Below are 247,422 nucleotides of genomic sequence, written 5' to 3'. Positions count from 1 at the left end.
AGCTAAGATTGATTCACATCCAAAGGTGCACAGAAAATCTAGATACTCCACTGATCCTTTTAACTCAGAACATCCAAGGGAAAATGACAGATCTCATCTCAAGCCTTGTGCCAGTCACCTAGTTACCCCAATAATCAGTAATAAACACCAAATGAAAAATTAATAATGAAAATAAAATATCTGTAAAAGTATATGGTAATAATTAAACATTTCTGTATTTAATGGACACAAATCTTTTGTAAGTTATCTAAATTAGAAATCAGGGTTTCAAAGCAGTATATATTTCAGAATGCCAGATATTAAAGGTAAACTTCAGCTGAATAAATTTCCTTTAAAAAATGTTTTTACATAAAACAAAAAAAATTATTTTCTAGACTGAAATGTGGAGATCTATAAAATAAAAATTATTTCGAGATAGCTACTGCACATTGCTTAATAGCTACAGTTATGCTTTTCAGAGCAGTATTTAGGAAAGGTTCTTAAATAAGACGTTCAAGTGTAATAAGTCCAGAGACTCCTGGGAATGTAATTATCTGGTTTGTTTTGAATCAGACTGTCTGCAGTTAGTCTGGTGTTTTAATAAGGTCCACAAGGATTAGAATCAGTCAACATATGAATTATGAAACTTCTAGTCAACCTGAAGAACAGAAGAAGAGGAAAAAAAAAAAAAAGACTAAATCATGTGGGAAATTGGAGTATCCCTACAGGACTGTGGAATATAATTTACAACAATAGCAAGTGTAGGTCTGAAAACCAGGAAAGAAAGTTTTGCAACCAAAGATTTTTAGAAAATACCATATATGTCTTTTCAACATGTGAACTTTCCCAAAAGAAATAGGAAGATATTAATCTACTGTAGCAAAGTGGAAAAAAGTGTTACTGCCATGTTTTAACAAACACTAAAGGTAATTTAAAAATGAGATCTTTAAGCATAGCTATCATAGAAAGAAAATGGGGGGTGAAATAACTATTTTTCTTGACAACTAAGACATTTTCTATATATATTTAGTGATAATGTTTCTCCATCATTTATAATTGAGTTTATTAACTTTTTGTTATCTAACATTATAAACTATGATTTCTAGACAATTTTTTAGTCAAACTCTAAAAATGCTTTTATAAAGGAAAAAAAAAATCAATGGACAGAAGTCCTCAGTCCCAAAATAAAGAGGCTCAAAATACAGAATGATAAGAAAGAAAACAAGTTAGAAAAAAAAAAAAAACTTACTTTGATGGAGGACACAGATTCAAATCTAAGACAATAGAGCAGATTTCTCAAAAGAAATTAACCCCACAATTAATTTAGAGAGAGCTTACTGTTGGAATTAAGCTGTCTCACTGTATATCATGATAAAAAAAATCTACCTATAAACAGAAGGCCAAAAGATGATCTTATGAAGTCTAGATAAAGCAACACTGCTCTATAGTTTTAACATTTTTCCAGCATGTAGTTCAGAGAAAGAGTTCCTGACTAGCTGTCACAATTATCAAGTAAATGAATAATTTTGATAAACTTTTAAAAATACCGCCTACCTTTCCTACATATCAGTCTTCCAGTATCAGTTTCCCTTAAGATGAAAATGTGATGACCAACTCATGAACAATCTGGCAGCTAAATCTGAGATTGTGATTTACGAAACCTGTTTTCTGTTACAACTAATTACGTGTGAGTTTAGGTCCTGCGTGACTCTTCCAGAGGCTGCATCATTTCTGTTAAGACTCCAGACTCTCCTAGAAGGAGACCAGGCCTTGACAAAGGTGGCCACAGCCTGGCTTGCACTCAGCAAGAATGCAAACGGAAGTGTCTGTTTCAATGCCAGGGTCATAATCTCCACTGTATTCAGAGCCCAATTCCCATTAAAACTGACCAAAGTTATTTCTAGTACCATATTTATTTATATAAGATTTACAAAATGTCTAAAAACATGGGAGCCAGGATAATCACTCTAAAAGATAGTCTAAACTTCCACAATACAAACTATATGAACTCTTAGGCATTGTTCAATTAACTGAGCAGAAGGGTTCTTGAAGGAGAGCTAATTCTCTTAAGTGTAAACAGCCTTTGTGTATCTTAGTCTTAGGTTTAAAGTTTAAAGAATTTTTTTAAACAGGGGTTGGCAGGGGATATTGTATTATTTTATCACTTAGAATGTAAAATAATTTGCAACTCCCAAAATGTCTATCAGATTATCTTAAAAAGTCTTTAACTGAATGGAAAAATAATTTGTGTATACTCAACTTTAGTAGTAAAAATGTGAACTTTGGAGAACATGAAATACGAAGAGAAATCAAGTTCATTATCTAAACAAAGGATATTCAAATGTTTATTTTACTATAAGTGTAATAAATAAAAAATTGAATATTTACTAGATTAAATAACAATTTAAGGGAGAATGTTTCATAGTTTACCCCAAATTAAACAATGCATCAAGTACATTTTTAGATTTATTTTATTATCTTTAATGAACTATATTTAACATTTTACAAATCTTCAGATTGTTAAGTTTTCAGCAGTAAATATAGTAGTAATGGCAATAAATACACTGAAATGTGAGATTCCTCTGACAAAAGAATACAAAAGATAGAAACACTTGGAAACAAGAGGGCAAAATGTCAACTCTAGGTCTAAGATGGAAATTAATTGTCAAAACTGTCCAATTCTTTACAATGCTAGTACATGGAGAAATCAGTAACTCGAGCCTTCCCTATAAATGAATATGTAACTTTGAGCTTCACCTTCCTGGGAAGTTTTGAGGGACATTATTTGACCCACAGATCTCTAAAACTCTACACTATGTACTGATACCAGAAGATTCAAACACACAGAAAGTGATCTAAAAGTGACTGCCAAAGCAAAGAAGTGCTTTTTGATTCCTCAACATTTGTGACCTTCGTGGTATACTGTGTATTTATTATAAAAGGGTGTAACCCCTATACAACTGCATAAATGTCATAAAAATGGATTTTATAAATTCAGGATAATATGTATTCAAAAATACATATAGCTGTGCTTTAGTAAATGAATTTATCAGTTAATTAAGGGATAACTTTGCTTTTAAGATATATCCAAAGTATATACAAAGGATCCACAAATGCTAACAATTTGTGACCAAAATCCTCAAGATTTTCATTTGCAGAAAAACTGTTGGTTTTCAATTTAAAAATTTTAAGAAACTTGTGAATATTGTAGGTTTATTATCACTTGGGTTAAGAAAAAGTAGATGGCTTCAGCTTTTTAACAGGAAATTTGTGAACCACTCACAAATGAGAAGTTACACATTTTTGATCATTAGAAAAGATAAGTTGCCTATAATTCCCAATTGAGAACAGAATGTGCAGTGTATAAAAAAATAAGATTTTATTCTGAAACCAAAAAAGTATTTCTAGAAAAGCCCTTGGGGATACATCTTCTCATTTCCTTTACACAAGAATGAGTAAGTGGCATACCTGAATGGTATCCTCTTATATCAGTGTGTGTACTCGATTACCAAGATGAGAGATTAAACATTTTTAAGGGTGGGGAAATATACACTTAAAATATTGAAGTGCAACATATTACTATATAGTTTCTAACTTCATTCCAACATAAACAGTGTATCAATATAAACTGGATTCAAAAAAGAAACACAAAGAGATGTTACTGGCATGCAAAATTCATTGTTCCAACGTGAAACACTAGATCTATATATTTAATAAAAACTGCACATCTGTTTAATTTGGCTAACAAAGAAAATGCACATTTAAGAAAGATGTTCCATATCCTTCTAATAAAGCAAGTCTATATCAAAGGCACTTCAGCAGAGCACTAACTCCTTAACCTTTTCCGAATCATTTTCATTTATGCCACTTTTCTTGCATCTTTCTGTATAAGACTAGTAAGAAGCCACCTCTAATTTTGGATCTTATCACCCCCTCCCCCAAAAAAGTAAATCTAGGTATTACCCAAAACATGTATCTCTTCCCTGGATTGCTGTAAAATATAGCAAACTTTTGCCTAGGTCTTTAAGTTCTTTGGGTTAATACAGAAAGGTAGGAGTGTTATCTGACAGGTTACATACTTCAGAAATGATTACAGGAAAAACTGGCTGAAGTCTACTCTATCTTGGGGGGAAAAGCTGTTGTCTTTCATTGTATATCCATCTGTAATTTGACTGAAGCTAATGTGACAAATTTTAGTTCTTTCAACTTGTTTATGTACCTTGGGTCTCTATGTTGCTCCCATGTTAATTAGCAGGGCATGAGAACTAAAGCAATTTAGTTTCATTTTTTTCCCTCAAGGGAAAGGGGAAGCTGCTTCAGACATTTGCCTTTATGGAAGTTTTAAGAAAAATGGGATGAGTTGATTTTAATTAACAAAGAGCTTCATTTTTAGGACATATGAATGCTAATTCTGAGTTGAAGACACTTAAAATTAAAAACAGCTGTTGAATTGTGTTCCCACTGAATTCCTCGTGATGATGAAAAGAATGTATTCCAAAACTGGAAAAAAGATGTTCTTTATGTAACTTCCAGCATTTGAATGATTTAAGAAAAATTTTTTACTTTTGCCATGAAATTAAAACTGGCTTTCCCAAACATATTTTATGAATGTCAGTAGAAGAAAAAAACTGAATATATACCTAATATCCTGAAGATATTTTTGAGTCTCAGAGAAATGGCATTTTTTTTCTACTTGACGTTTCAAAAAAGTGAAATGTTTTTCCTTTAGCTCCACCTAGTTTAATTATTGGTGTTCATAAGAAATTGTCAATTCATTGATTTTTTTAATAACATTTAATAGCATTTAAGTGACTGAAATCTTTTTCTGAATAGAAGAAATATCTTAAAACTGACTTTAGCCTAAATATATCAATGAGTCTTAAACTAAAGATGGCGGAGGGGATGTCTGTTTTTTGGTTTTTTAGATTGGTAAAAAGTTTTCCTTGACAGCTAAGCTCATTTAATTTCTTGGTGGTGTGGGAAGGGGTAAGAAATTTTTAAATAAAAATTCAGTATCTGAGTATTCATTTCTCAGATTTCTAACAAATTGACACCTTATTTATTCTGTGAAGTTACATCCGAAATAACCAAAGAGCTGGCATTTCCCTCTCTCACAACCAAGTAGCTTTTTGCCCATCTTATATGAGTATGGAATTTACTTTTGGGTTGATACAATACACATGCTGTTTATCGGGGGAAAAACATGTGGTTTGGCTTTTGAACTCTAGAATAACATCAGTCCAGGACATTTATCAAGTTACTTTCAAGTATAGGCAGTAGAAAACGTAATAGTAACATTTCACAAGAATATGATGCTTGAAGAGTACAGTGTCATTTCTAAACGTTTCACAGGGGTAGTCATCAGAGCAGAGGCAACAATTTTGAAAGCAACTTTAGGAGTACACTTTTCACTGTTATTCTGCAGGGAATCAGGGCTAAACTTGCTGACGGAGCAACATTTTCGGATAACTAACGTCTCGAAGCTATATTATATTTTGAACTCCAGGATCATTCAAAGTCATCACCCAAAAATAAATGAAAAGAATAGGCCAGAAAAAGCATTCCTTGGTGTCTTTCTCTCACTACTGCATTACCATTTTACTATTTACTCTGCTTGAGACATGTCCAGGGACCACGAGATTCCTCAGTCTCAACTTTTAAGAAGTTCATACGGCAATTTACAACGAGAAGCAAGGATAAACAGCACGAGACAGCAGAGACACAACCACTCTTGATGTTAATTTATGGGAATAAGTGGGCGTTCCTCTCGCTTCTTCCAAATATTAGTCTTGCTATCTTTTTTGGCTAGCGGTGGCCTGCCCCTTTTCTTAGTCGGGGATATATTGGCTTCAAAATCTTCAACAGTGCCTTTTCTTCCTGGGGACTCCTCCCCAGGGTGCTCCACGATAGCTCCACTCCCTGCATCTAGGATGTGCCTTAAAGCTGGGTCCTCGGGGGAGCAGACAGTGGTTCCACTCTCACTACTGCTCAGGTCTAAATCTTCTAAGTAAAGGATCTTAGGCTGATGCATGCTTTTGATGAAAGTTTTCTCCCTCTCCAGTTTTCTGCTTGAGTGGTGCTCATTCATGTCCACCCCCGAGTCCAGACTCGTATCATTGCTCTGGGTTCTCTTGCCCTTTTTCAGGTCTATGAAGGAGTGCCTCACCTGTGCAACTGGCTTTCCATCAAGAGACACGAACCAGGCTCTAGGGTGGGGGGAGGGCTTTCCTTTGGACAGCTCTAGCAGGGTCTGTTCTGAAATCCCTTGAAGCTCTGACGAGAAGGGAGTCATTACCACAGCTTCATTTAGTGTTCCAGGAACAGAAACAGATTCTAGTAAGCTGTTTGAATACCGGCTCCAATCTGAAGTCTGGGATGGCAAGCTCTGTTGACCTTCGAGTGGGATATTCTCTTCCCTGGCATCTGGGGGCTGTGCATGAGAATGCATTGGCATTTTGGGCAATGTCTGTGTGAAGTTCTCTCTGTTTACTGGTTCCATCAACTGGCCATAGACTAACTGTCCCTTTCTTGGCAAAGTAGCTGACTTAGCAGTATGTAGCTGCTCTGGGGTGGAGAAAAGGTCAGATGTCTGAAGGATGGCAATGGGCTGGCTGTAGATGTGCATTAGCTGTTCAGGAATGTGGGGATGCCCATACACCTCTTCCTTACCTGTGAGGTACCTCTTTTCCTCTTGAGCATCACTTAGAGACGAAGGTATATTGCTGTTAACATGTTTAGGCTGTTTGGCCCCTACACTGGACTCCAAAGACTGTGTTGGGTTTCTTGAGTAATTATTTTGATTGACTGACAGAAATGAAACATCTTCATTGTAGATTTTTAAATTGTCCCGAGTTTTTACCACGGGCACTCTGTCTTCTGCTTCTACCTTTGATGGTTCCTTTCTCTGAGGGCTGTACGAGGAGTTTTTGGCATTGAATATCTGTGACTTGTCCTCAGCTTTTAATGCAACTTTGACTGAACTGATGTGATTTATGTGTGTTGTTGAAGTTGTCTGGTCTCTCTTGAGGACCTCAAGCTTAGTGACATTTCTTTCTCTTTTTTGTGGAGTACCACATTTGTCCCTAGAGTAGAGGGGAAGGCAAGAAATGCTTAAAAGTTAGGACCTAGAAGGCTTCATTAAAATAAATTCATAATATGTTTATGATCTAAAAGGCTTCATTTTAAAAAAAACATTTTGTAATATGCTTATTGTGTCTGTTATGCTATTGTCAGAATGTCCATTTTTATTTTAATCTACATATTTTAAAGACCAAACCACTGATTTCTAGAAATAAATTCCGTAATACAGAGCACACACAGACATGATAACTATAATCCGATAGTTTCTGTGTTCACACACCTTAGTATTGTTCTTACCTGCAGTAACAAAGAAGGACAGCAAAAAATCCAATGACAATGACTATCGTTCCTCCTAATATGGCTGTAAGAAACACTGTGTGGTAGGCAGTTATGTCCTTTGAGTCTCCATTTATACCTGAACCTAAATATAAACGAAGAGAAAACACTACTTGAGATCAAATATCCTGCGCGAGGCAAATGAAATACGTGTATACATAGTTGTATTTGCTCCCCTCCCAAGGCAGGCTTCCCTGTGGGTGGGGAATACCTTCGCTACCCACTTCAGGCTTAATCAGCTGACTCACTCTGCCCAGTGAAATGTGAGCACCTTCAATGAGGCTGCATGAATGCATGGCCTGTCCTTTTGCTACAGCCCCCGACCATGTGAGCAGTAAATCCTAAAGTTTTGCTCTTCCTTCAGCTCAGGTTCTGAACAAAGGAAAAAATGCTGAACTGAACCAAGCCAAGCCCAACATTTCTGAAATGAAAGCAACAGGTAAGTGTTTGCTGTTGTTAGCCAGAGACAACAGGTTTGTTTGTTACGGCGGCAATCTGAGCATTACAGACATCGGTACCAAGATGCTGAAATGCCGCTGTAACAAAAACCTAAAACATGTGACACTGGCTTCCAAGCCAAGCACTGAGGAAGCTGCTGCAGGAGGTAGTAAAAATGTGGTAGCAAAATATTTGGTGGAACAAACTGGGAGAAAACATTTCTAATGAGAGTTTTGTGTAAAGAGGTTTTGAGATAGAATGTTGGTAGTGAGTACTGATTGTTGGCTGCATCCTATTAAAAAAGAAACCTTAAAGATAAATTCAAACAAGAATTTGCCAAAGTAAACAGGGATGAAAGGACCAGAGAGAATCCAGAAACTGGGGAACCTGAATTAAAAGTTGCAATTCCTTCCAGCTGGGCTCTAGGATATGACAATGCCGTGTTCTCAGTAAGCTAAGCCCAGCAGAGGCACAGGGACCCATTCTTCTTCCTTACGAGAGCACGTAAGTCCAATGCTGCTGTAATCAGCTTAACTGCAGGGAAGAGCAGACTAAGCACCGGCACCGGGAATGACTGGTGTAGCCTATGAAAATAAATGCAACTAATCTTGAGATAATGTTTCAACATCACTAAGACTTCATTTTGCTCAAAAATGTATGTAACAAGTCAGTATCAGCTAGATTCTAATATGTATTCAGGGTGATAAAGTGGGGAGAGTGATGAGACAGCCGACTTCCTGGTCATCTCCACCATGAGGAAATGTCCAGCATAAGGCTCTCAGCTTCACCAGGGACACTAGAAAAACTAAGGATCATGAGGTCTTCAGACCCTTTACTTTTATCAAGTTACATGATGCAAAGTTAAAGTACCAGTCATATTAAAGGGTTTGGAGAAGCGGTGTTCTGGTTATGCACCCATTCAGACTTTGGAGCTAGAGTGCCTGAACTGGAATCCTGGCCTCACCCTTTATTTCTGTGTGGTTTGGGGCAGGCTTCATTTACATGTGTCTCAGTCCAGATCTGTCATCACTTACCTGTGTGGGCGGTTATGAGGATTAAATGGGTTAATACTTATAAAATATTTAGAACAGTGATAAGCACATAAGCGCTCAGTTAAGTGTTAGCTAAATTATACCGCTGTTGTGTTAAATGAAACTTCATATAAGAACAGGCAGTTCCAGGATCGACCACTCTTTCCTCTGTGGTAACTGATAAAGGGTTTATCATATCAAATAGGCAACCAAGTACAGCACTGCACAAAGTGAAATTTCTTCAAACAAAAAAGAAAAGTAGCAATTCCATCTGCAGATTCTTATTCAGGATCCAGAGCTGCCACAAAGTAAAGTTTGATTATAACTGGGAGAAATTCAACTTCTGCTTCTAAGAACATATGAATATATATACTTCCACAACAGAGTAATGCTAATGACTTACTCCACAGAATTACAACAGAACTCACTTTTGGAAATATAAGGCTGACACTGTTGCATTTGCCCCAAGTCTTAATGTGTGTATGACAATAGCAAAAAAGCACAGATCTGCACATGGGTGCGCACACATATGCCCAAAAGGAGTTAGAGGTAGAAAATTACAATCTCAATCAAATATACTTGAAAATGCATATTTAAAAACATTAATAATATCTTTTTAATAAACTCCATACTCAGCCACCCACCTACCTACAGCAATTTGTGAACTAATTAATTTCTTGCACTTAGATTTCTAGAATTCCTTGAAAAAATAGTAAGATGTATTTTTAAAACATACTTAGTATATTATTAACCACATTATAACTTAAGCAGCTCCAGCATACCAGACACTAACTAGCCCATCATAGGACCAATTTTGATTTCACAGTTAACACTCACATCCTAAAATGTGTAGGAACATTAGTGAGCCTCATAGCCAACTCTTGCAATTTAGAAAAAAACTAACACTCAGATGGGTAAGTACTATTTCAAGTTCACCCATTAATTACTGGCAAAGCCAGAACTACAATCAGGTCATCCCTATGTCTAGTGTAATGTTCCTATGACTGTGATATGCTCACAGAATGGATTTAAAAAAAAAAAAGCATCACTGGAAGGTACCTAATTCAAATGGGAATACCACACACACTTCCATTTTAGTACTCTGATTCACATAAAATGGTTCCCAACATACAAGCTAAAACAAAACTTCCACCGATTTTAAAATTATTTCACCTTTTATAATTCACAGTCAGCTTGTATAAATTGGTTGCTTCAGGCATATTTTTTGTGGCAAGTGCTCCTTCTCTAGAAAACTCAAGTGCTCCTTAGGTTACTTTTATTAGAAATGAATAACTAAGATTTAGTTGAGCTAAAGTATTAAATATTAGTGCTTTTTCATCAATATTTCATTAGAGTTGCAAATCTAGAATGGAATAAGGTCAGACAGCTGGCAAGACTGCATGATACTTTGCACCATGAAAAACAGAAATAACCACCCTCTGGTTTCTGAATAAATAATCTCGTAAACACTTGAGTTCAAACAAAAACAGATCATAATGGTTAATGGCTTAAATTTCTCCTGTTGGAATACTGGCTACAGAGAAATGTATGCAAAGTGTCATCACATCCTGGATCAGGGTGTGCCCTGGAACTACTGCTGAACAGCATGAAATAGCCAGCTTGCAGCTGCCTTTCAGCTGGAAGCCAACATACTAGATGAACCAAAAGAATTATCACTGACACCTGATTAAAGATGGAGTGACATACACATTCGGCTTTCACACTCTCCAAAAACTTCACTAAAATGCTGCTGTAAGTTTTGTTTTTATAAATAAACAAACCTATAGGTTAAAGGAGAATGAGATAAGAGACAAGAGCAACGAAATGATGAAGGCTGGAAAGTTGATGTAGCAAAGCTGGCAGCTGGGAAAGCCAAGAGGAAACTCAATACCAGCAAATGCCCAAAATGCCTAGAAAGTGATAGCAGGCCTGCAGTGCAACCAGTCTACACTACAGCAGGTTAGAATATTCCTTTTTTTATGAAGCTTTAATGGATGAAATATGCAATGTTTGAAAATTTTGAGAGATTTACACAACTGGAGATGAATGTAGGATTTCTAAGTACAAATTACATAGATAAACTGATACCATGTTAGTCAAGGAGATGTGAAAATACTCCTTTCTCCTAGGATATGAATGGTCATTCCCAGTGGACAGCTCTTGGTTCCTGTTCACCTTCTATGTGTCAGGCCAGTCTTCATTCGGGCTGTCACTGGTCTTATCCTGAAAACAGTCTGGGGACACTATTATTCAACAGGCCTTCCTCCTCCCCACCACACCTCCATGAGGAGTATCCTCATGACCCACGTTTAGGCCCAATGCTTTATCCCTAGAAAGATGAGGAACAGCATGAGGAAGAGACTGCAAAGGGTTGGAATCAGCTGTCAGGAAGCAGCAGTATTCCAGAGCCAGTCAAGTAGGCTTGCTCACTGGGCCCTCTCGGATGCCTGCCTTTTAGAACCTGGTTCTTCAGCCTTCCTTGGGATCCTGCAAACTCTCTGTATCCTAATACATTTTTTTTAATTATCTAAAATCTGTTTCTGATGCTTGCAACCAAAAGCTCTGACTGATCTGGGTAGAATTTCTTCCTAAAAAGTAAACTAAGAAAATCCTTGATAAGAACAAACTTCTTCACAGATTCATCAGATATTACAGCTATAAATGACCTTAGAGTTAGTGGAACTTAATCTTTCTTTATACACATGAAAAAAATAAAGCTGAGATCAAGAGACTAGAAGCTTTTCCCAGTCATACAGTAGGTAAGTGGCAATGCTTAGAATAAAATGGGAATCTTCTACTATCAATTCCAGTGTAAGTATTTGGATTTCTTTAAATTTACTTTTTGACTCATTTTTATAATACCTCTGGTTCCTGGAAGTGGAGCTGCTATCCAGTAGCCCAAATGTGGTGCGTCATAAGTCCAAATTAAATGATTATTATATTCCTTGACCATTCCCCGGCCATGATTTACCCAAGTACCTAAAAAGGAAGGCAAGTTAAAAATACTAATCAGTTTATCTGTAATGCTGATAGTTTGCTGACAGTCACATGTGGAATACTTTGCAGGACTTTTTAAAAGATTATGAAACCTGTGGCAATATATTATCATGGGATAATATATATATATATATTATAACATAGTATATATTATAATATATAAAAATAGAATAATTTGAACGGTTTGTTATGACTAAAGGAAATAAAATTATTATAAATAAACTAAGGATGGAGACATATTTAGGGAAATCATGACTCTCCAAATAATTAAATTACACACACTGAGATATGTCTTAAGGATGTGAGTAATGAAAACCAAGTTTATCAACAGGTGGTTATTTGCTACCTGTTCTGGGATTCTGATTAAACACGTAGAGTGTATATTTTAGGGCCTTATTAATTTTTAAATTAAATACTGCTTTTTTCTAATACTGCTGGCATACTTCTAGAATTAAATTTCTTAAACTTTTAAAAATGTTATCTTATTCAACAAAATGTCATCCATAGAAAAAAGAATTCAGTAAAACCAAAGTTTAATGAAGTTCAGCAGAACAAAGCTATTTGAGTTTTGTGTGTATTGTTTCAGTGTGATGATAAAGCTCCAACCCATAAAATAGTGTTTTTGATAAGGTAGACAAACTGGAAATGATGCAAATGAATCAACCTATTGCTCTTTAAATAGTCACATTAAAATTAAGCATTGCATGTGTGATAAATCAATTCAAAAACCCGGTCACTAGAAGGTACATTAGAGACAAAGGCCTTTGTCAGGAGGAGCAATTGGAAAGGAGGGCTCTAAATAAAGCAGATACTGTTTTTTAAAGTGTTTTAAAACAATTCTCTCATTCAACAAATTATGAGATTGAGGCCCAAATAAATTGATTAGTTCAAAATCACACTGTTGGTAAATGGACCAGAATCCAAGTCATAGAGCTCTTGATCTAATAATTTATGATAGTATATTACTGTGATACTGCTTTATAATAAGAAATATATGTATTTGATCTTAATCCCCAATATTGGCACAGAGCTCCCAATGCCTTGGAATTTAATTTTCTACTTGATAACATCCATAAAGCTAGAACGAGTGTCTTGTTGTTCACAACAAGCTGTTTTCAACCCCAGCTGAGTTTATGTTAATGAGATGAATTTTGGAAAGTCCTCACAGATAGGAGGCTGGTTGCCAGGTGAACCAACCATGTGACTAGAGGGTTGGGCCTTTCAGCCCCACCTCCATACATACTTCCAGAGAAGGGAGGGGCTGGAGATTGAGTTCAATCACCAATGTCCAATGATCTAATCAATCCTGCCTACAAAATGAAGCCACCATAAAGATCCCTGAACTACAGCGTTCAGAGAGCAGAGCTGGTGAACACGTGGAGATGCAGGGAGGATGATGCACCCAGAGGAGACAGAACAGAAACTCTGTCCCCTTCCCCCATACCTTGCCCTAGGCATCTCTCCCATCTGGCTAGTACCAAGTTGTATCCTCTTGTAATTTACTGATAATCTAGTAAGTAAACTGTTTTCCTGTGAGCTGTTCTGGCAAATGATCAAACTCAGGAACCACCAACTTATAGGCAGGCAGTCACAAGCACAGATGACAATCTGGACTTGCAGCTGGCCTCTTGAGTTGGAGGATACAGTCTTGTGGGACTGAGCCCTTAACCTGAGGGGTCTGACACTACAGGTAGAGAGTGTCTGAATCGAATGGAATTTTAGGACACCCAGCTGGTGTTGGAGAACTGCCTGGTGCGGAAAAACACCCCCACATTTGGTGACCAGAAGCGAAGTTTTGAGTGTGGTAGAGTTGAGAGAAGAGTTTGTCCCTTATAACTACCACTGTTAGTTATATAGTTTCCAGTCTTTCTTTAAAACATAGATACATTATTACTTACCTTCCATAGTGAACATGTGTGTATTTGTGCCTCACTACTTACCCTTCCAGTTGCAGTGAAATCTCACTCCAAATCTCCTGAGGATCAACTGCTCTCTAGCCTCAGTCCATGTGACTAGTTTGGGGCTCGAGTCCCAGCTCTAACACATCACTTAAGCCTAAATAAATCTGCATTCTATATGCAGGCCACAAAGATTGGTTCTGAGATGGGCATGCAAACCCTGCTCTACAACTGCAGTGAATCCAAGAGCTTGTGTAATAACAGCTACTAGGAAAAACATCTCTCTTGAAAGATGGACTTTAACTTGGGTAGGTGTAAATTTAGGCACCTACAGTCTCCTTGCCATTCAGAAGGGACATCGTATCCCAGAAAAGTATTAACACGGAAAGAGATGAGGGAGAAACCACGTCTTGTGAAACTGTCTAGGCTGTGTATCATGACTCACTTAAGACTGATCATATCCTTTGTTTGTTTGTTTTTTAGTAAAGACTCCCAGCTTATTTACATGGAGATACAAGAACAAAACCAAGAGAAGCAGAAGAGAAAAGAGTGCTTCCAGCTGCCATTTAGGAGGCTAAACTCAGGGAACAAAATCGGTACATTTTTTTTTGGAAAATAATCATTCTGCATCTCTATATAAAACAAAGTTATTTTCATGAAATCAGTGTACATTTTTCAATTGCTTTAACCAAGCTTTTAGATATAAATTCATATTGCCTATCAAAACAAAAACCCACAAAAGGAGAAATAATTTAAAAAATAAGAAATGTTTTCTGCTCAAAATGTTAGGGCATATAAAAAATGAGAATGTGATAAATAATGCCGTTTTTAACTGTAGTATTGAAATCATCTTCCTCACAGTTATAATAATCAAAGTGGGGCAAATTATGGTCATTGACAAGGTACTTAATATTATAACATTACTGATTTAGTGCTCTACTAAAGATAAAATATTTATTTTTGAATGTTTTATGTTTTAAAGAATGCATATTAAATTTTAATATTTTGTGTAACAAAATAGAAATTTTATTATTTGCTAATTATACCATGAGAAAGCCAAAAAAATTTTAATAAAAATATAGAAACATTAAGATAAAACATACAAATGCCCAAATCAAAACATTCAGAATATAGAATATCTTCACCCAGCTCACATACCTGTGTTCATATCAAACGTCCAGGCAGGAACGTGATCCCCTGCACTTACATCATTTGTATGTAGAAGGGGGAGAGAAACTTGAATGGAGCCGTCCACCTTTAATTCTTTTCCTCCAGAATATATTTTCACACATATTGCAGCAAGAGGAGTCAGTTCAGTGCTTTCAAAACCTAACAAAAGACAGTTCATTAAAATATACATGAAACACAGACTGTACTTATATGTTAACAACACATTAATAAGGGCCTAACATATCCAGTTCTATTTCACCCAGGGATATCCATTTAATATCAACTAGATACTGGCTTCTAATTAAGGATTTTTAAACTATAAAATAGATCATAAATGAATGCTATACTTATGTAATGTTGACAAATCAATATGAGCCTTAAGATCTAATTCTCTTTCATCTGATTTAAGGTCACTGGAATCTAATTCAATGTTTTTAAAAACGTGCAAGACCAACAGGAAGGCCGTCTCTCCGAGGAGGAGCCACAGCTGAACGATAAGGTAGCATCCACGCAGAGACCTCAGGGAGGAGCCTTCCAGGCAGAGGCATCAAGCGCACAGCCCCCAGTCAGAAGTGGTCTTGGCATGTGTCAGAAAGAGAGAAGACTGGAGGGCAGAGGGAGACGGAAACGGCATAGGGGCTGGGAGGCCATGGAAATGAGCTGTCATCATCACTACCACCGCACCTGGTAGATGTCTTCAGCCATCAGTCAGGGCAACCACTGGCTTATTGAAAATTTAAATATAATTGCATTAACTTCTGTAAACTTCGTGAAACGCTACAACCCTATCCATAAGATGAGCAGAGTGATGCCATACATACTCTGGAGACGAGTTACACTGGTAAGTAACGCAACTTAAATACAAATAAAGTGCTATGTGATCTGTAAGGAATTATGATCTCTTCAACTATAAAGCCAGCTGGCTTTCTAAAGTGACTGCTCTTAACTCCACCCCCCAGTTTTATGTAGTCAGTAGCTTCACATAACTGAATGCAGCCAAAACTGATGAGATCGCTACACCACCGTTTGGGATAAGGCGTTATAACTCAAAAATGAAGGAAAAAAGAATGGTACAAGGGGAAAAAGAGACTGAAAGACAATGAGGAGGAGGAAACTAACAAAAAATTTTCACTCACAGAACTCTAGAACTGTGCAATCCAGTACAGTAGCCACTGGCAGCATGTGGCAATTTAAATTGAAAGGAAATTAGCAATTTAGTTCCTCAGTGTACTGGTTCTATTTCAAGAACTCAGTCACCACAAGTGGCTAGCAGCTACCATGTTAGGCAGAGCAGAACATTCCCATTTGACAGCAACGCTCTAGAACTTTTAAAATGTTAGCAGCATTCTCCGGATAATTGAAACATTTAATGAATAATCTCAAAAACAGGTGGTAGAGGAATGCCAGAGGGCAGAGCACATTACAAGTCCTTCTCTGACTCTAGTGAGTCTTGTCCATAAACACCCTCCAGTGCCACGTGTGCTTCACCTGTGGTGGTGTATGCTGGTAGCATTCTTCTGATGCTTTGATTTTGAGCATTCTGTAACTTACGCCTGGAAAACTTTGGCAGGTGGCTTAGGTTGGCTTCCTCAAGAAGCAGACCCTGAAATAATCTGGGAGGAAGCACCCACCACTGAGGGAATGGAGGAGTAACTTGGAAGAAGGAAGGAAGCCAAGACGTGTTAATGGACAGGTATGTACACTTTATGGACTCTGTCATTGGTTGAGAGCTTGCCCCTCGTGAGGGCTAAATCTGCTTCCTGGACCAGGGAGTGCCCGTGGGCAGAGTCACAGATGTGTGCAGTAGGAAACAAAGGCTTGGAACAGAAGAGTGAGGGTCACCTGGCTGGGGCATCAGCAGCATCAGCTAGAGCAGGTTAAAAGAAATAGAAAACTTGCATGCTTATTACTCTGATTTCTGACTGTTCCCCCAAATGATATGGATCAAAAATTTGACTCAGGTAAAACCATAAAAATTACAGATTGTCTGAAGTCATCTAAAACAGTGGAGTTCGTTAGGTGCAACAGTGGAACAAGTGTGGATGTGCAGAGGGAAGACAGTTTTTATAAGGGTTATTTACAGGTGAATTGTTAAAATGAAGAATTCCATCATCTCCTTAACTTAGGTCATGACAGCCTTATGTAAATATATTAGTGCTGTTGAATCTGAAAATATCTCTTTTCAAATATATTTTGTATTTTCTCTCTAAAATTATAACATTGAAAAGAAAAACTTCCAATTGCTTATCTGAATCTATAAACATTTTTGTAACAAGTATTGATACTTCTGATCAATCTGATAAGAATGAATAGGTCAAATTACAAAAGTATATATAAACTTCTTAATCAAATTTCCATTTTTTAATTTTTTTATTTTGCAAAATTATACAATAATCATTACTATTTTCTATAACTTGTTTGCCTCCTTTGGATGAACATATCCTATAAATTTTCCATTAATTTGAAATAATGTATGCAGAAGATTCTTGAGTGATCTTTTATTGGACAATAATAGACTTGCCTATAAACATTCTAATAACCAGATTTAAGTTTCAAAAGTAACATGTCTCCTCCAAAGCTTAAATGGATATCAAATATCTAAATAGTATTTGATGAGATTTATGTACTTTTTAAAAAAATAGATTACATAAAAATTAGAAAGTACCTGACTTATTGAGAGTAATTCCAGTTGTATACAGAAAATTGTCCACTTTCAAAAATTGTTGTAGAACCGTAAGATAGCCTGTAACGTTGCTAATGTGATGGTTGTCGGGTAGTTTAATTAAGGCTTTTGAAAACTGAACACTTGGTTGAGATTTGGCATCTGAAAAAGGAAGCCTCATTAACAGACAAAACAAACTCATATTAAGCACAGTATCATCGGTCAGGACATTTTACTCTAAGGGAAGCAATTACTTCTAAAACATTACTAACTCATATAATTATTTTATATTCAGGTCTGAATAAATTAAAAATCTCCCTTTCTTTAGATCACCCAAGGCATCTTTAGCCTAGAGACTACATGATTCTACTGCCCAGCATTCCTTCACCTTCGAGTTTCACTCTAGGGAACCACACATTGACCCATGGCGTTCATGGGGGGGTTCCATTTCTTAAACAGGAATAGTGTGCTTGCCAGAATGGGCTGAAACCAATAAAAAGCATCTCATTATCCTCTTGGCCACACTGATTTGCTGAATGACGGGGCTTGTGACAGCCACAGTTAATGAGATGCTCTTCCCCACTGGATTTTACGTAAGCAGGTCTATGTCAGAGTTGCAAAAGCCACCTTGTGACCAAAAATGAGACTCGTGTGAAAATTGAGATAATATTTAAGGAGCAGAGAGTTAAGAAATGGAGAGAGAAAAACTAGTTCTCAGTTATTTCAACTGAAGCCCTGATCATGTCTAAAGTCTAAAACCATTCCTATGCTTATCAGTTATTCACGCAGTAAATAAATAAGTGCCTCCTTTGGGCTTAAGCTAGCTTAGGACTGGGTTTTCAGCAACTTGTTGCAGAAAGCGTCTCTGACGAGAAGCCATATACTCAAGTGGGTAGGTTTCTCTATCAGAAATTAAACACACATTAAAAGTCTTTCAAATGCCAAGCACTCAATTTATAAATATTATCTCATGTTAATAACTTTGAATTGACTACCTTCTAGAATAATTTATGGAGAACTCAGTGATATTTATTTTTTCTATAATCTACATATCTTTAACAATCCAAGGTTCAACTCTTAAATCACTGAAACTAAAAATTACCAGAAACAATCAGTTAAATTCTTAGGATGAAAAAGTATCAGTTTTTAAAGAGTTACCTGACCAACTACATTTTGAGAATTATATTACATTATTTATCATCTATGTATGAAGCTAGAATACCTGGAAAATAAATAGTTAGGGGATATAAAGAAAAACAAAACATCCATAAAATATTATTCTTGTTAAATTACCTTGAGGGAACAATTCAATACCTTTTGATCCCTTACAGGTACTATCAACTTACTCTTTTAAACTGTGTGGCTTAATTATGATGAAAATCCAACTGTCTTCACAACTGAAAACATGTACCCTAAAGGGAACAACTAGCTGAGCTTCTCTAAGGTTTTATACATTCCTGAAGTCTCTAATTTCTCCTGCTCCTTTTACTACAAACATATCTACACATTTTCACTATATTTTCACTGTTCAGATAAAGTCCTGGAAGGAAAAATATAAATGTTTAATGGAAATTAAGAAGTGAGGATGTGTACTAAGGAAAGCTTTAACATCAGAAACATCCAACTTTTCCCCACTGGCCTCATCCATGGGTCAACTCTTAGGGAAGTGAGGCAGTAAAAGGAGGGACCTGAGAATTCAGGAGACCTCAGTGTTCTCACGGAGAGGCGCCAAGGCACGGCAGTAGCACCGAGACAGATGAGAGCTCACCACTGCTCGGTACGCTGGCAAAGGAGTGACCCATGAACACACTCACGCTGACCCATTTATGTAACCTAGCAGAAATTACGATTTGTAATGGGGTTCGAAGAGCCCGGTAAAGAGCAGGAGTGCCCAAATGAAACCAAAACAAATAAATACAAACACTGCAGAGGGACTAGGGAGAACCTGATTTCACTAAGGCCCCAGCAGCGTAAAATGTGGTCTCTCTCTGTGCACATATAGTTCCTGTTTACTTTTCACCCCTCACACACAGCTCCACATCCATCCGTCCTGCCATGTACCAGCAAAGTCAGTTCAAGCAGAAGAGTCTACTGCCTCCCTCAGTAAACTACTCCAAGACTAACTGAGCCCTTGTTTAATTTTTTTCAAATGATAGTATTAGATTCTTTTTCCCCAAACATTAGGAATAAATCAGATAGCGTCTGAAAATTAAGAGAATTTCAAAAACAATTCTTTTTACCCTGACTCTCACGTTGATCGGACCCCACTTTGAAGTTGTCTGCCTTTACCAGTCATCCCTATTATACTTTAGTTCTAAACATTAATTCCCCAAAAGAAAAACAAAAGGAAGATCACTGTCATTTATAAAGGTTTGACATAATGTTCAGTAAGAGTCACAACATGCTGGGCTTTCCCCTAAGGACTAGATAAGGGAGGTAAGGATGGAACTCTCATCTTTATGGTTGGTTAAGCAGAGCAGGGGACAGAGCTTGACTCTGACGCCAAATAAGGTGTCTTCCCCTGGGATGTGCAAGTGGGGCAGATCGCTTCTGCAGAGCGGATACTTCATCCCCCCCGTCTCAAGCCTTCCCCACACAGGCAGCAGATAAGTGTCAGAGGCAGGAATGAAGGTGACCTGCAAACTAGAAAGCCCCAAAAGGCTGCGTCCCTTCCCCAGTTTCACCAACCACTAAAGTCCAGCAAGAGGTGGGATTTGGAAAGAAGTTCAAAAGCTCTTTCCAGTATTTGAGGTCAAATGTTCTATTGAGGGTGGCTAAAATAGTAAAGAAGAGAATGATTTCCATTACACACACACTCTCACACACACACACACATTTGATAGTGAAATGAGAATCAGTTCAGATCAATTTATCTTCAATACTAATCGTCCCTGATCAATTTAGATTTTTCCCACTTTATCATCAACACTGATTCATTAGTGAAGTATAGTTATACAATATAGTCACTTTTAAGTGTTTACTTGCTAGCTAAGTAAGAAGTGGTGTACTTACCAGCTAATTTTCCAGTAATTAAAACAGTGTCTTCAAATAGCCATATATTTGCTTGGCTTTGCGGGAACAGTGAAAGTGTAACTGATGAATATACTGTGAAAGACAACACAATTACAATATTTTATTAAACATGGAGGGAAAACCGGAACAAGTATAGTTCTGTTCCAGCAGGTCCTAAAAATGAGGGGAAAAACAAACTGTGTAATGGGAAAAGCAATTCAGAACAAAGAAGGAAGTATGCATGTAAAACATGATGGAGGGGAGAAAAGAACATAACTGAGAAGATTGGGCATCACTATTGTATTTTACTGACCTTTTATTTCATATGGTAGTTTGTACCAAGGTGACTAATCAACCCCAGATATACAGGGTCAAGTTAAATGCTTGAACAACCCCCTGCTATTTTCTCTATATAACTGTTACTTGTTTCCTTCTTACAATTTTTAAAACCTTTTTTTCTTGGCCCCCTGATGCAAGGTTCTCTGAGATCAAGAGTACATCCCCTCTTCTTTAACTTCCTACACACGGTGCAGTGCTCTTCCTCACACAGTGTGGTTCGCCCAACAGACTGAGTTGGCAGAGGAGGAAACAGCTTAACACACAAAATGACCCACAGGCCGCCGTTAGTCACAGCCAGGATAGGGCTGAACCGGCCTGAGGGAGTGAGCCCCTGAAATGCGTAAGCACAGACCGCCTCGCAGATAACTCAGTTCTTTCAAGATCAGGAGCAGGAAGCAGGGACAAAAGGCCATCATTTTATAAGCAAGAACAAATCAAATAAGCTTACCAATCCTGCAAAAGAAAAGTGTGTTTTGACGGGTTACCTAAAGCACGAGTTCTCATTCATCTCTCACCTCCATGCGATGTATTTAAATATTAACAGAAAGGACAGAAGATCCCTAAATAACTTAGGAAAGGATAAAAACACACGTGCATGGGAGTACTTCTAATATTCTGCTATACTTCAAAGAGCCAAAAAGGAAATGTGGAAAAGGCAGGGTAAAACCTAAAAAGCATATAGTGACGTATGGATAGATGTAAAACAAAATACATTTTCTTAAGTAGGAAAAAACACTACCAAATGTAAGCGTAATTTTAATTGAGAATACATGAACATTTAGACTGATTACTGGATTTATTAGATTGAAGAGGGCGTGGTAGGGCAGAAGCTAGGTCCTTTAGAGGATTATAATCAGGGCATTATCCCATATTTGGTCACTTTCTTAGTCATAGGTGGGTTACAAGGGGCAACCCAGACAGCTTTTCAAGGTTATTAAACCTGAGGTGAATCGAATCTCACTAAAACTTACATTCAGATTTCCTTTTACTTAAAAAAAGGTTTCTGATTATAAAAGGGACGTATATCTACTCTGGGAAAGGTGAGAAATACAGAAAAGGAAAGAAGAAAATAATGGTCATCCCAACATATCACAGAGACAACCATATTAGTATTTCAGTGTAGCTCTTCCTGGAGTTGTCCTTTGATTTTTTAAAAACTAGGGAGTATGATTGTGTACACAGAATAGTTTCACCCTGCTTTTTCACTTAAGATAACATTGTAAGCATTTTTGTACCAAAGTAGAAACTTTTCATAACACTTTCAAGGTCACATATTTCATTTCTTAAAGTATCAAGATTCACTTAACCACTATGCTGCATAATAGTGTATATTTAGATTGTTTCCATTTTCATTATTACAAAATATTTAAATCAACATCCTTGTGCGCAAATATCTGTCTACTTTATCTCTATGTTTGTTTTTAGGACAGATTCCTAGCAAAGATTCTGAAGATTTTTAAGCCCTTGACACTCATATTTCAAAGCTGTTGTCCAAATAGTATTGCTGACTTCTGGTTCTAACAACACTGTTTGAGAACACCCATCCTGCCTCACTTGTCAGTACTGAGTATGTCCACTTTTTGAAAGCTTTTCTAAGGTGAAAAATCTAAGAAACATGGTTTGTTGCTTCTTTTTGTTTGTTTGGTGTACTTAGATTATTTGGAAGGTAAAACAGTTTATATTTATAAATCATTTGTATTTCCTGTTTTGAAAGTTGCTAAGTCATAATTTTGTCCATTTACTTTACTTAGGCAGGGCGTTGGTATTTTTTTATTGTTCTGTATGAATTTTGCATATTAAGAATATCATTCATCATTTCCTATATTTTTCCTAACTTTATTATGCTGAAATCTACCTTTTATGACATCTTTCATTGCTTTTAAGTTTAAACAGACCATCCTAATTTACAGAATCAGATAGTTTATATTTAATGATTCAATTTTCCACATTTGAACGCTCTGAAGCAATATATTTTAGAATATGTGTCCAAATTAATTAACTCTAAATAGTTAACCAAAATATCCCAACACTACTTACTGAATATTCAGCTTTTTCTCAATTATTTATAACGGCATCTTACCAATAGATTATATCTTTATACATACTAGTATCTGATTTGTACCACAGTTCAAATCATAGTTAGATATCACAATTTTAATTTTGTAGCTATACAGTATTTTAGTCATCTGGAATGGCAAATTACCTCTAGTAAATCTTTTAAAACAGGATTCCCAGGTATTTTTACACATTTATTCTTTAAGGATTATTTTGCCAAGTTTTTTTGTTATGCAGTAAATCTGGGAAGAATGAAAGTCTTTTCAATATTCAGGCTAATAAAAAATAGGATATTTTTCCAGTTATCTGGTGTTTTAGCTGATTTGGGGGGATTTTTGTTTTTTTTTTTTTTTAGGTCTATCCAGTAACACTTGGTACTTTTATTTTCCCTCCACACAGTTACTTCACTTTTTCGTTGTTAGGCTTCCCTACGTATTTTGTTTGTTCTTGCTGTTCTGAGAGGGACTTTTTTTTTTCATTATTTCTCCTAACTAGTTATGACTTCTGGTGTCTAAGAACTTCTACGACAATGTAAAATACAGACATCTGTGTTTAGTCTCTTACTTTACTAGGATCACCTCTAATGTTTTATGCTTAAGTGTGATTTTAAGATACTTGACAATATCTTTGTGGTCCTAGTCTTTAAAAAGTTTGTTCTTGGTTAGGGTGAACTTATGAAATGCACTTCAGACAACTATTGATATTATCATAGAGTAGTAGTTCTTATTTGTTCTACTACTATGACATATAAAATTATTAAATTTTCACACACATTTGACATCCCTGTAGTCCTGCAAAGAAAAATCCTACTTGGTCTTGACAGCATGCTATATTTAAGTACTGGTGAAATTCTTTTTTTTTTTTTTACTATTCTGATCAGGATTTTTGCACTTAAGAGTTATAGGCAAGATTGGTCTGTAGGGGTGCGTGTATATATGAGACGGTATGCATACATGAGGGCATTTCATTTTGTATCACCTCTGTTAGGTGTCAGAATGAAGGCGTTACTGGTTTGGTGAAATGATCTGGGGTACTTTTTCTTACAGCCTTCGCAGTTATCTTTACCTGGAACATTTTACCCATGGTTATTATTCTGCCTCATCTAAAATCAATATAATCATTTATATTCTCAAAATCATTCATTTTACTGATTTAAAATTACTGCCAAATTTGATAGATATTTTTATGATTTTTAAAGCTTTTATGTATTTCTTTTCTTTCCCTCATTTTTTAGATTAGCTAGATAAGTGTGTAATTTGCTGAATGAACTAGCATTTTGTTCACTATTTTTTCCCAATCTAATCTTTATTATTTCCTGTTTCCCATTTTAGTTGGTTCCTTCTTTCATTATTTTTCTCACTTTTGTTGGATGAATAGTTATGCTTAATTTGTCTTTTAGGAAAATTAAAGCATTTGAGATCATGAATGTACCTCAAACCCATCCCTACACAGATTTTCTAGTCATTGTTTTATTAAAATTTTGTTCACATGAACCTTACTCAATTATCTAATTCATTTTTCATTTTCTTATTCTAAATTTAAACAGTAGTTCAAGATTCAAATGTTTCCAATATGAAATTAAAATATCTAAATCCTAACAAGAACCACCACAATAAAAAATTTAAAATTTTAAAAAGACTGATTATCTAATGATTTATCCTTCCAATCAGTCAGGCTTGTATTCTGGCACCTTGTATGTCCCATTCTTTCCAATATCCAATTAGTCGGTATACTAAGTCCTACCAATTTTTTTCCAGCTTTATTGAGATGTAAGTGACACCTCACATCATCTAAGTGTAAAGTGTACAATGTGATGATCTGATGTATGTGTATACTATGAAATGATCACCCCAGCAATTCCTCACTCTTCCCCACGTATGCCCGTGGTACTCACCTCTCCTTTCCATTTCCTCTCTTCCATCAGGCTATGGCTACAGTCCACCAGCACACCCCCAGCTTCATAGCCAGGCTCCCTGAATTCATTTTAGCCCTGTGGTTAGCCTATTTAACACTATCAAGTAAATCCAGCTTCTAAACAACTTCCACTCATGTGCTCAAGAACCTAAGAGAACAGCTTTATTATAATCCAAACTGTTTGTCTCATCTTTTGAGAATGTCCTTTCGTCACCTGGCCCTTACTTTACGTAGCCCATCCCGCTTCCCACTAAGCCCGTGGGCGTGGCACGCCCTTCAGCACCACACAAGCCTTGTAGCAGAGCACAGCCCTTGCTCAGGATTCCTTCGAGCCCCTGTAGAAGGAAAACGGCCTTCATGTTTTCTTCAGACTCACACTCCTTTCTAACCTCCTTATACTAACTTCACACAGATAGTCTCCATTTCAGTCCACCAGAACAAGATACTCCCAAAGCAGAGATAAAAGCCATTGGCATTTGGCAAAGGCAAAACACTGTCTAAGGGCTTACTTGGCATTCTTCCGGTGTTCCAAGGCAGAGAGGTCAACACGTAGCCATCTTTGTAAGCAATAATGGTTAGGCTGAGTCCTAGTTTATAGGGCACTCTTATCAACACTGCTCCATTGTTTTTCGTCACAGTGGAATTTGTCTTCGTGTAGTTGACAAACACTTCTACAACTGCTTGACTCAGGTACTGACGACTGATGATGTCATTCACCTGGACTTTCAGCATAAATACAGACACTGGAAGAGAAAAAAGCCAGAAACGGCAGCACATTAGATCCTAGAAAGCGTATGTCTCTATACTTTAAGGTGTGATTTAAGACATCGGAACAACAGTACGACTTTTGAAAAACTTAGGAAATACATACACGTGGATGTATAGAAAAAGGTGTATAAAAACATTCCAAATTCATTACTCTTTCTAAAACTGAATAAATTTAAATTTATTATTAAGAAGGCACAGAACTATCACTCCATTTTCTCTGCCAATTACAAAGAAAAGAAGTGAGAACACTGAATAAATGGAAAGACAGTTTCTCACTTTAGGAAAATGATTTTTACTTTGTGTCACTAATTTCTAATGTCATCAAGTTATATGGATTTAATACTAATTCAAAATACAGTCAAAGGTCTTAGAATAAAATGCCATTGCACTAAACCCATTAGTGTGTGGCTAGCTCCTTTATTTTGTTCTGCAGTCTGGAAAGCAGGGGATGTGTTTCAGTGCCAAATTTCAAAATATCAAAACAAAATCTCAGATGGACCTAGAAAATATTATGCTTAGTGAAATAAGTCAGATAGAGAAAGATGAATACTGCATTATATCACTTATATGTGGAATCTAAAAATAACACAAGTGAATGTATATGAACAACAGACTCACAGATACAGAAAACAAACAAGGTTACCAAAGGTGAGGGGACAAATTAGCGGTATAGGATTAACAGATACAAACTACTATATATAAAATAGATAAGTAACAAGGGTATATTGTACAGCACAGGGAATTATAACCATTATCTTGTAATAACTTATAATGGAGTATAATCTGCAAAAATACTGAGTTACTATGCTGTACACCTGAAACTAATATGGTAAATCAACTAGAATTTTAAAAAACTTTCTCTAAAATATAAAAAGCATTATCCATTAAATGTATAACAAAACATACTAAGATAATAAATTGAAGAAAATATGAATTAAAGCTTGTTTCTTCTTAAACCTCTAGCCTTGCAGATCTTGACAATGTGTTCATGAATTTACCCATGGTAATGTCTGGCTACAAAAGAACTTTACCACCATGGAAATGCCTTTGCAAAGCCTGTATCACAACACCTTTGCCAAAGATGCCTTCTCCTCCACTACAAATGGACTCACCAGCCATTCCCTAAATGTATGATTTTGGGTAAGTTACCTACCTCAGTCCATTTGCTCATCTGTAAAATCAGAAGAATAGTAGCTACTCTGAGCTAATAAAATAATGCAAATAATGTACTCAGTACAGTGGTTGTCAAATCAAATGTCAGTATTATTTACAACAAAAATTATTATTCCATAACTGGAAACCACATCACAAATAGGAGTACATCAATAAGAAACATCTCTTAAGGATAGATTATGCTGCTATGCATTTGTATAAACCCACTTTTTTCGATAAAATTTTTAACAAGGACATCACACCAGGTAAAAAAATCCTAGTCAACATTGACTGTGTTGCAATATTGCTGTAAAATTGTTGTCATATCTTACCTATTCTTTCTTAAAATAAGCTAGACTTTCAGTTGCTTTGGGACCATAACAAAGACATTTAAAACCATTGTAATAACTGCCCAGTCCTAGGGAAGGTACCATCCAGCAAGTTAGAAAATAGCTCTGATCCTGTTAAGAATCTAACAATGAGGTTAAATGTTATCCAAACAGTTCTTTATATAGTCAGACACAAACATGTTTTTGTATATTTCCTCATATACGATAAAATTAAAGCTCTAATAAGAACTCAAATGTATTGAGGGTTAATGGGCCAGGCACTGTGTTAATTTTTAAGTGCGTCATTCCACTTAACTCTTCAAAAAAAAACCCTCATTAGAAAGGTACAATTGTCTTCATTTTACATGTTGGTAACTGCGGGTTAGCGAGGTTTATAAGTCAGCCTTGGAGGAAACAGGACACAAACTTGGGACACTCTCCTCAAAGCTTGTGCTCTTACACTATTGCTTTACAATTGCCTGATTATACTCTTAAAAGCTTACTCTTAAAATGAGAATAATTAACTGTGGGGAAGAAAGGAAGCATTAAATCCTGTAGAGTCATACCATAAAATGAGGTTCCATTAGTCTGCCTGAAAACTGTCAATTTCCCGGGCAACAGTTTTATTATATATTCAAATGTGAATATGGAAAACATTACAGGGCAAAACATAGATCCTGATGTTCATGCGCACCTCCACTTTCTCAGCATTGTTAACGATAGAAAAAGCCTCGTCACAGGTTAAATTATTTGAGAGTAGTCATCACTGTCACTACTGCTGATAGGAAGATTCAGGAGCGTCAGGTACTGAAAGGTCAACTAAGCCCTGGGCCTCAACTCCAAGTGTTCCTCGAACTATTTAACTTTTCCCTAACGTAAGTTCATCCCATTACTATGTTTTCACACTAAAATAAAATCACGTTTCTAACAATTTTACATCAAAATGTGAAAAAGGGCTATGAGTAAGCCCATTTTCCTGGTTCCAAGTTTTATGTGTATTATCACAAAAATCTCAGTATACCTTTGCAAAATATGTAATATCAAGTCCATTTTACTGATGAAGAAACGAGAATGCAGACACTCGGGCCATTAGGCAAAATTCCTCAAGTCTCAGTTATTAAGAAGCTGTGACAGGCTTCAAGACTCCCCCCACCATGAAGGACTCCAAAGCCATTTTATACCATATTACAGTGAGTCTTGGGGTCACACTACTTAAGTCAACTCAAGGAATGTATGATTGCAATCATCATGGAGAACTTACATTCTTATATAACATCAATTATAAAGAAAAATGTATCCATACACACACACTGATGCCCCACAGCATGGCTTTAAACTCAAATGGGAAACAACTCTTGGGTAAAAGAAAAAAAAAACAGGTTGTAATAGATACAGCATGACGGTCTCCTAAACCAAATGTCTTTGGATAGGTCCACCTAGTACAAAAAAACTATGTGTAGAGGACAAGTACCTGCTGCTCAATTCAAAATACTTCTTTCAGCCACTTGCCTCTAATCCCCTAGACAAAATTTTTGAGCCACTGGCATAAAGCATCTAACTATGCGGGCCACACAGTCTGCCAGGCCCTTGAAATGCGAATACAGACACCCAGAGGCCAACAGACGCTGGAGCAGAATCATTATGAGAGGCTATGAGCTCCTACCCTCCGTGCTTCCCTGTGCTTCCTTGGTCCTTCTGCTTCGGGAAGCTGGGTCTGTAAGCTCCTCCTGCCAACCTGCGAGCTGTATCAAAATCCCTCCCCAGATTCTGCAGCCAGAATTGGGTTCTGCTGCTTGCTTCCAAAGGAAGTACCTTAAATGACATAAGATACAACTGTAAATATAGGCTATTTTATTTAATAAGATACCCTATTTTTTAATAAGAGAAAGCAAAGAAAGGAAACATAGTGTACCCAAAATATGACAAACCATGTAAGAGGAAGACTGCACACAACTGAAAGATAAGGGAATTAAGATTCCTTATTAAAATTTGGTAATGGGTCTTATTCAAACCGAATGTATATACAGTGGCTCCTTTAACATTTTCAGGAATGGGACTCAATAGGGAATTTTTATTAATTCATTTGCTCCAAAGATTAATTTCAGAAATTTTCAGAGCCTTTGGATTTAGAGAGAAATTCCAATGTGTAGCAATCGCTTAAGCTAAATTCATTTTTAAAAACTCTGCCTATTCCATCTGTCTCATCCTTGTAAATGTACAGTTGCCAAAATAAGACACCCTAACACCTCCTGGCATTCTGAAGCTGGATTTAATTCACAAAATGTTTTCTAATCCAGAATGGGTGATTTTATTTTTTCACATGTAATATAATGTTAATATAATAAATTTGATAAGAAAATGAATATCAAATTCAGAAAAAACAAATTGGAAAGACCAAATCTTGGCTATCAAAATCACAGCCTCCCTCTCTGAGGAGATCCCCTATATCTGCACCTTAGATTACCTAATAGACGTAAGGCATCAAATAGGCCTGACCAGCACCGTTCTCTCTAGCTCAAATGGGAAAAAAACTAGTATTTGTAATAGTAATTTGTAATACACACACATACACACACACCCTGCTCCCTCAGGCCCAGAGCTAGAAACTTGACACATGTTGTCCAATTTCATCCTAATACAAACCTGCAAGACTTCCCCTCATTTTAAGTCAAGGAAATTGAGGCTAAAATTGAGCAGCTACTAGAGTACAGGCAGGATTAACAGGTTTATCTCACTCCAAGCTCCATGCCTTTTACTCCATACTCTCACTCACTGGAAAGCCTTAGGACTTTAGTTTTCATCATATTCACTAGCTTACTTATTTCCTCTCAAGCAGTCCAGACAAGAAAGTGCCATTTGCTGACCCTCTGAGCCATTCGTCCACATCCCTCAGTCTGGTTTTTCTGGCCCAGCACAAGCAGCCGCAGAAACAGCATTAAAATAAAAATTCTTAAAAAAACACAAAATCGTGGCTGAGAGCCTGATTACAGCAATTAAAAAAGCACGAACAACTCTTTTTCCTCTAAAAGTTATAAAGAACTACTTGCCATGACTTACACAGGATGCTTCTGACTTCTGTGATGTCAACTGTTTGCTCAAACAGCACTGGCAGCCAGAACTAATATATATATCCGTAACAACCGCCCTCACTAGCTCTCTTCTGCACAAAAATACTTTGGCATTTAGACTGGGCAGACTGCATGATTAAATATATCATTTTCAACCAGAGGTGCTTTTGTCTCCATAATCTACCTACTCTCCTCCATTGTATTTTTCAGCTTTCCATGCACATATTATTTTCTCTGTCACTTAATTATAATCATTATGCCCTGCTCACATAATCTTCTTTTCAGTATGTCACCATTGGTCTAAAAATGGTTCAGTATCAAATGGTTTCAACTGTACCCTTAGAAAACATATAATCTAAATGTTGAGAGAAACAAGTAAAAATAAAATACACATCCATGAGCAAAGTCCTGAGGTTGCTGGCAAAGATTTGACTATTTCACACATGGTTAAAAGCATTAAGCAGTGAGAATTACTGAAATTCAAAAGACTACTAAATAGGTATAAAGAAATGTTCTTGAAAAAGCATATTAGAATCAACACTATGTTATAGTTTTGCTGTAGGATATAGTTAGGTAACTCAAAGCCCAGAAAGTGTAAAAAAAAAAAAGAAAAGAAAAATACTGCTAGCTATTTATTTGGTGACATCTAGAGCTTGAAGTGGGGTGAGCTGGTAATTACAACCTCACTTCTTTTCAAGAGAATCTGACATCATCTTATTATATTGTTACTATTATGTAGGTTACAACTGTTCCCACAAACTATTTTCAGATTTCTCCAGAACAAAAACTAGCCTACTTCTTTTCAATTATGTTTCAAGCATCTATAATAACTTCATTTAATACACAACTTTTTCCTCTCTAGGAATATAATGCTAAAAATATACCAGGTATATAAAGTTTATAAACAGATCACAGATAAAATTTTTGAAGTAAAATATTTTAACAATGAAATAAATTTGTAAAACTTTATTGAGTTTTACAAACTTTAACTTTATTGTGAAATGTTTACCTACATTAATTCATTCGACAAATGTTTATTGACTGCCTACTTTTGGCCATATCTGCTCTAGGCAGGCACTGGGGCTGCAAACATGAATAAGACACATTCTTACCCTGAAGATTCTGAGGGAGCAACATGGGAAAAAATGGTACTACAGAATCATACCATAAAGGAGGTTTTTAAAAGGCAATATCGAAATAGACAAGAGAAGAACTTTCCATAGTACTTAATACACTTAATTTCTATGAAATTAATTTAGAATCGATAGGTGTAATGATTCCTGTAAGTATCAGCCTCAAAGACACCTGCACTCCCACGTTCACTGCAGCACTGTTCATAAGAGCCAAGACGTGGAAACAACCTAAATGTCCATCAGCAGATGAATGGATAAAGAAAACTGGCATAAACATACAATGGAAACTTATTCAGCCTGAAAAAGGAAGGTGATTATGCCATTTGCCACCCAACGACATGGATGGAGCCGGAGGACATTATGCTAAGTGAAATAAGCCAAACCCAGAAATAAAATAATGTCTGATCTCACTTATATGTGGAATCGAAAATAGTCAAACTCATAGAAGAAGAGATTAGAATGTTAACTGTCAGAGGCTGAGAGGTGGGGGAAATGGGGAGGTAATGGCCAAAAGTTGTGAAGTTTCAGTTATGCCAGATAAATAAGTTCTAGAGATCTATTTTACAGCAGAGTGCCCATTGCTAACAATACTATACTATATACTTAACATTTCCTAAGGGGGTTGATCTTATGTTAAAGCGTTCTTATCGCAAAATAAAAATAATAGTAATAGGGCAGGAGGAGACTTTGGGAGGTGATGAGTATGTCTCTGGCCTTGATGGTGGTGATGGTTTCAAAGGTGTATACTTATCCCCAAATTCATTAAGTTATGTACATTAAATATCTACAGCCTTTACATGTCAACCATACCTCAATAAAGTGGTTTTAAAAAATAAGCATCAAAAAACATCGAACTACTATCTACTTTGGAATCAGCTCTCCTTATTTTTTGAGCAGGAAAAATGTCGACACTATGAGTTCAGATCTCTAAAGGGCCTGCCCATTCATTCTCTTCTGTTTTCCATGATCTGAATTTTTGGTTCATTCCAGGGGTGACTTTATGGTGAGACCCCAAAAGATGCTATGACCCAAATCAAACTTTACTGAGGGCATTCAGAGGTCTAGTTTGTTCTCCACCTACCATTTTCATACAAAATATTCAGTCACAGAAATCTTAGTACGGAGCTAGCTATAAAGATATCTTAGGATGTAAACAGAAAACATTTGGTTCCAAATTTAATTGCCAAGGTATTAAAAACCTTTAGTAGAGACATAATCATGGTTTCACTAAAGAGAGTATCAATTATTTCCCAACTCTTTAGCCTAGTGTTCAAAATCTGACATCTGGCTACCACCTCCCACCCAGCCGTATTTCCCACTAACCACTCTTTTACCAGAGATCAGCAAACTACAGCCTACAGGCCAACTCTGACCTGTGGCCTGTTTTTTAAATAAAGTTTTATTGGAACAGTGCCAGAGTATTCATTTATGTCTTGCCTATGGCTGCTTTTGCCACAACAGCAGAGGCCATGTGGTCTGCAAAGGCAAATTATTTACTCTCTGGCACTTTACAGAAAAAGTTTGCTCATCTCTGCTCTATACTGTTACATAAATGGATCACTGCTCACTGTCGAGACCAGTCCACTTCCCTGCCACATTATTCATTTCTTTCTTCTATCTGAAAAGCCCTCTTTAAATCTCTACCCATCAAAAATCCTAATCGATCCTTCAAAGTTTAGGTCAAATGCCCCTCTTTAGATAAATCTGCCCTTGGTTGGATGGAATCTTCTCTTCTGTACTGACTAGTCTGATGGTGCATGATATGTTGTGGCATCTGTTTCACTTTCTGTGTATTTGCTTCTCCATGAGAATAACCTTCTTGACAGCCAATATTGTTTCAAACTCAGCCCTGTGTTTTGCCAGAGTTTAGTTAAGGGGTTTCGCATGTAGATGATGGACGAATGGAACAAGGGTGAGGAGGACGGGAGGCAAGGTAAGAAGAGTAGGAGAAAGAAGAAATGAAGGAAGAGGGGAAGAAAAAAGAGGATAGAGGAGATCAGAAGTGGCCAACCCCCGGGGAATTACAGCCAGCTTTCCAGCCCCAGTATTTGGTAAAATTTTGAGCTTAATCCCATAGTTGCCAGTGAGAAGTCTTTTACAGTATGGCAATAGCCACAAAAATAAATAAATATTAAGATTCTTTTTCCTTTTGGAAATTAATACAACTTTTCCTTATTTTTCATAAGAATATTTAACTTGGAAATTTTGACTAGAGAGCACAGAAGCAAAACTTGCTAAATAAATATAATACAACTTTATTACAGCAAAGATTAGATTTAATTTACTTTCACTATTACAAAACAAAACTAACCAAGCAATTTTACAGTTCTTTCCCCCAGGGTACCAGCACAATTTCCCTATTTAATTAGAAGGAGGGCTGAAAGTTTAGAAAAGAATGAGGACAACAAAGGAGCTTATGAAAGAAAGGACCATATTATTCCACATCCTGTAAAGCAGAATGGAAAAGGCTTCCGCAGTTTAATCTTTACAGCATTTCAAATATGGACACACAGCCTCCTTCTTTTAAAGGGACAAAAGGGTGCTGAATCAAAGAAAAAGTTCAATAAATTAGAAAAGCCTCCTTTTCATTGCTTAAGCAAGAGATCTGATCCAAAATTCTTATTGGCTTTGGAGTTTAAAAGGAAAACAACAAACAAAAAAACAACCTGTGCCTGTTTGAAGTATTGCACTAATATTCATCACAGAGAAAATGTCAAATCTGAGAAGAAATTATAGACAGAATAAGGACATGATCTCCAAAGGTGAAAAATGTTATGGAGCAAGTGAAATACACATTTTCTCCACCAGGACCAGAGGCTTAAATCAGTGCGGTTCACCAAAACTAATTAAAAGGATACCATAAAAAAAAAAAAAGAGTCCTTATAACTTAAGAACAAGCACACTGCAGACGACTCAGTAGGGAACAAACGAGAAAGTGAGCCATTAGTACTTGGATTCAGTCCTTTTTGCCGACCCAAAGGGCCCTCTTCCTCAGGGGAAATAATCAATCTGATAAATAAATCAACTCCTAAAACATGCTGTCCAAACTTCCTACATAGGCATTTCTCATCCTAAGCTTTATCTTTTCTTCTTCTTTTTCCATCCTACCTCAGAATCACATTTATTCAGTCACAAATTCACCCACCATGCATTAATTAAGTACACTATAAATGAAGGCACCAAGTGTAGAGCGACAAGAAGCTACAGCCCAGTGGCCTCAGAGATGAAAAGGATGGGAGAAAAATACGAGGTTTTTTTTTTCCTGAGAAAACTCAGCACAAAAATTTAAAGACTGAGAAAAGAACAATGAGGTTAAAAAGAATATGTGAAGGCCCCGCCAAAAGCAGGAATGAGTGAGCTGAGAAAACGTGAGAAGCGGATCTTCCTCTTGGAGGAAAGATGGGAACTGAGCAGCCCGCCCAGCGAGCACGTGCTGACCGACCTCGGCTCCTTCCCTCAGGGAGGTAGGTCCTTGTCTGATGCTGCGCCCCACTTTGTCTCTGGGCTTCATCCCCCGCCCCCACTCCATCCTCACCCCGCCTGATCCACATTGGCCCCTTGCACTTCCCTGAACCAGGCTAGTGCCTCCTCCTGGGTCTCTGCACAGGCTGTTCTTTCTGCCTAGAATTCTCTTCCTCTAGATATCCAAATGGCTTAACCTTCTCAAAGTCTTGTCAAAATTACCCTTCTCATGACTCCTACCCTCCCAGTCCTTCTTAGGTCCCACGACCACTTTCAAGTCCAGTGATTCACCAGAAGAACCCACACCACTCAGTGCAGGTCATACTGTAGGACTTACTACAGCAAAGGGTAAGACTAAAAACAACAGGAAGAATAAACGCATCTGCCAAGCCCAGAGAAGTCAGACATGGGCTTCCAGGTCCATCTCTTTCTCGATTTACGTAAGACACAATTCCTCTCTAGCTGCGAGCTGCAGGGACACATGCAAAGGTGTCACAGGGGTGCTGGTCCCGCAGACACATCCTTGTTATGTAACCAGCCTTGGTAGCTGAAACGCAGGACCCCAGCTTGGATACCAGGTGTATACCATAAACTTACTAGCTAATCCTGAGAAGCCTTGACAAGCTGGGACAGGACAGCCCATTGCTCTGGGCATATAAAACATCATCGTTCATTAGTAACATACAGAACATTCCAAGAGCCTAGTCCCAGGAACTGGCCAAGGAACAATCCTGGTTCCAGGCTCCCCTGGAGACATCAAGGATTGAGCAACCACTCTCCCCACATCCTAAGCTATTTTTTCCATACTACCTTCTTTAAGTACTGTATAATTTACTCATTATATTCATTTTCTGTTTCCCCTACTAGAATGTTAGCTCTATGAGATCATGAGATTTTTCATTTGATTTACTGCTGTATCCTCAAATACCAATCTTTATTTTTGAATGAATGATTTAATTAATGAATGAATTCCTTATTCTGAAATCATAAAGTGAGACTTTGGGCTCAGAACCACTTAATAATTGCAAGGGAGGATGCAAATGTGTGAGATGAGGTAGACAAGACTTAGAGTGGGGGGGTGGGACCAGGAGATAACATGTAAGCAACCATTTCTGTGCACAGAACTTTTGTAAGTTATATACTTTAAGCAAAGTACAAATTCTTTGATTCTTTACCAGTTCTTCCTTCAATAACTTTCTTTAACAGATAGGTTCATTCTTGTGATGTTGAGAAGGAATTTCAAAAGCAAGATTAGGGCCACCATTGTGGCTTTTCCTTAGAAAAGCAATTATATGAAGATTAAGTTCTACTAATTACCCAATTCTAAATAATTGGAAAAAACCCTCTAGCATATCACCAAGGAACCAAAATTGAAGTTGACAGTAAAAATGGAAACAAAATGGGTGAAAACAAAAGACTGCTATAAGGGGAAAGGCCCCACTTGGGGAAATAATTAAAGAATTTTTTAATTTAAAGTTGTTATAACATCTATTTCACATAGACTTAGGTTTCTTAATAAATTGCTACTTAAAAGGAATAATCCATTAGGAATCTGTGCATAGGAAGTATTTTTCCCCTAGGTATTTCAGATATATTAACAATGATATATGAGACAAGAAGACCTTCAGAGAACCAACAATCGCTGAATGTTCCCTCTCATGGATGTTATCAGTGGAAATCAGGTTAGATGAGTGCGCTAGGGTATAACAACCCCTTGGGGATGAATTAAGTATGAATTACTTGAATTGGACACAACACTCCAGCCTCTTTGGCAATTTAGTGATTCAATGTCCTTAAGTATTCCTAACTTAGTACAATTGATGAATGAAGTCTAGAAAGGACTATGTCATCCAGGCCAAAGGGAGAATCAAGCTATTGCTATTTATATAATTAATATCCTAAAAAGAGTTTGAATTACCAAACTAAAATGTCCCCCACAAATAAACCCCCAAAATATTCCCCACCAAGTTTCTAAAAAGGATGTAATATCCCCAAAGAGCAAGTAATTATAAAGTGTGATTACTATTTTGAGCTGCCAACTCTAAACCAGAGGACCTGGAGCTGGAAAGAACTCATTGCTGGAGCCCATGTTAGCACATTTCTCTACAATGGGCTTTAAATTTGGGTCAACTGTTCATACCAACTGGGATGGCCAGCAGCCTCCACCTCCTGCCAAGGGAACAGTCCAGCAGTGTCCGAAGACTGTCATCTCCAAGCCCCATGCAACAGGACAGCTGATTCCTCTCTGTCCTGCAGCAGGGAAGTTCTCTTTACCATTGTCTGTGAGATGCAGTCAAATCTCAAAAACATCTTAGAATCAAAGAATACAGGACTGTAAAGTACTTATTATTACAGTGCCTTGAATCCAGTTAAGTGCTTTTTTTTAAGTACCTATTTTTAGTGGTTCCACATATTAATGCTGCAAAGAAATTCTATGATTTCTCTGTTAGCATATATGCATAGGCTTAGCAATTGAATATCTAACACTAACAACATAATCAACAAAAGGTTAGTCAACAAATCCTCTGCCGTGACTAAAACAGAAAAACATCAAAAGCCCAAGATTTGGGGCCACAGTTCCTTAACTGTGCTCGAAGTCACCAAAGGTGACACTACAAACTCACAGGGGTCCCAGAAGATAGTTTAAATTTTCATGGAAACACAATGATACTAACTTCTGTTGGACACCACACTAGCTTGAGAGAGTCCATAATCCAACATCCTCTAGTCAAATCAGTGACATGACATCTTCGTAAAGTTGAGTGTTCAGTGACTGTTCTGATTAAAAACAACAACAAAACCCTGCATAAAGATGAACATTGAACAGGAAATAAAGATGGCAGTGTTCAGGCTAACTCCAAGGTCTGAGAAGCTATACAGTGTTTAACAGACAATAACACATCCCATTAATTAGCAAATATGTATTAATTTCAAATGACTACTAAGTTGCTAAAAGATGCTGTCTGGCTAACAAAAAAAATTACTGAGACACTAAAAAGACTGAACCAAGAAAGTTTGGGAGTCTGGGTTTGAGCAGTCATTTTATGCTACACATTTTTATTAAGCACCTACTGTATGCAAGATTTGTACTTTACTAGTCACTGTGAGTGATACAAAGAAATGAGTTGCCTTCAAATGTGTACACGAAAGAGTCAAATGGTAAAACAGTGATAGTACCAAGAAAAGTACACATAAGATGTTTGAGAGTTAAGAGAACTGTGTGATTAACAGTGTCAATCAAGCAAGAGCTGAATCACACGTGAACGAGTGTACGTCTTTCTAAAAACTGCCTGTTCACATTGTTGTCCTAAGAACATTCCAGGAAACAACTGTTCTTTGAGAAAAACCACACTTAGTATTGTAAACACACGTTGTCTGCTTAATTATTTTCTGAATGTGTGACTGATCGCTTAAACAAATGCATGAAATATTAAATGAAAATCTTACAGAGCCTCAAGATTATCAGTTTGTCTGTGTTACTGTTGCTACCTTTTCCAGTATGAGCAACGCTCGTGGCCTAGGACAGCAGTTCTCAACCTTGTGTAGACATCAGTAATACCTGGGAAACTTCTACAATATTCCTAGGCCCCACCCCAGTCCAATTAAGTCAATCGTTGCAGATGGGATCCAGGGAATCAAAGCTTTAAAAGGTCCCAGATGATTCTAACGTACAGCCAAGGTTGAGAAACACTGACCTGAAAAGATAAGTATATCCCAAGGGGGTAGGGACTTGACTTAAAGCTATCCTCTTCGATTCACTTGTTCTGTTTCTTTTAATATAAAAGAATTTAAACTACTTATCTCTGAAATGGGCATGCACGTTTAATCCACGGCTTGCCTGTGGTCCCTCTTGCACACCCCTAGAGGCACAAGCACCCCCAGAGAATCAGATACGGGATACTGACCTGAAAGAAAGCTGACCTTGGTGGCTATGTCGACTAATGCTTACTTCATCACTGACACCTGCCATTTGCTAATCATTTACTTCTGTGTCCTTCTCACATTCAAAATACCTCCTTAGCTCAGAGTTTAGTTTCACTCATTTTTTAAATGTTCTATACAGATAATTTGGAAAACACATTGAAAAATAGATAAAAATTTTTTAAAAAATTTCCTAATCCAATTCCTCAGAAATAACTTGGATTCCACCCAGTACTTTTAAAAGCATAATATAAAAAATTGATTTACAAAATTAAAAGCATACTGTGTATGTGCGTATAATTGTGTATATGTTTATATAAGCATGAAGTAAGGAGTGAAAGAAACTCACCAAACTGTTAATATTGACTATCAACTGGGTCATAGGGTGATACCACTTGACTTGCTGCTACATATGATGTGACTTACTACAGTAAGTGCATTATAAGTAGGAAGGAAAACAGAAAATAAGTGATCAAAGAATGTTATATGCTGTTTTTTCGGTTAAAATTGTATTGTGGCAGGGAGGGTAACAGCTCAGTGGTAGGGTGCATGCTTAGCATGCGTTAGGTCCTGGGTTCAATCCCCAGTATCTCCAATGAAAAAATTAAAAATTAAAAAAAAAGATTTTTTTAAAGATTATATTCTGAACATGTATCCATGCTATTAAATATTTTTCAAATTACCATATTTCACTATTGAAGAACATTCTATGGGTTACTAGTCATTTAACTAGTCTCCCATTAATGTATGCTTAGTCGTTTCTAATTTTTCACATCTGCAAACAATGCTGTAATTAAAATCCATGTATGTATATCTCCATCTGAATTTTCAATTATTTCCTTAGAGGAAAAATAGTAGGCCAAAAGTATAAACTGTTTAAAGCTTCTTGATATGTATTATTAAAATGCTTTCCAGAATGTGATACCAATTTATAGTGTAAACATGAGAGTGTTCCATATTTTATTTTGCTGTAGTCAGTATATCAACATGACCGCTCCTGTCTCCCCAGAGAGTTACCATGAAAAATATTCAGTAAAGTTTTGAAATCATTTATTCTATTTTCCTTTTACTTTACCTTTCATTCTTCGCATTATTCGTTGTTTTTTTCTTCTTCTTCACACCCTCTTGGCTGAGAGAGCTTTCTTTTGAATAAAATTAAATACACAAACAATAGTCTGACAAAGAGCCAATACATACTACCTGTTTTGTTGTTCTGGGATGGCATTGGTGAATTTATAGACTTTCTTCACATTAAATAAGATGGAAAGGACTTAATAAAACATCCTCTTTCCCTTTTTCAGAGGGCTTTCTGCTTGTTCTCTCTACATGCAAAGTACGTTTAAATCAATGAAGAGAAAATGGAACTTATTTAGAATCTGCAGATACATGCTTCAGCATGGCTTTCAGAAAGGGTCTAAAACCTGTTGTCAGCCTTTCGCTTAAGCCGATGAGACCCACCCTGCCAGGAAGGTGGTTAGATTTAAACAGAATGAATCCCAGCATTTTATCCAGTGCTTCTCTGATAACTTAGTAAGCTGCAGCAATTTCCCTGTGATTAGACACCTGAAAGGAATACTGCCTGGTAAATAGACATTTAGGTGTTAGAGCAACATTGGGTGCCTGAAGCATCACCACAGCCCAAATACCACAGCTAATGCCATAGACAGAGAGGCAATATAGTGGCCTGGAAATGTCAAAGAAAACACATCATTCATTAATGTATTTTTTTCAGTGAAAAAAAAAACATAAAATTAAAAGATCTTAAAAGACAAAGCAGTACACATTTTGTATGAAAGAAAGGTCCATACGTAGCATCACAATGTTTTCCAAAATTCCGATTTAATTCACTTGAGTAAACATTTATTGAAGACTGGCCAGGCATCAGGTAAAGTATCAGGTCCAGTGCGAGCATGTATCGTACTTTCTTTATGTCAGAAACTATGCTATGTTAAATGTCTATGCTGTTATTGTATTTAATATTACCTAGTTTCAAGTCTGTAGTTCAAAATCTAGTGGGAAAGGCCTAGAAAATGATATGAACAAAGTGTTACAAGTATGCAGAAAAGGGAAGTCTGAATTCTCAGTGAGGGAACGTGAGATATTTTCAAATAGGAATTAACTGAGGCTAAACTCCAAAGAGTAGATAAATTTTAAAATACAGATTTGAGGCAAGGACCCATCAGGAAGAAGGGCTAGCATGAGAAAAGTCACCAAGGTTAGAAAAAAAAAAAAGAAAAGCAATGCAGTCAGGGAATGACAGTTGTACCAAGAAATAAAAAAAACCTGGGAACAATGGGGGATGATTGGATTCCATCCCACTGTCTACTTAATGGGAGGCTGAGCAGCGTGTGACAAGGCCTTTTAAGAGAGGTCTCAAAAGACCTCGCTGGGAGCAATTTGTAGAACGGACTTGGATAGTGAGAAACTGGAGGTATCTATTGAAACAGTTTAGGATCAAGAGTCAAAAGTAGAGCAGAGGCGGTGCAAATCAGGATCAGAAGCAAAAGCATTTAGCATCTGGCAACTGACAACACTGAGACTGAGGGAAAGTTAAAACGATGTGAGATTTTTGAGCTTCAGCAACTAGGCAGACAAAAATATTCCTTTTACTGAACAATTATTCATTGAATGCCTAATAACTGAGGATGAAGTTGACAGGCACTGATGGTCATCCAAACAGAACAAGATCGCAATACTGCCTAGTCTATGGACTGCAAAGTCTAGTGGGAAGACACCGACAAATCAAAGGTCCTTGTGGACTGACAGCCAAGAGCACTGCCATACGTCAAGTACCCTGGTACCCAGAGCAGGGATCTGGAGGGTCTGGAATGGATCCTGACAGAGGTGAAAGGTAAGCTGACACCAGAAAACTCTTCTACCTTAACAAGCAGAAGCTCTCCAGACAGCTATCCAGACAGTAGAGAATGCTAGGCAGAGTGAACCAACATGCCGAGGCCTAAACCAGTAGAGAACAGGGACAGGGACAGGAAAGCCTGAGTAGAGCCCACAGTGGAAGGGAGGAGCCTGAAGAGAAAGCCCTGGTGGCATCTGAACAGAAGCACCCATTGTGGTCGACCCATCTATGGTCCTTCTGGAAAGAAACGTAAATGAGCTACTTTGGCCCATCCTGCTGACTCTATCTCCATGGAAAAGATCTCCCCTCTTTATGGTAGAGCAGTGATTCGTTAATCTCTTTGAGAATCTAATGAATCTATGATCTCTCTTCACATCCACCCCACAAAAAAAGAAAATGCCTGTACCCTGTACCCACAAACACACAAAAACTTTGCATGTCATTTCACTGGGCTCAAAGATCCCCATAAACCAGGGTTTCTAAATATTGCTGAGGATATTAGTATATTCCCTGCATCACATTTTTTAAAAACAAGAATGATTATTTTAACTATCACTGCTAATTTCAAAAATGTGTTTTAATTTTATGGATAAACACGGGTCATTCCCCATTTTCTTGAACTAATCTCAAGCCTCACAAGCCCGTTTTAAGTATTACTCTTCTCAACTTAAAAACGAGGAAACAGGATTCAAAAAAAGAAAGTGCTCAAGGTCTCACTGCTGTAAAGTAGTGAAGACAGTGCATTGCTCAGTTAAAGACATTATTCTTTTCCAAGTAGAAAAACGGAAGCATCCAATGATGTGCTATCAGCCATTATGGAAGATTCTAGAACATCAGACAGACTTGTGTATAATTCCTCTTCCTATTTCAAGCAACGCCAAAATCGGCACAGAGGCAAGTTTATTACAGAACCAGACACATTGCTTTTTTCCGCCTTCAAATCTGAATACAAGGTTCTCAGCAGAAGCTATATAATAATCCAACTTCTGAAGCAGTCAACCCTGAGGACAAATTATACATGCAAGAATAAAAGTTCTCAGTCCTAAAACAGACTGCTCTGTAACCATGGCAATATGTAGCCACAAGAACAGGCTTTAAACATGCTTAATATAGACAGTTCTATAGCCTTTGAATGACAAAATTGGTTTGAAACTCATTAATCAATCATTGACAACTTGCCTCAGTGAACAACCCTCTGTAAGGCCACCAATCAGTGACCAACCTCCCAAGCACCAGCCATTCAGGAATGAGTCACTCCAACACCGGTGCCTCTGAGTACCACCTGTGCGGCAAAAGTCTCACCTGAGAAGCCAGCTTCTACTGCCAACGTCATCCCACCACCATCTCTGTAAGTCCGCCAATCCCTGCCTTCAACACTTCCCAAAAAACTATGTAGGGTCGGTGTCCGGCTCTGCTGAGAAAAACTGTGCTTGACCAGCACAGCGCTCCCTACCAAATGTGCAGTAAATTCAGCGTTTTGTTTCAGGTATCAAATGGTAGTCTCGTCTTTTGACACAAAGCATGCTGTTTCAGGCCTTTGGAGACACTGAAAGCAATATTTCCTACATTAAAAAATAATTTGCTATCACCCTTCACACCACATCCTTCACACCAATACTAGGTATGACATGAATCGTTTTCCTTATGAAATGCTTTTATTTTGAACACTTTAAAAGCAGTATTACTTCATAAAGAGAACAGAATACATATTTAAATAAAGACGCATCAAATACAAATAACTGTACATATTGAATAAAAACTATAAGTGCTTTTTAAATTCTCATATTTGGGGGCATGGGGTAATTTGGTTTATTTATTTAGTTTTAATGGAGGTCCTGGGGATTGAACCCAGGACCTCGTGCATGCTAAGCAGCACTCTACCACTGAGCTATACTCGCCCCCAGATTCTCATATTTCTTGAAGCTTATTGAGAACTGAAAAAAAAAAAAAGATAAAACCTGTCTATCAGTGGCTTAGTTATACAATGGAATATTATGTAGCAATTAATTGAATTAATAAGTTAATGTATCAACAATGAAAGTTCCTCAAACATGATGCTCAGTGAAAAAAATCAAACTGCTAAAGGATATGTATACTCTGCATGCACATTTATTACAGTTTTTTAAACAGATTAACATCAATTTCAAGATACTGATTAATTCTGGATAATGAGGGAAAGGGATGGGAGTGGGGCTTGATTCCATCTTTAATTTTTATTTCTTAAGAGAAATCTGAAGCAAATGCTAAGACAAAAAGCTAATATGTGATTAATTTCAGTAATGTGACTACACAGACATATAGACTATATTTCTGTTTAGAATCTTCCATAATTAAGATGAAAATTTAAAAAATGAAACCGAAGTGGGAAATTTTATCCCTACAATTAATATGGCAGTAAATATAAAAATACAAAGGAAAATCTTAAGCTTGTATTTCCTGCCTCCTACCAATTAGCCTTCTACTGAGAGAAGCAAAAAAAAAAAAAAAAGTCCATACTCCTTTCCAGCCACCCCCTTTCTTTTTTATAAAAAAACTGGTGATGAAAAAGCTGGTAATTAAGCAAGAAATCAGTCCCTTAATAATTGAAAGTTTGACTCCCCTTCCCTGATGTTCCCACAGCACTTTGAAACTCTAATGGGGCATTTATGGCCTCTCGCATTAAATTATATTTACATATGATTATGCCCTCTCCATCTATTAAATATTAAGTATCTTGAGAGCAAAAACCTTGCTCGTCAAAGTTCCTTCAAAAAGTCAGAGAAACTTTGCATAGTAAAGTTCACCTGTAGTTGCTGTGTTGAATTTGAGGAGTGTTCTACTATGTGCCCATCTCTCTATTTGGCTGAATAATCTTCCATCTTAGAATTTCAGTCTATCATATTTAATTTTTAATTGTTGGGCTTAACAGACTAAGCAACTACCACCTCTAAACAAAGTCTTTCTAATTCTTTTTCTCACGACAAAGCCTGAGAGACTAGCATAAGGCGCTTTAGCTTAAGAACTGAGCAGTGGAGGTCAAATCTTCTATTTAGCCAGCCATCAACTTAGACACAGCTGCTTATTAGCCTTTGCCACACCTGTCAATCAATGTACCTAACCAAGCAGGAAGCAAACATTTATCCAGCCATCCAACCATTCAGGAAACTATTACCGTGAATCCAAGGCAAGTCCAGGGTGCATACTGTCTCCCTGCCACTTGCCAGGCTCTGGAGGTACAGAGCAAGAAAGATCCGTCTGACAGGGCTGAATCCTTTGTTTCCAAGTACATTCAAAGTGGACTGAAAATAATTCCTACACTACTTGCTCGTGTTTATGTTTGTCCTGCTAGCTTTGTAAACCTTCACCTGGTTTACTACTTTCATCTGAACACAACCATATCATGACTAGGAATTTTTAGTAAACTCCTGATGAACCCTACCTGGTCTTTATGATTCATGGCTTTCTCCTGCTTCCTACTTATAGAAAGAAGAATGGCAAATAATTTCTGAAAACTATTCTTTTCATGTGTAATTTATAGTAATTCTAGTCCATTCTTTCATCCTATCTTTTAGTGAAAACTCCTTAAAATGTTGTTTTACTCGTGAGTATTGTGAACATTCGAAAATTTTAAACTGGTTAGTTGCAACTGCCTACCAATTTGAGAATTCAGTCAGCCCCAAATGTCACAGAACACAACCTCCTAGATCTAATCAATATGTTAATCAATCAGCTGCCTCCATTAGGATGTTAATGCCCTTCTCTGCTGTGGAGCAGTGACAGCAATTCCAGAGAGAAACAATTTACTACTCCTCTGAGGTATGTATTCAAAAATGAGTAAGATTTCATCCACTTTGCAGAAATCTTTTCTAAAGAGAACGTTCCAAGATACACCATCTTAATGGACAGAGCATACTCCCCTGCACAATGCCAAGGCTACCAAAAAGAGAAAGGAGGCAAACTGAAAAACACTCGTTTGTATCATGAAGAAGGAACACTGTCCTTTTCAATACGAAGTTTTCCAAAAGGACCACAGCCAGTATCCACTGGCTTATTTGTATGTTGAGAATATTCCAGCTCACATTAAGATTTTCCGGACAGAAGAATAATAAAAACTACTGTTAGAATTCAGCCTTTCTTAAGAGCCAATTTGTCTTCTCAGCAAAACAAAAGGGATCAATATAATAGTGAAAACACGAAGCACACAGATGAATATCTCACTCTGATTTCTGGCTTTCAAACGTATTTTTCTTGCTTGCTTGCAGTAATGTTCCAAAGACAACGTTGTTTCTAGGTTGTTTTAAAAGAAAAACAGTCATTTTAGTCCACAATATGCCTAAATGCTTTTTTTTTGCTTTAATACTTCTTACCACAGAAACACATATGCTCTTTAGAGTCAATTTACAGGAAACGCAATAAAGCAAAGTAGTCCAGCCTCACTTACTAGAAAGTGGTAAAACTGGCATATTATCTTTTCTGTCTACTATTCAGTCCTTACTAACATATCATAGAATTTAAATCAAGATAGAATATTCATACTTCTGAAATGTTTAGTTCACTAAAAGTCACGTCTAATAATAACAGTAATTGATAGGTGTTAGGTTCTAGGTATTTCACATCCCCCAACTCTACCAGTTAACAATGCTGTAAGGGAGCTCACCATCTTCCTGCTAAGAGGAAGTTTAATCAGCATGACCAAGAGCGCACATCAGAGGCAGAGCAGGTTTTGAACTCCAGTTGCCCAAACTCCAAAGCCCACAGTCTAGTCACCAAGCCATGCAGCCCTAGAATGATTCTGCTTCTGGTAAAGACATCAACCACAGAAGCCAGGGTGAGTGCACAGAGCACAGTCATCTGCCGTAACCAACCTCCATGAGCCCAGCCTCCCGTTCCCACCCATCCCACTGCCCTCTCCTCCCACTCTCTCCAGGGCAGCCACGCCAGCTCAGAAGCTCAAATTCACCGAGGCTTTTCCTCTCCAACGTGACAGACATGGACTAATATTCAGCTAGGAGCCCAGTTTTTTAAAGTGCCAAAAAGTGTTCAATGACTGCCCTCATTTATGATGCATTTTGAGACAAAGAACTTTTATTTGATAATTGTTGAGGACTGAGTAATTAAATGTACTTGTTTGCAATGTAGATTTAGGCATTTATTTCTGTACATTAGAGGCCTTAGGGCAGTATTTGGAGGAGGAAAAAAAGATTCCTGTTTGAATCCTAAGGACTTCTATATTAGTACTGTGAAGCAAGGGGGGGAACGTAAGTGAGAAAAGGCGGGGAACGGGGGTGAGAGGCATGAGGTTTCCATCATGGACTGAAAAGTGACAAAACTAAGTGCTAATAAGAGACAAGAAAAGATAAAAGGTAGAAGTAAAAGGAGACAAAAATATAGAAAAGGGAAAGAAAACAGCTCTGAAGAAGTGCTCCAGGTTTAAGAACTGCACACGATTCACTGACAGTTTCCAGTCATGAAGTATCATACAGTATTATTCAATTCATCACCTTCAAATTCATTTTACTACCATTAGCATTTGCCCAGAACTCATAAATCTAAGAACAAATTTTTTTGATTAACATGAATTTTAGAGCACCCATCACGTATCTAGCACCTGTGATAGGAATGAGGAGTATATAAATAAATAACAACAGATACTTGATTCCATAGCCATTTCTCCTAATATATGCTATCATATGATGCAGCAACATGCCACGCTTTTATTGAGCACTTACTGAGTGTTAGGTATTCTGGAAAGTAAAAATGACAGAATATATCTCTGCTCTGAAGGAATCCAGAAGCTCAAAGGAGAGACAAAATAAACACACCAGAAACAATTAGGGACTAGTTCAAAACACTATATTATCAAGTACTGAATCACCAAAGATCATTAAGTCTTGTAATAAAAAAAAATAATAGTAATTGTTGTGGGGGAGAGTACAGCTCAGGGGTAGAGTGTGTGGTGCTTGGTATGCATGAGGTCCTGAGTTCAATCCCCAGTACCTCCATGAAATTAAATAAATAAATCTAATTACCTCCCCGCCTCAAAAAATTTTTTTTAAAAAGAGAAAAATAATTGTGGCTTGAAAAAGCTTCATAAAAATGTAGGGCTAAGCTGGTTTCCCATGGATTCAGGGGTAAGAGAGGTAGGGCAGTGCCGATGGGGAGGGAAAATGTCAACAGATTTAAAATTTGCTTGGAGCCAGGACTCAGTGGAGGAAATAACATTAAGCTAGCTATGGCTTTTTGGTTTAAAATTACAGAAATCCAACCAGAATTTCTGAGGCAAAATGGAATTCATCAACTGATGGATACAAGGAAGGGCTGTACAAGCAGACCACGGCAATGGCTACTGTCCAGCTGGATTTGAGGATGACTGGAACCAGGAGCTCCATCTCCGTATGTGGCTTCATCCTTTTCATTCTCAGGCCGACTGGCTTTCTCCACACGTTGGGAAGCATAACAACTCTCAGGTTTTACATCCTACCGTTTCCACCACCAACTATGGATGGGTGCGGGTGACAGAAGCAGAGGGGAAGAGAGGTATCAGACAGACAGTTCCAAAAACGTCCACCATAAAAGTTACACATAAAAAGTGGACTAATGGGAACTGACCCTAGATTGGTGGCAAATGACCAAAAAACAAAGTAAATTGAAAACCTGGCATAACCTCCCATTTTGGACAGAAGTGTAGCTAAAATGCTACCTTTATACAAAATTTAGTCTTATCACAACCTGGTGGATGTGTAATGTAAATGTTATTTGTACAAATATAACCTTAAGAATTCCACATACCATCCCTAAGATTCATTTATTCGTTCATTCATCACTTGAAGCTCTATACCATTTCTTCACTGACTTTTACATGGTTCATTTAAAAGTTTTTAATAATTGTTTTACCATTTCAGAAAAAGTGTTTCTGAAGTGTTTGGTACTTGCCCACTGAACACTCCCCAGATCTTAAAAGAGGCATGCTAAAGCTTTGGGGGTGAAAAGCCAGAATGTATAAAATTAGTTTCCGTTGGTCCTGCAATATCGTAGTGGGGTTAGTGTACATGAAGATAGACAGTAATAGAGACAAGCTAATAAAGCAAAATTTTAATAACTGTTCCATCTTGGGGATATATGGATATCTGTTACACTACTTTGATTTTTCAGCATACAGTATTTCATAGGATTCACTATAAAAATTTGGAGGGACATAGAAGCCTGACAGATGACTTCAAATTTTAAATGACAATTTAATGAAAACTTAAGAAATGAAAGCAGTGTTTCGGGAAGATACATGCACTAAGGTTGTGGTCTGAGTTAGAGGTAGGAAAAAGTAGGAAGACCTAAGAGATTACTGTAAGAGTCCAGACAGATGGAGGGTAGGGGGAACGGGAGGGACTCAGAAAACGGCTGTGAAAATAAAACCAAAGGAATGGACACTAAAGATACTGAGATGACTACTTAAAAGAACCCAGTGAGTGAGAGGTGAGTGTGGGAGAGAGAAGGCACAATCCGTGATGATTCCTGGTTCTCCAGGTCAAAGGATTAGAAAAGAGATAGAAGCAGAGAAGGTCAAAAGCGGGGAGCAGATCTGTTAGGACAATGTCTTTCGTTGGATAATATATTACCTCTTCCATGTAAATACAGTTCCCGTGCCAAATGGTGGTGTATGTGGTATAACCTCCTTCTCAGTCTCCCAAAGCCCGGAAGACAACATTCTGCACAAGCACCCTGAGAGCCGGAAAGGCGCACGCACGCACTGGGGCTCGAGCCCGAGGGAGAACAGCACAGTCAGCCCATGTGCTCCCAGTGTTAGGCCACCTGTTTCAATGTCTCAGTTCCCCTAGCCTGGAAGATTTACAGAATTTCAGGGATTTTTTAAAAATGCAAAAACCGAATGACAGGGTGCTTTAAGTGGTAAGAGCCAACTTTAATTGTAGCCACAAAAAGACATCAATGTATATAGATTCAAGTCAACATGGTAACTTATCGCATGCTCCGCTCATCTCAGCTAAATGGCCTCTTGCTATGAGTACCTCTCCAAATTAACCTTAATGAAGAAAAAGTTCACGAATACAGAAAATTCCTATTAGTTCTCACAAACTTTCCGATTTAGCAGAAAACCAGGCAACAGCTATGTGCAATTACATTTTTTTTAAAGTCTCAAGTTAGATGGTCCAACCACAACCGTTAACAAAATATCTTTCAAATCACTCACTGCCTTGTGGTGGGATGTGGAAATGAAATTCAGGGTCACTGAAGGGGAAAGAAGAGAAGCCAAGTTGTTCTCACGACAGGCTCGGGGAACGGCCAACAGGCTGGCCTGGATGGAAGAGAGAGGTTACAGGGGACAGCCAGACACAGCTCTGTGCATTGTGTTCATGTCGAGGGCTGATATGGTAAGAAAGCAGCACAGGTTGGTGAAGTGGTGACACCCCACTGCTTTAATGGCAGGGGAAAGTATGTCCGCTAGATATCAGTGTAAAGGCAAGAAGCATCCATTGCTAGCTCACAGCAGATCTCAACTGATAGAAGTGGGGCTTATGTTTGAATTCGGAGTTCAATTCCTTTATGTAAGAAAGGAGGATGCACATCAGTCTGGGGTCAAGAAATGTGGGCACTGCGGAAGAAGCTACGTTTTTTCTAACAGTATGGAATGATGAGCTGTAAAAGTACAAAATAAAAAGGAAGTGGAGGAAATTTTTTAAATTCTAGAGAATACTAAAGATAAAAGGGAACAGAATTATTCTACCATTATCACAAAAGAAATGGGAAAAAACAGATCTAAATCAAAAATAATAAATTATTTCCTCCTGCTTTTCTCTATCACTTTGGAACTCACTCCAAGTGTACTTTCTTCCAGAAAACAGGCCATATTTCCTCCCAAACCTGTGTTCCCACAGTATCCTACATACTCCTCTAATATAGCACTTATTACACTCTATTATCACTTGTGGTTTCTTTACATCTCCACCAAGTGTTCTCTGCAATCAGTGAGTTTTGTTTAAAAAAGAAAAAAAAATGAAATCAGTTACTGAGGGGCTGTACTGATACAAGGAAGAATCTTATATGTTATCTCCAGCCCCACATATAAACCTGCATATGTTGTGTTAAATTCAAATAAATACCAGTTCTTCTTCCAGTGTGTTTTTTTCAAAGCAGGCATTGCTCCTGACCCAAAACCTATATACTTTGGCCATGTCATTCTGCAAGTCCTACGGCCTTTTCCCTGTTTAATATTCTTTTCATACACATACTCTCTAAAGAAGCTCACTCAAGCTTGGGGATAAAATAAGCTATTCAATGGCATAAATATTTATCTATAGGGAGTCATTCACTTATTCACTCAACAAATGTTTATACAGGACTACAGCTCCAACTAAAACAATTATTGCACCTGGCCTCATCTGGCTTCCAATCTAGAGGTGAAGACAAATATGGAAATTATGGGACAGGTGCCTTGCTGCAGATCAGTCACAGACCTTGAGCAATTAGGAGGTGCTTATGAGCGCACATATCAGAGGAACCCAGCTCTGAGTGGAAAGTTAAAGAAAACCTGTTTCAAAGGAGTGGCACATCAGCCAATATCTGAAGTTTGAATGAAATTAATCAGGGGAGTGTGGGAGTGTGTGCGTGTGTGCATGCGATCGATCAGGGAGTACCGCGAGCCTCACAGGAACAACCTGTGCAAAGGTCTTAAGGGACAAAACCTGTCAAACTCAAGGCACAGAGAACTGGAGTTTAGTGATGAAGTGGGAGAGAAGCTGGAGCCGTGATGGGGGTAAGAAATCATGCACAGCCTTACAGCTCCCTGGTCCTCAATGTCATGGAAGCTGGATCAGATCTGCACTTAAAAATAAAACCACCACTATTTGCAGAGTGTGGGGGGATGATCCCCAGAGGTGCTTTGGGGAGTATGGATGTTAGAGCACCATGAATGGACACAGGGAGGCCAGTTTACATGCTGACCTGAATTAGAGTGTTAACAGTAACCTGGGCTAGAGCAGGCGCAGCGAAGAGGAAAAGTTAAATGATGAGGAATTTAGGAGGCACATTTGATGGGTTTGGTGATGGAGCAGGGGAGGAAGGCAGAGGATGTGGCAAGGCAAGCACCTCAACTCTCCTACTGGCCAGTGGGGCACTTTAGTAACAGTGGAGTTTTTAATAACAATAAGGAAGGATGAATGGTGAAGCTGGTCGAAAGGTAAAAACTGCCAGTTTTATAATTCTAAGTTCTGGAAGGTAATATGCAGCATGCGGACTATAGTTTAAAAAAACAGGAAGAAGATTTTTTTCTCCTGGAAGGTGTGGTAGGAAATAAAGAGTCCAGACTTAGACATGATTACACTGAAATACCTGCGACAATCCACATAAAGATGTCAAAATAATTGGTGGATACAATCAGGAGTGCCCTCAGGGAAGTCTTAGCAAATAGCCAGTTTTTAAAGCAACTGGAGTGGATGAGGTCACCTTGTGAGAAGGGAGTGAGGAAACAGAGTATTAAATTAAACGGCAAAAACTTTTTTTCTACTTCTGTGTTTTAGAATAATATAAAATTATTTTAATTAGCTACATATTACCACATCAAATATTTCATGGCTGTAACAGCACCAGTGTAATTTTTCAATCTTATGTAATTACTGCATAGCAAATTATTCAAGTTATGGACTTGAGACTGTATCACTGATAAGGAATATTAATGGGGAAGAAAGGGGAGTAAATCGGGTCACTGTATTTTCACCTGCCTTTGTCAGACTATCTCTAAGCTGCTGGATCCAAAATGAGCCCCACATAGAGTCCCTGCAGAGAGTGCCAGTCTGTGAGCCAGTCCAACAACCAGAGCTGGATTTGTCAGGGGAGCTTTTCTGTCTTTTTTACCTCCATGTCTGCCCCCCCATGCTGCTCTTTGAAGCTGCAGGTTTCCAAGTCTCAACACATGCTACTGTTTATCTTTGGAACATCAGAATGTGTTGAAACACAAAATTTTCCATTTGGACTTTCAAGTGAAAGAAAACTATTGCAATCTAAAGCCATGCCTCAAAACAAAGAAATGCTTCACGCTGCTATTCACTCCTCGTAGCATCTAGCTTTTCCAGTGTAGTCAGGGATTAGTGAAACCTGGAGAGGCATGAATCAAAAACAGGAAGGAGAACATGAGTTTCAAAGGGTTGAGAGAGAAAACTAATTGTAAAAGCCTAGAACAGCACTGGTGATGCAAATGGCAAGTTTAATCACAGAGTTCATCACAGTAGGCTGAAATTACTATTTTGGCCCCAAAACTGTTTAAAAACCAAAGATTAATACTTGTTTCAGCAGGTGGGAAAAGGCTTAGGTCTTTTTAAAGACTTCTTTGGGAACTAATAGCAACCAGGGTGGGCCCTCTCTTATCGGCTAAAACTGATTGAAGTTTATAATCAGGCCTGAGGGACTAGATGACTCACAAAGTCATCAGAGCCCTTATTAAGATTATTAACTTAATCTTAGTGACCCTATCCTTCAGTGCCAGGGCCAAGAGCCAAGAATGCAGAGAGCTTCTGGGTTGACTGCCAAAGAATTCTGAACAGAGGGATTTTTTCAGGTATAAGATATCCACCACGTTATTGTACAATGAAACCTGGATAGAAGACAATTCCAAGTCATGTGGTTTATCATGAAGATAATTATTCTATGTTGGCAGCCATTCTACAAACAGAATGGAGAAGCCAAAGGTTGAAAGAACTGACCAAGGTACAAGCATCCTGAGCAATCAGTCCCTTTATGGGTGAAGGCCTTCTGGCAGGATGGTTCTCTGGCTGTCACGCTTATTAATTTTACCCATCACATGTGCACAACCACAGATGTCAAGAAAACACAAAAAGGTTATCTGAGTCTGAATGTTACCTTTGCTCTTACGTACTGAGTCCACTTACAAAGGCCTAATTAACCACGGCAGGTTGTCTTAACCTTCTGGAGGCCAAGGGTTCCTTTGAAAATCTTACAGGTGTTCTCAACACTAGGTAACTGCATTATTGTGGGACTGATTTCAGGGCACTCACAACCCCTCTACACCCTTCCATCGGCCCCTAGGACCTCTGCCAGTGAGTCTCTTACACTTACGACGGGAGGAGAAGGTTCACCACTTTTGAGGACTTTCTTCCCCCATGAACTTACCTGACCTCCCCTCAAACCTGTCACAGTGATTTGTATTACCTCTCTTCTTTTCTCATGAGCCTCCAAAGCCTTCACCTTCCACATCCTGACATCCTATCTTCACCAGGCCTTATTGACTCACAGGACTTCTTTCCCATTTGAAATACTATGGTACGGAAGCAATTTAAAAACGCACCTTCTTTTGACTCTTCTGACTCACAAATTTGAATCCGTTCATAGTGAAAGATTCAAAAAAAAAAAAAACTCACTTATCTTAGTCATATTTGCTATGAAGAAAATCATCAAATTATCCTTAAGTAACAGTTTTATCAGACTCTAACTGCCAGGTGGCACCATAATTTCATTTAAGACATGAATGTATTCCAGCTTACGTCAAATACATCAAGCACTGCCAGAGCAAAGCACTTAGCACAAGGTCATTTCTACCGCATCCCACTTCCAAGAGCCTATGACTCCAAGTCAGTTTAATCTGGGAAGTGAAATCTTTTTTCTAATTATTATATATTTTAATTGCTATTAGACATTGTTTCATTATAAACAGCATTAGAAGATTAGTTGTTTCGCACATTACTATACAGATGTTTCTCTTACATGTGGTTATGAATGACAGTTAAACTCTAATTACTATAAACATTGGAATTTGGGGAAGTATTAAATCATAGCCTCCCCCAGAATCTAATAGTACAATTATAAAATATACTTTGAGAAGTACTTATTTTATGAAGAAAAGTTAATTTGTTTTCAAATGCAAATATGTGGAATACACCAATTTAAATATAAATGACTAGATCATTTTTAACTTCAGATACACAAAATAAATTCATCATAATGCGTGCTTTATGACACACTGTTATTGATCCACACACTGTTCCCTTTACCTAGTGAAGCAAATCCTACTACCCTCACTACCCTTCGTGACATTCTTCCCCTCACTCAGAAAGCGTGGCCTCTGCCTTTCATTTTCAGAGTAAATGGATATTCTTTCCATAATCTTGTCTCAGTCACCCAGACGCTCCTAAACAAACCCTGCTCATGCAAACGTGAAAGCATCAGCAGCCTAATTTCTATCATTGCCAAAAACACAGTGAAGCAGGCAAGGGTGGAATGGGTCACAAAATCCAGGACTTCTGCAGCTTCTGTTCAACTCCTGGCTACAGTCAGCCCGTCAGGAGAAACAAGTCAGCCCTCTCCCCTATGCTGTTTCTGTCTGTGGCACATTCCTACCACACACAAAAAGCAGCGGAATGGATAGGTGTGAATAAAACCATGCGCACTGGCTTTATTTTATTCTAGAAAGGACAATGGATATGGAATTCTACAACACCCCAGAAATAGCCAGGGGCCTCACAACAGGAGCCTGGGTTGAGGCTGGACATTTCTACCAACTTCCAACTTCTCAGTTGGTCACCTAAAGCCCAACTAGCATTTAGGTCCACGGACAGGAACTGCTATGGGCTTAGCTGTGTGAGTGTTCTAAATTTCAGCAGAGCTAGCAAGTGAATTAAAATGATACGTTTATAAATGCTCCACCGAACAGGAACGAAACTGGCCTAAGTACAATAACTGATAATACCGGCAAATGTTTAATTTTAAATTAGTCCCTAAAGCTTTACGATGTAGAAACCTACTTGAGGAAAAAAAAACCACATTAAATAGAAATTGCAATCTCATTCGCGTAAAAGTTAATTTTAAATCTTCGTTTCTGTATAAGACATAGATGCTTAACGTGGAGAGCTTAACAGGCATTATCAGCTCAGGGTTGCAGAGACACATGAGACATTACTGAGGCATTTTACTGCCTTGGTTCACTAGGTCACTGAGGCAGAATTGACATGCTAGTAACGTGGAAAGGAATTACCATTTTTGTGATACCCTCTACCCCACATGAAATGGCACCCAGAAACCACTCACTCATTTCAGGCCCAAGTGAACTAGCCTTTCCAATCACAGACATCACCCACAAGTAATTAAGAACACTGCCTAGTCCCTACAACACAGATAATCATAAAAGAAAAAGAATTTAAAAGGCACAGACTCTGATATGTGTTGGACATACGGACTGTGCTTACACAAAAGGCCAATTAAAGAGACATCTCCAAAACTGAATCTTCAGACCAAACAGAAGGCGTTTTCTTAAGCTTATGCTGTATTTCACTACAATGCATAGCTTTCATAGTTTTAGAATTTTCCAGGTAAATACTCCAAAGCATACTTTTTACCAATAACAGATGGAAAATATTGCATCCATATCCTAGCGAAGGGAACTTGGACAGAAGGAAATTAAGACCCTAAGCCAAGTCAATGAGTGACAACACCACAGCAGCTAACCTAGTCAGACAGAATGCTGGAAGGGAATCAAATCCAATATTTATATACTTCGGGGGAAGTGTTTTGTTTCAGAAAAATATTTGGTCGTTTCTGTTCAGGCACATTAAGAATATTGAAAAACCACCACTAAAACAAACTGGTCTCAAATTCAACACAATGGCATGTGTTTTTCAACCTGTAATCAACACCAAGAAATAACTCCCTTTGGTTACTAAAATCCTGGAAAGAAATCATAATTACCCCATCTGGGAATATGGCCTTTAAAGCATGAGTACTTTAGATTAAAAAAAAAGTCAATTTCTAATCCCATTTTTCCTATTGATTTTCAAATTTCTTGAACAGAAAAAAAGTAATTAAATGCTTTCTTGGATAGGAGATTTCAATTAGGTTTGGTTAAATCAAGAAGCTTAAGTTTTTTCAATTAAATAAAAAGTATAAAGTTATGTTCTATATTGAATTTCATTATTTTTAATGAAATTTTATTAAGTATATCCCAGCTCTATAGAATATTAAAAAAATTTTTTTTTACTTTAAAAGTATACCACTGGGCCTAGTAATTCCACTACTGGACATTTACTCAAGAGATATGAAGACATGTCAACACAGAGATGTGTACAAGAATGTAGCAGCTTCATTTACAATAGCTAAAACTGGAAATGACCCCAAAATCCATCAACAGAAGTGATAAACCAAAGTGCAGTAGTTCATACAATGGAACACTGCTCAGCAGGAAAAGGGAATAAACCACTGAACATGCAACAATGTGGATGAAACCTACAGAAATTAGACTGAGTTAAAGAAGCTAAACACAAAAAAGTACATGCTGTATGATTCTATTTTATAAAGATCTAGAAAACACAAAATCAATCAATGATGAAAACAATCAGAACAGCACGCAGCTGCCTCTGGATCAGGAGCAGGGATTGCCTGGGAAGGGGGCAAGAGGGAACTTTCTAAGGTGATGTTAAGTGTTCTGTTATCTTGGTAGGGGTGATGGTTACACCCATTTGTCAGGAGAGTACAGTCTGCATGTGTACATTTTGATGTGTGTACATTTTTACCTCCCTGCTCCCCCCACCCAAAATCCCACATAATGGGAACGAGTGCAGGTGTGAGTGAATTTGATCATTGTTAAAGCTGGGTGATGGGTTTGGGCTTTTTAAATGCTATTCTGTTTACTTACTTATGTTTGACATTTTCCAAGATAAAAGGTTTAAAACTATGTACCAACGAAATGTACAATCAAAAATGCTTATACCATGAAAATGTACCTCTCAAGAAGCTTTCTCTGTATGCAGAAACATTTATAAAAATCCATGGAGATCCCCTGTGTCTGAGCTTCACACGGAGATTTTGAAACGGAGCTCATTATTTTCTCCAGCTCCACTGGTCCCCGCCCCCAACTCCCCCTACCTTGTCTCCCATCGAATGGGCCCTCAGAGTGAATATGATATGGTCATCTCAGCCCCTACAAGCCCCCAAATTCATTCTTCCCTGGTCCCTCAAATACTTATTTCTAACGAATCCTGGTGCAGATGGAGACATCAGAGCTGCTGCACACACTGGAGAAAACAACTGATATGAGGGATCTCAGCCTTAGTCTTTACTCTCACTACTCGCTGAAGATGGTGTTTCACAAGTTAACCAGAAAATGAAAATCTACTTTATTTTACAACTTGATTCTTTTAATCTCATCTTCAACATTTTTTCACCTCACTTTCCTATTTCTCAGCAATACAGAGGATACAAATCTTCAGAATAATAAAATCCAGAGACTAGTAACCAAAGTCAACGATCAGTTTCTCAACTATGGACTCATAAGGCCCAGTCACGTACCAGCCACTAAACACATTAGTTTTCTAAATTTTGCCTGAGAAAAGTCTTATAGGTTTTCACATAACACGTTCAAAGAATCAGAAGCACCATACAGATACAAAGAATGAACTCAAGCTGCTCAGAGTTATTTAAAGGTATGTTAATACCCACCTAGGTCATGAGAGGATTATAAGTGCACCTGGTAAAGAACATTCCTGACAGAACCTAAAAAGTGGACCAAGTATTGTGTTTATCAGTTCTCCACGGTCAGCGTAACAAACACTGAAATTTGCTAAAAGATCCAAAGCGTATATACTTTATAACCTCCACTTACAAGTATTTCTAACATTTCTTTATTTTTATATAAACACTGCTAAATTCCTATGAAGAATTTCACAAGATATTAAATAACACTCATAAAGTGAAAGTGACCTTTGATGCCAACATTTTTGTATATTCATTTACTCATTCCTTCATTCAGAAAACTTATGTGTACCTATCTATGAATACCATGTGCTCTTCTGGAGGCTGGAAATATATGTAATAATTTAAAGTACTAGTGAACAAAGCAAAGTTCATGCCCTCATAGAGCTAACACTCTAGTAATGGGAAGACGGACTCACCAGAAAGGCTGAGAATAATAAGTACCATGGAGGAGAATGTATTACTATTTAAATACAGCTGGAAAGGCTTCTTTGTTACAGGGACATTTGAATCAGAAGAATGTAAGGTTCCAGAATTCCAGGCAGAGAAAATGACAAATGCAAAGACCCCACACCAGAGCCCACTTGCCAACTGAAGACACAGACAGCCAGTGTGGCCCCAGCACCAAGTCAGGGTCGGAGCTGAGGGAGACAGGAGGGGGAGGGGCACAGAGGATCTAGGCCTTTGCAGGCCATTTTCAGGGTCAGGGCAACTAGTGTGAGAGAGATGGGAAGCCATTGGAGGACTATGAGCAGAAATGATCCTATTTAATGTTTTTTAAAAGACTGCTAGTGGGGAGGGTAATAGCTCAGTGGTAGAGCACATGTTTAGCATGCATGAGGTCCTGGGTTCAATCCCCAGCACCTCCACTGAAAAAAAAAATCACTAGCTATGTAAGGAGAACAGACAGGAAATGAACAAAGGGTAAAGCAGGAAGACCAGTTTAATCTAGAAATCACAATGTGCTCTCAGGAATATTTAACTTCATTTGTTATAGGTTGTGTTCCGTTATACAACCCGATACTCCTATAATTGAAAAAGCAATCAATTAAATTGCTCTCTTGTTTGCCACTGGCTTGGAGAGTTAAGAGTTTTTGAGGGAAAAGCAAGAATCATTTTATGTTACCTTTCAGGCTCTAGCTGGATCTACTGACTAGGGGTTCCTTTATCTTGATGTACTAGTAGGTCAATAGGACAAAAAGTGTTTGTTTCACAAAAAATAACCCTTTTAAAAAATATTCCCTCATAAATATCAGGAAACAAATATTTTCATTTGCATGCCAAGTAAAAAAGTTTTCATATTATGCGGTTATTCATAAACCTTATCACAACCCATCGATACTGTACTCAAAACCCATTTAACTAAATATCCCTGAAAGATGACCAATTGAAATAAAAAATATACTGCAATTGCTTCTCGGCCTTTTGGCTAAGATCAAGTGTAAAAAATATACTGCAAGCCATAAAATCTATCCCCACTCTAAGCCTTCTGTTTCATAATTTCTGAAACCCCTCTCATAATGAAGACAAGCTTTCTCCCACTCTCCCGTCTCTCATTTCCTTAAGTTTAGCAAACAGCATAACAGCTGCCTCGCCCAAACCCTGCTGTTAGCATTTTCAGTCATAAAAAGCCAGTAGGAAAACCACCACAACCGCACACCTTTCAAGACTTTCAGCCACACTCAGGTGTTATTAATTGTTTTAAGAGGGTGTCAAACACATGCTTTCCTGCACTTTGGTGATTTCATCCTAAACTCAGAGCACTCTGATAAATTAAATTATCCTGGCTGTGTCAGGAATCGCAGCTGCTGGGCCTGAAGATTGCTCTTTGATGATGAGGACGCCGTACAAAATAAGATACCGAGCCCACTCTTTCCCACTCTTTAAAATCTCGTTTTCAGCATCTTGTACAATGTTACTAGGCAGGATTTTAAAACAAAAACAAATGTTATAATTCACTTTGGTTTTGCAGAAACCTAAGCCCACTTGCCAAAACATTGATGGCTTTTTTCCCCCTTTCCAAAGAGCAGGCAGCTTCTACAGTAGGGAAGGGAACAGGGGTGGGGGGTGGGGAGAAGCTATTAAAACGGATAATCTAGCTTTTTGCTTACCGGTGGAGTTTTAATGGGGAGGAACAAGGCACGAACTGAGGGACTGTTACAGCCACATATATTAAACCGATTTCCTCACCCTCACCGAACAGTGTCAAGAATCCGCCTCATTACGTTCTACTAACAAGTAAAGAGATTTCCCTCTCTGGGGTAACAGGCTTTGCCGCACCAACATCCACTACAGACTTCATCCCATCCATCCTCCTCTCCTTTCCCTTTCCTTCAATTACAAATTTCTATTTCGTTTTAGTTTTTTTTCATCTTATACTGAAGGTACTCTTGCCAACTGCATTAAACTCTTCCCAGGATGAGAAGAGATAGATAAATAATAAAATAAATCAAGATTTCTTCCTCCAGGGCTAAATTTAAATATACAGGCGGGGCGAGATGATGAAAAGGGGTGTGTGGGTGTATATCGCAAGATTTTTCAGTCTCGAGGAGAGAAAAGGATAAAGAACAGAAGGCTAAAGGGATCTGAGAAGCGTGTGTGTGTGTGTGTGTGTGTGTGTGTGTGTGTGTGTGTGTGTGTACAATCATTCCCAGGGCAGAGGGGAAAATTCAGGAAGGGAGGGAGAAGAAAAAGATCAGTCGAGGCAGTCACTCATTCCGACCCCTCCCCACTCCACTGCAGTGCTCTGCGCTTCCCAGAAAGCTCATCACCTAAAAGGCAGATTCCCGAAACCAAAACAGCTCGAGTCCTGGGCAGGCTGTCTGGGGAGATGGGGGAGATAGGGGTGGGTAGAGGCAGGCGATGGGAAACCATCTGGCTAGGGAAGGGGCGAGGAGGCCAGCGAGGCCAGATGAGATCGCCGGCCGAGACGGAGAGGCAGGGCCGCGCTGCCGGGACCTACCTGGAACAGTGGTGACGGTGGAGGATGCCCCCGGCGCCCCTGGCCTCTCCTCCTCGGCCTCCTCCCGCTGCCGCTGCTGCTGCTGCTGCTGGATGAGGCTGAGGTCGGAGCGGCTGAGCTCGGCTCTGGCGGCCGCGGGGACCAGCCGCGCCTTCAGCAGCACCGCAGCCAGGCCGAGGAGCAGGGTGCAAGGGACGCGCCGGCTGAACCTCGCCATGGCCGAGAGCCAGAGGGCCGCGGCGGCATATTGCGGAGCTCCGGCCGGCGGCGAGCGCCAGGGCTGCGGGCTCCGGCAGCGCCCGCTCGCTCGCTCGCTCCCAGTCGCGCGGTCTGCCTCGCACACCCTCACCAGGAGGAGGAGGCCCGGGAGGCGGAGAGGACGCAGGGCGGGGAGGAGGGGGAAGTTAGCATCCTCGCGCACGTGATGCGCGGGGCGGGGCGGGGCGGGGCGGGGCGGGGCGGGGCGAGCCGGGCGCCGAGGGCTGCGGCTCGGCTGTCATTCGCCGCTGGGCTGCTCCGAGGGCGCGCGCTCGACGCGGTGCTGGGGCGCTGTGCAGGTGCTGGCCTCCGAGGCTAAACGAAGGAGAGGCTTTCTGGGTGCTGGTAGACCTTGGATCCTCCATCCCCTACCCGAGACACCGGGAAATTCTGCAGAAAGTGGAATAAAATTACCTCCACCTGACCCCAAAGTAGAAGAGAAGGTAGTATATAGATTACCCTCCTATAACACTTAACGCAACACCAACGGATCATTAACCATGTAGACTTTGGGACATCACGGCCCTCATTTGTTAGCAAGAAATTAGACGGAGGCGCTCCAGATTTTGATTAAACTTCCTCTTTCTGCCCAAATGGGAATTAATTTCTATATCAAAAAATATTCTTAGTTACATTTTGTCTCATTGTAATCTACACTTTTCATTCGTTCAAAAAAATTTTTTTCTAAATGCGTAGTAGGTGCTTACCACGTGCCAGTATTTAGTCGGGAGTTGGAAAAATCAAGATACAGTCCCTGCTTTCTAGGAGCTCACTACCTCATAGGGCAGAGGAACATATAAAAAAATTATAATCCAGGGTGGTGGTTGACACTAAAACGTGCAGAAAGTGCATTGAACTGGAAGAAATTAACTGTGGTATATGGAAGGAGGCTATGAAACACTACCAGAGGTGCGGTTTAAAGCGTTCCACATGTAGGTGGTCACAACCAGGTCATCTAAAAAGTGGAGCTGTGCGTGTGTGTGTGCACAAAACCCAAAGGTGTGTAATAGCACAGTGTGCTTAGAAAACTGTGAGCAATGACTTGACAGAGTCACGGTATTTTAGATTGAAAAGGAGAGTGGCGATCAGGTCATTAAAAAAATTACAGCAAACACTGCTATACTTACTTACTGTGTCCAGGCACCATTCAAGCACTCTATATACCTCAACTCCTGTAATAACCTTGGATGCTATATAAAGAAACTGAAATTTACACAGCAAGTGATTATGAAGTAGTGAAAGGAATTAATCAGGGAAGGGACTTGCTACCAGTCTGCATTTTAGAAGGATCACTTTGCTATCATTATGGAAGATGAAATACAGAGGGATAGGTTGAAGAAGAGGAAGCCACTTTAGAGGTGTTTGCAAAAGCCAATAAGGAGATACCAAAGACTCGTGAGACTAGAAAAGAGAGAAAAGGAGAGGGAGATTCAGTATGTAGCGCTAGAATGAACAGAGATGGTTGATTGATTGGGTGGGGAGGAGAGAGGAGAAAGATGAGCATGTCTAGTATGACACCCAAATTGCCAGGCTGAGATCTTGGGTGGCTGCTTATGACTTTATCGAGATTAGCTGCTACTACAAACTTCAGGATAGATGATAAGTCATGGCTTGTTCAGTTGTAGTCTCTTGGATTTGAAGTGCCTGTGGGGACATGTCACAGCCTAATGTAAATGTGATCTGACTGTGACATCACATCATTTACCATCACAGTTGATGCAGCTGCTTTGGCTGATTGGACAGTCCCTTTCTATAATCACTGCTCTTTTGAGGGTTCCTCCCAATATTTCCAACTTGCTGGAAAAGAACCAATTTCTCATTAGTGGAAAATCATTCTTTGGTCAAGGATATGAAACTAGTACCTATATAACCATGAAGTAAAATGATGATAATAATAATAATGGGTGTTTTACATACATTATCTCATATCCTCAGAGCAGTCCTCCAAATTAGCTCTCATCCTGTTTAGCAAATGGAAACACTGAGGATCAGAGAGGCACCTGTCTTGCCCAAGGCTACACTAATAAGTGAATTTACCTTTCTGCATTGTGTGAAACTTTTACCATGAGCTTGTATTCCTTGTTTAGTGATTTTTAAACAAAAATAAACTATGTTCCATCATGGCTTTGCCTCATCTGGGTGAGCAGGAGCTGTTGGGGAGAGGCTGAATGTGGAGGGTCTTCATTAGCTTCATCAAGCTGTTTTCATTACATTTTCTTCCAATTTACCTCTGCTCCTGGAGAGAAGAAAGGAGAAAATGGAAATGGCTCCAAAAATATGACTGGCAGATCAGAAGGAAAGGAGTGCTGCCAGGATTTCTGTCATCCTGCCTTATGGTGGCCACGTCATCTTTAATAAATTAAGAAGCTGACCTTCCAGAGGCAAAGCCACTGATGATTTCACAGCCCCCAGTAGAGTGTGGACGTCAAGTCTTTCAATACTAAGACCATTTAAAGAAATAAGCTTTGTCGATCAAGATGGTTTTTAAATGCTTCATTATTCATATAGCTTATGCTTAATTTCTGCACAATATACAAAAGCCGTATTATTTGATGCAATCAGGGCTGGTAGTTGGTGAATCAAGAGACAAAAAAAAATCAATATATTTTAAACTGCTTATTTTATCTTAAAATAAGTAAATATACATTCATTTACCACTTTTTTGATGTAGGGCCAAGAATTTTCTTTTAAGTATCTAACCACATCCTAGGGTTTGAAGTCATAAACCACAATTATAATGCACCCTATTATTTGCATTTTTTGGTTAAGTGGAAAGAGTTCTTAAAGACTCTTGACAGGCAACTTGAATGCCAGATCCTATTTTCAGTTTTTCCACAATTTTACAATTTTCTCACCCATTTAGTATTAAACTTAATTCTCATAGAAAAATACACTTTGTTCAAATTTATACTTCATCCATTCCTTATAACACATAGAACTGCTGAAAAACAAGTGTGTGGACAAACATAGCTGACTCTCGGCACAGACAAAAACCAGGCAGATGTTCAGGAAGGGGCATCCCGCTGACTGCGTGTATCTCACGTGTCGGCCAGTGTGTTTCTCACAGGAATGGAAGACACCAGTTGATCTAGGAAGATATTTTCAGATTTCTAATCCATGACACTATTCAGACTTAATACAATGTAATCATTAGTGTTGGAACTTCCTCATTTTTATAAATATACTACAAGCCATCAGAAAGCAGAGTATAATACCATACATATATAGCAATTCTCTTCTGCTTAAGATCTACTGGTACCTCCCCATTGCTCGTGGCATAAAGTCCAAAATCCCTAACAGATTTGCAAAGCCCTTCACAATATGTCCTCTGACTATGCAGGCTCCTCGTTTAACATTTGTTACATAGATCCAGAGATGGGGGTTGGGGAGGGGGAAGGGAAGAGAAGGGCAGGGCTTCTTTTATTCCTTGAACTAGACTTACTCGGGTTGCACAAATTGATTTCCTCTGCCGGGACCTCTGTTCCCTCTTCTCTTTAACTGATAAGCTCCCACAGAGCCTGAAGCTTAGCTTCGACATGACTTCCTCCAGGATCTACTTCCCAACACCCTGAGCTTGGATTAGGAGTCCCTGCCATGAACTGCCATGGCACCTCATATTCTCCCTTAGGACTCTGGCACTTAAAATGCATATTTTCTTGCCTGTACCCTCACTAGGGTAGGTCCCACAAGGGCCAGGGCCATCGTGTTCACAGCTGTATCTCAACTCCTACCTCACTGCCCAACAGTGATTAACTGGCTGATTAAATCCATGAATCAATTTTAAGAGGCAGAACTGTTAGTTAATGGAGAAGGGTCCAGAATCAGAATGCTCTGGTAGCCACCCCTCACAGCTATGTGATTTCCAGAAGATTCTAGGCCTCAGTTTTTCTTGACTGTATAGTGGAAAGAACAATAGAGCCTAAAGGAGTAACAAAATAAGATAATAGATAAAGAACTTAGAGCTTCTTGCTATCTGAACTGTTCAGTAAATGTCAGCTGTTACTTCTTTTGTTAATGTTATGTATGATTGTTCTGTTTCATCTGTATATTTTTTATAATGTAGATAAAATTTTATTTTATATGTAATCAGTTCTTTTTCTTGATAGTTAGGTTCTATAAAGTCACTGCAAACACTAAATTAGCAAATACTGAACCTTTGTTCCTAGAGGAATAGAGTTAGGTTCCTGGGGCCTCTAGTCGCAACATTTTCATCAACTGACTAACACATAGCATTTTTTCATGTGTATTTATATGTCATTACATCTTTAAAAACAAAGAAAGCCAAGTGATTATCTCAATAAACAAATGAAAAGCATCTGACAAAATCCAATACCTTTTCATGATAAAAATGCTCAACAAACTAGAATGGAGCTTCTACAAACTGATAAAGAGCATCCACAAAAACCCACGAATAACTTCATAATTAATAATGAAAGAGTAAATGCTTTTTCATCCAGGAACAAGACAAGCACATCTACTCTCACCACTTCTATTCAACATTAGAATTAGAAGTGCTGGAGTTTCTAGCAAAAGCAATCAGTCAATCAGGCAAGAAAAAGAAACAAAAGCTATTCAGATTGGAAAGAAAGAAGGAAAACTATCTCTATTTGGAGGTGAAATAATCTTGCATATAGAAAATCCTAAGAAAGCTACTCAAAAACTATTAGAATAAACAATTTCAAAAAGATTGCAAGATGCAAGATCAATATACCAAAAAATTTTGTATTTCCATACACTTGCAATGAACAATCCAAAAATAAAATTATGAGAAAGTGATTTCAATTTATAGTAACATCAAAAAGAATAAAATACATAGGAATCAACTTAAAGGAAGTGTAAAATTTATTCTCTGAAAACTATAAAACATTGTTCAAGCAATTAAAGAGGATCTAAATTAATGGAAAAACATCCCATGTTCGTGAATCAGAAAATTTAACATTGTTAAGATGGCAACAGTCCCTGAACTGATCTACAGAATCAATACAATACTCAACAGAAACCCAGCTGACATCATTGTAGAAACTGACAGGGTGATTCTAAATTTCATGTGGAATTGCTTGGGACCCTTAATAGCCAAAACAATGTCAAAAAATAAGAAGAAAGTAAAAAAAGAAAAGAAAGTAGGAAGAATCACATTTCCTGATTGCAAAACTTACCGCAATTCCATGGAGGCTGGCCTGTAAGTGGGTGGCCTGGAGCCCTACATGGATGAGAGCTTCATCTCCAGAGCCTTTGCCGTCACAGGGGAGACCTTGATGAGCACCAACATTATCCAAAACAGCCTCACTGGGATCCCAGCTGGCTTCTGCTTTGTAGAACAAACAGATTTGGCCACAGCTAAGTTTTCTTCCACAAGCCACACCTGAAAAACATTTTAAATTGAACCATATCACTTATGGGAAATAACCAGATAATAGCCCGAGTACCCCCTTTTTGTGGGGGGTTGAGGGGGCTGACCCAATTTGTGGATGATGGCATGCTGTAAAAATTGTTTGTCAACATCCATCTCTTCTGCTAAGGAGGCAAGGTGTTTTCAACCAGACAGGTGTGTCTAAGCGCTGTGGCTTTGTGAAATTCCTGGATGAACTGGAACAGAAGGGAATCCTGACGGAGTGCCAAGGAGTAGTGGAAATGGGGTCTAAACGGATGGGGCCAAGCATGGCAATCCCTAAAGTAAGCCGTGTGAAGTCAGTGGGATATAGTTGGAGGTGCAGTTATAGCTGCAGTATTACCAGAACCACTATGCCTGGGGGGCTATGACCAAAACACAGGCAGCCGCAGCTACAGGTACCCCAAGTAAGGCTATACTCAGAGGACCATGCACACATAGGAAGAAGTTGGAGATGATGCACACCACAAGCCAAGCTGGATGTGACTGAGGCCAGCAAGGAGTTCATGCAGCAGAGCGAGGAGCAGTATGATGCACTGACGGACTGTTGCTGGCTGCCTCTGTACAGTGTTTTCAGAGATCCTCACCATGAGGCGGCCAGGACAAGGGCAAGCCAGAATGGACTATGTGAGGTAGATGGCAGGCTCCCTTTAATTAATTAATTAATATATAATAAATATTAAAATATATATTAAGTACACATTTAAGGGGTAAGAATATTTACCTTTTTGGAAATACGATCTGTAAGATTTTAGTAATCAACTGTTTCCTTAAATTATGACTATTCCTCCAACACTTCTGCTTTTATTCAACAGTGAACCATTTAAATTGCGCTGGAAAATGAAAGGACTGTTAAAAAGGTTGAACGAAGTTAAAATTTGTATTTCTTTGAGTAAGAATCATTTACCCAGGTACGGTTATCCGTACTAGAGGCAAAGACAGTTTGGAATTTTTAATCAAAGTGGGTCAGGTGATTCAAACAGTTATTCAACTCTGGGTTTAAGGGTCCTTCTCAGGTGACAGGCATGTAAATCATTAAGCTTCTCTGGGGTCAGCATGCATGGATTACCTGCTGTGTGTCAAACAGTGAGTCGTTTTATCTATGGCAGTTCAGGTATTTCCCACAATCTTCCTGCCCCCTAACAAATTTGCTCCAAGTGTGGTGGCTGGGGGGCAAAGATTTCATTAGGCACACTCCAGCTGGGATGGCCCAGTATGTGGTGGGAAGTGATGGAGCCAGCTAAACCTAGATTAAAAGGCTCAGGATTTAGGAGTTTACTCCAAGACCAGGTCTAGATTTTCAAAAGCCTGGATTGCTTTAGGGACAAGACTGGTGAGGGGCTGCCAATGTGCCAAGTCCTCCGACCTCACTTTTGTGTGTCTTGACATTAAGTATCTAAATTCATTAAATAGATACGAATCTTTAAAAAAGAGAACACAAGAAACCAGGACTTTGTGGTTTGGGAAATTTTCAACATATCTAGATTGCAGAAGATGCTAAAATTAAGAGATTTATTTTCAAGAGAGTTTACTCTTGAGAGAACACAGAGACTAGACAAACTTTTGCTAATATCTCAAAATTTTTTCTTTGAAGAGATTGTATGTGACTCATAGATTCCCCTCAGATACCTCAACAGAAGACAAAAGTAGAGATGAGATTATTTGAGAAAGCTCTGTGGAGTAGCCTCTGGTCTAACAGAGTGAGTATCTTTGACATACACAAGAGATCCACAAAGTTATTAATTTTATATCAGCAGAAACACTGTGAGCTAGGTCTAAAGGGGTAGTGTACAAAATGAAGAAGCATATTGAACCCACATTTTGCCCGTAGAAACAAACTGATAATACTACTGATTTGCAAACATGTGCTATGTTTCATAGGGAAAAAAGAAAACCTCAGGAGAAATCACCAGCCACAGAGAATTATTCACAGACTTTGAAACCAAATGTAGTTTGCTCAGCTGGATTTTGTAATTGCTTGGGACTAGTGACTTCTTTTTCTTTGTATTTTTTCCCTTTTTTGAACTAGAATGTCTATAATTATTACCATACGCTTGTCTTGCCATGGTATGTTAGGAGCAGATAACTTATAATCTCAAAAAGAACTTTAACTGCACTGTTCAAAGTTGAGAACAATTATAAGCCACCAGAACTTTCTTGCCTCCTATGGTAAACTTACCATATACCCTCCCCAAGATCAAGAATCATTTCTGTTACTGAAGTGGAGAGTGTAAGTCTTCAAATTAACAACTACTACTACATTTACACATCACTTAGTGCTTTTTGTAACTTTGTAATAACAAATTAATATTCTGAATACAAGACTGTCTAAAAAGTAATCCCTAAAGATTTCATTTCAACACTCTAATATCTAAGAAATAGTATAGAAAGAAAATCTTTGAGATTTACTTTGAAACAAATTAGGTTATTTTAATAACATGAAGGTAAGTTACTGTGTAAAGTTCAAATTCAGAATCTAAGTACTCTTTTTATTAAAACAAGACCAATTTATACATTTGTTATGCTTCAGCAAATGAATCCAACAAGCAAAGTAAACCTGAGTATAAAAGGGGATCTAACTATATAACTCTCCAGGCAATTCAGAACAGTTTAGAAAGTGAGTCAAAATATTACCGTTGACCCTTGAACACACGGGTTAGGGGCTACGACCCTCTGGCGCAGTTGAAAACCCCAGTGTAATTTACAGTTGGCCCTCTGTATCTGTGGCTCCTCTGTGTCCAAAATTCCACATTTAGGGATTCAACCAAGCAAGGCTCAGGCAGTATAACAGTATTTACTGCTGAAAAAATCCACGTAGAGATGGACCCATGCAGTTCAAATCCTTTTGCTCAAGAGTCAACTGCAATTGGAAAAGCATTGGTGGTGCACCAACTGATACTCAGACGAATCTAGTTTATAAACTGTGACTAGCAACCCAGGCAGTGTTGCACAGCAGAAAGCTCACCGGATTAGGTGTTTGGATAGGTAAGCTTTAGTCCCAGTCCTGCCAGTTACTGCTTCGGACAAGTCATGAACCCTCTGGGCATAGCATGAAGAGGGTGAGGTCAACCCCTTCCAACTTGTGGTTTTTAGCAATTTGACCATGACCTGCATAGATGGTGTTATTTGCAATTATCCTGTTTGGAGTTTGCGGAGCTTCCAGAATTGGACTTAAGAATTTGGACTTTTAGAAAGGTATGTCACCTCTTTGAGGTCATCCTTTTAGTGCATTACGGCTGGCTCATATGATTAAAAAACAAAGCAAAACAACAGCATAGAAGGAAAATATAAAGTCCATGTACAAAAGTGGCACCATATGATCAAGTTTTTATTGAACAGACACAAGTTACACATTGGAAACTAAGCAGAACACTGAACCAGTTTTCACTAACTCAAATCAAGTTAGCAAATGACAAATTTTAGGACACACTCTTTTATGTCTAACCCAATGTGGGTGATCACAAGAGAGCTACACAAAGAAAATTACTTTCTATGTTACTTAGGTAGCGAATTAATTGACATACACAGTTACTTTAAGATACCATGAAGTGTTTCAAAACCAGCAGGGAACAGTTCACTTCCAACCTGAAATAAAGTGTGTAACGGACCTTTTAAGGGTAAATAACTTCATTTGTATACCCATAGCAAAATCACTCCTTCCTGCTAACAAAAACACTAACAAATCTCCCTTTAGATTAGGTTTACTAAATTAAGAATGACTTTGAAATTATCTAGGTTTGGTTATATTGTTATATTGCACTTGAGATGAATGACAACAAAAATCAAAGATTCAGTACCTCTCCCAAGAAGTTCATTATATACCAGAAATTACAAGGAAATACAAGCATATATGCATGCTACATGTCTATAGGTTCATCATTCAAACTAGCCTACCAACAAGTTAAAAGGGATACTCTCCAAAACACTATCAAGTCATTTCATTCATGATTTTGGAGATACTATGTTCAATTTCCAAATTTTACATTTTTTTCCTTATTAATCAAACATCACATATACAAGCTATCCAAGAACACAAACATGGTGACACTGAAATAGGCAACAGTCATATACAAGTATTCCAAGAATGACTTATTCTTCACCAAGCTCAGCACTACATTCTGCAACAAAGGAACGTTTACCAACTTACAGATTGTTTGCCTTATTAAAAAAATCAGCTGATCTATTACATGCTTTTGCCACATAAATCTCTCTCCTAGGATCATGATTCACTATCAAAAATCTTTCACAGCCTTCATTAAAGAAGTCAGTATAGTCTCTTTAACTAATACTGGAATTTTCTCTTTATATAGATATAAAGTATTAATGAGAATTTACTATGAATAAGTAGTTTTGTGACACAGGTAGAACTGTGGCACTAATATTTTGATTAATTGTTCTCCACCTCAGTATTAAGAACTTAATCAGAATTACAATAATCACTAATCACAAGAAAAAGGTAAAGGGAAGAAAAGGAAAGGGCAGCCTTCACACAAATATTTCCCAAAATAGCAATCTGAAACAAATGCTTATATAAGAAATCAACAACAGTATCAATATGTCTTATCAATATCAACTGTTTCAAATATTATCTAACCCCAACCATATGTGTTTTCTTAAACTGAATCAGATTATAAGAATTTTACACTCAAAATGGATTTCAATTATCAAAAAAAAATCACAAACACGGCAGTGACTATTTTTTGATGTTTTAACCAGAACATTCACATGCTACTTTAGGGTAACAAGAATCGCAACATTTTCCCAAATATTCTCATCAAAGACTAGGTTTTTAAATCATACTCCGATCATACTTTTGTGAGATATTAAATCTTCACTTTTTTAAAAAGAAAATACTATTGCTTGAAACTACATTTCATAAAAGCAATTTAAAACATTATGTTAATTTCCATGTAACATCCTCCAGTTGCCTCTACGCTAATGCTCTCCCAACTAAGCTGTCTAGGCTCCTCCTTCATTCTCTCATAAGAGATTATACCTTGAGATAAGAGGGTGTCGTAAGAGGAATGGATTGTGCAAAAGCAAATAGTAACATATTTGGAAGGAGTGACTTTCTGTCTAACAGATAATTTTCAGGAATGACTGCTATTAGGTGGGAAAACAGATAAGGTTAACATTGTTAAGAGACCATTAGGGACTATCTGGTGGCAGGCCCTAAGATAAAAATACTTTTTCCTTAAAAAACTTCAAATTTATTGGTAATAAAAATACTTATTGAATATGACTAAGACCTTTTAAGCTACTAATAAAATCTATATTACAATACCTATTAATTTTGAAAATCACTAAAGCTAAATATAGGGTCTTGTATATGTTCTAACTTGTATAACTCACCTACACGCGCCTCTATTTTATGAATATATTCTAGCTTAGCTGCTTGCATAAGGAGTTATAACACAAGACATTGCAAGATAAATTTCATTATTTTTAAAACATAGCAAAATATTCAATTATTTAAGGGAAATATTTATCATTGCCTAATGAAGACAATGATTAAAAAGCTATTAAACTCTCAATCTTTAATGCACAACATGATGTAATTGCACAAAAATAGGCATAATTAATCGTTATCCTCAGGCCTTGAGGAACTGTGAATAATTCACATAATCCTCTAAAAGATTCAACACCCCACAGGCTTATAAAACTACCACTTGCCACCTCTACAGCTTTTATTAGAAGATCCTAGAAAAGTAATTTATGTTAATAAACCTAAGAAAGTTTTAAAAGGTTTCCAATAACTTGAGTTGCTTATAAAACAACCTTTAAGAAGTGGTTTTGATCACTCAGACTGGTTTTTCATGTTACGCCTTGCTTAAACCGAGATAATGTCCACCTGAGTAGCATCACGCTATTGCTAGAAGTAAACCACTGAGCTGCTTTAAGAATGTCAATTGCACGCATTTCTCGTGGGGTTGGGAGGTTGAGTGCAGGTTCCTGTAAGTTGTAAAACTTCCTCTATGATCTTGACACATTCTCAGTAACAGTTTTGGAAATGTAAGGGAAAATACATATACAGGAGGAAAATAAATTAATCCCAACTAAAAACTCTTGCTCTAATTGAAGAACAAACTGTTAATAAGCAACTCTATCAAAGAACTACAAATGTAGCCTTTTAATTTAAATGCTTTTTTTTTTGGTATTATGTATAGCCAGACTAATGCAATGGAATAAACATACTTTGGAAATGATTTCTAACTCCATATGGCTTTAAGCATCACGATGTTTGGCAGAAATTAAACTATTACACAAAAGAGGCATTTTTTTGATAATAGAACTAATTTTTAGCATAAATTGACTTGAAGGATTTGAAAGAGAACTTAAACTCATACAAAATAAAATGCAGTAAAATGGATTGTGGATAAAAATATAAATAAAAATTTAATAGCAATTGTCCCCAGACTTCATATTAAAACAAACAAAAAAACTGTACCTTTGCTATTACAGGAAAGAGTTTAAATGGGATCGTACTTCTCTTTTTCTTAAAGTTCCACCACGTAGGGAATATTAAAATCCAACGTTATGCAGGTAAAAAGGTAGCTTGAAAACTCAATTGTAGTGTAATGTGTATTAATTAACATTAAGTATCTGTACAAAAGATGTGGATCCTAAGGTCCAAATTTAGATTGCTTTAAAACAACAAAAACAACAACAAACAAAATGCAACATACAAAATCAGAAACAGTAATTGTAGGAGGTACTATTTTATATAAAGTGGTAACTCAGGCACTACCTGTCCTATGTACACTGAAGAAGAGCTATCATTTGAAATGTTATTATTTAAATACCTAAAAACACAAGTCAGTGGGTGTGTATTAAATGTGTGTCTGAACTTAATCATAATGAGAAGGTCGACAAATATTGCTCTCACTTTGTGATTAATACCAATGGGCACCATCAGCAGTACAGTCTTGGAATTTCATTCCTCATGAAGGAAATTAAAATCTATAGTGAAGTGGTTACTTCTAGTGGGTCAGGATGAAGCATCACTTAAAAATCACAGTTAAGTTTCTGAGTTTCCTTCCCCATTTTCATGAGGCTGAAGCTGTTCCCTTTCTTGTTCTTCTTGAGGCGGCCGGACACGTTTAAAAAAGCCCATCTGTCAGTCGAAGAAAAACTAACGTTACTGCCACATCAATGAAGAATATTACAAGTATTCTGAGGGGCCGTATTACGACCAAGACATTTTAAACGGCACTAGCACAGTTTTCCTTTCTTCAAATGATATGGAATGCTCATCGTGCATCATCATTAAAGGTCTCTTTCTTCGTTCCCTCCCTTCTTTTCCAGTTTTCCTTCCTTTCCTCCCTCCCTTCTCCTTTTCTTCTGCTTCCCCTCCCTCCCTCTCCTCCTAAGTCCATCACTTACCCTGTACATGACAAATACCAAAACAGCCAGTAACAACAATCCTGCTAGAACTGCTAAAATGATCACCCACACAGGCACAGGCATGGGTGCTGGCTGAATGCCCCAGGTGACATTAGTGGTAACCTGTTGGGGGAAGAAGTTTTTGAGTTTTAAAAATAGTTCACTGAATCATCCGACAAATATCTGAATGTCTATTATATTTTATTTTAATGTTACATTATTTTCTTTTCTTGTATAGGATAATTTTTGATTATGTATTTCGTATCAGTAGCATACACACACACACAACTCTGAACAGCTTAACCTCTGGCTGCCTCTGAAATGATTTTCAAATAATCCACCCCAGTTTATGATGTGTTGGCTCCATTTTCATCCTCAAATTAAAGATCTCTAAAATGCCCTCACTTAGTGCAGTTAATTTCAGCCTTTCGAACTTTGTGGGGAGAAATTTCCCAAATTTTCCCCCATGAAATTTAGTATATGCTTAGAGTCTTAAATAGGATAAGATGTTAAAGTAAAAGGTCTACCTTTAATAATTCTGGGATGGGGGAGTAAAAGAGTATTATTAAATTAGGTAATAATCCACTCAAATAACTCAACTGTTTACATTATCAAAACAGTTAGACTGCCATTATTTAAAATAAAATTTAAAAATATCCATGGTATTGAAATGAGTGCATCTATTCCATTTCTCCAAATCAATGACTTACTAATGTGGAGTTGAAGAGGTCCTCAATTGGAAGGTTCTTATAAGGAAACTCTATGACATTGAACGAAGCAGATGACTTCAGAGAATATGAGTGATTCTGGTTTTCCTTCTGTGTAAAGTAACAATAAAATGATTTCCTAGATGTCAAGCCTTTTTTATTTCTTTGAAAAAATGGATAAGAATGCTGAATGCTGCATCTGTCCACTTACATTCATAAAGGTCTCGGTCCACAGCAGAGACTTTACATACAGGATCGCACTCTTTCCTCTGTCTAGTCGCCCCACCTGGCAGACAATCTTCAAGCATTCAGCAATTCCACAGCCCTGCCAAAAAAAATTACTTACTTAAAAGAAAAGGTCATTCTATCATCTCTTCAACATATGAAAATTAGACACTTGACTTGTTTTTTATGAAGGCTAAAGAGATGATCCAGATTCTCCTGCCTTATAGCAACAATGTGTAAAATGAGCAGGAGGGGAGGGTATAGCTCAGTGGTAGAGTGCATGCCTAGCATGCATGCGGTCCTGGGTTCAATCCTCAGTACCTCTGTTAAATAAATATACAAAATCTAATTACCTCCCCCAAATAAACCTAATAAAATAAACAGGCTAACAGCTGAGTCTGTACAAGGATCTTCTTGTTATGAGGGGGGTGGTTTTAATGTGATCTGATAAAAGGATAAGATCTATAATATTAAAATATTTATTTTTACAGCTAGAACTCAACATTCTTTAGGCAAACCCAGAGCATGGTGATTTTAAGACATGAAAATCAGATCACAACATGCCTGTGGAACAGAAAAAGAAACAGAGTGAATCTTTACTAGTTATTCCAAGTCAAACACTAGAAATCAGGTGGCATGTTAATAGTCTTTGCCACATTCAGTGTTTTTATCAATAACTTGGAGGCAAAGGTAACAAATATTCACCACCTTCTATGTGCCAGTCAAACTGCATTAGGCATGTCACATGCATATACCTCACAACAGTGCTATCTAGTCAGTGATACCTTCAGTTGACAATGAGAAATAGAAGCAAATGTCCTTGATCTGATAAAGAGCATCTATGAAAGGCCCACAGCTAACACCACATGTGCTGGTGAAAGAAGGGATGCTTTTCTCCTAAGATCAGGAACCAGATGACAATGCCAACTGATGACAGTTCTATTCAACACAGTTCTGAAGGTTCTAGCCAGTGCAATTAAGCAAGAAAAAAAAATTAAATAAAACGCATCTACAATACTGGACAGCACAGATCTAATGAGACTGTAGGTGGAGGGGACAAGAAATCTGAGATCTGAGCCCCAGAATACTCTACTGAGCTTAGAGTTCTAGAAACGGAGATTTCTAAGAAGCGGCCATTTCTGGTCCTTGGAGAACCAAAAGAGAGTAGTGTCCTAGTAGGGAAAGAGGGGTGTTTCACAAAGGAAGAACTGATTAATTCTGCCACAAAGTCACTGAGCAGTTGAACTGAATGTGAAATAAGAAGAACCATGGAATCTGGAGATGTGAAAGTAACTGGTGATGGCTAATGATCAAAAACTATGCCAGGTTCTCCGCTAGCTGATGGTTGGCATATCTGCTCAATTTTAAAAACTTAAATGATAAGCAACTTTACAACATTATAGTCATTAGACAGACTCAACAAAAGTGGATCATAAGGCTAATTATTCTTGTAATACATTTTTGTTGAAGCCTTCTGGGTTCTTCCTGCAGTATTGAACATAAGCCTCAAAGATTAGGGTGAGGCCAAGAAAGAGGTCAGTTAAAGGAGTGCAGTCAGAAAAATAAGCTGAACATAACACATTTTATTAGCAATCTACAAAGGTAGATCATTTGAAGAAAATGTGGCGTTAATTCGATTGGGAACAAGGAAAGCAAGAGGAGTGAATGGTATAAAAATATATGGAGTTCTTTCCAGCACAGCTGTTGTTATTTTTGAAATGTTCTTTGGCATCAGTTCTATAATCACATATTTTAAAAATATTTAAAGTGCCTGTTGTTGAAATGGCACTTACCAAAGTGTGAACATCTCCGTCACTTGGGGTGAGATCCCGCTTAGTGATGAGATGGTTCCGGTCACCCTGCCCACCAAATGTGTCATTCTTTTCCGTTGTTTGCAAATTTGAGATCTAAGATCACATTAATAAACTGGTGGTAAATAACAATGGAAAACATTTCGCATTGACATGTTGGCATAAACTGTCATAAGTGATTAAAATATAGTAACTGAAAATTTGGTTCCACAGAAAATTCATCACTTAGAATAAGGCAAAAAATAAGCACAGAAAATAAAGATTAGAGTCCTTAATATATGGGAAAAAGTTACCTCAGCCTGGCCATCATTTTCTCCCCTCGCATAGCTAGAGGGCAAACTGAAAAAATACATAGAAATAGCTTGAAATTTCATGCTGTACATCTGTGATGTGTGTCAATCATGAGTGTATGGTTTTGTTTTGTTTTCTTGACTTTCCTTAGACCAAACTGTGCAATGGCTTCTTTAAAAAAAAATTTTTTTTTACTGTAGTACAGTCAATTTACAATGTTGTGTCCATTTCTGGTGTACAGCATAATGTTTCAGTTATACATATACATACATATATTCATTTTCACATTCTTTTTCATTATAGGTTACTACAAGATATTGGATATAGTTCACTGTACTATATAGAAGGAACCCATTGTTTATCTGTTTTATGTACAGTGGTTTGTATCTACAAATCTCAAACTCCCAATTTATCCCTTCCCACCCCTTTTACCCACTGGTAACCATAAGTTTGTTTTTTATGTCTGTAAGTCTGTTTCTGTTTTGTAAATAAGTTCATTTGTGTCTTCTTTTTTTTTTTTTTAAGATTCCACATATGAGTGATAACATATGGTATTTTTCTTTAGCTTCTTACCTAAATATATGTGTTAGGATGGAGATGAGTATATCCAAAAGTATACAGATTCCATAAAAGACATTTTTCTAGGTCATGTAAGTCAAAAAAAGGTAAGAATAAAATGTTGTAGCTTGTCCCAAAAACCAAAGTTTCAACATCCAAACACCCCTGACACAATATTACATGTAGATAAACCACTATGCAATGAAACCAAAGTTAAATTGGGTCACTTAAGAGTATCTCCGAAGGCTCACTAAACACTACCTAAATAAATGGCTCACTAGGACTTCATGGAATTCATCCTTACTCATTACACAAAGAAACTTAATCCACAGTGTAATGGTTATAAATGAAAATATTTTTCAGAATGGGTTTATTATTAAAACAGTTGTTTTGTTTCATGCATTTCTCTTATAGATTTAGAAAGAAAACCAATAAAATATCATCAGAATAAGGAGCTGCTATCAAGCACGTTACCTTAATTCTCAAAGGGTTGATCTCCATATCTGAAGTGCAGTTCATTGGCCCATCGATGTCATATTGAAGGATGTACAACAAAGTGTTATTGTTATATTTGTAAGGCCACTGAAGATTTAGCATTGCCTTGCTGAATGAACTTGGACCGTTGTTTCTCAGCTAATGAGGAAAAGAAAATGTAAATACTTTGGGCAAAAATTATTTTATAATCCTTCCCCTACATTGACTCTCAGAATCATTAAGCAACAGGATTTGAATAACAGCAGAGTTTCTATAGCTACTCCAGTATTACAACACAATCATCATTACGCAGAAGAGACCAGACTCAGCACCTGCCTCTGCGCAGGGCAGTGTGTGTCAGCATGAGAACAAACACAGGACGAAAGCTCAAAAAAGTTACTGATAAGACGGCATAGAAAATTTTCTTCCTACAGAGACAAAATTTTGATGATCTGCTCAAGGCATTTTCAATTTTTAGTCAGGATTGAAAAATGTCCAAGTGAAAATATGCAATGATCTATTCCTTTTATTCAAGCAGAACTAATTGGTTTTAAACAACAATCTGTATAAACTTCTTTCTTTTACCACTTGAAGCTACCAGTCTAATAAGAGTGAACTTTAGGGAAAAAAAGTCAAAGAAATCTCTGGTACATATTTAAACTATGCAGAGTTTACATAATAATTAAATAGACTTTTTTTTAAGTGGCCTATCCATTCCTCTCTGTGTTGGCTTGCTACCATGTTATCAGTTACATCCAACAACTGCAGACCTCATAGATGTGCTGAACTACTGGGCCAACATCTTCTTCGGTCTCAGGGTTCTCCTTGTGCTCCCAGTTTGGAATCGGAAGAAAGATATGATCAGGACTTGAGACTCTAAACAATGACCAAAGAAAACCTACCATGAATATCAAAATGATACAGTCAGTTCATTTTTATCCCTGTATCCAAATGAATGAAATGGAAACTAATGAAAAAGAAAACCTACACATTTAAAAGAAAAAAAACACTATACATGTATGTGTACCTGCACATATACATGCAAACTATTGAATCTAATATAAGTGGACTAAGTCAATTTGCATAAAAGTTCAATAAACTTATTCTCTGCCTGCTGTTGTCACCATGTCTGATTTATTTCCAGAGGATTATCAAATAAACATGTGGGGCTTTGGAACACACCTAGGACCTTTTTCTTTCTATAGAAGCTACAGCTGCAGTGAAACTTCCACTGAACACAGATGTCTACTACCCAATAGAAGTGAGTGGCCTAAGAAGTAACCACTTTTTAAAGCAATTTAAATCTTGAGAATGAAATACTCAACTGGGTGACCATACTGACCCTCTTATCTCAACAGCAGCTAAAACAGCAAGGTCAACTCTGTGAGATACAACTGGGCTTACTTTGTCAAAGAGATTGGAGCTGAAAAAGAAAAAACACGTATTCAGGACTGAGTTGGGCATAGTCATCATCAGAATCATACATGGCGAACGCAGTGAAACTAAAAATGAACAAATTAAAAGCAATAAAGAAACGACAAACTGTATAAATCAAAATAATTATTTTTGCTAGCTTAATACAAAAAAGATGATTAAGTTTTATTTCTTAACTTTTAGTTTTGTTTTACAGACTCAAAAGTGAAAATAAAATTTTTCTTAAGATGTAAATATTGATTTAAAAATGCTGTAGTTAAGTACTAAAATTTTAGTCTCTTCTACCCTACAATCTTAAGGTATATTGCATAAAACATTTACAACAAATATTTATTATAAATGGAAAAAAGTTATTTTCATACCTTTGGATTTGTAAATCAAATTTCACAGAAGTATCCATCTCTGATTGCTGGTGCACGCTGAAACGAAGACCAGCTAAAAGCTGAAGGAGGAGAAAAAGATGGTAATGTTAGTTAAAACAACGTCTAACTAGTAAAATTTCAAATTCAATGTCCAAAGGAAAAAGAATGCTCTAAAATAAGGTTTTTGTGGGGAGGGTATAGCTCAATGGTAGAGTACATGGCTAGCATGCATGAGGTACTGGGTTCAATCCCCAGCACCTCCACTAAAAATAAATCTAAAAAATAAAAATAAATAAAACAGGGTTTTTTGAACTTACAATCAAACAGAAAGTACCTGAGCAAAGACAATTAAGTCTGATCATCTATCAAGTCTACTATTTAAGACCCTTGGACCAATCCATAATGGAACCTATTTAACAATGATTATTTATCACAACTATATCTCCTTAAAATAGTAACTATTCTTCACTACTATCTCCATATAATATTAACTAATTACCTTCTTATAGTAGCAACTCATATTAACTTTCCGAGAAATGCAGAAGGAAATGTTTGTTGATCCAATCAAAGTACAGCAGTTACGCACAAGGGGTGTGATGACAGGAAGTAACCCCTGAACTTGTGTTAATGGAGCAGGAAGGGAGAAGTGGATGGTGTACAAGAGTGAGAGAACTTGGCTAAAAAGGACAGAAGTAGGGCCAGAAGCAGAATTTCTCCACACCACTCACAACTCAGCCAACACCGAACATCCTAACTTCTACCGGCAGAAAGCTGTGATTTTAAAGAAAACAGCTGAGCTACAAAGTAAGAGAAAGCAGGCTTCCTGGGGATCATATAAATGACACATAAAAATGGCCTTTTTACAGGACTTCGATAAACTGCCTTCCACTTTACAAAGCCCGGGGCAGACCACATGGATTAACCTGGAAGCATCTATACTGAATACGGAGTGAGTGAGAAAGAGAGAGAACAAGGACAGGAAAAAGTGAAAAGTTTGTTCACTTGTTCATGAAACACTGTGTTATATATATGTGAAAAAGGCAACGCTGAGTACTTTGTTCAAGCCCTCTTCCCTAAAAGACCATACATCTAGAAATAATAATTACTTTTAGTGGAAGATACATTTAAAGGAAGATGGAATTTTTTTTGTAATCTATTTGACACATAACTGTGTAAATTTAAGATGTACAAAGTGTTGATCTGATACATTTATACCATGTTATACAATTACCCTTGCAGCAATAATTACACCTGTCTACACCTCTGTCGCATTACATAGCTGTCTTTTTTGTGGCTGGAATAATTAAGATCTAGTCTGTTAGCAAGTTTGATGATGATCATATAGTACTGTGGTCCATAATCACTAAGCTGCACATTAGGGCTCTAAGACTTATTTACTATTCATTGCAAGTTTATACCTTTAAACTTCTCTAATGGGAGAGATGTTGTTTAAGGGTAGATATGGAATACTTGGTCTCATATTATCACAGACCTTCAAATTACCAATATCCATGTACTATTAAATTAAATTCAATTGAAAAGGTAACATGAAATATACTGCCTTTTTTTCCCCCTTGATACTAGGAGTTCTACAACGTGTATTTTGTTTCCTTTTTGGAGGATTTGAGAAGCGACCCACTGAGTGCTTCTTCTCAAGCTCCTGGGCCCTCTTCTCTACCACCTGAAGGGGAGACTCCAACCACAGTGCTCTTTGATCCTACCAGGATGACCACAGAGGTTTCTAGTTAATGAGCTCATTCTGGCTCACCTAAGAATGGCAGTCTTGGTGTCTGTCAGAGTTGCTATGAGGATACATTAAAGCATTAGTTTGAAATATCAAAGTTACCATCTCAGTCCTTAGTTTAAACCATGTTTCATCCATTTATGAAACTGAAATCTATGTTGAAGAGCAGCTTATTAAGTAGCACAACCCATTACTTTAGTATCTTAATCAAATCTAAACAAAACTCTGATAATCATTCCATTCTAAAGCAAAACCAATTTAAAGACACTATTTTGAAGTATTTATTAAAAAATATTTACTATGGGCAAACTCACAGAAAAATATGCTATTCTCTATAAAAGACAAAAGAAAAAAAAAGAGATTCATTTAATTAAAATGTCTTACTTGAGTTCCAGCCTTCATTGGGTTTCCAAGGTCACATACCACCTGGCGGGTTTGGTTTTCTGTCTTAAATGCACAGGACAGTCTCGCTAAGGCCTTGGATAGACAAAGAAAAAGGATCGAAGGAAAATAAATTAATGACCAAAACAAAACTAAACCAAACCAGAAGCCATAATAAGACTTTAAAGTTCCTAGACAGTATCGCGCAGGTTGATGTTTATCCTTCTTGCTTTATAAAGCAAATACATCTAACTGAGGTATGGGGGGTACGGGAGAAAACAGAATTATGTACAGTTGCCACATATAAATGTAAAAGTGTTTCTGAAAGATTCCCTAGGGAATTTAGATATATAACCATATTACCTCTGACACATTATTTGATGGACAGGCTTAGACACTTTATCCAGCTGACCTTGTTTCAGGCACTTAGCTGGCAATTTTAAAATGTCCTATCAATGCATTATGCAAAGTATTAGGCTTGAAAGGAATTATGTAAGACAGGCACTCTATTGTCTTGCAATTTAGCCGTAGGTAGAACGGCTAAGCCTGTCCTACACTAAGTAGGGATGCAGCTCATTAATGTTAATGAGAACTATGAGTGCATTTCGATTTTTTAAAGAGGCAGCTTGCTTACTTCACTGTTGCGGACAACCCCAATGAAGTCAGCCTGCGGCGGGATGGAAACAATGAGCTCAGCTTCATAGGCACCTTCTCCTTGATTCTGGGCCTTAACAATCAAGGTCAGAGGGTTGTCGTCCCCAATATAGATCTTCTTTTGATCACTACAAGTTAATACAAATCTAGACAATGAAAAAAGACTGCACGACCATTCAAAGCACTGACATGTTCAAGATATTTTAAGACTACTTCACTGGCCCAACAGAAAACTGGAAATAGCACACTGGGTGCAAATCCAATGCTTTTCTCAGAAGCAAAAGAAAACACTGATGCCACTAGCATATCAATATCACTCATCTCAACTGCGGAAGTAATTTTATATCCCTTTGTACTTATTAATTCCATAAATTAATTTTTTCCCTAAAAGCTGAATTAATGCCTTGTCATGCTACTTACAGTATTTGCTATAATTTATATATCATATAAAATGGTAATCAGAGCCCTTTAGTTAAGAATGTCTTCAAGAGGCTATAATGTTACTTTGTGACAGGCACAACTCAATGCTGAATGGAAACAGATCTGTTAACCTAGGCAACTAGTGAAAACATTATGCATATTCTTTTAAAGCTAGTATTTATAGCTTTACTAAAAATCATACATTATCTTTCAACATAACTAATTGTCATTACTATTACTTCGAGTAGAAAAATGTGCTCTTCCATTTAAATCTCTCATTATACTGTCTATTATTTGGAGCAAAACTTACCTATCTACAGAAACTTCCAGTTTGGGTTTACAGACATTGTCTTCACCACAGTCAAGTAGAATATGAGCCTAGAAAAAATCATTTAATTTTTTTCTATGTGAATAAATACCAATAGAGGTCACATATGCAGTGTACGTCAATATATATATATATGGATGTAGATGGATATAATTCATACATACATATATAAATATTTATATATAGTCAACTTTTTTTACATACCTGAATGCGAAAGGGATCAAGGCTGATTATTTATAAATAGATCACTGTAGCCAGTTAAGAATGAAAAGGAAGAAAAAAAGATTCATAGGATATAATACAATTAGTTGGAACCTTTTAGTTCTATCTCAAATTAAGTTGTTATTAATTTGGAATGAAGTGCAGAAGAGAAAGTAATATTCAAGGACTGATGGGTCAGTTTGGATCAGCTGCTGCTAAGCTAAGTTGTATGATCTCGGGCAAAATACACTTCTTTCCAGCATTTCTCATTACAGACTATGCCTCTGCCAACATCATGGAAATATAGCTGCAGAAGGTAAAAGAATAAGGAGCTGTGGATATACAGCAGCAATTCAGACAGGCAAACCAAAGGGAACAGAAACTGGACAAAACGAGGCCAGCATTTGCATGGCCATTGGCAAGAGATAAAGAAAAAGGAACCAGAAGCATTAGTTTGCCGATTCGAGATGGGTACAGTAAGCAAAGACCTGATCTTTCTCCCTCTAGATATGACCCTGAGATGTGCCAGCTGGAGTACTCTGGAAAACCCAACAGAGAGAATAGTGGGAGGAGGCAGAAGAGGTTGGGTAGGATGTGAAGGAAGGAACATAAAAATAAAGAAAAGAGGAAAGAAAAAGAAGGTGAAGCCATTATTGTTTTGTCTACTGTTAACATCCAAAAGGCTTCGGGCCCAAAGGCAGATAAAAGGAGAGGAAAAGATTTAATGGAAAAAAATAGCGACAAGCTTTCTTTAAAAGAAAAAAAGAAAAGAAAGAAAAAGATGACTGCATGTTTCCAAGTCACAAGGGATGTACAGCTACCCCAAATAAAATCATAAGATAGAGATCTTAACTGTCAGCTTAATTGGGATGAAACCCAACAATACATGTAGACAAATTCACTGACCTAGAGGTAAGCAGTTGCTATGCACTTCAAGAAGGGAGAAAAAAGGCCAGGACCATTAGAAGAACTTTGAGGTAACTCTATCAGTCATACCAAACACAACCACTGCTAAATTAGTTCAGGAACAAAGAATGGATTTAATCATACGTGGTATGGTGTGTATTAAGAGTCCCAGTTAGAATGACGAATATCCGAAGTTTGGAATGAGAAGTATGATGAAATATGAATCAATGATGGTAAAGGGTATTTGACTACCTACCACTCTACATTGAAGGAAAAGGATTACAACTGCAGCGTTAAAATATGCTATCAGGAAAGACAGTTTCGGAAATGGAAAAGACAGAGCAATGTCTTCCTTTCACAGAGAACTAAATCTCTACAGTTACATACAATACCTCGCACAGAGTAAGAACTAATACATATTTGAATGAATAAATGCAAGGTGGGGGGAAAAACCACCCTTTCTGTAGGAAGCACTGATCTCTAACTTCAAAGGATTAGGATGCAGAAAGGGAAACTCAAGAGCTGCCCTGACGAATATAGTAGCCACGAGTGAGCTACATGTGGCTTTTGAGCACTTGAAATGTACCTCATGTGACTGGGGAACTGAGTTTCACATTTCACTTAATTTTAATTAATTGAGATATAAAAACTGATACTTAACTCCTGCTACTGAAAAACTTTTAGTAAGTTTAGAACAACTTGCTTATGTGAATCTACTATTTTAATTGTAAATTCTATGAATTCTAAACACAGAAAAAATATTTCTGATGAAGCTTTGGCATCTGAATTGAGATATGCTTAAGTTTATAATACACTCTGGATTTTGAAGACAGTAAAAAACTGGAAGTAAAGTATTTCACTGATAATGTGATTATTTGGAAATACGATCTTTAAAAAGGTAATTAAATTAAAATGACAGCTTTAGGGTTGGCCCTAATCCAATATGACTAGTGCTTTATGAGGAGATTAGGACATAAACACAGAGGGGAGACCATGTGAGGACACAGAGGGAAGATGACCATCTATAAGCCAATGGGAGAGGCCTAAGAAGAAAATAAAATTGTATTATTTAAGCCACTCATTCTGTGGTACTACATTATGGTAGTCCTAGCAAACTAATACAGACATATTATTAAAATTAGTTTCCAATGTTTATTTTTAATATTGTTGACCAGTAAATTTAAAATTACAAATGAGACTCACATTATATTTCTACTAGACAGCAGTACTTTATAAAGAGAGTACCATAAAAAAGTTTGTAGTACAACCAGTGAAATGAAGGACCATTTCACAGGGAAGTCAACTGTAAGAATGATGGGGTAGATAATTATCACAGAAATGAGAGTACATAATAAAGCCAAGAATACAGAAAGAAAGATGACTAAGAGAAGGTAATGTCATTGTTGAAACAAACATAGGATACAAAGGAAACAAAAAAAATTCAAATAATGATGACGTATTATATAAGTAAATAAACTGGCACTTCGTTATTTTCCTTGAATTATTTTACTGTTTAATGTATATGAACTGCAACCCTGTCTTTCTCTGCATATCACTAAGCTCTGAGTGGCTTTATATGTCTGCCTTGAAAATCCAGATTCCTTCCCCTTTGAATTCTCTGACTGAAAACCCAACTTTATAAAAGCAATCTCTCATGTTATCTAAAAATATGAATTGTAAGGCTTTAAAAAAGATAAAAGTATAAAAATTGATAATAAATGAATAAAGTAAGGTACCTGTCGACTGACGTTGGCAGGAGTGAACTGGTTAAGAATGGGTTGCAAGCCTGTTGCATCAGCAGCCGTTCTGTAATCCAACCGATACTCCATAAAAATGGTAATCGGAGTGAGCTTGTCTCTAAATTCAGATTCATCCTAAAAATGGAAGAGCTTTGAATTAACGATGACATCAACCTATGACATCAAACTATCTGCAGAAATCCATAAGTGCACAATACAAATCCATAAGTGCAGCCAGCCGTATCCATCCCTTGATCCATTTCTACCCAAACTCTTTGAAAAACTACGCTTACATAAGAATAGAGCACCCCAAAAAAGGTTATCATTATCCAGTAAGAACCCTTAATCATTTTTGTTTTACAATGTAATATTTGATTCACACAAAAATATATGAGGCATGTTAATAAAATGAGCACTCATACACATACCCAATATAAATAACTAGAACATAACCCACATCACTTAAGCCACTCACGTGCTTTCTCCTTTCATCCCTCTGTCTTCCTTCCAGAGGTAATCACTATCCTGGATTTTAAGTTCACCATTCCCTTGCTTGCTGTCAATAGTTTTACTCTAGTGTCTATGTCCCTAAACAGTATGTTCTTGAGTTTGCTTTTCCTGTTTATTTTTAAATGAGATCACGTATATTCTTGTGATTTACTTTCTACTCAGCGCTCTTTTTAAGATTCATCCATGCAGTTGCCTCGGGTAGCCGAGGTTAATTTTTACTGTTGAGTAATATTCATCATATAACAAACCCACAATTTATTTATCCATTCTTCTGTCAATGGTTATTTGGATTATTTTTGGGTTTTTGTTTGTTTTTACTATTATCAAAAAAAAAAGTTGTAATGTACTGCGCTACACGGTAGCAAGTAGATCTGTCAGCTCTGTAAGATAAACCATACTGTTTTCCAAAGTCTTTATAACAATTTACACTGCCACCAGCAATGCGTAAAAATTCTCATTAATTCACATCTTGAATGGGTACTGGCACACTTTATCTGAATGTAAAATGGTATTTCTTTATAGTTACAGCTTAAGGTATTTGCCTTGTTTCCTCAGATCATGAACAATTATTTAATTTAATCAAAAACTTTCCCTGCACTTAAGTAAGAGGGCAATGTTTTTAGTCTATTCATGTGTTAAGTTATACTTCTATACTTTTAATGTTGACCCACCCCAGGATAAATCCAAGTTGGTCTATTTCAAAATCTTTTTTTAATAAACTGCTAAGATGTAGTTTGCTTATATTTGGGTAGTAACTTTACATCTATGTCTTTGTGTAAGACGGGCACGCATTCTCCTTGCTTGTATTATCCTTGATCAGTCTGGGTATCAACTACACTAGCTACACAGACTAAGCTGGAAATATATTCTGTTTTTCTATTCATTCAAAGAGTTTAATATTCTGATGTCTCGTTCCTGACTGTTTGGTAGATATTGCCTGTAAAAACCATCTAGGTTTTATGATTCTTTGTGTAAAGATTTTTAACTGCCAGTTCAAAATTTGAAATGGTTTATATGGTTAAATGGATTGTTCAGGTTTTCTGTTTCCTCATATGACAGCTGTATTATGTTTTCCTAAAAATATCTTTATTTTATCTAAGTTTTCCTGTGTGTTAGCACAAAGTTGTTCATAATATTCTAATTCCTCTTTTATCTGTAGTCATGTCCCTTTTCAATGATTAATTCTGTAGAGGTTTTTTGTTTTTCCTTCAATTTTTTCTTAGTCAATCTTTCATTTAAATTAAATAGTATTTAGGGGAGGGTATATTATAGCTCAGTGGCAGAACACAACCTCAGCGTGCACAAGGTCTCGGGTTCAATACCCAGTACCTCTACTGGAAAAAAAAAGAAATTTACAAAAAAAGTTAAATTAAATAGCATTTAAGGTTATCCATCTACCTTTACATTAAGCTTCTGGGATATCCTACACATTTTGATATGCAATATTTTTATTATGAGTCACTTCTAAATAAATTTCTAATATGACCTCCTTCTTGATTCATAAGTTATTTAAAATCACAATTCCTAATTCTCAATTTATCTTTGTTACTGATTTCTAAAAATTGCACTATAAGCAAAGAGCGTATTTTCTATGATTCCAATTTTCAGAAATTTGTTCAGACCTCCTTTATGACCTAAATGTGGTCAACTTTCATATTCTTTTTTGGACACCAAATTCTGTATAGGTCTCCTAAATCGAGCTTGTCAATTATGTTGAGTCTTCTAAGTCTTTACTGATGTTCTCATCTTTAAAAAAACAAAATAACAAATCTTTTATTTCTTTAAACGTTTCATATACATTTATATTTTGTTGATAATTCAACTTCTCAAGCTTTTGCAGGACTAAGATTTGTTTGCCGTTTCTTCTAATGGCTTGCTTCCACATATGATTAAGCACTTTTTTCAGAACTGAATTCCTATCTGATTGGCCTTAACCTATGTGACCCACATTAGACTGTTCAGTGAAGCCTTGCATTTACTCTCGCTGGAGTCAGAGGGCATCTTTGTTCTGGGAACACTCTAGTCTCATGGAAGAGTCTGGTCCTAATGCAGGGGGTTCAGGTCAGACCCCTGGCTTGCAGCAGGCCTAGGCGAGTCCTAATCCCTGTGCTGGTGTCTGCAAGTACTGCTCACCCTCTGCCCGGGCTCCATCCCACCCAGCAACCCTGGCTCACACATTTGCTTACAACTCACAAGTCAGGTTTAGCCGCTGGTTTTTTTTGATTGATTGCTTATTTGAGGGAGAGGGTAGGGGGGACTGGGGTTTGGTTTTCTTTTTCCCCACTGTCTTGAGAGTCCAGCAATGTTTAAGAAATACAAATGTCATAATTTGTTCAGCAGCATTTTTGTGGCAAGGTCACATGGAATATCCAGCCTGACAAGAGAAGTCCATTACTCAAGTCTGACTCCTCAAAAAACCCCATTTCCTCAAATGTATTTTTCTATATTTTCCTTTTGATTTAACACCAAAAAAATTTTTTACAGAAAGTGAAAATCACTTAGATGAAAAGAAAAAACGGTAAGTAGAAAGAAAAGACAATGGAGCAAGAAGTACCCCTTACCCGCAGATATGCTATCAGCTCCTCACACTGCATCTGTCCCCCCCGTGAAATGGTCATGTTCTTGGAGTGACCCGGGGACCTGTTATGGAGAAACAGTGCTCGTCGAATTGCTCCTTTTTGCTTGAGTTTATCCAAAAGAAGCTCCACCTGGAAGTCTATATAAACCAAAGGATTTATAACCAACAGAATCTTTACAGACACCCATCTGTCCTAAATATCTAGAGTTTTCATGTAAACAGAGATACATATTTATTCCTTAAGACATAATTTGCTTCTAATTCATTAAAAAATGTCTAGACATTGTTAGTGAGACCACAAGATATTAATACTGAATAAATAGTTAATAATTAAATAATTAACCCAGCTCTCCCCCAAATTAATGTCATCTATTAATTCAGACAATATGTAACTATGGTAACAGAACAACTATCAGAGGGGAAATTTTTTCCTTTAATTTAAGCCGAGAAGAGGAAGTTCAGAAATGAAACACATGAATTAAGACTTCCACCACTAGTGCAGGCAGCAGGACTCGTGCTGATAGCGAGTAAGAAATGTCTACTAACAGGCACCCATTCCCCACACCATGCTGGTGACCATGATGAACGAACAGTCTGCATCACTTGCAACTCCTACTTCTAATGAAGCTGCAGATCAAACTGTCAGATAAATGTGTCCTTCACTAAGCAAGTGACCAAACATAGCTGACTGGATCACGAATCATCTTAAAATGAACGTGCAGCCAATAGCGTGAAGCACAATTGCTAGATTACAGCCTTCTAAGATTCAGTTCTTTAAACAGTTTCCTCAAAGGAGGTAAGAGTGCAGACCTTTAAAACCACAAATCTCCTTCCAAGTTTTCTCTAAATGTTGAACTTCGTGCCAAATTTGGGTGAAAACCCAGGGTTATTCTGCTTCCAGTTCTGCTCCACCCACCCTTTGAGAAAAAGCAAGCTCCTGCTTCAGGCCTCTGGGAACTGCCGTTTCCTCTTTGCAGAACCCTCCTCCAGACATCCCTTAGCTCCTTCACCTCCCAGCGAGGCCTTGCCTCGCCACCCTGTGGGAACGCTCATTCACGAACACCCCCCACCAGACTAAGTCCTCTATCCCCGCTTTGTTGTTACTCCTTAGCACCGAACACACCGACAGATCTCGACAACAGTCACTTAACCCTCCTAGCCTGCTCTCAGGACCACAGAGAACTTTTCCTGGAAGGGAAGAGTCAGGTTAGAGTTTGCGGCGTGGGTTCAATTTAGCGGTCAAACTTTTTCTCCTTCTATTTCTAAACCACCTCTACTCCCAAGACTGCTGAGGCTTCTCCACGACATAAAATACAAACTTCTCAGTAGGTCACTGACTTATAAACAATGATACTCATTTCCCTGAGAATTCATTTGTCTCACACTGGTAACTGCTTAACTTTCTGAAGGCCATATTTACCACTTAGTGGGCTATTTCGTTCACAATGTCAGTAAAGAAATGTGTTGTTTCTGAATTGGCTTAAGAGGGGCCAAAGAAATTACATTGCAATTTTAATGTCTTTAACCATAAACATTCAAATAAAAAAATAATAACAACTAATTGAGTAGCTATTCAAGTATCCTAAAACGTGTTTTAAGACTGTGTGTGCAGCATCATTAAAATAATATAATTTTTCCATAGAACACTTACTAAGTTTCGTGGGAAGTGCTCCTTTGCCATCTGCCTTTAAGCAGAACCTGACATTAAAACTGTAGAAAAACAAAACATATATGCAAGATCTATAATCCAGTATAGACATTTTTAAATATCACCCAAATCTCACTTTCTAATACAGTGTTTACATTGTAAAACCTTTTATCTCCCTTTATGTCTTAACATTAGTCTTAAAACATGAAACTATACAGAATAATCTAATTCATCCCGTAGTAATTTAGGCACGTTTCCTTTAATGGTACCTTAATGAGTAAAAAGAAAGAAAGAGAATTTCCTAACCTCTTCTCGATTTTACAGAATCTGTTGATAAATCTAAATGAGGGAAATGACAGTCCAGTTAAAATAACCATCTCATTTATTAAAAAGCCCCACAGAACTTTAATTAGCAAGCTCCTTGAAAACAGTGTATTTTTCAATTTATTAATAGTTCATGACATCATTTTAATAGATTGTGTCTAGCATCTTAAAAAACTAAATTAAATATGTAAAATTGACTTAAGTATCAAGCATAAGATTTCACGAAACTTTTGTTTTAATTACATACATGTATTTATTGGATTGTGATGCAAAATGTATTTCATACCATACACCATAATCAAAAACATGTGAAAGCTACTGCTCTATTTAGTGTATTTGAAGCCTTCATACTGTTACCATAATCATAAGCATATTATCAGCAACTTCACCAGGATACACTGGGTGAGTGAAAGGAAGAAAGGCAGTAAAGTTGAGAGTGAAAAATCTTAAACACAACTTCATTGCCAATCAATGAAAACGAAGACCAAATATAACTGAATTTTTAATGCAATCCAATGAAAGAAATAAAAATTTGATTATACCCATGTTTATTTAATACATATTTTATTGTAAATAAAATTCTGAAAAATAATTTTAATAATGATAATAAATAATTCAAAAACAAATTCAGGAAAAACACCTTTTAATTAGCTGTTGTGAAGTAAAATTTTCCCATCTTACAATCATCCCACCCTTCTTCTCTAAGTTCTCTCTGATTTTTCTGCGTGAGCAAGGAACACGGACAGTGTTCCCCAAAGTGGGGCGTGCATGGTGAGTTTCATAGTATGTGGGTGGGTCAAGACTTTTCATTACTAATTTTGCATTGATTTTGAGATGTATGAGAAACATACTGGTTTCTCCATTTTATATGTTTTAAGTAAATCATGAATCAATTCAAAGAAAAAAATCTTAAGAAAATTATAAATAAGGCAGAAAGAACATATAGCAAAATCGAGCAATACAGAAAAAAGTAACCCACAAACAATGGAGACTTGAAAAAGAATTCAGACATTAAACTTAAAAGAAATTGTATTTTTCTTCAGAAACAAGGAACAAATAGAAGACCAATATACTAAAGCAAAATAATTTTTTATACAGCTAGTCAAGATATTAAATCTGAAAAAGATCATAGTTTTTAAAAATTAAAATGTTCACAGGACTGCTTGGAATTAAATATGAGTTCTGAAATTTTATTAGCTTTTCTTTTTGAATATATTCACTGAGCATGCATATTTTAAAAGTTAGTTTCATACCAGTTTATAGTATATTTCTCGAGCCTTCTACATTATCTTCTTCAGAACAGTATTTCTATAATTCAATCTATGATATGAAAATAGAGTATATCCATAGAAACTGCTTTAGCAATATTTCAGCTCCCACATCTTCATTTTCAATTGTCTTTATAATGATTAGACCAACAATCAAAATAATAACTATTATTAAACAAATACCCTTACCAGGAAACTTTGAGATCTGTCCCAGGCAGTGGGCAGGTTTTATTGTCTTGATTTAAAATGCTAGGGTACACTTCAAGGCCAGCGTTTACAGTGATAACTGGTCTGGCCCTGGTTAAAAAAAAAGAAAGAAAAGAAAATGAAAATGAAAAAAGTTATTTAAAATGTTAGATTAATCTAAGCATTTTAGGTTCACATTCACTGTACATACAATGCAACGTTTGCCAAAGCAGTATTTATAATAGCAAAAAGAATAAAAACAACATAACACAGAAGGACCAAACATCCCAGTTTGCACAAGACTGTCCTGACTTTAACAGTGAAAGCCCCACGTCCTGGCAAATCCCTCAGTTCCAGGCAAAGCAGGACAACTGGCCACAACCATATCAGAATGCAGCCCATTGAAGCAGGATGGTTAAACAAGTCAGGGGATCGCTACCTAATGCAACACGACACAGTGGGGGAAATGAGTGCTGTACAGTCATCTGCGCTAATGTGGTATGACCTCTAAGATGGAGCCAAGATAGAATTTTAGTCTAAGAGGGAAAAAAACACCATGTACAAAGGATGCGATACACACACACATGACTTTTTAGTGAATAGAATTTTTCTGGACAGACATACTAATAAACTAGTAACGAGCGGGAGGGGAAGTATTTTTTTATTATATGCCCTTCCTTCCACGACACGGAACCAGTGTTAGTTTTCCTGCCATGTGTAAACACAGCCCACAGAAGTGTCAACATCCTAGACTACCCTAGATGCCAGATGATACCGTACGGCATGAGGAAGTGATGACAGACAGAGACTTACTGAGAATATGTACAACGCTGGGAAATACAGAAGTAGATTTATATCTACTGCTCTAATAAAAATATTCATTTTGGGAGCCATCACATACTGCCCTTGTGGTCACAAAACGCTGTGGCACAAACACCAAGCTAATTTCTTGTCTCTTAGAGGAAAACGTAAACTATCACTTTAAACTTGTATAATCTAAAACACAGGAAAACCTCTTTGAACACAATTTAAAGAAGAAAGAGGGAAAATTCTGAATGCTTTTCCAAAAAAAAAATCTATAGCTTTCTCTACGTTGGGATCTCTTAGTATCACTACTACTTGCCTGCAGCAAATCTTGAATCGAAAGAATGTATTTTATCGTTACTTCACAAAAATTAAACTGAAATTCAAACACTGGTACTTAACTATAAAACTTTCATATAATTCAGAATATTCCTCTATTACTGGATATGAAAGCATGCTTACCTGTATAATACAGCTCTATCCACACCAAAAGCTCCTACAATTAAATCTTAAAAGAGAGTAGAAAAAAATGTTAATAATAATAATAGTGTTATTTAAAATTTACATACCATCCTATAAAACTTTCAATGAATATAATAAAGATTTAGGCATATCCTCAAAACTATTTATTCTTCATAGTTATAAGTTATAAGACATAGTCTAAAAGGCATATCCTCAAAACTATTTATTCTTCATAGTTATAAGTTATAAGACAATGTCTAAAAGGCTAAAATGTATATGAAAACTCTAAATACACTTTCATCAAACTAATCATAAAACTTAATTTTTCATCTATCCTGGTAGACAAGAATCTTTTTAATGGATTCTTAGTAAAAATCAGCAACAATAAGGAAGTGTATGCTACCCAAACACACATACCCCAAAGGAAAAAGCTTTACAGATGCCTGTAGATTTCACAATTTCATTGTAAAATGTTCTTTTTTTTACTTTATTTATTTTGTTTCAAAAAAAAGCCAAACCAAAAAAGCACATTACATATACAGTTCACCCTTGAGCAACATGGGTTTGAACTGCACAGGTCTACTTGTAAGTGGACTTTTTTCACTGAATATGTACTATAGAACTATACAATCTGAGGTTGGCCAAATCCACGGAACCGTGGACACAGAGGCGCAACTGTAAAGCTAGTTATATGTGGCCTTTTGACTGCAGACAGTCGGCACCCCAGCGTTCACATTAAGGGTCAACTGTACTTAGGACATTTAGAATGTCAGCAGATGCACCCAAATCAACAAGGACAGAATGCATTTGTTTTTATATGTAGCTGGTATCACTGGTTGACAATTTGGTAAAAATGAAATCAGAACTCTATCCCCTAGTATACCCAAGCTAAATTTGACAAAGCCCTTTCTAAGCAGAAAAGTCCATGGGAAACCATAAAGACAGGCAGAATGGACTACATGAAAGTTAAGAATTTCTTTATGCTCAAAAAGAAAATGTGACAAAACAGAAATATATATGAGTTGAGGAGTTAATATCTTCAATATTCGAGATACATTTTTTTAAAAAAATAAATGAATGAATGAATGAAGGAAAAGAAAAACATTCCAATAGAAATGGAAAAAAGATATAAAAAGGAAATTCACAAAAGTAAACATAGATATGCAAGTAAACAAAATGCTTATTATCCTCACTAATAATTCAAAACAGTAAAATTAAAACAAAATAACATTTTCCACCTGTCATATAGTTTAAAGTTATTTTAAAAGAAATGAAGATGACATCCAGTGTGGGTACAAATGTGGGAAAATGAGTGATCATTTTGTGAGTGCTTAAAAAGTTGCAGAACCTTCTTTTGTAGGGAATGGGATTATAATTTGACAATGTGTAACAAGAGCCTTAAAAAAAAAGTACATATCTTTGACATAGCAATTCTGGAATTTTGTTCTAAAGAAATAATCAGAGGTATGCATCTGAATTATATACAAGGATACATATGCCATAAAATAAGGTTAAAGAAGATATGACACAGATATTTGATAGAATGGAAAACGTCAAGCTTCAGAAGAATCATATAACATGAGGAAATATTCCTGATGCTTTAAGTGAATAAAATATGCCATTAACAGTGCATAAAGTATAACTCTACGTTGTTTAAAAACGTGTGTGAATGCATTGAAAAAAAGAAAGCATATTGAAAGGTATGCTTTGCTGTATTTTCTAAAAGTTCTATAACAAATATATTGCATTTATAACAAAAATTCTTAAAATAACACTAACATAGATGAGAATCAACTTCATGTCCTATTTCTAAAAGCACTTCAACATACTTGTATATTGAGCTCATTAACTATTTCAACAACAAAGGTAATTAAATTTCTGCATTATGTTTTCTTTAAACAATATATTCATTACAATCCTAGAGCCATTAAAATATTCCAAAGTATAAAAGAGCCAGAAAAAGGCCTCACTTCCTGTACTGGCACAAACCAGCGGGCAACTTTGGGCAAATTACCTTTCTCATCCAGAAAATGGTATAATAATGAGCTGAGCTAGCTTATACTCCTCACCAGCCTTACTAGAAGAATTAAGTGACCATAGTATATTTTTTAAAAAGTCACAATGATTAGTGAAGTCCATAAAAATTCTAGATCAATAAAAACAAAAAAAGGTTTTAAAAACTGAGACTGAGCTTCTGTTTACAGCTTCTACAACATTTCCCCCTGACATTTCATTACCGATTTCAAGACAACAAAAGAAGAAACTAAAAGTAAGTGTTTTGTACGGGACACTTCCAGGAAAGAGCTGTCTGTGCTTTGTTTCCCCTTGAGTGATGAGAGCAGTGCCTTGAACAACAGCAGGGGCTTGAATAATACTTGAAATGTTGAATTGAAATGATTTAATAACATCAGTCAAGAGAACAGTAACTAATGCTACTTGCTCTTAGGATTGAAAAATCTAAGAAGCTCTCCATATTTCTAGGGAAGCACCTGGATATCCGTTCCTGTCTATGTCCGTGGCTCCTTTCATGGAATAGCCGAAGCTCGGTGGCATGCTCCGGGCAGCCCACTTTCCTTCAAGGATCTGAGACGGGACCGCATTCAAGCCTGTGGGTCTTCCATTGAAAATATAAACAATTCCTTTTTTATCTTCACCCCCATATGGAGCAGCAATTGCAATATCTGTGGGTGAGAGCGAGGAGATGGGGAGAAGTGAGAAGTTGGGGAGGGGGAGGAGGAGGAAGAACAGAGGAAGGAGGGTGAAAGGAGGGCCAGGATGGAGAGAAGGAAATCTTAGAACTTCTCATTTACGTGAAGATCTTAATATCACAGAAACCACGCATCATGATAAATATCGACTCAAAGTTCAGTAGGGTACCCTTAACTCAAAAGCAACAACCTAATTCAAGGAGATTCAAGCAAAACTGTGGAAAAGACACTAATTTGGAGCCCGATAACCTTGAACAAATGATAATCCTCTGGACCTCAACTGCCTCGTTAAAAATCAAGGGGAGGGGACATGTCAAAAGATTTATTTAAGGTTGTTTCTCACTCTCAAAATTCTAATTTAGTGGGATATGGTTTCCAGTTTTATGGGAGAAGTCAGTCTGGCTCAGAAACTTGAAAGCTCTGACTTCATCTCTATCTTGCTCAATTTACATTGAAATGAAGTAAACAAACAAGAGTTTGAAATTCTTAAAAACAAAAACAAAATACCAAATGGTCACTGTGACCTCTCCTAACTAAAATATATCACAAACACTATCAATGTTAATATCATGTCACCTTCCTTCTTAAAATCTTTCAATTATTTCCCAAAATATTTACGTGCGACCTGGTTTGCCCAATCATCACCCCACTACCCTACCCAAATTCCATACTTGCTCACTCTTTCTACCAATCTTGGCCTTTTTTTCTGTTTCTTAAACTCACTGAGCTAGTCCCCACCTCTGGATGCTGTTCCCTCTGCCTCAACAGCCCTTGCTCTAGAGCTTTTCAAGCTCTGCTCCTTCTGTTTGTCCAAATCACAGATCAAGCGTCTTCTTGTCGGAGAAGTCTTCCAGGCCATGCTATGAAGCAATGCACTCTCCCTCTTTGTCTAGGCACCCCCTCTCACATTATCTTGCCTTTTTTTTGTTTGTTTCAACCCACAGCCTTTATCACTATCTGAATTTCCCTTTTATGTGTTTTTCTCTATGGCTCCTCCACAAAACATGAATTTCATGAGAGCAAGGATGTGTCCATGTTGCTCATGACGGCCACTGTGTACCAGACATTCACAGTGCCTCAGTTTCCTTGTATCCCCAAACTGTTTTCAACCCCCTCCATGCCACAGCCCCTGAGACAGCAAAGACACCTTGGTCCCTCATCTTTTCTTTGAGACCAATATGCTCATAAATATCTCAAACATTGTGATGACTACATTCTAGTGTTTACTTGTTCACATTAAACTTGCCCCTACTGATGCTAAATTCCTATGGACAGGATCTAAGCTATGCTCTCGTTTTTAGCACTTACAACAGTGCTTCGCCTGCAGTAAGCACCATCCAGGAATCTGTTATCCTTAAATAAAAAAGCAGTATCTAAATTACATAAGAATCCTTCTTTATGCTTTAAGTTTCAAAAGATAAAATAACTTCTAAACTGACATGCGGATTAAGAAACTTTTATTAAAATATAATTTTTCAAGAGAAAGATGGCCCTACTGTTGAGAGATGGTTTTTAAAAATTATCTTTACTCTTTCTAAACCTTCCATTATTTATACATTCTAATCATCTTTTCTCTTGGCTGGTATCTGTCTAGTCTGGAAAGTCCTACTTTTTCATGCAATCAATTCCTTCCTTTGATCATTTTAGTTTCCCTTTTCTGTGTTTTATCCCCCTCTGCCTTTCTGGATAAGCACTGATGAAAACTGCATGTAACTGTGAAATGTAACTTTACTGTTTTGCTTTCAGTATCCCCCTTGATGATACCTAGGGTTTTCCTAGGGGGTGTAAGTGGAAAGGGAGGAATATAGGAGCAACGGCATAACAAAGGGTCAATGTCGTTAGGTCTGAACAAGGAAATGATCCAGGTTATAACTAATACTTTTTTACATATGTAAACTACAGATATATATAAACTATAAATATATATACATATATATAGCTACATAAATACAGCACAGATCATTTTCTCCTAAAGACATTATCATTCACAATCTACTACTTGGGACAATAAGACCCCAGGAGAAACTTTGGGAAAACAAAATCACCCTCTGTGGTTATCTATCTCTAAAAGTAAAATCTCTGTAAAATCACTGTAAAACTTCAATATTCTAAAAGTAAAATCTCTTTGTAAAATCGTTGTAAAACATCAATATTTTTTAGCTGTCATTACTTACAATTGTGTTCACGACAATACATTTTAATAAAAATACAGAAAGCAGGATGAGACTCTGTCTGAATCATGACACTAAAGAAACAATCTTCAAAAGGCTGGAATATCCTCAAGCCAAGGTGACAGCAAATATGTCCAGGCTCCCCCACAGAGCCTGGAGACAGGCTCAGCTACAGCAAAGAATTTGTTAACGTTATCCAAGGCAGAACCTCAGATTGGCCCTGTGTTTTCTGGGTAGCTTTTGTTTTCAGTGAGTAATGACTCGGTTTGTTCTATAATATTCTTTTCAAGTTCTATATCAAACTTCTCATTAGAGTTGCATTTGATTTATGTTAAGTTCTCTTGGTAGTAAAAATCTTTCACAGCATTTTAGGAAGCAAAATGTCCCCTTGAGTAGTTTTTTTACTAACAACACAAACTTCCAAGGTCAGAAATGACATTTTCAGTACATGACATAAAACCACCCACGAGGCAGGAGTGGAGGCTTGAGGCCATTTTCCTTTTATTTTTTTACCGCTTGGGAGATTTGAGAGTTATTTGTATTTTTGAAGTTTTCTTCTTAATTTATAACTTTATTTACATTTTAAGAGGCAAATCCCTATGTACTGTTGATTACACAAACAAACCAACAGTGCAACCCTCTGTTCTGTGATTTCTAGAAAAATTTTTAACAGTATTCTTTAAAAAAGAAAAAAAATCATAGTAATTTGTAATCTACATTTCATTCTATAGTAGAAATCAATTCTGGTTTTTAAAGATATTGATAGCTACTAATGAAATTATTAAATTTTTTATTTAATAATTTATATTAGTTTTATACTATTATAAAACAATGAGCATATCTTTTTACTTGTCCCCATGAAGGGAGATAAAGCCTCCCTCAGGATATTCTGGACAACCACAACAAGGTTGTGACTTTAAAAATATTAATGGCAAATTATACCTTTGAGGGAGGCACTAGGGTCAGCATTGCCTTGACAACATGCCTGGGAGCGTTTTTGACACTTGTACCCAAATGGACAGCAGAGGGCAGTGCTGCTAAGCAGGACAGAGACAGAAAATCACCAGCTCATACTGGGCTCCCTGGGAATACAGGCTCCTTTCAAAAATTAACCACTCTGACATTCTAATTGGAAGCTGCATGAATAATAACTCATGAGAATTAATTTTTGAAAATGTTGCTCTAATTTTTAAGGAAAAAGAGCAGCCTATCGTTTAACCTGTCACTCAAAATCCTTCTTTCTAGGAAGAAGGTTTGCACATGTAAACTTCTACAGGATTTCTCCCGGTGGACACAGAAAATCAGGGACCCACAGTTGCTAAACTCTGATCTTACCATTGAAGCCGTCCTGGTCCAGATCTCCCAAAGGAGCTATGGCACTGCCGAACCTTGCAAAAACCTCAAACCCATTCAGCTTGGTCGTCTGGAAGTCTCCCGAAGCTCTTTGCAGAGACACTGAGACCTGCCCCACCTCCTGGAGTTTGCCGTCAGAACCACGATCCATGAAGAGAGGTGCGCCAATAAACACATCTGCATAACTAGAAGAACAGAATCTTCTTCACCAAAAGCGAGATCAAATCCATGTGACTATTAACAATCACTCTTTCTTTTTGAAACTCAAATTTTCCTCTTTCTACATCTCTCCCAGTCACATCTGAAATGATCATTTCTAGTTCAAACCTTCCTTCAGTTCTTTTAAGAAACTATAAGTAATTCATAAAATTACTTTATTTCTTCATATGATAAAAGCTATTGAAAGAAATTATGAACAACATAAAGATTTTCTAGTATTTGTGATAAAGTTGTTTCAAAGTAGTTCCTTAAATAGAAAGACTAGCAGGAAGGGGACAGAGAAACAGAAAAAAAAAATGTTTAGTTTTAGTACAGCGTTCATAAACACAAGAGGAAAACTGTTTCTGGAAACATTTTTTCAAACTTACTCATCCCCATTAATGTCAGTGGCAGCGACAGAAAATCCAAAATATGCAGCCATCTGGATAATAAGATGAAAATGAAATGTTTACATTTCATCCAACTAGTTTAAACAATTAATATTTGTTACATATTTATCAAATAGAAAGGGCTAATTTTTTTTCCTCTGCATATAGTGCTTCAACGTAAACTTCTTCTTTTGTTTATTCTACCAAAACATTAACAATCAGGTAATGAAGCTTGGATACTTCCCTAGATTTATCAGCAAAACACAGCCCATGTATATCAATTCAATGTCTTCAACACATGCCATTTAAGGCCATATACAATCAGGGCTCCTTCTGAGCCCCACCTACTATCTTCCTTCCTCTCTACCACCCAAACATGCCAGACAGACATACTATCAGAAAGACACATGGTCACAACAGACATTTCCATTGAACCCAACAAGTTTTTAATGTCTAGGCAGTAAAGATAATAAATAACAATTATTAATAGGTCATAAATAGCTCTCCCTATGTGAAACGACTACAATTCTAAAGAAATTACTGTTTAGAAAGATAAAGAATGGAGTTCATTTTTGTTTCATGTCTCAATCAATTACATGCCAGTGGTTTTGCCTTTGAATTACACACAGTACAAATGCGTTTGGGTTTATCATGGGCTTGTTTTGCAGAGGGGAAGGAATGTCCTCTCCCCCACCACAGAAGACTGCTGGCCATCAAAGACAAAGCAGTCTGGCTGGAAGTAACTGCGTAAAAGCAAAGTTCTAAAGAGATCCCAACATACAAAACAAAACTAGGAAAGGTGACAGAGTAAAGATGAACTAAAGTGGGGGAGGGTATAGCTCAATGGAAGGGTATGTGCTTAGCATGCACAAGGACCTGGGTTCAATCCCCAGTATCTCCGCTAGAAATAAAGAAAGAAAGAAAATTAATCACCTCCCCTCCAAAAATAAACAAGCAAAAAAAGAAAAAGAAAAATTAAAAAAAAATAAGATGTACTAAGGTGAAGGATGAGTCAATAAATTAAAAAAAAAGTAAAATTAGCAAAGCTTCCAAAATTTGATTAGCTGAGCTATCAGGAGGGAATGATATGGGAGACTGCTACATTAATCTATTTCGGGTTGATACAGTGTAACTGAGAAAATTAAAGGCTTAGTCTGTGTTCAATCACAAGATCAGACCATATGTAATAAAGTGCACTGTATTTGGGGTACCACGTTTTGTCCTGGGCACTTTTACTGAAATGTTTTCCTTTGACTCTCACCACAACTCCATGAGGAAGCTATAGTATCCCTGTTTTTATATGCGAGCCACCCGACTGACAGGGGTAAAGAAGTTGTCCAATGCAATAAGACTGAGTATGGAGAGCCCAGGTCCATCCAAATGCAAACCCTGGGCTTCCCCCACAGCAAAGCTGAAGATGCACAGAGAAAGCATCATGGACTGTGTACGACATGATCCAGAGACACACGTGGGCATCTGACAAGAGAAGCTGTCAGAAGTGAAGAAGTCACAGCAGCACAAAGGGGTAGCCACCCCTGCCACAACCCTAACAGCCTGTCAACTGCAGGCCACCCCACACTGCGTGTCAACCCCGACTGCCACACGAATGGGAAGAGGTTCCTGGGAACCTCAAGTCAGTTCCCCATCCTATCAATCCTCTTGCAAAGCCCAAAGGTCTCAGCTGAACAAGAAGTCAGCTTGAATCCCAGATCTGCAAACCAGGAGATGTTTTTTCTCCATCCACTGATTAATTTTTCCTTTATCATCAGAGGCATACCTCAGAGATACTGCGGGTTCAGTTCCAGGCCTCCACAACAAATCGAACAGCCCAATAAAGCGAGTTACAGAAATTTTTTGGTTTCCCAGTACATATAAAAGTTACCTTTATACCATATTATAGTCTATTAAGTGTGCACTAGCATTGTATCTTTAAAAAAGTACATATCTTAATGTAAAAATACTTTATTGCTAAAAAATACTAACCATCATCTGACAACTCAAGGTTGCCACAAACCTTCAATTTGTAAAAAACGTAGAATCTGTGAAATGCAATAAAATGAAATGCAATAAAACAAGATATGCCTGTACTAACTTATCATTTAATTATTTGAGACATACAATACAGCATATTATAAAATGCCTGTAATTGTAGAGAATGTACAATTCTAGTACTTAAAAGTACTAATTTTTAACTGAAGAATATTTTATTTCGTGTAGTACAAATGAAGTTTACTTATTATATCTATAATAAACACATCTGTGCCATGCTGTGTTTTGCATCTAATAAAATTAAAACCCATAAGTCATTCTTCTAAAGAAAAGCTAATGTTATCAGCAAGGAAAAAAAATTTTTTTTTTATTTTGTATGTGTGCAATTTGATTTTATATTCCCTTAAAAAAAAATCCAAGCTATTATGGCAATTACAAGTCTTTACTTACACAAATCACTTTGGTTAAAACAAAGATGAAATATTTAAAGCCTATTTTATATCTATGTCAAATATTAAACCAAAAGTTGTTACATATTGAATATTAAACCATGAGAACATTACCAAGAAAAGTTTTAAAGACATTAGAAAGTGCCAGTGTTAAAAAAACACTGGGGGGAGAAAAAAAACACTTTATAAGCATACCTGTTCACCAGTAAAATTATGTAAAGAGGACATGTTTTTCCCGTCATAAATATACACCTGTGAAGGAAAAACAGCATATGAAATAGAGAAAAATATAAAATAACCCAGAGAATTTTTTAGAAAACACCTTTAAACTTTCCTACCATCCCCAAAGTCCTCGCTGCTCTCGGAACTCCTGAAACAAAGTCTGAAAAGAAAAAACTGAATTACTTATTTTTAAGACCAGTATTGGAAACTGCAGGAACGAGTGACTATGTGGGAAAGCTTTGTTTTGTTATTTCAATAGACAATAAGTAAGAGATTCTAAAAACTTGATAGTCTATGATAAGTGACCCTAGCATTTTTTAACCACAAAAACAAATCTTTACAAAATATAGATTGTTGAGGACCTAAAATAAATGCATGTGTGCCCTCAAGGAATCTGCAGTCTTGTTAAAGAGAACAGACAAGAGAAAAGGGCTTAAGAATGAAGACAAGCTGCATGTACAGTAAAGAAAGATAATACAGAGCAAAGTGAAAGAGGGTAGAGGCGGCAGTGGCACAGAGATGTGACCAAAGTCAGGTAAAGTCCAGGATCCCCAGAGTGAGCTCTCAGGAAAGATGGAAAGACAGACAAAGGATGGGTAATGGCCTTACAGACAGAGTCCAGAAGGCTACAAATTTTGTGCCTGAAGAACGAAGAAACTACTAAACTGTATCTCTCCAAGAGAACTCAAGCTGCTGAAAAGCAAGAAGGAAGGAGCTGAAGAAATAACCCTAAGTGTCGCGGGCTGGAAGGGAATAGACAGGAGGCCACTGCAGCCCCAGCCGCCTTGACTACTGGAGAAACTTTACTACAGACCAAGGTCAATTTCAAAAAAAAAAATCTTGAGTTGGTGAAATTTTCAATGCCACTTATTTCAAAAGCTTAGTCTAAGTTTTTTTAAAAAAAGGACTAAATATAGTTCAAGGGTATCATACCATCTACGCCATCACCGTTGAAATCTCCGACGGCCACTGAGTAACCTAAAGGGGAGCCAAAGGTAAAACCCCGTCAGGGCAGGACTGGTTATCTTCTGCATCCGTGCTGCCTGAGCTTTCCCAGAAAGTATCGTCAACTAGTTCCTTTAATTATATAATATTTTGTCCCCTAAGGATAATAGAGTCATATCTGTATGATAATGGAGTTAAATACCCAAATAGTATATGTCTCAGTCAGAAAAACAAGAATGTTTTATCGGCTTTACAAAGGAGTCAGTTAAAAACAGGGTAAACTTGCAATGCATCATAAAGGAGCAACAAATAACGATTTTTTCAATTAGCAAAATACCATTCCTGTCACGTATACTTGGTTTAATGAATAAGAGAAATTTAAAGAGAGAGAACTGAAGTTAGTAAACCCCAAAGACCAAAACCATAGTTTAAGACAGTGAATAAGAAAAAGTTCAAGAGTCAGACTGCCTGGGTTCAAATCTCAGAACAGCAAGTTATAAGTAAGGGACTTTAGGCAAATTATTGGCCTCTCTGGGCCTCACTTTATCTATAAAATGGGAGTAATAACAGTACACTTTCATAGACTTACTTGGAGGAGTAAATGAGTTAGTACAGATAAAGTACTCAGAACAATGCCCACAATGCCGGAAGCATACCTCAAAACTTTATTATTATTATCACTGTGTAAATAATCATGCTTTTAAATTTTTGTTAAAACACAACATAACCCAAGTACTCAACAACAATCTGAAATTGTATATTCCTCATATTTTAAGAAAATGTTCATCTATTTCACATAAAAGATTTTCCTATTTAAGGCACCTTATGCAAATACAGGACAAATCTACCACAACTCCAGAAAATGAATCTGTATTTTGATTTTACCTACCCAAATAACTGTCATCAAAAATAGCTTGTGCAGTCCGAGTTGCTAACTGGTTATTATACTTGATGCTGTAAACTTTAGGGTCATATTTAGATACAATTTCTGCTACTTGATCCGAAATGAGCTGACCTGGAAGAAATATATAAAATAAATGATAATTTGAAATGAGTTGACCTAAAAAGATATATAAAATAAATGATAATTTTCTAATGGGAATTTTATGATGCAGACAATAGCACCTGCATCAAAGAAAACAGATTAGGTACAGATTTTCTAATTACCAGCCTCAAATAACTCTTCTTCATAATGCTAAATCTGAAATTTGATTATTTTTTAAGTCACGATTATTTCTATTCAAGCTAGCACTCAAAATTAGTCTCTGCTAATAAACAAAAATTTATGAACATTGAATTTGTTTTAAGTCACTTAAAAAAAATCAATGTTAAATAAATGGAATCATAAAATCAAGGGTCGTTTCCCAACCCAATCTATTAGAACTTGAAAAATCTACTGAAACAGTTACTTTCACCTTTATAATCAGGAAAATTGGTTAAACAGGGTTTTTTTTAAACGAGTTATTTGGACACCTTTACAAAGCAGCCTGAACGCATGGGTTAATTTTTCTTCACAATCTTAAGTTATTAAGTACACAGGAAATTCAGACAACTACAGAAAAATCAAATGGCCTCCCTGCCCCTAAAAAGATAGGCTGATTTATCAAATGCCATCTCCATAACATACGGAAAATAATTTCTTCATTTCTGCTTTTTCAGAAGGAAAATCATAACAGCCAAAGGTTTCAATCTTGTTCGAATGTTTCTAGTCACACAAGTTGAGTCTGTTGGGCAGAAAAGACTTTGTCTGTGTCACTACTTTTTCCTCTGTGACTAAACAGGACCCAGTATGTAGGAGGGATTCATTAACTATTTCTTGAATCAAGGAACACAGGAAAATTTATCATTCCTTTGGAATAAAACATCATTACCATTTTCTCTATCCTTACAGAGGTAATTCTGAGACCTATGGAAAAATTCATCCTAACGTCTTACCTATTCAGGGCGAAATCTGCTGATTTTATTCTTATTGAACAAAATAGTCTCTGCCCAGTCACTGAGTTTTAAGGTATATATTATATACCATTTACAGCAGATCTCCAACAAACAGAATATTAAGTACCTATCCTAATTTATCATAAGTACGAATGCATACAGACATTGGGCAATACTCAAGGTATCAAAAGAAGTTGATTAAACATGTTAACAGCTGCTTCTCTTAAGGAGGCAAAGTTAATAAGGAATCCTGACTGAGAAACACAAAAATCTATCTTTGATTCCCACACACGCTTTTCAGACCCTTCCTTCCCTTCCACTGAATGACATAACCTAAAAGTCAAGAAGAAAAATAAATCCACATTTTGTATCTAACTAGAAAGTATTGATATCTATTCTCTCATATGCAGTCAGAGCTGCTGTTTTTGTTTTTATTGTAAAACTGTAAAACAAGTATAATTTTCCTAAGTCATCTCAGTTTTTCAGTGGATGTATAATTCATACAAATCCAGAATTGTCCATTTTAGTTAGTATGTCTGTCATGCTGATCCCCATCTTTGCCTGAGTTTTCTCTTTTCATTTTCTCCTTTGCCATCTCTTTCAACTTTTTACTTATTCCGATTTCTCATTCCTTCCCATTTTCCTTCCATCCTATTCTCCTTCAGTAAATCTCCTTCTTTAGTTTCCCTTTCTCTGAAGCAAAAGCATAGGTTTTCCTACAAAGAAGCAAGTAAAAAAAGCATAGTGCAGAATACAGAGGTAAAATTCAGAATCAGGAAGTACTTGCAAATCAATATAGTCATAGGTTTTCCAGTTCTTACAAATACTGACAATGCTTGAATATCAGAAGGCCAAAAAACAAGAGTTCTGACCTGGTAAACTGGACTTTTTAGCAGAAAATAAACATATAGATACACTGACTAAATAAATAATTGTGTGTATCTAATGATAAAGAAATATAAAGTAAGCAAGTAAACAGATACAGTTACCTACTTTCAATCTGTCAGCAAATAATGATCTGTTATTCATTTGTTCAAATGGTAATTTTATTAGGCCTCCAAGAATGACTAAAAAATGTAGTGTTTAATCTTTACATCAGTCATCAATGCCAGTTTAATATATTCTTTTGAAACCTAAAAAGATTCTCTTTTAAAACCCCAAACAGAAAGAAATCATTCTTGATGTCAGTGATTAACGAGAAAATAATGATTTAACTATTCTAATGAGCAAATTCAAATTACTTTTAAAACCATGAGCTTTTGAAAGGCCACAATTTATCTATTACAGATCAATTTCACACACTTCTTAATGCTTAATTACATCACTTCATTTAAAGTACAGAGATGGAGAAGTATATACCACAAATAATAAAAATTAATTATTTTAAATTACTTTATAATTTACTTTTTAAATATTCAGTTTATTTTCTACAAGGAATATATATATAATAGACATTATATATCATAATATGTTATTTTGTGTATATGATGTTATAGTCTTTTAAAAAAATATTGTATACAGATAATGATTATACATTTAAATTGTATTTTTTCATTTCTTTCTTTAAATAATTTGAAACATCTCATAGGCACATGGTAAGTTGGGTGAGTCTAAAGCACAGTTATTGGGTAATTTTAAGAAGATTAACCTACCTTGCCAATAAAAGCTACCGGGACCACCAAGAAGTACTCTGTCAGCCTAGATTAAATCAAACAACAAAAAGATACATTATTTTAAAACAAGTAGCTTTATAAACTGAAAGCAATGTAATAAACATAAAAGCTACATATACATATGTGTATATATATAACATATATATTAAAGTAAACAAAATCATAAATCTCAAACTCATCTAACTCAGTTTCATAATTTTCACTGTACCTTTTCTAAAACATGATACAATAAAAACCAAAAAGGAAGGTCATAATACACATATTTACTACATGAAAATGTCCAAACATATATACACAGATTCTATGGACCTTGGCTGCTTCACACACTTGGTATGAAGTACTACCAGCAAGTATTATTGGGTTACATTAAGGCAAAAAAAGTCACTCCTTAATTTTGTCTATTACATTTGTGACTACATAGGCAAATTTTCTTTCTAATAATCACTAAAAATGTTTCAGCTAAATGAACATTTTTAGTGTTTTGCAGATCTAAACATACGTGAGGTTAGAGGGTAAATTTTTAAGGGCATATTATATACACAAATTACACTCAATTAGCATTTCTTGTATTCATAACAAATTATAGGTATCTAATTCAAGGTAGTTAGTGTTTAAGCATAATATTTTAAAACTTTCTTCTTGCTGGAGGTAAGAAAAAAATTTTCTCAGTCCAAATGGGCATATAGCCTTTCAAGCTTTCAATAATCCCTTGCACTGGCTCTGTAAAAGACATTTCCTAGGGAGAGGGTATAGTGTGGTGGCAAAGCGCATGCCCACCATGCACAAGGTCATGGGTTCAACCCCTAGTACCACCATCAAAAAAAAAATATATATATATATAGATCTAATTACTCTCCCCAGTAGAATTTAAAAAATGAAAAGAAAAAGACATTTCTAAGTTGTCTGCTTTAAAATGACACCATTTTTCAGAAATGAGCTGAAGAGAGCAAACAGTTAATTTAGTGATGTCCATTCATGGCATGGGACTATTCCTGAGGTCACAGTTGTACAGGGATAGGTACGGAAAACAAGGACACTTTTTGTTTTAATACAAAACCTATTTAAAAATATATCATCCAAGTTTAAACCTAACATTTATAAATATTCTTTAACTCCCTTTGTTTCTGTTTCCTTACATTTCCTTACATTATGTGTAATTATGAATTTCAAATTGAGTGAATTAAAATCAGTTAATTAGTAAGGAGAGTTAACTATAATTAGCAGTTCTTAATCTAGAAAAAATTGTTAATAAAGATAAAACACAAAAAAATGTGAAAATACTTCATTAATTTTTCTGAATCACATGATTTTAGTTTCTGTTGTTTTAATAAATTTAAGATACTTCTGCTTGTATTTTCTAAGGAAGCTCTACTTTTAATTAAGCAATGTATTTTTCAGACTTCTCTAGGAGTAATTAATATTTCCAATTTGATATTTAAGTATTCCTAAATCCCACCAAAAGAAAAAAAAACACATACAAAAGAAAATTATATAAAGAAAAGTACTCAATAAAAATTTCCTTTGAAAACATAAATGAAATTCTGTAGAAAAATTGATAAAAAACTATCAACTCTGGAGAGCAAATTAGCTTAGTTAAAAGTATACAAAGCCCTGCATATGAGATTTCTTACAATAATTAGATTGTTTCAGCTTTACCTGGTGCCTGTAGGCATATAATATTTATAGCAAACATGAGTGTTTTTCAAATTTTAGGTAACTAAATCATAATTTTGTAATAAAGCTCTCATTGATAGCTTTTGTGAAAGTTCAATTTCAAAGATAGAAAGCTTTAATACTCTATAATTATCCAACTAGAAATGTTAATATTAAGTCATAATGGTTATGTATCTTATATTTTAGGAGATTTTCCAATGTCCTTCATCCCATTTTGATGTCTATTTCATATAAATAATGTCTCCTAGGGAGAGAATAGCATTAGGCAAAGGATATCAAAATGCATGGGTCATTTTTATTCACTGTTTTCGTAAAATAGGTAATAATTACAGAGAAGCTGAAGTATTAACCAGTTAATTTTTAATCATGGTTTAGATAATAAGGTAGATCTGAATCTCATTCAGTCTTAAATGAGAACTTACTTTAGTAAAATCAATGCTGAATCCTCCTTGACAAAATCCCTGTCCATCAGCATCAATATTTTCTAAAATAAAAAGATTGGAAATATACACAAACCCAAAAACAAACAAATAACACAAAACAAAACATGAGAAAAATCTGAAATCACTGTAACTGTAAGTTAACGTACTGGTTTCTGAGAGTGTTCATTCACTCAGGCACTTGATGTGTTATCACCACCTTCTACAAAAGTTAGTTTGCGTGTTTACCAGCACCCGTTAATCAGATACAGCAACAGAGAGCAATGAAGGTACTTGGATCAGCCACCAGGGAACAGAAAGACCACCTTAGGTGGTGGATTTCCAACCCACAATGAGATTATAGTTTATATCACAGCCCACACAACCCAGCATACGCACATTATATTTCATTCCATTCTTTTAAAAATTACTGGTTATGACCCACTACTTTGATCTCATAAAACAATTTTGAGTTGTCATCTTCAAGTTAAAAACTCCAATCTGAAATTTCTATTTCTTACAATTATTCCCTGACAGTTGCTAGGTCTCTGCTAAGTTATTACAAATACCAATAAAGAGGTAACTACATTCCTGTTACGTACATTTCCTACATGTACACTTCTAGTCAATGACGACGACAACAAATCTGTAAAAAATGTGGTTCAGAATCTGGGGAGATGGCCAGACCTTAATTTAAGGCTCTGCAAAGAGCAAAATATGAAAACTACCCTCACAACACATTTACAAGGGGGGTTTAATGAAAGTGAACTTTTTTAAATATGACATTTTAAAGTATTTTCCACATGATAACAGATTCAATCATTTTACTTATATTGTCACCTTTTTTTGTAGTTCTCACGAAAGAGAACAATTAGCTAATTATTAAATTGGCTAATTATTAGTAGCCAGTTGATTTAAATTAACTCTAATCATGGGTAACGCTGTACCTAGAATAGAGGTAAGGATGAACCTGAAGACTTGCCCTTGTTTTGTTTCGAGGACAATAAAGAACAACGAAAAACAGCTACTCTTCAATCATCAAGGAATCCTTGTAGTCAGTATTACAATATTTAAATAATTATGCTATAGTATTCCTGTATTTGCCACCCAAATCCAGGAACCAAAAATATCTATTTCCAGTCATAAGGACAACTTGCAAGAATTTTTGTCAAATACTCCCATCAAAAATTTTGAACCCCACAACTACACACTTAATGTCTAAATTGAGAATTTTTTAAGTGAAAATGGTCTCAAGAGTATAATGCTACCCTGATGTAAATTTTCCTAACCAAGAGAGAATGGGAAAATGTGGGGCTGGGGTTTCCAGTGACTAGTGAATCATACTAAGGAATTCTGCTCTGACCTCAAGTCAGCTGTTTATTTCCTTTATTCAAGTTGCATCTGAGGAACTATTTCGAGCTATTTATAAAGACATCCTTTTTTGATTACCATACAGTACAATTATCTACTTTATTTGGTTTCCCAGAACATCCAGCTAGAAAACAAGACTGCCCTTTAAAATTTTAAATAGGTACATATTGAAGTGTTTATGCCAATGTAAAGAATTTTATATTGACTATAATGTATTTCAGTAAAGGCTTTTGTTTTTATTTGTTTATTTATTTTATCTATTTTAATTTTATTTCTCCCACTTGCTAAGCCTGACAACATTATAAATAATAATATTATTTATTATGACAGTAAGAGAGCTAATGTTTATTAAGCCCTTACCATGAGCCCACTACTGTGCTCAAACATTTAGAATCTTTTAAAATCTATACAGCAATCTTATGAGAGATACTATTATTATTCACAGTTTACATAAAAGGAAACTAAGGCTCATGGCAATTAAGGAACTTGACCATGGTCAACCAGCTAGTACATAAAAGAGAGTGGATCTGAGCTGAGAAGTATCCACACCACTAGGCAGCACGCTCTCAAACCAGCCGTGTATTTATACTTCCCTGAGTAACCATTAAGGGGAAGGCCAGGCAACTAGAAATCATAACTGAGAAAAATCTATGTACAAATAATATTATCATCAGAAAGCAGACAGAAGGAACAAACGACTCAGTCTGAGCATGAAGCCGAAAGAGTATTTAAGTCATATGATTTGTGGTTCAGGCCCTTTTAGAACAGAAACACATTCAGTCTGTTGTGTAATGCCAGGAACAGTCGTAAGTATAGTTATGAAAAGCCAGAAGCAAACACAAATCAGTAATAAGGTAAGTGTTTACAGACAGCGAAGTTCCACAGGTCTACACAGGTCATGTTAAAAACAAAAGCAAATAAACAAACAAGTGAACAACAACAACAATAACAGCAAAAAACCTCACAAACTACCAGCACCCAAGCAAGCCAAGTTATTAAGAAGCTAGCAACACAGCCCTACACGACTGGCATCCTCGTGTAAAATCAGTCTTTGGGTTGCATAATTCACTGAACTACGACAAAGACACAAAATACAAAAATTGCAACTCTGAAGTCTCTTGTCCAAATCAGGGTTTTACCAATGATGAATCTCACCCACGACTACAGGCAGGCTGTCTCAGGGTGTGAGAACAGAACCCAGGCTCAGATTCCCACTCCTGAGTGTTCTTCCCAGGGCAGGCTGCCCCTTGTAATGTGGGCCTGCAGGTAGCTTAACATTTCAAAGGTTGGGCCGAAAAGTTCATACAGTGATCCAGGGATCCCCAAAGCCAGACTTATTAGGAAGAAAGACATTCCTTTCGATTTTTTTTTGAGATTGTTCTTCGTGCTCTTTCTAATATTTGAGGTTTATTACCTAGAACAGGGATCGACAAACTTATTCTGTAAAGGGCCAGGTAGAAAATGTTTCAGGCTTAGAGGCCATTTAGTCTCTGTGGCAAGGACTCAACATCCCTTAAGAGACAAAATGTAAACAAATGGGCATGGCTGTGTTGCAATAAAACTTTATGTACAAACCAGGCTCACAAGTCATAGTTTGCGGATCTGATTTGGATGTTAACTACTTAAGAAAATAAGGTTAAAGTCTGTTCCCAAAGTAAATAAGTGAAAGCACTATGTAGCAGCTACCCTGTGCAAACACTGCCTTAATCCTTTAAACACACATGAAGGAAAGAACTGGTTGTTACTGCAGAGACAAAATGACGAAAACTACTGGCCGAACATGGCAGTATACCCTCAAGAGATCATCATCAGCAGATGCTGGTTTTCTGGAGGGTCCTCGTACACATCAGGAATTATCCAAATCTGTACTTGTGAAAGCAGACTGTATTCTTGGTAGAAAAGCTGTGCTCAATACAGGGGGAATTGAAATGGAAAACATTTTCTCTTGTTAGTGATACAGGGAAAAGGCTCCTTTGGAATAAGACAGCCCTGGGTTTAAATCCTCATTAGATCACTCAGTACCATAAGATGTAGGGAAAAAAATGACTTCAACTGTCTGGATCTCAGTTCCCACATGTATTAGATGAGAATAAGGGTGATTTTACGGGTGTGTCCATCATATAAACAGTAAGTTACAAGCCTGGCACACAAGGGTTAGCTCATTCTGCAGAGCTACGAAATTATCCTCTCACAACTGGAACATTTTTGCAATACAGAAATTAAAAACACACATTTAGTCCTCACATTTTCCACATGCCACCAAAGACAACAGTACTATGACTAAAACACCAACATAAAGGTGATGATACAGATGGCGCCACGCACTGAGGATAAAGCCGCCCACCTCCTCTGTCGTGTACATAGTGTGCTTTCTGATCGACCCTAATAAACAATGTGGTTCGGGGTACATATCATTCTTTTCATGTTTGCCTCCTACTTACAACAAGTAGGGCCAAGGCAGTGGGCTAAAAAATCAATATTTAATGATACCATTTGCAATTTCTCAGAGGTTCAACTGCTTAGAATTTTGAGGACTAAATAGATCATTTGACCTGGTGTCACAGGTCACCTAACACACACAAAAAAGAATCCAGCAGTAAGAGTCTGACACGTGTACTTTTGTTATTAGTTCTCTCTACTACACTATCTGGAAACCAGCAGAACAGAAAAAGTAATGGCCTAAAAAGTGCTGTAGGCATAAACACTACATGGCATTTCAAGGGGCTATTTTTATGTTTCTGATATAAAGAGGATCTGGAGTGGTGGCCAATTCAACCATGGTGGAGAAGCAAAAGGAATGCCATCTCCAAGAAGGAAAAAGAAACAGAGTTTGGAAAAGAATAATCAAAATTATAAGTGCTCGAAATCATCTTTAGTCACAGCATCAATTTCATTTGAAATTTCAAATAATATTAGAGAACAGGCTGAGATCTTTCGGAGCATCAAGAAGAGTAGGTAACAGACTGACAAAGAAACCGATTCAAAGCCGGGAAATTCAGACTCAGACTCCTGAGCCCCATGTTTCACCTTCCTATAGAAAATCTGGCCCTTTAAGACAAAATTTTTTACTTTTAGCATCATTATTAATAGGAAGCTGTATTTCTCAAATTTTGGTAGCCATCAGAATTACCTTGTAGAGTTTGTTACAAATGTAGGTGGCCAGGCCTCACCTAGACCTGCTGAATCAGAATCACTGTGGGGCCTGCATCTCTGTTAGAGAAGCCCAAGGGAGCATCTTTTGACTAATAGTAACTAAAAATGCAGGTTTCCATCAAATATTAACTACTGCTGACCAAGGAAGATGAAAAATAGTTCTTAGGGAGACAAGCCTGTTGACTGCATATTCATAACTTCTTTACATGAATTAGACTATTTTCATGTTGCTGTCATCAAATATCACAGTATGTCTACAAATTCTCACACACATACACACACACATACACATTTTTAAGAACTGAGGCTTCCCAGCCCTCTTTCTAAAAAGCTGGGACAACTTCCTACACATACTTGATCTGCATGGAGCATACTCAACAGTCTTTGTTCCATCCTGAAGAAAGCATGTTCCAACAGGTTCTCTCTCCTGTTTCATTTCCGTCCTCCAGTGGTACAGGGGGGCACAGGCCTGAAATCAAAGGGGGTAGTCCGTGACATAAAAATTCTCTGAAAAAAAAATCAATGTTTCAGACAATCTATACTACCCAGATTACAAAATCCCTCTAAAAGCATTAATAAAAATCAATCAAACCTATCCTCTACCTTCAATTTCTTACCACAGTAGTGGATAAAAATTTTAAATGTACTCTTCTCACATTCTTCTGAAGGCCATATTTGTAGTCTAGGTATTTTTTTCCAAAATAGTTAGCAAGTCATTATTTCGTGTAGCACCTTTCTCGATGTTAGGTGCTAAGCTGAAGGTCACAGATCCTAATCAACATTTTAACTAAATAACACTCTCACGCATGCAGAATATACCTCTAAATTATAAAGAAAATAGCTTATTAAGTAAGAAGAGAGTAAAAAAAAATTGCAATGCTTATTTACTCATTTTGCTTTCAGAGTTACAGATTTCAATACCATGTATAAGTGGTTGAATGCATGTTTTAATAGCAAAGTGATCTACCAAAGTGTAATGATTTAATTTGCTGGGGAAAAAGTTGAATGAATTTTTCTATTATATCCTTTGAAGCAAAACATTATAATACAAGCACTGCAGACAACATTGGGTTATTTTACATTTACCCATAAAACTGAAAGTAAGGAATCACTGCTACTTCTCTGCATGTACTTGAAGTTTCAGGGTGGATTATTTGCAACTTCCGCTCAGTTTTGCTTCTTTGTCCCTCTTTCTGCCTCGAATGCCACCACTCCCAACCCCTCCCTTCACCTCCACTGGCTAAAATTTGACACATATTTTAAATTCTGCTGAAATTTCACTTCCTAAACAAATCCTTCCCTGATGCCCTACAATCAAAAGGAAAAAGGAAGACCATAATAAATACTATGCAGGTAATTAAAATAGGGAAGGGCTCTCTGAGGAAATGAAATTAGAGCTGAAATCAGAATGCCAAGGAGCCAGCCCACATGAAATGCAACAAGATGAGCATTAACACGGGCAGAGTTGCGGGCAAACATTAAGGTGCCACCTGAAATGACATGGCATGGAAGGAATAAAAAGACCAGTGTAGCTACACACGTTAAGGTAGAGAGACAGCAGCCAGTGACTGGATTATGGAGATGCTTATCAAAGCCACCAGGATCAGCATGTGAATTTTACTCTGAGGGTTATGAAAAGCTGCTTGACTGTTTTAATCAAGACGATGAAATGCTCTGGTTCACTCTGGTCCTTCTATAAAGAGCAGATTGTAGCTGGGGCAAGAGAGGAAGCAGAGAGATGACCCATTGCACTGCACTGCACTCACCTGGCCCAGGTGGGTAACGATGGGGGCTTGGGACACACAGAAAGTGCGGAGATGATGATTTATCAATGCCTGTGGGATATATTCTGGAAGCTGGAGGAAGAACTGACAGGGCCTGCTGATGGATGGGGTAGAGTCATGCCTCTAAGATGGGGAAGTTTTAGATGGAAACAGTTATTTTTGTGGCTTTTCCTTTATGATGAAGGAGAACAGTTCTATTTTGGTCCACATGAGTCTATCTGAGTAACATATGAGCTATCCAAATGGAAATGCCAAATAGGTAGTTGGGCAATATGACTTTAAAGATCACAGGAGAGTGAAGAGGTAGAGATACAGATTTGGGGATGATGACAGAAAGATAGTATTCACTGTCACAGGGCAGGATAGGAGCAGCTAGGTAAAAGATGTAGTTTAAGAAGGCAGGGGCCCAGAACAAAGGCCAGAGATGCCTAGCATTTAGAAACTGGGCAAAGTGGAGCTATTAAAGGAGACTGCAGAGGAGCAACCAGGGAGAGGCGGGAAACCAGAAAAGAACAGTGTCTCAGGAGCCAAGGAAAGAAAAGCATTTCAGAAAGAATGGGTGGAATGGTGCTGAGGGGGCAAGAAAAATATTCTTAACCTGAAAGTCACAGGTGGCCTTGGCCATGACCCGAGCCTGACTGGCGGGGCTGGGAAGAGGATGTGAAGTCAGGTAGTGGAGGTGGTTACTACAGAAAACACTTTCAACGCATCTTTGAAAAGGGGAGCAAAGGAAGGGGGCTGTGGCAAAGGGGAAGATGGGGCCAAGGCAGAGGTGCTTTATTTGTAAGGACAGGAGGCACTAGGGCCTTTGATTGACCAGAGGCACATTACTCCTAATCCTAGCTCGAGAGAAACAAACTGACGGGAACTAGCAAGTGGGGCAGAAAAAGTGGACAAGGTAGGAATGAAGGTGAACGTAGCCAAAGCCAAGCCTGTGAAGGGTGAGGGAGATGGTATCCTCAGAAGCGGTGGCCTTCGATCACAGCTATGCTGTCTGATGATACCCTCTGCCTGAGCACACTGACTGTTATTATCAGCTTTTAACCATGGAACGTCCTGTGTTTTCACATACATTGACTAAACCTAACCTAGGAATAAATATCCAAAACGCTTACCAAAATTTTATCCTGTTTTGACCTCACAGATGCTCCAAACCACTGATGGGACTTGAACTCCAATGGATCATCCTTGGCATAATCTCTATTGCCTGAAAAAAAAAAAAATGTGAAGGGTGAGAAACAAAATATACTTTCTTAGTATAACAGAGTTTATTTCAATCCAGTCAGATTTACAAATAGTGTGCCTTTGATTAATCAAATACTACCCTAGCTATTTATCTCACATACCTTATACACATTAAGGACTTCCAACTAATTAGAAAAATAAAATACAGGATGACTTAGAAGTGTCTTGGATTTGTTATTAACCCTATCCGTTATCATAATGCGGATATGAAAAATTAAGTGAAGTTTTCTAGTTGCTAAATTGTAAGATAATTAACTATTAAATGAGTATTTATGACTACCTTCTATACTCCCAAAAATTCTTTCTATGACCAGAGATATTTCTGAAAATGGAAGGCTATGAAACACATTTGCAGAACACCAGCAATAAAAGACTAAAGTAAAAGACTAAGACCTTGTCAATGACATTATAACTCAAGAGTCAGAATCCAGGGGACATGATTAGGCTGTAAGAAAAACAATCAGATTTGGCACACTACATGCAAACATTTATTTTTCAGCCGACATTACTGAGAAAACCATTCCTGATACACCAGGCACTCACGTAAAGCACTCTTGGTTTAAAAAGAAAAAGATAGAAATCTTTTCCATGAAAAAGCTCTTGATCTGGTTAATGAAATAATTACAAATATATGCATAAAGTATTTTGGGGAGGAGAGACTATTTTTGAAGTCTAGTCTGTTCCTCTTAAAGTCTATTTATAATTCCTTACAAACACATATTTCATATTATATTATTCATAAACACATATTTTTATTATTTTATATTTAATTATATTTTTATAAACACATATTTTAATAACTGTATTGGACTACTACATCAGATTAGTGTCACTTTAAGAATGCCAGCCAACATGTTAATATCACCAAAAGGTTTGGTTAAATCTGCTCCCTAGATTCACCCATCTAAGGTAGTGCTTATGGGTTACTCAATTATACTCTGAAGACTTAAGACCAATTAGAGAGTTATAATTAACGAACACTTCAATAATACCAGAGGTCTTACAGGCAAGGAGAAGGGGATAACACTTCATTGTACTCATCTTTGAACTTCTTCATTGTTTTGAAAAAAAATTTTTTTAATGTATCAATCTCCAAAGGCCTCTCTCTATCTGTACTCTAAATACCACTGTTCTTTGTCAGTGGTCACAAAGGCACCTTTTATTAGTAAAGGAGAAATAAACTAGCTACTACATGCCTGTTACTTTGTAAACCAAGGTTTCCCAACAGTGGTTGGCTTGCCCTTGAAGCCTATGTTCACGTGCTGTCCCCACTAGAAACAATACACATCAGTGACCTACAGGTCACCAAACAGTCCACATGATCCCTTAAATTTCCCACTCTCCCATAGTTCGGTTAGAGCCACGTAACTCCTTCCTGTCAATAAGCTAAGACCAGAAGTGGCAGGTATCTCTTCCAGTTCAAGTCAGTTAAGAGCAGATATAAGTTCACTAGTCATCAAGGAAATGCAAATCAAAACCACAGTAAGATATTATCTCACACCACTCAAGAAGGCTATTATCAGAAGATGTGGAGAAAAGGGAGCCTTTACACACTGTTGGCTAACAATGTAAATTGGTGCAGCAATTATGGAAAACAGTATGGAGGTTACTCAAGAAGCTAAAGGTAAGAACTATGGTATGATTCAGCAATCCCACTTCTAGGTATATATCTGAAGGAAATGATACCACTATCTTGGAGAGATATCTGTACTCCCATGTTCATTGCAGAATTATTCACAATAGTCAAGATACGGAAGGAACCTAATTGTCTATGGTTGAATGAATAAAAAAAGAAAAAAATGTGGTATATAAATAAAATGGAATATTATTTGGTCTTGGAAAAAAGAGAAAATCCTGCCACGTCCAACAACATGGATGGATCTAGAAGACATTATGCTAAGTTCAAATAAGCCAGACACAGAAAGACAAACACTTATCATACCACTTGTATGTGAAATATCAAATAGTCAACTCAAAGCAAACAAACACACACAATGGGTATGAATCCTCCATGTTTTCTCTCTCCCATCCAAGAGGTTGGAAGAAGAGATGGTGTGGGGTCCCTTGATGGAAGCAGCCTTCGTCCAAGTTTCTAAACCACCAAGAACAGCCAAATGACCCACATAAGATGATGACATGAGCAAGAAATTAGCCTTTTTTTAAGTGAGTGAGATTTGGGGATTTGTTTGTAAATATAATGTTACTACAGTATAGCCTAGCACAGTTTGAGAAATATATATTGTAAAAATAAAATGCTATATCCAAAAGGACCTAACCTATAACTTCAAAGAAGCTTAGCCCCTAGAATTGGATTCAATTGACAGTGTTTTCAAGGATTTTAGCCATAAAATGTATGGTTACAAGTTATTTAATAGGATTTTTAAAAAATTCCACTGCAAGCTGTGTTCTTTCACTGTGTTGCTGGCTTTCTATTCTACTCCTTTCTACAAAGGAAATGAAGACTTTTCCCCCTTACATTAATGAAGCTGGGAAAATACAGTATGACAGTGAAACAGCTGGTGCTTGGAGGTATTCATGTAAATTCTTTGTCCTCTGAGACCATAAGCATCATGATCAACTTAAGTAAAGTTAGCCCGAGGGAACTGAGTTTATGAGCTAATGTTTCTGAGGAAAAAGTACAACATTCTCACAACCCTTGCTTCCACTTTCATTTAAAACAGTCTTTTCAGCAAGACCCTAAAGATGTCCAAGCAGAAGCAAAACTTTTCTGAAGTACCACATTAGAGAGGTTCAAATTAAGGCTCCATATATTTCCTCATACTGTCTAAAACTTCAATTCAAAAAAAAGGGTGGGGGAGGATATAGCTCAGTAGTAGAATGTGTGCCTAGCACGCAGGAGGTCCTGGGTTCAATCCCCAGTACCTCCATTAACATAAATAAATAAACAAACAAACCTGATTACTTCCCCCACCAACCAAAATAAATAAATAAATAATAAAAAAGGTGCAGACCCAACATCTCTATATTCTTTCCAATACAAAATATTCCTGCCTACAAGACATCTGGTAGTTTCCTCAAAAATGTCAATATTATGAAAGACAAAAACAGTAAGATTCAAAATTAAAAGAGAACAATGAGACATAGCAACCCAATGCAAGATGTGATGCTTAATTGAATCTTCTATGTGAAGAAATGTTTTCAAGTTACAAAGGGCTTTATTAGATAACGGTACTGTAATAATGACACATTTCTACTGTGTGATGATAGTATTGTGCTTATGTAAGGGAAGGTCCTAGTTATGAGACATCCCCTGAAGTATGTAGGGGCAAAGTTTCATGTCTGCAACAATACTTGAATCTAGATGAAGGGAGTATTGTTCATTATATTACATTTTCAAATTTTCTGAAGTTTAAAAATTTTCAAAATAAAAGTACAGCAATCAGCAAGTACACATTTATGTGCTATAAGGCCAACAACAGGGTATCTTCTATTTCTCTTCATTCAAATTCTTTATTATTACTTACTTTGATTATAAAATATTTTTTAAATTTATATTTATAAAATATAAAATAAAGCAAATGAAAGCATAAAACTTAAAATAAAGCCATTTGTAAAGATGAATCTAAATACCAAAATCCCACCATAAAGAAATGACCTCCGCTATCATTTTGTTGTCTACCCTAAAGACTTGTTTCATGAATACATCATTTTATATGTAAAATAGATAATTTAAGACAATATTTAAAAGACATTCAAGTTATTATTACATATAAGTGTTATGTTCCTCTTTGCCCTGAAACAATATGTTAATAAAGGTAGACCTATGGCATCATTTTCACTGTTGTGTAGTACAACACTTATACGGCCATACAGCAATTTATTTAATCAGTCCCCTATATCTCCTTCAGTTTCAAGTTTAGGAATATTTCTAATTTGATTTAAGAGACCTACATGTTCCCTCAAAGTCACACCTACTTCCTCTTCCAACAGACACAGGAGCTCAGCATAAGCCATCTGAGCATGAGCTCACTGCTAAATTAAGATAATAACCTTCTAGAAAATAGAGTGTAATATAGAATACTATTCTAATGGATAAGTGTTTAATCAAAGCTCCAAGATACGTTTACTTTTATATGTAAGAGTTCCCTTACCCTGAGTCCCCAACTCCTTAAACAAGCCATACTTATTTCTACCCACAGGCATTTGAGCCCAAGGTTCTCTAACCTGGAAAACCTTCCCTTATTCCTTACATTCTTGATTCAAACCTTACTTGAAAATTCAGTGGCAATTGTCCGTGACCCTAACATATGATGAAGCAGTAGTCTGCCCCTGAAGGAAATATATGACCCAAGAGACAGTCGTGGGAACAAGTATTAATGGCAGAGCAATGGTAGAGGAACGTGTTAAGACCATTGGGAAGATGGTGACCAAATTCAGGGGAGGGAATACTTTCTGGGCCAAGAGAAAGTCCTGTGCAAAGAAATGAAAGAGTGGATATTCTTGAATTTTTTTTTAACAGAATTGTGAGTTGTTCACTGTGAGAAAGATCTGAAGGGGAGTGGTGGGTGGGAGCTTTCATGCCATGCTAAGTGGTGGGCTTCTCGGTGTTTTTAAGTCACCCTCTACACTAAGCAGTTTTTCTTTCATTATACTCCTGAAAGGGTGAAGAGAAGTTTCTCCTCTGTAAAATGTTACCTAATTCTCTTTCTACTACTCCGAAAAGTTGCCTTCACAGATTTTTTTCCTAAACAAATGGACTTTTCTCTAAATTTGTCTGTGGTGGCACAGGACGCTGTTACACACTGTCAAGTAGCATGTGCTTCTCAGCGCTACCATGTTCTATTTCCTTTTTTTTTCCCAAAGCATCAAAAATGTCCCCTACCATTATGATTATGGATATCTGCCTCTGTGGACATCAGGCTTAGTTAAGCTAAAAATGTCATGGAAAATAAGTAGAAATGTTACATATATTTTGGTTTATTTTTATCATCAAGTATTATGAAGCACAAAAATCCACAGTTCTTTTCATATGGCAAGTAATTTTCCCACAGTATTTAAGAAGAATGAAGGAGCACATCCTGGTGGAAAAACAACAGATAATGTGGCTCTTTTTGATTAAGTACATCTGAAAACCTGGAGCTTAACTAAAACTTAGCTATGCCTCCAAGACAACAGCCATGTCTTAAAGCATCATGTGATTAAATGTGCTTTCAATTATATCACCAAACAAAAGAAGTCAAATACGTTCGGCTTTAATGTGCTGGCACACACAGGCATCCAAAACCTAGTCAATAGTTTTCCAAAAAATAAGTATCATCCACTGATTTGAATGCCTTCAGCTTCAACAGAGCCACAACCTCAAATTACTATCTTTTTAAGAAGTTTGCTCAAGGGGAAGTTCTTCTTTACCAATCAGAACTTTTTTTTCCCCCAGAGATCAAGTCTTAAAATACCCAATTCAACCTCAGGCAGAAATTTCACTCAGAGGAAGTGTGAATAGAGGTGGGTTGGAGAAAGAAAAGGAAAGCCTGCTCTCCAAACCCACTGACAAGAAGTTCATTCATGACCTGGCTGAAACTGGCAGCTAATCCGGGGCACATGAGGGAAGTAAATATTTTGAGTCACAGCCCTGAGTCACCACTTCGAGAGATGCCGAAACTCCACAGGCTGCTTGGACCTTAGGAGGGAAATCAGATACAGACAACTGCAGAAATTCCAGGGCTGGAGGCAATGTTTCCCCAGGCAACAGTCAAGAAAGAACGATTCCTGTCCGTAACTCTGTAAGACACCTTGGAATATTAGCTCTGATCTCCCAAGTGAATTAAAAGGGAAAAGAGTATCTCACACCATGGCAAAAATGAGAAGAAACTGCCCCACATTATGCAAATTAACATAAGACTCTACACTATCACTTTCAAAACTTCATAGAAGAAAATGTTGCTAGAGAAACTTGAAGTTAATTAGCAAGTGGATCAGCAGAGACTTGAAAATTTATTGTCTATTTTTGTCGGCTTTTTAATTTGCCAGTTGCACTTTATCAGACTTCCATGAATGAAGACTTCAGAACAGAAGCCTACTGAACAACGCAAACTGTCATAGCTGTAGACCTTGCCCCCTGATTAGTAGCCAACTCATCTCATTTACTTCTCATTTCCTCCAAGCATCTGAAAAGACACCGTGAAACATTCAACTTGCTGGAGAATTACAGGGGATGCTTATTTTTAAGACAAAGTTACCTTATCACCCTAAAGCTACATTCTTTGTTTCTTCTTTTCATGCCTAAAGAGTATCCTTTGGAGCAACAAGATTACATTTTTTTTTTTCCCAAAAAGCCAAAGGCAAGAAGAATGCCAAAGCATTAGAAAAGCGAGACTGTAAACTTCTATTTGGAAGTTAACTGTGTATTTGTCATTCAGTTCCCATTTGTTACTTTATGAATAATGAAATGATGTAGGTCCTTAGATAGCTTATTTTTTGCCCCCAAAAGTAGATATTAAAACAATGTAATGTACAGCATGGTGACTACAGTTAATAATACTGCACTGCATATTTGAAAGTTGCTGAGAGTAGATCTCAAACGTTCTCATCACAAGAAAAAGAATTTTCTCACTATGCATGGTGACAGATGTTAATTAAGACTTACTGTGATGATCATTTTGAAAATATAAATTCTGAATTGTTATGTTATATACCTGAAACTAATGTCAATTATACCTCAATTAAAAAAAAAAGAGTGCCACTCTACATTCATCCTTTAACAAAATAGACAATTTGCAGGCTTCCTTAAGCAGTTTTTTCCCTCAAACATCACTTCTGCTCAGTCACACTCCCCATAACAAATCTGCCTGGAAGAAAAACCTCCCAATATGGCTTACTTATTTATGTGAAAATTAACAGGTCAAAGGAAGAAATCTCTCTGATCATTCATTTAAATAAATAAATCATGGGTATCTCCTATGTCTAAATGCAAGGAATACAGCAGTTAAATGAGACCGATAAGGTCCCTGCTTTCAAGGGAGAGAAATAATAAATAATTACATAAGATATTTTCAGAGAGTTACAAATGCTATAAAATGGATATGAGAAAAAATGATGAAGTAGTCAGACAGCTGCTGGTATCATGTATTTATAATCTAATGCTACTGTGAAATAATGTGTCTCACTGATCTGGAGCTGCAAATATTAAGATATCAACATCTTTGAAATCTGAAAGTATAATTAGCAGCATTTTTTAGCAGTACATAAATGGTACTTTTTAATACCAATGGGGGTGCAAGTGGGGAGTAGCTGACAATGAACATGAGGTTTCTTTTTAGGGGGTGATAGAAATGCTCTGGAATTAGATTATACTAATATCTGCAAAATTCTATGAATAGGTACCCTGAAAACAGGTAAATTTTATGATAAATTATATCTCAATGAAGCAGTTTTAAAAAACAAATGACAAACTTGTCAGGTAGAAAGGTAGCTGCCACACTGAACAGAAATATATGTATATAATACTTTTTCAAAATTAACAAAAAGTAAACAGATGCGTCAATAGGGAAACAGACCAAGAATATGAATAGACAATACAAACCAAAAACACAGAAAGAGCTAATAAACATATGAGAAAAGACTTAACCTAGCCAGAAATCAGAAATGCAAATCAAAACTATATAAATGTTTCACCTGTAAGACTAAGAAAGATTATATCAAGCTTGTTTCAGAGATAAGTTGTATCAATGTTTTCCTACTTGGCAAGTGTGTATCAGATGGTGTTAAAAACATACATCCCCCTTTGACTTCTAAATTTCATTTTTAGAAATTAATTCTAAATAAATAATTTAAAATATGAACAAAGACTTAATAAATATGATCAAAGCATTGTTATAATAGTTTAAAAGCAGCAAAATATTTATTTCTAACACAACAAGAGATAAATTGAGTAAATTAAGATTTTACATATTTATACACACAGACACACACACACACACACACACACACAGAGTATACACAAAGGCCCCAAGGAGCATACCCAAACATGTTATACACACACACCTAAATATATCCTATGGCCACTGATTTCCTGGGCAATGAGATTTGGGAGATTTTTATTTTCTTTTTGCCCCTCAGATCTTTCTCATATTTTTAATCAAAGAATATGCATTGTCTGTATGTTTTAAAAGGTGAAAAAAAAGTAGTGTGGATATGTACCCAATAATCTTCACATACAAAAGCTTAGTTAGGAGATTCCGCATCCCCTCCTAATTAACTTAATGTTTATATTTTCATCTCCCACACATAAAGGAGTTTTTTAATTCATGAAATTGAGGAACATTTAAATTGTCCAAGCTCTGCCTAGCAATTTTTATAAGGATTATTCTTCCTATACTCAGAAAGTATATTATACTTCCTAATAAAGTACTAGAGTAGAATACTGCAAAATATAATTTATTAAAAATATCAAAATTCCAGATATTACTAAAGATCACAGTGAAGATTAATGCCTTCTTTGACTTACTGAGAAAATAGTTTGTTAACTTGAGAAACTCTGAAAGACACTATGTAATGGTTAGCTATTACTACTACTGAAAGAATGATTTGCTTTATAAACTTGAAAGTGCCTTTAAATGTCTCTAGAAGCATAACGGCATTGACTTAAAAATGATGAGATAAAGGTCTTTAAATCTAAGTGTTTGGGGCCACAGATCACTGAAAAACTAATCATTTGTGAATATTAAGAAAAAAGCTCTAAAATCATAATCTATGAACAAGAGAAAGTGTTAGTACTTTACAGAAAGCTATCCAGAAACATCTTTTACATAAAATTAAATATAACTGTTTTCCAAGAGCAAACAAGAAGAGTCAGAAAAGGAGAGCCAGAGGGAAACATGAGGAAACTCGTTTCACTGGGGACTGGTACTTACTTATTTCTTGAGTTATTACCACCACGGGGAACACAGAAACAAAATCTCCCTCTCCTTCCCTGAGCAATTCTGATGCCCCTGAAGGAGCCAGCACAAAGAATACAGGCCCTTTGAAAACCCCCGCTGCTCTATCAATGCTGGTTTGTTTTCTCCTAGTGATGAGAAGGAAATGATCCTGAAAGCATCTAACATTTTAAAACAAAAACTCTTTACTGATGATTAAAAAAAAAAAAACACCAAAAAACCAAGTCCACGTTAAGTCTTAAAATAATGGGTATGAGTCAGGTCAAAGTGGGCCAGGAAGATGAGCTTTAAAGGAATATGCGAACTCAGTTTTGGTAAAACATTTAAAGTTTCAAATACCAACTCACGGCATGAGTGCTAGTCAACTAGTAATAAATTGGATTAACTGATTTCTAGGTTGCCTGCCAACTCTCCAGTTGTCTAATTCTCTACTGGGGGATGGCAGATTGCATCAGGAGAAAGAGTTTCATTTAAAAATACATACATATACATAATTCTTCAGTATAAACTTATTTTGTATTAACAAGGGAAGGGAGACTACTTTTTTGTGCTTTTTAACTCTCTAATTTGCAGGACTGCTGCAACTGGACAGATATCTAGACATAACCCTGAAAGACCGAAAATTCACCAAGAGGACAAAGGCAAACTTAGGAAGCTGTTTTTGAGTCAGCCTGATTGTTTTAACTGTGAGGAGGTGGAAACTCTATGGCACAGAGGCCAGAGAACAGCTAAACGTTTTCTATTCTCTATTAATTGTAAAGCATAGTAATATCCAGAAAACACTCCACAGTGCTTCTCTTGACTGGAAAGTTGGCATGGCCAGGGTTTGCCCACAGCCTACAGCCAAGCCCTTCCGGGAACAGGTGGTGCGTGTTCCAGCAAGCCGTGTGCACGGGTGGGATAGTAATCTGGCTTCTGACATTCCTCTAGGACAGGCATTGCTGGTAAGAGGTAACATTCATTCACTGAAATTAGAACATAAATGTAGGAGCTTCTCCCTTTTTTAAGGAACGTATTTAACAATCATGCAGGCAAGCCCGTATTTCTAAACAAAGCGACTTCGACGGTGCCAGGTGCTACGTGTTCTCCTCCATCAGTGCACATCATCAATCTATCTTTTCAGAAAAGACATACTATTGAGAAAACTTGGTGATAGTCAGTCTGTTATAATAACATCTGCTTCCTAAAAAAGGAAAGAACGTTGCAAGGAGAGGATTTTCCCAAATGACATCATAACAGAGGTTAAAATGCAAACCAAGATATAATCCACTGAAGAATACCACAATTGCCTTAATTTTTTTCCTTTTGCATAATCATTCACTTCCCCACAGCTGTACTATGAGCATGATATAAACCATTCTTTCATCACTTGTACCCTGCTTCCCTGTCTCTAAAGTACCCTCATGGACATTATCTCATTTAATACAAATGACAATGTTGAGAGGCAGGTATTACGCTTATTTGACAAACTGAGAAAACTGAGGCTGGCAAACTGAAGTCACTTGCCCCAGGTCACATCTACCAAGTGTCAGACAATGAATCTTAGCATAGACCTTCTAATTTGCACTCTCCATAACCACTGGGCCAAAGCGAAAAGAACAAAAGAGGGCACAAAGCCTACTTACACAAGCATGGCTGTGTCCGAAAGTAGCTTACAGTATAACAAATATCAAACAAAATATTTTAAAGGGCGCTGTGGTAACAGAAAAATACCCTCACCCCACCGCACCACCCAAAGACGTCCAAATCCTAATCCCTGGAACCTTACATTTAAACATGTGACCTCACATGGCAGTAAGGGACCTTGCAAGTGTGAGTAAATTAAGTTCCTTGAAATGGAAGATGACTCCAGAATTATCTCAGTAAGCCTGATATAATCACAGTCTTCTGGGAAGGCAGAAGAGTCAGGGTCAGAGCAATGTAGCCTGAGACAGACTCAACCAGCCATTGCTGGCTTTTAAGACAGAGGAAGGGGCTACAAGCCACGGAAGGTGGGTGGCCTCTAGAAGCTGGAAAAGGTATGAAAACAGACTCTTCCCCAAGCCTCCAAAAGGAGTACAGCACTGCAGACATCTCAATTTTGGCTCAATGAAAATCATTTTGGACATCTGACCTCCAGAACTGAAGATAGTAAATGTATGCTGTTTTTAAGACTCCAAGTTTATAGTAACTTGCTGTGATAGCAAAAAGAAACTAATCCAGGCATGAAAACAAAATTGAGATAACAGCCTACCCCCAGCTACACAAATATTCTCAGTATTGTTTTGCATACCAACATAATACAGTTTTGGAATATTTTTACTTCCTAAAATATGTAGAGCATTAATCCTTAAACTAAAGCATACATTAATCTTTGCCTAAGTTCTATTTTTTCACATTCAGATAAATTGTGTTTTCTACATAACAATCATCTTTTTTTTTAAGGGTAAAGGATTAAGAGGTACAGACTACTATTTGTATAATAAGCTACAAGGATATACTGTACAATACAGGGAACATTCCCAATATATTATAATAACTACAAATGGAGTAGAATGTTTAAAAATTGGAAATCACTATGTTTTACACCTGAAACATAATATTGTAAATTATACCTCAGTTTTAAAAAATCATCTCAGTCTAAAATAAACAAATCATACGCCCAAATGACCTTTTAATTTGCACTATTTCAACAGTTTCAAAGTTCATTGTTTTTCTGTCAGTTCAGAGAAAAAATCCATTTTCAGCCATTTTGCAAATAGGCCATTATGCAGTCTTGGTTAAAACCTACAAATTTTGTGAAGTCACTAGATGAATGGGTTTAAAAATCCAAGTGGGCAAGTACTATTTCAAAGTAAGATATAATGTTTCAATCACTGTACAAGCATGTAAAATAAAACAGTAGGTTTTCCTTTTTACATCCTAGTTGTGGCTTAGTTTACATAACACATCAAGAAAATCAGCAGGAAAAAGAACCATAAAGGAGACAAGCCACACAGAAAGACGCAACTAGAAACGTAATACAGTTTATGTTTAGAAGTTAACAAAACAAAACAAAGAAGACAAGCAAAAGTCAAAAGCTTGAAAGAAAATTAACAGAGAGCATATTTGGTGACTAGGTCTCACAAATCCAAGAAATAGGAAATTTCAGACTGAAGTTTCTTTTTGTTCCTTCAGGCTCAATAATGCATAAATATCATTCAAAAATCAAAATCATCAACCATCTTGGATTAAATTTTCTACTAGATTTAACTTTTCATCACATTTTCCCTTAATTGTTAAACAGGTATGCCTACAATATTTTGGAGATACCAAGATGATAATATTCACTATTTCATGTAATTTGTGAAAGTCTACCAAAAATAATAACTAGGAAAATTAACACAATGGGTACTGAAAGTGTTACTTTTTCTGTAATGTTCACATCAAATCTACTTAGCATGGCAAGGAACCAAGATCTACCCACAGAGCTCTAGATCCTTTTATTTTGAATACAATGCACTGTGTGTGTTAGGCTTAGTGGCAAATTTATTTGGCTGGACTGCTGGCTAACAGTATCTTTTTAAAATTCATTTAGATCCTTCCTCAGTTTACTTCCAGTTTCATTCTCATCATGTCCTCAATTTCTCACTGCTCTCACCTTACACATATAAATCTTACACTCATACATAGATACATATATGCAGGTCACACGGAATTCTTTGATCATCCTTCATAAACATCTTTTACTAATCTATGCACATACTGTTTTCTCTACCTGGAACCTCCCTTCCACATCTGAAGAATTACACCACATTTTTTGTATTTTAGGTAAGTATCACCAACCAATCTGGGAACCCTTCCTCAGAGTCCCCAGGCAGAGTCAGATACTTTCCAGGTATGCCTCTTTATTTTGGTATAAATCTACTTGTGCCTACTGCTCAGTTAAAGTGAAATAAGTTTAGACTGATCTTTCAAATATATTTTTGAACTATTCCTTCCTCTCTCAGTATCCAAAATCATGGCCTGGAGTAGGAAGAAAAGCAAACAGAAAAAAAAAAAAAAAGCACACTGAAAGCATTCATCTTTCCTCTTTAAGAGCCAAGAAACTAAGTGTTACTATGTTATCCTAATACCAAAATTCAGACTTTCTTCCTTAGCTACTACTAAGTGTCTTAATGCAAGTGACAAGCCACAGTAAGATGGCCAATAAATTATACAGTGTCTAATATCCAGGTGTATCTTTGCTAAACAGAAAGTGAAAGTGGTCCATGAATTATTGATCAGTGACAGATACACACTGGATTTATAAAGGATGTTTTCTTACTATTATCCTGTTTTCCAACCAAAAAAGAGAAAAAGGCATTTTCTTACTACTATTCTTTTTCTTATTTTGAAGATCCTTAAGTTTTATTTCTCTAAATAAGCTCATAATCTATCATTTCTTAGCTGTGCGAGATAAGACAGACTTTCCTGGACATTCACGGGCATGAGGCTTAGACTCAGCCAATCAGATAAAACCATAAAAGCTTTGACTCTCTAGCAAGCGGTGTAGAGAGCCAGGGATAGGTAAGAAATTATTCTCACGGTGTTGCCCCAGAGTCAGCAAGAGCAATTCCAAAAGCAGTAAAATGCTGCACTAAGGGTTCCTCTATTAGCTTCTCTTGCCTGTTTTTCAGAGAAACACTAGTTGAGTAACCAATATCCTGCCAATAAATTCCTACTCATCAAAATTTAGCCAAAGTCAATTTTTATTGCTTTGCACCAAGAACCCAACACCTGTATGCAATACACACACAAAGACACCCTACTATACGCCAGGCACTTCTCCACACACTCGCACACAAGGGTGAGCAGAAACAACTTTGGAGAGTTGACAGTCACGTCATGAAAACAAACATATCATAAGACAACCAGGGGAAAAAAAAGAAAAAAAATGAAATGTAAATTTCAGCTAAATGAAGAAAAAGAGCTGTGACTTAGTGCACTGACTGCCTGTATAGCAGAACCTGATCTAAAAGGAAGAGGAAGGGAAAGGGAAAGGACACTGATAACATGCTACTTAACACCAAGCATTTACAGTATCTCCAAAAAGCACCTTACTGTAAAAACATTTGTGATTCTGGAGCTAGTTTAGGCTTGCTCTTTTTACAGGAAGGGATAAAGTCACTATTCTGTTTTTTCTAAAGAGAAACAGCCCAAGAAATAGAAGAGCCTAATGTATGTACATCAGTTACAAACTTCAGATGTTGATATAACTACCAGGAGGGCTTCCCAGGGCTCCGCTACACGTTCAGACTCACACAACTACCCAAGGCCACACACAGCACCGGTCTATTTAGAGGGCGTAGGACAGACCCAGACATACCTCCCCGATGAGAGTCCTCACGTGAACTCCCTGCACGGCAGTACACACAGCTGTCCAGAGCTCTTCTCTTTGCCTCACCAGGTGACAGCCCAGATATGAAGAAACAGGATCTGCTGGGAACAGCAGCTACCCTGGCTTCAAAGCCTCATGCCCCATAGGAATGGCATTGCCTGTGATAATCCCATAGCCATAGCCTTCAGAGTTCCTACAAAGGACCTGCCAGTTATGAGAGTCACTGTACTCAGGGAACCCCAAAGCCTGGCCTCCCCATCAGGTACCTACACTCTATTTATAGTCTCTCCCAGTCTAAATGCAATTTACCAGCCAGGGGCCATTCTTAGCATAAGCAATTGATATCCAGTCACTTAGCCACTCAGGACCCAGAAAAATAGAACAAGAAAGTTCACAAATGGAGATGGTATGCAGAATAAGAAAGGCTTTAATAACCATTTTCCAAAAGCTGACCCTTGATCATTTTACTCAATTTTAATGTCCCTGTACATTCTATTCTGTTAGGCTGCATTGCACTGCAGGAACAAGCATCCCCAAAATCTATCAGTCAAAAAGAACAAAGGATTATGTTAAACACTGTGGGTCCGTAAGAGTCTAAGCTTCATGCCTTCATGCCTTCCTTACCCAGGAAGAGGAAGGCTCTACCACAAACTATCCCTACTCAGCACGGCACCTGGTTAAGAGGAGAGGCAGAATAATGCCCCAACTCCTAAACCCGTCCACCCACAAATGACACCCTTCAGCTCATGTTTCATTGGCTGACAAAAGTCATGTGGGCTTACCTAAATCCAAGGGTTTTCCCCAAAGTTTCAGAAACGTGATACTAATGAACAGTTGTAATTCTACCACATTCTATAAATCAGAGATAATTTAAATAATCTTATAAATTTTATTTCCCAAATACTAAAAACATGACGATGGAGCCCTTTTAAGCACTGAAGTCTCTTCTGGACTCAGAAACACAACAAAGCAGAGCAGATAAACTAATTTACACTCTTCATGGTCAACCCAGGAATGCGTTACAGCACGTGGAAAGGTAGGCAATTCTTCTAAAGTAACACTGGAAATATGACAGAGCCTGGATCCGAAGCCAACTCAGTGTGCCTCCAAGGCCTATTTCCTTTTCATGATGCCATGATGTATAGCAAATCTGGATGGAGCGAGTGCAGAAGGAGGGGTCAAAGGGCAAACTCCACAAGAGTATCAAGAAGGTTAGGAGGAAGAAGGGGCCAAGATAGTTTCAGACAGACAAAGAGTAGAGATTTTAAGTAAGGAAGGAGTGGTCAGCGGGGTGAACTGTAACAAAGGTTCGGTAACATGAGGGATCAAGTGTCCACTGACGTAGGCTGCCGCCAGCGATTTCAGTGGGGGCCATTGCCGGGTGGGGAAGGGTTAGACAGCTGCCCGGCTGCAGTGGCTGAGCCTGGGAAGTGATGAAGAGAGAGGCACAGTGTTCAACATCCTGCATGTGAAGAAAAGGAGAAAGGAAAATGACTAAAAGAAGACACGTGCCCAAGGGAAAGGTCTCTTGATTAGTTTTTCAGGTAGAAAAAATTTAAGCATGTTTGAAAGTTAAAATAAAAAAGGAAGTGTGCTGGAACATAGAGATAAATGAAAGACAGCACAGTCCCTGAGGAGGGAGAAGTAAGAACAATACAGAACCGCTTATACTAAAGGAGCCACTGCAGTGTGCCAGTCCATGCACTAAACACCACACGGATGTTAACACGTACATAAGTCAACTCATTCAGCTGAACGCATTCCTATGGAGCAGGGCTGATGGGGACACTGCACCAGGGAGAAAGGAGTCGCCTGACAGTGACCTGTGCAAGTTACACAGCTGTCAGTGACAGGGCTGGGCTCTGAGCCCAGGCAGTCTGCCTTCAGAAACCACACTTACCCACCCAGCTACTATCTCCCCGACGTAAGCCTGAGATGAGGGGAAGAAAGCAAGCTCCATCTCCCCTGAGATAATGGCAAAGATCAAAGACGTCAGCAGTGCAGAGATGTTATGTGTTTGGGCTAGGATGGGACAGAGGCGTGAGGAAAGTTCAGGAAAATGCTTTAGACTTTAGACATTTCTTCACTATAGAAAAAGGGCTTATGATTCATTCATTCATTCATTCATCTATTCAATTTATTGGGCACCAACTTGTACCAGGCACCAGGCATTGTTCTAGACCTTGGGGTTACAGCAGTGAACAAAACAGATCAAAATTATCCTCATGGGACATATATAATAATAGAAAGACAGAGACATTAACTGAAAATAAATAACTTCTAGAGCATTGTGATTACTACAGGAAAAATAAAGCAGAGAAGAAGATGGAAGCACAAAGTGGGAAAGGGGGAACCGGAATTTCAAATAAGATGGTCAGAGCATTACTGAGAAGATGACAGGTGAGGAATTCCCAAGGGAGTGCTAGCAGAGTACTCTACACACATTTGGGGAAACAATGTTCCAGGCAGAGGAAACAGCCCAGGAAAAGGTGAGGCGGGAATGTGCCTACTGTTTACAAGCCACTGCAGAAAGACCCAGTGAGGCTGCAAGAGCATGAAGGAGGGGAGAACAGAAGATGAAGGTGAAGACAGAAATAAGGGGCTGGCATACTCAGAGTTCTCTTGGCTGCTGTGAGACAGATGGGAAGATATTAGTGGAATCTGAGCGGGAGTGTTATGATCTGAGTATGTTAAAAGAATCACTCTGCCGTGGAGAACAAATTGTCAGGGGTACCCAGGGCAGAAGTGGGGAGAACAGTGCAGGGGTGTGCGGCCCTCTTCCACCTGCTCCCCAGGTCTCCTCTCCACTGCTTTCCACCCAGCTCTCCACCCAGGATGCTGACCACTGTGACCTCTCGGACTGGGACTGCTGCGCCGCTGGCTCCCAGCTGGGTTCTGACAGTGGGGAGCGTGCACAGAGATCAAAGGCAGGAAGGGGCAAGGCCAGGGTTTTACTCCCCTGCTCCCTCTCCCGGGCACCCGGGGCTGGCTACACTCTCTGACAAAAGCCATGCTCCTCTCAAGTGGGCCTTTCCTCCACCTGGAGGCAGGTAACTACCTCCTTCTCTTTCTCCCCTCAAACCTAAAAGCCAAATTCTCGAATACCACCGATCCCTGAGACCCTGCATAATCCTTTGTAAAAAGTCTTTTTACTAAAAGCTCCCCAAACTACCCCAATTTAAGTGTGCCACCTCTTTACCTTACTAGGACTCTAGGGCAACAGTCCAGATGAAAGACAACGGTGGCTTGAAGTAAGGTATTAGCAGCAGAATGACGGGAAGCAGTTAGATTGTGACTTGCTGAGATTTCATGTTAAGCATGACTCCAGATTTTGGTCTAAGCAACCAAAAAGATGGAGTGCCATCAACTGAGATTTATTTTTTTAAATCCACAAATCAATAGAAAGAAAGTATGTGCAAGTATATTAACAGTGGTTCAGAGGAAAAGGAATACTTTGGCTTACAAACAAATGCAAAGATGTTTAGTCTTACTGTTACTTAAAAGGATATAAATTGATATAATAATATAAAATAACATAATAACATGTATAAATTTTACACACAATATATAGAATAATGATATATAAAATTGACAAAGATTACAAATGTGGTGATAAACGGTATTGCCATGGGTGTCAAAAAACATATTTGGAGGGCTGTAAATCTCTGTGAAGAGTAATTTGCAATATCTATCAAAATAATATACATACTTGACATAAAAAAATCCTCTGCCAGGACTTTATACCACAGACATACTCACACATTTGTACAAATACGACTGTATAAGATTTTCACTATAGTAGTGTTTATGATTACAAAAGACTGGAAACAAGCTAAATATCCATCAACAGGGAATATGAGTTAGGTAATTTAGGCTACAAATACTATAGAATAGAACACTATCAGTGATTTGCAAAGAAGGAGGTAAATCTTTAAATGTCACTATGGAAAGATCTACAAGAGATTTATATTGGGGGCGGAGGGTTGGTCAGGTGCCTAGTAGTAATATTTAGTATATTCCTATTGGTGAATTGTTCTTTTTAAGGAGATATATACACATATATGTATGTATGTATATGTACACACACATACACATAGGAATAAGAAAATTCTAGAAGGCTCAAAGAAATTGTTTAGAGTGATTATCTCTAAGCAAGCTTATGTGAAAGAGTCCTATTTTTCATTGTATACTCTTTGGGACTGTTTAAAATTTTTTCTATCCAGTGCATACATTATTTTTTCAGTAAACAAAATAATACATAAAGCCAAATTTCAAAACAGGCCAGTAATAAATTATCTTGCACTGCACAAAAAAACTTGTGGTGTTGAATACAGAAATATGTCTGAACAGCTCAACCAATCAAAAGTGAATTTGTTTTATTTCAGTACTACTCATATTTTGTTAGAAGATAGAAGTGCCCTGACCCATAATTGAATCACAGATATTTCTCCAGTTGTGGTAAAACTGAGCCTATTTACATACTCTTGGGGTTTTCCAAATGCTAGTCACATATGGAAAAAACAGCAGGTTTTAATGTAGATGGTTTCAAACGGAAAAAAACAAACACCTGATCTTATTCCTATGAAGAGTTGGCCTAATGGCGCCTACTCATGTTGGCACTGATCACAAGATTAAATGGAACAGTCCACAGCATGATTTCTGTTCCACTGATACTATAATTCCCAGCAGAAATCTCTTCTAGACGTAGCAGGAAATAGCAATATGGGAGGGAAAAAGGACTAATTTCTTCAGGTTTATCTTAAAGTATTCTGTCAAAGCCAGCAATCAGAGTCATTAAAAGATTTTGTAAAACTATTGTACCAGAAAGATGACACACTATATCTTTGAGGATTTTCTAAGCTTTCATAAATGTAGACAAATACACCAATACAAATGAGTAAAGGATTATGTCTATTTTACTTCACAGATGTAAATATAAAACTTAAGTTATTTCTTATTTCTCATCTTCCTTATGCTATTTTTCTCTTTACTACCACAGTCCTGACTGACACTGGAATTTGTCCCTGTAGATAAAATTTTAATGTTATCAGAAGCATAACATATTATTTTCCCTATAAGTTAAGAAAAAACTTTTTTTTAAAGTCAACCAGATCTACTTGAATACAAAAGATTCCTCAATTGGTTTTGGTAGCACAACCCAAGGCTTCGATTCCTTCATGATTAGGGAGTTGATCTACAGTTATCAGTGAATCAGTTTTGCCGACAAAGAAATGATAAAAACCATCACTCTCTCTTCTCAGAAGAGGTGCCAAAACATTTTAATAGATTTCCCTCAGATTTCTGCAGACTGACACTATCAGTTTAAAGTTGAAAGCAGTGGAAACACAGTGTACTTTTAAGGCTTTTTATATGCTACAAAATTGTAGGAAAAAAATCATATAAAAAGTCATTTGTCTTTAGATAACTTTCTCTGGCAATCCGAAGTACTTGTATATGTTATTTTATTAAATTGTTACATTTAAGCTAAAGCAAGTGCTTTTAAAAATTAAACCATATTTTAAAATGTATCAAACAGGGGGAGATAAAGGTAGGGGGGAAGTATCAAGTAACAGAAGTTAAGAAAAGGGGCCGCTGCATCAGCATTTACCTGTTGCATCAAATTCAATTGGCTGGCACCCCCGCTGAGAAGACCAGTCACACTTGAGGACCTGCCCTCCTTCCACAATCCCGGGCTGGGTAGTGTTCGCTTTGGGCGCCCCCACCAGAAGAAACATTCTGTTAAAATGCAAGAGGGGAGATAAACCTTTAAGTGGCACAAAGCATAAACAATATCTGATGATTCAGGAAGAGCAATCGTTCTCTTGATTTGATCCACAAATATTTTTTAAACACCACTTGCTGAGAGAGCATAATCGGTCTTCGTTGTTCATTTGGTGCTCTTTTACATACATACATTATTCAATATAGTGTATTCATCCTAGTAACACATTATAAGGCAACTTCAGGGCTACATGTCATTTAATAATCTATGCTGTTCAAATTGCACACTTTGAATAGGTAGTTTATTATGTCAATTATAGCTCAATCAATTTGTTTAAAATGTATGCTGGCTAGAAACAGGGGCATTTTATTTTGTTTCTTTTATTTGTGATTTACTATATATTTTCTATATCCTGAATGCTGAAAGAAAAAAAACAATTATAATTATAATTCTAAAGTATGGTAGTTCTAAATATCATCATTTTTCCATTCGGAAAACTTATTTTAGAACTAGCGTACTCCCATTTTTTTAAAATAGCAATTAACAAATTTCTCTTTTCATTGGATTAATCTAATCTATTCCTAGTCAAAGAATGGAAACACTATTCAATTTCCTATCAGGGTAAAATTAGCAGAAGACAAAATAATCAAGAGCCAAATTTTTAAGTAAAAGAGATCTTTAGTAGTTTTCTATTTATCCAGAAAACATATGGATTGAAGGTCTCCTGTACATAAGGCACAGATCTGGGCACTAGATACACCAGGATGAATAAAACAACCTTGGTTCCTGCTCTCTGTGTGCCTTATTTCCCTCTGGGGGGACACTGAGAAAGTAGCCAAGAAAATTAGTCACTGTTACAAGTGCTATGAAAGAAACCAACAACTGGCTGAGGGAGATTATTTGGGAATAGGGAGGGGAGACCTGTAGATAAAGGAAAGGTATCTAGAAGGAATGGAGAGGGGAGACTTCCTTACGATAAAGGGATGTCTATTTAAAGAATGGGGAGAAGAAACTTCTTTCAGATAAAGTCGCAAAGGGACTTATCTCTAAGTAAACTGAGATGCACAGGATTAGAAGAAGGTGGCCAAGGAGTGTGTGTGTGTGTTGGGAGTTGCGGGATAAGAGAGTGGGATGGAGAGGTGGCTGGGAGCACCCCAGGCAGAGATACAAAGACCCAAGGCAGGAAAGAGTTTAGTCTCCAAGAGGTATAAGGAAAGAGACTCGGCTGAAGGAGAGCAAACTGGGAGCAGCCCAAGATAAAATTGGGGCTTGACAAGAGCTCAAATCACGCAGAGCTTTTAGTCCAGGTAAAACTTACGAATTTTATCATAAGGTCCATGTGAAGCTTTTGAATGCATTTTAAAGCAAGAGAATGACATAATCTACTGAAGAAAATGAAATCTGATGCCTTATAGGGAAAGGATTAAGGAGGGGAAGGGAGCAAAAATGGAAGAAGAAAGCATGAGACTTTTAGCAGCAGAAGGAGAAGGTGACAGTAGCCTAGACTGGGGCGGGGGTGGGGGGAGCATATGGAGAAAGAAATGGATGGGCAGATTTGGGAAATACCTGGAGTAGAATGAACAGGAATGGCTGGTGGCTTAACTATGGGAGAAAGGGAAGATGAAAGAATGTCACCTAGGTTTCTTTCTGGAGAAACAATTTTCTGTGCTAGAAGTGCCTAGAGAGTAGGGAAGCAGAAGGCAGACTAAGTATTTATAGGAAAACAGAATTCAGTTCTCAACATGTTAGCCTGAAATACCTGTCAGACACCTAATTGGCAGTCTGTGGCTCTGAGGAGAGTTCCGCCCTAAGATAACGTGTTGAGAATGTCAACTTGGAATGGATGGGTCCACACAGGGTGAAGCTTCCAGAGAAAAGAATCAAAGAGAGGAAGCAACGGCATTCAGGAGTCAGAGAAAGAGGAGAGGGTAAAAGAGACTGAGAAGAAACTGACTGAAATCCAGGAGAAGAAAACAGGATACAGATGGACACAGAAGACCCTCAATAATTGCTATGACTATTATTATTTCATTTCCTTGTCAAGCACTAAGCCACTTACATTCTTCTAGCAAAAGAAATACTCATAATTGCTTTTCACATTTTTGTGAAGTTACGAACCTACATCTTAAATATGAAATGTTTTCCTTTTATCTTTTATCGATCAATTTCAATTTCATTTCTTCTGGGTGGTTTCTGCCAAATCATGTTTAGACAGGTCGAGAGCCTGCTGCACGAATTGCTGGAACCCTCTTTTCAGACACTTATCTTAAAACTCCATACTCAAAAGAAAGACAGAACTCCCAACCAAACCACACCCGGTTTAATAAAGCTTTATGCAGTCATATTTGGCATCAGTGAAACACCAATGCTGGCTTTCTCCTCATAGCCAACTTAGTTTTCATTCAGCAAGAAAAAAAAATTAAGTTGTAACAGAGCCCTCAACCCCCACGAATAAGACAGCAGCTAAGTATTATCACCCTCTCCTTTCCTACAGCAGAGCTGGTTAACACCTAAACTATACACACACATACACACACGCATATATGCACATACACATGCACATATACATGAAATTTATCTTTTCGTCACGTCAAAAATCTGGTCACAAAAATCACAAAACTGCCCCTCCTCATTTGAATTAATATGATTTGAGTCCACAATTGGAGAGAAAAGAACACTTCAGACAAGCGCATGGAGGATCATTCCTGCAGCAGCCCTAATAAGCATAATACAAGCGCAGGTGTGCATGTGATGTTGTGTTGTGGATAACAGCCAGGTTCCAGGAGATTAGGACAGAAGAGCCGGCTCTTAGAATCTGCCTAGAAATCTACAAGCACACTCGTTTCCATTTTAGATTTTGTTTGTTTGGGGTTTTTTTTGGGAGGGGCGATAATTAGGATTATTTATTTTTTAATTTATCTTTAAAGGAGACACTGGGGATTGAACCCAGGACTTTATGCATGCTAAGCACGCAGTCTACAACTGAGCTATTACCTTTCCTCCCCAAACACATTTCTGGACTGTCATCATATACAGCACACTACAGAATCTTTTATAATTTTTTGTCAAAGCACTTCTTCCTACTTTATGATAAATTGCTTCCTCCAATGTAGAGGACTCACTCATCTTTGTGCTAGCACATAATAAGCACTCAAGAAAAGCTTTTCAAACTGAGTAGCAAATAAATTCAATAGCTGTAAGTCTCAATTGCCATGTATAAATAGCCATCGCCACATCACCAATCCCTGTAGAGTGCAAAAATCTCATCCTCTATTAAACATCCAATTATTTAAATTATCCTTAAAATAATTTCTTTCTGTAACGTATCTCTTTCTAACTGGATTTCAGATACTTGGCACTATAAGACAGAGAGGGCTGGGAAGTTATTAGGGGACATGGACTTCAGCAAAGACAGAAAAAAGGGCACCGTAGCAGAGTTCTGAATGGAAACTGCACTCACTCTATTAACAGCACAGAGCTCGGGTTCCCGTGGATGAGACCAGAAACAAGGCTGCTGCTTTTCATCAGACCATTTGTACATTATAGGCATGAAATGATGGTAATTTGATGTACTAATATGGGTGTTCATCAAGTTTTCCTAAGCATACCTTCATGTGCAGTCTTGCACATTGGTGAAATGCCACAGAAATGTCAGAATAATATAAAAGGAATGTGTGAGCATTGTCAATTTCTAAGTGCTAGGTTAATGGGAGGGAAAGGCTGAGGAACAAAATTCTTTGTGCAAAGTGTCAACATGATATTTAGGTTCCTTTTAAAGGAGCTACAGAAAGCTTTTAATAGAGAAAAAGAGACTGTAAGCCTACTTTAGATAAATGTTAAGTCCTAAGAGGGAGGTGTGTAGAGAAAAATTAAACATTTGTAGAGAATAAAGAATTTGGCGGTAAAAGATGCTATACGAGAAAATTAAGGAATATATAAGCAACACATATGACAGAAAACAAAAGTCTGTGACTGTGTTGGGAGGTGAATTTTAAGTCACGTGTCTTTCTGCCACAATAACAAAAAACAGCCTGGTAATGAAATGCTTTATAAAAAATTAAGTAATTATCACTTGAAGTTCGTCTAAGAATGTCTAACGAATGTCTGCAACAGCTTAATTAAAGTAACAGAAGTGACAGACCAGAAAAAAATGTTCATCTAAGTAGCACTAACAGGCAGTTGGGAACAAAAGACTGCGGTCACCTATAAATCAACTGAGAAAGTCACTTTAAATCTCTAAGCCTCAGTTTCCTTTTCTATTGAATGGAAATAACAATGCCCACTATAATTACTTCAAAAAGAAATTTTCTGAATGGGGATAGTATAGATAAAAGCAAAGTAAGAAAATGTGAAAACATCATAAAAAGACTAGATGATGACATGGGAACTAAAAACAACCAATAAAATACCCCCTAATAAAGTATAAAATATGAAAGTTAAAATTTGTTTTTAAAAGAGCTTTTCTTTCCTCAGTTTTCTCCAAGGACCACTAATTAACTCAAATGCAAGTTCTCAAGAGAGAGAGGGAAAAAAACAAGGGTGGGAAACAGTTGGCTTGCCACATTTCCTGACAATGGTGGAGAACTGGGGAAGATACAAGGGGTTAGCTGAGGCTGACAGAGATTTCCCCCATAAGCAGCAAAATCTGAAGCTGAACAACTTCGTTTCATATGCCTGCAACTCCTTCCTGACAGAATTCATCTTCCTCCAAACAGTGTGCCCAAGAACAATAGTTGGATGGCTTTCCTTGCCATTTTTTTTCAATGACTTGAGCCATTTTCAAGAAATGACTTCCAAATTAAGGTTTACATACATGAGCAGGCTACTAATATCATGCCAAGAAACTCTAAAAGATAAAGAGTAGAATGTGGAGGGGGAGGGCAAAGGGAGAGAGCGAGGTACAGTATGATGGAGAGAAGGAGAGGTAGAAGAGGAAGGGCTAGGGAAGGGAAGGCAGAGAAAAAAGAGGTAGGGTGGGAGAGGGAGAGGAAGGGAAAATGGATGTGAGAGAGAGAGAGAGAGAGAGAAAGAGAGAGAGAGAGGGGATTCCCGAAGCCAACCAGGAGGATGACCTTCCGATGCGCTTCCAATCCAAAGTGTACTTTCAGGGCAGTTGCTTCAGGGAATGTGACCTTGACTACCAAAGGGAGGCAATCAGCCAAACAATGACAAGTACATTTTTTAAACCCTCCAAATGAACTAAGTTATTTGGCTGCTTTCAGCACTGACTTCTCCAAGATAAAGCATGTTTAATATATCCTGGCCGACTCTGGCTGTCCAATGAGCCTTCACCAGAAGGAACTTCTGAAAAATTATCATATACGTACATAGAAAGAAATGCGTGTAAAATAGCGCTGAATATTACTGCAGAGCTGTAATTCCAGTCTCATTTACTTTTCATTTTAAAAAAAATGCTACAGAGTCAACATTTATATGATGTAAAACATAAAAGAGATGTATAAATTATAAATTCTATCCAACTTCCCTTCTCTAATATCCTATAAACCTTGGGCCTTAACCAGGAGTAATCAACAGGATATGCTTTCTAAATAACAAAGCTTCAATCTGTGCATGTATATTATTTATAAAAGAAAAGAACCAATGTAGCCAGAACCACATTAAGTTGATGAAAATGAGCTGATGTCATTTTGTAAAGGGTTTGAAGATGGTTACAAAGGTGAAGGGAGAAAGGGGACAGGAACATTTACAAGTAGATGCCGACTGAGACAGACTGAAAGGGGCCTTCATGATTCATGCAGGTAAGCAGTTAGGACTTTCTCCCTGGCCATGGGAGCACCGCTGAGAAAATTTCTGCAAAGTGTCAAAAAGACACTTCAGAAAGATAAGACTATTAGAAACATGTAAGATGTTTTGCAGGTCCAAGACCTAAATGATGGCACAGGGAAGATGACCTGAGTGCCACGGACCAAGCTTGCGACGACCGGTCGAAGTACAAGTGCAAAGCAGAGACAGGTGCAAGAAACATTAACAAGGAAGAACTTCTAGGAACCTGTGCCTGGTGACTAATCACAGACTAATATTAGGGGTGCGCAGTAGGAGAGACAAAGAAAAATAGAAAATGAGAAGGAGGAATATAAAATTGTTTCCAAGGCGACAGAGAAAATGATGGCACCATTAATAGAAACACAGGTACAACCGACATCACTTGATGAGAAACAGTTTATTTTGAGTCAAACTAAGGTAAGACGAGCTAGTCAAGGAGAAATGATCCACAAGCTGTGGAATATAAAGTCAGAGCTCTACCTTTACATCTAAGATGAAGCCAGGGCAGCAGTGTGGTTTTAAAAGCTCTCCAAGTGCTGCAAACAGGAAGTCAGGACTGAGAACCACGGAATGTTCTGTAGGACCTTCTGGGACCAAACCTTGTCTCTGGAGTCATAGGAACATGAAATAACTCTAAATAAGGCTTCATTCGTATTTAATAGGGGGGAAAATTCAGTGTTGTAATGTACTCTAGTATTGCTCATTATAGCAATATTTAAAAATAAATACATATGTAACTTATATTTTAAGAATAAATTAGAAAATTGCTCATTCTCTTCTTAAAAGTTTTAAATTTGGATATGAAAATTACATGCAACTTGAATTTCATATCCTCTGCCTTTTATTCCCATCTTTTGCCCTACCTCACACAACCCGACTCAAACAACTCAAGGCTGGAAACTCTTCTGGCCTCAGAAGTTGCCTCATCTGTAAGGAAGAGTTTATCTGCTTCCTTCCCTACTTCTTCAGGTGGTTTGTGCTGTAGAATAAAGTGAGATGTCACATGTAAAAGTGCTATGTAAATTATAAAAATAGGTTAACCAATGTAAGACATCATTATTATAACTAAACCTAGGGTATAATTTTTCATTTCTCCCATAATTCTCCACAATAAAAACACGCCTTTCCTTCTTGGCCTGTATATAAAATTTCAATTTTATGTAAGTTTGGCAATATAGTCACCATAAATCAATGCATATTAGGAAAAAAATATGGAGTGCTAATGTTTTATTTTTCATAATTTTCAGATCACTATTTTTGTGACTTTTCACCTCAAACCTAAGACTCATTTCTGGAGGGATTTTACTGAGGAGTCACCTTAATATTTTTGCTTAGGACTTTATTTTCCCTTCTTTTTAATAAACATTGATTCATTAGTTTTCATAACAATATAGAAGTAAGTCAACAACAACTTTCCATCACAAGAAAAATGAGAGGTAAAACAGTTCTCCAGCTTGCCCAAGCTATTTGGACACCTATAGAAACCCGAAGCAGCAGGAGGCGACCATATTACCCTTTTTTGCTCCCTCATTAATCCAGGTATTCTTCCTTTAGAAGAACAGAATCTCTAAGCAGCAAACACTTTTTTACTATGTGGACTTTTCTTCCCTTTAGAAGTGTATGATCACACCAAATAACAATAAATGCAGCTGCTAATATTATAAATGGCATCCCTCTACACATTGCATTTCAATGCTTATTAAATTTAAGAGAAACTTTTCACAAAACTTAGCATAATTTTGTATTAATCTTTGTTAAATCTGAAAAGCTCAGAAGTAGAAACCTTTGTTTACACATATTTTGGGGGTTTTCCCCAAATCTCCTAATTGATTTATGTTTTTTAAGTGAAGCTATAACTAGAGCTCACTAGTCTCTTGGTAACAAAGTCACTGGTGAACATTTCAAAACGTTACTTGAAACCAAATCAAGTTCTTACCACCAAAGGCTCACGTGGGAGGTCATGTAAACCTGTGAGGTCATAGTTTATTCAATGACTACAATAACTAGTCGCAGATTAGCCACTGAGCCTTGTAACCAAAAACAGGAAATATCTCATGCCAACAGTTCAAGATTACTGCATTTTCCATGGTAAAAACACTTAAAAATTATCATTCTGTCATGTGTCTTTACACTACTGAACTCAGAGGGTTGCCACAGAATTAAGAGCAACAGTTGCAAAACCTTCCATCATCTTATTATTCAGTGTTAACTCTTGCTACTTTAAATACTAACTCTTGACCAAAAAAACCAACATATATTTCAAAATTATTAGAATTTCTATAGAAATTAAATATAAAAGAGCACCTTTGGAGCAACAAAATCCTCTGCACAATAAAGGCATACACTTAAAAATATCTGGAAACAAAGAAAAAGTTTAAATAACAGAAAAGGCTGACAAAACAATTAAATCAAATGAGAAGACAGTAAATGTTGCCTGAAGTTAATGATTATTTTTATTTTGGAAAATCTGTGCTCAGGTCTCATAGAAAGCACTGAAGCTGGAAACAACAAACAAACTGAGTTCACTACTAGTTTCCTCTAACTGCCTTTCAACCTATTTATTGCTGCAAAGGTTGTCACCAAAATGAATGATATTTGGCAACATTCATAAAGAATAAATCCTGCTGAATGTTCTAACAGTCACGGGAAAATATTAAGATCAGTCTCAAATTAGGCATGTATGAATAGGAAAAATGGTCCTAAAAAGTACTGGCCATTAAAATTATCCTCCTTCTCCCTCCAAAAAAAAAAAAACAAAAACAAAAACAAAAAAAACTTCAAAATACAGAGAGAATTTGGAAACAAAACTATGTTGCTAAAATTTCTAAGAGCTTAGAAAGAACCTAAGAACAGTTCTTCCTTTTAAACGTCGGAAGATATCCAATGAACACTTACTTAATCGGTATTTCTAAAGCTAAAAAGGGGGTGGGGTGGTAAGAATGATGTCAGCATTCGGTAAGGTCAGAGACAACTTCTAATCCAATAATGACAATAACTCTGCTCCAAATCCTAAGCAACGCGAAACGTTGGCAATCTGAAACAACTGAATTCTTAAATACTACAGTATTCAAATAACCTGTAGTCAGTGAAAACTCAGCAAACACCCTTGTTCTTTCTGAACAATGACCTAAATAATGAATCACTATAAAAAGAACAGATGACACATTCAATTCATCTGTTCACCCTCAAATGTGCAGAGAACTGAGTCTCAGAGATTAGACACAATGAATTGACTACGAGGAATGGTCACTTTAGTCATCAGAATGTCTTGGAAAAGAAGTAAATGAGGAGAAATAGAATCAGACTGAGAGGTGTAAAGAATGGGGGAGGGCTTATTAAGGGAGAGCAAAAACCACGGGTGTTTTAAGTCTGTAAAGCAAAAAAAGAAAAGTACGGAGAAGGCTAACTGGTACCGGAGAAAAAGAAGTTCGGAGATGAAATTGACCAAGTCCCGGACGCTGGCAGAGGCGGCGCGGCGTCCCGCCGGACCAGCCTTTGTTGATTTGCCACTTTCCCCTAATTTTAAGCACAGGTCTGCTTCAAAGTGTTCCCTCTGAAGAAAGAAGAAGGGGGAACTGGGTGGTGGGTGGTGCGGGGGTTCATCTCCCCCAACTATTTCATCCACCCACAACCTAAATCGCCCAGTGGGGGGAGGGGGAGTAAGGGGGAACGGACAGATACACGCGGGGATCTCTTGCAGAGATGTCTCCCTGAGGAGAATCACGGGTGGGTGAGCGCGATGGGGGAGGGGGCCGACTCCCCTTCCAACTGCGGCCACTTACGAAGACGCGGTGGGCACGAAGAAATCAACCGCGAAGCCAAAGTAACTTCCCTCAGGGCCGGAGTACTCAGCAGGACTGTCCACGTCTAGGTTGAAGGCGTCGCAAAGAGGCAGCAGGAATTCAGAGAGAAGTAACAGTAGGCGGCCGGGGCGAAAGCTCAGCCGCCGCCGCGGCGGAGAAGCCATCGCCGAAGTGCGCGCGGGGCGCTGAGCCCGGAGCCTCGGCCACCCTTCCCGGAGCGCACGGTGCCCGCGGCCCGCCGCCTGCGTGCGACGAAACTTGCCGGCTGCTGGCTTCCCGACGAGTACCGGACAGCCCTGGGAGAGGCAGGAGGGCTGAGCTTCCGAGCGGCCGCCTGGGAAGTGGGGCGCAGGGCGCGCGGGGCGGGGACAGCAGCACGGGCGGCCCTTCGCCTCCCTCCCGCTGAGTCGCGCCTCGGGCTCGGGACTGCCAGGATGGGCGCCGCACCCCCGGCCCGAGAGCTGCCGCGGCCAGTGGGCGGAGACAGAGCTGGAGGAGGAGCCGCCCGGGAGGCTGTGCCATCTCACAGGAGGAAGTGGAGGAGGGGAGTCGGCCTCCGACTGGGGCGAGCCGAGCGCACTTCCGTGCGCGCTGTCGCCTCGTCTCTCGAGAACCGGGCTCCTGTGCCGGGGCCTCAGACCCTCAGAGCTCCAGCGGCAGTGCTCCTGGACCAGGGCCTCGGGCCCAGCACCGGGAGGATGGTCTGGAGTGGGTGAGGGGGGCGGTTGGAAGTGGTCAAGCATCCCAACCCGCCCGCGTCCACCCGAGCGCCAAGAGCAGCCGGATTGCGCCGGGAACTCCTGTGCGACTCATATTTAAAAATAAGGAAAGTTTTATCCGTTTCTTGTGTTTCTGCTACTTAAAAGCCTGGCAGGCTCTCACAAACGAAACTCTGTAATTAACGTTTTCCTCCCCGCTCTAACCCACACACAAACACTGAACTTAATTATAAACTCCCAGATTCCTAGCACAGCGTCTTCCAGGCGAGTTGTATTCAAACTGAACTTCAGCGGTCCACGAAAGGATGGGCTAAGAACTGGCGGTAATCGTTTTAAATAACGTCAGACTAGTCGAAACCTTATTCCTAGTTTGTTGCCTGAAGTCCTGTGATTTCGAATAACTAACTCGTGGCTTTACGACACTTGAGTAAAAATATTCTTTCAGAGTTAGAAGAAGGAATATGCACCTTGAGGCCCCTTGGGGCTTGCTTGCTGTGGTGTGTTCCACCCCGTCCAGGCCCCTGACAGCAGGACTGAGAAAGGAACCTTGACCTTTTCCTTTATATTCACATGTACTAGCACCTGGCCAGGCATATAGTAAGCAATCAATAAAATGGTGACTGGATAAATGAATGGAGATGAAAACTTTGCCCAGAGGAAGTGGTTTCCCCATATTGTTTATGACATGCGAAAGAATTTGGTGAACAGGACTGAGTATAAATGCATTGTGTGGATCCTAAAAACTTACTAGAACAGTAGTTTTGAACGTAACTATTCCAACATAACTATTAAAACTCAATTACAATGCATACTAATCTAATAGCTTTTAATCCTGTGAAGGGATGTGTATATAAATTGAAATGTCTAATCTGAATATATAGTACTTAATTGCATTATATATTTTGACTTTCAAATGTGATGAAAATATATGCAGCAAAACATTAGGCATGTTTTTACAAGCTATGGTCCAGCACTTGCCTAAAAGAAATTACTGTATGGGACATACAATTCTACACAAATACTGAAACATAAATACAAATGTACCTTTCTCCTCATCATGTTCTCTGGCACAGGAAGAGGCCATGGGTATGTACACATATACCCAAAGGGTCATTTGTGCTTTAAAAGACCTTAAAAGCCTGAGAACCAATTAATTCCCTTGGAAATCCATCCAGATAGGGAGGGCAGAAGAGTGCCCTCTTCTAGACTCTGGCTGGGCCCAGTCAGCCCTCTCACTCCTCAATTTCTGATCCAGGACAGAGCTCCCACAGACTCGAAGAGTGGAGGGAAGAAGCGAGAAAACCAGGAAAAGGAAGAAGGCAAGGCACTGACAACACTCATGGGCCCACTGAAATGTGAGTGAATGGGGACCAGAAGAAGTATTCAGATGGTGAAATGTTACCGTGTTGCTGCAAATGGCATTATTCGTTCTTTTTTATCAAGGAGGGGAAATGTTTCGCATCTTTATCTACAGGTAATATATTTATATTTTCATAACAGTAAGAAATCAATCATTTGTGGCATTTAGAACACTTTCTCCATATACCAGGAAAAGTTAGTTGCAAACGTAAGAAGTTTCAGATAAATGTTGGGGAAAATGTGGAAATATCTTCGTTCCCTTGTTCAAAGAACTAAGCAGAGATAACTAAACTTTTGAAGTTTCAAAATCAAAAATGCAACTCTTTTTCCTCAGAACTTTTTTTTTTAGTGGATTTAACTTAAATGGACTTTTGCTTAATAGGAATATTTACTTTCCAGGAAGCTTCTTTTGATTTTTCCCCCCGGGACTAAATATGTTGGTAAGCCAAATAAAATATGTACTGTCTTTTATCTCTAGCTTGATTGACAGATAACATTTTACCATCTGAATATTTCTTTTCTCTCCAACATGCATTTAGTGTACTCATCTCACTTATATAATCTGGTTTTAAAATTTTCATCTTTTCTCTTTAATACCATGGGACTTAAAGGTCAAATTGAAAAGACCATATTGATTACTTTTGCACAAAAATCCTAAGAATGTCCATGTATGAATGCCAAGATTAGAAATTAATAGTGACATCACCACATAACCTCAAGTATGAAGAGAAAGTTAGTGAGTGGATTAAGAAACTATACATAAAACATATTGTTTCTGTTAGACTCAAACTTACATTTTAACTATCCAGCCATATTTCCTCCTGGAGATGTGTATTTACTGAGCATCTTTTTTTTTTTCTATTCTATTGCCTTCAGAGTCCTTTTCAAACAATCTTCTAGGGTTTGAATAACACATGATGGAAGATACCCTAGAAAACTGAGATTCAAAGCACCAAAATTGAAATCACAACACAAAGTAATTTTCATACCTGTTAACAGAAGAACAGGCTCTCGTTCTGTGCCTGAAAAGAGTGGAGCACCTTGGGCAGGAAGCTTCGGTAAAGTAAGACCTGTGCCAGTCTCCTCCAGTCTTATAAATATGCCACACTCCTCACTTCCTCTGGGCCTCTGTTCCTAAGGTTCTTTTTTCCTCAACCTGGAATAGCATTCTTTCATCTGCTCTCCCATCCCAACTCCACCCAAACTTCAGTGTTCAGCTCAAGACTCATCTTCTCCAGGGAGCTTTCCATGGGAGCATAGTCTCCTTTTTCTTTAAAATGGCTTGTATTTTCAAGTCTAATCAACTCATAGCTTAGCATTTAATTATTCTGGTGTTAACTTCCTGGTGGTGTTAACAGTATTTGAATAGAAGTCTATTTAATATTAATTCTTGATGTTTTCAAGCATCTTCGATTTTTTCCAAGTGAAATTATCAGTTTCTTAAAACTAGCTGTTTTCTTAATTTATATCATCTTCCATAACATTGAATGCAGTGCTGAATTCATACATCAAAAAAATCACAAAGAACTTTGTTGATTAATTTTGTGTGTAAATTCTGTCGACTGAAAAAAATGCACAACCTGAAAGTTGAGAATTATGTCCTTTTTGGCAGACTTGCTGAGGACTTCAAGACCAGGAGACAGAATGTTCGGAGGGACTGCCCCAAAGAGGTAAGGGAAGAGCCAGGATATATAGGAGTTTTTGCAACAACAATCAGGTAGTGAAATATCAAAAGATTAATGAAAGAAAACTAGACATCTCCAGTTAATGAATTTCGTACTTTCCTAAGTATGAGAAGATACAAGAGTCTGGGCTCATTGAAACCATTCCTTTGATGTGCACCTTAGCTATCTAGTATCCTGTTCTTTTCCATCCTGAGTTTCCTCAGGGCTCACAGGGGTGGGTGGCTGTAGTGGCTGATGGCTGCAACATCCTTTGTTTACTGACATGGTAGGCAACATTTTTCATCCACAATTCCATGGGAGAAGAGACATGTTGGTCTTTCGCCCCCAGCTTTATTGAGGTATAGTTGACAAATAAAATTGCAATGACCATGTTAATCTTATCCATCATTAAATGCACAATGCTCAGCACAGTTCTTATTGAATAGCAAGAAACCAAGAAGTATTTGTTGAAGGATGAATGAATGTATGAATAAAGAAAGGAATTGTGATCTTAGACTGAACACATGAATGGAATAACATAATAAATATTCTTGCGTAAGTGAATAAATGGATATGTACTTTTCAATAAGTAGAAAAGCTCAAGAATTTTTTTATAATTAGCAAAGAAAAAGGATTAAACTACTAACTTTATCTAGAATGGTGTTTCTAAGCTTTTGTAGCTGTTTTTTATTCCTTGTTGCAATTTGGGATTAGGGTTTGGGGTTTATGAAGGAAATAAAAATTAATTATGAATAGCAAGAAACGTCCTGTGCACTCCTGGAATTCTCTGCATCTCATTGTGAAAAACCACTTTACTTTCACAATAGGCATTCTTTATTTCAAGGACACGCCTGGCAGGTTTCAGAATTTCCCTTCAAGTGATCAACATGTTATAAAAATATAAAAGGAAAATCATGTGTATTATTCCATTTAAACTAATTAAATATTAAAGAATCTTCTTAATTATAACTACTTAAAGGGATTTAATTTGTTTTAAAGCCTTAAAGTGTTGATGTGTACTCTGATGTGTGCTAGAGATAGATCGCATTTATCAGTACAGCATATATAATACAAAAAAAAATCCATGTTTGAAAGAGGGTAATATTGTCTAAGTGACTCTTCTATTGCTGGAAAGGTGAATTAGAAGCTTAGATATAGAAAGCAAAGTGTTTGTTTGCAGTATGTTCAGAATTAGAAAACATATTTTTTTAAATAATACATTAAAAACATAGAATTTTTTTAAATCAATTTTTTTGAAATGTCATGAGCCATAAAAGAAATCACGTGGTATAATTTAAAATGTTTTTGGCACTTGATAGATTATTGCTAATGCTTTCCGCCTACTAATCATTTAGTATAAATGTAGCCCTACTGATACCAGAGATTATAAACCAAAACCTCTAATCCTTTTTTTCCCTCAGAGTTATGATAAATGCAAATACTGATAATCAGAAGATCTTTAAAAAGTAAAGTCTACAAAATTACTCATATATTTATTTTTCCTTGAAAATGTGTCATTAATGATAAAACACAGCATTCATATAATACATATGTATGTATATAGGTCCTGAAATTCTTTTCCTTAGATACATGCTTTCATCTTACTATTGTTTAGTGATATGTCATCTAAATGACTGTTAAAATATTTTCATATTAAGTAAGAGTTATCTCATGTCCCAAAAAGACATAGCTAGATATATGTCTACAAAACACTATTTTGCAGGAGATATTTTAATATCAAAAACATAAGAAGGTAACATATGTATATATATGTATGATTGAAACATTATGCTGTACACCAGAAATGGATGCATTGTAACTGACTATACGTCAGTAAAAAAAAAAACAAGGTGACCCTATAACAGCATTATATATTAGTAAATATTGTTAAAGTGACATAACTTAGTACACACTATATTAGTATGCACTTTTCCATGCTCTATTATATAAAGAGCTATGAAAATCTGATTTTAGCACAAATAAAACAAATTTATTCACATGACTACTCCATTTTCTTTCCACTTACAGAAACACTTCACTTAACTAACCTTATTAAGGAATATGTTAACCATTAATGTACTCATCAAACATTTATTATTAAGTGCCGCCTATATACCCTACAATGCAACTGGAGCTTGAATTACCAAAGCAAATCAAACATGAACCCTGCCAGAAACCTACAGTTTAATTAGGCAAATACTTAAGTAAATAAAATTAGCTAACATTTATTAAGGGACATATTTCAGTACATGCCAAGTGCTCCATTAAAATGCTTTATATGGATTACATATCTTCAGAATAATACAATTACTGCACATGGGTAATTTTGTCCCATTTTACAGAAGAAAACACTAAGTGTGGCAATGTTAAACTAGGTTCTCTTTGAGAGTTGGAGTCCATTTCCCCACCTCTTGAGTGTGGGCTGGATCTTTTGAATTGCTTTCAAAATAAGTGACCATGCAACTTTGTTGATTAGGTCATAAAAGGCTTCCATAAAAGGCTTTCATAAAAGGCTCTCCCAGATGGAAAGCCAGATGCCTGGTGGTGGGAACTTACAAGCTGCCCTAGGGAGAAGCCCACATGGTGAGAACCTGAGGCCATGTAAGTGAGTCATCTTCAAAGTGGCTCCTTCTCCCCAGTCAGACCTTCAGATGCTAGCAGCCCCTGATAACATCTAACCTCAAAAGAGACTCTGAGCCAGAAACTATCCATCTAAGCTGCACTTTAATTACTAACCCACAGAAACTGTGAGATAATAAATTTTTGTTGCTTTGAGCCAATACATTTTGGGGATAATTTGTTATTCAGCAGCAGATAACTAATTCAATGAGTTTAGAGAAGTTATGTAATTTGTGAAGGTCACAGAGCTAGGATGTGTTAGCGATGTTTTTCACCAGTCACTTACGGCTAAAGTAACCATCTAATTTGTTGTCCAACTGGAAGACTTTACAGAGTAATAATGATGGTGACAATAATTATATTGGTACAACAGCTATGCACCGGAACTATCTAGGATGAACTGGGACATAGGATCACTCTAATTACAGCCTATGCTCTTTACTGCAACACAATTCTGTCTCCTATATAAATAAGGAGATACAGTGTGACCAATGCAACAATGAAAGTATAACACAGGGAAGGGATGATCCACCTGCTCTGACAGAGACTGCTAGCTACCTCCCCAATATTCATTATCCCCTTTGGTAATACTCCTCTATTGTGTGGTAGCAATCATGTGTCTAGCTGGAAAAGACAAAAACAAAAACAAAAAATCCTGCATTTCCCAGCTCCATTATAGATGACCAGAAGATGTCAGTAGAAGTTGTCAGGTGGAGCTACCTCATAGACAGGGGCTAGCTTAACTATCAGGAGTCCTTTTTCCTCTGCAATTTATTTACAGCTGATGCCTGGGATATGGATGTGATGGTTGGAGCTGCAGCAGTCTAACTGCAAATATGAGGAGTTATACTTGGTAATGAAGATGATGATCTAAGAATTACAGAGTAGAAAGTCTGGGTTTCTGATAACCATGGACCCATCATTCCATCTTCCTATCTTGGAAAGTAAACCTATTATGAGAGAGAAAAAATATGCCTCTATCTTTGTTTAAGTAGATATTACAACGATTTTCAGTCATACCTTGACTAACCTAATCCTAACCTTAATTCCTCAAAGAGCAAATTTAAATTTTGAGTACCAAACATTTGTATTCTTACCCTACTTTGATAGAAATTGTTCTACATATATTGATCACTCTTCCTACTTTTCTAAGTAGCTAAAACAGAAGCACTGAAATTTTCTGGATGATACAAGGTTATTATTATTTACAGAAAGTAGAGTCAGTTTACTTCTTAGTGCCTAATAGAGTTTTATATGCCCTATGGAAGCTTGTTCAGTTGTTGGTATTAATGAAACAAGCATGAATTAAGTTCTCGTGAGCAGTACTCTTTCAGATGGGCTGATGCCTTCACCTATTTTATTCACTTAAATGAGTCATTTGAGGGGTTTTCTAAACTCTCCACTCTTACTTCCTCCAAAAACTTGAAGACTAATTAAAGATTTCCACCTTTCAGTCCTTGTGGAAATGTGCCAGGGGATTTTCATGAAATGTTAGATGTTAGGATTTAACAGGAAATTATTACATTCAGAAAAGGAGTCAGATATAGAGCTTTTAATCACATAATTGCATTAGGTTTAACTCATAGAAATATAAAAGAATTAAATAAAAGGTTTGGTACATGTCCAGCAGTTTTGTAAGGCATAAAGGCATTTCTATAATTAGTTTCTTTTTCTTCTGAGTTTTGAAAAAATAAATTACTATTATGGAGATAATGCTACGCTTTAGGGATAAATGAGAGTCTAAAAAACTGAGTTAACTTTTTTATTCTAACTATTTCAGGTTAGTTATTCTATTTCACTTCAAAATATCTTTATCATTAACAAAAAATTTTGAACAGTTATTGTAATAAAATGCTCCCAACAAAGAATAAATGTTTTCATACATGCAAAATATCTAGGATAAATATATGGAAGAAAAATTCAAGGACAACCTAACAATTACATTGGACCCAAAACACAATAGTGAATGACATTCATTAAAAAGAATTTAAGCTAAGGCTGGGTGATCATTTGATAGAGACACAACAGAACCTTCTGCAATGATGGAAATATTCTGTGTCTATACTGTCCAAATACTTACATTAGCCACTTGTAACTACTGAACACTTGAAATGTGGCTAGTATGACTGAGAAGTTAAATTTCAAATTTTATTTCATTTAAATAGCCACATGTAGCTAGTGGCTCCCAAACTGGACAGTATAGTTAATAGATGGTATCCACAGAGGTGAAATAATTGAATTTGATGAATTCTAAAGTCCCTTCCAACTTTCTAGCACCATAGCAGGAAAAACGAGTGGTTAAATTTTATTTCTTATCCATTTTTCTTCTCCATCCTGCACCAAATTTTCTGTTTCTAATATCTGCAATTAACTAAGGCATTACTTTAGTCATCACAGAACTATAATGTGCCAAATGTCGTGAAAAAACAAAACAAAACAGAATCTGCTCTGGCATTAACATTTCTAATCTTCTTGATTTTCCTCTCACTGCCTTCAATAGCCCTTCCTTTCTGGGACACTTCTCTTATCGTCAAATATGATGGCCAGGGAGCAGGCTGTGGATGGAGCAAAGCCACAGGAATTGATGGGGTCATGCAGGAGCAACAAGGTTTCTGAATCAGAGTCAAGCTGATTTTAAAGTAAAGTGATATTTTACTTGCACGTGAGAGATGTGTATCTGGTGGACTATAAGTAATTCCTGCTATTGCCAGCATCCTTCCCAGTGTTTCCCAGGATTCTCAAAGGAGCTTCAGCCCACATGGAGGTCTCAGTCCCACTTGTACCTCCCTTCTGCATCTGATCTGTTCACTCAACCCTGCAGATACTATCTCAACCACACATGGAACATGGTCCCTTTTACATTGATTCCACAAAGCAGCCTAAATGCAAAGTAGTTACTTGTAGCAGAATTCTGTGGAAAGTTGGAGGGCAAGGGTGAAAGGGACTGTTTTGCAGGTGAATATTTAATAGTCCTGTTCTTTAAAACCCTCAGCATTGCTACTGTGGGAACTTCTCCCTGCCTGCGTCCTCTTCTCAGATTCCCAACCTCCCATCGTGGTGTTTGCACCCACCTCCACCAGGCCCTCTTCTTTCTCTTCTTCTTGTTCCAAACCCCCATTTCTTCACTCTGGGCCAAGGCCATGTCTAAATCTCTCTCATTTTTTAATTCTGAGCAATTCAGGCTTCTTTATTTTGTCCCATTTTTCAGATCATGTTTGGGACTTATATTGCCAGACTCAAAATTTCAAATAAAATACTAAGTATAAAAAAACTTCTTACCCTATAAAAGGATTCTGCTTCCAGATTTTGAAGTAAATTTTTCTCTTTTTCATATAACTACATATGCTTTATAACTATATATTACTATAAAGTAGTTTCAGAGAAGACTTGGCCATGGTCATGAAATTAATAAAAGGTGTTATGGGGGACTAGAAGGAAAAATCTTGAAGAATATTTATCTTCCCATTAAATTATAGCCATTAACAATATAGATTAAATAAGATTTTGTAAACATGTTTGAGAATTTCACAAGCACTCTCAGTATTGTCTTCAGTGGGAAATTTTCATGAGCACTAGAAAATGGCATGACAGACATTTCAGGAAGAAATCATACAAAAATGAAAGCTGTATGAATTTAAAAAGTGAAAATAGCTTGACATACAGTTATATAGATACATATGGAGAGAGAGAATAGACCACACTTATGCTGTTACCCACAGATACATTAATTAAGAATTCAGTCATACTGTGAGGATCTAATGTTACACAGAGGAAATGGAACTTTAAAGGAAAAAAGATAATTTTTTTTTGGAATTGAGTTAAAGAATCAAGTAGGTAACAATAATTATTTTCACAAAATTAGGTCATGGCACCTACAACACATTTCAGTGATGCTGCAAGATGGATTTATCTATGCTATCACTAAGTTAAAACCTTTACTGACTCAGTATTATGTGCAAGATATCATGGCATCGTGGCAGGTCCTACAGGGCTTTCAAAAATGAAGTGTTTGTCAGGACCCCTTCAACTGCAAGTGACAATAACCCAACTCACATGAACCAAAGCAAAAAGAAAATGGACTGGCTCGCAGAACCAGGAAGTTCAGGATTGGTTCTCGCTTCAAATGCAACACAGTTTCCAGGGAATACAGTCTTCCCCCAACACCCCACCCTCCCTCTTTTTGCCCTTTTCCTTTTCCAGCTCTGGCTTCTTTTTTTTTTTTTTTTTTCAATCTTATCTTCCCCTACTGCTCCAGACTCCCCAACTGACAAGACAAGAAGGTCACCTACCATCTTAGGCTATGTGTCAAAGTGCAGCAGTCCCATCCTAGCTGGAAAAGCTGCCTTCTCAAATCAGTATATCAGCTCCAGGCAATGATTCTTATTGGTTCTGTTTAGAACAACTGCTCACCCCTGAACGATCACTGTGTTTACAGGCATGAAATATTAGAATTGGCCATGCCTGGGTCAGGTGATCATTCCTGTGGCCAGGATATGCACAGCACTATAGTAGATAGGATGTTCTTAACCATTCAAGACAGAGAGAGGGTAGTTCTGCAAAGAAAGGGATGCAACCACACCTACAAATACAACATACGCCCACAGTAGATTGATAAGTAACACAGCTTGTCCTCAAGGAGTTTGTCCCATCTAAATCTCAGTACTTATATAGGGGGAAAGTATCCCCACGTGTACCCCCAATTTTTAATTCCAAAACTAATCAGTTATCTCAATTATACAACATCTAAATAATCCCCCCAGTCCTTCTTACTGTTATACAAATCTGGTTTTGTTAGTTTCAAACTATGTGTAAAAATTATTTGATCATTGGCATGGTATTTCTGTGGTGGCCAAAAGGCAATGCTGGCTTAAAACTTTTTCTTTGTGTGATAAATGATACATTTGTCTTTAGATATTGAGAAAACTATGTCAATTTAATAAGCCATTTCCTCAGTTAATCTTAGCTTTGTGGCTGTGATGGTTTGAAAATTGTTTCTTGGTCTCACCACACTTTAGTTGCTATATGTAGAGATATTTAGAGATAATTTATATTTAGCGATAATTTATTTTAGCCTTGACAAAAATACTTACTATTTTATAGGAACTTTATTGGCTAGAAAGCTTAATTTGTGTTATTTTCTACTCATGCTGTCTTGGTACATAGATAGAAATAAAAAACATGATATTTGTATCATATATTTTTCCTAAATGTGTCTCATACACAATAGAGTGAAATACAAGCTTTTGCTGGTTTAAGTCACTGAGATTTGTGAGTTAATTTGTTACTGAAATATATCCTAGCCAATCCTGACAAATACAGATGTGTTGAGTTGCAAGTTAAAACGATTTACAGACAATAAGATTCTTACTATAATTATGCAAACATTGTTTTCCCTTATTACAATATGCATAATTTATATTCTGGGCAAACACACACATATATGTGTGTGATTTCCTAAAGTGACAGTTAATTCCACCTTTTTTCCAAGAGAAAGGGAAAAAAAAATCGTAATTTGGTGAGTGTCAGAGAGTCTTCAAACCCATTAAAGCCAGGAAGGATCTTTTATGCCAGCTATCTGTATGTAGCTTTTTTTTTTTTTGTACTCTATTTCAGCAACATATGTTTTACAAACAGCTCCTGAAAGGGAGATTTCTGAGTAGAAGTTTTGTTACAAGACTGAAAATTAGGGTTTTCACCACAAGTTATTTCACTTTCACTGTGACAGAGAAAATGCAGGTAGAACTCACCGAAGGATGTGGGGAGAAGGCAGCTATTGACGGCTTCATGGGTTCCTATAACCTCCTGAGAGCAAAAGAGACGCACAAGAAGACCAAGTCTGACTTCATCTGCCACTGAGAAGCAGCGATCTCTGGAACTAAAATATCACTGGTCTGATGATCTTTCTCTTCAATTAAATAACACTGCCTTCATGCTTTAACTCCTTGGTTTTCAAATGTCTCCTGGCAGTGGAACACTCTCATCCAATGACACATTAGCAGAATTCACATATATAAGACAGTTAAGAGCAGAACCAGACGTTCTGAGTATTACCATCCAGCACAACAGAAAGCCAGGCCTTTAAACGGGCAAACCAGCCAAGTTCCATGACGCACCTATCGTGGGTGCACACAGAAGTAAAAGACTCGGCTGCTTCTCTCCAGCAGATTCACCTTCATGCTTCTAGAGCAGCTTCGGAATATTCACCTGCACTTGGTCTTGTTCCTCCTCAGATAAACCTCCCTGAGCATCTACTTGCCTTCCCTAGTCTGTCTCCTCTCTTCACGAAGCTCAAAGAAATCTGCACTCTCTCCTTCTGCCTCAGCTGCTTTTTAAAAATACCTTACTCTTACTTCAAGACTTCAGCCCATATCAATTTCATTCAAACTCTTCCACTAGATTTTTGTTTCCCAAGGAGGCCTCTGCTATTACTGCTTCCCCAATTCAACCCCCTCCTCAATCAATCCATATTAGGCAAATGAGGAGGCATAAAATATATATATTTTATATAGGCTTAAAATATATATATATATATAGGCTTAACTAGATATATATTTGCTCTTTTTACTCAGATATTAAAAAAAAAAAGGCTTCTGTCTGTACCCGGACATTGCCTGTGGTGCTGGGAGCGTGTACTGCACAAATGCAGGAGCAGCATTTGCAGGTGTGCTGCACAATGATGTGGCTGCCTGCCTCAGCTCTGCTCTGTGCTGAAGGCATCTCACTAGCATGTTTTCTCCAAGGGTGGTCTGAGGATCACCTCCACCTGGAGTCCTTGTGTGGAAAGTGTGATCAGGATCCCAGGCCAGGCCTGTTAAATCAGAATTTCTGGAATGGGGACATGAGATCTGCTTTTTTAACAACTTCTTTTGGGGAGTTTTCATTACCTGTTGCTAAGTAACCATCCTCTTCCCCACTCCCAAACATGGTAGCTCAAAATGATGATTTATTATTTCTTATGATTCTGCCTAGGTAGACAAGCAGGCAGTCAGTCTCTTCTGGGCTCACTCATGCAGCATCATTCTGGTGGAGGCACTGCTAGACTAGAAGGTCCAAAATGGCCTTACTCAGGCATTTGTGGGTGGGTGCTCACTGTTGGGGGAGGGGCTGCCTCGATTCTCCTTTTTGTGGCTTCTCATCTACCACTTGGCCCCTGAAACCAGGGGGGCTTCTCAAGGCGGTGTCCCAAGGACGCAAAGGTGGAAGCTGCAAACTCTCGTGAGGCCAAGGCTGTACTGGAACATCATTTCTGTCTGCCACATTTCATTGGTCAAAACAAGTTACAAGACCAAGCCAGGTTCAAACTATGGGAAATAGACTCTGTTTCTTGATAGAATGAGTTTCGAAGGATTTGTGGCTGTATTCCCCAACACACCTTAGTGTATTGCTAAGTATATACGAGGTACTTAATACTTTTAGCCTTCATCATCATGTCTGCAGAGATTAAGTGGTTAGGAAACTTCTAGAATATGGCATTTGTGGGTTTTGCTTTTAAATGGAAGTTTCTGCCTGCATTTGCTAGAAACAAGTTGGTTTGCTTTCAGGTCCTAGAACGAGGATTGTCAAAAAAAAAGAAAAAAAAGCAGTGGTATCTACATTTCCGTTTTCAACCCACTCAAAATCAAATCTGGAATTTTAAAAAATATCATTAATATAACAAGATTACATATTTTTTGTGACTATATTATTCAGATTTCTCTGGTGAAAAATTTTCCAAATGAAAAAAAGTCAGACTTGGCTAATGTAAATTTAGATTCCTCTTCTACCAAAGCTTAGCGATTTTGATAACAAGTGGTCTTATTTTAAGATGGTTGGGGGAGGAATATAGCTCAGTGGTAGAGTGCATGCTTAGCATGCATGAGTCAATCCCCAGTACCTTCATTAAAAATAATAAAAATAAAATAAAAATAAAAATAGCAAAATTGTAGGATAGAATGAAGAAGGATTGAAGACAACCTGAGAAGTTAGGTACAGAGTATAAAAATAAACAATCATTCCAGGAGGAAGGACAGATACCAGATTTGCCTATGGTTGCAAAGCCTGTTGTGAGTCAGGGACAGAGGGAGGGTGGCCATCCAATCGACATCCACATCTCTGCTCAAGAATATGCTACTTTATTAGCAAACAACATGCAGTATTGAGGAAATGTATCTAAAATGTATTCTTGGAAAGTGGCCTATGAGGGTCTCAAATAGCAGTAATTCTCAAGAAAATTACCAGTCTCTGAGTGTAATGGTGGAACAAACCGTGCAAATCTTTTAATCAACTAATGGAAAACATGCTATTATAAGCCCTTGAATTTGCCTGCTGCCTCAAGTTATAGTGTTTTATATATTGTACTGCACTGAACATTTGCTCTGGACATTTTTTTTTCTCTTGGTTTAGTCTGAAGGAAAAGTTTGCCGAGGTTTATGTCTTCCTGAATCAGCAAGTAAATTTCCCATTACTCTCCCAGTTGGGTGAGTCATCAGCCCGGCTTAAGGAAGTAACAGTCCTGGCCGTCTGGGTGGGATGAGAACATTACAGTGAATCAGTCTAGACAGCCACTTGGCCATTTATGGTATCATTTCCTCTTTATTACTGAAAGCCTAGAGAGCAAAGAGACACTCCTGGGAATATATGTAGGGTTACCAGATTTAGCAAATAAAAATACAGGATGCCCAGTTAAATTTGGATTTCAGATAAACAGTGAATACTTTTTTTAGTATATGTATATTCCATGCAATATTTGTGACACACTTTCACAAAAAAGAAAAAAAGAAATGAAAAAAAGAAACCAAAAAACCCCCATCACTTATCTGAAATTCACATTTAACCAAGCATCCTCTATTTTATCTGGCAACCCTACATACATGGATCTCACTTCATACCATTCACCTTTTATTAACTGCAGAATGTCAGAGATGAAAGTCTGTTTCCCGAGTTTTTGAGAAGAAAAGTTGAGCAATTGTTCTTTCATCTTTTATTAATCATGTCAATACTATCCAACATCAGAGAAAGAAAAAATCATCAAAGACCAGAATTCCTCCCAGCAGTGATTCTCAGACATTAATGTGTATATAAGCCATGTGGGAATTTTGGCAAAATTCAGATTCCACTTCAGCAGCCTGAGGTGGGGCCTGACACTCTGCATTTCTAACACACTCCTAGATGACAGCAATGCTACCGGGCCCTGGACCCGCTTTTCAGTGGCAAGGTTTTCAGTGTTTCTCAAACTTCGCTGCATATTAGAGTCACCTGGGGAGCTCTGAAAAAGCTGGATGCCCAAACTGCATCCCATCCAAGTTGAATCCAAATTGTGGGGCGTGGGGGGCAGGTGTCACTTTTTTAAAGCTCCTCAGTGTGCGGCCAGTGTTGAGAACTGCCGTCTTTGATGAGTCCACTTTGACGCTGGTTGATGTTTATTATCACCTAGCTGGGAGGCAAACCTTTTTAAAAACAAAATTAACACTGTGTTTTAGCACACATTAATTGTAATCTTGAGAGATGGACTCGTGAAGGATTGTCACCACAGTCTTTTCAGTGTGTCCATTTTCAATCGTGCTTTTCTAAGTCATGGAAGAAGGCAATCGATTTTTTATTATTTTAACTGTTAGATCACTAGTTTCCAAATTTGGACGTTTTCTCTCTGTAACACACATTTTTCCATGAGTCCAAAATAATTTATTTCTCTTAATGTTTCTAATGGAAACCAAACAGCCACCCCACCTCAGAGTCAGTCTGGCTTGGACAAGACTGGAATTTATAGTCTGTTACTGTTTGTGAGGCTTGGCTAGAGTCAAGGAATGTGACTTAGGGGAGGAAGTCAAGTCTTTAAGTTCTTGTTGTTTTTCACACAGAGATACATCAACAAAAATAAAAGCAGGCCTTCAAAGCTACTGATAAGAATACAGCATGTATACAACACATATTTACACAAAACAGACAGGTGCTGACATAAAATTAGCTGTGGGAAACTTCTATAAAAGCCTTGCTTCTTAAACAAACGCCTTCCTCTTTTTTCTTCTAATTGTGTCACTTAAGTGTCATCCATTTTTATGCTATCTTCCTTAAATCACAATCTTTTCTGCAATATTATTTAGTTGGAAAAAATGCTTATTAGGTTTCTTGTACCTTACTCGGGAGTGTTACCAACAGAACTTTTTCTGCCTTTTTAAAATTTATCCTGCTGGGTTTTTTTTTTTTTTTTTTTTGGTCCCTTCAATTCATCATGCATTCTCCTCTCTTGTTCATGCCTGGCCTACACCCTCCATCACTTCTCTGCTCAGTTCCCCGCCTTGTGCTCAAACGTTCCAGAATCTGTGACCAGATCTCAACTTGACCTGCCTCCCTCACCAACTCCAGCTCCAGTAGTCATCATGCCCTGGGAAACAACCTTAAGAAGCCCACACATGCCCCTGACCCTGGGTGGCCCCATCAGCAAGTTGAAAGGCTGCCAAGATGAAAAGTTGGCTCAGAAGAGGTAGAACAGACCAGTAGGGGTGGGTGGCAAATTGCTGGGCAAACATTTAACTGTGGGTTCTTGGTGTGCCCTTTCAGAGAAATTTGCCTGGGGGAAGGAAAAGTGGAAAGTGGCTCTTAGGCAGCAGAAGTCTCCCATGAAGAGGAGGAAGTTACCTGATCTGTCCTGCACAGCTACCTAAAAACGTTTTTGTTCTACGTAATGATAGTTTACTCTTCCTGCCATGAAAGGCTTATATACATTTCCTTTCAGAGCCCAGAGTGTAGCAGTGTGGTGTACAATATAACAAAATACAACTAAGTTAATTTTTATTAAGCACTCTGTTTATATGCATTAGACCTCTAAATCTTTATAACCACCCCAACAAGCACTCTTACTGTGATTTTTAAAGATGAAGAAACTGAAGCTTAGAGAACAACTTGATGAAGGTCACACAGATAGGTGGTAGTAAAGCCAGGATGTGAATCCAAACAGATCAAGTTAGAGGTGAAACCTTGCATATAGCTTAGCTACCATGTATTTGCATACATCCAGGGCCTCCACAAAGCAAGACTGCCTCTTATGTATAGCTCTTGCAGGGAACAAGAAGATCCTAAAGGACTTTAATTTTAAGTATTGATGGTAGTAAATGCATTCACTGTAGTAGTGTTCTCCAAACTGAATTAGTGGTTAAAGAGGTTATTTGAAGTGTTGTCTAAGTGAACCACAATAAGAACTTTATTCCCTTCTCAATTTTCTTCCAGTATTTCTGATTATAACAAAAGTTAAGTCTCAGATTGATGTAAATTTGTATTAATCTTCCTTTTTAACAAAGAAGGGCAGGCCTTGGGCTGAGGATCTTTAGAGAATTTAGTGACATTGCTTTATATTCATTTCTAAGGTTGCCTTCTACTTATGGCAAATGATTCTGTTTTTCTCGCTCTCCATTTATGGCAAGGATACATATCCTCTTAAAATAAAATTGAAATACCTTTTTTTAAAAGGACATAGTAGAGTTGATATGCAGATATGTCAAAAATCATGCTATTAGTACTTCAGTGGCTAAAGTTTAGAAAGCTTTAAACAAAACAACAGGAAAAAAAAACCCAAAAAGACTCTGCAGTCTTATTTCCATTAGCTGCATGAAAATGTCTGAATTAAGAGAGAAATTAAAAGTCTAGCCCTAAGGAAAACAGAATGTTAACGGCTTTTGAATTCTCCTAGGCTCTAGATTCTAGAGTTCTAGACTATGGAAAAATCAGTTATTCCTCATTCCCTGCTCTGAGGCTGTATTATATTGTAGAAAGAGCCCGTGATTCACTCTCAGAAGCTGCAGGTTGGATCCAAGCTCTGCCATTAACTAACTTTATGCAGGTCCTACTACCTTCCTTGAATTCAGTTCTCCATCAAGAAATAAAGGATCGAATTAAATTGTTTCCTCTAGCTTTTTAATCTAGCTTTCCACACTCAATGGATCTTCAGTGGTCTGCACATTTATTTGCCTTTCTTCCAAAGTGCTTTTCCAGGTGAAGCTTTGTGTAGGTCTGTACAACTCACTTACTTTTTTTTTTTTTTTGAGAGGATGTAAGCTATGTGAATGCTTTATTTTGTAAAGCTTGCTTTTGTTATCAAAAGTTACGGAACTTTAAAGGCTCATTTGGGAGTTGGGGGCGGGCACTATTGCAGGTCAGCTGCCTGTTACAACTTGATACTATTCTGGGAGAAAGTGAGGCTTTCACTTCCTTTACCCCATTCAAAGAAACTAGCCTGAATTCCAAGAATGCCCGTGGCCTTTACCAGACACTGCACTTTCCCCTGTATGTGACTATTTTTACATTGGGCGCAAAGTACAATTAATTACCACTGGTCACTGGAATAGAATGTAATTATGGCCTGAAAGGATGACCAAACTGCCTTGCCTTGTTGGATGACTAACTGCAGACCCGCTTCCAGAGCTGTTTATCTGCATGATCAGCTTAGCGCTGTCACCCAGCACTGCCTGGAGTAAACAGACGGCCTGTTGAAGTGAGTGCCCTTAAATCTCCCAGGTTCTCGTTGCCTGACAAAAACTAAAATCAAATCACACACTGAAAACACAAAAGGCAGAAGACAAGACCAGTCCTTGTTAATGTGTGAAATCACTTAAACCCCTAGTTGCATAATTCAGACTTTAATGAACACCTTTGCAAAGGTTCTAGCATATTCGGAGGAGATGAGACGCAGCCGCCCTATCATCAGGCATTAGTTAGAAAGATGGATACAGCACATTCATCTCATTACAGTTTACCACCTGGCATCAGTCACATAATTCTCACATGCTATTCTTCTTTGTGTTTGCAAACGTTTTAAGCACTTTACGAGACACAAGGCTGTAAAGGCTTTCATGAGACATAATGAAAGTGGTGAAGGAACAGTATGAGTGTAACTGCATTGAGATCCGGAGAATGCACAGATAAATATCTGCACAATCATGCTAATCTACTAAAAGGGCAAAGAAATAAATTTTCCATTAACAATAACCTTAAGGGGAGGATACAGCTCAAGAGGTAGAGTGCATGCTTAGCATACGCAAGATCCTGAGTTCAATCCCCAGTACTGCCTTTAAAAATAAATAAATAAACCTAATTAGTCCCTATTAACAATAACCTTTATAGGTTCTTATCCTGGAGACTATATTAATGGAAAACAATGACGTATTTGTTAAATGTCCAATACAAAAAGTCACAAGAAAAATTTGATACACAAATGGGACCTGATCAAACTTCTAAACATTTGCACTGCAAAGGAAACCTATGGACCGGAAGAAAATTTTTGCAAATGACTGACAAGGGCTTAATCTCCAGAATATACAAACATCTCATACAACTCAATAACAAAAGAACAAACAACTTAATGCAAAAATGGGCAAAAGACCTAAATAGACATTTCTCCAAAGAAGACATACAGACAGCCAATAGACCCATGAAAAGATGCTCAATATCACTAATTATCAGAGAAATGCAAATCAGAACTACAGTGAGTTATCACCTCACACAGGTCAGAATGGGCATCATTAAAAAGTCCAGAAGTGATAAATGCTGGAGAGGTTGTGGAGAAAAGGGAACCCTCCTACACTGTTGGTGGGAATATAGTTTGGTGCAGCCATTATGGAAAGGAGTATGGAGATTCCTTAAAAAACTAAAAATAGAGTTATCGTATGATCCAGCAATCCCACTCCTGAGCATATAACTGGAGAAAACTCTTAATTCAAAAAGATACATGCACCCCAATGTTCATAACAGCACCATTTACAATAGCAGGACATAGAAGCAACCTAAAGGTCAATCAACATATGATTGGATAAAGATGCGATGTGTACATATATATATATATAATATATATATATTTATATATATATATAATATATATAATGAAAAACTACTCAGCTATAAAAAGAATGAAACAATGCCACTTGTAGCATCATGGATGGACCTAGAGATTATCATACTAAGTGAAGTAAGTCAGTCAGAGAAAGACATGTATCACTTATATGTGGAATCTAAAAAAAAAAACAACACAAATGAACTTAGTTACAAAATAGAAACAGACTCACAGGCATAGAAAAAAAAACTTGTGGTTGCCAAAGGGGAAAGGGGGAGAGAGATAAATTAGGATTTTGGATTAGCAGATACAAACTACTATATGTAAAATAAACAATAAGTCCTACTGTATAGCACAGGGAACTATATTCAATACCTTGTAATAACCTGTAATGGAAAGAATCTGAAAAACTAATATATATATATATATATATCTGAATCACTTTGCTGTAACCTGAAACTAATACAACATTGCAAATCAAATATACTTCAATGAAAACAAAGAGAAAAGTTTGATATAAAAAAACTAGCTCCATGACCTGAGTATGGCACAAAGTAAGTGTCTCTGCAATCTGGTTATTGACAGTCCTTAGAGCAATAAGCCTGAGCACATGCTCAGTTGTCATTGTTGCTCAGTTTGGAGTAATCATCTACAAACTGCTTGTTTGTCAGGATCGTGGAATAGTTAGGGAGAAGAAGAGAGCTAACTGTAGTAGAACTTGAATAATGTAAGCTTCTGCTGGTTGAACGCTGGCACTGGTATTGTCAGGATTCACCCAGGATAGATCTCTGATACGACTGTGGACACTTCGTGAGATCAAGTTTGATGGGGCTACCACAATTCACTGCACTAACCCGGTGAGTCTCTCCCTACTAGATATGCGAGCAGCTTTTGTTGTCGTGGTTGACTCCTAGCAAACCAGAGAGTGACCTGGGGGACTGGGCTCTACCAGTATACCTCTCCCCTGTAAAGATAGAAAACTGAGAGTAAGGAAAGCTAATCCTAAAGGAAGGAGGGGAATTAGTGAAAAAGCTAGCAAGATGGGTGGTAAACTAGGACAGGTTTTCAGTTTCCAGGATAAAGGGTCAAATAATCAGAAACTAAATTTGGATATTGCAAATTCAGTCTAGTGAAGGCCAGGTATCCAAAGTCCAAAATGAAAGTAGGGTCATATTTTGAGGCAATGGGAAGAAGTCTTCAAAGTACAGAGTATAAATGATGGTCAAATAGGATACATAGTCCAAATATTCCAGAAATTTCATCTGGAAAAAAGGCAAAGAGTCTGGAAAGTAGTTTTGATCAACCAGAACAAGTGGAATATCGATCTCCAGCCACTAGGAAAACAGTAAAAAAAACTCTCCCAAAAAGGTCATGCCTGGAGTTAAAAGCCTGAGAGTCTGGAAAATTCAAGTACCTGAGACACTCAAGCAAAATTCATCCAAGTAAGTAAAACATACAACAGGAATTCTCGGGGAGACTACTTGATGTTATACCTGGAATGACCCAGGTTGGACACAGGAGTGGGCGGGGACTGGCACCCAGGCTATAGGAAATGTAGCAGACAGAGATCAAAGTCTAAAGGAAAATGAAAATCCAGGCAGACAGTGCAACTGAAGTGTCATTCAGAAGAAATGTGACAAATAAACAAAATTTAGTCATCAAGCAAAAGTCTGGAATCAAGAATGGCAGAGAGGAGGGTTCGAAATTGCACATAGGTGGCGGACCATGGAAAGATGCTCTGAGGGCTGTTGGAGTAGAATAGAGTTACTTTTCCTAGGTTCCCAAGTTCTTATCCCTTAGCAGGTGGAGAGGGTGTCTCCAAGGGCACTGAGTTTACTCAGACCCAGTTTAACTTTCTTCATGAATTAGGCTGGTGGGAGGAAACTAGAAACATGAAAACTGTGAGTCTCAGTAGGAAATGACAGAGATAGTAATCATACTTGAATGTGGAATACTTTTCTAAGTATAGAATGGATTAGATTAGAATGGCAAGTAAATGAAAGAAAAAGTTGTGAACACCTGAAAATTGGGCCCTGTACGATTAAATCATGCAGCATCTATGCAGTGAGCTATAATGCTGGCATTTGCAAGGATCACAAAGAGTTTTCAATAGCTTAAAAATGTTTTGGGGCAACGGTGCTTTCCCTCTCCTATTTACTTTCTTCCTTTCCAATCTGGGCCGGGAGCACAGCTCAGGCAAAGAAGGGCGCTGAAAAGGGTGATTCTGCCTGTCATCAAGGAGCCAGAGACCAAAGAATACACCACCAACACTCCCAAGTGCATCCGCAAAGTGGGCTTCAAGACACCTGGCCCTTGGGCACTCTTCAAGATCCAGAAATTTGCCTCGAAGGAGATGGCATCTCAGATGTGTGCTTTGACACCAGGCTCAGCAAAGCTGTCTGGGGCAAAGGGATAAGGAATGTCCTGTATTGCTTCCATGTGTGGTTATCCAGAAAACATACTGAGGATGAGGAGTCACCAAACAAACGTCGGATACCTATGTACCTGTCACTGCTGTCAAAAATCTATAGCCAATGTAGTTGAGAACTAACAGCTATTATAAAATAAAGTCATAAAAAGCTTTGCTTTGTTGAGTGCACAGATTCTTTACAGAATTACAGATTTTATCAGTTATAAATTGTATTCAGCTGCTGGTACTAGAGAACTGCAACACCAGCGCTTGAGCAAGAGAGTGTTTATTTCTCCCACAGAAAATAAGCGCAGAGCTGGCCAGGGAGTCCCACAGTCATCAGGCACCCCATCTCTTTCTATTTATCATCTTCAAAGTTGACTAAAAGAGTTGCCAATGCTCTGGCTCTCGGGTCCACATCCCAGGCAGGAAGCAGAAGGAGAGAACAAAAAAATGTGCATGCGAATGACATGTCCTCTTTTGAAGGGGTGTTCCTAGAAGTGTTGCTGTTTTAGAATTAAGTGGAGGCAAAAAGTAACAGAGGTGCAAAACAACAGTGGCTTAAATGCAATCAAAGTTTTTTTTGGGGGGGGGTGCTGGGAACTACACTGCCTAAGAGTCCATATGGCAACTCTGCTCCAGAACGCCCTCAAAATGAACTTTCTTTCTTGTTGGATATCTCTTAGTGACTTCCATTCCCAGATCACCTCATGGATCAAAATAGCTGCTCTAGCTCCAGCCACCGTGTGGCATTGTGATTCATAATAAGAAATATATATTTAGTCTTCATCCTGGTTTTTAGCACAGAGCTCCTGAAACCTTTGGAATTTCCTAAGTGATCAGAGAGATAAAGTTATCTTTTGTTATTTATAACAAGTACCTTTCAACCACATCAGAATTTATGTTAATGAGGTGACTTTTGGAAAGCACCTAAGGGTGGGGGTTGGTTTCCAGGGGACCCAACCCCGACTAGGTAGGTGCTGGGAGAGTGGCCTTTCCAGAGGAGGCAGGGAAAGCTCTGCGCCCCTTCCCACATACCTGCCCTGTGCCTCTCTTCCATCTGGCTGTTCCTGAGTTGTTTCTTTTTATGACAAACTGGTAATCTAGTAGTACACTGTTTTCCTGAGCTCTACGAGCCACTCTTGCAAATTAATTGAGCCCCAGGAGGGAGTTGTGGGAACCTCTGATTTATAGCTGTCTGTCAGAAGCACAGGTGACAACCTGGGCTTATGACTGGCATCAGAGCCAGTGTGGAAGTGGCTGTCTTGTGGGACTGAACCCTTCACCTGTGAGATGTGACACTGTCTCCAGCTGGATAGTGTCAGAATTGAGTTAAATTTTAGGACACCCCGCTAATGTCACAGAAATGCTTGGTATGTGGAAAACCTACACATCTGGCATTAGAAGCTTTGTGGAGTGCTCTAAGTAGAGCACTGGGAGTAGAGAGACACACAAAAAGAGTGAGATGAGTGTGTTTTTCCCTTTACGTACCGTATCTACAATCTAGCCAGTGAAAGAGAGAAAGAGATATGGAAGAGAGGCAAACAGCCCACACTTGCTGCCTTCAGGAAGTTTTCTGGAAGCTTCCATACAACCTTTCTGCTTATATCTCATTCGCCAGGACTTAATCATAGGGCCACACCTAGCTTCAAGGCAGGCTGAGAAATACCGTATTTCCAGCTAGGCACAATAATCAATCAAATAAAACCAAGATTCTAAGACTAAGGAAGGCGAGACCAGTGGCTATCGGTTAGGCGGCTGGCATCTGTACAGTGACTGAAAACGCAACTACGGGGCTTTAAAGCAGAATGTGCCCTGGGGGGCATGAGACAAAGACATAAAGACATACCTTTTGATTGGGACCAATGTTGGAGACACAGAGCTTGGGAAAGGGTATGGAAAGGCAGGCATTATGGGGGGGTGGGTTGTGGGAGAGGGTGGGTATTCAGTGCAGAGGACATAAGAGTGCTGAGAAGTTAGGAACAGAAGAGAAAATAGTGAGGGGGAGTGTCTCAAAGGAAACAAATGTGGGGACTAAGGACTGGAATGACTGTCTTCCAAATATATACCTTTTCTTTCTCTTTTGCTTTGCCCCCATCACTGGCCACTTCTCCATCCTAGGCTCTCACAGATGTGACCATTTGTCTCTCTTCTGAAACACTTATCTCAATTGTAAGCTAACACTTATTTGGGTAAGACTGATAATGTAAGCTCCACGAAGTCAGGCATTCTAACCTTTTTGGCCAACAATTGTACCCCCATGCCCGGCGTGGTAACCAGTATGTCATAAACAAGCAATAAACATTTGCTGAGTTAATGAAATAAATATGTGGAGGAAAAGATAGGAAAAGAATCCTGATAGTGCACAAAACAAGATAAGGTTTTTGGAAAGATGCCTTTCAAAGATAAAAGATACATGAATTAGTGAGGCACCACACTTTTCCAGAATAGTCATTGCTATGAACAATTACAAACTGGAAGACAAATAACTATACATTATTGCTCTGTTCTTTTCCACCCATGATAGCTCCACTTAAATGAATCATCTGGTCTCTGCCTGACCCGGGGCTCCTTCTCCCATACCTGCTCCCTGTCCTGTGATGTATATAAATTATCAGTCTCTGAATGGAGTTCAGAAAAGCACTGCCCAGATTCACAAGAGGATGTAATATTACTTCCTATCTTACAGTTACTGGTTGTGTGACCTTGGGAAGTTTATTTTACTGACCTAGGCCTCAGTTTCCTGATCTGTAAAGTGGGAATAATAAACCGACAGGTTGGGGGTTTTGAGAGGATTATGTGAGATAGTCTATGTAAAGCTTTTATCAGCAAGGCTCTCCTAACATGCATTCAATATATATTAATGATTATCACTTGTCCACAGAACAGAATGTTGGGAGATGATGCTCACATTTTCCATGGGGAGGCAAGACACTTCGTCAACGAAGGGTGCACAGGAGAACTGCTGAGAGGAAGTATTCCAGGGGTGGTGGCAGTGAGAGAGGAGAGTGGGGAGGCAGGGAGAGGGTTTTCCAAGCTCCCCAAGCCAGGAAGAGGCAGTACCATGAGGTGGGAAGTTGGGAGAGGGTGATAGAGTCTTACCCATACTGGCTCTTGGGGAACTTCCAAGGCCAAGTGGGTAGTAAAGAAAATCTGACTTGAAAATTTCCTCTCAGGGGGAGCAACAACCTTGGCTGCAGCCATGTGAGTCATGGGTTCTGGAGAAAAAACAGCACTGACTCAATGGATTGGAGACAGAGGGAGTTTCCTTAAGGACAAGCTCCTGAATCAGCCACTGTTTGCCTAAGATAAAATAAACTATACTTACCACTGTGTTAGGGAAAACCAAAACACACAAAACTCTCAAACACAAACTAAATAATAAAGGAATTTACTGGTTCACCTAACTGGAAAACCAGGGGTAGGAAGCTCTTGGCTTCTGCCTCTTTAATCTCCATATGAGGATCCATGTGTGACATGCTCATGCTTCATTCTAAGGCTCCTCATGGTGACAAGAGAGCTGCAGCAGCCCCTTCTCACAATATTTCTGGCTAGAGTCCAGCAGGATGGCTCTGACAGAAGCCCTGGAGTCTCATTACCTTGATTGAGCTGCCTGTGAATTAGTAACTTGGCTCAGGCCAAGTCTGGGCCACGTAACACCCTCCAGAACTGACAGTGGAATCAGCTGTACAGGAATTACAGGGACTAGAGGGAGGTGGGGGCAGGGGGGCGAGTGGGTAGGGGAAGCAGTCAATCTCCAAACATAAATTGTGGGCTGTTACCAGAAGTAGGTAAATGGATGTGGGTAGCCAGAAAAGAAAGTTTACTACGCTACCCATTATTTTATCTTGTCATGTGTTGTAGGCACTGTTGAAATGCTACCGTATTACACACAATGGGAACCCTAAGAAGCATCCTTGCTTTGGCTTTAGGTGCAAAACTCCCTTAGAGGCTTTAACCTCTAAGTCAGAAGTTAAGTTAAATCATCAGTAATTTTTCCACACTCCGGTTTAGAGAGTCTTAACAGTCCGGGGCTATCCTACTCATTGGGTACAATTTGGACTGTTTTTAGTGTCAATGCTGTTGTCCATTGTCAACAAGTTTGTCTCCCTATCACCCTGCCAGCTGCTAGAAGGGTCTAGCTGGGTGCCCCACATACTGTCAGTATTAATAAATGATTTATTCCCTGATTCATTCACGTAAGGGCTCCGTTTCCAGTCAGATCTGGCACAGTCAGAAGCATTTGAGCTTCCGCTGGCTTCGAAACAGGAATTACAATTCTTTTTGGCAAGTGTGAAATCACTGTAACTCGTGTTCTTTAGAAACACATTTGAACAACATCCTGCTGACTGGAAAGATGCATAGAATCCCTCAACAGAACAATTGCTCATCTAACACTTAAATTTTAAATAGAAACACAATTTCAAGTAATTAATTTTAATTGTTTACCAGCCTGTTTTTAGCAGATAGGCCCATACTATTATTCTTTGAGCACAGGCAGTTTTTCCAGAGCAAGATAGAGACTTTTTTTCCCTTTTCAGTTGGAACTAAGGTGTAAATTCATCAACTGAAAAGTTGAGAAGTATCCATTTAAATCTGCGGCACTGAACCCGACCGCTGATCCTGGGGCAGGGGTGTGTGCATGTATTTGAGACAGATGGACAGAGACGCAGTGGCTAAGGGAGACTGACTAACTGTCTGGGAAACATGGAGTTCAGGGTGATACGAGAAAGTGCCAAGAAGCAAAATCAGAGTCCAAACAAGGTATGATTCTAAGAGGAATAAGCAGAGAAGCTGAATTCTCTGAAGCTTGAATAGTCAAGAGGCAATAGGAAATCCTAATAATGATAATGAGTGTCTGCACAGCACTGACTGTGAGGCTGGGACAGTCTAAGTGCTTTACACAGGAACACATCTTCTCTAGTCGGTATGGAGGGTCCTTCCTTTCTCAATACAAACTGTTGAATACTAATGACACTGTTTTGTCAAAACAAAGCAAGTGGGATAAGGCAGGGAGGGCCACTGAGACATTTCCTGAGCACGTAAGTGTGACTCTTCCTAAGGAGTGTGCAAGGCCTTGGTTGGGGCTGTTTAAGGTTGTCAGGGCACATCAGATGTTCTGCCCAGATTTTGTCCATGTTCCGAAGATAATTTAAACATTGCTTTTCATTAAAGCAGCCATCAGAAGGCCACAAAACGACTCTGGCACTATATAAGTCAGCCAGTGTGTGGCTCTCTTCACCTGTCCTGCTTCTCCGCCCCGCCTCGCCCTACTCAGGCATCTCAGGGTATTCTGGGACCTCTCACGTGGACGCAGTCACATCTCTGCCTGCAGTGACACCAGGCAGAGCTGGCTGTCTGCTGTTAGGCTTGTGTGTGGGAGTCCTTCTGGAGTCTCACACTGGCGGCGTCCTCCGTCACTGGGTGCTGTACACACCTACTTCTTTTCGCAACACATTGCTCGGGAGTACTGCTAACTTGGCACGTCCCAAGAGACAGTTTAGTCTGTGAGGCCTGCATTTGATCAGCAAGGACTGTTTCATTCCCATGCTAATGCCTTCAAGCAACACAGCCTCTATCACGTTTTCTTAGCTAAGCAGAGTAGTAGTAAACTGAACTTCTTAAAGAAGAAAGTGAGGGAGTGAGGGAGAAGAGGCGGCATCTCTAGACGAGACTGTATCCCTTAGATGCACAGTTTACAAAGGAAAAACAAGGCATTAAACAAACAGAACAACTGGAAGATGCCCTTTGCTACCTGCAGAAGGGCGTCTGGATTCTGGGAAGCTATCTGGGCTTTATTAGCGATGCACATACAACAGTTTGATCATACAACAACAGACGTCCTTCATTGGCAGACTTCCCAACGAATGGTAGCCTATTTTTGACAAAGAGAAACTTCGAGTTATTGAAATTTCTGGGGGTAGGGAGGTAGGGTGTGAGCCGGGGAGGTTTAGGTGGCACAATCTAATATTGAAAAACGTCCTTAATATTTTTCAGCTTATAGTTGGGCCCTAGAGGTAGACTATCTCAATTCCAGCTTTACCGTCTACTAGCTGTGCGAGCTTGGATGAATTTTTAAACCTCTCTGTATGTCAGCTTCTCTGTCTGCAAAGGGGAGATGATGTTAGTACATACTTCAGAGAGTTACTGGGATGAAGACTGAGTTAATACAATGAAGAAGCTTAACAGTGCCTTAACTCATTGTCAGATTCAGCATATGTTGCCACCAGCCCTGTCATTATTTTTTACATGTAATTTCTTTTTTTAATTAAACATTTTTTAATTGAAGTATAGTTGATTTACACTGTTTCAGATATATAGCAAAGTGATTCAGACATAAATACATATATATATATACACATAAACTATATATCCTTCTTCAGATTCTTTTCCATCCCAGGTTATCACAAGAAGCCCCATCTCTGTTATTACATTCATGTATCTCTCTAAATTCCTCCATATTAAATTATTTTTCTTCTATTCCTTGCTCTATAAATCTGGTTAATCTGGTTGGGTGTCTGTTGAAGACAAACAGTCCTTTCAGATTTCCTCATTTCATCAAGGCCAGCCCTCTTGTTTCCATGGGGCAGGACTTCAGCTGGACAAATACCTCAGGTCCCTGCCTTGTCACTCACTTCTCTCCCCAGAGGGCTTGGGAGAAGGGCCTGGGCTGTGTGGTCAGTGGAGCCGTCATTGTGCTGACCAGGTACATTGTAGCCTGGCTCTCTACCAGCTGTCAGGCCTGGCCGTGTGGGGAAGACTTGAGTTTGTCCAGCTCCTCCGTGACCGGGTAGATGATAAGCCTACTATTTTAGAAGTTTGATATCAGCTATTTGGTCCTATTTCCTAATCTAGTGTTTATCAGTAATAAAGCTCATATTTCTCCACCGTAAGACTAGGATGTCTTTTTCCCAGTTGGTTTTGACCCAAATGGGGAATAATATTCTATTTATTGGATCCCCAGATTCTCAAAACCTATTATGTGTAAGGTTCCTGGAGCTTACTGCAGGGGATACATTATCGACTAAGATAATTTTTTTTCTCAGGAAGCTTGAAACCTAGTAAAAAGAATGATAACTTTTCAGAAATAACTATAACACAAAGTGAATACTTAAAATAAGAAAGGCAACTTTTATGGGAAATTCAGAGGAGGGAGAAATCACTTCTGAAGTATCAGGGAAAAAAACCCATGGAAGAGATAGTGTTTAATGTGGTTGTTGCTTTGCCAGATGGAATGGGGGAGGGAGGAGCATTTTAAACACACAGCAATGCCAGGAAGGCGGAAAAGGGTGAATATGTGTGTCAGGAGAGGGAGGGTGGTGAGGAGATGACTGTGGAGAAACAACAAAGAATTCGTCCTGGCTGAAATTTAGAGTATAAGTAAGGAGGTAGGGGAGGAGGCTGGACAGGCTTGGGCCATACAGTGGAAACACAGAGCAAGTTTTTGAACAAGGCACTCTCTTTAGAGTTGCCTTTAATGGAGATCAATCAGGCAATGATACACTGAATTCAGAGGCTGGGGAATGGGAGTAATGGGGTGGGAACCGAGATTCAGTTTCCTATTTGTGTGATTCTAAGCCTTGATTCATCAGAATAAAGCACATAAAAAAAGATTTGTTTCAGAGGGAGAAGACAATGAGCTCAGACTTAGTGAGTTTGGGATGCTACTGGCACATTCAAGTGAGTAACTCTAGTCACTTTTGACTTCATTCTATCCTTTGGTTGGTAGGAAAATAGACTCCACCTCCAATTCTGCAAAGAAGTTGTTGTCACTTGTAATGTACTACATCAGTTTTGCAATTTATTAGCTCTGTAATCTAGGGCTTTTACCTTAATCTTTCTCAACCTTAGTTTCCTAATATGTCAAAAAGGAAAACCTATGTCATAGACTTCTGACATTAGATAACATATGTACCTACCTGGCACAGGTCCTGGCCTGTGGTAGGTGCTGAGAAGTGATAGCTGTCACCATCATCATCACCCTTATGGAGTCAGGTCCAAATACTGGCTCTGTCACTTACTAGCTGTGTGATTATTTAATCTCTTTAAACCTTGGTTTGCTCATCTTTCAAATGGGGTAGTAAGGATAACTACAACTATGGCTGTTGTAAAGGCTTGTGAGATGATCTATGCAAACAATTTCTTAACAGGATAGTACTAGTAGCTCCCAAACAGAGCTGTTGTGATGATTTATTAAGTTCTTGAATGTATTCAGCATGACAAAGGGTATATACAGTCAAGACTCTAAATATTAGCTCTCATTGTTATAATTACTATTACTACTACCACAATTGCATTAATTAGATATTTGGTTGATAATTCTCCATGAATTGTGAGTTCTTTAAAGAATTTTCTCAATACCTATCTTACTTAGAAAATTAGACAGACAGATAGATATTTTAAAATATAAATTGAAGATATCTAGAGGGCAGTTCACTCTGGATATTAGGAACTTAGGGTTTGGGGGCTTAAGGAATGGATTTTGGAATAATATGCACAGAGGTAATAATAATTGAGAACCTTGAAGGAGTACAGGGAATAAGGAGGGCTGATGAAACTTCCCAGGTGTTTGCTTACTGCAGATGGGAGGAGGAAGAGAGGCCAGGGAAGGATGCTCAGAAGAGCTGAGTGATCCAGAAGTAGCATGATACTAGTCACCATCCCAAGGAAAGAGAAAACTGAGGGAAGGAGGTGGGGATGTTCAACATTGCTAAATGGTGCATAAAGGCTGGAGAAAAATTGTAGGCTTTGCCAATTATGGGGTAATTGGTGACCTCAAGAGAACAGTTTTAGAAAGAGAATCAAGGGTAGAATCCAGATTTTAAGGAACTGAGGGGAGTAGGAAAATTCAGTAGCCTGTTTTTCAAGATATTTTCCAGAAAAGAGAAGAAAGAACAGGTCAGTAACTGAGGCAGTAGTAAGGTCAAAAGAAGGATCTTTATAAGGAGAGAGAATCTTTGTAGAAGTTCAAACAGGGAGAGCAAATGAAAACACAATCAAGAGAGGTCCTTGGTGGAATAAGAACCTAGAGGAAACAGGGAAGAATGGAATAGGGGCTAGACTGAACTTTATAAAGGCAGAGACACTAGTCTTTCTTGGAGGCAAGAATAAAGCAAAAGAGTGGGCAGGTTAAAAGTATCAAGAGCTACTGAGATGGAGCAAATGGAATTGCATGAGGCCTCCATCAGATATCTTGGATTTTACCGGTAAACAAGAAACTGACTACTGTCTTCTGAGAGATTGCTAGGAGTGGGTGGGAACTGAAGCTTGGACAAGGAGAGCAGTATGGAAGGGCAGATGTTGAGAGTTGACTGTAGCTGAGTACAATAATTTCTGGGCAGGAATGAGAGCTTAGCTCTAATTAGACACAGTAAATTGCTGTAGACCCAGTCTACTGACTTTCCCTAGAAATGTGCAACATCCAGGGAGTAAGAGCAGAGAAAGTGTGTTTTGCATTATATTGTGCACCTAATAAGCACTCAGAGTATAGCTTTTATTAATATTAAGTATCAACTTTCAGTATTTTCATGAATTACATTTCAGTGTCTCTCCTTGGAGGGATGACAGGGCTTGAAGTAGAGGGGAAGACTGTGGATGGAGAGCTAAAGGCAGTGAAGAAGATACCAGGTTTTAGAGGTTAGTAGATTATTGGGTAAGGACTGTTAGAAAGCCCAACTAAAAATGCCTTCAACAATGTCGACTACCTCAAAACAAGAAATCTCCAGGTATAACTGCTCCAAAGTTGAGTACCAGTGGCTTAATGATAACCCCAAAGACCCACATTCTTTCTCTGCTTGTTGGCTTGTCCTCTTGGGCTATTTTTCATCAGGGCCCTAATATGCAGTTTCAGGTACCCTGAGGCACTGAGTCTGAGGAATCCTTAGTGGATCTCTCTACACTGTAGGGAAGCTAGCCCTTGCTGATTTCAGTTTGGGACTAAGACAACAAAGAAACACCATTTAGTGTTTTGTTACACAAATGATGCTGCGGTGAGCCCCCTTGTTTCTGCCTCATCATGCATATGTGAAGTATTTTCTAGGATGAAGAGGGGGATGTTGAGTTACTTCCACAGAAGACGCATTTTAAGTGTTGTAGAATCTTACAGATGCCATGACCGCTTTATACTCTCATTAGTAGTGTATAAAAACAAAGATTTCCATATTTCCTACCCAAAGTTTGATAAAGTTAAACTTTTAATTACTTGCTAATCTTGCAGATGAAAAATGTATCACCTTGCTCTTTCAATATGCATTTTCCTGTTCATAAATAACGTTGACCAGCTTTTCAAATGTTTGTGGATCATTAGCACTTAATTTTCTATGAATTTCCTGTTCATACCTTTTGGTTGCTTTCCGACCGGGTCATTCATATTTTCCTAACTTGTAGAAACTCTTTCTGTAGTCTGGATACTAGATAGCAATTCTTTGTTATTTATGTCTAGCTTTTGTCTTTTAACTCTGTTGAAGGTGTTTATTGTACGAAACAACTTTTAATTTGGACAAAACTTTTGTCCTGAAGTTCTCAGGCTGTTGCACTGGCAGTAACTATGTAGCTGTCTGATCTGCAGGGTCAACCTTGCCCAAAGTCAATTACAGGAAGACCTACCCAGTATCATTTACGGATATGGAGAGAAAGATACAACCACTCAAATATATTTATATATTATTCTTTTTTGCAATTATTATTTTTAAAATTGAAGTATATTCAGTTTACAATGAGTCAATTTCTCGTGTGCCACATAATGGTTCAGTCATACATCCACATATATATATTCATTTTCCTATTCTTGCTCAAATATATTTAAGTCCATGAGTCTGATGCCATGTCTGAAATTCCCCACATGAGTCATTTCTAAGGGACTTTCTGGAAACTTGGATTTTAACTGTGTGAAGGATGTTATTATCTTGCTGAGACAGGATATTAGCCTATTAACACATTCACAATAATTGTGCTCTCTAATTAATGTTTTTGCCCTTTATTTTTATCAATGGGAATAAGGCATACAGGGAAAGTAAAGAATGTTTGAAACCCAATGCATGGCTCATGTGCTTGAAGAATTTTTATGGAGGGTTTTGGGTAGCAGGAAGGTAACTTCAAGGCAACTTCTTCTTTGTCAGGAAGGAAGAAAGGAGAAAGACAAAAAAGGAATACTCTCAAAATAAACTTTGATTTTTTTCCTCTCCTTAGGCTAGAGTTCTTTTAATCTTCCAATATTTGGGCTACTTGCTAGGTTAATATCAAAATATGACAATTTTCCACTGAAAGTAGATGCTACTTCGATTATTCTCTGAATTAAAGCAAACTTAAATAAGCAGTTCTATAGTTATGATTCAGCAGAGCCCTTCAAACATTCCTCACAAAAGAGTCCTGTGATAGAGAAAATCATTTGAGATGGAAAATGAGGAATTAAAAAAAAAAGTGGCACAAAAGTCTTGTCTTTTGCCATGTGTTAAGTTGGGTGAATTTTTCTACCCTTGTAAGTGGATTTTAGTCTGTGAGAGAAAAATACTTAGAGAAAGAAGATGTTTATGAGTCACATTTACGCTCTTATAGTTTGAAACACATTTTTTATTTGTATATGAAGCTGTGGTCTGGAAGGTAGCTGGCTCAAGTCCTTGGCTAAACCCCTAAATGGTGAGGTTTCCTGCGTTGTCACTACCAAAGAAGTTGGACTAGATAATCCCAAAGGATCCCGCCCCCGCTCTTGTGCTCTACACTTTTTAATGAGCTTTTGCCTTGTTTGCCTTTGCCCAGTTATGCAGCCGTGAGATGACATAGTCCTGAGCCCTCTTCCTCCTCTGGCTACTTCTTTAAGTCACTGTCCAGCCATGAGCAGTGAGGGTTAGGAAGGAGAAAACTTTCAAAGTGTGAGAATGGGAGCAATATTCATTCATTGTTTAATAAATATTTACAGATGGCTTCCCATGTGTTAGACCAACCACAAGTAGACAGACTGACCAAATGATTATAAGCCTGATTACAGCTGAAGCTAAATTTCTTTATAACCAAGGACTGAAGATCTGACTGAGGAGTCAAAAAAAGCTTCTCTCAGTTCAAATCGACACCTGAGCTGAGATCTTAAGGAGGAAGAAGGGGTACAAAGCAGGAGTGGGTGGGTTGACTGTGGGTTGAGCATCCCAGACAGAACAACTCACATCCACAGGGGTCCTCCAGCAGGGGGAGCACAGTGTGTTCAGGAAAGTTGGAGGCAAGGGGATGCCTCCCCAGGGTAGTTAAGAGACAACACATAGGATCTGGAAATGGTTTGGAAAACTGGAGGTAGTTCTCCCTCAGATTCCTTGCTACCTCTTCCTCCCTCTTTCTCTCCTAGCAGAAAATGAGCACTTCAGCGAGGCATTGTTTTAAACACATGACACATATCAACTCAACTCTGACTCAACAATAACCCAATAGGAGTGTGGCAAAATATACGAACTCATGATCCTACCTGAAAATCTCTGCTTTGCCTTTTCTGCCTCTCATATATTGAGCTATCTTTAAGACAGCAGATAGTTTTTGTAAGGACAAGCCCAGGGTTATTTGGGGGAAAATAAAATGAGGGAAAAAGGATGGGGGTATTCAAATGTGGTTTGATCATGCTCAGTCTCAGATCATGGGACTTAGAAAACTACAGAAAGCTACAACCCATTCATGTGTTATTTATTTAAGTGAAGTGTATATTTATTGAATGCCTAGTGCATCAGGTACTACTGTGAACATTTATTTATTAGCTTGTTTAATCTTCACACCTAACCCTATTATGATGCCTATTTTACAAATGAGAAAACCAAGAGAAATCTCCAAGGGTGTACAGCTAAGAGTAGTGAAGGGAGGTGGGTGCTGATCCTGGGCAGTCTGTCTTCAGAGGCCACGCCCTTAAGCTATAGACATCACTTGTATGACTGCCTAATGTCTTGTGACCTTTTAAAACTATTTTCTTCTTCCTTCTCTGGTAGATTCCCTTATGATGCATTAGGAAAGGAAGAACCTCATGACAAACATGGTATAGTCACTGAATTAACAGAAAATAGAGAAACACTGGTGGAATTCTATATGGACAACAACTACTGAAGCTGCCTTTTCTTCAACAAATGAGAATATGGAAGTAATTCTGTGGCCAATGAACATGGATGACTTAAGCAAGTCGCCATGTAACTCTAGATTCCTGGAACTGGTAGTAAAAATCAGCTCTAAGCCTGCTTTTGAGCAGGGATTATAGTCAATCCTACACCACTAAAGCAATTACAGTAGGAGAAAAGAAGAGCATTTTCAACAAAGTTGCAGAATTTCTCTGACTCGCAATAAGTATTTGTCATTTTCTTGGCATATGCTTCTCCTTTCATCACTGAACTGTATGAGAGATCATATGCTTCAAGTTTGCCTCATTTTCTTTTAGGTTCAAATCAAATTCCACGGTGTTCTTTTGGATGAAGGGGTTTCCCTAAAGTTAACTGGAGTTTCCTGCACTTTTGCTGAGATCTAAAGAAGCAGGATTTCAGTTCCTCACTCATCACTCATCACTATAATTATTCCATTGTACATACCCTCAGCTTTCTTGCTACTTTCTTCCTCCATCTTACTCTTTTGGAAGTTAATAAAGCACTTCTGTTGTGTTTTCTATGTGCCCCCCTCCTCTACCTTCAGTGCCTAGAACTGTCCACCTATTCACTCAACAACATGAATATATGGCAGAGTTCATGGGCCCAGATGCAGGTAGGTTGGGAGACAAGGTGACAGAAGCATGTAAAAGATCTCTTCTAAATGCTTTTAGTGTCCCTGTAGAAGGGAAACAAGCTATACTCATTTTACAGAAGAATAACTTGAAACACAGAGTAAGCAGTTTGTTTAAGACCACAGAGCTGCCAAGTGGCAGACTCATGATTTAAATGTGAGCAGTCTGACTCCAGAGTCTATAGTCAGCCTTCACGCACTACTGCCAAACTCCTCTCTGGTTAAATTCAGCTCTGCTTTCCCCCGCCTGCACTTGGGAAGCTGAATAAAACTGAAGAAGAATGACCATGCTGTTTACTCTCCCTTCAAATTCATGCCTTGGCATAGCCCTGAAAGCTCACTCTTACTCTACTTTCCAAGCTTTCCCAGTCAGTACATTTACTGATTTCACATCTCTCATCAGACTCTTGTTGCCACTTCTCCAGTCTTCACTCTGCTGATGACTTGTTTCCCATTTTGTTGAGAAAATGGAAGTCATCAGAAGAGAACTTCCACATATTCCCCATCTTCTGACCTACTTGCATCTGGCCCCATGTCCTCTCCCTGACCTTTCACCATGGATGAATGCCTTGTCTAAATCCAGTAACTCCTTGTTGTGCACTGGATCCCGTCCCCTCACCTTCTGCAGGGTCTCTAGCTTTCAAATTTGTCCTTTCTTTTGTATCATCAATTTTCCTACCCCTATAGATCATTTCCCATCAGTATACCGATATTCTGTAATATTCCTATCTTAAAAACAAAAACAGGCTTCTGCTTTCTGATCTGGCATGTGAGGAGCGTGGCAATTGTCAGTCTGTCCTAACAGCAAGCAAAAAGCTGAACAAATGGGAAAAAAATCAATAACTTTTCTTAGATTCATCAGAGAATTAAAGATGTAGGCAAACTACTGTCTCCAAAATTGGAGAGACAGGCAAATATGGAAAATACACAAGTTACTGGAGCAGAAACCTTTATGAGAACCAGTGCTGAGGTAAGAAAACCTGAACTGTAATGGATGAATTTCTAGAGGCTCAGTGTGGACAAGTCTGAGAGCTAAAAACTCCAGGGGGACCCAGTCATCAGGAAGTCCCCACAATTTTGGAGTTTTACCTCCAGGAGCTTGACCTGGTTCTTACAGTGACTATCAGAGGAAAATTTGCTTGTGCTTCTGGTAGGGGGAGGAGAAAAGAAATCATTTTGAAATATGTAAGAGCATTTTTTTCTTAAGTTCTTTTCGCAAGAAAAACTATTTTATAGAGCCTAAACTATTGAGATTTTATCAGAAGGGAAATATCCTACTCTAGCCCACTCTAGCTTTCCACATGGGAGAAGGGAAATGCCCAAACCCAATCTCTTTTCGCCTTCCACATGGGGGAAAGGAAGTAGCCAACCCCAGCCTCCTCTACCGATTCTGTCCCACCCAGGGGGGAAACACTGAGACACACGTGTGAAGTTCACAGTTCAGAGGCATGGGCTCTCTAAGACTGAGATCCAATCATAGAACTCTTTCCCTCCTGCCACACCTTACCGCCATATTATTAAAGGCCTATTTACCACAGTGCCTTTTAACCAATATATTACGTCTGGCTATCCAGAAAAAAATAAAAAGTATACCAACAGGCAAAAATGCAGTTTGAATAGACACAAGGCATTAGAACTAGACTCAAACATTGCAGGGATGTTGGAATAATCAGACCAGGAATTTAAAACAACTATGATTAATATGCCAAAAGTTCTAAAAGATAAAGTAGATAGCACGCAAGAACAGATGGGCAATGTAAGTAGAGAGGCGGAAATTCTAAGAAAGAATAAAAAGAAAATACTAAATACAACCAATGAAATTTAGTTTAGTGCAATAGAGAACTAAAAATAGTACCCACCCCTACCTCGGAAATGCTGGTAAAGTAAGCAGGAACATCGCTACATTTGGCTTGTAGCAGGGGAAGTGCTGGTAATCATAAAGGAATCAGAGTCACAGTTAACTTCTGGAAACTCCAGCAGATGTGGAAAAGAAGATTTTATGAACAATGAAAGTGAGAGGACTTGCAGGTGCTGATGTCTGGATATTTTCTTTCTTCCTTTTTTATTTTTGTTGTTAGTTGTTTTATTTTGTTTTCCTCCAACTCTTTTTTTTAACCCTTTGTTCTTTCATGTACCCAGCAAGTATGTGGTGAAGTCACATACTCCTTCTGTTTGAAAAAAAAAAAAAAAACTAGTGATCAAAACACCTGTAATGGAAATGAAGAATGCCTTTGATGGGCTTTTTGGTAGACTGAACACAGCTCAGAAAAGAATCTCTGAGATTGAGGATATCTTAACAGAAATCTCCAAAACTGGAAAGGAAACAGAAAGAAAAAAAAAAAAAGGCTGAAAAAAAGAGACAAAAAAAATCCCAGAATAGAATATCCAACAACTATGTGACAACAGTAAAAAGGTGTAACATATACACAATGGGAGTACTAGGAGGAGAAGAAAGAGATAATTGAAAGAAGGGACATCACTACAGATTCCATGGACACTTAAAGGATAATTACACCCTTCACAAAAATTAACTCAAAATGGATCATATCAAAATGTAAAATGCACAATTGTAAAACCCCTAGAATATAACAATAGGAGAAAACCTAGATGACCTTTAATATAGCAAATACTTTTTAGATATAACACCAAAGGCATGATTCATAAAAGAAAGAGTTATAAGGTAGAGTTTACCAAAATTAAGAACTTCTGCTCTGCAAAAGACAATGTCAAGACTATGAGAAGACAAGCCAAGCCTCAGAGTGGGAGAAAGTATTTCCCAAAGACATATCTATAAAGGACGTCTTTCCAAAATATACAAAGAACTGTTAAAACTCAACAATAAGATCAACAAATACATTGAAAAATGACCCAAAAACCTGAACAGACACTCTATCAGAGAATAGATACAGATCGGAAATGAGCATATAAAAAGATGTTCGACATCATACATCATTAGGGAATTGCAAATTAAAATAACAATGAGATGCCAGTATACAACAACTAATTTTGGCCAAAATCCAAAACACAAACACCATCAAATGCTTGTGAGGATGTGAAGCAACAGAAACTGTCATTGCTCGTGGGAATGCAAAATGGTACAGGCACTTTGGAAGATAGCTTGGCAATTTCTTACAAAACGAAACATATCTCACTGAAAATCCAGCAATATTACTATTTGGCATTTACTCAAATGAGTTGAAAAGTTATGTCCACGCAAAAACTTACATATAAAGATGTTTATGGTAGCTTGATTCATAATTGCCAAGACATGGAAGAAACCAAGATGTCCTTCAGTAGGTAAATTGATAAATAAACTGTGGTATATTGACAACGGGATATTATTCAGTGCCAAAAAGAAACGAATTATCAAGCCATGGAAAGACATGGAGGACCCTTAAGTGAAGCCAATATGAAAAGGCTACATATTGTATGATTCTAACTACATGCCATTTTAGAATAGGCAAAACTACGGAGACCATACAAAGATTAGTTGTTGTGAGGGTGGGACTGGGGTGGGGATATGAATAGGCAGAAAGAACACTGAGGATTTTTAGAGAATTTGGTTCTGGAAAAGGCAAAACTATGGAAAAAGTAAAAGGATCGTTTGGGGAAGAGCGGCATGAATAGGTGCCTCTGAACACACAGGATTTTTAGGGCAGTGAAACTTACTAGGTAAGATATTGTAATGGTGGATACATACTATACATTTGCAAAACCCACAGAATGTACAACACCAAGAGTGAATCCTAATGTAAACTATGGACTTTGGGTGATAATGATGTATCAACAGAGGGTCACTGATTGTGATGAATGTGCCACTCTAGTGTGGGATTTGATAGCAGGGGAGGCTATATACATAAGTGCTCAGCAGGTATGTGGGAAATCTCTACCTTCTGCGCAACTGCTCAATTTTGCTGTGCAGTAAAACTGCTCTAAAAAATAAAGTCAATTTTAAAGCAAAACAAAACAAAAAACAAAAACAAAACAAAGAATCTCCCTGGACCTCACATTTCCTCCCAGCTGCCACCTCTCTGCTCCCTTTTAGAGAAAAACTCCTCAAAAGAGTTGCCTCTACTCACTAGCTATCTCTATTTCCCCTCTCCCCATCTCTCTTGGATCTATTCCCACCAAGCTTTTGCCCTATTTCACTAAATTGTGGTCAGTCCTCATCTTACTTGAAATATGAGCAGCTGTTGACACAGAGATCATTTCATCTTTTTCAATTGACTTACTTGCTTCCTGGGATGCCTACTTTTAATGTTTCCCTCCTTCCTTGTGGGCTGCCCTTTCTTAATCTCCTTTGCTGGGTTCCCCTCATGTCCCTAAATGCTAATCACTGGAGTATGCTGAGCTCAGTCTTTGGTTTTCTTTCCTGCACCTACACTCACTTTCTTGGTGATCTCACCCAGACTCATGGCTTTAAATACTATTGATAACCGAGGATGCCTAAAAACAAAACAAAATAAAAACAAACCAAAAAAACCAATTCATGGGGTTGTAGCAAGGATTCAATGAGTTAAGGCACACAGGCACTTAAAACTGTCTGGAACAGAGTAAGTTCATTACATAAGCAGCTATAAACATGCTGGCTGTCTACTAGGCATCGCAAACATCACTTGTTCAAAACCAAATTTCTAGTTTTTCTCCCTTAGTTTCCCACTCTTGCAGACTTTCCTAACATCCTTAACTTACCACTTTCTATCATATTCCCTATCTAGTTTATGAGAAAATCCTGGGGGTTCTCCCTTCAAAATATATTCAGAATCCAAATCTTCCCAATATCCTATCACTATTTCCTTGTCCAAGGTACAATTATTTCCCACCTGCTCTATTAAAAATGTACTGATCAGTCTCCCTGCTTTCTCTTATTTCCCTTTGGTCTAGTTCAATACAGCAATCAGTGATCCTTTTAAACTGTAAGTCAGACCCTGTCATTCCTTTATTCTAAATCCTCCAATGGCTGTGCATCTTATTCAGAGCAAAAGCCCATATCCCTGCAATGGCCTAGGGGACCCTAGGTTAACTGGGTGCTTGTGGCGTCTCTGATTTCATCCGTTACCACTCTTTGTGTGGTTCACTCTGCTTCAGCACACTAGCCTCCTTGCTGTTTCTCAAATACACCAAACTTACTCCTTTCTCCATTATTTTTCCATTGATTTTTCTCTGCCTGGAATGCCCTTCTGCCAGATAATCTGCTCAGTGGGTCCCCTCTTGCTTTCTCCAGTATCTCTCTCAAGGAATTTCCCTCTCTCCTGCATCATCAGGGCCACTAGGGAAGGAACTAACCTGTATATTATGTAAAAACTTCAAAACCGGGTTCTTGATGACATTCTTTGAGCATCTAGATCAAGCCCAGCCTAATGATAGCCCTAACCCTGGGCTGTTATATGAGGCAATTGTGCCTTTTAGAGTTCATTACATCTGGCAAACAACTTGGAAGATGTCGTACATAAAAAAAATTATCATTAGTATATTTTAATCATAATTTACTGTTGCTCATATTTTATTGTGGTAGAATTGTCAAATGGTTAGTATTAGCAGAGACACTTTTGTATAAATAAAGGATGGAGAAATGCCCTGCTTTATCTTTTCTTCTGGAGTCATTATTATGTTGTACAGCATGAAGAGAAGAGAGAAAAGAGAGGGAAAGTTGCTGACAGTTATAAACTAGCAGGCTTTGTGCTGAGTGCTTCACATGCATTTTCTTCTTCAAAACACAGCATCCCCAGGACAAATCTTTTCCTCTACATTTTACAGGAAGGTCAGAAGGTCAAGGTCATCTAGCAATTAAGGGGAAGAATCAGGATCTGTGACTAGGGCTATGTGACTCCAAAATCTATCCTCTTGCCATTTTCACCATGCTGGGTTTGGATTTTAAATCTTTCTCCAATAAATAAGTCCTGTTTATTGAGTTAGTGAGTGAAGCCAGAAACCAAGTGGAAAAAAGAACTCTTTCCAGTCTGCAAATGTCAAGGGTGATAATATGTATTTGTGTTCTTACTATTGAGCTTAAAATCTTGCAACTCAGGCTTCTGTAGAAATATGAAGAAGAAAATAAATTTTCCATCAGCACTTCTAAGGAATTAGAGAATGATAAAATGTTACCGCACATAAAGACAACATCCCACCTATTTCCTGTAACATGTTCTATGATGGAGAAGGATATGAATCAACTATAAATAGAATATATGAACTCATCTGTTTGTACCGGATGCAGTGAAATTTAGTATCTAGGGTAAGGGTTGGTTTAAGGGTGCCCCTAAACTTGCTTTTCAGTGAGCAAATTGTTTTGAATAGTATACGTCTAAGAAATTATGGTATTTATTTTCACAGTGGTTTAAATTATATCATACATTAGACACACTTAAAGAAAGGTAATTTGATATTTGTCCCAAGAGAGATTAAACTACAATAAAAAAAAAACCTAGCTAATCCCTTCACGTCAACATTATTTATTAAGTGCCTTTTGTGTTTTGAACTCTGCTGGATACTATGTACAAAAAGAGCATGGTGTACTCAAACTAGTCCATAGCCTCTAGAAATCCCTGAGGGACCCCTGTTCTTTTTTTTCTTTTGTGAGTTCCCAGGCAATACAAAAGCTATTCGGGATGAACTATATCTTGGGCACAAAGCAGTCATTTAAATGGTTGGCCAGCTCACCTCCTTCGCAGAACAAGAAGAACTGAAACAAGGGCAGGGTATTCTTTCTCAGTCCTTTGCATAACCTACATTTACTCCTTTAAATGTCTTCTAAATCAATCTGTCTCGTACATTATTTTTATTGCTATTCTTTGAATCTATACCAATATACGTTACATATTTCCAGCATCAAGATAGTGAGAAATGGATACAAAAATTTCCCAATACTTCTTGTGAATTCATAATGCTTAAAAAGTCAACATTTGAGGTTTTTATTGGGACAGCTGCCCTACCAAGGTTTATTGTTGATATTCTAGCTGTATTAATTTGATATCCACTTTTTCTTTTAAATTCCATGTTTAGTTCATTTGTTGCTAAAGATGTCTTCATCCCCATTAGCATTTTGTACTGTGCCAATTAAACCAACATTTTAATCTATATAACATTTGTTTATTTGCTTCTGCTCTCTCAACAATTTGCAATAGCAGCTAATCTCCATCTGGGGCCACCAGTGTGTTATCATGTTTTCCTTTCATATAATAAGGAAATTGTTCATGGTCTTATATCATACAGTTAGAAGATTCCAAGTAAAAGTTTATTCAAGTCCAAATCAGCCACACCTTTCAATACACATATACAGCAGTGTCTGTACAGGGATGGGAAAAACACTTGGCAAACAAGACTCCAATTCAGCTGGGGGAGGAGGAGGGATGACACACTGACTATGAATTTTTACTTTCGAGGCCAACAGGGCCCTTGTGCCTGCACTTCTGTACTCTTCAATCCACTGTGGGCTTCTGAGGGTCTAGATTCAAGAAACCCTTACTAGTGCTGGCACCCATGCCTTGCTTATATGGTTTCTGGAGATTGGGTGAGGCGTCTGATTGCTATTAATGTGCTCAGACATGAAGCAATTTTTAGGAACCCTAAGAAGCAAGGAGTCATGACTACTAGGTAATTTTATTCTTTACCCAGTTTGGGGATATACAACTTTTGTCAGTTTGCAGTCTGTGTATAAGTATGGGGGCCAAGGATGAAGGAGTGCAAGGAGAGAGAGACATTCCTTCTTTTTATATTCAAACATGGGACCAGAGCATATGTCTAGTAACGCTTTCCAATTTATGGAAAATATTAAGCTCTAATGTGTAATTTTGTTATTTTTCAGAAAGTAAAACCTAAGGCAATGGTTGAAAGACTTACACAATTGATAGAAATTTACTTGAAACTGTGGTAAACTCTGGAAATAAGATTTTTTCATTTTAATATTGGCCATATGAAATAATTCAAGAATATATTTTGTATATTAATACTGGACATGGATAACTTAATCTGTTGTTTCAAAATTTTCACTTATCAAGTTAATCAGACAGTATTATTTTATTCTTTTTTCTGGGTTATCTAATTCAATATGTGTAAGAATGTGATCAATTTAATTAAGTCAAATCTAATTTATGCTGTATAAATGGGTTAGTATCTAGTGAATTATAAACATTAAACTGAGACATTAATAATAACTATGCTTGAAAATTATTGTTGAGTGATTTATTCAGAATTGGAGGAAACCAGGGTGGATGGGATATGCAAATAAGGAGAAAAATCCACCTTTCGGAATTCAAAACCTGGCTCTCTTTGATGGCATAACATAGTAGAATTAACCTGGGTTTAATGAAATTGACTGCTTAGAAGATCATCATTTCTGGTAACATTCAGGTCTCAATAGGGAGCAAAGGCTTTTCAACCATTTTAAAAAGCAGGAGCTGACTGGCTCTCTGCTGTGTGGACTTTCTCTAACCATCTCAGGATAGTCTTCATTCCCCTGCACAAGCCACCTCAGTGCCTCAGGACTTCACATCTCACTTTCATGCCTAATCTAAAGGCCAGAAGTACTAGTTTACTTCAGACTTAAAAGCCTTAGAAGAATCCAAGAATTTGACCATTTTGTTAAGAATACCAAGACTGTAAGATCCCCTTACTTTGAGTAATTGTTATTTGATTGTAAAGCTTGCTTTAGGATTTTTAAGATCCTGAATCTAGATTAGGGTTTCCTTATGCCTAGAATGTTTTCAATCATGAAGTCAGAAATCTCCCATGACTCCTCTTTTCATGTTCTTATTATACTGAACTACGAGCCACACTTGCTTACATTTCTGTACCTCCACACTTCAAGACTTAACGTATTATTCTAAGAAGGTATCTGTGGGACACCTTCTTGATCCTCACTGGTGAGTTAGTCTCTCCTCTCAGGTACTTCCATAATGCACATGCATGTCTGTTACAATGTATGAAAATCATCTGTTTACTTTCCCATCTTCTCCATCAGACCGGGGCCTCATGGAAACAGGTGGGTTTTTCACTTTTGCTTTGTTTTCTACTTCTGGTTTCCCCCAAACCTAGTATAGTGTTTGCACATAGTAGCTGCACAAATGTTTGCTGAATAAATGACAAAGTTGAGATGCTTAACAAAGGAACAGAACTAGAAGGATGTAACTACATTTTTTCCTCTATGTTTGAACGAAAGTCATTGCTAAGAAGACACAGCACCCAAGTGATCAGTTTCTATACTGATCTCTTCTCCTATAATGATTTCAAGTGAATTATTCTGCAGCACCAAGTTGTCCATGTGAAGCAAATACAATAGCTTCGCATAGTAAATGCTATGTATAATGACAGCACATTATTAATGGAGTGTTTGGTCATTCTAATTAAAAATTAGTTATGAGGACTGTTGTGAGGAAAATGTCACATGGAGAAGGAATGAGTAGATTCAGGAATGGAACAAAAAGATTCATTAAATGGCTAAGCTTTTGCTTTACGAGTTCACTGCATCATCATTTGGGTCCCAGGTTAAGTATTCATTCTGAATGGCTCTGCTGTGCCTCGATCTGATTAATTCATCTTGCAGATCCATTGCCCGCAAGTGAGTAGCTGAACAGACTGATACTCTTCTAATTAAATCACATTAATGTCCATTTTCATATTGGTAATCACAATAGCCCCACAGTATGTTCGCTAAGGTTAAGAATAAAGAACTATTCATAAAATAATGCCCTTAAAACTGAGATTTGATTCTGCTTCTGACACTTATTGGCTTTTGACCTTGGGACATTTTCTTAACCTCTGGAACTCAATTACCTTTTATGTAACATGGGGAAACTAGCATTGAGCTCACACAGTTGTTATGAGGAATACAAGATGACCATGTATTTAGCATGATGCCTGGGATACAGTAAGTGCCCAATATACAAATTGCTACCACCATCATCACATTACTACTACTGCTTCTACGTGACTATTATTCCTCCTCAACTCTACTGGGTTTGAACCCCAAGTAAAGAAAATAAAATCTAAGTTTAAGAATTAATCAAACCCAATTAGGTTAGAAAAATTCCCTCAAAGTATTTCTATTTCAAGGATCTAGTAATTAATTCTAATAAATTCAATTTTTATAATTATAATGTATTCATAATAAAACACAAACCTAAATATTTATTTATATACATGCTATGTTAATGTTTTAGGAATTTAAGCATAGCCTCATGAAAAGGAGACTTTCTTTTTGCCACTTAAGATGTGATGCAAAATAATGTGAATATACTAAACATTACTGAACTGACACTTAAAAATGGTTAAGACTGTAATTTAATATTATGTGTTTTGGGGGGGGGTTGCCATACATAAAAAAAGAAAAAAATCTGAAAGTCAAAGGTCTCTGTAATTACATTCCCTTCCTATTACAAATAACTACAAACATACTACATAAACATCATACTACAAAGACAACTACTATTGACAGGTGTATAGCTTGTTTTTTTCAAGGTAATATACAGATGCACACATTGACAATCATACATACTTTTCAATAGAGTTCTCATACTTGACTTTTTTCTTTTTTAATACTCAATAGAATATCATGGTCATCTTCTCATGTCAGTACATGGAAAAATCTACTTCATTCTTTTAAACAACTGCATAGTATTTCATATATGAATGTACCATATTTGGCAAATGTAGCATAGGTCTCAGAGGCTTTATACCTCCAAAAGAATGAGCCCTTTAATGATAACACTTTAATAATTTACAAATACTCATTGCCTAAAAGCATAGCACTGGGGTGGTGGGGAAGACACTATAATGAATGACAGAGTTCCCGTCCTCAAGCAAACAACCCTCTATTACGGAAGCAAAGACACACACATAACTAAACGAGGTAGAAAGACATATATATTGATTGCCATGTGAATCTGTACCCCTAGTTTGGGGGGAATCAAAATTGGTTTCAGGGGAATGCATCTTCAAAATATTCAAGGATAGTAAGGATTTAGGAATGTGGAGATAGGGAGACTAGAGAAGAGAACAGTTCACAAAATAGGAAGAGGCAGATAAGACATACACAAAACTACAGTATTTAAAAATATAATACCTACCAGTTCTTCAGTGCCTGTGTACTAAGCACTTGGCAGCAAGTGCTAAATATCTATGTACTAAGCTACATTCTTTACATATAATACCGCTTTCAGCTTCATAACTAAGAAATAAACATTTAAATTCCCATTTTACTAATGAGGTACCTGAGGGTCAGAAAGTTAAGTATTAATATTGTAAGTTACTTGACCAAAGAAATGATAATGTTGCAACATGGATGGACCTTCAGGGTACTATGCTAAGTGGAGTAAGTCAGACAAGAGAAAGACAAATACTGTATGATTGTACTTATACATAGAATCTAAAAACAAAAACAAAACCCCCAAACTCATAGAAAAAGAGATTAGATTTGTGGTTAGCAGAGGTGAAAGGTGGAAAAACTGAATGATGGTGGTCAAAAGGTATAAAGTTCCAGTTATGAGAAACTAGAGGTCAACTACAGAAAGAAAATGAGAAAAAAACACATGGAGACTAAACAACTAAAATCCAGTGGATCAACAATGAAGTCAAAGATGCAATTAGAAAATACCTCGACACAAATGAAAATGAAAACACAACTTTCCAAAATCTTTGGGATGCAGGAAAAGCATATCTAAGAGGGAAGTTCACAGCAATATAGGCCTTCCTCAAGAAACAAGAAAAATTTCAAATAAACAACATAACCTACCACCTAAAAGAACTAGAAAAAGAAGAACAAACAAAGCCCAAAGTTAGCAGAAGGAAGGAAATAATAAAGATCAGACAGAAAATAAATAAAACAGATATAAAAAATAGAAAAGATCAATGAAACCAAAAGCTGGTTTTTTTAAAAAAGATAAACAAAATGGATAAACTTTTGGCCAGGCTCACCCAAGAAGAGAGAGGAACCAAATAAACAAAATAAGAAATGAAAGAGGAGAAATAACAACCAATAACACAGAGATACAAAAAAATCATAAAAGAATATTATGAACAGTTATATGCCAACAAACTCGACAATCTAGAAGAAATGGACAAATTTCTGGAAACATACAGTCTGCTGAGACTGAGTCAAGAAGAAACAGACAATTTGAACAGACTAATTACTAGAAGTGAAACTGAATCTGTATTAGAAAAGAAAAAAAACCCAAAACCTCCCAGCAAACAGAAGTCCAAGACTGGACAGCTTCACAGGGGAATTCTACCAAATATTAAGAACTAATACCTATTGTTCTCAAACTATTCCTAAAAATTGAAGAGAATACTCCCAAGCTGCTTCTACAGAGCTACCATTACTGATACCAAAACCAAAGACACTACAAAAAAAGAAAATCACAGGCAATATCTTTGATGAGTATAGATGCAAAATTCCTCAACAAAATATTAGCAAACCAAATCCAACAATACATAAAAAGGATTATACACCATGATCAAGTTGGATTCATTCCAGGGTCACAAGGATGCTTCAACATACGCAAATCAATCAATGGGATCACCACATTAACAAAGGAAAGATAAAAATCACTTGATCATTTCAATAGATACAAAAAAGCATTTGACAAAATTAAACATCCATTAATGATAAAAATTCTCATCAAAGTGGGTATAGAGGGAGCATATCTCAACATAATAAAGGTCATTTATGACAAACTCACAGCCAACATAATGGTGACAAGCTGAGAGCCTTCCCTCTAAATTCAGGAACAAAAAATTGATACTTACTCTCACTTTTTAAATTTAACATAGAATATTGAAAGTCCTAGCCATAGTAATCAGACAAGAAAAAAAAAAAAAGTATCCAAATTGGAAGGGAAGTAAAACTGTCACTATTTGCAGATGACGTAATTCTCTCTATAAAGAATCCTAAAGTTTCCACCCCAAAACTATTAGAATAAATGAATTCAGCAAGGTTGTGAGATAGAAGATTAATATACAGAAATCTGGTGCATTTTTGTACATTTTGAAATATCAGAAAGGAAATTTTTTTAAAATCTCATTTAAAATTGCATCTAAAAATAGTAATACAGGATAGTGGCAGTGTGAATAGAAAGGAGGATGCCTGTGAGAAAAATCTTGGTGTGGCAGCATAATCAACAGGTATTTTTTAATTCAAGTGGCTGGATAACAAAATCTCAATAATGGGTTAAAAAAGAAAGTAAAGAAAAAAGAAGAAAAAAGATTTTGGAGAGAAAACGATGACTTAACGTTTGGAATCTGATGTACTGGTGGGATATGTTGAGCTGTACATGCAGCTTATTGGAAAGGTGAGGCTGGAGATACAGTTGCACATATGGAAATGATAACTGAAATCACAAAAGTGAATGAGACTGCCAAGGAATAGAGAATAATCAAAGATGGCAAAGAGGCCTGGAGGACCTCAAGGAATACCTATTTAGAAAACTGTCATATTGTATATACTAAATGAGGTTAATAGATAGTTCTATAATCATATGATCATCTTCAGCCCAGTCAAAATTACCAACTGCCTACGTGGAATGCTGAGTTTGAAAGTAGCTGGTCAGGAAACCAAAAGGCAACTGCACAAATTGTTTCCTGCTTGTTATCATTTCATAACATTTTTATCAGTTTTTCTCTTGTGAATGTGAATTTCTGAGTGTCATGTTATAAAGATATTTTTAGCCCAGGACTAGAGGGATTGATGTAAGATAAACACAGCTGTTAAGTGATATGGGCTCTCAAATATCTACATTCTATCACTCACTGTCCTGTACACAAATATATGTATAAGAATAATAATGCTGTTTTCTACATAACTTGCCATAGATTGTCAAGCTGAGGGTCTTCCTACCATTATCAGTGATGACATGAAGACTAAAGATCAGAATTAATCTCTGCATTGTTAGTGCATTCAGAACTACATGGTATAATGACAAGCTACTTAGTGTTCACATGTGAAAGCCCATGCATAACTGTTTCATTTATAGAGAGATGCAAAATTTTATCCATGAAAGACCAAGTATACTTTAAAATTACTATGTGGAATTGATAAATGCACATAAAAAGACATTTGAGTTTAATTCCAAGGCTGCTTTGACGAATGGCAAAAAAAGCACATTTAAAAACTTTACATTTTGTATGGCAAATTCATATTCTTTTGTCCTTAAAACAAAGCCATATGAAAACATTTCAAATGCAAAACATTAACTGTCCAGGAAGTTGAAATTAAATAGCAGGAGTACTGGCATGCTTTTTAAGCTCATCTCTTTTTAAAAAAACTCTGATGTTTCAGTGAGTACCAATAACATACATAATTTACTTTAAGTCTGAAGACAGTGACCTTGTAATTATTTGATTGTCTTTTCCCTTATTTAACAAAATTCATTTTGGAGGAAAAATAGTTCTAAAATAGACCACATATTTCTCTATATAACTGAAAACAAAAGGTACAGCCTACTGGAGTTATATTAAATTTATGGAGGAGAATATAGAGCAGGATAATGAATCTTTTCAAGCAATTTCAATACATCCCAAACCCTAAACTACTGTCAAAAAGATATAGTGCAGCAACTCTGCTATGATTCTCTGGAAAGAAGGCAATGTGTTTTAAATACCTGCTTGGAAGAGAAACATGTATGTATCCAGTTAAAAATTCAGGTTCTTTGCCAATATTGTGAAATGAATTCTGGCAGTATGGGAATCTGCAATATACAGAGTTTATTACTCATCAATGCTACCATTTTTCCAGGTTGCCATTGGGCCTTTCAAATGTAAAACTGGTAATTTTTAATATGGTCACCATGGGAAGCTTATTTCTGATAGTAAAGCACATTCAGTAATAAGCTGTAGACAGTCAATAAATGACTGGCTAGAGTTTCTCTAACACTATGCTGTTTGACATTAATGGTTTCATCTGTTTCTTTTTTTGAAAATGGACTCCAATATTCATGTCATTAAAAAAATTCTGTGAACTGTTTTTGGCAGTATGTTTAGTAAATAGCCCATGCAGATGCTGAGCATCCCAGGATGATTATACAGCTAAATAATTATGTCAATGATATGTTCAGAGGTTGAGGCAAAATAAACTGTTATCTTGTGTGTTCCCTGAATTTCTAGAGCCTAATTTTTAAAGTTGACATCTTGAACAGGTTATTTATCACTTCAAATGTTTGCCCTTTTTTAAGGGTGCTGTTAACTTCAGTCTTCATCACCAAAATTGGGCATGTAAATGAACAAAGAAAACAAAAGTGGTCAAATGTGTCCATTATTTCTTGAGCTATAAGATCCAATTTAAAGTAACAGCTTTTAGTTTAAACATACGGAAATGAAAACAATACATAAAGATATATTTGTATCTTCTGTGAGATCATCCACTAAATATTTTAGCTTCTGTAAAATTCTAGTTTTTGTGGGTTTTACATAAAAAGCCTTGGGAAAGATAAAGCAGTAATTTGGGGGAATCCTCTGCTTGGGGAGGAAAGGATTATGACGGGCACGAAGAAACTTTTGGTGGAGACAAATATGTATACTGTATCTTGACTGTGTTTATGGATTCATAGGTATATACATTAATCAAACATCAAATTGTACACTTGAAATATATACAATTTATCATATTAATTATAATTTAATAAAGTTGTTTAAAAAGCTCAGTAAAGCTCTATGAAAATCCATTTAGCTTTATCAGAGAAACTAATTCAAATATTTCTATCAATTTACGTCTTTGAAATGTCTTACCTTACAGCTTTAAATATTAATTAGTTCACTAAATGAGCTCACATTTTGAAAAATAAAATATTTCACTTAAAACTGTGGCAAAACTCTCCACATGAAAGCTACTGAACAACAAACTGTTCTGTTGTCTAAAATATTGTTCTATTTCTGACAGGTCTCATTCTCAGTTCTGCAGGCAAGTATAATGACTTTTATTTATGTATGCATTTAAATCAGATATAAAAATAAAAGTACAGGAATAAACCTGTTAGCAGCTTAAGTTTGTTGTCAAAACCTCTGACATCCGATTGGCTCAATTTAACTTTTTCCTATGCTTTTTGTTTGCCTCTGGATAAGTTCTGACAGTCAATTTTGCATTTGGTCTTCTGATCTTCAGCTATCAAAAGGAAGAGAAGATCAAAAAGATGGACAGGCTTTTGAAAACTGTCAGCAGCATGCAGTTCTGTTGAGGAAGAATGAGCAGTGATTCCTCACATAACACATTTACTAAAACCTAAAAAAACTACTTATCTTTATTGACTTCAAATAAACTGGTAGAATTCTATGCAACATATAAAGCTTTTATTAAATTTGAATAGGTGCTATTTCTAACAAGAACTATGCAAAGGTAGAGAAAATACTTAGTGGAGTTTAAGATATTGGTTTTATTGTATTAATTATACCTCTTAACTTAAAAATGCTAACTAAATCTACTTAGGAAAACTTAAAATTCCAATGTTGCTGTTTCTAGTCCCAGAATGGCATTTTTGGGGGTTGGGGGGCAGGGGGGGTGGTGGTGGTGGTGGTGGTGGTGGTATTTATCACTGTCTCTATCTCCTTCTCATACTAACTAGTTTCTTTTTATGAAAATTTCCAGAAATGATCTAGAAACCATCTTTTGGAGATTTAAATACTCAGCAAACATTAAAATAAAAATACTGCTTTGGAAAAAAGGTAGATATTTTCCTGAACACAATAAAATAAAATACATAATGTACTTTGACAGCACTTTCACTTTTGCACAAAAAATTTCAGGGTGCTTGCTAAAAACTACGAAACATTTTGGTATGGCAATCTTACTACCCTGAATTTCATTTCTTTGAAGACTCAAACTCAGTTATTTTCAAACAGCAGAGTACTGTCTAGTATTCTCTCTTTCACAAATGTTCATCTTATTTCATCTTGTATTTTTTTTGAATAATTATGCGTACATAATCAAACTGTGTTTGGCGGATGGTGGGGGAACAAAGACATCTGAACAAGGTACACTTGGTTCTTTCAATTTTGAGAATTCGCTTTCTCACAGACTACACCCCAATAGAGATAGCTTGTTGAAATTAATTGCCAAATGTCTCTGGTGACATTCCCCAAACTTGAAAATGGAAGACAGGGAACTGTGCTTTCTTTGTAAAGTGTTAGTTTGCATTAATGCATGTAATTTAAAGCAAGTTTATTAAATGTAATTCAACACACTCATTCATATCAAGCAAGACTTTTTTCATAGCCATTTTTCAGAACCCTTCTTTGACTTCTTCCTTTCTTCTTTTTACAGGTACATTACACTCACATGTAAAGAGTGAAAAGTAAAATTTGTGTTTTTGCCCAGATGAAACCTCTTCATTTTGTACAAATGAATTATCAAGAGAATTGATCCTAAACCATTTCACTTGTCCTTGCATTCCTGTAGTTTTAAAAAGCATTTTTGTACAGTGGCATTCTATATATGGCTATAGAGGTCTATTAGCACGTTATGGGACTACTGTCCCTGTGAATGCCTTTCAAGCCTCCTAACATTGTCTTCTCACAGACAACTCACCTGTTGATACTTCTGTCACTTCTAATAATTCTCCTTTTTTAAAATTAGGGCTATCAACTTTCATTCTTCATACAGTTTTGATTTTTACAGATGTCAACAATCAGAAACCACCTGTATAATAAACCTACAAATTAAGTAATCTTTTCAGTTATTTCCAATGTTGAATGATAAATAATTTAAAGGAATTCTTTGCTACCAAAAATCTTCCTGGGAAGAACAGGAATGGGGTGGGTGTCAAGGGATGGACAGGGTCTCCTGTATATAAGCCATTCCATACATCTAATGGTTCATGTCAGATAGCCAAGAATTTACCCTTCCCACTGGAAGACTATTCTGGAGAAAAAAATTAAAAAGACCAATCAAATAATTTTTGCAATCAAATGCTCTACCCCTGAGCTATCCCCACTTGCTTAAATAATTTTTAAATGGCAATGATTAGCTCAAACTAGATAGATTTCTTTTTAGCCCTACTTTTTAACTGAAGATAAACAGGCTGAAGCTACTAGTGATTAATCCCTCCCTGACCCGCCTCCCCCCTTCACAGGGGTGAAAGATACGTCTGGAGCATAAAGGAAGTTCATCATTTACTTCTCCTTTTATGGTGGGTAATCAATGCAAGAGGTGTAGGAATAGCATATTAGAAGAAAATGGTCCATGGAGTTAACCACCAATGTGGTTATGGTCCATGGAGTTAACCACCAATGTGGTTAATCAGCTTGTATACAACTGAATGAGTGATAGCTGGTTTAGCTATGCATACCTCTGCAAATTAATGGGCTTCTCAATCACATGTTAATTTGAAAAGTTATCAAAAGGATTTAGTTATTAAAGTCTTCCATTATCTATTCAATACTTAGTAAAAATTCAAGGATGATTATTTTTACTAATGCAGTGGATTCCACTTCTTCTATGTTGCACTTTTCTAATTTTAAGTGAATTATATACAATAATGCACAATCATCAGGTGATCCATACAATTAGTATATTATTATACACTGTATTTCTAACTTGAGAAGTTTCAGTTACTAAGATATTTTCAATTATACATTCTTTGATACATTTTCATAATTGCTGTAAAGTTATAAACAAGATTACTCAAAACAACTATCAATTAAATATGGTAACATCATCACAAAATTCTTAAAATATGTACAGTAGTAAAAGTAGTTTCTGATGACCTCTGTCACTGAAATACACAAAAACGGTAAACTTAAATTCCCTAAGACTTAGATAAAAATACAGTTCAGAGGATTCATAGATAGAAATACAGCAGCACATGTAGATTGAAACTGATATATGCTCCTTTGAAAACACTGGTATACTCTCTTCTCAAGATTAACTGCCAAAGAAGTGATAAGGTATTCACTGTCTTTTGAATTACTGCATAAGGCTAACTAGACAGAGCTAAGGAAACTAAGTCCTAGTGCTTAAGTCTCTAAGGACCAGTTAATTTTAGATACATGTTTCAAAAACAGGTCAGCTGTCACAGAAATGTTATGTCTGAGGACCAACTACAAAATAACCACCTTTGCCTGAACAATGTCAATCACAGTATTTTCACAAAGAATATTTGTATTTAAAATATCAAAATATTCAATGAAATTTAAATACAAAATGACTGAAAAGGGCATTCCTTACCGGTAAGGTACTTGTTATTTCCTAGTTTTGTATTTCATAGCCTTACACAGCTGTGACTTTCCCCTTGCAAAGTGTATACTCAAATCAGGCAGAGACCAAGTCTTAAGCTAAGTCATATAGTTCATGCTATCTATAGTGCCTTACAGAAGTGTCTTATTTGTGAAAAGGCACAAAAATATCTGTTAATTGAATGAATAAAAGCTAATCACTGTCTCCCTTCTTTGCACATTAACAAAAAGCAATGAACAATGAAGGGTAAACATACAACATTAAAACAGAGAGAGGGAGTATTTAGAAATGCATTTTGTATTAATGTCAATTCAGGTTTATTTCTGAAGATGTCAGGAAATTTTGTGGATGTTGCTAAATTCTACTTCAGAGTTCAAATGCTGTGGTCTTCTACTAATTTCTACCTCTGTAGTTTTTCTTAATTAAGAAACAAGGTATTATCTTTACTCAGAAAACACTATTTTACCGATTACCAATTATTACCAATGGGATATGTACCTGAAAAAAGATAAAAACCCCAAACACAAGATTTTGGTTGTCTCCCTCTCATCTGGTATTCCTTGAGAAACATTCATTGCAGTATGTATATGAGTTCATACAGTGTGAAGCACCTGGAAGCATTAATATAATAGTACATGTATCAGAATCACAGACCTGAACGGTAATAAGTGAGAAGTAGTCTGTGATCCTGAAAGTTCTTTATACAAAGTTCACTAATAATATGAATAGAACAAGAATACTATTATTTACCTGTATCAACTTCTGCCACAAGCTCCCTCTGTCCACTTTGTGTGTTAAAACCTGAGGATGGATGCAATACTTTCTTAATGATCTGCTACACCTAAATGTCTGATCTGACAACTTCACTCTTATATTCTAAATCACTTAATGGTCAGAACTGACTAATTCAAGTATTAAAAATACATGATACAACAATTACACAATTTCATAGCAGTCCGTCCATGGTGGGCTTACAGTATTATGGAAATCATTTGTGCAAAAATAAATCAAAATTTATAATTTAACTATCTTGCATTAGAAAGATTTTGGCAAACATGGGATCATTATAGGCTGTAATCATATTGAGTATAGGATAAAAAGAGTATAGGCTGATATAATCTCCTGGATATTAAGAAAAAAATAAAAAGTTCTTACGTTTGGGAAAATGATCTCATACAAACTATAAGGAAATAAGTGCAAAGCCATAGTTTCCCTCCTGTGGAAGGCTTACATTATAAGTTTCTAAATTTCTAAACCACAAACCTTTAAAATTGAGGCTAAGTTACATAATCAAAATTAGATTACAGAGATCTATTATGTTAACAATGGGAATTATATAGAAGAGCAGTTTATAAGAAAAAACTGTTTTAAATTAGTTATATGTAAAATGGGTTTGAAAAACAAGAGCCAATTTCAGATTTATTGCACTAAGATAGGGTAACTGCACTGTAAACAACATAAGTACACCTTGGAGATACTGCAGGTTCAGTTCCAGATCAGACCACCATGATAAAGTTCATATTGCAATAAAGTGAGTCAAATTTTTTGGTTTCCCAGTACACATAAAAGTTATGTTTATACTTTACTGTAGTCTATTAAGTGTGAAATAGTATTACATCTAAAAAAATTCAACATTAAAAACCAGCAATAATTTAAAAATAAGGCTGTTGGGAAAATGGCACCTAACAGGCTTGCTCATTGCAAGGATGTCAGCCAGAGACCTTCAATTTGTTAAAAATGCAGTATCAGCACTTTATTGCTCTTTGTTAAGAAAGTCTATGGGTGCCATTTTTCCAAAAGCATTTGCTCACTTTGTGTCTCTGTGTGACATTTTGGTAATTCTTGCAATATTTCAAACTAATTATTATAGTATTTGTTTTAATGATCTGAGATCAGTGATCTTTGGTATTAATACAATGACTTCCTGAAAGCTGAGGTGATAGCATCTTTAAGCAATATTTTAAAATGAAGGTATGTACATTGTTTTTTAGACATAATGCTATTGCACACTTAACAGACATCAGTATAGTGCAAATAAAACTTTTAAATGCACCAGGAAACCAAAAAATTTGTGTGACTCGCTTTATTGTGATATTTCACTGTACTGCAGTGGTTTCAAACTGAACCCTCAACATCTCCAAGGTATGCCTGTATATGTTACTTTAGAAGCAAATTTAATCTTGCATTTTCTCAGATTAAAATGGTTTTTTTGCATTCTCTGAAGATTCTCAAGGGCAAGATAGAGGAAGGCTGTTCTAGATTTAAACGATTGTGGGTATCAAATATTATTTCCACAATGTTGCATTTTCCCTTTAACTCAACTAATTAAAGAAAACTTAATTTAAATTGAAAATGTTTCATTATTAAACACTGTAATAAGTAACATTTAAACATTTCTAATAAAAATAGAACAAATCTTTCATAGAAAGTATACTTCTACCATAGATGGGAAACTTGGCTCACGATATTCTACATTTTTAAAATGTCAATTATAGTACTAGTACTGAACAGCCAGGAACTCCAATTTCTTCTTCTTTTTCTTTTTTTTAAGTGGAGGTACTGGGGATTGAATCCAGGACCTCACACATACTAAGCACGTGTTCTACCGCTGAGCTGCATCTCCGCCCCTCCCAGGAACTCAACTTATCAACTCTGAGGTTATCATTTGACAAGATTTACAATCATGCTTTCCTAGGTTTTACAGTTCAGAAGCACTTTAACTTCTCTATGCAAAGAAATTAAGGTTCAGATTCAGTAAATCATACAATTTATCTGAGGCAGAAATTAGATTAGGGCCCAGGTCACCAGACATTTTAATGCTATTTATCTTAGTTGCCTTAAAATCCATTTATATTTGCAGATAACAAAACCAGCACTATATTAATATTAAATTAATATTTGAAAATATACATACATAAAAATGATAAAAAGGTATAACTAGTAATAAATATGCCATTGGCAAATTCTGTCCATTTAAAATATATTACCCTAATTTTTCAGGGGATCTCAATGTCAAAGACCCCAGCCAAGTTTTCTGATAGATTTGTTTACACTCAAGCAGAGTAATCGAACTTTAGCATGTACTATTATATAACACAATGGATCTCCATAACCAAATACTTTAGTATTTGGTTCAACTGTAGGTGATAACTTAATTAAGTTGATGATCTATCAATTTAAGAATTATACTTTCACATAACATGACCTATGGTCTCTTTTTGATGCTAAGTGTTGGTGTCACTAAACTCACAGCAGCATCCTACATAGTCCTGTGATCAGTATTAAGAGACTCCTTTAAAAAAAAATAATAAAAGAGAGACCCTTCAAGTGTCTGTGCCTTCTCTGATAGTTAAAAAAACTCTCAAGCCAGAAATGCTAAAAAAAACTTTCATAAAAAAACTTTAATTAAAAAAAAGGGCCGTACTTGGATTTTAATGTTATCACGGTCTTTATTTACAATTTTATTGGCAAAAAAGAAAAGGGAAAAGTTTAAAACAGTTTAACACAGGGCACTGCAGCTGATCTTGTCAGATAAATGAAGTTTCATTTTAAATGTCCACCTAATTGTCCAAAGATAAACAACACTGAATCTGCATATGCAGTTTCCTTTATGAAGCACAGGCTCATATCTTAGGCAGTCTTTTAAACATATAAATACAAAGGAAATAAAATCACTCATTAAAAACTGCATTAAATGAAGGGTAATTTAAATTTATGTTGTTCCTGTAATAACACATGCCCAATGAAAATCAAAAGCTGGAAAAGCAGTTACACTTCCTATTTGAGTGGACAGTTACAACAATCATTTTCTGCAATGACCATTATATTTTTAATTTATCATGAACTACTCTGAACTTACTATGAGATGTAGCCAAAGTCAGAAGACAAGATGGAAGGAGAATATTCCTTTTTTGGAGGAGAGTAAGTCCTCCACAATCAGCATGGGAAACAAACATCCTGTTGAAGAATTCTAGGTGGAAAAAAATTAATGTAGTCAATTTCAACTCATGCTGAGCCAGCTTAATTTTTTCATTGACTTGTTTGGTGTCATTCTTCTAAATCAAGTGTGTTTAATTCTTCTTCTAGTTCATCCAAATCTTCCCCAGTAAAAAGATTTTCATCAACAGGAACAGCATCGATGGCTCCATTTTCCTGTCCCTCCCCTTCGTTGTCCTCTTCCAAATCACTTCTTTCACCATTTTCAGCCCTACCTCCGGAAGCTTCACTTAATTTGTTTTCTAAAAATAAAAATTGAAATCAATAAAGTCTAGAAAAAGAAAACACTATTCCATTAGCAACTGACAGTCACAGACTGATTCTACATTTTTTTCCCATGAAAGCCTTCCCTAAGATTACTCCAACAAGAACTGATTTTTCTTTTTTCTAAGTTTACATATTATAAAATATGGCTTTCACTGTAGACCTGTGACTGCTTCATGGTTCATACATTTGAGGGCAAGATTTTTTTTGAGGGCAAGGTTTATCTTACACAACTTTATGTTCTCTACATGATCTAGCAATTCAATTTTTGAACAGTCAACATTCCACATAACATTTTGTTTGAATAAATGATTATGGAATCAAAAAATGTTGATGATATAAGCAGTTACTTAGCTTCTGGTTTTACAAATAATAGCCAAACCACGCTATTTGTAATGCTGTTAATGAGTGTGAATGCAGAAGCATTTCATCTTGTCATCAAATTGTGAAAAAAAGAAAAAAAAAAAGAAAAAATCCCAGGGCTACGCAGCCACTTTTCCTTACAGGTTATATGACTGAGAAAATAAGTATGTTGCCTTTCCTTGTTCAATGACACCAATATTGAACAAAGACAATTTTTAATAGCCTAATTTAAAGTTTAGTTATTTCAAACATCTCTGATGACAAATTCTTGGGGATTATAAGCTCTAAGATACTTGGGAGTTGTGCCTACTGTCATCAAAGCCCTACTTTTAAAAGGAGCAAACCAGCCTGCAGATTGGCATTAAGACAATAGTCTAACAACATTCTCAGGTTTCAGGAGAGCAGGCCAGTTTTTCATGTTATAACATGGATTCCTTTATTGTAAAAATAAGGTTTAGCTTTTTTTCTCTCCACTTTTGCCTTGATTAGTATTCTACCTTTTCCTCTCATACCAACTGTACCAAACTTTTACTGTCCTCTTCAAACTCCTCACTCAAGGCACAATTAGATACAAACTGTATTAGCAAACCTTATTTCCAAATACACCTAGCCAGTCTCCCCTCCATTCTCATTCTTAACTGAGCTCACACTTCCAGATCTTGCTTCTATACCTAATATGCTTTCATCTTCAAATTTTCCTTCTATCCCAGATCCTTTTTCTCTGGCTAACAGATGTATTTAGGTTTCCCATATCCTAGGAAGTCCTTCTCATGATCATGTCTCCCTCTCAGTTCTTAACAGCGAGGAGTCTATACTCATTTTTTTTTTCCTCCTCATTCCTCATTATCATTGCAGTCCCGAGGAAAACCGTAGCCTAGTCCTACAACTCCTTCCATAATCACAATGAAAGAATTATTTCAATTCTCATCTTACTTAATTTTTCTGAAACCTTTCTTAATTTTTCTCTGTCCTTCTCAGTGTTTTTCCCATGCCTTTTTTCTTTTGACTATTCTAAAACACTGATTTTTGCAGTCTGTTCTAGAATGTTCTTATTCTATGTATGGTGCCTAGGTGAGTTCATTTACTCTCAGCTACCAAGGCAGATGACTTTCAAATCTTTTCCTGCTGGGAATGTCTACACAGTATCCTACACAGAGCCACTTTTGACAACCAAAACATCTCATACTCATGAAGTCCTGAACTGAGCTCGTTAGCTACACCTGCAAACTTATTTTCGTCCCTTAAGTTTCAGTTAATGACTTAATATCGAACCAGCCACCCATTTCCACAGCCTCCACTATTCACTACTTCTGTATATGGCCAAACCACACACTTAGGTTATCACTCTGGTATTTGCAGGGGTCTAAGTTTGCCAACCTAACCTAACCTCCCTTTAGGCAGCTTCTTAGTTCTTAGAATTACACAAAAGTTAGCATACTTACCATCTTTCTCTGAAGTGTATGTGCTGAATCTTTCAAGACTGGCTACAGTAATACCTGTCTCATCTACATCTCTTGGGATATACAGGCTTAAATCTATGTCATTTACGCTCACTGAATCATCAACCTTTAAAAACACACAGAAAAGAAAGCTGTTACTAATAAGAATAGCTCTCATAAATTACTTGCTTTTTATGTTTGACATTTATCTTAATGAAATAAAATTATTACTAATGCCAAGTGAAAGCAATAACTATTGCCAAAATTCACTTTTTCTAAACTTCTTGAAAAAAGAACAGTAATGCCTATTTGAGGTTTCTTCCTCTGACATCACACTTACATACAGAGTATATTTTAATCTTTCAATTCAAAGACAGAAGTCAGAATTTTATGGTAACCATATGAGAAATGAAAAGCTATTGCTAATACTAACGCTGTCTACAACCAAATTGTTGTTGTCTCTTGCTCTGTACTTTTTAGTGTCTCTGTCTCATGATTTTTTCAGTATAAAATATTAAACAAAAAACTTTCCTTTTAGAGGGAGACTATAACATACTTTACAGCTAATATACATAAGCTTAACTATATATTAGGCACTGCCCTAAGTTCTATAAAGAACTATAAATAAATATAAACTTTTTTTTTAATATCCTGTGTTTTCTTTATTTTTTGTGTCTTATTTTTCCCATATAAAAGAAAGGGTTATAGAAGTGATTGCTGAAGTACACTAAAAGCCATTTATACACACATAGATAGCATCTAAGGAAATGATAATTATAAAAGTTTGGTACAAAAATATAGAAAAACATCTTTCCAACTCTTATTTTTTGTTGTTTAAATAGATTTTTTGAAAAGCACTAGGGAATGACTGTTTTTGTTTAATATAAACTTATTAACTCATTTAATTCTCACAAATGTCCTGCGATGTAGGGATTATCGGGATTATCTTTACGTCCCTATCACGAGTGACAGGTGGAGGCCTAGAGTGTAGGTAATTTCCAGGTTAGAGTCAGGATCTGAACCAAGGCCCCCAAAGCTGGGACTCTTAATTATGTTGCTCTATTGTCACCCTCAATCAACATGAGGAAATGAGGTTTCCTCTTACCTCATCACCACCTGTCCCCTGGGTGTAACGGGTATCATCTGCTTCTTCATCATCATCATCAACCAGTTCAGGACGAAATTCAAACACCTCACGACCACTGATCTATTCAGATACACACATATATCAACTCAGGACAAAACTCAAACATTTCTTGGTCATTGATTTTAGACATACACATGATTAAATAAGGATAAAACTTTGCCTGACGTAGAAACTACAAGATGAAAGAAAGAACAGAGAATCTTCTTTTCTGTTGGGTGAGTATGGAACATACCACTAATGCTTTCCCTGCTTTGAAGTCTGCTTTCCTTCTTTCTATATCTTGCTCAAGTTTATCAATCTTTTCTTGTCTTTTTCTTTTCTTCCATGCGAGAAAAGATTCTAGAGTGATTTTGGTAACATTTGGACCTAGGGCAGAACGCTGCAAAGATAAAAAAAGTTAATTTTTTTGTTCCAAAGTCATCGATGATAATATCTAATAGTTTTTAGTTCAATTAAGTCCTCCCCTATGACTGTTATGAAGACATTAACTTTAGAATAAACTGATTTATTTTCATTTTACATGGCAAGGAGCAAAGTAAGTGTCCAGAGTTACAAACATTTCTAAATATTGTAAAATATATTATTCTCAGCTAGATTTCTTTTCAAAATTGAAGGTAAGACTTATCATGAAAAATAGTTTTAACATAAGTCAATTGCTGAAAATAATGAATACAAAAAGCACCATGACAATAGCCAAGTTTCATTTGTGTTTCTCAAAAAGATGAGGAAAAAAACTAGACAAAAATCACCACCTGCTTCTGAGGGCCAATAATCAAGTAATACATATAAAGAAAAATAATATTTGCTGAACATCATATGCTAACACACCCATCTCCACAAATAACCAAACAGAGGGCGATGGAAAATTTACCAAAGAGTATTAGCTAGTATGTGGCAGAACTAGTATAAAAAATTAGTAATCCCAAATATATAAATCTGTATTTTTCTATTACAGTATATTGCCTTCTATGTGAGACACCAAACATGTCTTCTTAAGACCAAAGATACATAATCTCAACATTAGACATTTATACAATGTATTTAGATTACCCAAGACAAGGCAAAATGGATATAGTTTGAAGTATACAACCCCGAATCTAGTTATTTCCAATAATCGCAACACTTTTCATATCACTGCCAGGAGCTATATCTGCTAACTTAGTAACCATAACTGCTAGTTCAGAATAAAACTCTTGCTGAGTCAGGGATGAGCAGCTGAAGATTTTCTTCAATGCAACTCATTACCTTCTGTCAGCAGAGTCAGTGTTTTAAGTCCAGTGTTTTAAGACAAAACATATTGAAAAAATGTGGAGTTGTCTCCTTCCATACATGTTAATAACTAATAAATAATTAGTAATATGGTGGAAAAACAAAGACATCAAGGAAAATATCTAAAACTTCAAGTTCCACCACTCTGAATACTGACCAACGAATTGACATACCAGTTTATCAATCCTCCAGAAACAATTTATTTGATAAGCCACTGGCTAGTACTTAAAGAATTATTTCATAATCCTAAAATTAATATCATGATTGGCTAATGATTATCACTAGGTTTACATTTTAGACATATAAGAATCAAATAAAAAGTAAGGCAATTTTGAGAAAAGATCGTATTATTTTTTCCCTTTCATAACAACATGTTATTGCCCCCAAGTGGTAAATATTAGAATTTCACAATATACTGTTTAATAAGTGTTCTATTGTAGGAAAAAGATACTAGTTACCTCTCTTTCAATTAGATCTTCTAATGAAATTTCATCTTCTTTCTCTTCTTTCTTTTTATCTTTTTTCAATACAAATCCAGGAGGAAGCGCATGACGATACATGCAAATATCACCCCCTCCAGGGCACACCCAAAACCAGCCGTATTTGTTGTTCTCAATAGCTTCAAGGAAATGCTTGCACACCTACAGAGACAGTATCATTCACAAGCAGTGGCTCAGTGTGGTCTATTTCCAAGGTAAATGTTAGGTATTTGGAACACATATATTCTTAGTCACTTCTTTAGGCTAACCACTTACACACAGAGCACCTTTTGTGCAGTAATGTACACAAAATCTTAAAATACTTAACACAATGGTAAATTCCCTTTAGAGTGGATCTGTATAAAATGTCTATATTTGACATTGTTCTAAACTAAATTCTACAAATAGGATTTGCTGCCATTTACCTTTGTAAACGTACTCTGAAAGTCTGGTATTTAAATATGAAAAAATATAAATGGTTACAAAAAATAAAACCAGTAACTTTGTTTTGTTTGATCTTTCCTAAAAACGAATCATATGCAGTAAAGATTCAAACAGTATTTGAATTACATGAAATTTAGGCAAAATCTAAGAAGGGAGTAAGGTACAAAAGAAACACAAAGGATAATGAACCTCCAAAATATGAATGGGTGCAAGATGCAACTGTACTGAATGAAGCCTTAAGTAATACACTTTACAAATAAGAAGGAAAAATTAACTAACAAGCAATATTCTTTCCCTGAAAAAATACAACAGAGGTGTACCTAAAACTAGTGTTTAGAATTTTTTTAATACAGCAAGGTTTTTCACTGTAACTGTAGTAGAGATAAGGATGTGGACATGAATGCAGGATCTGGGAAATAATAAGGCACCAATTTTTAAAAGTTCATTTCCTGGAACACCAGAACTATTATCTACGAAATGCTCATTTTGCAATTCGTATGTAATAATATTTTCACCTTTGTGATTGAATGTATCCCTATCATTAAAACAAAGTTATGAATTAAGCAGGTTAAACAGTTCTCTCCATCCAGTTTGCACAAAAAAATAAAGAATTCTTATCTGAAAATGTGATTATGTTCATCTATTTTTGAGAAAGTAAAACCACCTCAGAAAATGGCATTTGAAGGACTTCAGTCACATGGTTTTCAAGAGACTTCTGAACAAGAATTTAGTATAACTTTCACTTGTAAAATCCAAAAACAAAGCTTGATACTCCTTATCTTTATGAAAAGACCCAATAACTTAAAGAATAACCCAGTAGACAATAGCAGCAAATACCTTGCCACATAATTCTCCCTATTGATAAATACCACAGCTACTCAATTCAAGAAAAGGACATACTATTTGAGTTTTTGGTTTTTTCTTTTCCGCCTCACCGTGCTTCTTGTTCACTACTTCTTCCAGTTTTTTCTCATCCCAATTATCCATAGTATCTAAATAAAAAGAAATATAAAGAAAATACTGTAATTTTATCTACTGTTCCCAAAACACATTGCATATGGCCTTACACAGGAGAGCAGTATTAAAAGACTCATAACCTAATACATTTCCTTTAAAACACCAAAGATAGGCATCAACAATGTTGTGAGATTATTCACCAAAATCTAAGTAGATTAGGCAAATAAGAAGGTAGTACTGGAAGACAGGGTAAGAGACAAATTCAAAATAAGCCACTGTTTTTTTAACATCTTCATTTACTTAGTTCAAGGGCATAATATGGTTAATTCAGATTTTATGAAGAACAACAATTATTCTTTAGGACAAACACATTCCTACTAAGACTATAACAGTCTTCAAGCTACTAAATTTCTTAGTAACAACAAAAGTAATATACATTTACTTTTAAGAAAATATCTTATTTAAAAATACCTTTTTCAAGTTCTTCATCTCTTGCATCAATGTAAACACTTCGCTTTTCACACTTTCTCTCCAGAGTCAAGTCATGAGAGAACTTACACTTATCTCCTTTAGTACACTGTCCTTGCTTGAAGAATGCACATACAACAGATTTGGGATCTGCACCTAAGTCAAATGGCATATAGTATTTGCATTATAATCTGCCAGATCATCGATATGGATTCTATCTGAGATACAATTACTTTCAGTTAACTAGTTATTTTTTACTCACTGCTGTGAGAGGAAAATACCACGTACAGATGAATAATAAGACATTTCTTTAAAGTTCTTTCTATAGCATTTTATATCTATTTTTGTTTCTTTCATTCTTACCAAAAAAGAGAGCAGGAGGTGGGAAACAAAGCAAGCACATAGGTTATTCTATAATCACTTATCTAGTTGGAGTCAATAAGGCAGGAGGCAAGAGAAATATAAATGGAGGTATACTGCTAAGAGTTTGGGATTTACAGTTTTTTACAACCACAGGTTTGCTTTGGCTACTACCAAAGACTGGATACTATAAATCAACTAGTAGACCGCCTAAATCCTTAATCTTGCCTTAAGTGGAAGGTTAATGGCTGGAATTACAGTTGTACAATGACACAGCTGTGCACGTATATAAAGGAACCATAAGAATGTCAACGATACAGATAATTTTGACAAAGGGAGCATCATTTTCAGGGCAGACACAATCAGCTTATAATCTGAAGAAACTAAGAGTTTTAAAACATGAGTTACATTTGATATAAATAACACTTCTGAAATTCAAAGTTTACCTTTACTTATTTTTTGAGCAGCAACTACAGGTTTGAACAGCTCATTTAGCTCTTGCAATTCTTTCTTCTTGTCATCTTTCTTCAATTTCTTTTCAGCTTCACTTTGTGCTACCTATAATATTCCCAGGTATAATATGTAAGTTTGATTTCATATAATAAAATTATTTTCATTACACAGTAATATATATATAATATCACTGACATAACAAAGACAATTGCATATTTTATGTATGCAGTTCTTACTTCTTAATATCAGTGTTACAACGGCCTTCAGTATATATTAAATGGTGTGGTTAAACTATTAAATGAAATTGCTAAATCTTGTAGCAATTGACTTTTCTAAAAAAAATTTATAACTTGTACCATGCCAAGTTAAAAGCATATTCAAAAGCTTACAGCAATAAGCATTAAGCATATGCTACATGCCCAGCATTTTTAGCAAACAGTTCTCACCTGGGATTTTCTTCTTGTGACAACAACCCACTCCCCAGAAACAAGTAGGTGCATTATGAAGATCAGAGATACAAACATCCTGAAATGCGCAGTCCCCAGAAACAAGTAGGTGCATTATGAAGATCAGAGATACAAACATCCTGAAATGTGCAGTCCCACACAATAAAGAATTGTACCAACCCAAACACCTATAAGTAATCTTGTAGAAAAATACTGGACTAGGTCAATGTGGGAGATTAAACAAAACAAACACGAAATATGACATTACTCCAGGCATACAATTTACATACCTAATATGATTAGAGGATTCATCCAAACATTTACATGTCAGGTCCTATGTTAGATGACAGGGAATACAAAGATGAAAAGACAAAGATGCTTATTTAAAGAAGCTCAGAATGTAGAGGGAAGACAGACATGTCAACAACTATAATACAATACATGGTGTCTGGGAACAAAGAATGCCTATATGCTTAAGAAAATTAGACAGATCTAATACTTTATGGATGAATTATTTTGATGGGCAAGAAATACAGAGAGCCAACCAATGCAAAGGTAGGGACCAGAAAGTACAAAGTATGAAAAACATCGATGAGAAATTTGGACTGTATCAGTAGGTGACAGGGTAAGACTCAAGAGTTTAAAATAAGCTAGTGACACAATTAGATTATATTTTATAAAGATCACAATGGCAACTTTGTGAAAGGTGGACTAGAAGGAGCCCAAGAATGAAGGTAAGGAAAATTATGAGGCTAATGCAATTGCTGTAAGCAAGAAAGCACAAGAGATTCAAACAGGAATCAGTAGCAGGGATGGAGAAATGGGGAAAGAGAGCTCTTAAGGAGGTAGAAATGTTAGGACTAAGTGACTGACCGGACATGAAGTTTAAGGGAGAGGGAGGAGTCTAGGATTATCATATATATCGTTAGTGCTGTTAAGTGAGACAGGGAATACAGGAGAAACAGGTTTCAGAGCAGGATATGGAGATGAGCTGTTTTAGACATACCGGATATGAGATGCTTTACAGGGCATCTAGGTGGAGCTATGTAGAAGGCAGCTGAACATAGATCTGGATTCCTGGAGAGAGGGTCTAACTCTGCGATAAAGATCTGAGAAATAGCTGCCTACAGATAACTAAACTTTAGGTGTGTGTGAGATTACACAAGGACAGCATAAAAAAGTATTAAGAGCAGAGGACAGTTCCTTGAAGAATACTAATATTAAGCCAACAGAACCCAAAAAGCCCATTAAAGGGACAAAGAAACTTCAAAGAAATAGGTACAAGTCCAAGTCAAAAAAGTATTAAAGGAAGAAGAAATTTTAGGAAGGGAAGGGCCAAATACAACAGGGTTAAAGACATTCTAAATCCTGATTTTGACCATGTGAATGGATGTATTTAAATAGAAAAATGGGAAAAAAAATTTTTAAAAGAAAAAATTATGTCATTTTATTTTAAAAATAAAGTACTCTTTGCTCATTAGCCACATTTCACACATTTGCGGGGGTCAAACCAAGAGTTCAATGGATGCTTGCAAACTATTTTTTAAAATACTGTTAAGTTAGAAATCAAACTAACGTGAAATAAAATATGGTTTGTACTCCTACTTGACAAACATATCTTGTGACCTAGAAGGAAAAGTTCAAATTTAAAATGCTCAGGTTTCATGGAGTTCCACTCTGGAGCACGGCAGTAAAGCAAGAATCAACCCCTGGCTCCTCCTCTTGTCATCTTGAGTTTCATCCCACCATGTGTGTGCAGGGAGGTGTAAGGTGTAGAAGAGGACATGGTGTGGATCCAGGCTCTGTCCACAACCCTAGCACAAATCCTTCCTTTGACTGACTACTTCAGGCATACTGGCAGTGTAGTATACCCTAAGACGGACCTGGAGTAACAGACCTTTGTAGGCCCTGAGCTGTTGTGGGGAGAGCTATGTCTGGAGGAGATATAAAGTACAGTCATCTTCTGCAGCATGGGGCCTAGGGTGGGGCATCTCTTGCCCAGCTCTAATAGCAAGACTGTTGCTCATTTCCAGTGTTAAGTATGGTGGTTAGGTACCTCATGTTCACAGATAAAGGGCCTAGTACTCAAGAAATATCAAAAATATGTTACTGAATGTACACTCAAACCTAACAACCACAACAAATTTTATGGCTGTCTCAGGTCTATGAAATCTGAAATTACCAGTCAATATACTTTCCACTGGAAGAAAAAGGAGGGGAATCAGGTTTGAAATGAATGCTTACATTATGCCAGAAGATTTACATTATCTTCTCATTTAACCACTATATGAACCTAGAAAGGTAACTGCTATTTCACTATACTACAAATTAAAGACCAGTGTCATTAAATAATTTAAGATCATGTAACAAGTAATAGGGGGATGCATGACCAAGATGATCTGATTCCAAGGCTTGAGCATACATTTTTACTAGACCAGGCTACTAAGTCAGCAATGTGAAAGATCAAGTTTTTGGCTCTAGAGTCAAATTGTGTGTAAAAGAAAGAAAAGTGCTGGAGGAACCAATTTGTAGACAGCATCAGTGACAAAGGTTAACCACCTCACAAATGTATATTCTGATATTCCCAGATGAAAAAAAAGGTGTCCCCAAAAGTTAAGGAAAAAGAGATAGGGTGGTGAAAAAACTACTTTTTAAAATAAAGGTCCATGGCTATAAAATCTTAAACTCAAGAATGTGAAAGAGATAAAGAAAATTAAGAAAGAAGAATGGAGATTTGAAGAAAATGGAGCAAAAAATTTTTTGAATGAGTTGCCAATTGATAAATAATTTCAAAATTTACATGAAAAAAGAAATGCCTAAGAAAACTAAAAAAAAAAAAGAAAGAAAGAAAGAAAAGGAGTAATACTGGGCAGTGGTGGAGAAGGACTTGCCTTAATAGCTAATGTTACTATGCCACTGTTAATAAAAAATCAGTGTGATACTGGTTTAGGGAAAGATATAGAATATCTATATAAATAGAATAGAGAATCCATAAATAGATCCTAACATATATGAGACTTATTAATATATGTAATAAGGGTATTTCAATTGAATGGGATAAACGATGCTGGTGTAAGTGGCTATTCATTTGAAAGAAAATAAACTTAGTATCATATAAAATAAATTTATATGATAAATTATAGACTGCAAATAAAATAATTAGGAAAAAAATCTAGGAAAAGCACACATAATCTAGCAGCAGAGACGTTTTAACCATATAAAACAAAAGCTAAACATATCTGACAATACAAAAACTAAAAACTGTTGTACATCAAAATGTAACAGAAACATCATAAATTACCTACAATTAAACAAAAGGTGTCTCTCATAAACTGATAAGAAAAAGACAAATAACTAAAATAAAGTAAAAGATCTGAATAGGCAAGTCAGAGAAATTCAAACCCAAATAGCCAACAAGCATATGAAAAGATATTCAAACTCACTTCCCAGTAAGGGAAACAAAGTAAAAATGAGGTATCACTTTATACTTAATCAGACTGGAAAACATTAAAGAACTGTAGTACCTATAATTCATGCACTGCAAATGAAAATGTGAAGCATTACAATCTCTACGGAAAGTGATCAGGCAAATTTATTAAAATTAGAAATCCATTTCCCTTTATTTAGAAATGTGTCACAGGTACTTTATGCTACAGAAATAAAAGCACAATTGCATGTTAAAGTACATGTAAAAGGATATTTCTTGTAGAATTGTCCTAATGTCAGAGAACAAAGTGATCACTTGTAAACAGTGAAATGGATGTAATACATCCACATCCTAGAACAGTATGCAGCCATTAGAATAAATTAGAGCTATATGAAAATGGTTTGGAGGAATATCTAGGAGATATTGCTGAGTAACAAAGGCAAAATGCAGGAAAGTTTATAGCGGATTCCATTTTGAAATTCAATTACAACGTCAAACATTTTTATCTGCAACAATGCTGTATTACATCCATATATAGAAAATGCAGACATTTAAGTTATTTACCTGACGTGGATTTTGTTGACCAAATTTAACTTGATGAGTGACAGCCTTGATAAACTTCTGTTGCTTTGCTCCTTTTTTATTCTTTAGACCGAAAGTTTTGTCCTACATGAGGAAAAGTATTGAAATATCTTAGCAATTTACATTAGTTTCTTGTCTTCTTTCAGTCATATCTAAAAATCATTCTTTCATTTACCTATTGGTAAGAAAATTATTCTTTCCTTTATGCTATATACAGACATGTAAAAAACTAGAACATCAAGGCAAGGCAACATACGACCTCAAAACACCACCCAGGATTCAATACATACTTAAAACTACCATCATCAAACTTGTTACTGTGTGATGCTTTTTCTGAATTGTGCTTTAGTGTATCAGTACAACAGGATGTGCAGAGTTGTTTCACCAGGATAGTAAGTCCAGCAGTCAAGTGAGTTTAGGAAAATACTTGCTTAACAGGGCTTTAAATTCTTAAACACAAGATATCTGAGAACCTTTACCAGAGAGGATACAGTAGACAGCAATCCCAAATCTTATTTTACCTCAGAAAGCATTATTCTCAGAATTTCTGAGGGATTATTCTGCGTACTACTGAACACATTTGGGGGAATACTTAAGAAGATACATTAAGTTCTGGATTGATTTTTTTGGGTAATAGGGTTATCCTCTCAAAACAATTAAATTTAAAGAACTCAAACTACTAAAATGTATACATTATTAGCTGTTGCTAAAATGAAAATATTAAAATTGAAATACACCCAACTAAAAAGCAATTTTATTTAAATTTGAAATATTACTAAATTATAATTTGGGAAAGTTATTAATACAATAGCAGCTTTCACTTATGTGCAAGGCACTAATGGTGGTCTCTTACTAAGTACGCAGTACAAAAACACTGAGAAACCACTGAACTAGTGTGCGTTTGGGGGCAGCAGTGGGTTGAATAGTGTCCTCCCAAAATCCCCGTCTATCCAGACCTCAGAATGTAACTTTATTTGGAAATAGGTCTTTGTAGCTGTAATAAATTAAGATGAAGTCAAGCTGGATTACAGTGGGCCCTAAATCCAATGACTGGTATCATTATAAGATGAAAGGACACACAGACAGAGAAGGCAATGTGAAAAAAGCAGCAGAGATAGGACTGACACAGCTACCAGGCAAGGACTGCCAGAAGCCACCAGAAACCAGGAAGAGGCAAAGGAGGATTCTTCCCTAAAGCCTTGCGAGGGAACATGGCCCTGTCTGCATCTGATTTCAGATTTCTAGCCTCCAACCTGTGAGAGAATAAATTTGTTGTTTCAAGTCACCCGGTTTATGGTAATTTGTTATGGCAGTCACTGGAGACACAAGAGGCCTGACTGAGTGGGCTACACTCTATGGTGAAAGGGTGGCAAGGCTGTCAGGAAACCACCAAACACTGGTATCTGAAGTCCTTTTTCCTGTCTTTTCTCTCTGGAGAAGGATCCTCTAGCTAGAAGAGCAATAAGCCTGGCTAAAGGACTGTTGAAGACAGCAGGTGGGAAAAGGTGTCTCTTAGCTTGCTGCACAGATCCTTTAGTGGCCATTTTCAGGCTCACATTTTAACCACTCCTCTCACATCCTTTGTGCCTAGAGTTCCAGAAGCAGAAAAGCCTCTAGATTTATCCCCCACCCTGCCCCGTTTCTTGCAGGAGTAATCATCTGGCTGAATGGTGGTAGATATGAACTATCAGCTACTTCTACACTTTAACCCTCAGTTTTCAGCCTCTTGCCTTCTGCATTACCTAGTATCTCCCATTGTTGCCCTCTTACAGAATTTTGCATAGCAAATCCACTTGCTTCTCAATGGCACATTCCTAGGTGGGCACTCAGGCCTGACTGCTCTTCTCTACTAAGTCAGTTAACCAACTCATCGATCTACTATCAATGTTCATATGTTGAGGTTCAAAATTATAGATGTCTCCTAATTTCAAGATGGAGTTTCTTTTTCTCATTCTCTGTGAGTTTCAAAAAGGAAGAGGCAAAAAGGTCTTAGCTTTTGAAAGTCACCTGAGATTCTCTAAGAGGTATGTAGTCCGAAATAAAGTTCCTATTTTAAATCCTTTATTTTGGTATTATTTCTAAGGGAAAAGATAGGGTAATGGGAAGAAAGTATAACAGATAGAGAATACTTACTTATGTGGACAAGCTGGAGATGGAAAAGACTAATAAAACATATCTTTCAATGTTCTTAAGATTGCAAAAATTCAAGATGTTTTAGTTCTAAAAAGTTATTTCTCATTGGGAAATATCTCTTTATTCATCCCATCTATATCCATCTATATCCCAAAACTTCAGTTTCCCCTACTTAAATGCCTATGTTTTAATACTACCTCATATTACAAAATCCTACATGAATTTTCTATAGCCTATGCATATAAAAAAAGGTACTAGAAGGTAAACAGAAGTTGAAATTTTCTGCCGGGGTTTTTTTGGTTTTGTTTTTTAAATGAATAGCTTCCCTTGTTTTTACAGAGAAGAGTGTTTAACACTCAATCCAATTAGAAGAGAAGATGTCAAGGGTAAAGTGACAATATGGAAAGATGATCATACACAGCAACAAGGTGAGAAATGCCATCCTTTCCTTTTTCCAAAAGTAAGCTCTTAATGGGGGGATGGAAAAGTCTAGATAAAAATATTATCAGGATCAAAGTGCAACACCATCCACATATGCCTCAAAAGAGCGTATCTGGGGTTCAACTCATGCCTCATAAGTAACTACAGAGAGGAAACAATCTATGAATAAACAAGGCCAAACAGCAAGGTAGATTCTAGACATATGAAGACTTAGGAAAGAAAAAAGTCCTCTAAGGAGACCTGGCCAGCTAGAAAAGAAAGTACTTGTAACAACAGCCTGTGGAAGGGGGGTATAAGCTCCAGATCCCAGAAGAAAAACAGTTTTTCAGGTTTAATTACACTGCTTTAGCACATAATTAACCAGTCTAAAGAGATAATGAATGAGTTGTGTTTTGAAAGTCTCTAATTAGGTTAGAGCTTGGAAATCATCATTCTTTCCAGAGATAAGGGATACTTATTTATCTAGCACTCACAAAACATAAACTCCTGAATATATAGTTTTTTGAATCCTCTTAACAATCCTATGATATACGATTACCTCATTCTGTAAATGTGGATATTGAAACTTAAAACTGCTGAACAATTCTTTTGAAGTAACATTGCTAGTAAGGGACAGGCTGTAGAGTGTAATAATTTAACAGTATAGAATAAGCTCTAGAGTCAGACTACCCAAGTTCTAATCCCAAATAGAACAGGGTAAATTAGCTTCTTTGCCAGTATTATTTGCAAAGTGGGTCTCACTCTAACCTCTTAGGATTGTCATGAATGTTAAAAGATTCACTACAGGGGTGGAGCACAGTGGTTAACTGCAAGGACTCTGGAGCCAGGCTTCCTGGATTTGAATCCTGACTCTGCCACTTGCCAGAGTTGGTTGGTACAGAGAGTTTTTGAAATACCACACTGTGGACCTAGGATACACACAGTATCTCTTGAAAATAGGATAGTTTGCAATTCAGAATACTTCTGAAAGCCTTCCTCCCTTTTACTGAGTTTAGCACAGATCCATACCTAAAGATTAACCTGGATGGATTTAAGGGTCAGGTGACATGAGACGGGAAAAATGGAGGCTACACTCAACCTCACAGTACCTAAAGATTAACCCGGATGGATTTAAGGGTCAGGTGACATGAGACGGGAAAAATAGAGGCTACACTCAACCTCACATCATGGTTAAAATAAAACTAGGGAAATAGTGGTCCTCATTAGGTTAATAAGGTCCCAAAAGTTACGTGATACAGAAGGAACAGTGTATGTTTCAGACTTGGGAAATTAAATACAAAGGAGTTTAGAAAACAGGCAGTATTTCTAAGAAAAGGATGGCTCCCTGAGGCTCCAAAAGCTTAACACTCAGTGAACTCTATAGACTTTACTTGAAACAGACACATTCTCCCTCTTCCCACCCTTAAGTAATCCTGTTTCTTTTACAGATCAGCCTCCATTCTTTAAATAAAACATTTGAAAAAAGGAAGGCAGTGGGAGGGCAGGTCAGTACTAAATAGTGCTCCAAGATAACTGGAGTCTTCCTTATTGGAAACTAGGGGTAAGCAAAGGCCAGCACTGTTTTACCTCTTTAGTTTCCCCCTTAGATGCACTCTAATGTATTTTTGTTGTCCATCCATGCAATGGATATTCTGCAACTGGTTAATTCAGCTTTAAGAAATCAGCAGTTGACCTTGGCTGAAGTTTTTCACTAGCAACAAGAATTTCTCTTTCTGTACCCTGTGTACACCTGGATTCTATCCCTATAGGTCTCAATTACTACTTCCTTGCTGCTACAAGTCCTTAGTTCGACATCCTTTATTTGCTTACCCTAAACCCAGATTATTTCTCCCTTCCAATTACCAAACCTTCCATTTTCCAAAGCTGATTTCAGTTTATTAAATTTTAGCCAAAAGAAAGCAAATGGTATATGCCATTTGAGACAACTGTATAAATGTTTAACTGAATTATAATCCTTTTTGATATACTCATTTCAGAAAATACTTATAAATGCAAATGAATTCATTGAATTTTGGAGAGTTTAAACAGGGAAGAAAAAAATGCAGGCACTACAGGGAAATTATTTCAAGTGATAGAAAGTAAGCACTGTATAAACAGTGCAGATTAGTCTGATTACTTCTCCTAACTAGTTCTCATTTATAACATTAATAAATTAACAACAGCTACGAGTTACTGAACAAAACCATGTGTCAGATACGTTACATATGTCGTCTTATTTAACCCACAGCTCTGTAACATAGGGATCAGCTCCATTTTGCTGGTGAGAAACTGTGGTCAGATAAGTCATGTAACTTGCCTAAAACAATAGTGTTTGAAATTTTAATGTGAAATACGGGTCTCAAATCCAGGTCTATCTGGCCCCAAGCTGGTGTTTCTTTCATTAAATTATTCTGTCTCTCATGCCTTTTTTTACTTTCTTCACTTAAGAGTTCTCAAATGCTATATGTTGCTGTTTTTCTACAGGTAAGTGCCTATGATGGTGGCAGCGGAAGCAACAGAAATACGGAAGTGAGGATAGGCAGGTACGGCAACCACTTATTTTAAAGTCTCTTCAAAAGTGCTGCTTAAAAGCTTTTGTTCTATTTAACTAACAATTTTTGATGAACTTAGAATTTCAGGTCATATTCCTATAAAACCTTCCAAAATTAACCAAACTCTGAAATAAGTATTAGCTTTTTACATGTCAAAATATAGATTACAAAAAACATTTTTTTCACAAAACTTATGGTCATAGAGATCAATAACTAGTATGAATATCCATTTAAGTATGTCACAAGATATATTTTACTTCACTAAAAAGAGAACTACCATATGACCCAGCAATTCCACTCCTGGATACATATCTGAAAAAAAAAAAACAAACCCACTAATTCAAAAAGATACAGATACCCCAATGTTCATATTTACAGTTGCCAAGATATAGAAACAACCTAAGGGTCTATCAACAGATGAATGGATAAAGAAGATACTGTGTATTATACAATGGAATACTAATCAACCATAAAAGAGAATGAAATTCTGCCATTTGCAGCAACATGGATGGACTTGGAGGGCATTATACTAAGTGAAATAAATCAGACAGAGAAAAACACACTGTATTATCACTTATATGTGGAATCCAAAAAATACAAAAAACTAGTGAATATAACCAAAAAGAGGCAGACTCACAGATAATAGAGAACAAACTAGTGGTTACCAGTGGTGGGGCAGAGAAAGAACACAATATATGGTTGGGGGAGAGGGAAATACAAACTATTGGGTGTAAGACAGGCTCAAGGATGAACACAGAGAATACAGCCAATATTTTGAAATAACTGTAAGTAGAAAGTAACCTTTAAACACTGTACTAAAAATTAAAAAGCATGCAGAATTTTAAAAATATATATTCTACTTCATTTTAACTGTTAAAGGCTTTGGTAATAAGAACCCTTTCTAGTATTCAGAATTGTACAAATCTATACAAAAATTGATAAAGTGCGGTTCTGGATGAAATCTGATTGAAGAGCTGGGAGCTAAGCCTGCTGTAACTCTCCTCAACCCCTTATAATAGTCACTGAGACATGCTAGGGCTTTAGGAAAGTTAAAAAAAAAGTCACCTATAGTATTCAATAAAATGGAATATACTGCTTCCTAACCAGCTTAGATAACACAGTATTCTCTATAAATCTGGTTTCACAAAAAATGATATAACTTAATCTACAACTTACAATATTGTCATACCTCTCCGGTGGTAGCAAACATTCATGCAGCACACTACCATTAAAAAAAAAACTTACTACCTTTAAAAAAAATCGCTCATCATATGCTAAATGTGGGGAAAGAAAGGCTTAATTTCACCGTTCTCTTAGAATATTTTTGGTCAGTTAGAGAATATAGTTGTCTATTCTGCTTTCTTTTTTTTTTTTTGGCGAAGCCTTCATTAATGAAATTAAAGTCTCGATCTCTTCACCTTAAAAATAACCTTGTTACAAGACGAGTGGAGCCATAATATACCTATCATTTTTACTTGATGGGATACAATAAATAACGTTTATGTACAGTTCCTTAAAATAAAAATAAACATTTATTTAAAAATAAAAACTGTATACAGTTAAAACTTGGTAATGTATAAAATATACTTCAAATTGCCACATAACATTTAATTTCACGTCTATATAGGAGTTTTACTTTGTCTTACGGTCTAACATGTTAACTCAACCTTAGTAAAAGAAGCTGACAAGTAAAATGTCATCCTTAAAATACACTTGGTTTACACAGCACTTAATACCATTAGATCACCATAGCCAGAGATCTACTTAAGTGCTAAGAGTCCAGATTGTTCAAAAAGGTGATAGCAGACATAGGTGTGAAGGTGACAATCATTCTGTTTTCAAATCTCTAGTGATGTCACTTCAAGACAGTTCTGAATCGCAAATTGGCAATAAGAATACAGGTTCTGCTTCAGAGCTGGAACTTGGCCAAAGCTACTAGAATTATAAATAAGCATGTGAGTTAAATCCCATCAGCAAACTTTAAAAATTTTGTGAAATCTGACAAATGTAAGTTCTGATCAGGTTTATACAATGAAACCCTGAGGGCTTTCAATGATATTTTCCAAGACTGTAGATACTGAATATTAAAAACAATAATCATTTATAAATCAACATCTCATTTCGAAACACCAGCATGCATCTTGGTGGTGTTCTAATAAAAAGTTAACTATTCCACAAAAGACTGTCCATTAATTATTCAGATATTACCTTATGCAGGAAAATGGTCATGGCTTTTCCAATCTAAAGCACACGAGGACCTATTTAATCATGAGAAGGATTAACAGCAGGAATCGAGGGAAGAAATATCTTATTGGGGGATGTATGATACTTTTACGGAATTGCAAATACAGTTCACATGGAAACTCATACAGTCGTCGGAGAACAAACATAAAACATTTGAGAACGTCAATAGCGTTCCCCTGCTTTTATTAAAGGGCTATAGCCTCAATGTACTAAGTGAACACACACACACACACACCTTAAACAAATTCAGGCACGGTACTCAACACAGCTAATGACATGAAACCTTAATCTCTTAAAACGTCATTCAATTTAACTCAGAATCTACGTGACATGTACAGGACGGGAGGCTGCGACATGAGAAAAACCTCCTCTTTTTATGTAACTTCAAACATTTTAGAGATTGATCGAAAAAGCCACGAAAAGAAGTAATTTGTTGGCTTGAAAAAACTACTCCTCCTAGATGATGGGTAAAGAAAAAAGAAACACAAAGGCTCGTAATGAATCGGCCTTCTAAAAAGAGTCTGGTCCGAGCCAGTTCACCGTATTTTCTAAAACACAAGCGTAGAACGGTCTTCAGTTCTGACTAGCGAAGACACAACCCCGTGGTGGGCACTGGGTGGGGGTGGGGGGTCGTTTCGCACTGGAGTCGGTGAAGGCGGCCGTGTGGGCGGAGAAGCAAGGGCTGGGTGCGGGGGCACCAGCAGCGTCACTATAGCGGGGAGGGGTAGCAAGCGTCATCGGGGGCTGGAGAAGGGGCAGTGGGCCACACAGAGCCAAAGGGAGGGGCACGTGGCCCGGGAAGCCGCGAACAGGAGCCGGAGAGTTGAGGAACTGGGAGGCTGGTTTCCTGAGGGCTTGCGGCGTGAGTGGGGGAGGGGGTGGGTACTCACTTCGATAATCTTCTCCTTCTTTTTCTGCTCCGCCTTTTTGCTGCCCCCGGCCTGAGCCTGTTTCTTGGGGGGCATTGCGGAGATAGGTGGCACCGGCCGGACTTAAGCGCAGCTGGACACCGTCAGGGACTCTAGCCCCGCGGTAGGAGGAGGAGGAAGACGCGCGCCGCCGTCGCCGCCGCACCGCACGGAAAGCTAGTCGCTTACTCGCCGCCTAAACGCGGCCTTTGCGACAGGTCGCTGCTGCAGTGCATTGTGGGTAGCGAGGACTGGCGCCCGGAAGCAGAGCTGCGCGTGCGCTTCTGCCGCGGCCGGCCGGGAGCGGGCAGGGACGGGACGTGGGAAAATGACTACGCGTCACACGTGATGTCGCTCACTCACCTGGCGTTTTCTTGGTTGCGGCAGGCCTGGTATGGTGGGGGCAAGTGGGTTGGAGCACACTGCGCTTGTGTTCTCTCTACGCATTCTATTTGGCCGAGGATGGGCAGCGCTTGTCCATCTTGGCCTCGGGCGGAAGCTTTTCCTGTCTTCTGGTTAGTGTCCGCCTGTACCATACTGGGTGCCCACCGAGCAGCCACCCCAACTCAGGGCTGTATGGAAGGCCAGCGTACCCAGTTACCTTCTTCTCATGTCCGGGTCGGGCAAGGCCTCCTGGCCAGCTAGTGGGGCGTGCTTCAGGTTCCTGGGAAGGTTTATGAAGAAATGGACAACGTTTTGTTTTATTTGAAGAATGTCTGGCGTGGCCGCCCAGAGAAGGGGGCACTTGAACTCCCTTGGCGTATTATGTTTATCAAGTTAATACCAGATTTAGGAACGTGTCTAGATGATTCCTAAAAACCCCTTTGTAATGTGAAGTTTACCAAACCTCGTTTGAGGATGGAGAGTGCATCACTCAACCATTTTCATTAAGCTCTTGATAATCCAGGAACGACTTGGCACATTAGACACATTATTTTATTTGGTTACAACAGCATTGAGGAAGGAGCTGTTAATGTTTTCATTTTAAGGTGAAGCACAAGAAAAGAAAAATCATGTTCAAGGTTATGTTAAAGGCCGAGCCAGGGATTCCTGTGACTGATAATACAAAAGTAGGTCCTGTTTGAAAAAACACTTGATAAATGAAGGGGACCCATTAATATTTGTACAAATCAAAAATACTATCTTTTAATAATATACAATGCTTGGATGTTACTTTTGTTCCATGATTACTGTTTAAATTGTTTCTGTTAGGAAGCTTTGTTTCGCCAAGGATCATTTTTCTACATAAGAGTTTTAAATTTTTCATTAACTTGCATAAGTAGAAAACTGCAAGTCCCTTAAATTAGTGCGATTGATTATTTGATTAGTAGCTGTCCACATAAGATAGTGTCAAAGAATCCTGAGTGTGTGTGTGTGAGTGTGTGAGTGTGTATACACAGACATGAACTTCACCTGGGATTCTGTCCCAGGTTGATGGATTCCCCTGTCTTTCCTTCTTTATTTACTCACTTGTTTATCTTTTGTTATTTCCATGGTTGTTCTTGTGAGACGATAGAGGGACCCTGCCTGATTCTCTATTCAGTATGATAATCTTTTTGATTCATTGGGGATCTTCTTTAAGACTTCCTGTAGGAGTGGACAGATTTGACCTAAGTTTCTCTTTTTAGTGCTCCCAAGGATACACTTTGGGTCCTTTTTTCCTTTCCTTTTTTTTTTTTTTTTTAAGAATTTTATTGGTAGTCATTCTTATGAAACTGAAGAAATACGGGAATATTACAAAGAATCTAGAAATTCATAAAATAGGAGTGGCCCCAGGTTCATAGTTCTTAATTCCTTCTACTTCTGACCTGTGCTTTTGTTTCTGCCCTGAAGTTGTGATCTAGGTAGAGGAAAAAGATCCTGCCTTGCCTTAAGAGGAAAATACACATTTCTAAATATAGTACCTGCTCTGATGGCCCTCCTTCCTCATAGTCCTTTTTTATTCATTTCATAGGTAAGAAAGAATCTAACTCATGGAATTCAGTTTTCTGAAATAAGGTAGTTGATTGTTCCAGTAGCAAATGAAAGTAGGATTAAGAATTCAATACCTTCTACTCTACTTTATAATTCAAGCTAAACTGCCATAAAACAAAGTTGAACGTGCAGTCCAGGAGTTACAAATTCAAATTCCCCAGAAAGCAGGGGTATAAACATGGATATTGGGATGAATGAAATACATTAGGGAATAGTCAACCAGGGTTAAACCTGAGGTAAATGCCCACTGTAAAAGAGCTCAAAAAAAGTGTCAATCCTGGCTGGTTGATTTGGTAGATAGGCTGTGGATTTACTGCCTTGAATGTGGTCCATTCCCATAACTTTAATCTTTAGAAGACATCAGAGCATATTTCTTGGACCTGGGTCTCTAGGCAGTAGGATGTTTGGTACTGAAGTAAAAATTATTCTTTTGCTACCCAGTGTCCAAAGGTGCTTCCTTAGTAGAGTTAACAATATTGTAATACAACATTATAAATTGACTATACTTCAATTAAATTAATTTATGCAGAATAAATTTTAGAATGAATAATGAAAAGGCTCAATACTGTATTGTATACTTGAAAATTGCTAAGAGTAGATTTTAAAAGCCTTCTCTCTTTCACACACACAGAATAACTATGTGAAGTGATGGATGTGTTAACTAACTTACTGTGGTAACCATTTTGTAATATGTATGTATGTCAAGTACCACATTGTACACCTTTAAGCTTACACAATGTTGTCTGTTAATTATACCTCAGTAAAGCTGGAGGGAAAGTAGAGAAAAGGGTAGAGATCCAAGATCCAAAACAAACAAAACCAAAGAGAGAGAGATTATCGGTTATGTTAAAATTTTACCACTTTAGAAGCTTTCCCTCATCCCACAGAGCCAGATTCTAGTTACATATTTTAGGTTGGGCAAGCAGATTCTTTCCACCATCTCCCCCTTAGGCCTAAGATTTCAATCTCAAAGGAATGAGACAAGACTCGGGAATAGTTCAGGAGTTCTTCACAGCATTAGATGAATACATTTTATTACAAATCCAGTGGTGGTAGGTAGGCCAGTGGCAGTATCTGCTCTAGACTTTAATTCTATTCTTTGCTGTTATCTTGCTTTTTTTTGTTTTCCTAGCCTAATTCTCCAGGCTTCCCAAGATTCTGGATTTCCTAAGGTTTCCAAGATTCTTTAGATTCTGTGAGCAATATTTCCAATAAGTTTCTTTTTACTTAAATTTGGGTTGATTTTAATTGCTTGCAATGAAGGACTCTGTTAAGGGATTAGTTGTGCCTGCTGCCTCCATCTAAATTCATATGTTGAAGCACTAATCTCTAGTACCTCAGAATATGGCTATATTTGCAGATAAAGCCTTTAAAGAGGTAATTAAGTTGAAATGAGACTCTTAGAGTAGACTCTAATATTATCTAACTGGTGTCCTTGTAGGAAGAGGAAATTTGGATACACAAAGAGACTTGTGTATGTGCACAGAGAAAATACCACATGAAGACACAGCAAGAGAGTAGCTATCTGCAAGCCTCGGTGAGAGGCCTCAGAAGACCCTAAACCTGCTGACACCTTGATCTTGGACTTTTAGCTTCCAGAACTATAAGAATATAAATTTAGTTGCTTAAGCCAACAAGTTTGTGATATTTTGTTATCACAGAAAACTAATACACATCCTGACTGATAAAAGGACCAAACTAGGCTGTGGGTGTTGCTATTATAGTGAGCAGAGGCAAGATTACTGGTTTATCTAAATAAATTCTTGTTATTAAGACAAGAGTAATTTGGCCATGTAAGTTGCTGATCTATTTTGTGGGCTGAGGCAGTACATATTAGGAAGTATTTTTACTTAAATATTGAATGCTTCAAAATGCTTCTGACATGTAGGCAGCTTCCTTTAAGAGATTTTTTTTTCTCTCCAAAAATAATAAACTATTACAAAAGATTTGCCAATGTTTCAGTAGAGCATGTAAAATCTCTTTTAACTTGTCAGTTTGACTTTCAATTCTATAAACCTTCACTTCAGCCTACACTGACATAAAATTTTCTTAAATAGGTGACTTACATGGGCAACTTGCCTGTTTCTATTTGAACTATTTCTTGGTACCATTATGATAATAGTTATTATGGCATTTGTCAAGAAATCAAGATGTACAATTTCCAAATATTGTTTGCTTCATTGACTCTAAAACCATTTCCCATGATTCCCATCAGTCATGTCATTTCCCAAGAAATAGCTTTCTGATGGTTACCCATGTCCCTTTGAATTTAATACAAGGGATTCCACACTGTCCTCAGCTCAGTGTCTGCTCTTTATCTTCTGTTATTTCAGTTTATACTCCCCATTTTAGGCCAAATCTTCCTATTCCTCACCTGCACACCCCACCTAATACTTTCTGCTGTCCTAGAGCTTTTCATAAATACCGTGGTCGTCCCTTATCCATGGGGTAGGTAGATGTATATTCCAAGACCCCCAGTGGATGCCTGAATATACACTATGTTTGTGTATACACAATGTTTTTTCTATACAATACTAATGGACGGGTAGTTTATATAGTACGGGCATGCAGGACAAAGGGATGATTCACGTTCTGAGCGGGATGGCACAAGATTTCATCATGCTACTTAGGACAGCTACTCAGAATGGTGTGAAATTTAAAACTTAAAAATTGTTTATTTGTGGAATTTTCCCATTTAATATTTTGAGACCAAAGTGGACCATAGGTAACTGCAACCACAGAAAGCAAAAAGCCCTGGATGGGAGGAGGGGCACTGTAGTAATATGTATCTAACCCAAAACAAAAACTACCATCTGCCTTCCATTTAGGAACCATAAATAGAAACTTTGGTGAGTCATTTTTGATCCCTTCTTCAACCTCTAAATCCAGTCAAGTCCAATTGACTCTACCTCTTATATATCTTTCAAATTATGCCTCACTACTTTATTTCAGGGTCACATCTCTTGCTTGGCCAATTGCAAGAACCTCTTATTCTCAATTTCAAAATTTCTGCTTCATATTTATTCTTAAGAAATTAGTAGGCTGCTAGCTATTTTTAGTTAGCTGATCGTAAAACAAATGAACAAAGAAGAAACAGGCCATAATGGATGGATAAGACGTCATGTGACAAAGTGTTTTATAGACATTCCAAATAATGTTGGGCTATTACGTAAAATATAATCTTATTTTCTGTTAGAAGCATTACATTTAGGTTTTTGGTGAATTAAATGAATTTTTTTTTTTTGGTTATTACCCAGATAACGCCACAACTCCAGATGTCTGCTTCCTGAACATATTTCAGAATAACTGATGTAATTAATCAAACACCATGTCACCTTTGTAGTTTGATTTAGTGCCAGTTATCTCAGAATCTTAAAATCTTTGAAGTGATTTTTTCCTAGAAAGAGCTGTCAAGTTAAATGCTTAAATTTTCTGTTATGAAAGCTAATTTTTGACTTCTTTTCTATGAGACCGTGTTTAAAATATCAGATTTTAGAGTCAGAAATATGTGGGTTAAATCTCATCCCTTCCACTTCCATAGGTATCTTTAGGCAAATTGCTGAACACCTCTAAGCTTCAGTGTCTTTATCTATACAAAAGAAATACAAAAGAATGTTTGTAGTTCACAGGGCTATTGGAAGGATGAAATGATATAATGCATGTGAATCAGTAAGAGGACCCAGCACATAGTAAGCATGTAATTAGTTTATATTACTATAACTCCAGGTCATGGTGTAAAGAAGAATTCAGTGTTGACTCAATTTCTGAGGGAACTCACTCCAAGAAATGTTAAGAATGCAAAATCAGGAGATTGGGTGACTATATGTGGGAGCTGAGGGGGAAGAAGACAGAAACTAGGAGAGGACTTCCAGGTGTCAAGCACAGGCACATGATCACCGATGCTGCTGGGCAGGCAATGCATGGAGCGTGTGGGAGGGCAGGGAGTGACTATCCAGTTTTAGCTCTGTTGAACTTAGGGTGCTCGCAGGACATCCATTGGCATATGGAGAAATCCAATGGCAAATGGATATGTGACTTGTAAACTCAGGAGAGACTTTGGAACATATGGATGTCAATGGGAATGGACAACCTTGAGAGGGATTGTTCAGAGCAAAAAAAAAAAAAAAAGACTAGGCATGCAAGGGAACAACATTTAAAAGGTATAGAAAAAGCTCAGGAAGCAGAGTAGAAGCAGCTATGACAGGGCCGCTTAGGAAGAAGAACTTTCAAGGTAGGAGGCTGTCAGCAGGGTAGTTTTCACTCTGGAGTTGGCTTAATAATGTGGCTACTCATTCAGAATTAGGGTGACTCGTACTGGGCATCCAATTTAAGACAGGTTTGAAATTAGATATTTCAAATTGTCTTGGTCTGTGTTTCTTTTCTTACATTTATGGACAATGCTAATAACCTGCATTTTTGTGAGGTTGTGTGTGTGTGTGATTAGGATGCTCTATTTAGGGTATGGTTACTCTTGTTCCCTCTTTGGGGTATATTCTTCTCTCAGATCTCCACATGGCTAGCTTGTTTTCATCCTAGTGGTCTCATCTCAAATGCCATTTCCTCTGAATGGCTATCCCTGAGCATTGTATCTAAAGGGCCTCCATCCCCCACTCCCAGTTGATCTCTATCTCATCACTCTCTTCATTTCTTTAATAGCATTATCACAATCTGTAATTACTTTGTGATTTGGTTTCTTTATTTCTGAATTGGGTATCTCTTGCCTCAGCATGTAAGCTTCATGGGAGTAGGAATCCTGGCTCTCCTGTGTACTGCTCCACTGATAGCACCTAACACAACCTGTCTCTTAGAAGGAACTTAATAAATGTGTTAAGAAGTGAGTGACAGCCAAGGATTAAGGTGAGAGTTGAGAGTTCTTTCCCATTTGCTCTGTAAGAGTGTATTTAGTTTTGGTATTTATATTTTGGAGCTTAAATTAATAAAAGCATCTGTGCCAAGATGTTATGAGCATCCAGATCCACCTGAGGGCATTTTCCAGTAATAATGGGACTGTGCTATATGTCTGTAAATGCCAAGATTTCACAAGAACATGAAAAAGTTAATAGAGGAGACTTCTGAGGATGAACATCTTTATTTAGATTTACGGACACATTTGTAGCCCCCTTTCTCACAGTTTTCCTAATGATACGCCTGCTGCTTATTATGGAATGTGGGTTTGTAACGGTGTGTTGGGTTGTGGCAAATGGGGAATGGGCAATGTGGAGAGAAGGGTATAAATGTTGGTAAAATATTTACTTGTGCTCAGGGCTTGAAATGACATTTTGCCTTCTTCGATGGTGCATGTTTGCAACATAAAATCAGAAAAGATTCCAAAAATTCTGCAAGGGACATGTAAGTCTCTTCCTGTATTGGGTTATTCTGGGATTCTTGGAGGGGATAAGTGGTGTCACTAGCAATCATATTTTCTGCATTAAAGAGTAGGAAACAGTCTGACAAATTTATCATGTCCTTATGAGAACATAAAGACAGAATGTTTGAAATTGAAATAATTCTAAAAACATTCACAACATATAGGTGACGAAAATATGCCATCACGATATGCAAGATGATGTGAAACCATAGTAGATGAAAATGACTTCTCATCTAGAGAAGTCAGAGAGAGGAGCTTAAAGGTGCTGTTTGAACTCTAAATACAGGAATTTACCAACCAGAGTGAAGATAATGGATATCACAGGCAGAGAAAAGAGCACATGCAAATATATGAATGTGTGAAAGTACATGACATTTGGGGAAGATGTGGCAAGACAGTGACAAGTAATGAAGCTAAAAACATATTAGGATCATATTTTAAAGGACCTTATATATCATTTTAAATGACTCAGGCTTTCAGCTAAAATTATTAGTGAGCCATCCAAGGCTTTTATAAAAATATATGATCTCAGATATATATTTTAACTGAGATAAATCTGACAAGAGATACATTAGAAAAAGGAGAGACTAGACATAGAGATCAATTACTAGGCTACTGCAGCAGTCTTAGAGAGAAATGATGACAACGTGTACAAAGATAGTGATGATGGAGAGAGGAAGTAAATTGAGTTATTTAGGCGGCATAAACAATAAGGATAAATCTGTATCAGTTACAAGCGGTGAGGAGAGGTGGGAATTGAGGATGGTTTCATGTTTTCTATCTTGGGTAACTGGGTTGAAGATATAGAAGAAAGCCAAATTGAGGGCAAGGAGAAAGACAGATACTTGGTTTTGGTTAGGCTGAGCTGACTTTCTAGGTAATAACTGATAGGCAGTTGGAAATACAGAACAACTTTATTGTGGTATGGTTTCTGTACAGCAAACTACACATATTTCAGATGTACAATTTGATGAATTTTGATTGATACATACACCTATGAAACTGTCACCACAATCAAGGTACATAACGTTTCCATCAGTCCCCAAGAGGTACAAATTTGAAACTCCCAATTTATCCCTTCCCACCCCCTCAGATATGGGTTTAGGAAGAGAGATGAGGACTGCAAATAATGATTTGAGATTCAGTATAGATGAATATATTCAATAACATAGACAGCACTTGGAACCAGGGGAGTAGTTGAGATCACCCAGCGTGAGTGAATAAAGTGAGATGGTAAAAGGACGGAGGTAAGACCTCTAAGTAACAGTAACATCAAGGAATGAAATGTAGTGGTCCGTGGTAATAAAGACGTATGTCCACAAACTAACTGATACTCTTTAAGAAAAAGAGCCTAATTCCTCTCTTCAGTGCTTGGATGAACTTAGTGGCTTACTTCCAACGATGCACAGGTTCAGAGATGAGGGCATAAAAGGTACTGCATCTTTTCTGTCTGTCTCCCCGTCTGTCTGTCTCCCTTTGCTTGGTCTGGGGGAAGTTATCTTCCATGCTGTGAAGACCCTCAGGCAGCCTGTGGTGAGACCCCTATAGTGAATGGAGCTGCTAGCCAACTGCCAGTGAGGAACATATGTAAAAAGTGAGGAACTGAGAGTTTCTGCCAACAGCAGTGTGAGTGACCCTTCAGGGAAATGGACCCTCCAGCCCCATACAAGCCTTGTAGCCCCAGTCAATACGTTGACTGCAACCTCATCAGAGACCCTGAGCCAGCATGTCCCAGCCTCCTTGCCCCAAGCTGCTCCTGAATTCCTGACAAACAGATACTTTGAGATATTTATGTTTGTTGTTGTTTCGATGCACTAAGTTTTAGGGTAATTTGTTACATGGTGATACATAATTTATACAAAGACATTGAAGAACAAAGGACAAGGAGTTAATCAGGTAGAAGGGAAACAAGGAGAAAGAGTAGCGTTGATAAAGTTTTTAGGAGGAGTCGTGCCAAATGTTACAGGTAAGCACTTTTGACCCTGTAATCCTTCCTCTTATCAGTCATTGTCTTCCCTTATTTTACCTACGTGTGCCTTGAGTCTTTGCTCTTCTCCACATGCTGCTTTTTTTTTCCTGAAAAAATCTTATTCTCTTTCGTGGCTTTATTTAATAATTGCATGTAGGTCAAAAATGATGACATGCAGAATCCTTGGTTTGGTTTCTGAAAGTAGTAGCTTGAACTAAATCTGCACCATGTGCCAGAGAGCCTTAATGTGCACAAACCTTATGATCTAATTCAAATGGCAGCTACTCAGGAAAGCCTTCTCAAATAGAGTTATTTTCTTTTCTATGGTCCCACATGATTTTTGTTTTATCTCCATTCTAGATATTATAAACTATCTGTTTACCTCATTATCTCCTTCCCCAGACTGATTTTCTCCAGGGTAGGGCCCTTGTCATAGCCATATCTGCTTCTCTCCTTGGTACAGTAACTGACATTAAGACATTCAATATATATTCACTGAGTGAATAAATGAATGTTGAGCAACTGTTCCCATTTGTATTAGTTCTCAATGGCAGCATAATGAGTTACCCCCAAATTCAGTGGCTTAACCCAGTAAACATCTATCATCTCACGCTTTGTCAGAAATCTGAGCTTGGCTTACTGGGTCCTCAGGATGCAATCAAGGGGTGGCCAGGGCTGTGATCTTAGCTGAAGGCTCAAATAGGGAAAGATCTACCTGCTCACTCAAGTGGTTCATATCCTTCTAGGCTGTTTAACTGAGTACCTGAGTTTCTCACATAGACTGTGGGCTGGAGACACCCCTCAGATCCTTAAAAGGTGGGTCTCTCCATTGGACAGTCACGACATGAAAGCTGGCATTGATCAGAGTGAGCAAGTGAGAGAGGAAGAAAGAGCAAACAAGTTGGATGCCAAACTCCTGTTGGTACCTAATCTTGGAAGTGACAGTCTGTCATTTTTGCTGTATTCTATTTGTAATGAAAACCGCTAACAGGTTGGGTGGTGGTGGCAGTGGTGGATTATATAAAGGTATGAATACCAGGACAGGGGTCCTGAGATCATCAAGGGTCATCTTAGAAAGCACCTACCACACAATCTGTATTGATTAATTTAACAGCAATCCTTTCACAGACTAATGTGTGGACTAACTTATATTCCCCTCTACTTAATGAGCATGTACTTTTGTTTTTACACATTAACCAAAATTAATAATGCTAAGATTTTAGTGTTACCCTTTGACTTGTACCTTGTATTCTTTGTAACACAGTTACCAGATACTGCAGTGGTAATATGGCAGTGGAGAAAGAAGAGACAGTAGCAACAAGATGGGACAGAAATATTATAATTTGTCAGTTTTGTTAGCGTCCTCTCATTTTTAAAAAACAAAAACAAAAAAAAGGTGTCTAAAACCAAAGTGCTTTAGAATAGTACTTAGTACAATGTAAAATCTCAGTAAATGTTATTTAAATTATTTTTATCATTATTTCTATTTTTCTTTTCCAGTGATTTCTCCTGATTCTGCTTTTCTCCCATTAGTACTCCCAATCTTGGACTTGTCTTTTACTCCACTTCTGCCATGTTTCCCCAAAGCTAAGGCATTACTGGCATAGTTACTTTTCCTATGCCTCTAAAATTGCTTATCTTTCCTTTTTCTACTGTGATTTTTACTACCGTACATTTAAGTTCTTATTACATTATCTTTGAATGATTGCAAATGCCTTCTTACTGGTTTTCCCCTTCTAATCTTTTCTACCCAAAGTTGATCTTGGCATCCTGCTTAGTCTGGAGGTCTGTTTCTAGGTGAGGACTAGTACACAAAGTTGCTGCTATTTGGTACTGAGTTGCCTATTTCTGCCAGGAGATAAGTGGAAGAACTTTGTGAATTCCTTGTTTTCCAGTATTCCACTGCTAGAGATCAGAGGATCTCAAATCCAAGCACATAAAACACTGGGGTGGGGAAGGGAGTCTCCAGTCATTTTCATGCTGTCCATGAGGTCAAAATTATTTTCATCATAAAGCTGATACTTTATTTGCCTTTTACATGTGTTAATATTTGCACTGATAGAGTAATAGCAATTGTAGGTACTAGGTACTACTGGAACCTTAGCACATATCAAAGCAGTGGCACCCAACAAACTAGCAGTCACTGTATTCTTCATTGGCACATACGCACTGGAAAAAAGGAAGTTTCACTGAAGAATGTCCTTGATAAAGTTATATAGACTATTAATTTTATTAAAATTTGACCCTTAAGTATATTTTTGTAGCATTCTGCATGACAAAAATCAGAATGATTTATAAAGCTCTTCTGATGCATACTGAAACACACTGGCTGCCTCAAAGAAAAGCATGTGTGCAGTTGTTTAGGTTGGAAGCTGAATTAGTTGCTTTTCTTATGGAACAGAATTTTTACTTGAAAGAGTGACTGATGAACTATGGTTATTCGGAGTTGGGTATTTGGCAAGTATTTTCTTGAAGAACAACTGAGTGATACAGTCACTTCAAAAAAAAATGGTAGTTTGTTGCCAATGACAAAATTCAATCTTTCAAGCAAAATTTAGAATTTTGAAAAATGTATTTGTCACTGTGGGCTTGACAGCTTCATAATATCCAAAGATTTTTCCAATGACATGGGTGGTAATATTAACAGATGTGATTTAAAAAAATCATTTTATAATAAACATTTGAAAAATCTTCATAACTCATTGAACTGATATTTTTCAAAAGACCGATGCGTGTGTTAACAAAATTATGTATGGGTAAAAGATCCAAAATGCAAGCTGGGTCATTTTAATGTAACAGAATATGAAAATTTATTGGTATTATTTCAGATTTCTCATCTCAAAAGGAATTTGTATTACCTGTAGAAAGTAAATATTGCTTGCAAAAGAGCCTGTTTTCTTAGTTTTTATTTTATGAAGAGACCTGAGCTTCTGAAGAATATTTAGGGCAGAGAAGAGAGTTGAATTCCTTTGAGGGAAGTGAATGAGGGAAGAGGAATTCCCCAAGACTGCGACTGGCGGTCTGTGAATCTCAAGAATAGTAATTCATTCCCTGGCAGTACCTTTAGGGATTGGCACGATCTCTGAGTAAATGTGCTGCGTGGTTCCCCTTGAGAGACTGGGCCCGGGAAAATGGGGCTCTCAGCTCTGACAGCGTTTCCAGTGCTCAGGTTTGACATGGAATGAACAGAGCTGTCTGCCTTCAGGAACTTTCAAGTGGCCTTGAAAAATAAAATATCAAAGGGGAGTATGATAAAGAAAGGTGAGAGGATGCTTGTGAGCTATAAAGGATCTAGGTTGGATTTCCTGCTGGACTGTGGAATGGGAACTTGAAGTTGGAATTAATTTGATTTAAAAGAAATAACGGAGTTTGGCATTTCTTGCACACCTGTTTGTAGCTGAAAATACAGTCTATACCTACTATATCAGTTCGAATTCTCAAAAGAACTTTGTGTGTGTGTGTGTGTGTGTGTGTGTGTGCGTGCGTGCGTGCGCGCGTGCGCATGCATACGTGTGTGTTTATATATTATAAGGAATTAGCACCTGTGATTCTCGGAGCCAGCACATCTGAAACTTGTAGGGCAGACAGGCAGCCTGAAAACTCAGGCAAGGGTCGATGTTGCAATCTTGTTACCACACTGAGGTAGAATTCCTTCTTCTCTGGGAAACTAGTTTTGTTCCATAAATCATCTTTACAAATTACCTGTATTCTTTCTTTGTCATCATAGACAAAGTGAAAGGGGTATCAAAATGTCCATAAGGAAAAAATAGAAAAAAAAAAATCAAGTACTTTTTTTAGTGCCAATTACAATTCTAGTGTAAATTCAAATACCCTAAAACAGATTAATTCTTGGAAATAAGCCTCCACAAACACACTTTTTCTTCTCTGATTTTATAGAAATCCGTGTGACTGTTTCATGTGCAATACATCCGATTTATTCCCATTCCTCTGTTTCCCTAATGTTTTTAGGAAATACTAGTAATAGTTGTTATTTGAAAAGCCTTCCATCAAATAGGAAAAATAATTCTTATATACGAGAAGATGGACAATTATATTTGAAGTGAAGTTGGAAGTAAAAATTACAAGAATTAATTGGTATTACAAAGGGAGAGAAATAGATTGTTTATGGTGCCTTTCTTTCTACAGCCCTCCCAAGGTCCTTTTGGTCTTTGTAATAAGGCAAAAATAAAAGTTTAATCAATAGAAATGAGCTTGGTTCCAAGATAAGAGTTAACCTTGGATTTGAGTGATTCTATTGATTAGGCTTTATGAACGTGAGGCAGGATTGCATTTAAGGATTGGGGTGTACTTTAGTTTAAAATGAGTGCTGCTTAAGTTGGTGGCAAATAGACTGCAATTGCCAGTAAACTTGGCTGAGACAGGCTTAAACAATAGCTAAGTTCATACAGAGATAATAACTGAGATAAACTTAGGAGTCACAAAATGTTCATTTAAAAAAAACCTTTCTACACTGTAATTATCAAAATAAGTATCACCAGTAATGAGAAGTGAAGCTAACCAAAACACCTCAGGGGTACTCATGACCTTCAGGAGAATTGGAGCATAGTTTTTCATTTTTTATTTTTCCCCCTTAGGAACTATATCCTTCTTTTCACTTTTTCTCACTTTCTTTTACAACCCACAACATCAGCTTCTCCTACAGGGAACTCACATTTGAAGCAATTTCAAAAATACTTGTCAAAGAAAAGAAGTTCTGGCTCTGAAATCTTGGATAATGACAATCATCTAGTTACTGTGGGAGCTGGAGGAGGAGGAGACACGAAAGTTGAAATCTCATGCCTGTTCCTCCCCTTCCCCTTCCCCTACCCCCACTGATTCAGTCAACTGAGACATCAGCTTATTACAGAGGGATGGGAAGTTTACTATTAGCGATAAGACAAGTTTGTCTTCAATGTTTCATTTGAGCTAGGTTAGTGTATTTCATTTTGTTTTGTTTTTTATTTTTTATTGAAGTATAGTTGATTTATAGTGTGTTAGTTTCTGGTGTACAACATAATGATTCAGTTATACATATATATATAATCTTTTTCATATTCTTTTTCATTATAGTTTTTTACAAGATATTGAATATAGATATTGAATTCCCTGTGCTATACAATAGGACCCTGTTGTTCATCTATTTTGTATGTAGATAGGGTATTTTGTTCTATTTTGTTACCTTTTAGAGATTAAGGATGCCAGGTTGGATAAGGCATAGCCCCTGTTCTTAATTTAATGGTGGATGTAGACATGAAGTTGTTATTATACAACATGGTAAATCCTGTAACAGAAGTCTGCAAAGTGTTCTGAAACTAGAGTGCCAAGAACAATGAACTCTATCTTAGGGTGACAAGAAATGTAATATGATGTAAAAGTAGGTCTTGTAGTATTTTGGAAATGTGTTAACATAGTAGAAATTAATTTAAGAAGAAAAGATATCTTCCAAAAATCAGAAGTGAAACTACAAGGATAGTGAGAAAACAGACCCATTGGCCTAATGCCAGCAGACATTAGGGAGGAATAACAAGGGGATAGGTGGTTCCCTGTATTATTATAATATGCAAATAGGAAGAACAAAGGCACAGGTCTAATGCAATCCCAGGGGGAGTTGTCAGGAAAGGAAGCAAAGGGAGGAGTTGTTGTTGTTTTTGTATAAATATGTATATCCAAGCCTGTGTACCTCAGAACTTTTTGGCTGCTACAAACCTACAGTAGCTTCACTCACTGACTCTGATGAAATCAATGTGTAATAACAAATCACAAAATGGCCACACAAGGTTGCCACACTTGTTCTCCCAGTTGGCCTCACTGAATAGAAGAAAGCTTTGGGGGGGGGAAAAAAAAAGCAAAAGCTACCTAGGAAGTCAACAGAAGGTAATGGGACAGGTTCTCAAGAGAAGTGACCTTTTCCAGGCATGGAAGTAATGGAAAACTTATTCCAGGAAAAGCATAATGTATGTGCAAAGGCTCAAGAGCATAGAAAAATTATGGTGAGTTTGATGAATAATGAGTTGACTGGGAAAGCTAGAGTGACAGCCACCACCTTTAGAGTTACGGGCAAGGCCACAGGGCATAGCTCTTCGAGAGCCACTGTTCTTTGAGCTAATCTTCAACTTGAGGAACTTGGGTCAAGACTATGCTATAAGTTTTGGGAATTCAAGGCAGCAGAATGAAAGGTCTGTTGACTAGATGAACTTCTAAATGGTTAGTTCTGTTTAGAGATCTCAGCTTAGGTATGAGCTCTTTAGAACTGGTTTCACCTTTCCACATACCCAGATTTCCCTTTGCTGGCACCAATTTGTTTCTTAACTAGTAGAAGTCTAGTGACCTTAAGTGCCAAAACAGCACTAAATGATGAAGAAAAAAGAATGCATCCCTGCTTTAAATTTAAAAGAGCTCTGGGCTGAAGCAACCACAATTTACATAGCACAGCTCTAAAGAGAACTTATATTAGCCTTTATATGATTTCCTTATATTTTATAAACGTATGGCTTGCTGGAGAGGATGTGGAGAAAAGGGAACCCTCCTACGCTGTTGGTGGGAATGTAGTTTGGTGGCCATTATGGGAAACAGTATGGAGATTTCTTGAAAAACTGAAAAGAGACTTACCCTATGATCCAGAAATCCCACTCCTGGGCATTTATCTAGAGGAAACTCTAATTCAAAAAGATACATGCACCTCAGTGTTCATAGCAGCACTATACACAAAAGCCAAGACATGGAAGCAACCTAAATGTCCATCAATAGATAACTACATAAAGAAGTTGTGGTATATTAATACAATGGAATACTACTTGGCCATAAAAAGAATAAAATAATGCCATTTGCAGCAATATGGATGAAACTGGAGATTGTCATACTAAGGGAAGTAAACCAGAAAGAGAAAGGAAAATATCATATGATATCATTTGTATGTGGAATCTAAAAAAAAAAAAAAGGACACAAATGAACTTATTTACAAAATAGAGACAGACTCACAGAAAACAAACCTATGGTTACTGGGGGGAAAAGGGATGGGGAGGGATAAATTGGGAGTTCAGGATTTGTAGGTACTAACTCTATATAAAGTAAACAAGGTCCTACTGTCTAGCACAAGGAACTATAGTCAATACCTTGTAATGGCTTATAATGAAAAAGAATATGAAAAGGAATGTATAAATGCATCACAGTACTGTATACCAGAAATGAACACAGCATTGTAAATTGACTATACATCAATAAAAAAGGTTATGATTTTCATTGCTGATTTTGACTTCTTATGAATATGTCAAGTGAAAAAAGAAAAAAATGAACTGTAGTAATATAACACAAACAAGTAAAAACTCAAAGGCATAGTGTATTTGTTTTCTACCGTTGCATAACAAATTATCACAAACTTTGTAGTTTAAGCCAACACAGTTGTTATCTTGCAGTTTCCGTGGGTGGGTGAGGAGCCCAGGCATAGATTAGCTGGGTCCTCTGTCTCAGGGTCTCAGAAGGCTGCAATAAAGCTGTCAGATGCAGCTGCCACTCATCTGAGGCTTTCTCTTTCAAGTTGGCCAAGGTTGTTGGCAAAATTTAGTTTCTTATAGTGGCAAGGCTAAGGCCCTCAGCGACTAGAGACGGCCTGCCTCCCCCGCCATGTGACTCCACAGCATGGCAGTTTGCGTCAAGCCAACAGGATTGTGTCTGCTGCTGCTTTGAGCCTCTTTTAAGGGCTCATCTGATTAGGGCAGCCCCTGCCCCCAGCACAATCTCCCTTTTGATTAACTCAGTCAGTTAATTAGGGACCTACATCACATCTGAAAAATCCCTTCATCCTTGCCATACAGTGTATCCTAATCAAGGGAAAGATATCCCATCATATTTGCTGGTCCTGCCTACACTCAAGGGGAGGGGATCATTGGGAGTCATCTTAAAATTCTGCCTACCACATACATCAATTTAAGTAGCAAATAAATTTCCTATTTTCACAAATAAGCTGAGAAATTATGTATACCTTTATAAGGTCTAAGGCTTATATGCTATCACAACACCATTTAATAGAAATACAATGCAGGCCACAAATGTGAGCCACCTATGTAACAAAAAATTTTAGTAGCCACATAAAGAAAAGTAAATAGAAGTAAATTAATGATATATTTTATTTAATCAACATATCTGGAGTATTATTTCAACAGGTAATCAATATAGAACATTATTGGTGATATTGTGCAATAAAAATATTGTCTTTGAACACCATATCTCCATTTGGGCTAGACACATTTCAAGTGCTCAGTAGCCACAGGTGGCTAGTGGCTGCTAGATTGGAAGCATAATGCTATTATGTGTCTTTTCAACAGTATCCACCAGGTGTCACAAGTTTACAATGCTAAGCCCAACAAATTCCCTCTCGGTAACAATTGTTAGAATTCTACTTGTATTTGCATATTTTTGACTTTACATGGATTCAGAACTTCCCTTGCATCTTTTGCCTAGATAACAAAGAAATAAAACAATGTGGATTTTACTACCTAAACAAATGAGTTAGAATTAGAAGTGAAATGTACGTTAGACACATCATTCCTTACTTTTCCTATAATCTCATCCTTTGATGATCTGCCTGGTGAGAGGGCAAATGATTATGAGTTACATGTATGTGCAATACTTAACAACATGATAACTATTTTAAAGTTAGATCATTTCAAGCACCCGGGCAGTTTTCATAGACTCAGACACAATTAAATGGTGTTCTTACCTTCTCAGATTATTTAGTAGAACACATTAAAAATAGAAAACAAGTGTTTTTAAAAGTGACAAACTGCTCTTTAATTTTCATACCATTACTGCAGTTTACTAATTGCCAATAACAATGTCTACTTCTCATATATAGTGAGCCTCAATGGGATAACGATGTTTGAGCTTATTAACACAGTATTTCGAAAAGCAGAATCATTTTCAAATGTTCATTTGCTTATTGGCAGGTTGTTTTAGGATACCTATTAAAATGAGGGATATACTGCTTTTGTTTTAATATTCTGTGGTTTTAATTTTCATAGTCTTGTGCTTTAAGTATTTTCTAGGAAAAACTATATATATATATATAAATTAAATATATAAAGAGATATATTTATTTAGTTTTGAGGCATCTCAACTACTTTGTCCTTAACTTTTAGAAAATCAGTAACCTATAAACTATTTTAAAAAACATAAACCCATACAGAAGCATGAGTAGGGAGAAGATTAAAATGTGAGTTACCACTAACTTCCAAAAAATAAATGTGATTTACATGTACTCTTGTTTTATACCAATAATTAAGCCTTCTCTTTGTCCTATTAGCCTCAACCATATGGTGTCCATAAAGTAAAAATTAACTTATTTCTAATGAGAAACAATAATTGTTTATCTCTTTAGGATTCACATTGTCATCTAGCTTCAGAGGAAATGAATCCACCTTGGCATCTTATATACTAAGGAGAGAAATGACCAGTATTGTAGTCGTAACTGTATTAGAAGACAGAAGAATCACCAAGTAGAAGTGTGCAAATAATATTTTTTTAAAAATTGTAGGTTTAAAGTTAAGATAATACATACTTTTTTTTTTTTTTTTTTTGCCTCCTGTTTGGACAAACCTCTTTTAACACATCTAGGAAAATTTAACCATATACATAAATGTTTTAGAAGCCAGATTTTTAATGAAATAATCAAGAATATGCAAATAATATTCTTTGCTGCTCAGTTCTTTACAACTTGCTTATTTCCTTCTTGAAGTTTTAGCAATGTAAAGGCTAAAGTCCTGCTTTGTTCCTTTTGGAAGCACAATGCTCACATAGTCCAGCAGATGGCAGCCAACACCTTTTGTAAAATTAATGAATTATGTTGATCCTTTATCATGGTAATTTTAATGTGATTTCTTTATGTTAATAACATCAGCATTGAAGCAATCACTAAAAGAATAAAACTGCTGAAATTCTAAATGTGGATATCTCACTGTGTAAGTGAGCTTTAAAGGGATTCCTCAGAGTATTTTACAAGGCAAACTGGATTGATTTTCCTTTCTCCCCCTGCCTTCAGAGCATTGGTTTCTGCCAGAATATTGACCTAGAATTACCAACAGAGCAGTAGGATTAAAGAATAAATTATAATGTAAATGAATACTTCAGAGGTATTAAAAATTAAATGCATAAAATGCTAATAATATTTAGAAAGTATGTCAGAACCAAAAACTGAATGTTTTTTTGAATACCATGCTTATTTTTGTGTTAAATTCATAATTCACAAAGCTAGAAGATCAATACAGTGAAGATTTTGCTTTTGCATTTGTTTTAAGGGCTATTTTGACATTATAAACACATTATTTTTTGTAATATTAAGCTGTCTTGTTCTGAGGTCCTACAGGGTAAGGAAAGTCATTGCTTCGTTTTCAGTCACAAATCAATTACAGTGGTGGGTCTAGGAAACTCAGCTTCTCTGAATTCCCAAATTCAAATAAGGGACTCTTTCCATCAATGTGTTAGATTTTTAATGCTGTGCAACAAATTACCATAAACTTAGTGACTTAAAAAATACCTGTTTATTAGCTCACAGGTCTATGGATCAGATGTCTGAGCATAGCTCAATTCAGTTCTCAGCTCAAAGTGTTGGCTATGCTAGCTGTGTTCTCCTCCAGAGCTCATGTGGTTGAGATTTAGTCTCTTGTGGTTGTAAGGCTGAGATTCCCATATCTTTGCTGATAGTCACCTAGAGGCTGCTCCCTGCTCTTAGAGCTCACCCACATTCTTTGCCACTTGGCCCCCCTACACTGAAAGCCAGCAATAGAGCATCTCCCTCCCACAAGCCCCTCTAATCCTTTGGCTGTCTTCTGCCAGGAAGAACCTCGATTCTTTTAAAGGCTCACTTACTTAGGCAGACTCACTGAGGATAATTTCCTTTAGGTCAACTGACTTGGAACTTTATCTACAAAATGCCTTCACACCGGCATCTAGGTTCATTGTTGATTAAATAATTGAGATAGTATATGTGGGACAGGAATCTTGATGGCCATTTTAGAGTTCTGCCTACCA

General features: G+C 37.2%; 3 protein-coding genes, 2 long non-coding RNA genes and 1 pseudogene across 9 annotated transcripts; 3 read left to right on the top strand and 3 right to left on the bottom strand.

The window, feature by feature from the left end:
- Window positions 1-5,213: 5,213 nt before the first annotated feature.
- On the bottom strand, window positions 5,214-61,391 carry FAM171B (family with sequence similarity 171 member B). Its single transcript, XM_006210003.3, has 8 exons — window positions 61,022-61,391; window positions 25,421-25,654; window positions 20,604-20,696; window positions 17,595-17,753; window positions 14,918-15,088; window positions 11,727-11,843; window positions 7,357-7,480; window positions 5,214-7,061 (listed from the first exon to the last, which is right to left on the bottom strand). The coding sequence occupies exons 1-8, from the start codon at window positions 61,236-61,238 to the stop codon at window positions 5,717-5,719; spliced, it is 2,460 nt and encodes an 819-aa protein (XP_006210065.2). The 5' UTR covers window positions 61,239-61,391; the 3' UTR covers window positions 5,214-5,716.
- LOC140696422 (uncharacterized) lies at window positions 15,351-48,230 on the top strand. The gene is made up of 4 exons (XR_012072727.1): window positions 15,351-15,770; window positions 16,500-16,622; window positions 26,643-26,819; window positions 47,835-48,230. It is a non-coding gene; the product is annotated as an uncharacterized lncRNA (long non-coding RNA).
- Window positions 61,392-66,444: 5,053 nt separating the features above from the next.
- Window positions 66,445-67,330, top strand: LOC102540500 (tRNA selenocysteine 1-associated protein 1 pseudogene; annotated as a pseudogene).
- A 2,648-nt stretch (window positions 67,331-69,978) lies between these two features.
- On the bottom strand, window positions 69,979-159,727 carry ITGAV (integrin subunit alpha V). 2 transcript variants are annotated; one of them, XM_072961267.1, is made up of 30 exons: window positions 159,394-159,727; window positions 137,585-137,712; window positions 117,615-117,706; window positions 115,070-115,184; window positions 110,195-110,256; window positions 108,078-108,123; window positions 105,380-105,505; window positions 104,479-104,523; window positions 103,662-103,705; window positions 103,519-103,575; window positions 100,886-100,938; window positions 100,281-100,483; window positions 96,556-96,747; window positions 94,067-94,112; window positions 92,804-92,911; window positions 91,026-91,084; window positions 89,358-89,512; window positions 86,284-86,421; window positions 83,423-83,490; window positions 82,673-82,820; window positions 82,042-82,134; window positions 79,914-79,993; window positions 79,460-79,540; window positions 78,888-78,993; window positions 78,118-78,276; window positions 76,777-76,890; window positions 74,970-75,083; window positions 74,762-74,869; window positions 74,052-74,174; window positions 69,979-73,782 (listed from the first exon to the last, which is right to left on the bottom strand). In XM_072961267.1, the coding sequence occupies exons 2-30, from the start codon at window positions 137,709-137,711 to the stop codon at window positions 73,687-73,689; spliced, it is 2,958 nt and encodes a 985-aa protein (XP_072817368.1). In that variant the 5' UTR covers window position 137,712; window positions 159,394-159,727; the 3' UTR covers window positions 69,979-73,686. The 2 variants fall into 2 exon arrangements, with proteins under 2 accessions (XP_072817368.1, XP_006210066.1); XM_006210004.3 differs by lacking the exon at window positions 159,394-159,727 and adding an exon at window positions 147,265-147,750.
- LOC116280592 (uncharacterized) lies at window positions 149,281-159,460 on the top strand. Its single transcript, XR_012072726.1, has 4 exons — window positions 149,281-149,359; window positions 150,240-150,421; window positions 150,976-151,033; window positions 159,372-159,460. It is a non-coding gene; the product is annotated as an uncharacterized lncRNA (long non-coding RNA).
- A 39,721-nt stretch (window positions 159,728-199,448) lies between the features above and the next one.
- On the bottom strand, window positions 199,449-227,280 carry ZC3H15 (zinc finger CCCH-type containing 15). Of its 4 annotated transcripts, none has more exons than XR_012072729.1 (12): window positions 227,072-227,280; window positions 218,815-218,916; window positions 214,371-214,482; window positions 213,568-213,720; window positions 213,040-213,131; window positions 211,675-211,857; window positions 210,180-210,326; window positions 209,906-210,007; window positions 208,804-208,927; window positions 206,598-206,976; window positions 203,489-203,539; window positions 199,449-199,738 (listed from the first exon to the last, which is right to left on the bottom strand). XR_012072729.1 is itself a non-coding variant. In XM_006210007.3 (10 exons), exons 1-10 carry the CDS (start codon window positions 227,144-227,146, stop codon window positions 206,786-206,788), a joined length of 1,281 nt encoding a protein of 426 aa, XP_006210069.1. In that variant the 5' UTR covers window positions 227,147-227,280; the 3' UTR covers window positions 206,159-206,785. The 4 variants fall into 4 exon arrangements, 1 of the variants encoding a protein (XP_006210069.1); XR_012072730.1 differs by lacking the exon at window positions 199,449-199,738 and adding an exon at window positions 203,282-203,349; XR_012072728.1 differs by lacking the exon at window positions 199,449-199,738 and having other exon boundaries at window positions 203,020-203,539.
- Between the last annotated feature and the right edge of the window lie 20,142 nt (window positions 227,281-247,422).

Source organism: Vicugna pacos, chromosome 5, assembly GCF_048564905.1.
Source record: "Vicugna pacos chromosome 5, VicPac4, whole genome shotgun sequence".
Lineage (NCBI taxonomy): Eukaryota > Metazoa > Chordata > Mammalia > Artiodactyla > Camelidae > Vicugna > Vicugna pacos.
This window is presented reverse-complemented; position numbering and strand designations above follow the sequence as displayed.

Coding starts and splice junctions, on each gene's coding strand:
- ITGAV (XM_006210004.3), bottom strand. CDS start 147,449: ATGGCTTCTCCGCCGCGGCGGCGGCTGAGCTTTCGCCCCGGCCGCCTA. Junction 105,506..108,077: donor CGGTAGCTTTTATTGGCAAG/GTAGGTTAATCT, acceptor TATTTCTTCCAG/GTCAGCTCATTTCGGATCAA. Junction 78,277..78,887: donor TAGTTCAGCACATCTATGAG/GTCTGCAGTTGT, acceptor TTTCCTCATTAG/CTGAGAAACAACGGTCCAAG.
- ZC3H15 (XM_006210007.3), bottom strand. CDS start 227,146: ATGCCCCCCAAGAAACAGGCTCAGGCCGGGGGCAGCAAAAAGGCGGAG. Junction 213,132..213,567: donor AGATGAAGAACTTGAAAAAG/GTATTTTTAAAT, acceptor CTTTTTATTTAG/ATACTATGGATAATTGGGAT. Junction 211,858..213,039: donor AAAAACCAAAAACTCAAATA/GTATGTCCTTTT, acceptor CTGTCTCTGTAG/GTGTGCAAGCATTTCCTTGA.
- FAM171B (XM_006210003.3), bottom strand. CDS start 61,238: ATGGCGAGGTTCAGCCGGCGCGTCCCTTGCACCCTGCTCCTCGGCCTG. Junction 15,089..17,594: donor AATTACTCTCAATAAGTCAG/GTACTTTCTAAT, acceptor GTCTTTTGTTAG/GTTTTGAAAGCACTGAACTG. Junction 11,844..14,917: donor GACGTTTGATATGAACACAG/GTATGTGAGCTG, acceptor CTTCCTTTTTAG/GTACTTGGGTAAATCATGGC.